Consider the following 288,358-nt stretch of genomic DNA (forward strand, 5'->3'; position numbering starts at 1 on the left):
CCCGTACACCAGCAGGATGGACCTACAACAGCAGCTCCTCCTCCGTGAGCTGTCCATCATTGAGGCCCTGGGCACTCACCTGGCCATGGTCCTTGTAGCTGCCCTAGACCTCCTCCTGGGGCCCCTCAACCCAGTACCATGCCAGGGTCCACCTGCAAGTGCTCCAGTGCCTGTGGAGCCTCCCCAGAAGCTCTGATTCGTGGGAGCACCTGGTGCTGGAGGACTTGGACAACACCAGATGGTACCAGAACTTACGAATTAGCAGAGTGAGGTTCCAGGAGCTCTGCCACTGGCTTGCTCCTACCCTGCAACCTTGGGACACCTGAATGAGGTCTGCTGTCCCCCTGGAAAAGAGGGTAGCAATCACTATCTGCAAGCTGTCCATTCTGGATAGCTACTGGTCCATGAGGCACCAATTCAGGGTGAGCAAGTTTCCCGTCAGGGCTGTCCTCATGAAGGTAAGGCATGCCTGAGTCAGGCACCCACCAGGGAGAGGGTGCTCCCGAGAATCAGGGCTGTTGGAGGGTCTGGGGGAGGGGGCTTGGAGAGAAGGGGCCTGAGGAGGGAGGGCCTGGGGAGAGGGGGCCCAGCACTGCCCAGTATGCCCTCTGAAGAGTGACCACCCTCTGTCCCATGCAGGTTGTGAAGGCCATCAGTTCAATGCTGCTCTGGAGGATCGTCTGTGTAGTGGACCTGGATGGAGCCATCACTGGCTTTGAGGGGCTCAGGCTTCCCAAACTATTTTGGCACCCTGGATGGGATGCATATACCCATCCTTGCCCCAGAACACAGCACCGGGATCTATGTCAACTGCAAGGGCTACCACTCCATAGTGCTCCAGGTGCTGGTGGACCCAAGGAGGCACTTCCAGGACATCTATGTGGGCTGGGATGGCTGGACCCATGACATCCGCATGTTCTGGAACTCTGGCCTGTCACCTTATGGGGGCCGGAACATATGTCTACCCTTGGGAGTTCCTGGGTGGGGGCCTGACCATGCCCCTCTGCATGGTGGAGGATGCTCCATACCCCCTGCAACCCTGGCTGATGCAGCCTTACCCTGGCCACCCCAATCTCAGCCAGCAAGTCTTTAATGCCAGGCTGAACCAGGCCCACAATGTGGTGGAGCAGGCCTTCGGGTGTCTGAAGGGTCAGTGGTACTGCCTGCTCACATGGCTGGAAGTGGGGCTCCAGAACGTCCCCCAGGTGGTGGGCACCTGCTGTGTCCTCCACAATATTGTGGAGGCAAAAGATGACGCATTCCCCCCTGGGTGGGCAGCCAAGTCTGGCCTCAGCTATGAGCAGCTGGCCCCTGCCCCAAGCTGCCAGACCCACCAGGATCCACATTCAGGAAGCCCTCTGGGAGAGATTCATGCATGGGACCCACTGACCACCACCCACAGGCACCCCACACATACATCCATCACCATCCCCCTGCCATGACCTCCTGCACACCCCTCACCAACTCCCCATGAAGAGCATGCATCACAGGGGTGGTGCAAAAATAAAACTTTATGTAATACTAAGAATCATGTCATGTGTTCAATCAGTGTGCAAACACTACATACAGCAGGGATTGGTGGGGGAAAACTATTTACATTGGGGATTGGACCTCAACCTGGAAGGGAGAGGGGAGGTGCTATTATATGGTGGGGTGACTGGCCACAAGTCTCATTGGTCCTGGCATTCCCTCTCACCCCTGGTATGGGGTCCACAGTGGAGCTGGGAAGGGGCTGGCATCACTAACAGGTAGGGCCATGGAGTGGGCAGGTGGGGTGGGCTTGGTGTGTGGGGGGGCTGGAGCAGGGGTGGGCTCAGCAGGTGGGGCCAGAGCAGGGACAGGCTCAGCAGGGGGTCAGAGTGGGTGTAGTGGGATGGAGCAGGTGGGCCAAAAGCTCTGTGTGCTCCCCCAAGACTGCTGTGATGTCACCCACATGGCCCATCAGGGTGTCCCAAGCAGCCCTCCGCCTTGCACAGTCACCCTTGTCCATGCAGAGGTGCTGCTTTGCAACCTCTGCCTGGTGATGGGCGGCGTCATCTTCCACAGGCCACCACCACACCCTCCTGCTCCAGGCCTCTCATGGTGCTGCTGGGGATGTTAACTGGTCCCCCTCCTCTTCCTGGCTTTCCAGAACAACAGAGGGGTCAGGAGTCTCCTGGGCCTCCTGCGGCATGGCTGTGAGAAAGGGAAGAAAGAGATCCTTGTTACCAGCACAGGGACAAGCACTCCACTCTCCTGCAGACACCAGTTCGCAGCCAGTGGCAGGCAACCATGGGTGGTTGTGCATGCTGACGTGGTCCCTGCCCATGTGGGGTGGTCTCTGGGCATGATCTGACCCCTCCCACCCCCTCCCTGCATGTGCAGCTCATGGCGCTGTCCATGGGTATGGGTGCTGAGTGGCACCAGTGGCCCTGGGGGCATGCTGAGAGCCATGGCCAGCTGGGCCATGTGTAGCCTCGGTCATCCGGGTGCGCAGGTGGCCCACTGGCATCTGTGGTGTCCCCACCCTGTGATCTGGGGTGTGCACCCTATCGGGTACTTACTGGAGGGTCCCTCACTGAGAGCGAGCAATGTCTGGCTGCCCAACACCCTGCTTGAGGACTGTGAAAGCAAGTGAATAACGAGGTCCCCTTCCTCACTGAAGGTCCCAGTGGCCTGCTCAGGCTCTGGCTCCAGGTGCATGGGGTGGTTCTCAGCTCCCAGCTCCATTTCCTCCCTGGGGTGCAGCTTGTTCACCATGGTCCAGGATGGCAGGCAGGGGGGAGCTGTCCTCGGGCTCTGGGAGTCTGCAGCATTCCCAGTAGTAGTGACAGGATGAGGGTCCTGCCCTGGCGCAGCCAGCAGTGTCCCAGGCCTGAGCATAGCCCTGCAGCAGTTCCGTCACCTTGCTCCGCACCTGCTCAGGGTTGCATGCAGCATTTCCCCGGGTGGTGAGGTCAGTGGTGAGCCAGGCGAAGGCAGCCACATTGCAGCACTTGGTGCCCATCTCCCTCAGGACCTCCTTCTCCTGCCACAGTCCGAGGAGGTCCTGTAATGCAGATACTGTCCAGGAGGGGTCCCATCATTTGGGGGCTGCCTGTGGGCCTAGTGAGGCCTCTGTAGGGGGAAACTCCCAAGGCGGGTGGGCTGGCTGGTTGCCATGTGGGGCATCTGGCCTGGGGTGAGGGCTGGGGGTGAGGGGTGCTGTGCATGGCTCATGGTCTACCTGCAGGCAGCACGCTTCAGCTTCCTACCACAGGGTTTCTGGGTCCCTGCAATTTTAAACATGGACAGACACAGGGAGCATAGAGCTCTGCTGCTGCCAGCCAGGGTGTCTCCATGCGCCAGCGGGCTGGCGCCGTGGCGGACTCCTCTTTTGCAAGAGCGGCCCTCGGTGCACCTACACGTTTGTTTTTCAAAGGATTCTTTTGGAAGGGGACACTCTTCCTGATCTGGGCTCAGAGGAGCACTCTCGGAAGGGGCTCTGCTTCCTTTCAATTTCCTTTCGACAGGGCACGCTTTGTGTGTAGATGCTCCACGCACTCTTTCGAAAATGCCGTTTTCAGTTTTCCTTTTGAACGGCCATGCTAATGTAGATGCAGCTTAAATGCCTTTAAGCAATCTTGAGTTAACACCCCACCACCAGCAACAGCCAAGCTAGAAGCCTTTTCCCCCCAGATTTCAAGCCTTTCAACATTCCTTTGGTTAATCCCCGGAGTCTGGTTTCATTTATGCATCACAGACCCATGTACATAAACAAGGTGCCAACACACAGTCCATCTTTAACAAAGACTATGGCTTGTTGCCAGTGTATAGTCTCAGGTCTTAAATTGCAAGAGGAATCCAAAGATATTAGTATTGCCAAATCACTGCCAAATCTAGTGCCTTTTAAAAAAAATAGGATCTGGTACTCAGCTGCCTCCCCAACCCCTCACCCCCCGCCAAACCCCTGGCTAGGGTTGTCGAGGTGCTGTTGCTCAGTACTGTCACATACTGACACAAAAAAAGCTTTGATCAAATCCTACCTGTGCTCTAAATACAGTCACAGGACTGAACAAATCAAACGTTTCATAAAATAATCTTCAATTATTAAGCTGACTTTTAGGTCTCCTGTGCCCCTGGGCCTGCCAGAGGTAGGCCTGTCCTTTTCAGATAACCACTTTTGCTTCCAGGAAAACTTGGAAGGACTGCAACCATACTCATCCAGCTGGCCACCAGGGTCCCTTTAGAAAGGGAGATTCAAGTGGCTTCTTCTCCTCAATTTTTTTCCCCTCAAAATTTTACTTTGCTTCTTACACCGGGGAATAAAGTTGAGTTATGTACAGGTGCTGACAAGTGAGCCTGAACTTTATTTTCTTGCCCCAGTCACCTACCATTGGCTAGGTTTATAAACTGGTTGTGCCACTAGCAAATGACAGTGAAGAGAATCCTTTGACTCAAGTAGCCACCCTTCTACCATGACCACGTATGGATGTGAAACATAAAGGCTTGGCCAAATCCAACTGACATTTCATCTTCTTGTATCTAATAATGAGATAGTTGATAGAATGAAGGACTGCTGATGTGATGACATGCAGTGTAACTGGCAAGGCTGGGTGGGGATCTCTCCCCATACTGTTTCCCATCCCGTGCCCCAAATGCCATCAAGAAATAATGCACGGCACCTGCAGTCTGATGTTTAATTCCCATCTACAGTATTTATTTTCCCTATCAAACTAGAACATATTTCTAGACAACTAAATTGTAACAGTGCTAAGGACACTTCCAAATAACTGTGGAAGCTACACGAGGGTACTGTGTGTAGAGTCTAGTAAGAATGTGTAATTGGCTTCAGGCAGATATCACAAGAGAATGTATTTACATCGCCTTGTAATAATGAGAGTAACAGTGAGGCCAAATATAAACTCAGATCCTAAAGGAATAATAGAAGGTAATAACTCTGCTAACTAGGCCAGTGCCTGCCTGCCAGTCAGTCTGCCAGCCAGCCGCAGGGGCTAGACTGGTAAAAAGTGGGGTGGGACTGGGGAGTGTGTGGGGGGGTAGGGTGTAATTTTTGGAGAGTGTTTGGGAGCTGAGTGGGAACAGTTAGATATTTACAGCTAGAACAGACAATTCCACTGAAATTCAGCTTCTTTTTCTTTCTGAGAAACCAACATAAATGGATTTTTGTGTGCTGTTCTGACTTTCCTGATCAGTGAAATAGGCTCAGCCAATCCAGATTGAGCAGTGGTGCTATGTAATTTTCACCATCTGACTTGAGTCAGGTACCTCCACCTTTATCCCACCAACTCAGGCTCCTATTCAAAATGCAAGTAACCTGAGTAAATGCAAGTAAACTGAATTTCAGATGATCCCAAATGTAGAGCCACCCTCCCTTCCCAAATCCAAAATTCACACAGAAACAGATTTAATTTATGTGTAACTCCAGTTATCGTATGTTTAAAATAATTAGAACTTAGCTGTGCACTACAGGCAGCTTAGAAATGGTCACAGCCATCCAGACAGAGCGTGGGAAGGAAATCTTAAATATGTCCATGGAGATATTGCAACCATAAACAAATTCTCAATGAACCCTGGCTGGTTCAAAGACATGGCCAGTTGGTACTCAGGGCAAAATTGTAGATGGGGACCTTTAATTTGCTTTAGGTCTGCAGATGCTCCTTACTTTAAGTGTAGCTGTTCAATGAAATCCAGCAGCTGCTGCAACTTTGGAGTTTCCAAGGGCCAGTGTATACCATGCAATCCAGGGCCTTGATTCTGCTGTGACTTACCTGAGCTTTTAACTTGTATAACTTCTTTGGCTTGACTGGAACTACACTGTTTATTCGGGTGTGAGAACACAATCAGGCTCTGAGTCTCCACAGCATCTGCCTCTTTCATTTCTATGAGCGGTTGCAGTGTGTTAACAGCTGTGAATGACTCATAGGATTTCAATGAAAGGACATTTCTCTAACTCTGCTTTGTTTTTCTTATTTTCTGAGGGAGGGAGTGCTCCAGTACTCAAAGGCAGAGCTTCCATGGAATGTAGTTGAAACTAGGATGGAGCTGACATCTTTGGTGGTTCATAAATAGACTTAGGCCGGAAAGTTGGATCCAAATCCTCTTTTTTAATCCTTCAAAATTTGAGACTGTTCAGAAGAGGATTTTCATCTGGGTTCTTCTTGACGGAGGAAGAAGATGCTGGAGATGCACAGCGCAAACCTTCTGGACAGAAACTCCAAAGCAGGGAGAGCTCTGTTTGGGAAAAGGGAAATGTGCTAACATGCGCAGCTTTCATTTGCTTAGACCTTGTCTACACTTACTGGCACTGTCAGTCTGCTTCAGTTATACAAATAACATAACTGAAATTGATATACCTATCACAATGTCTTGCATGTAGGGTGGCTGGCTGCTCTCCCATTGAAGCCAGCTACCCTTCTCATCTTGACAGAGTACCAGCATTTATGGGAGTGAGCTTGGAGGTTGATTTATTGTTTCTACAGTAAACGTGCTAAATTGACAGCCAGTGGATCAATCACTTCCACATCAATCTACTGTGCAGTGTAGACAAGGTGTTAGGCTTCCTATCTATAGTTCCTCGAGTGACACCTGGGAAGTAATCATATACATGAACTTGGATTTTAGGGAATAGTGGGCTCCCAGACATGCTTTACCATGAAAAAGCTGGCAAAGCACTCATTTCCAAACAGCCACGACTCTGCTCAATGATGCCAAGTGTTTTTGGTTCCCCTCTTGTGAATACTTTGCTCTAAGAGACAGTGTTGAATACTCTGTAGCAAGAGAGGACTCAGACTGAGGAGTCAGTTTCAAGAGCTACTGCAGAAAATGCCATGGCAGGAGATGACATAGAGGACAATAGCAGAGCTAAGCTGACTCCAGTGAGGCCCTGCTTACCCAGTATCTTGTGTGACAAAGTCAGTCTTATTCCTGGGCCTCTGGCCTCTATTCAGTTCACTGGACCCACTTAAGGGCCCACGTGCCCTTGCTGGGTGAGGGACGGCCTGGGGGGATCCCACCCCCCACACACTTGTCCCAGGTTCCAGCTCAGGGACTCTTTGTGATTGCTAGGGGGAAGGGCTGACTCCCTTAGCCCTTGGTGCAGCAGCTTTTCTCCCTGGGCCACTCCCCCAGACAATTCCCCCCGGTACCTTCTCCAGGCTGCAGCTGTAACAAGTCCCCCTCTCAGTCTGCTGCAGCTCCCCACTCTCCCTCTGTGATTCCTGGTGTTCCTGTTCCTTTTTCTGCTCCTTTCCAACCTGCTTTCTCTCACTACTTCCGGTCTCCTCGTCTCTCTCCACTCGTCTCTCACACTCTCTCCCCACCCTTCCCACTGTGAAGGGCTTCTAAAGGCCTCTTATTAGGCCTGTCTTGGAGTCAGCCGGCCCCAAGGAGCCTGAGCCATCTCCTGACCAGCTGCCTGTGATTGTCCTGCTGGTGCTCCACAGGCCCTTCTGCTTGTTTGCTCCCTCTGAGGGGGGCCTCTGCCCTGATGCTGCCACACTTGATAGAACTGAATCATTGAACTGGATTAAATGGTGGCACCTCCTGGCAGGACTAGGCAAGGATTAGGCAAGCAGCTTATATGGGACTTGGCTGAGGCCTGTAAAGAGAACCATGAACTGCTGTTTAATGAAGGAGTGGGGTATGGTAGATGTGTGAGATGGTGCCAGCAAACACCACCACCAGTTCAACGTTCTCACTGCTGGGTGGGAAGGCAAACTACTGCCAAAGCTGCTGAATGGAGGGTATTTTACCATTTCTTTGCATGTATATTCTGTTGCTGTGTTTCTCAGGGTTCCCCCCCACCAAAAAAAGAGATTTCTTTGTACCCAGTCTTCGAAAGTTTGAGAATGGGGCAGTTCTGCCTTTTAAAGGAACATTAAAAGAATACATTAGATTTTCTAGATTTCTGGGCAGTGGCTCAATATTGCTTAGTTATTTGTCAAAAAGTCATCCCCATATGTTGCAGGTGGGTTTTTATTTATTTATTTATTGCTACCCTGAATCCTGTGGCAGAAGGATTAGATCAGTTTTAGCATATCAAACTTAAGTAAGTTTGTATCTGGCACCCCAGTGAGTTTTGATAACTGAGCATTCAAAAATCATCAAAGGCGCTAATTGATGCCATTCTGCTGTCAAGTGGCACCACTCCTTCTCCTCCCCTATTAAACCAACCGTTGTAAAACTAAGACGTGTTGCAAAGTTGAAAACTAAAGAACTGACAATCTTATTTAACCTTGTAAGGAAAGACACAGTGCCTGGACATGCCAAAATGGCCCATTTAACCTCAGCCCCAGCAGCACCTGTGTTGATATCCTAAATATGAAGTGCAAATATTCAAAGTGATTTCATAAAGAGCATGGTTCACTTCCTTGACACAAATATGCCACATTTTACAGATGGGAAAAAAATGTGAAGCATGGACCTGTTCTCACTCTCTCTTCTATCTGGAACCTACCGTCATGGAATCTTTTCAGGCAAATGGTCACAGAAGCTAAAAAAAGCATAATTTGAAGCTAGCCCTTAGTCTAGGATAAATTTGACTTTTAGCTATAAATATCATCTAACACCTGACTAACCTAAATGTTCTTTTACTTTAAACTAGTTTAATTTAAGCAACAGGAGTGACAGTGATTTTTAATGGGCAGCAGCTGTTCATTAAAGTTAAAATGACATTTAGATACCCTGGTGATAGACACCTCAGAAATGCCATAGATGGATAGATATTCATTAATAGCTCGATTGGCCTGGAAGTAAAATTAGCTTGAAAATAGACAGGTTACCAGCTTCTGAGTGTAATGTGGAGGTATGAAGATAGCATTGTATGGCTAGAGATGTGCACATGCCTGTGACTTTGAATGCACTAGAAGACAGATTAGAGTAGACGTTTTGCAAAGGGGATGTGCTTGGTCTCTGGGGAAAAATTGTCCACTATATAAACCATTGGGCTGGATGACTAATTAATACTCTTAGGGGAGACTCTATGTTCTATGTTGATAGCTGGAGGGAAAGTGCTGCTTGAAAGCCTGGAGCAATTAAGAGGATTGAGGACATGTCTACACTGGAGCCGGGGGGCATAACGTCCAGCTTGGGTAGATATAATCTGCCTGGCTCTGATCAAGATAGCACTTTAAAAATAGAAGCGCAGCCATGCCTGTACATGTGGCATGACAGGATAGCCACCTGAGTACATACCTACAGCCCTTCCCGCCACCCATGCAGTTACAACTACACTGCTATTTTTAGCATGTCAGATCAATCACAGTTAGCATGCATATGCCTGCCCAAGCTGAAAATTACACCAAACAGCTCCAGTGTAGACATACCCTGGCAACCTGCCTGAGCAACAAGAAGAGCACTACGTAGTCCTGTGATGAATTTGGGAAAAGACTAGCATTGGTTTCAATATTGGCTAAGACAGATAGATAGATGGATAGATGTGACTGAATATAGATAGGCAGAAGATCTGAGAGGCCTGAAAGGATTATTTTTACACAGTAACTTTTCAAAACAGAGCTGTACTTTAATTAACAGTTCTGATTAATTAGAAGGTGCACACACACGTGCTGTTTTCCATGTTCATCTCTCTTATATTTGTGCAGGAAATTTGTTAGCAAACTCTTTGCTGTAAGTAATGCTTAACTTTAAAACAAATATACTGGCATGAGATTGCTTTGATTAATCTGCTCTTCATTAATTGAACACCCTGGCAACTGTATAGCAAATTATGTTTTGATGGAAACCAGCATAATTATATACAGTGGCATTTTTTAGAAACCAGTGTTCTGACAACATTTAATTATCCTCAAACAAACATGCATTATTTATTTACATCAGGTCTAGACCTAAACTTGATAATTGACATATATATGTGCAGTTGTGGGAGGACTGCAATCTGGATGTCCACAGGGCTCCTTTCCAAGGAAATAATCATTGGTTGGCCATAAAAAGCTCTGGAACATTGACCAAATAGGGTTGTACCCTGTGTGACTTAAGAATTAGAGGCAGAAAGCATACGGAAATTGTTCTATCCACCAGAGCTGTTGGGGAAGATCTATACGGACATTCAGCATAGAAAAAACTCTTTTACTGCAAACCCCAGATTCAGATCACTTTTTCTCAATTACACATAGATTTTGCTGAACTTTGGCTATATTTCTAGCTGAACTGAATATTAAACAGAGCCCAGGTTTTGTGCTAACCTAAGCCAATTTGTAGGGTTTAGCGTTGGGGAAAACACCAAATTAAACTCAGCAGTTTTGAATTATTTGCCTTGAAAAGACAAAAATTGGTGATTTATGTGTTCACTAATGCTCTACCTTGGTCTACAGGGCACTATGCTGGTGGAGAAAGACATCAGTGTCTAGATTAGTGCTACTTATATATCCTATGTCACTTGTTTTAGCCACAATACCTAAGATAAAATTGGGTAATTACTTTCTGCTGATCTAACCCCCCATGCAGTTTCTACTAGAGTGTGTGTTCCTCATTATATGCTACTCTGTATCTTTAACAGCTGACTTGTTTCACAAGGTGCAGCTAGTAGCTGCAATTAAGGCCATATCTATATTACAGAGTTAAGTGGACTTCAGTTACATAAACGCTCATAAACTATTGTAATGACATCACTTGTGCATGTTCACACAATGCCCCTTGTGTTGACAGAGCACCCCACAGCTGGTGCTCTAGCGCCGACAGAGAGAGCACTGCACTGTAGGGCTGTGTCTACACTTGCATTCCTCTCTTGAAAAAGGGATGCAAATGAGGGAATTTGAAAATGCAATTGAAGGGAAGATTTACATATCTGGCACCTCATTTGCAAATTCTTATTTTGAAATAGCTTCTTTCAAAAGAAGAAAACCAGTGTATCATAGAACACAAGGACTGGAAGGGACTTTGAGAGGCCATCGAGTCCAGCCCCCAGCCCCAATGACAGGACCAAGTACTGTCTAAACCATCCCTGATAGACATCTATCTAACCTGTTCTTAAATATCTCCAGCGATGGAGATTCCACAACCTCCCTTGGCAATTTATTCCACTGCTTGACAGCCCTGACAGTTGGGAGCTTTTTCCTAATGTCCAACCTAAACCTCCCTTGCTGCAGTTTAAGCCCATTGCCTCTTGTTCTATCCTCAGAGGCCAAGAAGAACAAGTTTTCTCTTTCCTCCTTATGACACCCTTTTAGATACCTGAAAACCACTATCATGTCTCCCCTCAATCTTCTCTTTTCCAAACTAAACAAGCACAATTCTTTCAACCTTTTTTCATAGGTCACATTCTCTAGACCTTTAATCATTCTTGTCGCTCTTTTCTGGACCCTCTCTAGTTTCTTCACATCTTTGTTGAACGGCGGTGCCCAGAACTGGACAGAATACACCAGCTGAGGCCTAACCAGCGCAGAGTAGAGCGGAAGAATAAATTCTCGTGTCTTGTTCACAACACACCTGTTAATGCACCACAGAATCATGTTTGCTTCTTTTGCAGCAGCATCACACTGTTGACTCATATTTAGCTTGTGGTCCACTATAATCCCTAGATCCCTTTCTGCTGTAGTCGTTCCTAGACAGTCTCTCCCCATTCTGTATGTGTGAAACTGATTGTTGCTTCCCAAGTGGAGCACTTTGCATGTGTCCTTATTAAACTTCATCCTGTTTACCTCAAACCATTTCTCCAATTTATCCAGATCATTTTGAATTATGACCCTTTCCTCCAAAGCAGTTGCAACTCCTCCCAACTTGGTATCATCTGCAAACATAATAAGCGTACTTTCTATGCCAACATCTAAAACCCCGTCTTCGAAAAACTCCTTCCCACAAAAAGAAGGAATAAGGATTCTTTTGAAGATGAGGTTTACTTTTGAAAGAGCAGTGTCTACACTGGTTTTCATCCTTCAAAAGAAACTGTTTCGAAATAAGAATATGCAAATGAGGTGCCCAGTATGTAAATCTCTACCTCATTTGCATTTTCAATTTCCCTCATTTCCATGCCTCTTTCAAAAGAGGAATGGCAAGGGTAGACACAGCTTAGGTAGCTCTCCCACTGTGTAAATTTCCCCCTTCTGCTGCTATGAATTCTGGGAATGGATCACAGTGCATTGTGAGGGGTGGAATCAACACCTCTTGATGCTGTTTTCTCCTTCCCATAATTCCAAGGCCTTCCATCTGCAAGATATGTAATTTTTTCAGTTGTGCCTGTAAACTTTGTGTGCTTGCTGGTCTTGTGACAAGCACACACAGAGTGGCTGATCCTACAGTATTTCATGAGCTGCAAAGCTGAACAGGAATCTGTGGTGCCTGCCCTACTGGGAGCCATGGAAAGAAAAAATTCATAACTGAAGTTGGTTCCAGTAAGGTGGGAGCTGACAGCAGCACAGACTGAACATCACCATCTTAAGTTGGCATTCATGGGACAGCTGCACACAGACCATCACTAGTGAGCTTAGGAAACAAGCACCAAGCAGTAGGACAGGATTGTGATGCAGGTATGCTGATAATGAGAGTAGCCGCAGAAATCTTGTATGCACAATGATGCCTTCCTTGAACAATGAGTGGAGCTTGCCCCTGCCCTGTGGCACAAGGCCATCAAAATGAGAGCTGCCCTAATTGTGGAAAAGCAAGTGGTGATTGTCATATGGAAGGTGGCAACTCAAGACTGCTACTGGTCAGTAACAAATCACTGAGGATTTGGGAAGTCCACCGTGGGGGTTGTGGCAATGCAAGTGTGAAGGGACATTAATCATCTCCTGGTATGAATGACTGACTCTGGGCAATGTGCAGAAAATAGAGGATTGCTTTGCAGTCATGGGATTCCCTAATTACAGCAGGGCATAAATGGCATGCATATCCCAATTTTGGCCGCGTACCTTCTTGTGATGGAGTACATCAAGAGAAAGTGATACTTCTCTTATTATTGCAGGTGCTGAGGAATCACTAGAGTCATTTCAATGACATTCTTGTGGGGAGGCCAGGTAGGATGCATGATACATGCATGTTCGGGATCACTGGCTTGTACAGAAAGCTGCATGCTGATATTTTCTTTCCAAGTCAGAAGATTCCACTAGGGAATGTGGAACTGTCCATAGTAACCTTGGGAAACCAAGCCTACTCCTTACTCCTCTGATTTCAGAAACCCTACATTAGAAACCTTGGCAGCAGCAAGGAGTGTTTCAACCATGGGATCAGCAAATGCAGAATGACTGTAAGATGTGCATTTAGCAAATTAAAGGGTCACTGATGCTTCCTTTTTGGTGGGTTAGATACACACACCTCATAGACCTGGAAGGAACCTCAGGAAGTCATTGAGGCCAGTCCCCTGCCCTTTTGGCAGAGCCAAGCACCATCCCAGATAGTTTTTTTTTAAATCTATTTGCCACAGACCCCTAAATGGCCTCCTCAAGGACTGAGCTCACAGCTCTGGATTTAGCTCAAACCACTGAGCTATCCCTCCCCTCTTAGGCTGTGTCTACACTAGCCAAAAACTTTGAAATGGCCATGCAAATGGCCATTTCGAAGTTTACTAATGAAGCACTGAAATACATATTCAGAGCCTCAATAGTATGTGGGCGGCCATGGCACTTCGAAATTGAAGCGGCTCGCCGCCGCGCGGCTCGTTGCCGCGCGGCTCATCCAGACAGGGCTCCTTTTTGAAAGTACCCTGCCTACTTCGAAGTCCCCTTATTCCCATCTGCTCATAGGAATAAGGGGACTTCAAAGTAGCCAGGGTCCTTTGGAAAAGGAGCCCCATCGGGACGAGCCACGCGGCTGTGAGCCACATCAATTTCGAAGTGCTGTGGCTGCCCGCATGCTAATGAGGCGCTGAATATGTATTTCAGCGCTTCATTAGTAAACTTCGAAATGGCCATTTGCATGGCCATTTCAAAGCTTTTGGCTCTTGTAGACACGGCCTTAGTCAAGAAAATATTCCAATGCACACAGCAGTCTGCTGTGCTCTGCACAACATATGTGATGCCAATAGAGAAAAGTTTCCCTCGGCGTGTAGCCTTGAGGTGAATCACCTGAATCACAGGTGCCCAATCAGAGGCTATTCAAATCAGGGTAACTTTGAAGCAGCACTTTGACAATGAGCTTTAGTACTAGTAATGTGTCTTTCTGTAATGAAGTGACCCAGGCATCATTTACTTGCCACTTTGAATAATCCTGCTACGATTCCTGCTTGAGCATTAACTGAAGTGTCCAAGTGTGCCAATTGCCCCTGAACACGTATTTCTGTTGCAATCGCCATGTGTAGGTCACAGATCAATAACCACTGTCTTTGTTAGCCGTTTTATTTTGTTTTGTTTTTGTTAAATAGAAATACATTGATTAACATTCCTTTGAAGTGAGGAGCCAACTAGGTGGAGTTCAAGAGGGACTGCATTCATCCAGGAACATGAAAACAATGTGTGTGGGGAGTTTGGGGATAGCAAGTAAGGCAACACCCTGCTCAAGTGAGAAAGAGGTCCTGGCTCATCATGTCACCAGATGAGACTGTTGCTTGTCCCACATTCACCTCCTCACCTAGTAGCTCACATCAGGGTTGAATCTTCTGGCTGCTGCCTTCATTCCCCTGAAGTATTTACAGGGATGTTGGCAGTAGAGGTGGGGCTGCCACCAACATGTCATGCCGCACCTCGAAGATGCAGCAGTGACCTTTGGCCCTCCTTGCCTTGTCCCCTTTGTGCCCCTTCTCATCCATTCTACAAGCAATCTGCTTGTAGGTATCAGACTTCCAACGGCTGGACTGGAGCTGTAACTGCCACAACCTTCTCTCCCCACAGAGTCAACAGATCCAGCAACTCCAGTGTACTCCACACAGGAGCCCATTTGCTGAAGAAAGGTGGGCTGGTCTGCTGAGAAGACACAATGTGAACTGTCTAAGCCAAGCAACCAGGAAGTGGAATTTCTCAAATTCTGGGCCTTTAAAAAAGAAAGGTCACAAGTCTCTGAATCTGACTGCAGGACACCAGAGTAGAAACGGATTACCAAAGCGGTTATAATGGGCTTTATGGGACACCTGCAGAAGGCCATTTAAGGTGACAGTAGGAAGTGTAGTGTCTACAAAAACTGAAGAGCCCTGCCCTTTGTATATTCACTGTTAAGAAGAAAGGATTTCTGAGACTGGTGACTCACGAAGAATGCTTTAGACAACTCTGAAGGATTTCACCTTTGCCCCCATAAATCACTAGATTTGTTGGCATACTATCATATTCAAAATCAAATATTGGCATGTAGAGATAGGCTTGAATTAAATGCCTGGATCCAAACACCCCAGTTTTTGGAACTAGATGCAGATCTAATCTTTGTTGCATGGGGCATCTCTATCCATGAGCTATATACTGAATGTGTGCAATTCTACAAAGTCATCTCTGTTAAATACCATCAGATGGTGTATGTATGTATGTATATATAGATCACACTGTTGATCAATCTTCAGGAGGGATTTATTAAAGAGAAACCCCCAGCAACTTTAAGGGGGAATAAAAAGAAAATATATTCACTGTGTCCTTTCATCTCCTTTTATTTTGAAGTTTCTATTCAAGGACAGTTGTGTTACCTGCTAAGGAAGAGAACCATTCAGCACAACCCTAGCCAGTTTGGGATGATTGGTTAAGGTTATAAATAACCGATCTAGTTGTTTACGGGTTGTTTAGGAGTCAAAGTAAGTAGCCAAAAATTGTTACATGCTTGGGACTCACAGCAAACATAAGTCGTTTTGCCCCTTTATGTCTGCATTAATAGACCAGCTTCTGCAAACTATTACTCACATAAGCAACCACACTGAAGTCGATGGGGGCTCTGTCATTGACTTCAGAAGGACTAAGACTGAAGTGCATGTTCACAAGGATTATTGACATAAGGGAGTTGTGGGATCAGACCCATATTCCCTTAGCATTTGATTCTGCAGCATTTTGTCACATGATTAACTCCACTGCCTTTATGAAATTACTTACATAAATAAGGTATAAAGGATAACGTCTTTCAGCTTTGATATTGCACAATTCAAACCAATGGGAGCTTTTCCCGTGGCTAAAACAAAAGTAGGGTCAAACCCTTAGGTAATGTCTACACTACGGTGATCTTTGACAGACATTACTGTTGGAAGAGATCTTCTGTCAAAATTTCTGTCAAAAAACCACATCCACACAAAAAAGTGGACTGAAAAAATGATCCACTCCATTGACAGAGAGCAGCCAGACAGCCCCACTGCTCTCTCAATAGGATGGCCAACCAAAAGCTCAGGACACAGGGCTTCCTGGTGAACCAGAAGCCCTGTCTGTCATCAAAGGGTCTCCCAGAATGTATACATGGCTTTTTTATTGATAGAAACTGTCCACAAAGGCACTATTCCTCACCATGGAGAGGCAGAACATTGTTGGTGGAAGTGCTGAGTTTTATCAACAGACTGTCAACAAAATGCATTTTGCATGTAGGTGATCCGTGAGCTTTGTCGACAAAGCTATCCAGTGTAGCCATAGACTTACTGATTAAGAATTTAAAATAATTTTAAAGCGAAGCAGTTCACCTTCAAATAAGCCTTATTTGCAACCTTGAACACTAAGTATGAAGCACTTTCAATTTCTTGGCACACAGTGCAGTGGAAACAAAGTAAGAGATTGACAGTAATATAAATAAAGCTCTGGGTTGTCCTTACAGTATACTGGTATTGAAGTTTCCCCACTATATTCCCTTTGTATGTATTTAAGAGTTTTCTTCAGTTTTTTTCTTTCCAGTAAATAAACTCTGGGGATAACATGTAAGTTATGACTCGTAGAGCAGATAAAAATGTGTTGATTGAATTCATATTGACTAAATATAAAAAGAATAACATAGTATATGTTTTATGAAATTTTGCACATTATATAGCTGTATGTGTAAATACAAGAATTAGGTAGTATTTCAATAATAATTATTCATATGTATATATAATAACAAGGACTATTCCTTTTACATCTCTAACTCATTAGCAAGGCAGATTGGTTTCAGATAAAGCCTGAGGGAAAAGTTATACCCAAGGTGAATTTTGAAACAGCTTTGCTACTCTGAAACTGACCCCTCAATGATCCTTATCTGCAAACTATGGGGTATTTGTTCCATTGAATGTCACAGGGATAAAATGGGTCTAAAGTCTCATGTTAGCTCTTGGCGACTGCATGAGAGCATTACACTGAGAACAGGCTTTACTTTATTGACCATAAAAGTAAATGATGTATCTTATCATTCTATTAATTAGGCAACAGAATACTTTTAGACAAAAGCTTTCAAAGACTTTCCAGAATAATAAGTATACAATTGTCTCAATATGGGCTCATACTTTACTTAATATAGTGCTAGCAAAAAACCTTGTAAAACCCCTACCATAAGGTCAACAGAAGTTCTGACTAAGTAACTACTCAGTAAAGCTACGTCTACACTACAGCACTCTGCTGAAAGAAGTTCTTCCACGAGATATCCTCCAGAAGATCGTCTTTCATAAAAGCACATCCACACACAAAATGCAGAGGAAAAAACAGATCCAGTCTTTCAAAAGATAAATCTGATATTTCGAAAGAGAGCATCCACAAAGCTCTGGGCACTCTTTCGAAAGAATCGAGAAGGAAACACCGCGGACAGGGTCAAATAGCTGCCAAGCCCTTCCAGGGACCTCAGCAAGCCACTCCTTTAAAATTCCCCTCCCAAACACTTCCTCCCTGCACACACTGCATAGGCCTGCAAAGCTGTTTGCAGCAGAGCTGAGTCAGTGCACGGACCAGACAGCCACTCCACAGCCACATGGATCCTCAGCAGCTCCCTGACATGGACATCATTGATGTCGAGGTTGGCCTGCTGGCCATGATGCAGCCATCACGGGATTCGCTGTGGTTGGATTCCCAAATTGCGTCAGCACCCTGGATGGGACCCATATACCCATCCATGCCCCACACCACAGTGTGGGCTTGTACAGAAACCTCAAGGGCTACCGCTTGGTAGTGCTTCAGGCCCTGGTGAGCACTAAGGGATAATTCATGGACATTTGCATGGGCTGGTCAGGCCAGGCACATGATGCACACGTGTTCCAGACCTCTGGCTTCTGCCAGCACAGGGATGTGGGGACCTACATCCCCCAGTGGGAGCTCATGATTGGTGATGTCACCACGCCTATGTGCATGGTGGCAGATGCCACCTACCCCTTGAAGCCCTAGATCATGTGGCCTTACACTGGCCACCTGGACCCCACCCGGCAGCTCTTTAACACCGGCTCAACCAGGCCCACAGTGCTGTGGAGCACAGGTCCAGGCACCTGGCGGGCTGGCTGAAGTGCCTGCTAATACGCCTAGAGGCTGGTCTGTGGAATGTCCCCCAGACGGTAGGGGCCTGCTGGGCCTCCTACAGCTTGGTGGAAAGCAGGGGTGAGACATTCAGCTGGGGCGGGCAGCTGAGTCTGGACCGAGCTATGAGCAGCCCACTGCTGTCCCAAGTTGCCAGGCTCACCAGGATGGTGTACACATCAGGGAGGCCCTCTGTGAGTGAGTGCTCTGCTCATGGGCCTCAGTACTCCTCCCCCAGGCGCCCTACACAGGCCCTTCCACACACCGAACTCTCACTGCCCTCCCACCATGTACACAGGACAGGGGCATGGTGAAACAATACATTTTTTAACACGGTGAAAGAGTGTGTTGAAAACTACAGTATGTGCAACCAATTATATACATTGGGGGGGGGGAGCGGGCAAAGAGGGGCACCTCAACCTGGAAGGGGGTCTTGGAAGGAGGGGGCATTAGTCCTTGTTGCTGGTAGAGGGCCACAAGCCCTGTCAGCCCAGGGATCCCCTTCCACTCTGGGTTCGAAGTCTCTGGTGAGGCCAGGATGGGCAGGAAGCACAGGGAGGTAGAGCCATTGAGGGGCTTTGGAGAACTTGGTCTTGGCAGGGGGAGAAGGAGTGGCAGGGGGCTGTGAGGGGGACAGGGGGACAGGGAGACCGCAGGGGTGGGAAGCCAGGGCAGGTGCTCCTGCAGGATGGCCATGATGTCAAAGAGGTTCCCCATCAGTCCACTCCAGGCCTCCTGCCACAAGGCCAGGTCTGCATTCTCCACTCTGAGCCTCCACTCTGCCACCTCTGTCTGGTGGTGGATGGCAGCCGTGTAGGCAGCGCTGTTAACCAAGTAACTCTGGGTCCTTTGGCTGCAGACTCACCACGGCACCAGTGGGGCGTCCAGCCCCAGCGATGGGACAGGGCTCACTGGGCCCTCAGACAGTGCAGCTGTATGTATGGAAGAGACAGACAGACCATCAGTCCTACAGCCCGTCCCCAAAGGCTGTTCCCCCCCACTCTCCTGTGGGCAGCAGCTCCCAACTCCACTGTCCAGTGGCATGGTGGCCACGGGGGAATTCCAGGCACTGAGGGGGTCCCTGCATGAGTGGGGCATGCACTGGGCATGGGCCAACCCTGCCCAGCCCCTCCCCATGTGTGCAGCCCATAGTGCTGTCCACGGGAGTGGGTTCTGAGTCTCCCCAGAGCCATTTCAGCATGCTGGGAGGCACAGCCATCCAGGATGTGTCCAGACTGGGGCCAACATCCATGTGTCTGGCCTGCTGCCAGCTGTGGCAGAGCTGGGCACCACTTCCCCATGCCCTATGGTGCGCGCCCTATCGGGTACTTACTGAGGGTCCCTGCTGGCTGTTGGATGCCTGTATGTCCACGACGGCACATCAGTAATGAACTCCCATCACTGGAGTCCTCAGAGAGTGGTTCAGGCTTGGTGCCCAGCAGAGTGGTTCAGATGTGGGGTCCTAGCTCTGTCTGCACCTCCACCCCAGGGTGTGGCTCATCCACCACAGTGTTGAGGATCGTGGGTGGTGGGAAGGTGTCCTGGGGCCTGAGGAGGCTCCTTAGCTCCCGGTAAAAGGAACAGGTGGTGGGTCGTGCCCCTGACCGGCCGGCTGCATCCTGGGCCTGGGCATACCCCTGCCTGAGCAACTTTACCTTGTGATTCACTTGATCCTGGCTCCAGGCAGGGTGTCCCTGGGCAGTCAAGCTGGTGGCCAGTCAAGCAAAGGTGGTCATGTTCCTCCACTTGCCTGTGGGCTCCTGTAGAACCTCTTTAGTCTGTCAGAGCCCAAAGAGGCCTCGCAGCTCAGGCTCCGTGCACAAGAGGCCCTCTTCTTAGCGGTAGGGGTGGTCTCCTGTCAGCCCTTGGCTGGTTTACTGGAGGGCCACGGGGGTCACGGGGCTGCTGGCTACTGGAAATTGTGGAGTATAAATGGCAATGTCTACTCCAGGTTTTCCCCAAGGGCGTGCCTGTGAGCAGCTCATGTCCCTGCTCCTGACACGCTCTCAGCTTCCTGCCATGGGGTTTCTGAGTCCTTGTGACTTTAAACCTGGCCAGATGCAGGGAGCATAGCGCTCCACTGGTGCTGGCCAGGGTGTCTCCATGCACCAGCTGGCTGCCACCAAGGAGGACACCTCTATGGAAAGCATGGCCCATGGAGCATCTACACATCTTTTCTTTTGAAAGAGTCTTTCAAAACAAGGCACTCTTCCTGATCCAGGACCAGAAGAGTGCTCTCAAAGAAGTACCGTGTTCTTTCAATTTAGTTTTGAAAGAATGCGTTGCATGTGTAGACGCTGCATGGGACCTTTCAAAAAAGCCCGATTTTTTGAAAATACTAGCTAGTGTCAAGTTGGCCTAAGAGTGGAAGAACATGGATAATATTTTCAAAAATGCCTAAGTACCCATTTTCAAAAATTACTTTGGAACCTAAATATAGTTGAGGATCTGGGACAAAATCCCTTCTGAAAATGGTGTCTATGGGGTGCCATCAAAGAGCTTTGAGGTGATATGACTTGCAAATTATTTTGAGGCATTGCACTCTAACTGCCTCATGCATACCCTACTGGCACGCACCAAATATAACTAGTTCAGTTAACGTAGTCCTCTTGAACAGACGATTATGTTAACATGAATTGCACACCTTTCAGAGAATGCCAATAAGGTCTATATGGAGTCGTTGGATAATGGTTAGGTGTGTCTACACAGTAAAGTTATTTCAAAATAATGGCTGCTATTTTGAAATAACTTTGTAAGTGTCTACACGATGCAACTGCTATTCTGAAATGATTTCAAAATAGGGGTTGACTTATTTTGAAATTGGTAAACCTCAGCTGTGAAATTGGTAAACCTCAGGTGTGTCTACACTAGAATGCTACGTCAAAGTAGCAAGAACAACTTTGAAATAGCACGCGCCACATCTACAAACATCGCATGCTATTTCAAAGTTGAAATCAATGTTAGGCGGTGAGACGTTGAAATCGCCATTCCTATCAGAAGATGGGAATAGCGCCCTACGTTGACATCTAACATCAGGGTAGGACGTGTGTAGACGTTCTGCATCCCGCTACTTTGAAATAGCAGGGTCTGCCATGGCAGCAATCAGCTGTTAAGAGGAGACGTGCCATCCAGCCCCTGTGGGGCTCTATGATCTCTGCTCCCAGCAGCTCTTAAAACCGCAGAGACCCGGAAGCCCCACAGCAGGAAGCTGAGACTGTGCAGGCAGCAGCCATGCCACAAGGCGCCCCTGCTTGGCCCAGAGAGAGACCACGGCAGCTAGCTGGCCCCCCGAGTGTCCCCAGGGCTTCCCCCAGGCCATCCCAGGCTCACAGGCCTCCAGCCAGGGAGGCAGGAAGCGCGGCCCTTCCTGGACCAACTCTGAGCTCTGCGACCTGCTGGGGCTGTGGGGTGAGGAGGAGGTGCTCCACATAATGGGGAGCAAGTGGCAGAATGGAAAAGCATTCACCTGGCTGGCTGAGGGCCTGACCACACGGGGTCACCCTGCCCACACTCCTGACCATGTCAGGAGTAAAGTCAAGGAGTTGCAGCAGGGTTATGCCCTGTGTGGGACTCGGCCAGCTGGTCTGGGGCCACCCCCACTGCTTGCCTCTATTAAAGGGAGCTCAGGGCCACCCTGGGCCCCGGGACACCTCCCCCCAGCCATCCTTGACACTGCAGCCAAGGAACCCCAGAAGGACATGGAGCCGGAGCCAGGACCACCCGCCCCTTTGTCTGAGCGGTCCAGTGAAGAGGTGGAGCTGGTGCTGGACATTGCCACCTGCAGCTCCAGCCAGGCGTCCACCTGATGGGCCACCCCTGACCATGTCAGGTACATACCCCACAGGGCACAAGCCCCCAGGGCATGGGGTGGGGGCACCATACATGACCAGGGGCCCCTCAAACCCCCAGCAGACCCTGGCCCACCAGGGTCTGGGCAGACCATGGCCCAGGGACAGCGCCATGGCCACCAGTGCCCATCAGCACCTGCACCCCCAGACAGCACCCCACCTAGCCCCTGGAAGGAGGGGTGAGGGGGCAGACCATGCAAAGGGGTCACCCATAGGGCCACCGCATGCACCGATGAGGGATGGGGGACAGGGATCAGATGCCCACAGGGGGATGGGGGGCATGGGCCATGGGGCAGGGCTCGGTACTCATGGCCTCCCTCTCTCTTTCCCCCAGTTTCTGCAGCCACACCATCTGAGGACCAGGACAGCATGGCATTATCAGTGATCCCGGAAACGCACCCCAGATCCCCAGACAGTGACCTCCCGGGGGCACCACTGAAACCAGGACAGGCCCGTCCCCATCAGGGACAGAGGCGCACCACCCTGGACTCCAAAGTGGCTACTGCCCTTCAGCCTCAGGCAGACATCATGGAGCGGAGGCTCCACTTTGAGGAGTGGGAGACTGCCTGACACCAGGAGGCCTGGTGGGACTTTATGGCCACCTTCAACTGGGTGGCCGCCACCTTTGAGGAGCTGGTGGCCTGCTGCCCCTCCCGCTGAGCTCCTTGCTGCCCTTCCTGCCACCCCGCCTGATGTCCCACCTGCTGCCTCACTCAATGTCCCAACAGCTGCCCCACATGCCAGCCCCTCAGGGCAGAAGCCCCATGGGGCTGACGACTGGGCTGAGGACCCACCCTGGCCATATTTCCCCATCCTCCTAGCCCTGAGCCAGCCTCATTAGGGACTCCAGATGAGGGGAGGACCAGTGACCCGGACACGCCAGGGGTCGCTCCCGTCCACCCCTGTCCCAGAGTGATGGGCTGATGACTGGCCCATCCATGTCCGCCCCAAATGTATATAGTTATCGCCCCGTGTATATAGTTATCCCCTCACAGGCACATAGTTATGGTCTTTGTTAATTGTTCCATAATCATCAGAGGCAAGCATTTTGTTTAGCTAATAAGAATTCAGTTTTATTTTTCAAAAAAACCCATGGTACGTGTGCTTTGGGTGGTGAGGGAGGTGTGGTGAGAGAGGTGGTGGGGAAGGTTTGTAGGTGGTGGGGGTGGTGTGCAGGAGGCCCACCAGGGATGGCCTGGGTAGTGCTCACTGGGCTCCCCGATTCAAGTACTCCCACAGGGCCTCCCAGACCCAGACCCCCTCCTGGAGGGCCTCACAGCTAGATGCAACAGCCAGCTGGGGGTAGCCCATTCCAGTCTCAACCACCCACCCATGCACAAAGGCCTCCCCCTTGCTTTTCACCAGGTTGTGGAACATGCAGCAGGCACCTACAACCTGGGGGATGTTTAGGAGACCTACATCCAGGTGGGCCAGGAGGCAGCACCACTGGCCCTTCAGGCGCCCGAAGGCCCACTCAACCACCTGCTGGGCATGGTTCAGCCAGGCATTGTAGCACTCCTGGCTGGCAATGAGATGACCTGTGTATGGCCGCATAAGCCAGGGCTAGAGGGGGTAGGCCACATCTGCCATGAGACAGAGGGGCACGGAGGTGTCCCCCAGAGGGATCTCTGTCTGGGGCATGTAGGTCCCCACCTCCACCAGCAATATAGGCCCATGTTTCTGAAAATGTGGGCATCATGGGCGCAGCCAGCCCAGCCCACATATGCATCCTGGAAGTGGCCGCAGCTGTCCACCATGGCCTGCAGGACCACAGAGTGGTAGCCCTTCCTGTTGATATGGCATCCACCACTGTGGTCTGGGGCGCAGATGGGGATGTGGGTCCCAGCAAGGGCCCTGAAGCAGTTTGGGAACCCCATGGCGGCCGCATCCAGGTCCCTGCCTTAGATGACTCTCTGGAGCATCATGGCATTGAGCACATGCACCACCTGCGGGGAGGTAACATGGGAACCCAAGAAGGTGTGCAGATTGCACCATGCCCCCCACCCAGGCCTCCATCCCTGGGCCCCCCTCCCTTCCCAGACCCCCTCCCCAGACCCCCACCTAGGCCCCCCTCCCTGACCCCCGCCTCCACCAGTGGGTGCATGCCCAGGCCTCCTTACCTCCATCATGATGGCCCCAACTGTGGCCTTGCCTACACCAAACTGATGGCCCAGGAAGCAGTAGCTGTCTGGAGTGGCCAGCTTCCAGACAGCTATTGCGACCCACTTCTCAACAGTGAGGGTGTGTCGCATCCATGTGTCCTGGTGCCTCAGGGCGGGGATGAGCCACTGGCAGAGCTCCATGAAGGTCTGCCAGAGCACGTGGAAGTTCCACAGCCACTGGTCATCATCCCACTTCCCCACGACCAGGTGCTCCCACCACTTGGAGCTGGTGGGGTGGCTCCAGAGCTGGTGGAGCACCTGGCAGTGGGGGGGAGCAGAAGGGCCCGATCGTCTGGGGTGTCCCTTTCTGCCCCCAGGGAGGGCTCCCCTGCCAGAAGCTGCTGGGCGACCACCTGTGCAGCATCTAGCAGGGTGCTTGCCCCATGGGAGGTGTCTTGGAAGGCTTCCAGCTGCTGTAGAATGTCCATATATGGCTACGTCTACATGTGCCCCAAACTTCGAAATGGCCATGCAAATGGCCATTTCAAAGTTTACTAATGAAGCGCTGAAATGCATATTCAGCGCTTCATTAGCATGCGGGCAGCAGCCACGCTTCGAAATTGACGCTCCTTGCCGCCGCGCAGCGCGTCCAGACGGGGCTCCTTTTCGAAAGGATGCTGCCTACTTCGAAGTCCCCTTATTCCCATGGGAATTTGCATGGCCATTTCGAAGTTTGGGGCACGTGTAGACACAGCCTATGTGGGCTCGAGGTCTGCAAGGCTTGTGTCACCAATGCAGGGCTTGTGCTGTGCAGGCGAGTGTGTCTGGGAGGGGCCCTTTAAAGGAGTGGCTTGCTGTTGCCCCGGAAGGGCTAGTCTGCCCTGTGGCCCCATCTGTGGGTTTTCCTGGCCCCTTATTTCGAAAGGGCACGCTTGTATGTGTGGACACTCCCTTTCCACATCCAGGGCAGCCCCTTTCGATGTAGCGCATCGCTACTTCGATGTTCAACGTCGATGGCAATGGGCCCAGAGGGTGCGTAGATGCTATGCATCAAAGTAGCGTATTTCGATATCATTACTTCGAAATACGCTACTTCAACGTAGGGTTCTAGTGTAGACGTAGCCACAAGGAATAGCATCCTTTTCAAAATAGGTATTTTGAAATAGCGGCTCTGTACCCAGGGAATAGAGCCTATTTTGAAATAAACCATAGTGCATCCAATGGCTCTATTTCTAAATAGCCTCTATTGTGTGTAGATGCTCTATTTTGAAATAGGTGAGTGCTATTTCAAAATGCATTTTGTGTATAGCTGTGTTATTTTGAAATAATCTCTTCTGGAAAACCTCTTCCAGAATAATTTATTTTGAAATAACACTGCCATGTAGATACACCCTTGGTATGCTTTACCGATCACACCCCTCTGATACATTTTGCTATACCATGTAAATAAGCCCTTAAACACTTGAAAATTTTAACCACAATCTTAACTTTATTTTCATACTGGAAATATAGGACCGAATTATCTTTCTTGATCCAAAACGTTTCATTTCTTTGTGCTGCAAAGGGGTGAAAAAATGATGGCTCTCTCCATCTGAGCATTCTCTCAGGGTTGGAAGTTTCCCAGATGGCACAGAGATGGCATCCCCAGCTCCTGCATCATACACCTGCAGCTTCAGCAATGGGAGCATGAGCATGGAGAAAGAGCTCTGTTGCCTCACATCTATTCTTCAGTGGATAACGGGAGCAGCCAAGAATATGGCTGATGGAGTCAGAGAGTTAAAGGCAGCAGTGGAGTAAGCTGGTGCAACTTTACAGGAGTGAACTTGATTTAAGCAAATTAGACCTGTTAAGTAATTCAGTTCCATTCACCCTATCACTGCAGGATTATTCTCAACTTGTGTTTCCTACTGCTTTGTGCAACCTGCTTTTAACTGCATTCAAAAGAGTTCATTTGGAATCATCTGTCAATAATGAACTTTATATAACCAATTGTAAAAGATGATTCATTCTTTCCTCTATTTTAAAGTATCCAAGGTTATTAAGTAAAAACATGGACCTGGACAGCTATAAAAGCTACATTTAGAAACTCTCAGGCCAATTTGCATCCACTAAATTTGTGTATGAGCTTGAGGCCCAACCCAAAGTTCATTGAAGTCAAAGGGATTCTTTCCATTGGCCTAAACTGGCTTTAATTCAGACTTTACCTGATTGTGCAACATATATATTTATGCATTTGAAATGTACTTATAAGCTTGTTTGCATGTAAATAAGGAAATGAGAAATTTGTGGAAAATTGGGTGACTGCACCAATGTTGAAGAATGCTTTTGAGGTAACAAAGTCTCAAACTTGGATCCTATGGATCCTGAATCAGCAAATGCCAGGAAACTGAAAGTTAGTCTCATACATCCTTGATTCTTTTTATTTTATTTATTTTGCACAACATGGGTGAAAGATACAGATTCAGCCCTAATTATAAATGTCAATACTTTCATTAGGTTAAAATCAGGCCTTTCTGTAGAAGCAGGGATTTTATGTATTTATTTGTTGCTACTTGATTAATAGGGAATGAAAAAAGTGTGTAGCCATTGCAAATATAAATTATACGTTCATAAATTCATATTTAAATCTTAACTCAAACACAATAAATAAAGAATTGAACTGTTTAAGATTTCATATCATTAGCTGACTTTACCAACACAATAGTTAAAAAGCTCCAGAGAGGACAAGTGAAAGCTGAGGATGCGGAAGTCAGTAAGAAAGTCTACAAATTGGCTAACTCTATGCTCCTGGAAATCTGATTGAAAACAGTGGGCATTGCAAGAAGTGCAAACCAGGCCAGGAGTTAACACACAATATATATTATAAGAGCCAGACTTTCAGGTCTCTCAGAAACACTTCAGCAGTCACAATGAAAGGTTCTGAAATATTTGTGCCTGCTTTCATTTCACATTTCGAAGTGCCTTCCTCGACAACATGTAACACTTGCGAGTGAGAGTACAAGTGATCACTTAACTATTTTGTCTTACAGTTTAGGATGAAAACAATAAACTTTTCACACAAGTCTCTAAAAGACAAGTACAATGTATCAATAGGGTATGGGAAATTTTACATTCTCAGACAAACACCTGCTAACTAAAACAGAAATCTATATTTAGGCTCCGTTATGTCATGCTTGGTTAATCTGGAGAGCATGTCTGGGAGAACACCTGGTGTTAACCAGTCTGATAGGGTGCTGCCTGCAGCACTGCTAACTTGTTAACCTAGCATTTAAAAGAGATCTTGTACACTGTCTTGGAGTACCCATGCTGCGTCCACACTACGTGATAAATTCAAATTTAAGGCAGTTAACTCCATATTACCACGATTGTCTTCACTGTAAATACCATTAGCTTGATTTAGGGAGCACCAATATTGATATCACAATATCATCGGTACCTGATGGGTCTAGCATCAAGCTCGAATTGAAAAGTTCAAATAAAGGCCAGCGTGGAAGCACCACATCTTAAAATCAAATTTATTAGCCTCCAGAGGTGTCCTGTATGAAACCCACAATGCCCCTCTCACTGCTCTGCTCTGACCGCTGCTCTCCAGGTGTGCAGGAATTAGGTAACAGGAAGACTGTGAACTTCTAGTCAGGACCAGGAAGACTGAGGCTGTGGAATCATGTTTGTGTGAGAGCCTGAGAAAGGTCTTTCTTTCTTTGCTATCAGTGTTGTGAGCGCATCTACCCAATAGAAATAGCCCCATCAGGGAGCTGGTGGTTCTGTCTCTACGCCTGGTATTTTTTAATGCACTGCCTGGCACCAGCCACTGCCTCACTGCATCATGTGGAAACAAGGCTGTTGTGGGGGTCGTGCTTGCATAAGAGGCCAGGAAACTTTATCTCAGCAGTTTACATTTGTGTGCACCCCCCTCGCCCACAGGTGCCACACACTCAGGGTCTTTTCCATGCTCAGCCACATCACGTGGCTAGACCCCAACCCAATAAAAGGACATGCCTGCAATTCTGTGCTGACCATGCTGCCAGATAGCACCATGTCCTGGCTTGCATGTGGTTAGAGCTCCAATTATGGGAAAGATATTCGGAGGCTTGCAGCCTCCAGTGGGAAGTCTCCCCCACTGGCTGAGATATTCACGAGGACTACTTCAACTGCACCCCCCCACCAAAAATATTTTTGGGCCTTTTCTGCTGCTAGGTGGATGTCTTACCCAGTAGCTAAGATACTTGGGGGCTTGTGGCTGCCAGGGGGAAGTCTCCCCTGGCACCTAAGATATTTGGAGAGACTACTTCAACTGGCCCCCCACTGAAACCCCCCACATGCCTAGCAATAGACCTGTGGGGCTTGCTGCTACTGGGGGGAAGTCTCCACTAGTAGTTAAGATTTTCAGGGGCAGTGGAACATTTCAACAAGCTGTGCAGCCACAGGCACAGCCTTCCCCCTGCCAAAAATATTTTCAGGGGCTTGCTGCCCATGGCAGACACCTGCTGCTTTGATATTTCTGTTATAAAATCTTTTTCCTAACATTTCCTATCTGTCTCCGTGCTTTGATCCCCCCAAAAACACAGGGTGGAGGGCCAGTTGATGAGATTCCTGTTTCCTTTATAAGGTCAGCGTATGAGATTTCACTGCCATCCCCCATGTTGGCAATGTCTGTGTAGTGAAGAGGGAAGACAAAAATAATATTTTCCAAGACTTTTCTATCCTCTTTCTACTAACTTTGCACCCTTTCATGCAGGGAAGAGTGGGTGGAGGGCTAATTGAGAATACAGCCTGTCCCTGTGTTATTTTCAGGGATCAGATGCAATCACGGGCAGGGGGACAGTCAGTGTATGGCCACTTGAGAAAACAGCCTGTGCACAGAAGCCTTATAGTGAACAGGGAAGCCAAATACCCTCCCCTCAGCAACTCTCTTTTTTGAAAAACTTTACTATCATCTCTTTCTTCCAGCTTTTCAGGGTCCCTGTGTAATTTTCAGAGATCAGATGCAATCACAGGAGAGGGGACAGTCAGTGGATGGCCAGTTGAAAAGACACACACTTGTTGACTTTTATGAAATCCTTGATCATTCAGTTACAAAAGAAAGAGATTTCTGTTAACTTTGCCCTACTTTTCCTTCCTTCCAACAGGAAAAATGGATGTTTGCTCAACACTGGAGGGAAATGAGCAAAATGCAATGTAGGAAGATGATGTCGAAGACCAGCGAACATACCCAGAATGCTAAGGCGATGAGGGAACTGTTGAATAGGTTCCCACAATGCACTACTGCAACAGTCGATGGTTACCAATTGAGCATGGCAGCAATAAGTCAACTTTGTGAGGAGCACGTGGGGAGGCAAGAATAGTCAAAATCAAATTTATAAATTCCAGAGTCACAAAATCAATATTAATAAATTCAATTTTACCTTGTAACGTAGAAGCAGCCCATGACTAGATTTATCCTGTCTTGTCCATTCTCCTTCCCTTCCACTGTTACTGATGTTGGGAAAAATGAGAGATTACAAATGGCTCCATTTTTATAAAGTCCCTCACTAATAATTGCATCTAAGCAATTGAAAGAGCAACGTTTGACTCACTTCAGCAAAGATGGGTCATTTTTCAAACTGGCAAGAATGAGGCCTGGGGCTCAATAAAGTTAAGTGGACCATAGTCCAAGTTTGCTTAGGCACCAAGTATTGGTACTTTCTTTAGTTTAGTTACAGATATTCACTGGAGCCCACAATAGGTAGGTCTTCCAATTTATTGTAATTCAGATCATACTTTAGGTATGGCACAGATTGAGCCTGGCTTGGGCTGATTTCCATGTACAAGGCAATGAATGCATTCAGCCAGCCTGCAACGGTAGCTCATGCTGTAAATGGCCACTAAACATTCTGCATGCTCAGCTAGATGACTGCCTGTTCTGCCAGCAGGACAAAACCAGACCTTCATGAATTGGTACCAAGTATCAGTAACCTCCTTTGACTGTAATGAGGTTTGTGGATACCTGAGTGCTTCTGAAAAAGTCAAGCTGCTCCTATGTAGGTTCCTAAGTATACATTTAGGAGTCTGACTTTATGCACCTTGGGCTGAAAAGTTCAAGCAATGAGCAAACCAATAAATGGCTATTTTATTCCAATTTGCATTAAATCCTACTAAGGTTGCCAAATCTTGAGCACAAGTAGAAACAAATTTGTAGAATTTCTATACAAAATATTGCATTAATTTACTTTTCCAGTTTAATAATCACAGCTGTGGTTCAAAGCACTGAAATTGATACAGGGCATTCATTTAATTTTAGTTCTTGAATAACTTAATCAACATAATAAATCCAGAAAAACATTAGTATCACTGTGTCAGTGACCAAGAGTTGATAACAGACATTTCCAAAGATTGAAATAAATTAGTATTTTAGCTGTCTTGGAATTCAGGCTGTAGCTAATTTGATTACACAAAAGAATTAAATCATCAGTGAAAAGACAGAAGATATTTTCTAGGCTTATAGGAACATATTGGGACCCATCTCTCTCCTTTGAGCAATCTTTTTAGTGTATTCATTTTAATCATACATCAGACCAGGTGTTTTGTGTAGTTCAAGTGAACATACAGCCCTGATTTCATATATTGCATAACCCACTTGTTCCTATCCTCAGGCCACAATTGCCTTGTAATGGAAAATAATTTCTCTACTTACCTTGCTTACTAATATGGGTGGAACTAAGATAAGAATGGCCTCTGGCACTACTGCTTCTCTTCCAGCCAGGAGGTGGAGAGTAAGGAGCTGCGGGCCTGCCTACTGTCCTCAGCCCAGGGAGCAAGACAGCTATGCTCATAAGCTCCATGGATATGCTGATTTGAGCTCAAGAACAGTACCTGATCCATGTAAAAGAGGCAGGCAGAACGGGCCAAGTGTGCTTCACTCAGTCAAGATTTTTCCATCACTGCCATTCTAGAGAAGCATATTTTCCAGCACCTGCAAAGATAGCGCATACAAGATCAGTGTCATTACTATTTAATGGGGGAAAGAAAAACAACTCTGCACGATTTAGGTACATTTCAATAGCTGAGAAAACATTTGTTAAGGAAAAAGACCATTGTCTAAACACAATCACAAAACATTCAGGACAGTTGCAGTCTTCAATCTCATCCACTATAAAAAAAGGCCTTGTCTACACCCTGTGCTAAGTGTGAATGGAATCTCTCTGATTACACTAAGGTCACCCTGAGGCATTGGGCTCAGATGGTATCCTATCCTATGGCACATCTTCAAGATGCAGACCTCAGGTCCATTTTATATTTACAGATATGAGTGTGGTATTACTGGTTATTTGTACATCCCATATTCCCTTGTAGCAATGCTGAGAAAGAATCTTCAGTGCTTGGGATTTTCCCTCTAAGTAGTAACTACCATTAAGTGAGCCACTGTTAAGTTTGCCATATAAAGAATCCCGTTGTCCCCTCCTACTACTGCATACCTCTGAAGGCTCCCCTCCTTTACTGGATTTTACCAGCTTTTTTTTATCAGTTTTAGGGAAGATTGGCCTTCAAACTGCATGGGTGGTCACAGATCCCAGCTGTGGATCATGACTGGGATCAGAGTTTTTGTGCTGGGGTCAGGAGGGACACAAGGAGTGAACAAGTGGCGTCATACATAATGACATCATGTAACAATGTCCATTTCTAGTATTCACTAGCTAATCTTACTTTCCAAATTAGATGTATAAAAATAAAAAAACTGGCCAAATGGAGCATTAATATCATTTTTTAAAGTTTGTGCTTTGTTCTCCTTACTTTAAACCTAGATAGACTTTAAAAAAATTAGCAGTTGGGTACTTTCCTGTACTGCTTCCTATTAGTTAAAATTTGGTACTTCCATTTTTTGGGCCTCATTCTTCCCACTATCTACTGTTTGAGTGAGGAAAAAGTGAAAGAGGAAAAGAGAATAAAGTCACTTTTAACTGAAACATTAAATATTTCCAATTAGGGAACTGAGTTAGTCTGCCAATGTCATACAGGCTGGTGGGTTTTTTCTAGCATTTATTATAATGATATCATAAGCGGTAACGTAAGAATTATTCTTCTACCCAGATATATCTTAATGAATATTGGATTCTTCAGATGCATTGATTAATGAGCGTTCAGCTAGTGTTGACTTCAGTTCTGGATGTATTTGCTTTTTATGGTTTCTTGTATTGGAATTGAGTCACAACTTGGATTTGCAAATGCTGTTCCATGTCTTGCAAGTGTAGTGATTAGTCGGGGAATGGCTTGAGGCATTGGCCTTAAGATGTACTCTCCTCTCCTGTAGACAGCTCACATGCTACTCTTCAAAAGTGAGTGTGGCATTATGCCCCAAACCTTTCCATCTGGTCTGTCCAGTGCAACAATTCCCATACTCAAATATCTATCTTGAATGCTTTGATTTTGGCCTTCAAGGTATCTTCATATCTAAGGACAAGTTGACTGCTAGAGCAGGTTCCCTGGCTCAGTTGGATACAGAATCCCATTTTCAGTATATGGGAATGTTTCATGATGACCACATATCCATATCAGTGAAGTTGAGTCCTGACAAATAAAATCTCAATGCCAGAGATTTGCAACAGTCAGCAACTTCAGCACTGAAGTCATATCATGCCATTTGATATTGGACATGGATAGTAGGTGCTGAAGATGGAAGCTTTTCAGCTGCTTGGTGTAGTATCACTAGGATCATTAATGTTTGCCAGCCTTAAAGGACTGAGGTGAATACACCATCATGGTAGGTATTTACCTTAGTTCATCGAGACAGAACGGATGCCTCCAGGGCCACCCTTTGCCAGACACTGAATGATTTCATCATCCAACATGGAGACGATGGAAAAGGTGCTACCAGAGGAGCACAATTTCCTAACCAAGCTGACAGCTGTTTTCCCAGTTGTGATGATGTGATCACAGTACTAGTGATGCCAGTGATCTGGTGTTGAGTAGTACGTGACCTCTGTCTTTTTCTAGCTGATTATGAAAATAAAGAATTTTGAAGCACAGGCAAATATGATGAATCTCCTTGAAAGTGTGTGCAATGAGGGCACAATCAGCAACAAAAAGGAACTCTTGTAATAGCTGTCCAATAAACTTACTCTGGGCATAAATTGCTGTAGATTAAATAAACCTCAATCCAATTTACACTGGACCTGTACACCTCTGTCAAAGTCCTGTAATGTGAATAAAAGCATGGCTGAATGGACAATGGCATAAAAGACGCAGCCATTATGCATCCTTGTTTAGTGTTGCTGGTGACAGGAAAGGCTTCTTATAAATTCTCTCTCTCCATGATGCAGGACATCATGTCATCATAAAATGAGCAGATGACAGCAATCATCTTCTCTGAGCAACCACATTTACGAAAGAATTTCCATAGGGCCTCATATATCGAAGGTCTTGGACAGAATAACACATGCCATGTGCAGGTCCTTGTTCTGTTCATGAGCTTCTCTTGAATTTGTCCAGCTATAAAGATCCATGCCCATGATGATACAGCTGGCATGAAAGCTACTCTGTGATTCTGGCTACACCATGTCCACTACATGAATGATAAGCTTATTGAGGATAGCCCATGCAAGGATCTTCCCCACTAGAGACAGCAGTGAGAATCTGCAATGGTTGTCAGAGCTAGATGTTCCCCTCTCTTTTGTGTAGATGAACTATGAAAGCATCTTTATATTTCTGGGACATGGTACCCTGTTCCCATATAGTCTTGAAAAGACTGGCATATTTACGAGCCAGTTGGGCGCATCCAAATGTGTACATGTCAGGTAGAATGCCATGGGAATCTGGACACTTCCTGTGGATAGCTATATGATGGCCTTAGTACCCTTGTCTGAAGACAGATCCATGGACATCTCTTCTAGGAGAGGATGTTAGGTGCAAGTTGATGATTTAGTCAGACATAGTGGATTGATACTACCGAAGTGCTTTTCCTTCAAGAACATCATTTTTGTTTGTGAGTAGCCATTTATCATCTATTATGAGGAAAGATGTCACTAGATTTTGGTCAAGACATAGTACAAAGACCTTCATAGAAAACCTTCTCGTGCTTTTCAGCTACTTTCTGCAGCCTTTCACTCTCACCAGTCATTCTTCCTTACCCTTAATTGGGTTTGTAGTGTATGGTTGATCTGAAGATACATGGACATTCTGTGTTGCTCAGTTCTTGTCCAAGAAGTAGGATTTGTGCATGCTGAGCATGGCTCCCAGTAGTTGGTCAGACATTCTCATCAAACCAGTATTGGTATTTCTGCCTGTCATTGGCTCCTGGTGTTGCTTATTGAGGTGACTTTTCTGGTCCTGGTTGGCCCTCCTTACCCTGCATTTGGTCAAGGCAGTTCTTGAATCTTCACTTCTAATTAAGTCCTGCAGTTTTCTTCAGTGTCTTTGCTGTGTTCATGGAGGCAACCCGGTGCAGCAGTAGTTAGCCCTTTGCTGTCCCAGGCCCTTCTGCCCCTCTTTCCATCTCTCTATGCTCCCCTTTATAGCTGGTCTTATTTCTTCTACTGGCTCCAGCTGTGGGCGCCTACCTTCATGTCTGACAGCTCTGGACACTGCTCAAGGGTGTAATCGAGCATATAACACTGTTTTGTTCTGGGATGCACCCAGTTTGACTTATTTTGTGATGTGTTGATGATCATGAGACTGAGAGGAACACACTTGGAGAGAAGTAGCTGGCCAGTGGATTTTGACCTTCCAAAGCCATGAAGCCCTAGCACCCTGCCCTGTATGTCAGAGTCAGCTTCCACATTAAAATATTAAAGTCTCCAAGGACAATGAGCTTGTCCTGTTGTGACACACCTCTGAGGACCCTGCTCAGATTCTCATAAAACTCTTTCTTGATCTCATTTATACAGGTCATTTTTGGTGTGTAGCCCACTGATAATGGTGGCATACTGGTCTCTGACCAAGTTTATGCAGAGCAACACGTCAGTCATTGACTGACTCCCATAGGGAGTGAGTCAAGCGTGTTGGCAATCTCATACCATACAGCAAACCCTACCCCTGACTGTCTGACACATCCTTGACCTTGCCAATATAGTAACAGGTGTAACTTGCTCTCACATCTTCAAGGTAGGACTCATCACTGAATCTGGTTTTACTGCAGGCAGCAATGTCTGTTATACTCCTGTGTTTTGGCTTTAAGGGTTATTCTACATTCTGATTTTTGGTCATTGTCAAGAGGAGTTCTGACATTCTATGAGGACCTAAATGTCAGTCTTTGAATCTGTGTTTTATTTTAACTGCTGAGTCGGATGACCAGCCAGGAGCAGTATCCTGACAATTACAGAAAAGGCAGGCTGTGTTGAGAGTCCTCTTTTGCTGGACTGGGGACAGCAGCACAATACCTAAAAAGGCCCTGCTCTGTCATCTCAGGAAGATAAAACTTCCTTGTCTGCTCAGGTCCATGGAGAATGGCCATCACTCCTAAGGCTGCCTGTGCTGTGAATAGTGACTAAGGACTGCCAGAAGCATTCTCTGCCTGCCTCGGTCACCACTTCCCCATTGCCATAGGATTGTGGTAAATTTTTTGAGTTGGATGAGCTGCGTGAGTTGAATAAGTTGCTGAGCAGCCTGCACTCTGAATGGATTTAAGTGAGAGAGGTTTGTGCAGAGCCTCTCTTGCTCTCTTTCCCAAACAGCTGTTGCTGTGCTGATGAAGTAGCTGGCACAGTCATGGCAGCTGTCATGGCTGTGAGATTTGTATTCGAAGTTGTCCTCCTGAATGATCTGCCAGTTTGAGCTAAAGAGCCTCATTTGTGCCTGGTTATAAGGATTGGTCAGTGACTGTGTATAAAATGCAGTTTGCCTGTATAGGCCATCAAAAGCAAATGCTTCATCTTGATCTTCTCTTTTTTCATCCTGTTTGTTATAACTAACGTGTTCTTTCACATCATCTGCCACTGAAAACTTCCGTGACCCTGGCAAGGAGGACGAGTGTTAGGGTTTACTCACATTTAATAACTAAGGTATGACTCTGAAATTACTGGAGGGTAGGAGCATCTCACTCTTCCTATACAGACCTCTGGAGTTCTGTCCACTGCCCACTTAGTGAATAGTTAATAAAGATAAGAATCTTTATGAGTCTGAAAATCAGGTTTTCGAGGCTAAAGTTGTAAGCTGATAACAACGTGGCCAGCTTGCACTGTAGCATTGTGAAAGCCTAATGCTTAGCTTCTGTTTGTTTTAACTACCTGCATTTTTCCATTCTCTAAGCGTTGTAAATGTCACTTCTTTCCATAAGCACACAAACCATGTCCCGATCTTTGAATGCAAAGTGTCTAGTTCTGCCAACAGCACTGCACTGTGTCACTCCACATTTTTATCAGAAACCTTGTAAAGTTTTACAGCGTTATGGTTATCAGCTGTTGCAGGGAAGACATATGATCATAAACTTCAGATTAGTCAGGTAAATTGGATCAGATTTTCAAAAAGTTGGTTTTATAAATGCTTATACCTGTTAAATTCACAACTGACAGGAAGCCACTGCTGGTGGCTAATGATGAAACCCTCCTCATTAGCTACTTAGGAGTAGCTGTCAGTTCTCCACAAAAGCTATTCAGGCCTGGAGGATCAGACAAAAGGATCCCTTGTGTATAGAACCAGGGTTCTCCGTTCTGAACTAGAACTGAAGTAGCATGGATTCAATCATTTACATTTAACAAAAATTAAACCCTCTCTATGGAGATGTCGGGTATTCACCCAGTCTAGCCTCCAAGTTTAGCTTTTCATTTGATTGATTGAAAAAATACATTTTTAATTGTTCAGAGCATGGCAGTGGGGAAGAACATAGTGGAGAAAATGCACAGAAAGCTACAGGAGGATGCTATAGGCAGTACAAATAAATTGCTGAAATCTTATACAGCTCATATAATCTGATGGAGAAATATTAGAGGAACTATTCTCCTCTTTACTCTCATCTTAAATGAGAATCACAGATATGGAGAAGAGACCTTGAAAAAAATGATCCAGTCTCACCCTGCATCTAGTGAATAATAAATTGGAGCCAGGCAGGCCCACCACATTACATTACATGTCATAATACTGCACTTGCAATTTTCATAAAAGAAAAAGGACATTGATCTCGCAATCATCTCCACATAGACAGAAATTTATGGCACCTTTGCCCCCACTACTGTTCATCACGCCAGGAAAAATGGCTCTAACAGCTCCAGACTTGCTTGTGGAAAAATTCCCCTTAGCTGCTGTCTTCATGCAAGCGTACACCCCACTTGCATTGTTGAGAATTATCAGGGCCAGGAGTCTGTCTTAATGTACCCTAGAACTTTGATTTCATCATTTACTTCTTTGGGAATGACTGGCCTTACTGGAGCTCCCACATTCTGAGCACCTGCTCCAAAGTCTATTCGAGTCAGTGGTAGTCTTTTAACTGAGTACTGTGGTTTTGGATCAGGCCTTGCATGATTTTAAGAAAGACTTGTGATATTGATGTGTGACATGGTATCATTCCTTATCTGGAAAATATGTACCTAACAATAACACCAAGCAAATGCAACCCTCAAACAAGTAGTAAAAATTGAACATTTGTGTTAGTAATAGTTTTGCAAGGGCAAATCAATGAAAGCAGTAACTGATCCTTAATAACAGATACTTCAAATTAATTTTAAACCACAGTTAATCCTATTTAAGAACACACATCCAGAGTCACACAAACCTGTCACTTGTAGAATGACTTTGCACAATAAAATAAATGTTATTTTCTAGTTAAGAAATTCAGAATTTTCTTTAGACCCTGATATAAAAAATTAAAAATTTTAGATATTCTTGCTTGCACTCTCACAATACAGTGTCATCCTACATAATACTTGTCCTATAAGGCTCCTGGGGAATATAATTATTATTCAAGAAACTATTCATTATAGCAAAGTTACAGAGTATGAAAGTCTTCTAATAGGTAGTCTCAAATCTTAGTGAACAATGGAAAATGTTGGCTTATCTAATGCCAAATTCCTTTATTACAGTTATAGGTCAAACTCATGTGACTTCAAAGCAATGAAATTACATGACAGGACGCTCAATAAAGTGTAATATGGAAAAAACAATAACTAAAAGCAAACAACATTTAAAGGTCCACAGGTTCATCTTTCAACTCTGTTGAACCTAAAACTAACTCAGCACAATGACATAAATCCAGCTACAATAAAATTCTGAGTCACAATGTACTACTACTCAGCAAACTGGATTGCCTGTATTGATAGAAATCTGTGCGATTAGCTGACTTGCCAAATCCACCAGTCTTTACAGCAAAAACTCCCATTGAGTTCAGTGGAGTCCAACAGTGGTTTTGACCGGTCTGTAAGATTGGAGTCTTAAATCTATTTACTTTTTTGGGATAAAATTTCAACACTTATCATTTGATTCAAAGGTCTGTTCAGAATATATGTGGCTCTCATTTAAGATTAATAACTGGGAAGCACGCATTTCAAGGGGAGTAACAGAGACGTATCCATGTTAGTCTGTATCCTAACAAAACAAACCAGCAGTCATGTAGCACTTTAAAGACTGACAGAATAATTTATTAGGTGATGAGCTTTCATGGGGCAGCCCCAGATCTGAGGAAGTGGGTCTGCCCCACCAAAGTTCATCAACTAATAAATTATTTGGTTAGTCTTTCAAGTGCTATTTGACTGCTGGTTTATGTCAAGAGGAAAGTAGCTCCTCACAGAATAATTTCTCCCCCCAAATTATATGAGCTGTTTAAGAGTTAAGCGATTTATTTAGCATTCTCCAATAGCTTTTTTGTACATTCCTCCCTCTCCTTCTCCCCCCAAGCTCTTCCTCCAAAAATTTAAGAGCGTATTTTATTCAGCATAAAAGGCTGTTTTGGGTGCAAATCTCTCAAATTCGTATTTGGGGATGGATGGTTATTTTACAAACTTAGACCCCAAACATATAATCAGATCTGCATAGGTGGGCATTTACTTTAACAGGCTCATTAACACTATTGGGGCTCTTTGTGGGCATGAGTTACTGTCCAGGTGGAGCCAATTGCAGGATCAACACCCTTTTCCTTAATATGAAAAGAATGAATGTTGTATTGGCTTTATAGTATTTAATGTTATGTGGTGGGCATACCTGACTCCAATTTATTATTCTCTGGATGCAGGGTGAGTTTACATCTATTTTCTCTATTGGTTCAAGGGATATTGAAGCCTTATAACTTAGTTAATGTTTTATCCACCCGCTCATTAAATTAGTTAAAAGGCTTACCCATGATCCAGTCATTAATACTTCTTTCAAGATTTGGCATTGTCTTCTAAAAATAGTCTAGCAGTTTTTCCATTATAATCCCTTATGATAGTTCATATTTCCCAGACAATTTAAAGTGTGATTGTGTGTAAGTGCTGTCAGATCTTGAGATATTTTCTGGAGGAGTTCTAATGCTTTTTTTTTTTTTCTTTTTCATACTGACAGGTAAGTCAAAAATGCCAGGGAATTGTTTGTTATTTATTTAATGGTTGCCTTCAGGAAGACAGATGCCAGCAACCCTAAAACAAGCAGTAGTTAGACTTTAGCTCAAGTAACTGTCCTTTGATATTGACACTCTGACTGATCATCATTAAGTTTGAAGTCTTCTTTTTTAAGGAAAGTAGTAAAAAAGATAATGATGAGGAAATTTCAGTCACACACAGAGACCACAAATTTCTTCTCTCTTCAGAAATGCATATAACACAAAGGCATTGGCTGACCCCCTCTTCACAATCAAAATGAGTAATTGCTTTATAGAGATTTGTTTCTGCTGTCATGTCATAGAGTTTGCCTTTCTGGGGTTTTTGCTAGGACATTCCCCTTTGACAGCTCTCCACTTCAGGACTGTTTTCTGTTCACAGTCCATGACTACCCAAGTTTGTCAGACTTCTGATCATGCCACAATGTTTTTTTCTTTTTCTTTTCTTTTGGTCAGTCAGACTTTCAGGCTGAACATTATTGTGTTGTTTATTGCTTGTTCCTGTCAGTGGATATTATAGGTCAGATTGTTATTATATCAAGGTCAGGACATTTTTGAGCCATTTTGGTTTTCTCACGTCCTAATAACGTCTCTACAGAACCCTGGGAAATTAGTCAGATGCTGAAAAGACAGGTAAGACAGAAGTTAAGGTGGACAGCTCTCAGAAACTCATCCTCTGAAAATTATTCCTCTAAACTATTTTATGAACATTTATGATTAACAAAATTATATTCACAGACAATCAAGGTCATGTTACAAGCAAGGTCACTTTACAAGCATGAACAGTGGCTGAGATTACACATTTTGAACTATATTCTCAGCTGACATCACTGCAACTATTCTGACTTACATCAGTGCTAAATGTAGCTCATTATCGATAAAGAGAAGTTCAACTACCTCTAGTGAAAGAAGAGGAGGGCAAAATATGGCCTGTGGGCCAGATCCACTGGGACCCTCAGGCAGGTTTCCTGCTTGCCACATCTCCAGACCACTCAAAATAGCTGTCTGCTTGTGCCCTGTGCAGCTCTGCACTGTGCTTCCCTTGAGAAGGGGCATATTTTGCTTGCTGCCCCCATCTCCAGCACAATCCTTGCAGCTCCTATCATCTGGTTTCCAGCCAATGGTAGGTGTTTGGACCATTCTTGTGGGTGCAATGTGATGCCCCCATCCCTCAGAGATGTGCACTGCAGAGAGTCACATGGCCCCAGCAGCCAACTGCTTTGAGTAGCCTGGGGCTGTGGCAGGCAGGGAGTATGCCTGATGGTGCTGCTGGGTTGCTGGCTGGGAGCTGCAGATGTAGCAGTGCTGAGAGGCACCACAGGCCTGGGGGTAAGGTGAGAGGGGGACCATATCTCTGCCTCAAAAGGCGGGGAGCCAAGGGCAGAAGGGTGGGGCTTGGGGCAGTGAGCCCTGGTCCTCCCCCACTCTCCTTCTGAGCCACCTGCAGAGCGGCACACAGTGCTTTGCAGAGTTTCAAAGGGACCTAGAGCTTCAGCCTTGATGGCAGCCAGAGCTACGGGCCCCTTGGAAATGCTGGGCCCAGGGTCAATTGCTCCTTTTGCCCACCCACCCCACTGGTAAGCCTTTGTCTTCGTAAACGTCTTCCAGCTAGAGCCTGCACCTGGCACCCCACTCTCCCACACCCCAATTCCCTATTACAGTTCAGCACCAAACTCTCTGCACCTCCCCTGCACTTCTGCTCCAAGTCACAACTCTCTGCCAGACTTTGTACCCCCTCCTCCACCTCTCCCAAAAGCCAGAATCCTCTCCTGCACCCCGACCCCCTCCCAGATCTTGCACCCCTCCTTCATCCCAATCATCCCACCCCTCCTTCACCCAAACTCCCTCTCAGCCCCTACACCCCCTCCTGAACCTAATCCCCTACCTCAAGCGCCCTTCTGTAACCAACCTCTATCCCAGACCCCACACTGCCTCCACAGAAAAGTGCAGCCCTTGTCCACTTTCCAAAATCTTGGAGTAGCCTCCCACGAAAAATTGGGGCCCACCCTTTAGCTACAGTGAAATGCAAAGGTTACACTTTTGACTTTGTTAATCAATATTCATACGGCACTTAGTATAAATGCTATGGCTGTGATCTAGAAGCCACTGAATCCCTATTAATTGGATCAGACCCTGTATATACTTGTCTTAGAAGATCTTTCTTCAGTTCTTTCTCTTTGCAAATGGAAGTTAATACCTTTTGAGAACTGAGAAGACCACCTTCTGATTTGGGCTTTACATAGGTAGAGTCCAGTTGCACTAATTTGAGTGGTGGCTTGGTAACTCATTAAGCATGAAAATGTGGAGCACAGTTAATTACACAAGTCATTATTTTGCATGTAAATGTTTTACTTTTACATTAATGTACAGAGTTGCCTTAAGTGCAACAATGACGATCCTGATACACCCGTTCACCTCCTTATATTATTTTGCAGGGACACTTAAATGCTTTGTATACAGTACTGATTTTGGAAATGTTAACATTATGAAAAGACAACATGAGTCTTAACACCCAGAGTATGGTGCTTGCACATATTTGTGTACATTACTTGGAGGAAGTACATATTTTATTAAGTTCCACGGAAATTTTTTTCAAAGCTCCTAACCAACCATGACCTATCTGTTTAACATTTTGTTCTAGGCACTTTCAAACTGTAAATAATATTGAAACACCATCATATTTAAAATCCTTCCCACCCTTATTATTAAAAATGTTAAGGCAATGAGCTGGTCACAGAGTTCTTGATTTTACCTGACCTCTGTGACTTCAGCCTTGGGCAGTGGTGCTCCAGTTTTCATACCAAAGCAGCAAGACCTGGGCTTCCATGATTTTTTCCCCGTATCCTTTCCTGAAAATACCTATGTCAAATCTTTGCTGTAAGGATGAGATAGCCCCAGACTATTCTGAGCTGGCCTGCCTCTTGCAGAGTCAGACTTTCAGGTCAGAGATTAATAAGAGGCACAACAGTTGATGTGCTAATTCAAAACAGAGCATAGCAAGTAGCAGACTAACGTAAGATACAAGTAAGATGATGGCATAAACTGGCTCAGTATTCAATTTCTATGAGTGCATGAAGTTGGAAGATGAAATTCTGAATTATACTGGGAAAGTTATGTATTTGAAAAGAATAAGAAGTTGCTTCATTGGTGGAGACCTGTTCATGTAAAAGTTATGAAAATGTCAATAACATTTTCTTAGCTTTCTACTGCCCTGTCTTCACTGTAGCACAGCGGTTCACTTTTGAACACAGCAACCCATTTTCACAATTCAGTAAGACTTTGTGACCCAAGGCAATTCAAAACTGGAGAGACTGAGGGGGAGCTTCTTCTCCTGGGAAATTTTTTTTTATAAATCTTGATTCACTATCCCCGACCTCCTGGTTCCTCAAGCTTAAACCCCCCACAGCCCCAAACCACTCCCCCACCTATCTCACACAAGTGCCACTGCTGCCCCCCACTGCTACTTCGCCAGGCTGCTGACTCTTTCATGTGGCTCTCCTCAGCCCTCTTACTTCCCTCCCACACCTTCAGCTTGGGCAGTTCCCTGCCTTGCTGTGCTGAAATGTGACTTAATTTAATTGATTTAACAAATGGATCCCTCCTGCTAGCTGTTAAAGCAATTATATTTAGTTAAATTTCAGTGAGGCAGTGCAGGGGCTGAGAGCCAGAGGAGTGAGCGGTGGCAGAGGTGGGAGCTGCAAATGGCTCCTTAAAGAGCCACATGCAACTCACAGACACCCAGCTGCTGATCTTTAGAAAATCTAATGGCAATCCATGTTTGGGTCCCAGCCTATACCTTGGGAGTCCTTGCTCTAGCACTTCACTTTTTCCCAAGTAGCTTGTTTGGTCACAAAAATCCTGACAAACTTAACCCACTGCTCTTATCCCTGGCACTACCATTACTGCTCAATGTGCCTAGCTCTGATAATGACATGCTCCTCAAACCTACCTTCTCCTCTTGTTTCTGTGTAGAAACCTATGAAGTTTAGATCTGTATTTGAAGACAAGAAAAGAGCACACTACAAAAGGTTCAGAATGATTCCATAGCACAGGGTATTTTTTAATTAATCTGAGCCATTCATATCAATTTTTTTCACTGGTTGGAGCTTGTTATAATTTTTATGTATCAAAATATAACAGCATGACTGAAATGAAATATTGCCATTGATTTTGTTTGATTAGTAAGTATATTACAATATATAAGTATATTGCTATAATGATCACTATGAACTTAAGTTTATTTCAGACATGTTGTACAAATAAGATGTTGAACTAAATAAAATGATTACCATATTCCCAGATCCTGGTAACAATGAGTATTATTTGCTGCCCACAACATATTGGGCACCTTAAAGACTATAAATATGTTCCCTGCTCTGAAAGGCTTGCAAGGAAAACCTAAAAAAAGAAAGCTGCACATAGCAATCTAGGAGGAAACATATGGGGGCACAAATAGAAGATCACATGATAATTTATGTATTATGCACACATCTTGTTTCATAATAAGTATAAAATCCCAGCCACCCAATCCATTAAAATCCTGCCTAGGGCAAATTGCTCTTTTAACTCTCATCCTCTGAGACTATCAATGTCCCCTGACCATTTTCCCACTGCTTTTATTCTCCACCAACCAACCTCTTTTGTCCTCACACCACACAACAGGCCCTATTATATAATCCTGAAGTCACCATCCACACACACACACTACTGCTGCTATCTGTAGGCAGTTTGGATCCTACACCAACATCAAGCTGCCTGCTGACCAGAGTTGGCAATGTCCTTTCTCCTGGTCAGACAGATGGCAATGTATCTATGATGAAGTCAGTTCCCAGGAGATAGTTAAGGAGAGGCTTCTGCCCCACTTCCTTTAAAGCTAGGGATGAAGGGAGCAGGCTGTCAGGCCCTGTGCTACTTGCAATGGGCATCTCAGGTGAGTGGGACCACAGAGTGAAATAATTTGTCCCAATGGGGATAGAACTACTCAATTGTCAGGGTACCAGTTCCCAACTGAGGGAAAAGGAGAACATCAGCTGGGCTTCTCTGCTCCCCTGCCTTCCAACCCACCCATGCTGCAGCTCTAGGAGAACATTCTTGCTCTTCAACTCATAGTAGCTGCTGGGGTCCTTTCTCTCACAGGTGGCTGGACTTCATATGGGAGAGGGCTCAGGTGGGTGAACTCCTCCCATCCTGATGGCATATAGCGTCAGTGGAGGCTGGAGCATTTTCATACTGGGTATACCCCAAGCACACACCATGGCATCTGAGGGCAGCCTGGGGTCTATAGGAGTTTTGCCTGAGGGTAAGGACGAAGCCTGGTGTGTAGCTCGCTGTCTGTGCCTTACAGTTACCCGGGGACCTGCCACCTTTGCAACTTTCCCATAGGGCATTCTTGCCTCTCTGCCTTTGCAGAGATGTACAGTCACACCCACCCCACAGCTCGGGCTGGGTGACCCCCACCTGCCTCAGATCTAGCAGCCACCTGCGCCTAATGAACCTCCTGGGCAAAGCTGTCACCTGAAACCCATCCTCACCCCTCCCCAGGCATAGGCGAGTGGGAGGCAGGGCTCCCTGCTGTGGGCACTCACCCTTGGGTGCAGGGCTCCACAGGGTGGGGGCACCAGAGCTATCTCGGTGCCCTGGGGCTGCCTTGGCCAGGCGAGCTGCAGCCCCCTGGCTGGCCCGGGTTGCGCCGACTCGGGCCCAGGAGCCGGTGAGGGAGCGCGCTGGGGCACGCGCCCCTGGCAGCGCGGACGGGCCAGCCGCGCCCTGCAGAGGGAGGCGGGCAGGAGGCGGGCGGCCAGCAGGGGGCGTGGCCCAGCCGGGCCAGCCGCGATAAATAGAGCGCGCGGGGCCGGGAGCGGGGTCAGCACCGCGGACAGCAGCGCATTGCCCTGCCCAGCCCAGCCCAGCCCAGCCAGCCCCAGCCGCCCGCTCTCAGCCCCACGCGCCATGGCCGCGGAGACCCACCTGCAGGGAGCGGAGATCTCAGCCGCGCAGTTCTTCGAGATCTGGAATCACTACGACTCAGACGGTGACTATGTGCCCTGCCTTGCGCCCCCCGTCCGCAGCCCCTAGCCGGGCATCCCGGCCGCCCCCTCCTTCCCCCACCTGGCTCCGTCCGCTGCAGAGCGCCCCGGGCCGGCCACAACTTTGCCCAGCCAGCCCGCCGCGGCAGCCCCTCGCGCAGCAGGCGGCCGGGGGTGGGCTGCGGGGTCCTTTAGCGGGGCGAGCGGATTGCAGCGGCGATGCCTCCAGCCGCAGCTAGGACGCCGCGGTGGTCTGGCGGAGAACTTTGAATGTCGCTCGATGCCTTTGGAGGGGCGAGGGGTGGCAGGAGGCTGAGCCTCGCTTAGCAGGTCACCCACCGATTTTGCAAGCCCAAGGCTGTAAATGCCACTTCCAGCAGCGGAAGGGTCGGCAGCTAGAACATCCGCGGGCTCTGGGACGCTAACCTTAACTGTTTTTGCTGTAGGCAGCGGTTACCTGGATGGGAAAGAGCTGCAGAACTTCATCCAGGAGCTCCAGCAGGCGCGAAAGAAGGCGGGATTGGTAGGTCAATGTTTCCTCCTGCTTTGCTTCATCTTAATGAAGAATTTTCTCGGACAGATTTCAGCGACTGGGTTTCTGCTGTCTTTAGGGGCATCAAGTGTTCAGTAGCTTAGCTCGGCAGGTAAAGGCAATGTTTAGAAATTGACAGAAGCCCAGTGGAAAGCTCAGTTCCTTGGGGACCTGGGATAGTTTCCACCTTTGCCCTAAGCCAAATGATTCCTCTGGCACTGCTAGAATTTAGGAGTCAGGGAAAATACGGAACTGGCATTTCATAGATTTAAAGCCAGACTTCTTTGCTTGCCTAACTCAATCACCTATCAATATTTTTAAAGAACTCATTGTTCATGAGTTGGACACACTTTTTAATGGGAAGAGTAGGCTGATCTGCATTTCTGCCCCTTGCTGGTCAATGAACAGATCTGCACATTATTGGTAACTATTTACACTTCACTGGTGTGATGAAAGAGGGAAAACAACACTAAATCTTGATAATCAAAACTATACAAGAGGACAGGGAATTTACCTTGAGAATACTAAAATGTGGACAAATAGAGATGCATAGTGGAGTTTAATTTGTAACAATTATAAATTCAGCATTTCCATAAAAAGACTAGGATTTTTCTCTCTTGCTTAATAGTCTTTAAATGTGTATTCTTAAATATTGTGGAAAACCAAATGCCTCTAGATAAAGATATTTGTTTAAATACATAGTAACACTTCTTTACTGAATAAATAACCCCTAAAGGAATCAGAAAATGAATTACACCACTTAACATCACAATAAAATATATAGCCCTGTATGACGCCTACTTAAATCCACTCTAAAAGGTACTTCTAAAAGCATAGCAGCTAGAAGTGCACTAATTATCTGACCTGTATGGGAGGTGAGGGATATAATTTCATATAGGGCTACATCCAAATTAGAAATAAATCTTCTTAACTTTTGGATAATGAATTCTGTTCTGGGGCTTCTTGTTTAAAGGCTGGAGAACACATGTATACAAGTGTTTGTTTTGTGGAAAGTAACATCTTCCTACTAGCTTCATGAGTTAATGCACCACTGAAAATAGGTACTCTATCACACTACATATAAAATTACACATGCACTCCAGAGTCCTCATCTTTTTATAATTGTCACTGTAGAATTAATATCCAAAAACATAGGTAAGTTTGATTTAAAAGGGTACTCAAATTATGTGAGATTGCAGTTTCTAGAGGAAAAGGATAAATATAACCTTAGTTTCTTTCCACAAGGAGAGTAAGGCAAATAAATTACATCTATGGGGGGGGCAGGGAGAAAGTCCATTTTAATTCTTTCATTAGAACAAAATATTTTTAACATATTGAGATGGCAGTAATCATAAATTAAAAGATGATCTTCAAGACTGTATTCAGAGCATATTAATGTGAATAGTATTTTTAAAAATAGTCCTAATGTAATGCTCAAGACTGAAAGATTCAGCAGTTTTACATCAGGAAAATGTCATTTTAAACTTATCTTCAGATTTCTCAAGAAGCAATTTGTGTCATAGGAAGTCATCTTCTACTTAAAAAAATAGCGTTCACAAAGTAAATAATGTAGAAGAAGCTTGTAGGATTATTCTTGTCTCCCACCCACTTTACCATTTATGCCTTTTTAATAGGCTCTGCCTGCACAGTTATATTTTGAAAGTGCTAAGGTGTTTAATTAATTTTTCCTTGTCATTGCTCTGGTACAAGCTTATTTCTGGAATATTCTGCTGAAAAGACCTATCATCAGAAACCACACTAAACTTCAGTACTCTCATTGGATCATATAGAGGTTCTGCCTGTCTTGATCTCTGAAGTCTTCACTGGATTATGGATATATGCCATCAGAGGTTTCAAATCTAAGCTGATTCTTGGATTTGGAGGCTCATTTACCAAACAATCATCTCACTAGTTCACCTGTCTTGCCTCACGGGATGTCTAATTCAGTGGCTTTGAATTTCTTGCCCTTTGCCATAAACACAGCGAGAAAGAAGATAATGGATGTAACATGTGATTTCTGTCACTGTGTGCTGTTCCAACTTGCCCCCACCCCATAAGGTTCTGTCATTATTTGTTTCTTCGTTTCAGATAGTTTCTCTTGCTCTGTATTTTTGGAATATTCAATTATGCATTTTTCATCGCTGGATTTTACATAAGGCATAGGACATGCCTTACAGAATCTTCTCACTGATATCAGTCTTAGCACAAGATGGCTTAGCATTTCTTGATGCTCTTATCGGTTCCTGATTTGTTCTAATTGTTTTGTCATAGCATAACAACCATGCAATTCTTTTATTAATCAAATGATTATTGTGAAGTCCATTCTCTTGCTTCCTGTTACTTCAAAAGAACAGTAACATCCAAGTTGATTCATTTTAAATCTGTATTGCGTAATATTGTCAGGAGGAGGTTACATTTGCACTTTTGTGTTTGAGCTGTTTTGGTGCCATTTCATATTTCCAGTAACACTCCATCACATTGCAGTATGTGAAATACAAAGTTGACATTTCAGAAATGCTAAAATAAAAAATTCTGTTGTGGAAAAAAAATCATATTTGGGGGATAAAAATTGCATGCTCAACCTCTTTTGGCTTGCATTATACTTGATGTGTGCTGTTGTTTCACTTTTCACAATTGGTGTGAGAGAAAATGTGTGAAGAAGGGGTTACCAAAGGCATTCCCAGCTCTTCTATTGTTTCACTGAATGACTATAGGGAAGTTTTTCAACATCTGTTCCTTGATTTGTCCATATGTAAAAAATTTACCTAACTGACAGAGATAATGAGACTCAATGTGCAATGGTACTGATGTTGTTATTGCACCATTCAGCATATGATTTCAAATCACTTTACAAAAAGTGATGTGTACATGCTACTTTGGAATCAGGTAAATATCTCCATTTTAAAAATGGAAAATTGAGGTACAGAGAGTTTGTTACTTTTATGTGGTAACAGAACAGCAAATCCGTGGTGGAACCAAGATTAGAACTGGTTGAATCCTGGATAAAATTATTTGTCACATAATATATCCAACAAATATGTTATTCAAATGATATTATTTGATATTTAATTGGGCTAATTAGAATCCAGTTATCTAGACTTTCAGGCCTGGACGTCAACCAGAAAGCAAATTAATACTTCTTTATGCTGAGATATTTATGTGATAGGTGGACATTCAAAGGCAAAGTATGAATAACCATGTCTTAATTACAACAATTGCAAATTACTGCCCACAACATATGGCTAAAACAACAACATAAAAAGTGCATTGGGCCATTGTTTTCTTTATAAAGTCTATAAACACTTTACATATAATCCATTTTAGTAATTTCTAGTAATACAAGTTTTAGGCACAATCTTGAACTTGACTCAGGGAAAATTACCAACTATTCTAGTGGGAGCTTTACCTAAGAAAGGACTGCAAGATTAGGCTCTTCATAATGTCATAGTCTTTGTCATATTGTTAACTATCAGATATGATTTACTACAGTTGTAAGTCATAATCCTGCATGAGGATCCTTTGGCATAGATCCTTGGATTTAAGAAGAGTGAAAAAGAAGTCAAATGGGCTCCTCACAGCTGAAGGAGTCTATACCAGTGGATCTGCATTATGATGATCCTTGGTATGATTCCCTTGCCATATCTTAAGAAGCTGTCATTTTAGATAACTGTGTAGTGGGAGCAAATATTTATAACAAAAGCATTTTGACATCAGCTTTGTGGACTTACCTTGTTATTTAGGACTGCTTTATATGCTTCAATAAGGGATTCCTCCCTTGCAATCTGGCCTTTCCTTAGGTTTGTTGTGTGACTTTATTGTGAGCTCTGTTTGGAGACTGATCAAAAAGGATAAAACCTTCATTTAAATGAAAGTAACTGAAAAATGTGTGAAAAGTAAATATTTTGATATTCCAATGTGTTATATAAAATTTGCTCCACTGTGAAAGACTTAATCTTGTCTCAAATTTGTTCATTTAAAATGAAAACTTGTGGAAAAAGTAATCAACTGTGAAATTTCACTGACATCTGATTAAACAAATGAACAGTAAAACCCATCTTCCAGCAGATTTGTCTTTATATGTCAATGTTCTCATTTTTAAAGGTAAAATAGAAAGATTGATCTGCGGCCTTGTCTACACTTACCTTCTCTGTTGATCTACGTCAACTGCACAAATAGCATAGCTGAAGTAGACATACTCATTGAGGCATCCTGCATGCAGAAAGGTTGATAGGGCCTGCTCTTCCACCAATGCCTGCTACTCTTCTCATCTTGATTGAATAGTGGAGTCAACAAGAGTGACCTCGGAGATCAATTTATCATGCCTACAGTAGACATGAAAATCAAAGGCTGGTGGATTGATCAGCGCTTCATCAACCCACAACATAGTGGAGATGACGCCTGAGTATTTAAAGGCCAGATTTTGCCACTCATTACTGTCAAGTAATATCTTACTGCTTAAGCAGTCACTATCATTGCAACAAGTTTATTCAAAGTAAAACACTACTTAGCATAAGACTAGCAGAATCTAACCTCTAACTAGCTTTCTATATATTACCTGGCAATTACTTGTTGGTGTTGAAATACTTAGCATATATTTCTACATATCTTACAAATAATAATTCCATTATTTTGAATTTTTAGGACTTAACACCTGAAATGAAAGCTTTTGTGGCCCAGTATGGGAAAAGTACTGATGGAAAAATAGGCATCGTAGAGGTAAGCGAGTTTCTTTATTTCAGGCTGAGTTTTTTGTGTTCAGAATGCTCTTAGTACAGTAATACAAAGCTAACTTGAATATTCTTTATAAATCTATGTGTGGTCTTGGATTTGCTGTATCACAGACTTCTTTCCCCAGCTCAGGATCCTTAGTATTTTTTTGCACTGAGACATTAGTGAAAAAGAAAATCTTTCTTTCTCCTCCTCTGACATTCCACTAGATTTCATAGAACATTACAGGCTGACATAAACACAAAACAGACCATCACTATTGTTTTCCAGTAGTTCAGTGAAAGTCTGCACCTTTTCTGGACATTCAGGAGATTAAAAACACTGATCTGGTAGAATATTGTGGACTGTTTTATAATGAGTTACTCTGGAATTCGATTTTGAGCTAATGCTCAATCCCACTACTCCTCTAGTGGCTGTAAACCACAATTTAACATACATTGGCTCAGAATTTGATTTCCCTCCCACTCCCACTTTGTAATCATGTACATAATGGTTATTTCTGATGGATGTACACGATAAGGACAGGGAGGAAGCCAAAATATTGTAGATGTTTTCAGCAATATTTTGACAGTCTAGTTAGCGAGGGACTTTTATTACTTATGAATTCATTTTTAGAACATAGACATTGATAGAAACTGTAAGCAGAAAAGTTTTGTTTGCAAAAGTTGGAAGCTCCTGCCACCTGTACTGCCTAGGCTGCATGTTACTCATGCTTTTCTATTGTGTCAGTAATTTTCTAAGAGAGACACTTATGGAACCACTCCCTTTCCCAATCCCTGCTACTAGGTTCTTGAAGTTTAAGGCTACAGGCCAACAGGAAGGTGTCCTTGGGCTGGTGTACAGTTTGAGAACTACTGTTTTAGGATCAGATTTATAACTCATCGAAGTCAGTGAGAGTTTTGCCATTAAATTCAAAGAGATCTGGAATTAACCCTTTAAAATACTCAAGTTCCCAGTTCGATTATCGGGGGAAAAAATACATGCATGCAATTTATAAAAAGCTCCTTGGAAACATGCAGTCACTGCAATGTTTCTGTGGCAAATGACTCTTAGCTACAGCTATTTTGAACTGGTGCATTGAATGGAATATACAATGACCAATGAGATTTACAATATAAAATATCTTGTTACCAGTACACTGGTATAAATTATTACACTGGTGTATATTCTCTTCTTTAGGTGTAAATCCCATCTGTAACTTCCACATACTTGCTAAAATATTCATGTCACTTAGTTTAAACTGACATAGATAAGTGAACTGTGACTCAATTTGTTATTTTTATGACATTTAAGATTAAATTGATTACATTTTGACCAAACTTTTGATTCATAATCAGACTGAAAATTCTGCAAATAGGGAAATTTAACATAGGCATGCTTTTCTATTTCAGATAAATAGATTGTTAGTAAATGAAATGAAACAGGCCAATTTAAACACTTTTAGAAAGAAGCATATTTTTCTTTCTTCAAGGACATATGACAGCAGACTGTCACATGAAGTGTGTACAGGCACTTCATGGAAGATACTATGTAGTCTATTGATTAGACAAGGCAACTGGGGAGTTGTATCTCCTGAGTGCTATTTTTGGGTCTGTGACTGACTCATTATGTCACACTGGCCAAGAGACAGGGGGCCTGATCTTGTAAGGTACAGCTAGATTGCTGAGCACCATCAACACTGGCTGATGCCACTGAATGCTAAGTGCATTTAGCAATTAGCCAGAAGGCCTCAGCACCCTGGAAGATTTAATTTTTAACCTTAATACTGCTTAACATATATCCACTGTAGCACTGTGAAGATAAATTGTTTAGAAAGTGCTGTGTGATTTCAGAGGAAAGGTGCTGTATGTTCAAAGTGTTACAACAATCTTACAGACAATCAGTTGGACTTTGTTTCTTTGACTCTTCAAATTTTCTAAACTGAAATGCCCAGTGTTTCCAGAATTAATTTAGCTCATTTACATGCTGTATTTTGAAGTTTCCCCATTCCAAAGTGCAAGTAGAATCTATGAACTATGCTTTTTTTAAACAAATACAAATAAATGAGGCATTCAGTCACTCAATCAACATAACACATGGCACAAGAAGATTTTTTTTAAATATTCTGATTAACCGTTTTCCTTCAGGGAAGACCTATTAAAGAGAACTACTGAATGGCTTAAAGTAATGCATTTTTTCAGCTCTGCTGACCAGGTTAAGTGAAGCAGACACTGTCTCTGGCAGTCCATTACTGCAGTGAGTTCTTTAGCTTTTAACCAGTCTCCTCCAGCTAAATGTGGAATCTGACATATCTCTTACTCTCCTTTATATCTCCCTTCTGCCCCAATATTTGGTCAGGTCAGTGCTTTCACTGACATGTAGATCTTCAAGCTTTATACGTCTCAGAGCTGCAGTTATTTCATATCCAGATGATGTAAACCCCTATTCCTGTGAGATGGAGTAACTCCATACTGCACAGAAAATTATTTTCTCTCCCTTCCAGATTAGAATTTTATGACAAATATATTGATGCATGTAAATTGAGTACATTAAGGAAAGGGTTAATATCAGCAAACACGATCCATTAAGAGAATGATTTCTAGAAAACTGTCCAGGCTGGTCTGTTTTAAATATTGTAGTCCCTTTTCCAGTTAGCTAACAGTTCCCTTCTCTCTTTAACAAGTTCATAATAAGAGCAAGAGGGTTCAAGCTAGTCTCATAAAACAGAGATAGTTGCCGGATTCATCATAAAAATAGCAAGAGCTCAGGGGAACATTCACAAGCTGTTTGTATGTCCTTTGAGTCTGCCATCGTATATGAAGGCTTGTGGAATTTCATATGCTCATTTAAGCATCCTCATGAACTACTGCTACATTTTAACTCTAAAAAATGATACCAAGTTTCCATATGTAGTCTGTTAATGACTCACTCAAATTTGCTCCATTTACAAGTAAAAAGATGGTATGCCTAACTGCTAACCCTGCCAACTCAACCAAAAAGACATCAAGCTGAGTTTTTCTTGGTTCATACACCTTCTAATAATAAAATCTAGCTCCCTCTCTCCCAACGTATTGGTCCTACAGTGCTAACAGGAGCAAAATAAATAAAATCAGGAATCATTATTTTGTCAGAAATCTAGGCAAATCTGATTTAATACTGAGTTATTAAATGAGACAGTTCATATATCTATAAAACCTTACTGCAGAAAAAGTGGCCCCATGTATATTTCTCTAAGGCCAATGTTCACACCTGCATAAAGGAGAGTAAAACTTCAAGTAATATGTTATTGGCGGTACTAACAGATTTTGTATCTTAAATGTAGCTTAGTACTTCGTAGTTAGTGGTTCTTTGGAAAGTGAGATAATCTTTACAGAATTCCATATAAATCAAGTATAGCTGCCAGTAAATCACAATGGGAATGTTGCAGCAAGAACATGTTTCTCCTTTAATCTGTACACATTAAATATTTTCTGATTGTGAAACTGGGAACTTGTCTATGTGACAGAAGGGATAGATCTCAGTTTCATTGTAGTCAGTGGACGGAATTCCTTTGCTCTTTGGCTACGTCTACACGTGCAGCCAACATCGAAATAGCTTATTTCGATGTTGCGACATCGAAATAGTCTATTTCGATGAATAACGTCTACACGTCCTCCAGGGCCGGCAACGTCGATGTTCAACTTCGACGTTGCTCAGCCCAACATCGAAATAGGCGCAGCGACGGAACGTCTACACGTCAAAGTAGCACACATCGAAATAGGGATGCCAGGCACAGCTGCAGACAGGGTCACAGGGCGGACTCAACAGCAAGCCGCTCCCTTAAAGGGCCCCTCCCAGACACAGTTGCACTAAACAACACAAGATCCACAGAGCTGACAACTGGTTGCAGACCCTGTGCCTGCAGCATAGATCCCCAGCTGCCGCAGAAGCAGCCAGAAGCCCTGGGCTAAGGGCTGCTGCCCACGGTGACCATAGAGCCCCGCAGGGGCTGGAGAGAGAGCATCTCTCAACCCCCCAGCTGATGGCCGCCATGGAGGACCCGGCAATTTCGACGTTGCGGGACGCGGATCGTCTACACGGTCCCTACTTCGACGTTGAACGTCGAAGTAGGGCGCTATTCCCATCTCCTCATGAGGTTAGCGACTTCGACGTCTCGCCGCCTAACGTCGAAGTTGGTGCCGCTACTTCGAAGTAGCGTGCACGTGTAGACGCAGCTTTTATGAGTTTAAGATCTAAATCTAGAAATAAAGTCTCAAATTGGCTTGAATGGACAAATTAACAAAGGGAAATATATTTTAGAAATATTGCAGTTGTGACAGAAACAAAACAAAGAATAATAGAAGTTAGCTGCACTACAGAGAACTACCTGGAACCTGGAAGCCCTGTCTGCTGACAGAGGACTCCCCAGAGCATCCACATAACTTTTTTTGTTAACAGATGCTGTCGAGAAAGGCACTCTGCCTCACAGGGGAGAGGCAGAGGTTTGTCAACAAAGGTGCTGCCTTCTGTTGAGTCACTGTCAACAACACATCTCTAGTATGGACACTCCGTGAGTTTTGTCTACAAAACTGGGGTTTTGTCAACAAAACTCTCCTGTGTAGATGTAGCCATCACTTGTAGGGACAAGTTTACAGAGCCTAACTTGTATTTTGTTTCACTAGTCATAACCTACAGTATACGAAAAATCTCTGATTCATGACATGGTGCCTACACACTCAAATGTATGCACGCATCTGCACCACAGCTGCTGAGTAAATAAGGATGACTTTGTCACTAGCAAATGTAATAGTTCCACATAGCTTTTAGCTTTACCTATATTGAATACAAATAGTACTACTGAAAATTTGGAATTTGTCACATAATCAGAGGAACATTTTTAGAAACTAAACATAAAGGAAGTTGCCTACTTTAGGCACCTATGTGGCCTGATTTTTCAGAATTGCCGATCACCTACCAGCTTCCATTGACTTACACTAAATGGGAGCTGCTGGGTGTGCAGCACTTCCGAGGCTATTTATTTGAATGCGTGATTGTGGATTCAGTTCTGATGTGGCCTAACTATGCCTTCCATTTACAATTAGTCAATGATTTAACATGCAGTAGGAGTGCAAGGGCTGTGCTATGTTAATTCTTGACAGTAACAGGAAGTCCTTTGGCGGCTATTTTGTGGTCTTATACCTAAAGATCTTAAGTTACTATGCCTGTTATGCTCTCTCAAATACATATGTAATATCTGCATGTCTGTGTCAGTAGGCACCACTACCCATTGTTAATGTCCAATAATCCCATAGCCCACTGACTCCAAGTGAATGGAAGAAGGGCTTTACCTCAGATGTCACAATCTCTCAGCTGAGAGAGGTAAAGGAGGAGACCCACAAAAGGGGAAGGAAATTTCCAGGTCTCTAAAATTTTCTCATATGCTAATACTAAAGAAACAGATCATACACTTATATTGATTATACACCCACGCCAAAATATAGGCACACTCTTATTTCTACCTGTCGAGGAATTGAATATTGAACATTTGAATCAGAAAACTCATTTTCCGTTCACTATATTTACTAATTTAACAAGCTCTCTCAGGAGTCACTTTGCTCTGCTTCCATACTCTGTATCAGTTGCCCCATTTCTGCAAGTCAAAGAAGAGATGCACATTTTAACTTGTACCAACATTTAACAAACATATCTGATTTTTTGCAGTGGTAATTTTTGAAATATAGATGCTCTATTTCCATCTCATTGAAAGATATTAAAAGACTGCTATGTGGGGAGGGTCAGGAATTGCAGGCAGTCATGGTCACACTGGAATCCAGCAATTTAGCCGCAGTCTTGCAATCCCAGTTCATTGAAATAAATTGGGATTGAGATAGGGGGTAGAGTTGAAACCTAAAACGAACAGAATTTTTAATCCAGTCTTGGATGGGGCTACTAGGAGGTGGTGTTTTTTACTGCTGTTTTTGCAAAAGGGTGCATTTAAGAAAAATGTAATGCTCAAGGGAAGGTACTTGCCTTTCCTGTCTTTATTTATCTTTTCAAAATTCTTCTCTTTTTCATTCCTTCTACCTTGCTTTTCCATTTTAATTAGAGATGGTCTATTTTTTTTCCAAACAAAAACATGTTTTTTTGTTCAAAAATTGATTTTTTTATTAACTTTATTTTGCAAAAATATTTCTTTGGAAAAAAGTTGTTTTTGTGTTTTAAATGACATAAAACATTATCCATCAATTTTCCATTTTCCAAATCATTCGCAATGGTTGGTAATGGTATCATTTTCAGTAATGAAAATATCACAATTATTTTAATAAAATTAAAATATTTGAAAAATAAAAATGGTCATTTTCAGCTACTTCAGAATGAAAACTAAGTCACTATTTGCAAAAATAGCTTTTCATCAATTTTTGAGTTTTAAGGGCACGTTTCTTGAAGTCAGTGAGATGCACTGAAGGATTGAGTCCCTCTCACCTAGCTCTTCTGGTTCTGGAATTGTCTTTATCTCAGCCAAGTCTCATGCTTGGGGTTGACAAATTGCTCTAGCTCCAGGATGGATTTCCAGCCATCTTACATATTTTCTTTCCCTGTTCTCTCTTCTCTCCTCCTTCCCTCATTTGTTCCTCTGTTTGCCCTACTGAACCTTTGCCTTCTCCCTTTCACTACTCTTCTCAGATGTTTCCCTTACTCAATGCCCACATCTTCTTATGCTTTTCTTTCACCCGTGGTCTCAGAACCTTCCATGTTTGCATCTTGCCCTCTTCACTCTCAATATTCTCCCTGCTTTGGCCTCCCATTCACTCTCTTGCACACCCAAGCTTTTATGGCACATCTGTATTTGTGAATGTGAGGCTCCTTTCACACCCTTTGTCTGGGCATGCTGGTTCACTCTTTTCCCTCTGATCTTCACTTGCACCTGCTCTTGAGGAACGTACCTAAAGCACAGAGAGGTAGCCAAGTTAGTCTGTATCTTCACAAAACAAAAAAAGCTGTCATGTAGCACTTTAAAGACTAACAAAAAAATTTATTAGGTGATGAGCTTTCATGGGACAGACCCACTGACGTCACAGAGGCACGCTCCCCATTCTAATATATGGGAGATACTCTACCAAATGGCACACGGGTCCCCTGGTCATCGAGAGTGCTGATTACCAAGAGAAGAAAGGAGGGCTGATAGAGTTGTATAGCATTCACATCAAGGGCAAGACAGGGAAGGTATCTCTGATTTCTATTAATGACAGTGACAAATGGGCCTCTTTGTGAGTGGGGCAGAGAGCCCGAGAAAGCAATGTCACTGTACACATTGGAACAATATGGAACAACCTTCAGGAACCTGATTCTAAGAGAATCCTGCACAGATGAAAAAATGGGCCCTGAGAACCTGATTCAAAGACCACTGAGGTCAATGGGAGTTTCCTAATGGTATCAGTGGTATTAGAGCAGACCCCAAATTAAATTTAACAGCCTGCTTGAAAGCCAGGAGCAAGAGAATGCAATTTAAATCTTACCTGGAGAGTAAGAAAGTGTAATGACTGTATTTGTAAAGCTCCCTGACACTCAACTTAAGTTCTTGGCCTGTGCTGCAAGACACAATATAATAATTAGAACTGGAAATAATTTTAACTTGTCTTTAGAGCTCCAGTAAGGCGATTTTGTTCTTAAACAAACAATTTTGGTTTTAAAATAAAATTTCAAATTGCTTTCAATCTCTTACAGCTTGCTCAGATATTACCAACTGAAGAGAACTTCCTGTTGTTCTTTCGGTGCCAGCAGCTAAAGTCAAGTGAAGATTTCATGCAGGTACTGCACCCCATTTTTCCTTTTCTAAGCCTCATTCAGGTCTAGATTTAAAATAAATATATACATAAATAAATGTCTTTCATTGATTAATGCAGACTTGGCGAAAATATGACACTGACCACAGTGGCTTCATTGAGACTGAAGAACTTAAGGTAAGTTGAGTGTGTGTCAATCACGATGATTATATAGATGTGTGTATCAGTAGTAGTAGTAGTAGTAGGCATCCTTCAGTCTGCATAGACTATCGATCACGCCCTTTATAGTTTCAATTGAGGACTTCATTTACAGCATCTACTCTGACTATGAAGACCCACACGAGAGTGACAGTCCTTGCTGCATCTCTTGCAGATGTGGTGGGTGTCTGGCAAGTCCTTAGTGTGCTTTCTGTGCTCTCGCTTCTCCTCTGCTAGCTGTCTGATCCTCATCTCACCTTTCTGAAGGCCCTTAGCATATAGTGATATAGGTGGCTGTTGAAATAGAAAACACAACTAACAAGTGATAAAAACTTTTGTTTCTATCACAGACAAATTGAAGGGTAATTTCTGGTCTGATAAATTACTCTAAAAATGGCATTAGTGCAGCTCCTCAGTGATTGCCAGATTACTAGTGCTCAGTTTAGAAATAAAAAATGTTTTTAAACTAACAAACTTAGCTAGGACTGAGAGCTAAACTGCATTCTTTTCCCCAGCTGCATCGCCACACACTCTGTGGTCCAGCTGAAGCCCTCAATAGCACCTGTGCAACACTCTTGTTGCCATACTAGTGTTGCCTTGTGCAACACTACTGCAATCACATTGCCAGCACTATGTTTGCATAGGTCTAACTGACGGGAACTCCTTACATTTGCACAAGAAACAGTGTCCAGTTTGTTCTACTAGCTTGAGTGAAAAGCAGCACATACTTATTTTGTCAAGCTACCAGCTACTCTATGACTGTGAATATATCTGGGGAATAAATCCAAATAGGAAAGAGCCATTTACATAACCATTCTTCTCCGTTGAACTGCACTTTAAAGACTGCTGTCATGCAAAACCTTGGCTGGTGTAAACCGTCATACCTCCACAGGACCTCAGCTGAGTACCTGGCCCTGTATACACACTGGTTGAGGCCAATCATCTTGTCCATATGCATGATTCTAAGCAAGAACTACACACACATTAACCAAAGCATTCAAAAGTCAAATTGTCTCACAATTTGTCTCACAAACCTTCATAGCGCTTGACAAAAGCAAAGCTCACCTGGTAAATTCATGTAGCTGCTCTGGTAGTGAAAAAAGGATGAAGACTGTATCTCCTCTGCTGAGGATTCACTCCTCACATCAGCTGGCATAGCCAGCTTCTATGACCTGGGTATTCAGGCACACCCCCTCTCATCCAAGCTCCCACATACAGGTGTGCGAAAATGGAGTGGGGTCAGGAAAGAGGCACAACTGATACACATTGTACATAAGCAATGCCCAGATGTTGAAACAATTCCTTGAGGACTGTTTCTGGTGAGTATAGTTTAGACCAGCCATTAAAGGCTGGATTAACAAACTAGAAAATCTTAAATGGCTCCCAGAAGGCTCCCCAATCTCTGCTGTGCTGAGCAAATGTCATCAGTATCAGAAAAGCTGGATCATTTTCATCCCCTCAGAACAGTAGTGATCAGCAAAAGGCTTCTATTAGCATGAAAATATTATGCATTTGCTGTTGCCAGTTTTACTCCCCACATCCCTATTTGAATGCACAAAATATCTAAAGTGTTTACATGAAATCTATTCACCACATTTCTGCAATCTGTTTAGTATATAGCATGGGTATAGAGAGACCCGATGAGAAACAATCAGGCCCAATAACTACCATACTCGCCTTTCAAGAACGGGAGCATTATGCATATATGACTGGATGGGGAGATGCCGCAGTGAGGAAAATCCTATCTTGAAATGTGTTCCAAGCCATGAAAAAAGTGATGGCACTCCAATAGATGAGATAAAGGGGTTAAACCAGCTTAGCGTGTTCTTCATGGAAAATTGATAGGCAGGCACAGTTCTCAAGGCTTGCCGAAAACCTGCTTAATAAATTAAGATTTTTTTAATGTCACTTATCTAGGGCAATTGTTTGAACTAATCCATGGGGAAAACAAAACTTCATTCTTTAGAGTAAAAGTAGCTGTTGTTGAAGGTCAGGAAGAAACCTTGCCAGTTTCTCTCAAACTAGCAAGAGAGGCAAAGTGCGTTTACAGTATGCGTGTATGTGAAGGAGACATAAGGTTTCACCTTCACCCGAAGTGTCAGGTACTTGTCACTGATGAAGGTTGAAAAGTAGACTGGATTAATCATTAATCCTTTCTGTAAAACTATTCCTATATTTCAAGCAGTGACTAGGAATTCAATTTTTTCCTATGGGTCTCAAGGTTAATTAATGCAGTTTACTGTTAAAATTAATTAGTACAGAGTACAGCTGGATGCCAAAGTACTTTTCCAGATTCTGTATAGTACAACAAAAGGCATATTATGCACAAGCTTCTGTGGGAATATTTTAAAAAATGAGGTAATACAGTACACTTGTTCTGTTTAAACATGAAATTATTATTTTATACCTATTTTATATTTAAGTACTAAATTTATAAAACTAGAATTTCCCAAGCTGCCTTTCGATGGAAGTTGGAGTACAACAAGGGAAGTAACTAATCTATAATCATTTTGGTTTTGGCCGAATATTCACCTGTTCTTACCTTACTGTTTTTCACAGAGTTTTTTGAAGGATTTACTAGAGAAAGCAAATAAGCAGATTGATGATTCCAAGCTAACAGAATACACAGAAATAATGGTAAGATTATTCAGACGTTTCATCCACAAAAGCACAGTGCCTGTACTGTGTACATCTATGGCAACTAACTAGTCATTAAAAGCCTCTCATTCACTTAAATGAAAATCCGTTTGGATCCCTATTGTACAAAAGTAAGCTACCACACCTTAGGCTATGGGTACGGGCTCCCCATAGAAGTCTGCTGCTTTGGGAGCCTTCTGCCACCATCTTGGTCATCCTCATCGCACAAGGAAGAAAGCATGTGTCAGAAGAGGGGGTTTTCCCAACATACGGCTCCACGTGGATGGGCCAAATGTCAGGAAAGTCTCTTCCGAGAGAGCTATTGGCAGGAGATATGCAAATACATTGCGCAATTTGCATATCTTTTGCCAACAATTCTCGGCCATCTAGCCATAGCCTTAGAAATCAGAGTTCAAGTCAAAGAACCATATTAGGTAATTCTGTAACTGTCACCTTTGGCTATAATCTGTAAATTTAGCTGTCTTGAGCCTAACATAAGTATACGGAATCTTTGAGGAAATTTAAATGTTCCTGACAACCAACACCACAACACTGTACTAAGAGGAACTTTGCCACTGAAGGTGTTTTTCTTTCAGGGAAGATTCAAAACTCTGCATGCTTGTTATCAAAGATCCCATGACACTTGTCATAACAATAAGCAGATTAACCTGTGCCTGAGCCAAAATCCAATCTCACTAATCATAATCTTCCTAACTGCAGTTCCTTTGTAGTTTGTTACTTGAATTCTTGTCCTGCACGGTTGTGTTGTATTGCTTGCACAGTTAAATAGCTGCTACATTTCATCCTAGATTTGGTTGCACCTTGGTGGTAACAAGTGAAGCGATTCTTTATATAATCTGCAAAGGCTCAGGGCACTGGGACAGTTCTAGACAAAAGCTCTACATCTCATCTTTTAAATTACTGCATGATTTAGCATAGGCACAATAAAGAAAGACGCTGAGTAAGACTGCCCAAAATATAAATTCTGCTATGCATTCATTAAATACTTTAAGACACTAGAGTGATCTTTGTTGTTAATACCATGCTATAGAACTTGATGATCTACTAAAATGATTTAGGGTCCATGATATAGGCACATTTGTTTAGCGTATGCCTATTCTTAGACTTCTCAGGCAGGGAATGGAAACAATAAATTCTTCCCCCCTCTGTGCCTCCCTCCACTCCTTTTTCTTCCCCGTCCTCACAGCTACTAAAGGAATCTTACCCTACATTTGTGACATTTCCTTCATCACGTACCAAAATAGGCCTCAGTTCTCCTTCTCTATGAATGGACAAGGAATGTACCTGCTGATCTTTAAGTACAGAATGTTTATTTATTTATTTTGGCAGTGTTTTTTTTCTACGCTCTTACTGCCTTTTTTGTGCCCTACACTAGTGTGAGAAAAGGAAACTGACAGCAAGACAATCCTCACAGACAGGTGGGACAAAATAGGCTCTTCCTAAGTACTACCCAGGGATATCCTAGAACACAGCTAGCATCTCCCTCCTCTCTAACTCTGGAACATGGCCTCTATGCAACTCTCAGTAAGATTTGTTTGTTCTAGAGGAAGGGAAGAAGAAAATTCCCCGTTCTAAGAATGACCAAAGTCATGGTGTATTTTTGCTTTGCCAGCAACTTAATTTCACCCCAAAATATTTTAGGGGTTTAACATTTCAGGCTGAAATGCCTGAAATTGGCCCTGCCAATGAGAGAGGTTAATTTAGACAAAGCTCTAGTAATTCAGTTTTCTTAAGGAAAGCTGTTTGTCAAGAAATCTCATGACAGATTAGTTGCAGAATGTGTTATGAATGCTGGAGCAGGAAATCTTCCATCCTTAACCTTCATGTGCTGCCATTTTTGATAACCCATTAGCCCAGATTTTGCCCTATATTTGGGCCTCAGCAGGTTGGAATAGTTATAAAGAATTAACTCTATAAACAAAAGATAAAGGTGGTATTATGCCATCTCCAAAAACTACAAGGGAAAAATGAACAAACAGAAGACACAACAGGACTTATGAACACTCACCAGTAGGAAAGAAGAGTCATCTAACAGCCAGACATAAAATAGTCACATGTAGACTGCTACTGCTTGCTTCTATCAAATGTAAAGCCCTCTCTTCCTTAAAGGCATGCTATACGAACTTCCTGTAAAGAATGGGGAGGCTAAGAAGGAACCACCTGTTCACACTGTAACATATGGCTGCAAGAAACAGCCACTTCTCTATACTATCACTAATTTGTCTTATTAGGCAAAACCAGGCTTTTCCCTGCAGCATGAATTTTGCATGCAAAGGGATACAAAGAATCTGATATGGGGTGTGAATCTACCCTCAACCACTGTACACCCAAAGGTACTATAACTAAAACACTAAAGAAGGCACAGAAGGGAAAGCCTTCTGCTTTCAGGTACTCCAACAATTCTTCATACAATAAGTTTTCCCTGATACTTTTTCTCCATCTTTCACGCAGCAAGAGGAATAATATTTGAAAATCAGAACATGTGATTGTACAGTGACTGGGAGAGGAAGTCACAGGCAGTCTAATACCTCAAAGTCCTGCTAACTAAATTTTAAAAGGTCTTAATTTCAAGTTATCCATGTCTCTTAAGAGATTAGAGACAATGCAATTTGCTGACTTTTCATTGTACCTATGATATTTAATAAATATTACATTTTAGGCAGGAAAACCATTACTAACACATAACAAGATCATGGGAAAATAGTTTAAAAGAGTATATAACATTTTGTAAAATCACATTAACATACATATTTCTATAAGTTGAACATTCTATTTGATGGGAGTTAATTTTATATGAGAACTTTATCTAAATGTGTGTCAATAGTGGAGACCTTTGGTTATTAATAATTCTTTATAAGACCTTGAAACTGGGAATAAGTTAAACATAAGACATTACATCAGTCAGTCCTGTTTTCATTCTATAAGTAAGATTATCTCACGTAGCTATCTAATCCACTTGTAATACATCCCAAACTCAAAATTTTCATGCAGTGCATAGCATGAGGCAGATTCTGATCTCATTTACATATGTGTGTTTAGATTTGTTAACCATATGAACAAGGATTATAAATTATCTTTTACAAGACACTAGTACATCTAGATGGAATTAAAATAGATTTAAATAGCTACTATACTAGATTTTAAATTGATTTTGTCCTTTTTAGATGCAGAGTAATGTATGTTAAGTATTGAATTACAACCCAAGACCAACTATACTATTCCATAATTTTTTTTAAATAGTCTGTAATTATTGGCTTTGGTCTACATCTTTATTCAATATACAACCACCCTATGGCACTGAATATTGAAATTGAGCTTAAAATAATGTTGGAACAGGTTCAGTAGAGGATGTTTGATACTAAGGCTATCGCTTATGTGCCATTTGCGAGGGGCCAAATTCTGAACTCAGTTATATAGGGGTAAATCTTGATAACACTAATCAAATTGATTGAGTTACAAACAAGATCCTTTGTGGGTTCTTAAAATCCTTTTGACACTGTTGTCCACTCATGAAACAATCAGAATTCCGCAGAATAAAAGGTAACCACAGTCAAATTCTGGTGTAATGATTCTAGTGATTACTGTGTGTACTGGCCATTAGGCACAGAGACTAGATGACTACGCATACTGCCATTGGTAGAAATGTTTGAGTCTCTTCTTGATATTGACCAAGTGAGGTATTTGGTTGTGGGGACTGACATGGAAGCAATTCCTTTCCTTTTCATGTTTTCAGAGATAGAAAGGTGAGAAATCCTTTCCTAAATGCTCTCTAGCTGTGAACAATGGGTGTTGCAGGTTGTGGGGGTTACAGTTATCACCTGGGTGGCCTGTCAAGATTTAAAAATACTTAGTGTGTTTTTCAGGTTTTGCATGATGAAAATTTGCTTCCATGTACAGCTCTGATTTGGATGTTCTCCGTTGAATGGAGTTATATTCAGTGGACATTTCAACACAACTATCAGAGTTAAAAAGAGTTCCTTGCCAGGATTTTGTAGTAGATTAATTACCCTTTTATGTTTTCAATTCTTTGGAAACTTGCTTGATTAGCTTATTTCCATTTGTTTTAAATTTCCCAAATAATTTATCTCCTTGCTGTGTTAACCAATACTTTACTAAATATCTACACTTATTTTAGCTGAGGATGTTTGATTCAAACAATGATGGAAAGCTGGAACTCACTGAAATGGCCAGGTATGTTTTTATCATCTGATTATTGCATGACATTTACCATTGTGGAGAAAAAAAATAATTGTTGGAATTCTCATTTTTCTCTCCAAAGTTTACTCCCAGTACAAGAAAACTTTCTTCTTCAATTTAAGGTATGTAGCTTTACATTCAGAAGTGTGAGTATGTAATGCCATAAGTTATTATTCTAACTCTTGTCTATCTTTTTGATTTTTAGAGTGTCAAAATGTGTAGAAAAGAGTTCAATAAAGCTTTTGAGCTGTATGATCAAGTAAGTGATCTGAAAAATGTTATAAAACTCCACTTTTATGCGCTGACTACTTTTTGATATCACTTAAATTTTCTGAATTAGGGGAAAATAAAGTAGATATAATACTACAGCAGCCAAAATGAAAAATGCTCAAAATAAACATTGGTATTAATATTTTTCAGGATGGCAGTGGATACATAGATGAAAATGAACTAGATGCATTACTAAAAGATCTGTGTGAAAAGAACAAAAAGGTAATTCTAGAACTTTTCCTAATGGTTAGTTTAAACTGTGATTTTAAGATCTTAAATCAACTCAATTATGATAGAGCTGCTAAATAATAATTCCTGAAGTGCAGAACAATAGAAATCTTGGCAGAAGTAAAAACAATATAAATCCTTTAATAAGTGAGCTATGATGATAAAACAATATTATAAAGTGGTTTCAGAAATAATGAGACAACGCATATCAAAAATCTGGTATGCACGGATGTGAACTGCATGCAAGCACTTAAACAAGCAGGCACCAGACAGATTTTCCCTACCCATTCTCTATCATTGGCAAACTGGATTATAAAGCATTATCTGTTCTGTCCATAGGAATTAGACATTAACAACCTTGCAACATACAAGAAAAACATCATGGCCTTGTCTGATGGAGGAAAGCTTTACCGAACAGATCTTGCTCTTATTCTCTGTGACGAGCACAATTAGAGACCTCCTGTCACTTCAGTTTAACTAGCGATATACTGTATCAACACAATAACTGTGCACTATAAGGGAGTAGGCTGTACTTTCTTTTATATCTGTAAATTTAAAGCGCATATAGATAATTAGCCATGATGTGTGGCACATTCTTTTCAGTCTGTTTCTATACTGTTTGTAATGTACAGTTTTTGTAATTATAAGATTGATAAAGAGAATGTCTGTTTAGGCCAGTCTGTATATTCAATAAGAAATGAAAGGACTTTTTCTTTTGCTTTCATGAACGCGGCTGGAGAAAAATTTAAAATTCTGCTGGGACTATTTTGTTCATCATATCCTTTGACACTTGCAACACTTCTGTTCAATGACACATGTTCAGTAAAAGCCCCAAAAGCTCTTTCAGTGTATGACTAAATATGATTTTTTTAAATGTAAAAAATGTTGTTTTCAAAATAGGAAAGGTGACCAGGGAGGTTTGGGCTGAAATGTATTTACCAAGCTGCTGAGAAATATTTTCATCAGTCAGACTACCTACATTGCAGTTGCAGTTAATTAGGAGAGCTTATGAACTAATGGCATACAGACATAACAGCTATGAACAGCAGATATCTGGAACAGCTACCAGCACTGCTGTTCACAAACATACAAGTATTTTCCATTTAGTTGCCTAATTTCACTAAATTTAAACAAGGTCACATGCAGCTAAAAATTACAAGAGACAAAACTTCTTGACAAACCTTTAATCTATTTTGGAAACCTGGCTAAACCATAGATAGGTAGGTTTAGTAATACATATTCGCATAAGATAATAAGTGTAACTCAAACTGCTGTGTCAGAGAATATGACAATCCATTTTCTAAAATATTTGCACATATTGCAGGTTGAAATTATTCTAGTTAACTGCTGTTTTTACATCATGTCTGTGTAATCTATGATTAAATTTAATATACTAAGACTACTTGTGTCTAGTTTGTCTATTTCCTGAATTTTGTTAGCAAGCTGAAAACAAGGAAATAAATAATTTGTTTTGAAAGTGGGCTTTCCTGCATCTTACATTATATTTCTAATGGAGAACATCATCAGAATTTAATTTAAAAATCAATTTCTCAAAGTATTAATTCAACACAAGTCTAATAGTTTTTATATTAGACTCTAATTTAGTTTTCTTTGCTGGGGAATTGTTTTAATGCAGAAAGCATAATATGCAATTGCTACTGTATCTTTTCTAATTGTGCTCAGTAGGTCTGGGTGTCCTTTTACTTACACCAGTTTTATGCCAGCATAATTTCACAGATGCTAGTGGAGTTGCTCCTAGTTTATTGGGGTGGGAGAAGAGAATTAGGTCTATATGTCTTAATGCCAATCAGCCTAAAATGCCTCAGTTTAAAGTGTGCTGTTTCAGAAGTAATCCCAGCTCAACAGATTATTTTATTAGCTGGACACAATGCCTAAAATGCATCCACATTAACTTATCTAACAAACAAGGGGGAAATCGGTTTAATTAGATATAAGTGGTCTCAAGCAAGGGTACTCTCTGATCTTGATATGGATGTAATTAGAAGACAGGAAGAAAAGGAGGTAACAGTTATTCTTGGTAGAAAAAGTAACTAAGAAATGTTAGGTCAGCCCAAGACAGGTCAATGACAGCCTCACTCCAGGCACAGTGGTCTAATTCCTCAGCTACTGATTCACTTCACCTCTTTTCTCTACACAATATAAAATATAACTGTGTATTTTAAATGAAGGAACTACAAATAAATGAAGTGCCTACAGGCATAATATATATGATTAAAGTGAATTGCAGAAAGACTGTGTTCACATTGTGCATACAGAGCAATGGATTTTACCCTATTGTAACATTTAAAAGGTGAAAAAAATCTTGTAATTATATGTGTAATTTGAAGTGACTGTTTGGCACAACAGACTGGAAAGGTGAGGTGGTTAAATTGTTCTGACAAACTCAATGTTCCTTTTCCCTCTCTGGGAGGAGCCATTCTGCCATGAACTCCAGACATTCTCTCAATGCTGTTTGATGATGCCTGGAACTACACACTTTTGTGATTTGTAACCCTTTGTCAGCATGTCCCTTACCAGCTGTTGGGGGTACTTTTGTGTGTTTCAGTGCACTGGTTTCTGATAAATAAAGACACACTTTTATAATGGTTCCACACTTTTATCTATTGTTTTACAATTTCACTGGCCAGTTACTGTGATTCCAGATGCAGGCTTTAAAGGAATGTTCCTGGTTATGTGCTGCATTGGATTGGGGCAGGGGGAAGCCTGGAAGTAGCTGAAACAGAGGTTTATTTTAGTGGCCCTGATTTTCAAAGAGCCCTTTCAAAGCCTCCATAATGTTAACAGCAGCCCTTTGAACAACTCTGACAGCTCTAGCATCTGGCTATTCAAACTCTGCAAGCAGGCACTGTGCAAATAATTCCCCCTTATTTGCACACAGATTATGCAAAGTGCAACAAACTATGATAACCCTGGGAATACTGTCCTCAGTGAGGACAATCTAACTTGCCAGAGAGACACCATCATCTGACCTTCAGTTCCCAAAAGTGCATTCAAACACCATGTGACATTTGCTCAGCCCCTTTTGTTAAGACACTCTATTGCTGTCGATGTGCACTGTGTATGGTCTCATGTGCCTGTGTTGCAAGGGGTAAAACAGGTCTCCCAGGATTAACAGAGGGCATTCACATCCCCCACTGTAAACTGGAAAGAAAGTCCCTGCCTGCAGCTTTTTGTGCTGACCAGCGTTCCTGACATTGCATGCATCACGTACCTATCCAGATCACCCTACACTGATGTCTGTGAAACACCCATGGGTAATCCATGCGCGTCTGCAGCACCATAGAGAAGTACTCCTGCCCGTTTATGTACTCTGCAGCAAAGAAGCCTGCTGCTAAAATCAGAATGCATGTCTCTGTTGCCTCCCCAGTTGGGAAGTCCTGCGTCCACCAAGGCGGCAACTATGTCATGCACTTTTCCCAGAGTCACATGATTGATTGCTGTGCACACTGCAGCAGCACAGCTCCAAGGGCAGACTTCCCCACCCCAATCTGATTTGCCACTGATGGGTAGCTACAGGGAGTCACCCGCTTCCACAAAGCAGTTGTCACATGCTTCTTATCTGAGGGGCAACTCTCATTCGGGTGTCCCTGTGCTGCAGGTTGGGGGCTAGCTCATTAGACACCTTCAGGAAGGTTGCTGTACACAAACCTGAAGTGCTGTAGCCACTGTTTGTCATCCCACACCTGCATGACAATGCAATCCCCGGAAACAATGCTACTTTCCCTACTTGAAAAGCACCAGTCTACCCCGTACTGCCGCTTGGTCACTACCAAAAGCAGTGACAGGCTGCCAGCATCCACCACATGCACACACTCATCCTCCTCCAGATCTTATTTCTTTTGCCAGTAACTGCAAGATGATCTCTGCTGCCAAGTGTGAGGTCCTCGCAACAGTTAACCGAGCATGTGAGAGAAACGTGTGATCTATTCTCTTACTGCAGGTGCCAGAGTGCACAGCAGACAATGGGAACTGGAAAAAAAGGACGCCAGAAGCCCTGCACAAAGCAGTGCCTGATGGAACATTTTGCATGAATCAAAGATGCCCCCTTCTGTTCCATGGTCCCCCAACACCTAGTGATACATACCCACAGTGCAGTGCTTCCGCCATTGACAGGGGAACTAAAGATCTGGACATAATGTCAACAGAGGATGCAAGTGTAAACACACCTCAGGGATTTCTGCATGTGAACATTAGTTTCCTCTACAGAACTTGGTAGTCTAGACATATCCGAGGAGAATGAAGTCATATCTTTTACTGGATGAATGACAGTTGTTGAGAAAGACAACTTTCAAGCTTACACAGAGATCTTCCTCAGGTGGAACAGTGTTTAGGAGTAGTTAAGACATATTTTGAGGGAGCCTTCAAGGTGAAGGGATCCATTACCACAGCTCCAGTCACAGGGTAGAAAACAAGGCAGTTGAGCAGGCTGGGCTTGTTAGTGAGTTAGAGATTGTGTAATAAACCATAAATCCAGTGTTTGCATGGGAAGTGGGTGAATAGCCAGCTTAGGGAGGCAAGCCTCCACTCTACCCTTTCTGCACTCATTGGAGTCCAGCCCTGATTGTGGCCACTCTCTCTTATCCACACTCCCGCCCCAATTTCCAATTAGGGCTGATGGATTCTGCGCCATGGTAGTGCCGCTCACACATGATGTGGACGTTGGTTGGGCAGCCATGGAGCCCTCGCTCCCCACTGCCTCGGATAGCAGGGCAACCCCAGCTCCCTGCTGGCCTGTGGAGTGCTGGGCAGCCCCATCTCATCTCCAGAACAGCCAGGCTGACCCAGCTCCACTGTGGTTCCTGGAGCAACTGTGCCACAGCTGAAGCCTTCACGGTTGGTCAGGAAACAACATGGGCCAAGCCTTCTTGGCCTTCTGGAGCCCTGCGTGGGGCCTGTTAGCCGGTGGCTGGGTAATGTGCGGTGGCAGCTGGAGCTAGGAGGACGATGATGAGTTGGAGGAGCGCATCGTTTGTCAGTTGGGGCTTTCCTAGATAGCTCATTTTAAAACTAAATACAATAATTAAAGAAGCTATAACAGCAAGCAGTAAATATATACAGAGTTCATAGTGCAGCTGGGCCAATCTCGGGAGGCGTCCATTCCACTGAGGAGTTGTTTGGAGCCATGGGGCTGTTTCTGGAACAAATCACAAGGTCAGCCGGTCAGCTAGGAGTTTTAGCTTTTCAGTCGGCAGCCCATGAATTACATCTTTGGGATAGCCTAAGGCCAGGCACTGTTTCCATAGCTTTGTTTGGAGCTTTTTCTCCTCTGGAGTTGTTTCACGTTTGGGCTTGAAGCCCCCCCGTTTCTTGGATTGGGAGCTTTCTTGTCTACCCTTTTGCTCCTCTTTTAACTGTCGCACTTTAGCTTTGTTTAGTTGGGTTTTACTTTCCCCAAACTCTCTGAAATATTGTATTAGGCGACAAAGCAAATCTTGAAAGGTGAGGTCAGTATTACTTTGTACCTCCATTCGGAGGGACAATGCCATTGCCTTATGGGCACTGGCAGCTCCCTTTAACAAAGGTCTCAGATCATTTACTCGGGCCAACTGTTCCCACGGGCTTCTTTCGTCCCTATTTTCACTCTGGTGCAGGTGGCTGAGCAAACTAATGGTGGCTATAGTTTGCAGGGCTTCTTTAGCTTCCTCTGCATTAGCCCATGGTATGACTATGGGTTCATCTCGGTCTGCTGGATGTATTTCTGCAGCCCACCTAGTGACTAGGGTCCATAGTGTTCTGGGGCTTTCCTGTTCAGGGCAGCTGAGGGATATCTCTGCCCCCAAATTAAGCTGGTCACATTCACGGGCGACAAGGTGTATATGCTCCGCCCCGGAGTTCCATAGGCGTACTAGCCATTCTATTATCCCCTCTCCTGGCTTTTTAGAAAAATCTTGTTGGATTTCTTTTAATTCAGAGGGCTTGTACATTCGGGAGGTGGTTTTTCGTGACACTGGGGTTTTCTTTCTACCTTTTCCTAATTTCTTGTCCCTTTTCCTGACTGAGGACCTACCATTTACATCACCTGCATCACTAGATTCTTCTTCCTCCTCCTCTTCTGACTTTTGGTAGGTGATAAGTGGCCGCACCCGGACTGGGGGTACCTCCTCGTCGGAGGAGTGGGAGGACTCATCAGGAGAGGAGTCCCAAATATCCCCGTCCCATTCCTCAGGGTCTAACCACAGAGTGGTCTCTACCTTAGCTCGATTAACGCTCCGTGGCTTGGCTTCCAGCTTCTTCCTTCGCTCCACACCTTCCTTTTCAATCATGGGCATCAGCCTTCATTGAAAGTGCTCTATATCTGTATTTAGTGTGCGCACTCGAGTGTCTAAATTCTGGCATTCTTTGTACAACGTGTCCCTTTCTGCTTGTACTTTAAGGAGCTCAGCTTCTAAGTTCCGGTAGCTCTTACTGGCTGCCTGCCATATGTTAGTTAAAAGCCAGATGTAAGCACCTTTGCCTTTCTCTCTTTTCATTTTACAGGCAGTTCTCCAGTTACAATAGTGTTGCCAAATGTCCTTCGGTTTTCCCCAATCCTTCTCTATCACATCTTTACTCCACTGTGGGTTACCCCATCCTTCCTGAGCTAGATTCTTTTCTATGTCAAGGAAATCTGAGTTGTTTATCATGACTGGTTTCATTTTGTCACTGCGGTACAGCCTGTGTCACAACCCTGCTCGCTGCGCCAATTCTGTTAACCGGTGGCCGGGTAATGTGCGGTGAGGTACCAACTATGCCCTTGTTATCATCCAAGTTTAAAACTACAAGAGCAGAGAGCTCGTCGCTGCAAGCAGCCAAGACAGGCTGACGGATTCCCCTGGGTCCTAAGCAACCCAGTTTTTTACTGTTAGAGCAGGGACCTACTAGTTCTCTTACCCACGGCCAGGCTGTAGTAACCAAACGGTTAAAGTTCTTTTGTTGTGCCGGCTGTGTTGCAGTGACAAAAGGGTTAACAAAATAGTTAGGCTTGGATCTTAACTAGTTACAAGTTTATTAAGCTACAGTTATAAGCGTGTGGTTACAAAAGGCTATTGTTTACTTTTTATATGCTAGCAAAGTACAGGTGTTAACAAGTTACGTTACAATTCAATACAAAGATATCTGTTACCATTCAACACAATGATATCTTGATACTAGTTACAGAGCTCTAATTCTTTAGCTGTGCACAAAAAAAAGTCAGAGACCTAGCATGGGCGTATCTTACCCTCTCTGCGTCTCTCGATACCAGCGTAGCCAAGCCGGATCGGTCACTCAATTCCGCGGAAAGACGAATACGAGGCTGGGCGTCCCCAGCTGTGGACCTCGGGAGGCAATTACCTGACCCGACCAGCAGGTAGTTGGTGGAGATGCACTCAAAGTTAGAGTTCTGCTGGACCCATCTTTTATACCCCTTTTGGGTTACGTATTCTCTTTCTCTTTTCTTTTTGCTTCAGTAAGTGATTTGCTGTATTGATGAACCTTTTATAATTCTGTGCATTAGGAGTGCGCTGTAAAAGCGAATTGTATTGCATTATCAAAGTACTCTGTGGCAAGTTGAAGAGACCAGCTGTAATTCTGGTTTGAAGGTCAGTGTGGAGTAGTCACTTGCATGGTCTCACTGGGTTGAGTTCACATGGCTGATCATACACGTCACTGACTTCATGGCTACTCTCCCCTAGAAATTGGATTGTACTTCAGAAAGTACCTATAATGCCTCTTCCAAGGCAGCCTGTCTGTCTCTGCAGCTCCTGCTGACACATTTCATCTTCTCCAGAACTTGTCTTTGGGTGCATCTACACTAGCCCCTTGTTTCGAAAGGGGGCCCAATTTTGAAAGAGGCTGCAGAGCATCTACACACACAACAGCCTCTTTTGAAATTGTTTTGGGCGAAAAGGGGCACACATTTCAAAACCGCTCTTCCCATCCGGGACTGGGAAAAGCGGCTCCTTTCGAAACCAAACTTTGAAATAGAACATAGGGCTCTGGGCCCACAACTTGGAAATTGCGGGTCTGCCACGGCAACGGCTCCAGGGAGCACGGAGACACACTAGCAAACCCTGGCAGGGCTCTATGGTTTCCGGGCCAGCCCCGGAAACCCTGTGCAGGAAGCTAGGAGCATGCCCAGGGCCTGAGGAGCATGAGCTGTGCCTGGCACACAGTCCAGCAGCCCAGACATGTGCCACACAGCCGATCAACTGGATGGCGAGCCCCCCACACTCCAGGGACCCCCAGAAGTCTCCCACCTCCCAGCCCAAGGGGTCACCTGAGGAGAGCCAGGGACAGAAAAAGGAGGGGCCCCTCCTGGACAGAGGCCTCTGGGTGGAGGAGGAAGTGCTACTCCACAGCACCAGGGGGGGCCCACAACGCAGCTTCCTTCAGGCAGCTGTCACTGGGGCTGTGGAAGTGGGGACACCCCCAGCGCGTGGCCGCTCATGTCCAATCGAAGGTCAAGGAGCTGAGGCTGGCCTATAGCCAGGCCAGGGATGCCCGCAGGTGATCGGGGGCTGAGGCTGGCCTGAGGTGCCCACATTACCGGGCACTGGAACAGCTCCTCAGCCTGAAGGACGTCCCCAAGCCATTGGAGGTGGTTGACACAGGTGGGCCCAATACCGACTAGGAAACGGACCCGCACGAAGAGCTGGGACCCTCAAGCCAGACCACACATACGGAGCCAGGGAGCCATTCGTGATCGCAGTCAGCTCTGGTGCACCCTCGAGACTGGTGTCCCCAGACCTGTTCTCCTGAGCCCCAGGTAGCTAACAGGTAGATTGGGCAGCCCGGGGGTGGGGGGGCACTATCCCATGGTCCCCTGCCCCATCCCAGACCCAGGCATGGCACCAGCCAGCAACCACATGCATGGACAGCACCCCAGCCCTCCCGACACCCCAGCCCCCCTGCCTCCTCCCACTGCAGGCCCCCCACTCAGAGAACTCCTGCCCCCTCCCCCTTCCCGGGGTGGGTGTTGGGCCCTTGTCTGACTTACCTCCAGGAGGACGGCTCCCACGTTGTCCTTGCCCACCCCGAACTGGTGCCCCACTGAACGGTGGCTGTCCGGGGTGGCGAGCTTCCAGAGGGCGATCCCCACATACTTCTCGACTTGGAGCAGGGGTTGCATGCAGGTGGCCATGTGCTGCAGGGCAGGTGTGAGCTATTGACACAGCTCCAGGAATATCTGCTTTGTCATCCTAAAGTTCTCGAGCCACCTTTCATTGTCCCACTGGCCCAGTACCAGCCTCTCCCACAAGTCCCCACTGCTGGGGTGGCTCCAGAGGCACCGTGGGGGAACCGGGGGATAGGGAGTGGCGGTTGCCCCGTTGCCAGGGCCTGCAGGACCCCTGTGGGGGGAAGTGGGTCCCAGGGCATCCACCACACCCAGGATGGCGATGACCACCGGGGTTCCAGTGTGGGTGGGGGCATCGGCCTCGGGCAGTTCTGTTGCTCCATTCTCCTCCTGTTCTTGGAGCACAGTCTACGCAGTGCTGTGTACTGCTCTGTGGTGCTGTGTGTGTGCAGGGTGGGTGTGTTTGGGAGAGGCCCTTTAAAGTGGCTGCTGGATGTGCGACCCAGAAGGGCTTGTCGGAAATGTGACCCCGTGCGTGGTGTTTCCTAGCTGCTTATTTCGAAAGAGCCCGCGTAATTGCTCCCTTTCGAAGCATGGGGGGGGGCGGTTCTTTCGAAATAGCTGATCAGTACAGCGATCCGTTTTGCATGTGTAGCCGCGCTATTTCAAAATCCCTTATTTCGATTTTGTTTTTTGATGTTCCCCCTTTTGAAGTTTCTTTGTAGTGTAGGCACAGCCTTTATCTTCTTTTCTTGCTCCCTTCCATCCCGTTTGCTGCTTTAGCTGTTGCTCCAGCTTCATCCCCATACTATTTTTTCCTGATAGCCATCTGATTCATCTAGCTACCTCCTTTGTCTGCAGGGCAAAGTCATTTAACTCTCCAGCTAAAAGGCCTAATATCCAGCATGGTACCTGATCAAAATTCTTAAGCCATACTAGACATGGTTCTTCAGTTCCAGAGGAAGCATGGAATAGATACTAGAAATGATTGGTACATGTGTAGAGAAGTTCAAAACAGTGAGCAGAGTTTTCCTGTTAAATAGGAAGGAAGTAAGGGAGCTGTAATGTTCCTGAGCCCTAACATAGGAGAGAGCATCCTGCTTGTCTAGTCATAAGCACAGGTTATAATTCCCCCAGAACATTCATCAGTAAGCGGTTTGCATTCCATACCCAGCAGCACTGTAACACTGGCAGTAGCCATCATGAAAGTAGTGGTGCTTTCTCATTATATCGTCACCTTGCAGGCTCCCTATGCTCGATTTTACAGCACTGACTGAATTAGTCCTGCTCACCTCTTTCCCTCCCATATATCATAGTTCCCAAACTTGACAAGTGACCTGAAAGCTGAGCACCAGACAAACCAATAAGAAAATCAACAAGAAAAGGAAACCATCAAAGTTTTAAGCTTGCTTGCTGGAATGTGCGGACCATGCTGACAGGTTTGACTGAAGATCTTCAGGACATCAGCGACACCCGAAAGACCGCTGTCATCAATGAGGAACTGAAGAGGCTCCAAGTTGACATTGCTGCTCTGCAAGAGACACGTCTGGCAGATTTGGGATCTCTAAAGGAAAAGGACTACACCTTTTTCTGGCAGGGTAAAGCCCAAGAACCACCCAGGGAGCATGGTGTTGGCTTCGCCATCAGAAACACCCTTCTACAAATGGTGGAATTAGTCATGGATGGATCAGAAAGACTCTTTCAGGTCACACTTCAAACTCACGCCGGTCCTGTCCACCTGATCAGCGCTTACGCCCCAACCCTGTACGCTGCACTGGAAGTAAAAGACAAGTTTTATGACGTGCTTAGTGCTGCCATAGCGCAAATACCTGCTCACAAATAACTGTACATTCTGGGTGACTTCAGTGCGAGAGTTGGAGCTGATTGTGACTCACTGCCTTCCTGCTTAGGCCACTTTGGTGTGGGAAAAATGAATGAAAATGGTCAGCGTCTTCTCGAACTTTGCACGTACCACAATCTGTGCATCACAAACACATTTTTCCAAACCAAGCTACAGCACAGAGTGTCATGGAGACACCCCCGCTCAAAACACTGGCATCAACTAGACGTGGTCATCGCTAGACGTGATAACCTCAAAAACGTCCTTCTGACACGCAGCTATCATAGTGCTGACTGCGACAGAGATGACTCGTTAGTTTGCTCCAAACTCAAGGTGATTCCCAAGAAGCTGCACCGCTCTAAACCAACTGGAAGGCCCTGCATCGATGCCAGAAAGATGGCTAACTCAGAGAGAGCTGAAAAGTTCAGAGCGACCCTAGAGGAGAATCTGTGCAGCAACCCTGGGGGTGCCGATGTGACATCCAGATGGCAGCATCTGAGGGATACAATGTAAAACACAGCCTTGTCGGTGTTTGGAAGAAGAGCTAGAAACACAAATGACTGGTTCGAAGCTAACTCCGATGAGATGATTCCAGCCATCAAAAAAAAGCGCGCTGCGCTCCTGGAGTACAAACCATTGCGAAGCCAGAATACCCTGCAAGCGCTCAGAGCAGCCAGAAAAACAGTACATCAGACAGCCAGGCGCTGTGCCAACAACTACTGGCTCAAGCTATGCAGCAGCATCCAGACCTGTGCTGACTCTGGTAACCTCAGGGGAATGTACGAGAGCATCAAGGAGGCATTAGGACCCACCCAGAACAAGATGGCACCTCTGAAATCCAAATCTGGTGAAGTCATCACTGACAAAGCCAAACAGATGGAGCGCTGGGTCGGGCACTACTCCGAGCTGTACTCACGCGAGAACATTGTGGCCGACTCAGCCCTCAAACTCTTACCAGTAATGGATGAACTGGACAAGGAACCAACTGTGGATGAACTGAAGAAAGCCATCGACAACATTGCAGTAGGAAAGGCCCCGGGCCAGGATGGTATACCACCAGAGGTAATCAAGTGTGCCATGGACACCCTCCTGGAACCCCTACATGAGCTACTGTGCCTGTGCTGGAGAGAGGGAGAGGTTCCACAGGACATGCGCAATGCTAACATCATAACATTGTATAAGAACAAAGGAGACAGAAGCGACTGCAACAATTACCGTGGAATCTCCCTCCTAAGCATCACTGGTAAACTGTTCGCCCGCGTCATCCTCGGCAGACTCCAGAAGATTGCTGAGAGGGTGTATCCTGAATCGCAGTGTGGATTCCGTGCAGAGAGATCTACCGTCAACATGTTCTTCTCTCTGAGGCAGCTGCAGGAGAAATGCAGGGAGCAGAGGAAGTCACTCTATATTGCCTTCATTGACCGAACCAAGGCCTTCGACTTGGTCAGCAGGGATGGACTGTTCAAACTGCTTCACAAAATAGGATGTCCGCCACGGTTACTCAAGATGATCCAGTCTTTCCACGAAGACATGAGAGGAAGCGTCCAATACGATGGCACATTATCGGATGCTTTCAGCATCAGGAGCGGCGTCAAACAAGGATGCATCCTTGCTCCGACACTGTTCGGGATCTTCTTCGCACTCCTCCTTAAACACGCCTTTGGATCTTCAACAGAGGGCATCTTTTTGCACACAAGATCTGATGGGAAACTGTTTAATCTTGCAAGGCTGAAAGCTAAATCTAAGGTGCGGGAAGTCCTCATCAGAGATTTGCTGTTCGCAGATGATGCTGCTGTCGTGTCACACACAGAAGACCAGCTTCAGAAGCTGCTGGATCGGTTCTCCAAAGCATGCAAGGACTTTGGGCTCTCCATCAGCCTAAAGAAGACAAACGTACTTGCTCAGGACGTTGCTGTTTCTCCATCAATCAGCATTGACAACTATACATTAGAGGTCGTCCACTAGTTCGTTTACCTCGGGTCCACCATCACTGACACCCTGTCCTTGGAGACTGAGCTAAATAGGAAGATCGGTAAAGCAGCCACAACTCTGTCCAGACTCAACGAGAGTGTGGAATAACAACAAGCTGTACACTCACACCAAAATGCAAGTCTACAGAGCCTGCATCCTCAGCACCCTCCTTTATGGCAGCGAGACTCGGACCCTGTACGCCCGCCTGGAAAAGAGGCTGAACGTCTTCCACTTACGCTGCCTCAGGTGCATCCTTGGAATATCGTGGAAGGACAGTGTCCAACACTACTGTCCTTGAGCACGCTGGAATCCCAACTATGCACACCCTCCTCAGGCAGCGGCGGCTCCACTGGCTTGGTCACGTTCACAGGATGAATGATGGAAGGATCCCAAAAGACATCCTGTATGGCGAGCTAGCCTCTGGCAAAAGACCTCCTGGATGCCCCCAGTTGCGCTACAAACATGTTTGCAAGAGAGACCTCAGGGAAGTAGACATCAAGCCAGACAGCTGGGAGGAGCTGGCAGACGATCGCAGCAAATGGAGGCAGGAACTATACAAGGGCCTTCAGAAGGGTGAGTTGAGGATCCCACAGCTAGCAAAGAAGAAGCGAGCCCACAGAAAGCACAGCAAGGACCTGCCAGACACCCATTACATATGCAACAGATGCAGCAAGGACTGTCACTCTCGTGTGGGTCTTCACAGTCACAGCCGACGCTGCTAATGAGGATGCCAAATGGAACTACGAAGGGCGCGATCCATAGTCTACGTAGACTAAAGGATGCTGCTACTACTACTACTACTACTACTACTACTACTACTATCACTGATCTCTCCTATCTCAGAACCTTTGGGAAAAGATCAACCTGTAAAATGATGAACTTTGATTCTAGGAGACCAGACTTCCAGACATAACCCTTTGCATTAGGAGACAACTCTATGACAAAAGAGTGCCTGGAGATCCAGGCCCCAGTGAAGTGCCATGATGCTGCTTCTCTGACTATGCTTGACTGTGAGGGAGCAGGGGAAGGCCCAACGCTGTGGTCCAGGTGGTGCTGAGGGCTGAATGCCCTGGGCTCTGCCTCTTCTGCTTTTGGCCCTGTCCCCTCACTCTTTAATATCAATTATAACTGATGTAACATAGACTGGAAAGCATCAGTAAAATCAAGATTAATATTCAGTCTTCAACTTCTGTATGAGATGTGCCTGAGTACCCCCTCCTTGTTTATACTCTGTCTCAACAACAGTATTAGGCCCTGTTCTTCAAAGTCTTATGTATGTTCCATTGACTACTCATGGCAGTAAAGCAAAGCACGTGTGTGTTTGCAGCACCACGAATTTAATACTGCAGTGCAAAGCTCACATCTTAATTTCGTAACTTCCATCAGCATTTATCATCTATCTTTCTGATAAAATATTCCAGAAGCATGGCTGGCATTGAAATGAAGATGAATAATATGCAAATATCTGAACAACTGAGCAAAAAAATTGGAAATACAGGTTTGTCTACACGATGTTTTAATGCGCACCAGCTGGGGTGTAAAGTCTAGCACACATTAGGATGTCACACACTGACCCATATGGATAATGCTAGCACACACTGAGGCCATGGCTACACTAGCCCCTACCATTTGAAAGGGAGATGCTAATGAGCCACTTCGGCAGATGCTAATGAGGCACTGCCATGCCTATGCAGTGCCTCATTAGTGTAATGGCGGCTGCTTGCGTTACGAAAGTGCCGCTTTCGAAATGCACGCTGCTCATTTAGACAAGTGCCTTCCGAAAGGACCTGCTGGATTTCGAAAGCCCTTTCTTCCAAAAACTAAATGGTAAGAAGGGGCTTTCAAAGTCCAGGGGTCCTTTCGAAAGGCCCCGGTCTACATGAGCAGTGTGCGTTCTGAAAGCTGCACTTTCGAAACGTGCGTGGCCACCATTATGCTAATAAGGAGCTGCATATTCATGGCAGCAACTCATTAGCATCTGCTGAAGTGGCTCATTAGCATCCCCCTTTCGAAAGATGCAAGGTAGTGTAGCCACGGCCTAAAGGTCCCTTACTCCCTGTAAATGTAGTATTGTTTGAAATAAGAATACCTTAATGGAGACTAGGGAATGTTGTTATACACTAGCAAAGATACCACAAGCTCCAGTTGGTGCGTGACATGCTGGTGTATGCGATCACATGAAGCAGACCAGCCCAAATGAATACAATCAGAGAAGGGGAACTAATTCGACAGCACAGCATAAATACATTAGATAATTAAGATACATAAAATATATTATAACTTTGCTTCAAGTATCTACTCAACTTCATTTAGTTTTGGGAACAAATCAATCTAATTAAGGGGCAACTATTAACAATACATTCAAAACGTATCACAGTTTCAAAATGTTTTATTAGAATTGTCAGATAAAATGTTTAACGATTATTTAATATGTGCATGATTTACAGCTAATGGTGCTTTTGCAATAATATTTCTGTAAGAAAGATGATAAGACAAGAGTATTTTAAGAATCTTTTGTTTTCCTGATTAGCGCTTCCATTACATCCCACTGCTCATGGGTAACCTACATAATATAAAAAGAAATAGTATTTCACTTGGGTCTGCACACAATTTTATACACATTTTTATGTATGTTTGAAAGCATATAACTTATTACCTTGTTCAGATTATTGAACTCTCCTGCCATTGAAACATATTCTCCACCATCCATTCTAATGACCTAGGAAAAAAGGAAGCAATGCATTTAAGATTGGTGGGTTTAGTAATATCTGTGCATCACAAACACATTTAGTAATATCAATGTCAACTTGTACAAATTCAGACTAAAAAGTACACTATAAATAAACAAATGCAACACTTAATTGAAAAGGCTCTGAGCTTTAAAGCCATTAGCTAGAATAAAGTATGATCAGCTGATAAGGTTAAAAATAAAGCTAAAGGTTTTTAAATTAGCAAATACTTTTGCTTAAATTCTTAAATACTCTACAGCACTTGAGGCTTCTCTAAAAACTCTTGTCATCAATAAGAACATCATCTACAAGCATAATACCATTGACTGCATGAACTAAAATAATGAAAACTTACTGCTCCTGTAATCCAGCTTGCATATTCACTACACAGGTATGCGGCAAGATTTGCAATTTCTTCTACAGTTCCCAGGCGACCACAGGGAATCCTTCCAACCATTTCTTTCTCAAATTTACCTGTTGGGTCAAGACGGCTAAAAGCGCCCTAAATAATTTAAAAAAAAATCATCAAAATGTTACGAGTAATGAGATAATAAATTAAATTAAGGTTTGAATCAGACTTAATACACAAGCTAACTGTTAGTCGAAGTGTTGTGACAATCACACATGCCTATCTGCAGGGTGTGATGAGAGAGAACAGGAGACAAAGGTCTCTGATACTCTGGTGTAAATTCAGTAAACCAGTTACACCAGAATTTAACAAAGCAGCTCACGGTGCTCAGCAGTGGCCCTTCTACTATGCAATTATAGAGCAGTACACAGAAGCTCTAGTAAGCATCTCGTACACTTTTTCTGAAAACACACAGGACAAAGGTCTGAGAAAAATGAGAATGCCCCAGAGCTGCTATAGAAATGGAGAAGAAACTTAAAAAGAAACCAAAACCATACAGAGCACAGAATAACCAAACTGAAAAGAAAACATCCTTTAACATGGTTGAACAGGAACAATGAACAGAATCTAGATAGCTTTGGGCTTTAAAGTGCATTCGAATATCTGGGCAGTTTGGGGAGGAAAGCCTCAATCAAACGGACTCCCCCAGTAACAAAAATAAACTTTACTGATCATAATCAGAACCCTAAGAAAACATAGGCGAAATTCATTCAAATGTAGCACTACTTAGTTAAACCTATCGGTAAAATATAACTGCTTAATGATCTTATTTTTTAAAATATCAGTTTGTGTATCTAAGAATTTTGCAATGATAAAGGGCTTTTCTTTCCTTCCTACTGTTACTTAAAAGAGCTTCCCAAAGTGTGCGGCCTTTTCCTGGGGCAGATGGGAAAAGAATAAAGATAGGCCACTTCATTGTTCTCCAGAATATTAACTTTCATTTAAAAAGTCAGTCTCCAGCTATTACAGTTGCAGTGAACCTTGAAAACACAATGCTTTAGCAACTGAAGCAGCAGTGCCTGCCTTACTCATAGAAATCCTGAACAACGGCTCTGAAGTGTGAACTGCCCCACTATCAGATACAGTGGTAGTAAAAGTATTTATTTATTCAAGGTGTGTTATGAAGAAAAACACAATCTACTTTGAGTGGCAACAATGGTGGGTTTATTCCCTCGCAACCACCCAGCAGCAGACAGGCCGCAAAAATATTTTGATGGGGGGCCTGTTGAACCAGCCACCCAAAAATCTTAGCCACTGGAGAGAGTCTTCCCACCGGTGGCAGAAAAGCCCCAAACATATTTTTGGTTGGGGGGGCAGCTGAAGCCATTCACTCGGATGGCTGCAAGCCCCTGAAAATCTTACCTGCTGGAGAAACTTACCCCTGGTAGCAGCAATGCCCCCAAAATCTTAGCTGCCAGGGGAGACTTCCGCCTGGTGGCTGCAAGCCCCCAAAATTCTTTCCCACCATTGGAGCCCTAACCTGGCAACATGGTCAGCACTGAACAGCAGGTGTGTCCTTTTATTGAGTCACGGGCTAGACACGTGGTGTAGCTGAGTGCAGGAAAGACCCCTGCTGCATGGTGCCTGTGGGGGAGCGGGGGGCATACACAAATGTAAACCGCTGAGAAGAAGTTTCTCAGCCTCTTACGCAAGCATGACCCCCAAAACAACCTTGCTGCCACGTGGTATGGCAGGGCAGCGGCTGGCACCAGGAAGCACAGAAAAAAATACTAAGTGCTTAGTTAGCAGAGGTAGGGAGAGAATCACACACTCCCTGCAGAGGCATTTGTAATGGGTAGATGCACTCACAGTACTAATAGCAAAGACAGAAAGATGTTTCTCAGCCTCTCCTACAAACATGACCTCACAGCCATGGGCTTCCTGGTCCAAACTGAAATTCAGGGTCTTCCTGTTACCTAATTCCTGTGCACCTGGATAGCAGCAGCCAGAGCAGAGCACTGTGGGGCATTGTGGGTCACATACGGGATACCTCTGGAGGCTAATAAATTTGATTTTAAGACGTAGCACTTCCACACTGGCCTTTATTCAAATTATTACATTCAAACTTGATGTTACACCCAGCCAGTTATGACGATATTATGATACTGATATTCATCTCATCTCTCTCCCATAACCCCTTTTGAGGGTCGTTGGGGCACCGCAGATGACTTCCTGATCAATTCACTACACCTCATTCTGTCCTGTGCAGCTCTCTGTGACTCGCTCACATTCAGGTTTGTCCACTCTTTGATGTTATCTTCCCATCTCTTCTTTTGCCTGCCTTTCCTTCTACCACCAGGTACTGTGCCTTGCAAGATGGTCTTTGAAAGGCCTGATGATCTGATGACGTGGCCGTACCATCTGAGCTTGCGCTTCTGCACCACAGTGAGCAGGTCGTCATGTGGGCCTATGACATGCCTGATCCTATGTCTTATTTCTTTGTTCGTGACATGCTCAATATAAAAGATGCCCAAAAGCCTCCTATAGCATCTCACCTCCATGCTTTGGATCTTTTTCTGCAGTTCTGCTGTAAGGGTCCACGTTTTGCAAGTGTACAAGAACACTGAGATGACCAGTGAACACATCAATCTTACTTTCGATCTCAGACTGATGTTCTTGTCCCTCCAGATGGGTCTAAGTTTTGTAAGCACTGCTGCTGTTTGTGCTATTCTGGAGAGGACTTCTGGTCTGGACCCCTCATCTGACACGACTGCACCTAAGTACTTGAAGCTGGGGACACACTGAGGAGCTTGTCCATTCACCATTATATCCCTACTGATGCCACTGGTGTTATTGGTCATCAGTTTTGTCTTTTCTGCATTTATCTCCATTCCATAGGCTTTCGAGGTGGTATCCAGCCGTTCTACCAAGCTGGCAAGTTCCTCTTCTCCTCCAGCTAATCCGTCTATATCGTCAGCGAAGCGAAGGCTGATGATTATTCTGACCCCTATGATGACAGTTCCTTCATGGTCTTCCAAGGCATCAATCATGATGCGCTCCAGAAAGATGTTGAAAAGTGTGGGGGAGAGCGGACAACCCTGACGGACATCCACTGTAGTTCTGAACCAGCTTCCAATGGTACAGTTGTGGAAAACTGCACTAGTGGCATTGTCATACAGGTGTTCAACAACTCGGACAAGGTTGGGGCTGATGTTGTACTTTCTCATGGTGGCCCATAATGCTGCCTGCCAAACTCTGTCAAAGGCCTTTTTGAAGTCCACAAAAACATGGTACAGGTGCTGTTGGCGCTGCAGATATTTCTCGCAGAGAATTCTCAGGTTGAATATTTGTTCGGTGGTACTCCGCCCTGCCCTAAAGCCGGCTTGTTCCTCAGCAATAATCATCTCAGCTTGGGGCTTCAACCTGTTCAATATTACTTTCAGTAAGACTTTACTTGGGTGGCTAATGAGGCTTATCGTACGATAGTTTCGGCACTGTTGGAGGTTGCCCTTTTTGGGAAGTTCGATCACTAGCGACTGGGTCCATGACGTAGGCCATTTTCCTGTCTGCCAGATCTTATTGCATATGTTGGTAAGGGCACTGATCGTGGCTTCTCCCCCTGCTTGTATCAATTCTGCTGGGATATTGTCCACTCCAGCTGACTTTCCTTTCTTCAATGATCACACTGCTGCCTCTACTTCTTCCCGAAGGATTGGGAGGCTGTCCTCTTCGGTAGCATATGGACATTTCAGTATTTCTGGGTCTCCATCGACCTTATCATTGTACAGCTCAGAACTGCATTCTGTCCACCTGCCAAGGATCTCTTTCTCTTCAGTGAGGCAGTTTCCTGCCCTGTTCTGAACTATGGAAACTCTAGGTTGTCTAATGTTTGTCATCTCTCTTACTGTCTGGTATGCCTTCTTGCTGTTATTTTTGTTAAGGCTGTCTTCTATTTCCTTGCACTGATCTTCCACCCAATTCTGTTTTGCCACCTTCATGCCTTTCCTGATGGTCTTGTTGATTTCTCTGTATTTCTCAATCCCACCAACTTCACCTTTCTTCTTTTTCAGTTCTCGCCGTTTGTCACAGAGGTCAAACAGATCAGCAGTAACCCAAGGTTTCTTCTTTGGACGGTGTTTGCCAAGAATCTCAGTAGCTGTTTCTACTACTGCTGTATTAAAGATGTAGGCCATTATGTCCTTATCTGCTGCTTCAGCACCAAGGATGAGCAGTGGTGCGAGTCTCCCTCCTATTTTTACTTGCAAGGCTTCTGCCACCTCAGGATCTTTGAGCTTTTCAAGGTCAAACTTAATTCTTGTGTGCCTTGATTTTAAAATCTTCTGCAAGCATAGGCGGAATGACATCATCACTAGATCATGATCACTTCCAACATCTGCTCCCGGAAAACTGCATGTCTTTGCAATGCTAACGCTTGTTCGGAAGCGCTTCTTGACCAAAATGTAATCTATCTGACTGTGATGGTCTCCACTGGGGCTGTGCTAAGTCCATCGTCTGGACGTCTTGTGAGGGCCGAATGTGTTAGCCTGCGTGAATTCGTTATATCTGGCAAACTCCAGAAGTCTAAGGCCTCTGTCATTGGTTTCAGTATGGCCCACATGTTCCTTTCCAGTTACTATATGCATCCGCTCCAACTTTTGCATTCCAGTCTCCTTGTACAATAAGTATGTCCTTTTTTGGTGTTTGCTCCAGGACATCCTGTAGCTGATCGTAAAACTCTTCTACTTTGCCACCATCGTAATCAGATGTTGGGCCATAAGCCTGAATGATGGTGATGTTGAAAGGGGATACTGATATTAATGCTCCCTAAATCAAGCTAATGGTATTTACAATGAAGACAGTCACACTGTAATATTGAGCTAACTGCCTTAAATTCAAATTTATCTCATAGTGTAGATGTAGCCACTGCTACTTGAAAACATAGGGGAGTTTCAGTTACAACTTTATTTTGCAAATTTTATATGACATGTTTATAATTTGTGTTTTAAGAATTATAAAGCTTCAACTTTTTGAATCTCCACATCTAATGTCATTAAATAATTATTGCATGACTGCCATAAGTTCCACAACAGTGAAAATTTAAGAAAAAACAAGAAAAGTTGAAAAAACCCAAGATTTTTGCAACTGTGAAAATGTAAACCAACAAAAATAAAATGTTTTGAAATAAACATTAACATTTCCATAAACATTATAATAAAAATAATAATCAATTTCTGCCAAGCCTAAGCACATGTAAGGTCACATCTGACTTTTTAATGACTGAAAGGTACCTTTGTTTTTATTGGACCTGGTTGGATCACATTGAATCTCATTCCATATCGACCCCATTCAGCTGCAAGAGACCTAAAAATTTAATTAAAAGAATGCATAAATATTTCAAAGAGCATGTTGTCTAATTGTATTCAGGAAGTAACTTAGAATCAGACCTGGGAAGTATAAATGTCAAATATGTAAACACTTTAACACTCGAATACTGACCTAGGTATTCACAGATTTCTCAAAATGTTTACTTTTTTATTACTGTTATTGTATTTGAATCTTCTCGCACAACTGTCATGAAAAATTAGCCAGATGACAAATACAGTAACACTAATTTGACATATTTATTGCAGATAAAGCATACATTAATGACTATTATTGGGAGTTAAGTGTTCCTTCTAACTGTTTTCATCCATGTGTGGAATAATTTGCACCAAGACATGCAGATGACACTAAACTGCTCAAGATAGTTAAGACAAAGGCAGACTGTGAAGAACTTCAAGAAGATCTCACAAAACTGAGTGAGTGGGCAACAAAATGACCAATGAAATTTAATGTTGATAAATGTAAAGTAATGCATACTGGATAAAATAACCCCAAGTGTAGTACATACAGTATGATGGGGCACAATTTAGCTATAACTCATCAAGAAAGAGATCTTGGAGTCATCGTGGATAGTTATCTGAAAACATTCATTCAGTGTGGAACAGCAGTCGAAAAAGCAAACATATGTTAGGAATCATTACAAAACGGATGTAGAATAAGACAGATATCTTACTGCCCTTATATAAAACCACGGCACACCCACATCTTGAATATTGCGTACAGATGTGGTCTCTTCACCTCAAAAAAGATATATTGGCATTAGAAAAGGTTCAAAAAAGGGCAACTAAAATGATTATGGGTTTGGAAAAGGTCCCATATGAGGTGAGATTAAAGAAACTAGGACTTTTCATCTTAGAAAAGAGAAGACTTGGGGCGGGGGGAGGGATATGGTAGAGGTATATAAAATTATGAGTGGTGTGGAGAAAGTGAACAAGGAAAAATTATTTACTTGTTCCCTTAATATATGAACTAGAGGACACCAAATGAAATTAACGGACAGCAGGCTTAAAACAAATAAAAGGAAGTTCTCCTTCACACAGAGCACAGTCTGCCTGTGGGACTCCTTGCCAGAGGAGACTGTGAAGGCTAGGACTATAACAGGGTTTAAAAAAGAGCTAGATAAATTCATGGAGGTTAGGTCCATTAATGGGTATTAGCCAGGATGGGTAAGCAATGGTGTCCCTAGCCTCTGTTTTTCAGTAGCTGGAGATGGATGGCAGCAGAGAGATCGTTTGATCGTTACCTGATTGGTCAACTCCCTCTTGGGCACCTGGTATTGGCCACTGTTGGCAGACAGGATACTTGGCTGGCTGGACCCTTGGTCTGACCCAGTACAGCCGTTCTTATGTTCTTATCAGTAGAAACACATGTTGTTTGCTGTGGATACCATGGGCGCTTTGCTAATCAACTGTGTGGCATATGAATCTATCCTGGCAGCCGCACAAGTGCTCAGCTTACAGAGAACACCAGTTCGGCACCTATCATCAATAGGCCTTTTAGAAAATCCCACTGGTATATTTGCAGATCTCCAATATAATTCTCAAATCAAGTGTTTCAAGAAAAATAAGATAACTAAATCCTAACTTCTAAAATATTTTACAAAGGAGAGTAACCAGTCCAGTTTTCATTTTATGAACAACACATCTTTGCATATGCTGGTTCTTTAAATGTGCTAAAATGTCTGGTAAGTAACTGAATAAAGTAGCTAGTCTTTGAACTACACACATTTAGTTTACAAAAGAAAAAAGCAGTCCTGTAGTACTTTAAAGACTAACAAAATAATTTATCCTTAAATGGTGAATAATCACAGAGTGGTAGCCATGTTAGTCTGTATCTTCACAAAACAAAAAAGTAAAAAGGCAGTGTTACAGGACTGCTTTTTTGTTTTGTGAAGATACAGACTAAAACGGTTACCTCTCTGTAATTATAATTTTAGGTCACACTCAACTTGCGTGAAAAAACTGTACACAAAGCAAAGCAGAAATATGCCGTATGTGCTTTCTGTTTTTTCTGGAGAAATAATCATATCTGAGCTCTTTATATTTTCAAACATTTGCATTTGAATTTTCTTTACTCAAGTGTCATGGCTGAACTGTCTAATATCATCACCTATTTCCATGCAGTTGTTAATCACAGATGTTTTTGTCTGTTGAATGAAAATGGGTGTCTGTGCAAAGCTGTTAAAGGAATTCTTGCAGATAGTTCTAAGATGCTAAACAGCAGAAATCCATGGAATTCAGTAAACTTCTATTTGCTGATCTCTTTTTACCCTGGTCAGATTGCAAAATAAGAAAACGTAAATACTTCCATGAGAAGCCGTGATAGTAGCATCTGCTCTCTCGTTACATAAAATGCAAGCTAAGGCACTCACATATGATCCAGTCAACTAGTTTCATTTTTGCGAGACAGATTGGTCCTCCAGACACATCCTATCATCCAGGTCTGGGAGATGTGAAGATAGAACACAAGTATGTCCAACTACTCACTTGCACAGTGCATCGACCCCAGCTTTGGCAGAGGCACTGGGTGATACAAATCCAGACCCACTCTCTGCATAGATCGTTGTAATTGCCAAGAATGCAGCTCCTGAAAGGTGCAAGAAGATAACAATTTTAAACACACAGGATGAACTCCACATCTTAAAATTAAGAAGTGTTACAACAGTACTGGTGTGTGCATCACCTCTTCTTTCCACTGACAGAATCATAAACTCACAGAATGCTAGAACTGGAAAGGATCTTGAGAGGTCATCAAGTCCAGTTCCCTGCAGCTGATTTAACTTTCACCTATAAAAATTAATTCAGGCCAGTTTAGGTCCAGCTGTTCTCTTCACTTTCAGTTCTAACTATGAAATGAAAAAGTTACTCAATATATCTCTTGATGGCACCACAAGCCCCAATACTGGATTTTTAATTTTTCATGTAGGACCTTGATACTGAACCTGTATCAGTAAAGCTATTTCTAGTGTACACATGGCATGAGTGATACTTCTTGCTGCCCACATGTTCAGAGTATTTCTTTACGGCAGCTTGAGAGAGGGAGAGTGCATGTGCACGTACACACCCCCAAGCAAGGAACTACACTTTCATCTGCAACGTAGGCATATCCTCAATACTGGGGCTGCTATTTTTGCTTTAGTGTCTATCAGTCCCCAGCACTTCCTGGCTGAAAGGGAAGAACATAATGTGAAGAATTAATAGCGTCAGCATAATTTAAAATTTTTACAGATTGCAGTACCAGGCTTGAGGCTGAAAATGAAATTTATTTTAGTGACAAGAGATCTTTTTTACAGCACAGAATGAGCCAAAGGGAATCTGAACAACTGTTGTACTACACCTTGCTATTAATGCCATAAAAAGATCTCAGAACAGATTATTATTTTTATAAAATACAGTGAGACAGAATAGCAATTGTCAACATAAATTGATATGTAATATTTTTGTTTGCTCACTCACACTTTCTTGTGTAATATTCAGGAACTCAAAATAGCTTGCCCAATCATTAGCATGTACCTACCGTAGCTGCAAAAGGGAGGACACTACATTAACTAAAAGTCCCTGGTGAAGAGACTACTGGTTCCTTAGGTCTGGTATACACTAAGGGTTCATCTACACTAGCCAGCTACTCTGAAGCAACTGGCACACCGTGGAAACAGTACGCGTCGCGTCTACATGTGCTGTGAGCTATTTTGATGTTTAAATCAATATTAGGTGGCAAGACGTCAAAATCGCTATTCCTATCCGAAGATGGGAATAGCGCCCTACTTCAACATTCAAAGTCGAAGTAGGGAGTGTGCAGATGATCCGCATCCCGCTATGTCGAAATAGCGGGATCCTCCATGGCGCCCATCAGCTGAGGGGTTGAGAGACGCTTTGTCCAGCCCCTGTGGGGCTCTATGGTCGCCGCGTGCAGCAGCCCTTGGCCCAGAGCTTCTGGCTGCTGCTGCTACAGTCCATGCTGCATGCACAGCTGGTCCATGCTGCGTGCATGGGGTCTGCAACTGGTTGTCGGCTCTGTGGATTTTGTGCTGTGCAGGCCGAGTGTGTCTGGGAGAGGCCCTTTAAGGGAGCGGTCTGGACCTTTGCTGGCCCCTTATTTCGACGGGGAGAGCTTGTGTGTGTGTATGCTCTGCATTTCCTTCTGGGGCGGCTCCTTTTGACTTTCTCCATCGCCACTTCAACATTGAACATCGATGGCACCAGCCCTGGAGGATATGTAGATGATACACATCTAAGTAGCCTATTTCGATGTAAGAACATCTTACATCGAAATAGGCTACTTTGATGTAGTGTGCTAGTGTAGACATAGCCTAAGAGATTAAGTTGAATATAAGGATCTAAGGTCAATTTTGTAAACCATCAGTCTACACCACAGGGCTCTATAGGTCAATTTTAAGAGCCTTTAGCATTGACTTTTGTAACGCTGAATTCCCCAGGAGTAATTCCTAAGAGTCGATTTTACAATGTCAAAATATGCAAGTGAAGATGGCAGCATTATTAAAATTCATTTTATTAGCCTCTGAAACTTGTCCCACGTGCCCCTCAACATGTCATTTCTGGTCACCACTTCACCTCTGTTGCTCTCCAGGTGAGCAGGAAGTAGGTGACAGGAAGTAGTGGTCATCAGTTCAGGAATTTTGATTAGATTTCTCTTCCTTTCTGGCCAGCGTGGCAAGCAGATGTATGGGTCACATCTCTGCAGCACACCTTGTAGCACACCTTCCAGCCATGAGTTCTCAGGTTCACAAAAGAGTCCCAGCATGAAGCCATCAGATCTTGGACCTCATCTCAGTGTAAGGAGAAGAAGCTATTTTCATCCAGCTGAAAGCCAGCAAAAGAAATGATGATAACCATGCTAAATTATCACAAGGCATGATTCTCGAAGGCTACACCAGGGGTGCTCAGCAATGCCTCATAAAGACCTAGCCGTTGAGGCAGAGCTACCAGAAATGCAAACAAGCAAATGGTCAGACTGGGGCATCTCCCCAGAAATGCCAATACTACCATGAGCTTCATGCTATTCTGTGGACAGATGCAGCCTCTTCCCCCCAGAAAATACATTGACTCCTCAGTAAAGACTGTTCCTCAGGAGGAGGATGAAGCACATCCTGATGTGGAAGAAGTGGACAACAGCAGGGTCTAACTGAGCACAGAAGCTGGTCCTGAAAGCGAGAAGCTGGTTCTTGAGTTGGAGCCCATCCCCATAACTCAGGAGGCAGCTTCGCAGGCAAACCTGGATCCTGGAGAGGGTACTTCTGGTTAGTATGCTTTTTTCCGAATGGTAATAGTAGCTGCGTCTACACGTGCACGCTACTTCAAAGTAGCGGCACCAACTTCGAAATAGCGCCCGTCGCGTCTACACGCGTCGGGCGCTATTTCGAAGTTAACTTCGATGTTAGGCGGCGAGACGTCGAAGTCGCTAACCTCATGAGGAGATAGGAATAGCGCCCTACTTCGACGTTCAACGTCGAAGTAGGGACCGTGTAGATGATCCGCGTCCCACAACGTCGAAATTGCTGGGTCCTCCATAGCGGCCATCAGCTGGGGGGTTGAGAGATGCTCTCTCTCCAGCCCCTGCGGGGCTCTATGGTCACCGGGGGCAGCAGCCCTTAGCCCAGGGCTTCTGGCTGCTTCTGCGGCAGCTGGGGATCTATGCTGCAGGCACAGGGTCTGCAACCAGTTGTCAGCTCTGTGGATCTTGTGTTGTTTAGTGCAACTGTGTCTGGGAGGGGCCCTTTAAGGGAGCGGCTGGCTGTTGAGTCTGCCCTGTGACCCTGTCTGCAGCTGTGCCTGGCATCCCTATTTCGATGTGTGCTACTTTGACGTGTAGACGTTCCCTCGCTGCGCCTATTTCGATGTTGGGCTGAGCAACATCGAAGTTGAACATCGACGTTGCCGGCCCTGGAGGACGTGTAGACGTTATTCATCGAAATAGACTATTTCGATGTCGCAACATCGAAATAAGCTATTTTGATGTTGGCTGCACGTGTAGACGTAGCCAGTATGTTGTAATTGTGACAGGAAGGGTCTACACCTGTTTCCCTTAGAATAGGTTGTTAATATTTCTGCTGATGGAGCGCTGATCCTATTTGGACAAAGAGCTGAAGATCTTAGACAGGCACTCTTTGATTCTCCTCATGAGATTTTTGGTGAGTTGACTTATGCCTGTTTGCCTGGTATGACACCTTAGCACACCAAGCCTTCATTAAGTAATATGGAATCTTGGCCCCACAGAGTACTCTTGCAAATTTTCCAACATTGTACCCAGACAAAATGAGCAATCTTTCCTGATCTCTGAGCTGAGTGATTGGAGGAAAGGCATGATGGACAGTCAAACACAAATGAATGCTTCAGTCCTGTCCATAATGAACAGGCAGACTGTGCTGAATGAATCACTGATTGAGAAATCCCAGTCAGTGACCTCTTAACTGCCTCTTTACAGTGACTGCCTTAACTGAAGCAGTGCTCAACAATTCCAAGTCAGTGAATTCTGCACCCCCCGATCCAACACATTCCCTATTATATGCCACCCTACCCTTACATATTACCCTCCCCTTTCAAGGGCTCTGTATCTCCTCGCCGCTCCAGGCACCACCATTACATGCCACCCTTTCCCCATTTCTTCTCCTCCCTTGGATGGGGCACTGTATCCCCCGACCACTCTGAGCACCAGCATTTTAGACCTCCCTCAACTCAATCAGTCCACTCCCCAGCTCCTAGCTCTGGATGCCCCATCCAGCCTATGCCCTGCTCCTTCCATATCTCCTCCCTCCACACATTCCACCCCCTCCTCTCAATAGGGACCCAGAATGAAGTGGGGAAGGTCACGGAGAGTCTTGCAATCTACCCCACAAAATCATGCTCCCCTGCAGAAGGCTAACCTATGTTGAACCATGGTCTTATTATCCTTATGATTGCTCTACACCCAGCACTCTGCCATTAGGGCCTCCTAAATAAAAACATGACAGTTTGGAAAAAGAGTTTTGTTTATTGGTTAACGTGCTTTGGGCTTGGGTGGGTGGAGATGGTCGTAATGCAGCTGCAGGGAAGTTTCATAAAGGGCGAGGAAACAGCACATGGCAGGGATGCTAGTTAATAACCTTCACACTCATTCAATAACATGGTTTTCGAGGCATTCCTGATTTTCACTGCATCCTTCTGGGCTTCCCTGTTTCTCTTGGGGTCAGTTGCAGATCATTTCTGGCCAGGATCTCTGTCTCTGCTCCCCGTGCTTGCATAAAAATCTCTCCCCTCATCTCACAAATGCTATGAAGAATACAGCAGGACCCAATGATATGGATAATGTCTTCTTCTTTGAGGCCTAACCAGGTCAGAAGGCACCTGAACCTGGCTTTTAAATGGCCAAAAGCACATTCTACTATTGTACCTGCTCAGCCTGCAGTTGGAGAGCTCTTTATGGTAGTCCAGGGCACCTGTGTATGGCTTCATGAGCCAAAAGGGTGCAAGAGGTAAGTAGGGTCACCAAGAATCACTATGGGCACCTCCATGCCCTCAGTGTTAGTTTTCTGGTCTTGGAAGAAAGTTGCATGGTGTAGCCTTGTAAACAGACCACAATTCCTAAAGATTCACACATGATGCACCCTTCCCAATGCACAATGATGTCAATGAAATGACCTTTGTGATCCACCAACACCTGCAACACCATAGAAGAAGAACCTATTGTGGTTAATGTACTCTGAAGCCTGGGGGTCTGGTGCCAAGATGGGAATGTGTGTTTCACCTATGGTTCCACTGCAGTTAGGGAAGCCCATGGCACCAAATCTGTCCACTATCTCTTGCACACTCCCCAGAGTCACTTTCTTTCATAGAACAATCTTATTGATCACCTTGGCTACCTGAATGACAACAGCCTCCACTGTAGATTTGTCCACTCCAAATTGATTTGCCACTGTCTGGAGTTGCAAACTTCCACAGAGCAATTGCCACACGCTTCTCAACTGTCAAAACATGTCTCATTCTAGTATCGCTGCACTTCAGGGTGGGAGACAGTAGTTCACAACGTTCCGTGAAAGCATCCTTATGCATGTGGAAGTTTTGCAGCCAATGCTGATCATCACATTATTGGAAAACAATGTGATCCCACCAGTCTGACCTTGTTTTGCTGCTCCAGAACCTGTGCTCCACGCTGTGCAGTGCTTCCAGTGCTGCCAGCAGCTCCGCAGTGCTTTTTGCTAGATCTTCATGTCTATCAGTGCCCCTGGCAGCAATGAACTGATACTGCATGGGCAATACATTTAGAATATACTGCACTGCACTGCAGTGTGGCAACTCAATGCAAAACAATGTAACAAACTTTGAAGTGCATTAGGATTCATGTTAGTGTTTATACTGGAGGATGGTGCAAAAATTCCGATAGTTTTCAGTGGGAAGAGAGGGAAATGCATTCTGGAAGGAGGATATCAGAAATCCAGAACAGCTTGTGGTGACTTTTTCCCCCCCCAACACACCAGCACAAAATCCTAAAATGCAACAGGTCTGCAGGAACTGTGGGATAGGTGCCCACAACAGACTGCTTCTACAATCAGACTCAGGCAAACTTGTGGTGACATATAATCAACTTTGTGAGCAGTTTAGGACACTCAAATTTGATTTTATAAAATCTAGTGCTAAAAAGTTGACTTGAAGACATTCGAATGTATTCCCTGTTGTAGATATTCACCCTTATGCTAATGAATGTACAACTAGAATATTAACAAAATACTATAAATAGAATAATGATTTTCATTAGGACTGTTGCCTTAAGGACCTCGCTAATATTTTACGTCTTGAGGCAAGCTCATATGAAAAGACAAAGTGAAGTAACTTAGTTAAACATTCACGGTCAGAGAAATCCACAGGAAGATTAAAATAAACAACTACACAAGCTAAATGGTCATTAACAGATATGCCTGAGGATACCCTGCAACAATTAGTTCTCTTTAAATAAATTTCTCCATACAGAGGTAAAGAAGAAAAAAGCATTCCCTCAATTACCTTTAAAATAAATCTACTTCAGTATGTATATAAATTATGCACACTTAGTAGACTTACATGAGTTTATTAAAATGTGTGCTGAGTAAAACCAGGTGTCCCCAGCTTAGAAGCAGCTATACTGATATTTAGCAAGTACTGTTAAAAGTCTTCATTAGTTTATTTATATGCATTTATATTCATTATTAAAATGTGTATGTATAAACATATCAGTTCATTAAAAGGCCAGTATCCAATTGTATTTGTTACTTCATGTGTTAAAGTTTAATATAATGTTCAAATAAAGAAGCAGTGGAATGGCAGAGTATTATTAGTAATTCATATTACTGTTACACCTACATGTTCCAACAAAGACGGGGGCTTCAATGTGCTAAGTAGTACACAAATGCACAGTATGGCATTTCCTACAACAAAGAGCTTAAAATCTAAACAAAAAATTCCCTATTTCCAAAAATAGTTTTAATGCAGATCACAGTTTTGGACCAAAAATGTGTGTCAGTGTCCCCGCTACAACTACTGAGATATATGCTAGAACACACTTATTAAATATTTGTTCACAGGAGCACTCACAACGTACTACATGCATCCCAAAATAAACCAAGCAGTCCTGTAGCACCTTAAAGACTAACAATGTTATTTATTAGGTAGTGAGCTTTCATGGGTAAGACCCACTTTGTCAGATTTTGGAGCAAAAATAAGAATATAGCAAAGAATAGCCCCTGCTCCAAGGAGCATACAATGTAAGGACAGGCAAGTAGATGGAGGTTAGGGGAAGGGAAACAACAAATAGGGAATTTTTAAAAATATAAATATGAAAGTCACTGAAGGTAGAATGACAGAAGAGAGTCTCTTAAGAGGGCCTTAAAGATGAATAGGCCTTGCATGACAGGCCCACGAAGAAGAAAGTTAGACTGGGAAAGAAGATGACTAGTGGCCAAGGCTGTGGACACTGTTAGAGAGAACAGGGAAGGTAGAGTGGATGCTATGAAACTCAATATGGCTATACAGGGATAGAAAGAACTACATGGAGCTTTGAAGAAGGGGAAAAAAAGCTTAAATTTAATGCGGTATGAGATGGAGAGTCAAGGAAGGTAACTGAAAAGGACACTGACAAGTTTCTATTGTGAGGAAGGAAGCTGACTTTAATGGTTACAATGCATATTGACTAAAGGGATGTAAAGTACATATCTGAAAGGCCAGAGAAGAAGCTATTGCTGTAAAATAAGCAGGACATTAAAAAGTCTCAAAAGAGATTTGTCTGTGGCAATCTAAATAAAAGGATCTTGAAGATGCTGAAGAGGAAGAAGACATACATTTCTTGAATGAATTACATTTAGCACATGAAAATGCCATTTGATCATAACATACTCTAAACAGTGTATACACAGCTTTGTAACTTTAAAGTGCAGTAATCAACATACAGCAAATTCAAAGCACCATGGAACTTTTTGGAATAAAGCTGTATTAAGCTACTGTATCATAAAGACTGCAATCTCAAGGAATCTGACCAGACTTACCATTTTCTGTAATTAGGATTGCAGTAACAGATGTTTTCTCATATAAAATATAGGAACAGGCCTATGTGCATGCTACGCATTTTCATGCTCTAGATGTGTTTTTTTCTTCCAGAATGCTTTTCCTATATCCTTCTGGAATAAATGTATGTTTTAGGTAATGGTGAAAGAGATTATATTATATAGTCACAAGATGAAGTGGCACACGTAAAGCAAACTACTCCATATTCATACAGCGTGAGACTATCAATTTTCATTATAATTATCATAAAAACAAATAGCTAATGATGTAAGTCATTCCTGAATTAAATCTATACTCTAACAGCAATCTAATATTTTAAATGTTCCTGTGGAAAAATCACACAAATTAAAATACCTTATTCCCAAGGATTCCCTGAAGCACAAAAAAGGCAGTTACATACAGATACATTAAAAGGATCATAATCATATATAGCAGAACACAGAGGTAATTTTGGCAATTTAAAGAATAATTTTAAAATGACAATCTAATGAGAAGTAAATATTGTTTCAGGTATGAAAGAGCCTGTCAAAATTATCGTAAATAATTAATAATGTATTTGGGAAAGAGAAGTTACTCACCTGTAGTAACGATGGTTCTTCGAGATGTGTCCCCGTGGGTGCTCCATAATAGGTGTCGGGCTCGCCCGGCGCCGCAGATCGGAATTCTTCTAGCAGTTTCTATTGGATCAGGCATTCGCCGACGCGCGCCGCTCCCTTGCGCACCCCCGGCCATGTGCGCGATCCAGCCCTCGCCAGTTCCTTGACCAACCGCCTCGGATGCTCCTGAAAAACATCAGACAGAGATTCCAAAGCAGGGAGGATGGGCGGGTGGTGGAGCACCCACGGGGACACATCTCGAAGAATCATCGTTACTACAGGTGAGTAACTTCTCTTTCTTCTTCGAGTGGTCCCCGTGGGTGCTCCACAATAGGTGACTACCCAGCAGTAACCCAAGTAAGGAGGTGGGTAATCGATTCATGTGCAGCTTTCCCCCGAGAGGACTGCTGTCGACAGACGGGTATCCTCCTCGAATACCCGATGTAGGGCATAATGCTTGGTGAAGGTGTCGCAGGATGACCAGGTTGCCGCTCTACATATGTCTTTTAACGTGATGCCCTTGAAGAACGCTGTTGATGCCGCCACCGCCCTGGTAGAGTGAGCCCTAGGCGGGGCCAGCAAAGGGGTCTTTCGAAGCTCGTAGCACATTTTTACACAGGACACAATGTGCTTTGAAATTCTCTGTGAAGAGAGGCCTTCTCCTTTTGACCTGGGAGTGAGACACACTAGAAGCCTGTCCGTTTTCTGGAAGGACTTAGCTCTGTCTATGTAGAAGGCCAACGCCCTTCTCACGTCTAGGAGATGTAGGAGCGCCTCCTTGCTGGAGCTGTGAGGCTTCGGGTAAAACGAGGGTAAAACTATTGGTTCATTAAGATGGAACTCCGAAGAAACTTTTGGAACGAAGGTTGGGTGTAACTGTAAGGTTACCGCCCCCTTTGAGAATACTGTGCATGGTGGCGTTGCCATCATTGCTGCGAGCTCGCTCACCCTGCGGGCTGACGTAATCGCAAGGAGGAAGGTTGTTTTCATCGTAAGGAGTCGGAGGGGTACCACGGCTAATGGTTCGAAGGGTGGTCCCGATAGCATGCTGAGCACCAAGTCCAAACTCCACGATGGTGGAAGCGGTTTTCGAGGAGGGTACAGGTTTACCAGCCCCTTCAAGAACCTTGTGACGATAGGGTGGGCGAATACAGTGGGCCCTTCCTCTGTATGCCGAAAAGCTGATATAGCAGCGAGGTGGACCTTTAGCAAGGATAGAGAAAGCCCGTCTCGTTTGAGGATCAATAGGTATTCTAGTATTACGGTTATAGGAACGTCAAGGAGAGCTAACTGCTTGGCAGAACACCAGGCTGTAAATCGAGTCCATTTCTGTTCATAAGTCCTCCTGGTGGAGGTCCTTCGGCTACACTCCAGGACTTGTTGTACTCCCTCCGTACACATGCTCTCTAAGGCGCTGAGCCACAAATTAACCATGCTTGTAGACGCAGAACCTGAGGGTGCGGGTGCACTATGGACCCCTGAGCCTGCGTGAGTAAGTCTGGCGCCACCAGTAGGGGAAGTGGTGGGCGATCCGACATGCGCAGAAGCAAGGGAAACCATTGTTGCTGGTCCCAGGTTGGGACTATGAGTATCATGAGAGCTCTCTCCCTTCTGGCTTTCTGCAGAACCTTGTGGATAAGCGTTGTGTGGGGAAACGTGTAAAGTAGAGGGCCCTTCCATGAAATCATGAATGTGTCCCCCAGGGACCCCCGCCCCATTCCTGCTCTGGAGCAGTACTGGGGACACTTCTTGTTGTACTGGGTGGCAAACAAATCGACTTGGGGAAATCCCCATGTACGAAATATGCACCGTAGCAGGTCGGAGCGGATCTGCCATTCGTGCGTGAGTGCGAAGCGCCTGCTCAGCTGATCTGCCTTCACGTTGTGAGCACCCAGCAAGTACAAGGCTTTCAATGTTATGTTGTTGGTGATGCACCCACCAGTTCCACGATCGGACTGCTTCTGCACATAGCGCACAGGATCGTGCCCCTCCTTGTCGATTGATGTAGAACATAGTGGAGGTATTGTCGGTATTGATCCCAACTACTTTGCCATGCAGGTAATCTCAAAAATGTCTGCATGCGTTGAACACTGCTCTGAGCTCCAGTATGTTTATGTGCAGTGTCTGTTCTGCAGGGGACCATAGCCCTTGCGTCACCTTGCTACCAATGTGCGCTCCCCATCCTATGTGGGAGGTGTCGGTAGTAAGAAAAATAGAAATTTGTGGTTGGTGAAAAGGCACCTCCACCAGCAGATTCTTGGGATTTTCCCACCATGCTAGGGATCTGCGCACCTCTGTCGTGGGCGACACTACCTTGTGGACAGTATGGGATGCCGGTTTGTAAACACTCACCAGCCAATGCTGCAGGCTTCGCATGTGTAACCTGGCATTCTGTACAACAAACGTCACTGCCGCCATGTGGCCCAACAGCTGTAGGCACGTTACAACTGGCACCGTGGGGCTGTACGTCATGACTTGAACCAGTGAGCTGATGGTGCGGAAGCGGGCGTCAGGCAGGTAACTCTTGCTGTGACAGAGTTTATGCATGCCCCTATGAACTCTGTATCTTGTGTGGGTTCGGTCTTTGACTTTGCGAGGTTGATAACTATGCCCAGTGAAGTAAACGTGTCCGCGGTGACGCGTATCATGCGTAAGACCTCTGCCTTTGAGGCCCCTTTCAGCAGGCAGTCATCCAGATATGGGAAAATAAACACCCCCTGTCTGTGCAGGTAGGCTGATACCACTGCCAGGGTTTTCGTAAAAACTCTGGGAGCTGAGGAGAGGCCGAATTGAAGAACCCTGTACTGGAAATGTTCCCTGCCGACCGTGAAGCGGAGGAAGTGTCTGTGTGCTGGGTGGACTGTTATATGAAAGTAAGCATCTTGTAAGTCGAGGGCTGCAAACCAGTCTCCATCGTCCAGTGCTGTAAGTATGGAGGCAACCGTGATCATTCAAAAGCGTTGCTTGTGCAAGTAACAGTTGAGGCCCTGTAGATCCAAGATCAGCCTCCAGCCTCCTGTTTTCTTCTCTGTTAGGAAGTAGCATGAATAAAAACCTTTCCCCTGGAATTGCTCTGGCACTCTTTCCACCGCCCCTATGAATGTAAGGTGATGCACCTCCTGCTTGAGCCTCGCCTCATGGGCAGCGTTTCTGAGATGAGGCCTGGTGGGAGGCTTCGTCGGTGGAAGTGACTGGAAGCAGATCGTGTAACCCATGGCTATAATCTCTAGCACCCATCTGTCCGTGGTGATCTTTTGCCATTGGGAGTGGAACAGTTTGAGGCGATGATGGAACATTAGATGAGAGTGGCATTGAGTGATGGTGTTGATAGTGCAGCCCCCGCAATACTCGTCAAACTTGTTGTCTTTGGGCCTGCCCCGAGGGTGTACGGCTTTGTTGAGAACGTCGCCTGGGAGTTCTGTCCTGCTGCTGCTGTTGATGGCGTCCTTGGTCGTAGCCTCGCTGATATTGAGCACGCTGTGGTTGATAAGCATAGCATCTTTGCTGAGGATAAAATTTCTTCTTCTTGTATGGGGGAGTATAAATGCCCAAGGTTCTAAGCGTGGCGCTCGAGACTTTGCTGGAGTGGAGGACCGAGTCGGTTGAGTCCGCAAACAGCTTTTGTTTATCAAAGGGAAGATCCACAATCTTCGCCTGCAGGTCCCTGGGGATACCAGGCGTCTGGAGACAGGATTCCCTACGCATGACCACTGCTGTAGGTGTTGAACGTGCCGCTGTGTCCGCCACGTCCAGGGCAATCTGGACTCCTGTCCGCGACGCTGCATAGCCCTCTTGAACAATCACCTTTAACACCGGCTTCCTGTCTTCCGGGAGTGAATCCATGAGGGGAGTAAGTCTGGAGTAATTGTCAAAGTTGTGGTTTGATAGGTGTGCCGCGTAATTTGCCATTCTCAATAATAGGGTAGAGGAGGAATATACCTTCCTGCCAAACAGCTCTAGCTTCTTAGCATCTTTATCCGATCCCCCCGATTTGTACTGAGACGCCTTCGACCTCTGCTGGGACGATTCGACCACCAAAGAATTTGGTTGTGGGTGACTAAAGAGGAACTCCATGCCCTTGGCTGGGACGAAGTACTTCTTATCCGCTCTCTTGTTCATAGACAGAATAGAGGCCGGGGTCTGCCATATGTTAGTGGCTGACTCCATAATGGCTTCGTCCAGCGGGATAGCGATTTTGGATGAAGCTGGGGGTCTCAAATTTTTCAGGAGTTTATGATGCTTCTCCTGCACCTCTGCTATTTGAATGTCCTGCGTGAAAGCTACTCTTTTGAACAGTTCCTGGAATTGTTTAAGGTCATCCGGGGGGGAGACATCCCCGGGGGCCATGGCCTCATCTGGGGACGATGAGGAGGAACCACTGGGGTAAACCTCCCTCAAATCCTCTGGTTCCCGCAGTCGATGATATACTTGCTCCCTGGAGGATTGTGAAGGAAGGTCCCGGGATTCTGGACCTAACTCTCCCTGAGACAACTGTGTTCCCGTCCCAGAGCGAGAGTGTACACGGAGGTATTGAGAAGCAGGGGAGGACCTGCTCCTGGATCTAGACCTGCGGTGTCTGTGTTCAGCATGATGAGGACGACCACAGCAGCATGGGCAAGGGCCCGGTGATGGAGACCTGGACCACGATTGGAGAGTGTACCCACGATGTCTGGGAGAGCGGGACCTCCGTGACGACATAGATAGTGGTGAAGCTGGTTTGTGATAGTACTCAAGGGGATCCGTGCCCAGAAATGGTAAAGGTGGCCCAAGCCACGGCGAAATTGGTTGGAGGAACGGAGAGGGAGGTCCTAGATGAGCCAGTGGAGTCACAGCCCACCGGTGTGGCGTGTGTATCTCAGGGGGAGGGCTAGGTGATAAGGGCAGCACAGCCCTGTCTGGAGATGGACTGCGGTGCCGAGCTTTTGCTTTTGCCTTGCACCTCCCCTGCGGGGTGGGCGCCACCCCTTCCCATGCCGGGGATCTCGGCCCCGTTGTTGGCGCCACACTCGGCACAGTCAGCTGCGGTGCCGCGCGGGTAGCTTCCTCTGGCACCGGTAGGCTCTGTGCCGGGTGCCCCTGCGCCGTTGGTGCCGTGGGGGCCGGTGCCGCCTGCGTCGGCGCCGCTGATTCCGGCGCTTGCTTCGCTGGCGCTCGTGGCGCCTTGCGTGCCGTCTGTTGTGTAATCGGAGGCTCAGCCTCTGCCACGTGCGCTGCTGCGCTGCCGCTTTAACGAGCTCGCGGCTGGGGGCTCTGCGTTCCGCTCATCCTGCCCACTGGGCCCGCCGTCAACGATCGAGCCGGGGAGAGTTTCCTCCTCTTCTGCACCGAGGGGGTCAAAGAGGCTGCCTTCCTCTTACGCAACCCAGAGGGCCCTTCTGCGTGAGGCTTCTCCGGCGGTTCTGGCTGGAGAGCCTTATCAAACAAGATCATTTTGAGCCTCATCTCTCTGTCTTTTCCGGCCCTGGCTGTAAGCTTAGCACAGTGAGAACACTTCTTGGTAACGTGTGATTCCCCCAGGCAGCGAATGCATTCACTATGCCCATCGGAGGCCAGCATAGCTTTGCGGCATGACTCACACTTCTTAAACCCCGAGGAGGCCATCGCGGTGAGTCTTTACTGTTAATAGGGTACTTAGACCGTAATCAGTGCATTTTTACCCCAAATAACAATCACCAGCCTGCGGGGCAGAGGACGGCTTAACTAGCCTTCTTGTCCGTCCCTCTCTCCTTCGTTCTTCTTCTTTCTGCTAGCTGATATTCTCTTTCTCTCTCTCTTTTTTTTTTTTAATAGTGACAAAACAAACTACATGTAAAAACAACTATCTTATCTGACTCTGGCTTTAGCCTGAGCGGATTCCGTCTGCAGCCGATGGCGGCTGAGAAGGAACTGGCGGGGACCGGATCGCGCACATGGCTGGGGCGTGCAAGGGAGCGGCGCGTGTTGGCGCATGCATGATCCAATAGAAACCGCTAGAAGAATTCCGATCTGCAGCGCCGGGCGAGCCCGACACCTATTGTGGGGCACCCACGGGAACCACTCAAAGAAGAAAGTTTATTATTAGAAAGGAGACAATTTTTGCTGCTTTTTACATAACTGCAGACAATGTTATCGCAATAAACATCTGAAAACTTAGAAAGAAAAAGTCCATCTGATCAGGCAAATAGAGAAATACAATATACGAAGTATTCAATTTGCAGTTTTTATACGTGACAGATAATATCGATGTTGATTTCTAAGCAATCTTTATTTTATTAACTTAATTGTTCGCAATTGTGTAAAGTTATGGGTAACAAGCATTCTTCAATGTTTGTTGGTTCCCAGAGTGGCAAATTATGGAGTGCTGTCATACAATGTTTAATGACAGTAGAAAGACTCAACAAGTTAAAAGTTTTATGTAATTCTTAAAACACAAACTGTCATCAAACATCAAAATATACAAAGTAAATACAATTCATCAAATTCTTGTAAGTTCTTAAGCAACACTTTCCTTACTTTGCCTACACATAAATTTCTATAATCATTGATGGAAATATTTTAATTGGTTTGTGCATACAGCAATATCAACATTTACCTATCAAAGGCTAATCTTTATAAACCTAAAAACAAGTCAGGTCATTTCGACAATCTTCTCTATGTTGAGACACTGACTCAATGTGCGACCTTGTGCTGGAAAAATGGCAATAAAAATGTGACTATATGGAAAACCACACCCAGGAACTTGCACATCTAGTAATCGAAGAGCAGGAAAGAAATATTTTTTTCCATTATGTAAGTCAAAAAGCGGAGTGACAGAATAAAAACGGAGCTTTCTATAAACATCTGCCAGTTATTATATATTGGCATAGAACATTTTTCCCTAAAAAATGAAAATGTTTGGTTATGTTGTCATTTTCTGAGGCACTATGCATTTGAATGTAACAGAATCAGCAATTAGTCCAATTTTCAGAGTTTCCGTCAGATACTCTGTCGAATAGGTTGGATCACAATTTAAATTTAGGAAAAATGAGAATCAAAACTTAATATTAAACATTTTCATATCTTAAAATATTACTTAAAGTTCAGCATTAACCTTTAGCATATGCAATCAAAACCTCACAGCCTGGAACTTGAAAAAATAACTGGAAACTGACTAGAAAGAAGACTGAAAGCCATAAGTCTATTTGTATTGGCCATTTAGAGGGAAATGCAGAAAGTCTCAAAGGTAGTGAAAAGCAAGTTGTATGTTTGCAGTTCTCTTACTCTGAAAAATATCTAAGATGTTGCTACTAAAGCTAACGGTATTTTTGGGAGGAGGGACAGCACCTATCATGATTTTTAGCATAAGTGAATCCACTGAAATGAATGTCACACAATTGATTGCTTAATTAAAGGGAAATGGAGAACAGATCAAGGAAATGAGTAACAGCACCATTTGTAATTTTCCTATCCCCCCTCCTTTTTTTTTTTTAATAATGTATAGATAAGATCCAAATCCTACAATCAGATTCATGCAGGCAGCATTATTCAGATCCAGCCTCATTCACATTGGATCTAATTGCAGGATCTGGCACTAAAATGTAAGTAGGGATTCTGCAATGTAATGCTAGGTACTGTATACGTCTGCAATATACAAAAGTTTCTTCCTTAAAACCTAATCAGCACTAAATCTCATTTATCAAAATGTTTGCTTAAAGCACGAAAACTTGCTATTATCTTGTACATATGTTAACTCAAAGACTGCCACAATTCTTAGGCATTGTTTCGCTTTAAGTGTAACTTACCTTTTTGTACTTTAATTAGTTCCTTTCCAATTTCCAGAGTTACAAAGGCAGTACCATTCAGAACAATATCAACTATTGTTTTCCATGCATTAGCAGAAAGACGTTCTGTAGGAGAGACAAAGTTTCCAGCTGCATTGTTTATCACAACCTAAAACAAGAGAAGACATATCTAAAAAGTTATATGGAAATTAGTTCACTATAGCCCTTAAAATTATAAAAATCCTCTTGGCATTGCTAGGGAGAGAAGTAAAACATTCCTATCCAAAAAATACAGTTTAGGCAACACAGGAAATAATCCACCTCTAGAGGCCCTGTTATTACAGCACTGCTTGCAGGAACAAGGTGATCTGAAAAAAGTTATAGACAGAAAACTCTTATAATAGACATCCAAAGTGTATGGGCCAGGCCCTGAGATGGCCGGGGAGGAGCTGGGGCTGATGCAGGGAGTCTGGCTTGGTCCCATGCTGGTGGGGGAAGGGGCAAGAGCTGGCACAGTCGGGGTGGGAGACTGTTGAGGTGCTGGGTTGGGCCCTGCACTGGCCAGGATGTTTTATTAGAAGGGCTGACCCAGGCCCCGTGCTGGCCAGGGGAAAGGCTCCACTGAGAGCTGGGCCAGGCCCTTTGCTGGACGGACAAGGGGCTGGGGCTGGCACGGTGTGGTGGAGATGTTTGATTGGGGGGCTGGGCCGGCACAGTGGGTCAGGGAGGTGCTGGGGCCAGCACAGGGCAGGGAGTCTCAAAAGAGACAGATGGGGGGTTAAGACTGCCCTTAGCTTGAGAACTAGCTCCTTCAGCTTTGATCCAAAATAGCCGTATTTGTTCACCTTCTGGACTGAGTGAAAGATTTATCTTTTTACCCAGGCTTTATGGAAGCTGACCTTTGGGAAAGAGTAGAAAGTTATGATTATTTAGCTGACAGTGAGCTATTGAGGGCTGTGTGCAGGTTATTAGAGGAGCTTTAGCTGCTATGTTCAGTTGTTAATTTTAACATGTTAGTTTTCAAGCATGCACTTTTGTATATAGACCAAAATAAAAGGCTAGAAAGGGTGAAACAGAGACAGTGTTACTGTTAGAAAACTATCTGAAAGTCATAAGAGGTAAAAATAAAATCATCCCTTTAGTGCTACGATCTGCTTGCTATACTGGCTCTTATATCAGTGGAACTGTATGAATGGGTAAGGTGATCGGATTTGGTCCACTTGGTTACTGAACCATTCAATAACTACACAAAACCAAGTAGACACTGTGGTGACATGCACTGAAGAAGCTAAGAAACAGATAAAACATTACTTTTATTCTGCAGTACGAATTTATTAGTTGTTTTATTCCTGCCGGGTCTCTGTATGCAGAGCTGCCTTTCCTCCATGTAGCACAATATTCAGGGTATTTTCAACAATGAGGACTAAAGTCGTTGCCTCATCAGTAGCATACTTACATCAGGGTGTCCTGCCACCTTAATTAATTCAGCAACAGCATTCTTAACAGAAGCTGGGTCTCTTACATCACACTGGATTGCATGCACCTACATAATCATGAAGAAAAAGACAATTGCAAAAAAATTGTCATTGATGAGATAAAGCCAAGAAAGGCTTTAAAATTCATTAAAAATAATAAAAATACAAAACTTATCCATAAACTTACTTTGTTTCCTGTTTTAGAAGAAATTTCTTCTGCGGTTTGTTTCAAAACATCAATCTTCCTAGAAATAATTATAAATTTCAGTATGACTGTTGAGTTTCCACTAAAATCACCTAGGTTACAGATCTGAAACATGAGGGGCTTGTCTAAACTAGCTCCCTTCTTCGAAGTGGGCATGGTAATCAGCCCAACTGGAGGAGGCTAATGAGGTGCTGTGATGCATATGTAACACCTCGCTAAAATAATGACTGCTGCGGGAACTCTGAAGCGCTGATAAGCAGAGTAGCTGCAGGTGCTTCAAAGTACAGTCATACCCCGAGATACACCCACTCAAGTTACGAGAATTTGACCTTATGAGGAGTTTAATTTAATACCCCTACTTCAGCTTACGAGGCATTTCTTTGCATTTACGAGGACCGATTTGGAGGCTGGCGGCTCTGGTAAGCAAGCACTAAGGGGATGGAGTTGGCTGCTTTGGTCTTGACGAAGAGGCCATGTAGGGGGGCGGTGGTGCCCTGCGACAGGGCAGCAGTCTGGTGCAGGGAGGTCGACTCATCCAAGTCCCGGCAGTAGATCACGCCGCTCTGCGAGACATGGATGCTGGGAGCGCAGCCCATCCCAGCCCTGATGCTGCTGCTCACCCCCCAGGCAGCTAGGGGGCTGCTGCCGCCCGCCCTGCGCAGCTGTGCCTGGAGTGCTACTCGCTGTCTGTGGTGCTCCCTCCCATTTAGTGCCTGGCTCGCCTGCCGCTGCCAGCGGGGCCTCCCTGCCACGCAGCCCTGCACGAGAGAGGCATCACCCCTCGCCAGCCAGGGGCCCCCTGTGCCTGCCTAGCTCCCCATGAGGCCAGCCCCTGGCAGCGCCCTCTCCCCACTTAACCTATGCTGCGCTCAGGCCGGGCTGCCTCCCCGTGCCCTGCTCTGCCCTGCCCACCCCCTTGCACTGGATTTAATGGGATTTGGTGGTGTTCTAGCATAAATGGGTGTAAATTTTGGGGCTCAGGAACACATACAATTTTTCCCATTGAAATTAATGGCAATTACATTTTTGACTTCTGAGAATTCGTCCTAAGAAGGGTTTTTCAGGAACGAATTACCCTCATAAGGTGGGGGAAGACTGTACCTGCTGAGCGTCAAAGTTCTCTTACTCCCAAAAAGTTTTTGGAGTAAGGGAACTTCAAAGTTTGGCTCATACTAAGAAGCACCCGCGGCTCCACTGCCTGTCAGTGCTTCAAAGTTAGCAGTGTCAAAGTTCCCGTAGTGGCCATAATGGTAAGGAGGTGTTGCATATGCATCACTGTGCCTCATTAGCCTCCTCCAATTGGGCTGATTACCAGGCCCACTACAAAGAAGGGGTCTAGTGTAGACTCGGCCTAGGTTACACTTTGTTACATTGCAATCTTTCTATGAATGCCCTGTATGTTCATGATTTTAGTGCAAAATTCACCTCTGAAATAAAAATAATATAGTAGGGACTTGGCATTTGATTTTAACTTCTGAAATAAACTCTCAAATAATATGGAGCTTTAAAGAAAATCCAGATTATAACAGTACTCTTACTATCTTAAATTATCAGCTAAAAGCAACTCAGGCTGCTTCTACACATGCCACCTACCTTCAGAGGCGGCATGGTAATGAGGCAATTCGAAGTAGGCTAATGAGTTGCTAACCTGCATATTCAGCGCCTCATTAGCATAATGGCAGCCACACAAATTTTGAAGTGCAGACTTCGAACTGCAAACTGACAGTGTAGATGAGGTCAGCTTCGAAATAAGCGCCCCACTTCAGCATTCCCTTACTCCAGTCTAGCTTTGTTGGACTAAGGGAATGTTGAACTTGGGTGCTTATTTTGAAGCTGCCCCCATCTACACTGTCAATCTGCAATTTGAAGTCTGCACTTTGAGATTCATGCAGCCATCATTATGCCAATGAGGTGCTGAAAGTGCACATCAGGGCCTGATTAGCCTGCTTCAAATTGCCTCATTACCATACCACCTCTGACAGGAAGTGGCATGTACAAAAGCAGTCTTAGATAGGACTAAGAGGCATTTTTTGACAGAAAAACACAGCAAATGGCATTTAACAAAAATGCCTTCACCCTGCATACAATGGAACTTAACAAAGACAAATGTAACGAGCTACACTGTGGGAAGCAAAACCAAATGCAAAGACACAGGATAACTGGATTGACAGAAGCACTGCTGAGAAGGATCTGGGAGTTGTGGTGGATCACAACATCAACAGGAGTTAACAACGCATTGCACACTGCAGCTGCAAAAACAAGTGTGATTTTAGGGTGCATGAACAGAGGCATAGCATGCAAATCAGAAGAGGTGACAGCAATAGGTGACTTAAACCCTGGGGTTGTGAGTTCAATCCTTGAGGGGGCCATTTAGGGATCTGGGGCAAAAAGAAGGAAAAAAAAAAGGGTGGGGGTGGTACGTGGTCCTGCCAAGAGTGCAGGGACTGGACTCGATGACCTCCCAAGGTCCCTTCCAGATCTATGAGATGTGTATCTCTGTATATTAAAGCTCCAAAATTTCCTAACTGTAAAACAGTACAATGGAACAGACAGCCTAGGAAGGTTGTGGAAGCTGCTTCACTAGAATTTTTAAAAAGAGAATGGATAGTTAGTTACCTGCCTTGCAGGATTTAGATGCCACAAATCTTGTATAATGAATTCAGCACCTCAACAGTTTATTGGTAAAGGGCTTGATTAGATGACAACTGTGGTTTTGTCTAACTTTTGATGACATCCTTCAGCTACCCGAAGGGGCGTTTCAAAGAGGACGGCTCTAGGCTATTCTCAGTGGTGGCATATGACAGAAAAAGCAGCAATTGTCTCAAGTTGCAGTGAGGAGGCCTAGACTAGATATCAGAAAAACTATTTCACTAGGCAGCTACTGGAACGCTGGAATGGTTTACCTTGGAAGGTGGTGGAATCTCTATGTTTAGAGGTTTTTAAAGCCAGACTTGACAAAGCCCTGCCTGAAATGATTTAGTTGGGGTTGGTCCTGCTTCCAGACCTAATCTATGATTCTATGAACCCCACAGTAATACGATTCTAAGTATTTTATTTAGAATCACAGGACTGGAAGGGATCTCAAAAGTCATCAAGTCCAGTCCCCTACTCTCCTGACAGGAAAAAGTATAATCTAGACTGTCCCTGACAGATGTTTGTCTAAGCTGCTCTTAAAAATCTCCAATGATGGAGATTCCACAATCTACCTTGGCAATTTATTCTGGTGCTTAAGCACCATGCTAGTTACAAAGCTTTATCTCATGTCTAACCTAAATCTCCCTTGTTGGCTTCTTGTCCTATCCTCAGAGGTTAAGAAAAACAACTTTTCTCTCTCTGCCTTGAAACAGTCTTTCATGTACCTGACAACTGTTATGTCCTGTCTCAGTCTTCTTTTTTCCAGAGTAAACAAACCCATTTGTTTTTCGGTCTTTCCTCATACATCGAGTTTTCTAAACCTTTAATCATATTTGTTTCTCTTCTCTGGACTTTTTTCAGTTTGTCCACTACTGAGGCACCCAGAACTGGAAACAATAGTCCAGTTGAGGCCTAATCAGCGTGGAGTAGACCAGAAGAACTACTTCTTGTGTCTTGCTTACAACACTCCCAGAATGACATTTGCCAAACTACCTAATTTTGACAGGACTTTTGGCCTAGTGGGTAAGGGGCAAGTTGCAATATGATATACCTTTATTTTTAATAAGGCCTTTGACAGTCCCACATAATGCTCTAATAAGCAAATTACGGAAATGTGGTTTAAATGAAATACACCTTAGGAGGACGCAGTTAAAAGACTATTTTCAGAGAGTAGTTATCAATAGTTCACCATCACATGTATGGTGACATACTGAGTGGACATCCCAAAGAAGTTTATTGTGGGTTTTGTGCTATTCAATATTTTCATTAATGGCTTAGATAATGGAATAAAGAGTATGTTTCTAAAATTTGTAGATGATATCAGGTTGGGAGCACTGCTAGGATTAGAATTCAAAATGGCCTTGGGGAATTAGTCAGAAATCAACAAGAAAAAAATTCAGTAAAGACAAGTGCAAACTACTATGCTTAGGAAAGAATACTCAGGTGTGTAACTACAAAATGGGGAATAAACGGCCAAGTAGTAACACAAATTTATAATGCATTTACAGTGGACTACAAATGTAATGAGATAAATGTGATGCAGTTGCAAATAAAGCCAATATCATACAAAAGAGAATGACAAAACTGACAAAAGGTTTAGAACACCTGACTTATGAGGAAAGGTTAAAAAAACTAGGCATGTTTAGTCCTGAGATAAGAAGACTGAGTAGAGACTTGATAATAATTTTTAAATATGTTAAAGGGCTGTAATAAGGAGAATGATGATCAATTATTTTCCATGTCCACTGAAGGTATGAGAACAATCCTCAGCAAAGTAGATTTATATTCGATATTAAGAAAAACTTTCTAACTATAGGGATACTTAAGCACTGGAATAGGTTTCCAAAGGAGAATGTGGAATCCCCACCACTGGAAATGTTAAAGAACAGGTTGGACAAATATCTGTTTGGGATAGTATAGGTATAGTTGGTTCTGCCTTCGTGCAGGAGGCTGAACTAGATGACTTTCTGATGTCGCTTCCTGTCTACATGTCTATCATTTTATTTTTTTGCCTCTTTGCTCCCCAGCCACTGGATTTGCAATAGAGGTGAACCAGATCAGGCTTTTTTTTTTTTAACTATACTTTCTTGTTTTGGATTATCATTATAAATTTAATTTGTACTTCTTCTCACTGAAAGCCATGCGGCAGTCAAGCACAAAACATTGCATGTCTTTCATAAATACTAAGAATTTTAAATATAATGTTTATACTCTATGATGTGTCTGTGTATATTTCAGAGCATATTTTTAAAATTTAGCACACCAGATTATTATTTAAAAGATACTGCAGGTTACGAGCCAGACTTAAATTACATGACTGTAGCTATGAATAAGAAATGTAGCTTTACATATTGTTTACCAAGGAACAGAGAGACAGATCAATGCAGCTTTTACTATTAAATTGAAAAAAAAATATTGTTTATTAGTATTCACCTGCTTGATATCACACATTCAGCACCTAAACTGGACAGAGCTGCTGTCATTCCTTTGCCAATCCCAGTACCACCACCAGTAATAAAAGCCACTTTTCCTTGAAAGGCATTCGGTGGTAACATCACTTTTTGAAGAGGCGAAAAGAAGCTAGCTTGTGGTGCATTGCTACTTTGACTTAATACATTTGATCCATAGCTGAAAAACTGGAAAAGAAATAAAATTACCAACACTTTCACTGCTTACTGTGCTCTTAGAAGACAATTGGAGCTAAATAACAGCACAGAACACTGACAGCCAGGACTGGTGCCCCAAGTAAACTTTAGGGGACCACAGGAAATTCGACCACACCCATGACAAGTGACCATCTGGCTAATTAAAATCATGCTGAGCCACAGATGTTGCTGAACAAGAGAGTGCCAGACTAGAGAGATTCAACCTGCTGTACTCTCTGTTGAGCTGCTTATGATTTTGCCAGATTTAAGTGAGATCCGAAAACCTAAATCAAACTGAAGGTTTTTGTAAAATTTCAGCCAAAAATGTTCATCATTTCCAAGTATGTGACTAGGAGAAAATACGATTTTAAACATGAAAGCAGGGACTTGTTGCACGGGAGAGGCCGTTGTGTAAGAAATGTGTTTTTTGCCATCCTTGTGAAATCCACCCAAATTTGGCCAAATTGTAAGCTCATGAAAAACCGCAGTTCACACATGCTAAGTAGAGAGTGGAAATGTAAAAGCTTGTTTAATTAGTTAAGCAGTTAAACATTAAATTTAACTGGCTAACGGATTAAATCAAGGAGGGGGGAGTGAGAAGGAGAGGCTGCTCCAGCACTGGTCCCACTGCTGCAGATTGGGGCTGCTCTGGCCAGACTGGAGAGCCTTCACCTGCAGCGCGCTGAGAACTGGAGATGCTACAGCCCGGCTGAAGTGTCCCTGCCTGTGGCACCACTGTGGGTGAGAGGTGCTCTAGTGTGGCCAGAGCAGCTCCCATCTGCAACAGCCAGGCCTGGGAGCATCATGGGCAGGGACACTCCAGCCAGACCACAGCAGCCCTCGTCCCTGCGCACCACAGGCAGGGGTACACCAGCCTACCCAGAGCAGTCCTCACGATAATTAAAACTATGATTTTGTCACATATATTTTTAGTAAAACCCACCAACACGACATACAGATAGGATATGAGCAATAAACAATACATCGCAGAAGCCCAAATCCCAAAAACCAACAGCCTGAGCCTGGCAGCTGGTAGCGCGAACCCTGCCATCCAGGGCCAACATTGAAGAGGTCATGTAAAATCATGGAATTTGTGCGCTCCAAACACATAGCCTTGATCATGATGCATATCCACAAGACTGCATAGACAACCTTAATTCTGGCATTTTCAACAACTGAGTGTTTGACTTTGCAACCTTAATAAAGCCCTTTTAAAATAATTTGATGTAATCTGTACAAGGGATTTATTGCAAATACTTGTAGATTTTTAAAAAATTAATCATCACAAAGGCAATGTATAGAAGATGGTCAGTCATCAGTTATGCAGATTTGCACATTTTTCTTGATAAAATAATTATATTCTTGTTCTTGTATATTTTCATTATTAAAACACATTAAAACTGGTCAGCTTTAATAAACATACTTTTTAAAACTCTCTAAATATTTAGATTTTTAAAAAATGAAAATCAAAACAAATTAAACTAGAAAATGAATTCTAGCACTCAATCTCACATTATCTATGGTAACACAGTGGTTCAGTAATCAACAAACAGCAATAAGAATAGACTTGGCTATAAGTAACAGATTTATCTGGGCATAAACTGTTTTGGGCAAAAACCCACTTTGTCAGATGCATTTCCAACAACTGAGTGTTTGACTTAGCAATCTTAATAATGTCCTTTTAAAATGCACCTGACAAAGTGGGTTTTTGCCCAAGAATTCATATGCCCAAATAAACCTGTTCATCTTTAAGGACACCTTGTTGCTTTTTGCAGTTACAAACTAACATGCCCAACTCTCTGATACTTATGGTTATAACTGTATTTCAGAAATATGAATTCACTTTACCATGGCACTCAGCTATCCTTAACCATGACTGGGAGCTCATTATGATAGACTGTATACTATTCCCCATAATCTCCTAAACATATAGCTTCTGCATTGGTGTAAATAAGAGAAACATGCCCAGGGTTATACTAGTTCTATAACCCAAGATGGCAAGAAGACTATCAAGCAAATTACACCATTTCAACTCACATTTTCTTCCTATCACAGGGGCGCATGATGAATGCCAACAGAGACTGAGCGAGCCTCCATTTTGTGTGGTACTGGGCAGAACAATATTAATTCTTCTGAACCTACCAATGGAAACTAAAATCACTCTCCAGAACAGTCTGTGTCATCCAGATCTCACATGACAATTATAACCTGTCTCAGCAGCATGCTTTAAGATCTTCTGTTAAGACTGGTTCAGACCAGAAGAAAAGTATCTGCATTAAGTTATAAAGACAAAGAGATCATAAGCTGTGTCTACACGTGCACGCTACTTCGAAGTAGCGGCACTAACTTCGAAATATTGCCCGTCGCGGCTACACGCATCGGGCACTATTTCGAAGTTAACTTCAACGTTAGGCGGCGAGACATCGAAGTCGCTAACCTCATGAGGGGATCGGAATAGTGCCCTACTTCGACGTTCAACGTCGAAGTAGGGACCGTGTAGACGATCCGCGTCCCGCAACGTCGAAATTGTGGGGTCCTCCATGGCAGCCATCAGCTGGGGGGTTGAGAGACGCTGTCTCTCCAGCCCGTGCGGGGCTCTATGGTCACCGTGTGCAGCAGCCCTTAGCCCAGGGCTTCTGGCTGCTGCTGCTGCAGCGGGGGATTCATGCTGCATGCACAGGGTCTGCAACTCGTTGTCGGCTCTGTGGATCTTGTGCTGTTTAGTGCAACTGTGTCTGGGAGGGGCCCTTTAAGGGAGCGGCTGGCTGTTGAGTCCGCCCTGTGACCCTGTCTGCAGCTGTGCCTGGCACCCTTATTTCGATGTGTGCTACTGTGGCGTGTAGACGTTCCCTCGCTGCGCCTATTTCGATGTGGTGCTGCGCAACGTCGATGTTGAACATCGACATTGCCAGCCCTGGAGGACGTGTAGACGTTATTCATCGAAATAGCCTATTTCGATGTCGCCACATCGAAATAGGCTACTTCGATGTAGGCTTCACGTGTAGACGTAGCCATATACTCCTGAAGTGAACCTGGTGATTCAATGAACAAAAAGAACTCAGTGAGGCAAAGTAAACAATTCATTATTATAAAGAAAGTCTGTGGTAGACAATGTCAGAACACTTATCACCAAGCAAATCTAGGTTACACAGCAAAGAAAATATCCTAGTGATGACTGAGGTCTGCCTGGTAAATAATATCAAAATTTAGAACTTCTTCACAGCACTCCTTGAACGATTACAAAAATATTTCCAAAACTTAATGTTTTGCTTTTCAGTTAGCTATTTACTAGTTTCATTTTGGCACGGTATTTTTCTCTTTTCTCCTATACACAATGAACTGATAAAAGTACAACAATTTTCTTCCACATCAAAGACAATTTTACCATCTGGCTGCTGGCCACCTTCAGAACTTCTATATGATGATAATAAATGTGAAATGCTTTTGTGTAGAATGACATTTCCATCACTCACTACTCCTCAATTCTGAGTGCCTGTAACCTGCAACACATCAGAGCACTAAATTACTGCAAAAAAATTATCACCTAACCGGAAGGATCAAACACTTCCAGGAAGTCTTTGCGAACAGCAAGGTTTCATTCCATCAGCTCACCTGCATTCCCAGAGTTCAATACATTCACTCATCCAGAGGTTCTGGACATTGTATGAGTGTGTCAACCTGCAACTTGTGAATCCAGCCCATGCTCTACTTGGCCTATGAAAAAGTTAAGCACAACTGGCACCACTCCTGACTACAATAAGCCAATGCCTCCTTCAGGAAAGCAATATCTCCTTCCTACTTCAAACATGCAATAATCCAACCACCACTGAAGAAAAGTACCCTGACCATATCAGTTCTAGCCAACTACTTCCCAATGTTTCAGATCTGATTCCCCAAGAAAACTCACAGAGAAGTTGCCTAATGGTCAACTACAACTTCATCTACTGTTCAGGCCACAGCACAATCTGAATTCAGGCCAGGCAGTGGAACTTAAATTGCTTTATTGGCACCGATCTCCTGTCAACGGATAGGACAGACAGTTATTCTCAACCTACAGGAGCTCTCTACAGTATACGACCTTGTGATGATAAGATACTCCTGTCTTACCTGAGAGATGTCCAGGTTAATGAACTAAAATAGTTTAAGTTCTTCTTGAAGGGCTACATTCAACAAGTAGAGACTGTAAATTGCACCTCCAACAGTCAACTCTCTCACTTGTCAAGTCTCCCAAGGATTAATTTTCTCTCTGGTCCTTTTCTGCATTTACTTGCAGCCATTAAGTGAACTAGTCAGAAAACAGACTGAAGTACCAGCAATATGCAGATGATACTCAGATACACATATAATTACACCCTTACCACCAAGATGGCCATGGGTGCAAAATGAAGCTGAATCTGAGCAAGGCAGAGGTGATGCTAGTGGACAGAAGAAAATATTTTCAATACCCACAATTGCTCAGTTCAGTGTAAACATTAGTACAGTAGAAGCCTGAGATATGCCCAACTCGAGTTGCATGTATCTCAGGTTAACGTGACTCTTACCGGCAGGGAGCTGGTGCCAGGCTCCAGTGCTGGTCAGTTTCTGGCTCCCGCGCATGGCAGGCAGCCTGGAGTCAGGCACCAGCTCCCTAGCACTCACCACAACAGCGCTGGTCAGTTTCCCGCCACTGACAGGAGAGGTTTCCCCACTGACTCTGACTCTGGGCTGCTGCCACTGACAGAAGCAGCTGCTGCCATTGACAGGAGCAGAGAAACTAACTAGCACTATTGTGCTGGTCAGTTTCCTGGCTCCCCGAGTTACACAAAATTTAACTTATGTGGGGCTGTGCAAGAACGCAACCTCCACGTAAGTCAGGAGTCTACTGTAGTACTCTTACATTGCTCACGGACTACAGTTTTACACAGGAGCATCCACAAACAACACTTTCTTGCTATCTCCAGGTGGCGAGGAGACAATGTGTCTCATTCAGGTGTACAATGACCTGACCTCTGTTACTCAGGCATTCATGATATCTTTGCTGGAGTACAGCAATGCACAATACATGCACATGAAACCTGTATCGCTTAGGAAACTCCAGCTGCTATAGAATGCTGTAATACATCTCAATAACTGAGGCTACTATGAATACATTAAAGCCTGTGCCATCTTTACAATATCAAATCAAGTTTATGGTTTCAGTCCTTATTTTCAAAATACTCTATGATTTGGGCCCACAATGTCTCCAAGATGAAGACCGTGGTCAACAACTTTGCCCCTCTGGCACAATGGAACTCTACAAAGAAAATAAAGCTAATTTAAATGCTGTAACTCACCCAGACAACTATCCAATACCACACACAAAGGAGCTGTTGGAGAAACTGGGACTTGCCCATGTCATCTCCATCTTAAACTTAATCAGGGTTACTGTTCGGCATAATGGATGGTTGGAACAGGAGAGGCAGGCCCCACAGAGAATGGGTAGATGATATAGTAGATTGGTGTGGAGAGATTCTACAGAAACTAAGCCCCTCTGCAATGGACAGGGAAAGATGGAAGGAGATAGCAAGGGAGGCATCAGAGAGCAACAGACGTTGAGCCCATGGTTGATGATGATGATGGCCTCAGAATGAGTCAAATTAAGTTAAATGAAGTCTAGACTAGACAAGGTATTAAAAATACTGTCCAAAGTAACGAAAGTCATCATTATGAGCTTGAAGTGATTTCCACTTTAAAGTGTTTCAGTGTTTTCATTAAATTCATCTACAAATCCTCCTAATGCTTACACACACAGTTTTTGCCTATAAAATATAGAGATGATTTCCCTAGAAGCACAAAGGAAGTTATGATTACATGGAAACAAACCTAAAGGACTCCATCTAGAGGTTACATTCAGATTAATTTGGATGTGATCCAACAGGTTCTATAAGATTTGGCAGAACTGTGAAGACAAATGAAATAATAAAGTTTGAAATTATGTGGTCTAAACCAAGCAAGTATGAATTATTAGAGTTTAAATGACCATACAGATACTCATTCAGAGTGTTAGTATTAAAAAGTGTTATGCAGAAAAAAGTAAGAGAAGTGATTAAGGGAGAGAGTCATACAGGCTACATGTACACAAGTGCTTCTTAAACTTGTTGAGAACATGCAACATAAAACAATAATTTTTTTTTAATGCAGAACACCTATGAAAAATTTCTTCTAAAAATTGTTGTCAGACCAAACAAAACTAAAAACAAACAGCAACATATACAGCAAAACCAAAATAAAATAATTTAATCAGGTAGCATAGCAATGAAGTAGTAACATTATATCTGGTTTTAAAAACAGAAAAAAAAAATAAAGTATGCCGCACACTGTTGCTAGTTGCTATTCCACATACAGATAGGAGAAGGAGACTACAGAAGAGGGGAGGCTAACAGGTTACTCAACCTTGCTGTTTTGCCAGACTACTACCAATCTCTCAAGATATAGGAATATAATTCTGTTTCAGTATTTTCCATTACTGTTATTACTATTAAATGGTTTTTTATTGCAAAATTTTGAATGATTTTTTCCAAATGCTCTCAACATACCAGAGAGTTGTTCATGGAACACCAATGTTCAGCAGAACGCAGTTTCAGAAACCCACGTCCAAACAATGCAGAAGATTGACCTGGTCAGGGCTGACCTTCCGAAGTTTGATTTCCCGCACCTGGTAGAGAGAAGCTTGTGGCACAGTCCCGAGAAACCATGCCCCAAAACTCTGCACACTAGGCACACAACTGAGAGAAGCTGGGGGCTGTGTGGCTGCTCCCAATGCCCCATTTCCCCACTCCCACAACCCTACCCCAATTTACATGAAATTTGATTTACATGGAGGTTGCCCAGAATGCAATCGCTGTGTAAAGTGAAGGGTTACTGTCTCCACTTCTGTCTCCAAAAAACACACTGAATGGCCAGTCACTAGTAAAGAACTGTATAAATCATAATTTGTATGCATATATTCCAGTTTCTAATGAAGAAAAACTGCATGGATACAAGCTACTTTTTACATGGCTGCATGCAAGTGTTGTCCATATTAAAAGATTTCCAGCAATGTGCAGCTAAAATAGTCAGCTACATCAGTGCTAAACACCCCATGTCCGAATATGGGCTAGGGAAAACTCACATAGGAACAAGCTAAAAATAAGCTAGAGAGCCAAAGGGACAGACAGAAGAGGGCAGAAAAACCACGACATACTTGTAGGAATAACACAGTAAGACTTTTCTGAACAAATATTCCTTGAAACATGGTCTGAAAAGGTTTTAATGCTTTTTAATCTTTATTTTAATGCTCTGAGTGTAATATGTAAGCTATTTTAGTTAAAGTGGATTGAACAGCACTACTCTAAAGGGCAAAGGTTGGTAAAAGGCTTATTGTGTGCCAGTGCCTGCAATATTTATTCAGCCTGAGAAAGAAAGGTTCCACTGAAGCAGCGCTGGGGGAATTAACACTGGGGTTGTATGCTGAGGCTGAGTCTCAAGCAAGTGACACTGAGTGGGCAGCTGGACAGAAAGGGGGAGATGGTGGACCTTCACTGTGTTTCTGAAGGAGAGAGGGAAGAAATAGGGTGCGTTGTTGTCAGGGTCGTATCTGCTGGCGCTCATGAATGCTGAAATCAAGACATTACACGAGACTCTTAAAAGTGGCTAAAAGTCAACATTAAGCCCTAAAGGTGGAAGAGGAAAAATCTCAGAAAGTTAACCACGCTGAGAAAAAGACAAGTAAAAAGAAATCACAGACTATTAAACAGGGATTATTATAAACCCAACTTTTCTGACCCTTGGGACCGGCACTGCTGGGCTGCACTAGGTTCTGCAGGGGGTCGCACTTCCTCCAGGGAGAGGAGATTGGACCGGATCCTGGGAGACAGTTACGGGGCAGCCGCCGAGCGGGAGCGGAGACATGCTGGGCCCGGCCACCAGAGCGGCCAGCGGGCGGCGAGGGAAGGCACGCTAGGCCCAGGGACCGCCTGAGGGAGCCGGCGGTGGAAGCGTGACACGCACACGCTGCCCTCGAGTTGGGGCCCCGGGGAAGGGGTAAGCAGCGCCGCTCCCTGGGGCGCGGGGCAGCGCCTTACCAGGGGGCTGGGAGGAAAACGCGCAGCCGCACCAGCCCCGAGGCCGCGCGCCCAGCACAGCGCCCGCACCGCCATCACCGCAGCACTACACCGGCAACAGGGGTGGGTGGGGCTTGAGCGGCGCTCGGCCCCGCCCCTCTGGTCTCCTACCGGGGGAGAGGCGCGAGCTCGCTTGGGGGGTGGAGTTTACACTGGAGTCCCGCTCATAGGCTGCAGCTCGCGTGGCAGCCGCGGCGTCACGTCCTACGCACTCGGCGCTCCCAGCTAATCCTCTGGTTATCCGCTTTGGCGCCCAAGTAGCCGGCAGGAGCCCGAGCCAGGCTGGCTTAGCTTCCCTCCCAGCGCTCCCTGCCTGGCGGTGCAGGCACAGCCTGAGGGGCATGTCTGTGCTACCCAGCTGTGTCGACAGCACTTACCTTGCCGCCCAGAAGCTGGCAAAACGGAATTTGCCAGAGGATGTCCACACTTGTTCCATCTGTCCACAGCTCGTGGCCACGCTGGAGGTGCCATCCCGGACAGTGTAAGCCACTGTTTCTCAACCAGTGCCCTTGGGAGTACATTGAGGTCTTCCAGGGGTACATCAACTCATGTAGATATTTGCCTAGTTTTACCACAGGCTACATAAAAACATTAGTATCGTCAATACCATCTAAAAGTTCATTCAGACAATGACTTGTTTGTACTGCTTTATATGTCGTACGTTGAAACATAAATACTACTTAACCGTTGTACTGCGTAGGGAGCGTAGGTCATCAAATCTTCTCAACTTCACTCTGTCTTGAGGCAAAACTTCTAGCTGGCTCCAAGAGTACCCGAGTTGTTGCCCTTCTATCTCAGTAGACCTTCTCCGCGTTGTCCAAGGTCTGTCTCTTTTGCATTTTCCTTGCAGGTTCCACGTGAGAACTTGACGGACTATGCTGGATGATGGTTTTCTGAAAGTGTAGCCTAACCATCCCCACTTTCTCTTGATTTCAACGTCAGTTGCTTCTTGTCTTGCTGTGTTCCAAAGCTTGTCATTTGTGACCGAAGTCTTGCCATTTGATGTGAAGGATGTACCTCAGGCATCTGTTTATGAGCATCTGTAGCTTGTGATTTGAAGACTTTTTAGTATGGCAGGTCTTGCATCTGTACAAGAGAACACTTTTTGCTTTTGCGTTGAAGATTCGTGTTTTTGTCTAACAGGTATTATTTGTGAACTCCACATGGGATGGAGATGCTTGAATGCAGCTGTTGCTTTCCCTACCCTGCCACTGATATCCTTATCTGTTCCTTCACCTGTGCCCATAATACTCCCCAAGTAGGTGAACTGCTCCACATTTTCCAGGTCCTCCCCTCCCAGAGTGATGGTGGTGTTGTTGGACTGGTTGATCCTCATTGTCTTGGTCTTTCCCTTGTTAATGCTCAGTCCAGTCCTTGACCAGCATCTGAAGAAGTGAGTCTGTGCTCACAAAATCTCATGCTCAAAACTTCTCTGTTAGTCTATAAGGTGCCACAGGACCCTTCGTTGCTGTTACAGATCCAGACTAACACGGCTACCCCTCCAATTCCAGTCCTTGAGGCAGTTTTGTCTAGTGTTGTGAACTTTTCTTTCATGTTGGTGTAAAAGGAGGGCAACATCCTCAGCAAAATCAATGTCCTTTAGCTGTTTGAAAAGTATACCTCGTTGATGGCCATGATGCAGTGTAAGTACAATATTTCTATTCCAGTTCATTTATTTGATAATAAGGTAGTAGCCTTGTGTGATATTTTTGCATGTTTTTGTAAGTAAGTAGTTTTTAAGTGAGGTGTAACTTGGTGGTATGCAAAGCAAATCTGACTCCTGCAGAGGTTACAGTAATTTGGGAAGTTTGAATGGCACTTGTTTCAAGACCTCAAATTACCTTAGGACCATGTTTCTCAATTGGTGGTATGTGTACTCTTAGGACTACATGAGAGAAGGCTGGGTGTACTTATATATAAAATATGTATTTTTTTTGATAAAGGGGTATTTGGAAAAAAAAAAAAGGTTGAGAAACACCGGTTGAACAGTGAGTGGGTATGGATTCCCTTGTGCAGTGTTAAAGGAAGGCAGAGCTGATCCCTGCACATCTTGGGATCCTTTCTGAGTTCTCCCACAACCTTCTCAGCTGCTACAATCAGTAGCTCTGTGAGCTCTCCTTGAACAGGATTGTCAACATAGCAAGCAATCTGTCCCCTTCCTCTACAGCTATGGCCCAGGGCAACCAGTCTTTTCTGTGACGTGTGTGCTTGGGTGGCCACCCAAGAGAGATTCAGTTGATGCCCAGCTGATTAGTGGAGCTCCCACCAGCAGCAGCATGTGTTTCTCTTGGTGGTGCACATACACGTCTCAAGGCACATAATAAAATTTATTCTGCCTATAGAGGGAGAAAATTAGAGGGAACACAGAGGATGACCCCCACACCACAGGCTCCACCCCCCACTCCATCCATGGAGAAGCAAAGTGCAGTGGCCAGGAGGGTGGGGCAGAATAGGGCTTCCAGGCAACTCTGACTCTCACCACCTGCATGGTGAGTGGTGATGTGGGCAAACCCTGATGCTGCTTCACGTCAGTCCCCATCCCTCACTTCCTACGATGGTTGGGTGAGCCACTGCAGGGTTCCTAAAAGTACAGGGTCCAGAGCAACCACCCTGATTTCCCCTATGCATGGGACAGTTCTGTAGGTTGCCTGCTGCTGTGTTCCTAGTGCAGAGCAGAACAGGAGAAGTCCAATGTTTTGCTCTTTGTTTCTTCCCTAAACAAAGCAGCTCACTCAGCTGTAAGATATTTCCAGGAAGTTTCAAAAGGCAAGGGCATATGCTTGTAGGGCAGCAGAGATCAAATCACTGAGCAGACCCACAAAGACCGGCACTGTGGGATATTGGGGGAAGCTGCTTCTGTCAATAAAACAAACTGCAGAGTCTACACTGGCTGTATGTCAACAACAAGAGGGCAAAAGAAAAAGATCTCTTGGTGTGGACTTTTTTTATTGCCAAATCTGGGCATTTTCCCTGACAAAAGTCTCATTGCAGTCTATAAGCTCTCACTGTTTTGGTAGTTTTTGGTGACAAAACTTCGTATTATAGAGAGAGCCTAAAGCTCAGCCTTCTGTCCCCGGCTCCTTCTACAACAGCATCTGTGGTGGGGCAGGCAACAGTGCCCAGACATGCTCTCTTCCAGCTGAGTAGCTGATCTACAGCCCAGGGCCACATAGGTGGTGAGTGTCATAGGCTGGTGGAGGCTACATTTTAATTGATCTAGTAGACAAAAAAAGCATAGAATAGATTGTTAATTTTCATCATGGCAAGAAGATTAACAGTGGAGTACCTCAAGGTTCTGTACTCTATCGTTTTACTGTATTATTAAGTCCTGGCAAGGGAAATGGGTAATGGGGTAGCAAAAGTACTTCACTTTCACACAATAGCTAATGGGCACAGTTGCTGATGTTTCTGGTAAGAGCTATAGTTCCACATTTCTCTGCGGTATTTAATCGAAGGCTGTGTCTAGACTATATTCCTCTTTCAAAACAGGAACACAAAGAGGGAAATCAAAAATGCAAATGAAGTGCTGATTTACAAATCTCATGCTTCATTTGCATAATCTTGTCCAATTGCTTTTTTGGAAGCGATTCTTTCAGAAAAAAAACAAAAAACAAAAAAAACCAGTGTAGACGGGAGTGCATTATAGCTGGTTGATATTCCCTTGTAAAGGCTGTCTATCTCACCCCCAATTTCTTTCATAACTATGTCAGGCCTAGTAATGACAATTCTGAGGATGGTCTTCAGTAGAGTTGCAGAATGCGTAAACCACTTTCTCTCAGATATCTCAATAGCTGTGCTTGTTAGCTTTCAGAATATGCTGCCAGGCTTAACTCCCTTCTGCCCTCCCCCAATGTTGCCTGTAAGGTGTTGGGTAGATCTGGCACCTTGAGGCAGGAGAGTTCACAGCAGTTGATTAATTTTTATTATATTTGTGTAGCTGTTGGGTTGATTTGGGACCGATGGCCTGCTTGATCACATCGTACATTCCTCACATGTTACCAGTGTCCGCGGCCTGCTGAATCTTGGAGCAGAGTTGGAGCCAGTAATCGTTGGCACACCACTGAGCAACCTGCTGCACTTGACTCTGAGCAGACCGGAGCACCTGCAGGTTCACCTCGCTGGGAGAGGACCTGTATGCAGCCAGTGCCTGTCTCTTCTTCTCGATCAGGGGCGTCAGCACTTCAGTGTGGGCTTCAAACCGATCAGCAGACTTGACTGTCTTCTTCCCAAAGGTAGATATCGCAGTATTATAGATAACGTCCCATAGTTGTTCCCATCTCTTGCTGATATCAATGTCATCCGAGCGGGGCAAGGCCTCTTCAAGTGCTTGGACAAACTCACATACTTCTGAAGGGTCACGAGTCTTGCCAGTGTCAGTGTGCGGCCTCCCTTCGTTTTTGGAGCGAAAGAATCTTCGCGGCTGGATGTGCACCTTACTACACACGAGCAAATGGTCAGTGTCACAGTCTGCACTGTGGTAGCTGTGTGTCACCCTAACATTACCTAAATAGCTGCGTTTGGTGAGGACAAGGTCAAGCTGGTGCCAATGTTTCGATCTTGGGTGTCGCCACGAAACTTTGTGCTGGGGTTTGACGTTGAAGAAGGTATTGGTTATGCAGAGGTCATGTTGGGAGCAGAGTTCAAGGAGGCGCTGTCTGTTCTCATTCATCTTCCCTGTCCCAAACTGTCCCAGACAGGATGGCCAGCTGTGGTGGTCGCTGCCAAATCTGGCGTTGAAGTCGCCAAGGATGAATAGCAGCTCATGGGACGGTACCTCACTGATGGCAATGCAAAGTTCATCATAGAACTTGTCCTTAACTTTCTGGGCAGAAGTTAAAGTAGGCGCATAGATGCTGAAGATGTTGACCATGCCCACTGGTCTTGAAGGACAGAACCAAGCAGATGGAATGCTAGGTGGAACACTACTCACAGTTGTACGCCAGAGAGACCATAGTTACAGAGAGAGCCCTGAATGCCATCGAGCCTCTGCCTACCATGACTGAACTTGATGCTGAGCCCACCTTGGAGGAACTCAGCGACACACTAAAAGCACTCTCTTCTGGAAAAGCCCCAGGGAAAGATGGTATTCCTTCAGAAATCCTCAAATGCGCCAATGGTACCCTAGTTTCAGAGCTGCATGGAATACTTTGCCAATGCTGGAGAGAAGGCAGCGTACCGCAAGATATGAGGGATGCTAACATCATTACTGTCTACAAGAACAAAGGTGACAAAAGTGATTGTAACAACTATCGCAGCATCTCCCTTCTCAGACTGTGGGGAAGCTATTGGCACGTGTTGTTCTGAAGAGGCTCAGTGTTCTTGCGGAGAGAGTCTACCCTGAGTCTCAGTGTGGGTTCAGAGCTGAACGGTCCACCATAGACGTGGTTTTCTCTGTTAGGCAACTACAAGAAAAGTGCAGGGAGCAGAACAAACCTCTGTATATTGCCTTCATCGACCTGACCAAGGCATTTGATCTCATCAGCAGAAAAGGTCTGTTTGTGATTCTGGCTCAGATTGGCTGTCCCCCAACTCTGCTCAGCATTATTAGGGCCTTCCACGAAGGGGACCATCGTATACGATGGATCCACATCCGAACCCTTTGAGATTCTCAGCAGAGCGAAGCAGGGCTGTGTGCTTCCTCCAACACTGTTGGGCATCTTCTTTGCAGTTTTGCTCAAATATGCCTTCGGAACTGCTACAGAGGGCATTTCTCTCCGCACGAGAACGGACGGCAACCTCTTCAAACTGTCGAGGCTTAGAGTGAAGACCAGGGTGCTTACGAAGCGTCTAAGGGAGTTCCTTTTTGCTGACGATGCAGCTATTGCTGCTCACACTCAGCAGGAACTGCAGTCACTCATAACTCACTTTGCGGATGCATGTATGGAATTTGGCCTCACAATCAGCTTAAAGAAGACCCAGGTGATGGGCCAAAACGTGGATAACAAGCCATCTACGAGCGTGCTAGACTACGAACTGGAAGTCGTCCATGAGTTTGTGTACCTAGGCTCAACGATCTCTGACAACTTGTCACTTGATAGCGAGACCAACAAGTGCATTGGAAAAGCCGCCACAACATTCTCCAGGCTGACGAAGAGAGTATGGGCTAACAATAAGCTCACTGTACACACCAAGGTGCAGGTCTACACAGCCTGTGTTTTGAGCACACTGCTGTACGCCAGTGAAGCATGGACTTTGCGCTCAAAACAAGAGCAGCGGCTCAACACATTCCACATACGCTACCTTAGGCGCATGCTCGGTATCTCATGGCGGGACAAGGCCCCCAATAGCACAGTGCTTGAGAGGGCAGGCACCGCCTCCACGTTCACTCTTCTCAAACAGAGGCGTATGTGCTGGCTGGGCCATGTCTCACGCATGACGGATGGCTGAATACTGAAGGACCTCCTCTTTGGCAAACTGGCATCTGGAAAGAGGCTGAAAGGGCGACCTAAATTGCACTACAAGGACACGTGCAAGCATGACCTCAGCGCGCTCTCTATCAGTGTGAACACCTGGCATTTGCTCGCCTCAGACAGGCATGCCTGGAAACAGGGAGTGAAGGAAGCTCTTGTTATGTATGAAACTACCTTGGTGAAGGAAGCGGAAGACAGGAGAGCCCTCAGGAAGATCCGTGCCTGTGATACCATGGCGACATCTGCCTACTGCTGCTCAGAGTGCGGAAAGGACTGCCACCACCGGATTGGATTGCACAGCCACAGAAGACGCTGATCGAATCAGTCCAACTGGGGCACAAACCCATGATCCCTCGGGATCAAAGGATGCCTACTACTACTACTGGGTTGATTTGGGGAAATTGGTGTGTCTTGTTCCATATGGATTACCAAGGCTGTTCAGTGCACTGGAGGGGAGTTCTGGTATGGTTTGTAAACATTTACATGAAAAAATTAGGCTAGCATTAGGATAAGGGTGCCTGGCTGCTGGGAACTAGACAGGAACTCCAGCCTCATTTCATATGTGCAGAGACCCAGTGGCACAATAGTTAATGGGCAGAGTTGAAGCTTGTATCATAGAAGAGAAAGGGTCCATTGCCAGAGCTTGGAGCGCCTCTCATAAATCTCTGTCATAATTCCAACACTTAATTCAAAGAATCATTTATGGCAAGTCTCATTCTAAGGCTGCATTTGGTGGCTCTGCTAGCACTGGTGCAGCCTCCCCACCTTCCCCTCATAGCGTGACGTTGGACGGACAGCAGCGCAGTGTACCTTCAACCACGCTCTGACGCTCCATCGACAGCTGTGGAAATGTCCCCTGTCCCCACCCGTATCCTGGCTGGCAGAAGCCCATCTTCTCCTGCCCCCTTCCCTCCCGCGTCCGCGCCTGCGCGTCACCAGCAGGCGGAAGTAGTTGTTATTACCCTCCCGGGCGCTAGGTGGCGCTGCAGGCCCAGTGTTTCAGCGAGTCTGGGTCCTGGCGGCGCTGGAGTGCGCACAGGGGCCCTCTCGCTGAGGACGGAGCTCGGACGTCTTGACGTCTCCTGCCCCCAGCTGAGATGTGGAAACTAGTACCCGCGGCAGGGCCCGCTCCCGCCCGGGGTAAGGGCTGGCGGTGTCCCCCGTCTGATGCAGCCTGGCAGCGGTGCGGCGTTCCGGGCCCCTGAGCCTTTAGGCTTCGGGCCCCGCCCCGCTGGCATCCGCCTGGGGACCGAGGCCGGAGTGAGGCGCGAGGCCATGGGAGCGGGGCAGTGCGGCGGCTCCGACTCGCGCGGGGGGGAAGGTGTCACCCAGTGATGGGCGCGGGCACTGCTGCTGCGGGAGCTGTCTGAGGTGGTTTCTGTCACACAGGCGCTTCAGAATGGCGTCCAGCACCCCCCCGCCGTGCATATTGTTGTTACCTCTAGTGTGTGAGCTCAGATACAAGGAGCAACCTGCGCGGGGCTGCCCAGCCTCTGCCTGCTGTGCGGGGGGAGGGAGGGGGCTGAGGCTCTGAAGCACCAGCCTCTGCCTCTTCTCTCGATACGGGTTTTCAGTTGGATCTAATTGGTATGGTCTCCTAACGATATCAGTGCCGATATACCCAGTGGCTGGGAGTTCCACAGGGTAAACATGCGTCCTTTAAAAATGCTTCACTCATTTTAATGTAATTGTCTTTTCACTCTTGTTCAGTGGCCAATTTCTGATGTGAGGGTGTGTATAGGAGTGAATGTAAAAATACCTTTGATTTTCATTTGCTTTGTCTTTGCCATTTATTTTAAGTTTCTGTGTCATCATTCCTTTTATGTCTTGTCTGTATTTATGCGGTGTAATTGTTATTGTCTCATCCACCTTGTTTTGTTCATCTCTAGTTACTTTTGAATTTTTGTAATATGAAATTCTCTTTGTGCGTTTGGTCAATTTCATCACCTCTTTCTCTGAATCCTTTTTTGAGATAATGTGACCAGAATTGGTCACAATATTCTAAATGAGGTTGTGCTGTTGATTTATTTAGTATTTCTAGTTTTTATCTTCTGTCATTTCTTAAGCAGGTTAGCATTTTGTTTGCATTTTAGTTACATGTTTCGAAGAGGTTTTCCTTGAGTTGTTCACGATGGTATTTTTGTTTGAATGTGCACAGTTAATTCACTTGTACTTCATGTGAGCTGTTCAGATTTGTTCATTCCAATATGTATTACTTTGTATGTGTCAATAGTGCACTTCCTCTGCCATCCAGCTTTGTCGTGGTCCTCTGGATTTCCTTAATCATTTATATACTTGACTATTCAAAATAATATTGTATTTACTTTGAACATCCTAATTGTTGTCTCTCATTTCACCAAGCTTTCCAGTTCATTCATAAATATAGTGAATAACATCATCAACATATAGCTAGCGTATGCTAAACACTCTGTTAGTTTAGCATACTTTTAGCAGGAGCTACAAGGACAGTCAAGAATTTAATTAAAATGTTTGTAGAGCACAGTCTTGTGACTTCACTTAAAGCATCAGCTGATAAAATAGTATAACTGAGGGCAGCAATTGTTTCTAGAAGAAGTAAATTTTACTTTTTGTAATATAGTGAGATTGGCTGATTAAATTTCTTCAGTTGAATTAAAATGTGAAACGATTTTAGGGAGAAAAAATACTTTCAATTTCTGAATAAAATCTTAAGGAAAATAGTCCATTAGCTTTCCTCACCATGATCTGAATTGTACTTCTTGTAAAATATATCAAATAAATGAAGGAGTATAGACTTCAGAAACATCAGACACATACAATGTGGAAAGCTTTTGTGTCTTTTTGTAGTGGAACTGTCTTTTTCTTGCATGTTTCATCCATGAACTTGCTGGTGTCTTTTTTCTGAGGGATCATTTATTCTTCTTGTCTGTTCATTCTTTGGTTTCTTGACTAAGGCCTGGTTTACACTAGATGGTATTGCTGGCATAGTCATGTCAGAAGTGTAGAAAAAGAATAGTACCCTTACCTGACCTAGCTGTGCTAGCAAAAAGTACTATTGTAGATTTGATTCAGGGAACTGATATAAGTCATATTGGTAAAAGAACTCTAAGATTATTTACTATATTTACGAGTGTAGACAAGACCTTAAATTGCCAATGAGGCAGAAAATTAGAACCTGCTTTAGTGATGGCATGTATGATATGAAAACACAAGACTATGAATAGGAATGAGACTGAAACCAAATCAGTTTCATATAGGTTACCCAGAAACTGTTAAACTTCAAGTCCCTTAGTAATTCACTGATATAATTAAAACTGGACTTTGATTGTGGAGTGACGTAATGATATTAGAATACTTAAAATTGCAAATAAAGCTTGCCTATAATTTGGACAAATTCTGACTGAAATCCTATAGGATTAATCCTTGAAACTATATGGTCTTAAAGTTAGATATGTTGTTTACTTCTGTCCATTAAATCCTGAGCAGCTGAAATCTCATACTTGATAACACAGAACAGTTTTGGATGTGAGATCCTCTGCAGTTTTCCAGATGCCAATACAATAAATTCATAAGGTACTGAGTGCCCAAATGGTCAGTGTTAAAATCATCTAGGGAAATAAATATAGCAGTGGAAGTCAAACTGCTCTGTCTTTCATTTTCTCAGTTGCATCTGTGCAACTTCAGTATGAATTGCATACATGCAAATATTAGGCTGATCAGGTGAAGTTTTGGTACTGGCAAGTTCCTTAATTTCTTTTCCTTAGTTTAATTATCTGTAAAATTTGGGCTTCATCTTTCTATCAGCCTCTACCGGATAGGTGACTATTATGATGGAGGTCCTAATTCTTAAAGGAAGAAGCTCTGTTTTCTTGACTGCTGTTATATATAAAAGGGAGGGTTTCTGCTCTGTCTCTGTTTTTAGATCTTTCTTCCCTATAAATAATGTTTAATTTTAATTCATTTGTACTTCATACAAGAGTAATTGTTTGTGTTTATTTTAATACTGGCAACAGGGTTTTAAGTAGTGCAGTGAAACTGAGTAGAATTTTTTTTGTAACTCTACTACTACTTAGGGAAGTGATGAACGGAAGTAGCGGTACTGTTATTCTCTGCATATTCAGGAAGACAGCACTGCATGGCTGTTTATATGAAAAAGTTACATGCACAGGGCTAAGGGCTATGAGTGATTGTTTTCTGTAGAAGCTGGTACTTTATTCTTTTATGTACCCACCTAGATGAGGGAACGCTTCTTTCTGTCAAATAGGTGAACATGTTTTTCAGGTTCACTCAAAATGTATGTGGTTTTGCCATCATGTTGCCTAGATGACAAATGCCCTAGAGTCGAATCGAACAGTCAGTCAAGGGATATTTACCAAATAGGGCTTTATTTCTTGTGCAAACTATCCAGCAGTTAAAAAAAATTACAAAATTTTCATCAGAATTTCTCTGAATAGTATTCTGGATTGCAGTACGACGTGCTTATCTCGTCCACATAAAATGTAACGGATCCCCAACACTATTACACGTTTCCTGTAAGTACTGGTGCAAGGTGTGGTCTGTTTGTTTCAAGCATTGTGACACTCTTCATTCTTTTTTCCATCACAACACTGAGTCCAACTCAAATGTGCAGGAGCCAGTGAGAAGGGAAAAATGTAGCTGTAAAATGAGTTGCACTTCCAATTCTGTCTGATACATCTGGAATTACAGGACCGAGTCTGCTATATCTTGTTAAAGCTTTTAAATGGCTCACAGGTACTTATATTTCGCTGCTGTTCAGCATTTATTTTTGTTGTTCTCAGGAGAGCCATATCGACTTTTGGTTGGTACTGAGTATGTTGTTGGACGCAAGAACTGTGCAGTTTTAATTCAGGATGATCAGTCAATCAGTCGGTCTCATGCAGTTCTGACTGTCCAACATCCCGAAACTAACCTTGTAAGTATCCCACTTTATTATATTATGGATATCTGGACTAAAACTGGGTTTCTGAGACTAGCTTAGGGTATTTCCATCTTCAACAGGTGTGTTTCAATCTGAAATCAATTCCAGTCTTATTCCAATAAATCTACATCTTAGACTCATATTTTTTTCTTATCTTGAATATCTAAGGCCATGGTGTTCAACCAGTTCTGAGCAATAGCCACTGCAATGGCTATTGTTATAGTGGATGAGTCACATTATTCTGTGAATATTACGATTTGTGAGTTTTTATTGTTCAGTCCAACTAGCCACACTCAACCAGCCATATAGCTACATGTGCCAAGTGGCTAACATGTTGGACACCACAGTTCTAAGGACTTGCCTGCACAGGAAAATTGACTGACAAAATTCTCTTGCTGTAATTATATCCTGCAAGGTGGAAAGGTCACAGAGTTTAGGCTCCAGCTCAAGCTCAAAGAAAAAAACCCGCAGCCTGAATCTCACAAGCCTGAGTTGGTTGGGCTAGACCAGACACAGATTTTTTCTTTGCTGTGTATATGTACCTGTTAAGACCACATAGTTTTAATTCCTATTGACTTATTGAGGTACATGAGTTTCACTTATGTAGAGGAGGGCTCGTCAACACTTCCAGGAAGATCGACCCACTCAGGGTCAATCTTCTGGAGTTCACTTTCAAATGTCACATCAATTTTGTACCTCTCTACCTATCTGGGGTCAGCAGTTGACCCCTGTATTCCTTGCTGTCATGAGGAGTGAGGGAGGTTGATAGGAGAAAAGCTTCCATTGACCTTCCTCAGTGGAGACAGTCAGATAAGGTGATTTCAGATATGTCGATTTTAGCTATGCAGTTGCCATAGCTAAAATTATATATCTGAAATCGACTGTACTGCCTAGTGTAAGCCTGAGAAAAATGTGGTAGTTTATCCTACACAGAAACATGTATCTTATTCCTGTGATTGATATAACCCTTATGTAAGTTACATACCAAAATTACAATTTGCTGGGGGAAGGATGAGAAGGAGAGCAAACTATCCATAAGACTTGTGAAGAGTAAAAATTATCATTTAAGGTATTTGAATACGAACATTCAGTTACTTTTATGATGTGTGTGTGTGTGTGTGTGAGATAACTATCACATGTAAAATGTCCCCTGAAATATTACACAACAACCCTAGAATTCACTTTTACAATATGAGGAACAACAGTGGGCTCTAGTTGTAGCACATAGTCTCACTAAAGTCAGCGGTGCTCTGTATATATGCAAAGTCTACCTTCATGCATTGAATTGCAGAACTAGGGTTTTAATTCTGTCCCATAACAAATATTTATGAATAGGTGTAGGGTAGTAGGATATCTGTGTAAATTTCTCCATAGCTTTTAGACCGGTCACAGTGAAGACAGGAAAAAATTAGCTTTCGTCTACCAGTGTTACACAAAGATTTACAGAAATCCATTGAAATACCTCCCAACATCACGACGATAGCACATCCTGATATAAATACATGGGTGCAAATGCAGTGGTGTCATCGGTATCATATAACAAAAGGTAGAGGTAGTGAATTATAGCAAAACAACGTTGAATGTGAAAAAATACTACTATTCTTAAGTAATTCTGGAGAATTTCTTCCTCTGTTGTTAATAATGAGAAGCAAGTTGTCAACTTTGAACTACATGGCTAACATTTTTGTCCAGGTATACAGTATATTTTTAGGACAGTAGTATGAATATCTCATAATACGTACTTTCATTTTATACATATAGTGTGTCTTGTTCTGTAACAATGTAAGTTTCTTCAGTACCTAAAAAGGCAAATTGATATTCATTTTCAGAGTCAAGTGCTCACAGTCCCTGAACTGGTAATAAAGGACACCTCTAAGTATGGTACATTTGTTAATGGAGAAAAACTTTTGAATGGTACTTCCAGAAGTTTGAAGTCTGGTGGTAGAGTCAATTTTGGAGTCTTTGAAAGCAAATTCAGGTGAGAACTAATTTGATGCATTCTGAAATGTTGAAATCAAATTGCAGCTGTTATCTGTAATTTTTTAAAATAGTATCACAGGGTGTACTTGAGGTGACAGAATAAAGAAAATAAAGTGATATGTGTCTATTCAAGCCACGTTCGTGAAGCTTCTGACTAACATTTTCTCCTGTGTATTGACTTTAAAACCTTTGGTGATAAAAATTAGCCCATAGGAGACATTGTGAGCACTAAATATCCTATCGTTAACCTAACAAATAATAAAAACTATAATTAATAAAACTTCCTAAAATATTCATGAACATTTACAAAAAGAATAAAATTAGGGAGTCGTGAGAGAATTTGGCAGAGCCTCCTTTTTCTATCAGGGTATGTGGGTATGTCTACCCAGCAGACTTATTTTGAAATAAGCTGTTCCAGAAGAGTTATTTTGAAATAACCCTGCTTTTTTGTCTTAAAACGGAGACAATGTATGGCTGCATCTACATATGCCACTTCTTCTAGCATGTTAATGAGCAGTTCAGAAAATACTAATGAGGCATGGATGTAAATTTCCCATGCCTCATAAGCGTATGGCCGTGTGATTCGGAGTCTGGAAGAAGCTCTTTTGGACTCCAAAATACACATGCAGACACATGTCCCACGTGGATCTTCTGGAAGGAGGAGAGGGCTTCCAGAATGAGGGTTTTCTTCTGGAAGATCCATGTGGGCCTCTGCACGTGTATTTTGGAGCCTGGGAGAGCTTCTCCCAGACTCCGAATCACATGGTCATATGCTAATGAGGCATGGGAAATTTACACCTGTGCCTTATTAGCATCTTGTGGACTGCTCATTACCATGCTGCTTCCAGAAGAAGTCGCATGTGTAGGCAGAGCCATACAGTACCTTGGTTTTAAGAGAAAAAAGCTGGAGGTAGATCTGAAGAAGTGGGTCAGCTCCACGAAAGCTTGTCACCTGATAAATAATTTTGTTAGTCTTTAAAGTGCTACATGACTGCTTTTTTGTTTTGTTAGAATACAGACTAACACTGCTACCTCTCTGTTACTATTCAGTTTTAAGGGGTAAGGTAGGGCTTTTTCGTATAACTACGCAGCGATACTCACTGGACAAATATAATAAATGATAACCTTTTTAAATGACGACTGCTAAAAAGGGAAGTTGGAAGCTGGCTTTGTCTGTTAAGCTGGATTCCTACTCCATCAGTGCTACCACTGTCATTAGTTTGTAGCAAAACACCACACTTCAATAATAAGCTCTTTTAGAGTATCACTGTGATGAGCAGGGCCACAGAAATCCCCTTGAAACAGTCACTTGGTGGGCTGATCGCACCACTTAGCCTGACTGCCTGCCTTCTGAGGTGCATTTTCCCCCTCCCCCTTCCACTGCTGAGCCAGACCTTCTGGTTTCCTCCAGCATTGGCACAGAGTTGGGGTCACAGCCACCATCAGAGCAACACAGAAATTGAGATCAGCTCAGCTCTGAGGAAGCTCAGTTGAAAGGCGCTTTAAACAGCACCCAGGTCCACAGCCCCAATAGAACCAGAACCCCAGATAAATCTATCTTTATTTGTATAAAGTTTTAATCAGAGCAAGCTCATAACTTGTTTGTGTCCTTTATCAATGACAGAGAGAGATGCACAACTGTTGTCCCACCATGTAACAATTATTTATACTGGGTTTATTAATAAAATCACTTTTGTTTATTAAGTACAGAAAGTAGGGTTTAAGTTAGGGATAGGCAAAATCACACCCTGGGGCTGGATCCAACCGACCAAGCATTTCTCTCTGGTCTGCCTAGCTGACGAGCAGGCGTGCCTACTCACAGCCAGAAGTGTGTTCAGCTGTCTCTCTCCCCAGCCTTGTGCAGCCTGCGGCCAAGCTGCTCCTAGGATCTCCTGCTAACGGTGAAGAGAGTGGGGGAAGGAGGGAGACGGATAATGTGGAACTCAGGGTGTTCCCCTTTACTTGTACCCCATCTCTGCAGAACATGGATCGGGGAGAGGGAGATGCATAGTGGAGCTGCTCCAGTGTGAAGCATGTAGTATGTGCCTCAGGAATGCAGATCGGGGAGAGTGGGAGACAAAAGTGCAGATTTCCCTTAAAAAGACAAAGGGTGGCTTCTCTCAGAAACTTACCCAGCAGCAGCCAGCGCACACACTCTGGCTGTGCCTAAACCACAAGATAAATTTGAATTTATTTAAAAATTGATTTTATAATGCTTCTTTTGAGTTGATTTTGAGCATCCTCACTTGCCACAGACTCCCACCAAAGTATACATATTGCTTCCAGACTGAAATCGCCAAACATTGACTGTTGCGACAGTGCATTCTGGGAACCTATCCTGCATTTCTGTCAGCCCTGCATTCCAAGCCAGGAGCCAGCTGTAGCAGCCCTGGTTAGTTTCCTGGCTCCCTCTAGTAGCTGGGAGCCACGTGTAGCGCTTAGCTTTGTGGGATACATACAGGACGCTTGTGGAGGCTAATAAATTCAAATGAAAGACATGGTGCTTCTGTACTACCCTTTATTTGACATTTTAAACTCAAGATTGATGCTATACCCATCCGTTAATATTGATGTTCATTATTGATATTAGGGCAGACGAAATCGAGCTAAAGACACGTACAGTGAAGACAATGACATTTTAATGTCGAGCTAACTCCCTTTCAATTTATCTTGTAGTGTAGACGCAGCCTCTGTGTCGAAACACATACCTAGTCTGTGCCACACACAGTCATTGTCACATATACACTGGAGCACACAATCTGCGTCACAGTCTGTCACAAAATGTTTCTCTTTCACACTCACTCTTTTTGTCTCTCTCTGTACCCTCAGCCCCACCCCTTCCCAGGGCTGGGGAGGATCAAAATTTGTGGAGTGGCCTCTGTGAAAATTATTGCCCATCCCTGTTTTAAGAGGTTGCAAGTGATAACAGACTGATCAGAGTGAGCTATTAAGAAAAATGAAACAGAACATGCCAGTGAAGGCTAATAGGCTAAGAAATTTGTTGCATGCAGTTTCGTACCTTAACGGTAGTTCTAATAATAATATTTTCTCATAAGCTGGGAAGCCTCCAAACTTGGGCCTCATCTTTACCCCTCTTCAGTCCAGGTATGTTAATGGTTAACCCTAAACAGATGAGGTTTACTGGTTACTGTTAACCAGTGGGGGCTGGAGCAGCTCCTGGCAGGGGGCTGCTCCAGCTCTGTGGGGCCTGCCATGTGTGTGGGTGGGGAGCACTCCTGCTCTAGTGTGCAGCCCCAGGAGCCCAACAGGACAAGTCCTGTTCTGCAGTCTACCTGAGAGCACTGCAAGTGGGGGGGTCTCCAGCCTAGCCACACCCCTTCTCCGATTAAGTTAAATGGGATATTACATCCCTATTTCAGTCTTAGATGTTTCCAGAAGTAATCTTGGGTGCTAATCAGGGGTGTCCTGGCAACTGCTCAGTTGTTTCATTTCTCACCTTTATATCCCTTTCCCCAAAGGCAGGAATCCTTTACGTTCAGTTAAAATGTTTTACACTTCCAGTGAAAAAGTACATCTAAAATAGGTTCCATTATCAGGTGACCTGGTCTGATGTCTAGGCAGGACCAATCATAGTTTAAGCTTACATTAAAAATAAAGCTATTCACAATACCTTGACCCAAACACTGGGCTATTAAATTCTTTGAGTATTACTTATGCCCTCACTTAGCATGTCTAGGTTAATAAACAAGTTTATACTTCCTTCATATTTCTAACTTCAATTTCAATTATACATACGTACAAATATAATATACGCATTCAGCAGATCATAACTTTCCTAATGATGTGTTACAGGATGTATTTTGCATAAAGCATCTTCTAGTTATCCATATTCATAAGCATATTACTGTAAAGAAGATGGGGTGTAACATGTCAATCACATTTAGCAAATATTTCAGAAACTGTCATAGAATCATAGTCAATCATGACTTCAGTACTAATAAACTAAACAATTTAAAGCCAAAGAACAATGTGGAATACATTCTTGGAAGATAGAATCATTGCATTGGAGGGGACCTCGAGAGGTCATCTAGTGCAGTCTTCTGTGCTCAAGATATGGCTAATTATTATCTGGACCGTCACTGACAGGTATTTGTCTAACCCTCTCTTAAAAAAATCTCCACTGGTGGAGATTCAACAACCTCCTCCCTGACTCCTAAAGAACTGTACTGCTTTCTCCCTCTGCACCTGGGAAAGTTAACGCTGACAGTATCCACAGTAATTAGGATGCAAAAATCCCAGCATTTTGAAAATGGAGATGTAACTCTTGTGGAATTGGGACTTCCTTTCTACACTCAATCCTTCTCCCTGTCTTAGGGTTTTATTCTGCGGTGGAGGCAGTGTCATTGGAACAATTTATATAGTGCACGTGCTCAGAGCCATTGAGCCAGACTGTAAACACTGTGTATGATGGAAACTAGCTCAAGTAGGAGTGCTGCTGCACACCTAGTTCAAGCCTAAGTGTGGAGGGGATGAAGCCCATAGACAATCATATAATAAACTAATAGAGTAGATGAGGGGAATTTAGAGTCAAAGAAGAAAATGTGTTTCTCATGCAAGTCTTAGGGTATGGAAGGCATTGAGGAAGAGCAATGCAGATTCAGATGAGGGGAGTTGTACAGAAGAAGGATTTTATCCGAAACAAGAGAGGAGACAGTGTTGGAAAGAAATGGACAGGAAATTGAACTTGTAACAATTTTATTCAATTATATTTCCCACATAAAGAGAGAGAAGCATTCTTAACCAGTGTATAGCTTACATTTAGGCTGAACAAAATGGTGCATTCTTCAAAACAGTGATTGTCAATCTTTCTAGGTTACTGTACCCCTTTCAGGAATCTGATTTGTCTTGTGTACCCACGTTTCACCTCATTTAAAAAGTACTTGCTTATAAAGTCAGACATGAAAATATAAAAGTGAGACAACACTACTACTACTAAAAAACAATTGCTTACTTTCTAATTTTACCATGTAATTTGAAAATAAATTATTTGGGGTATAAATATTTACATTTCAGTGTATATTGTATATACAGCAGTCGTATGAAATTTTAGTTTGCACTGACTTTGCTAGTGCATCCTATGTAGCCTGTTGTTAAAACTAAGTAAATATCTAGATGAGTTGATGCACTCCCGGAAGACTTCTCTATATCCCATACCTTAAATACCCCTGAGTGAGAACCGGTGCTTTAAAAGAAGCAACATCTATTTTAACTTAAGTACACTTTGAAATGTGTTAGTTATGTCTGTATTTTCTTTATTGAACAGCACAATTGATTATGACTGGCATATTTTGTTGATGCTATTAGATCTTAAAAGGTTGACACATAAATTTCCTTCCTAATCTTAAAATATCCTTGTCTGTAGGACAGCCAATTAGGAGGACTGCCTTGGAGTAAGGGTTCACAAGGCTTTCAGACTCCCAGCTCTTTGGCAATGGGAATCTTTGGGGGTTCCTATTCCCTGAGCTGCCCAGCTTGGTGCCAGCTGGTATTCCAGGCAGCTCAGAAAGCCCTAGAAATATTTCAGACAGGAATGCCAGATTTTCAGCTAGTGCTGTCTGCCTGTAATTAATTTTAGAGTAGGGCTGTCAGTTAATCATAGTTAACTCATAACTTTAAAATTAATTTGTTACAAATTAATTGTGACTAATCAGCTTTATTCAGACTGGTAAATAGAAGTATTAATTGAAATTCATTAGGAAAATATTTTTCTGTTTTTCTACATTTTCAAATATACTGATTTTAATTACAACACAAAACAAGGTATAGAGTACGTATATTTTATTACAAATACACTGTAAATGATAAGACATTTTTCAGTTCACCTTTATACAAAAACTGGTGTATCTTCCTCATGAAAATGCAACTTAAATATTGGGGGGTTTTGTTATGTAACTTCACTCAAAAACAAAATGGTGTAAAACTTCAGTACCTACAAGTCCATCTGGTCCTACTTTTTGTTCAGCCAAATGCTTGAACAAACACCTGGGCAGCATTCTCTGTTGCCAATATAAACCAACTTGTTTGTCCAAGCAATAAGCTGAAAAAAAGTAGGACTGAATGCATCTCTAGGTGCTAAAATTTTACGCTGTGTTGTTTTTGAGTGGTGTTATTTTTTGTACATAATTCTACATTTGTAAGTTCAGCTTTCAGGATAAAGAGATTGCAGTGCAGTACTCATAATTTGGGAACTGAACAATAGTATTTCTTTGTGGGTGTGTCTACACTTGCATTCCTCTTTCGAAAGAGGTATTCAAATAAGGTAAATTGAAAATGCAAATGATGTACAAATTTGCATATTTAGCACTTCATTTGCATACTCTAATTTTGAAAGAGCTTTTATTTAATGGGAAGAAGGATTCTTTCAAAAATCAGTTTATTTTCAAAAGAGCAGCGTCTGCACTGGCTTTCTTCTTTTGAAAGAAGCTCTTTCGAAATTAGAATATGCAAATGAGGTGCCGAACACGCAAATTTATACCTCGTTTGCATTTTTGATTTACCTCATTTACATACCTCTTTCGAAAGAGGAATGGAAGTGTAGACAACACCCTGTTAGAGGGCATACACGTCTGTAATCAAAACTAAAAGTGAGCACTGTACATTTTCTGTTGTGTTATAATTGAAATCCAGATGTTTGAAAATGCAGAAAACAGTCAAAAATCTAAATAAATCATATTCTATTATTTAACCGTGCATTTAAGTGCAATTTTTAAAATGCGTGATTAATCCCAGTTGATTTTACTTGACAGCACTGATTTAGACGATACTTTTCTGTAACTTGTTCCTTGCAGAGTAGAATATGAACGTCTGATTGTCTGCTCCTCGTGTTTAGAGACGTCTGGGAAAACTGCTTTAAATCAAGTTATTCTGCAGCTTGGAGGCCTTGTTGTGAATGATTGGTCAGAAGAATGTACTCATCTTGTCATGAAATCAGTGAAAGTTACTGTTAAGGTAGGTTAAGTTTTTGTATGCTAGTAAGTCTTGTGACTTTATTGTAAAACATACAAGGTGAAATCTTAGTGTCCTGTTGAAATCAGTGGCAGAACTCTTATTGATTTCAGCAGTCATGTTTTCACCCAGGAAATCTATTTTCAAGTAGAGTCATTAAAACAAATTCAGTATGAATATTTAACTAAAATCAGAAGAGTTTGAACTGTTTTTAGGAGTTACAGTATTTTCAAGTATCAGAGAGGTAGCCGTGTTAGTCTGTATTTTCAAGAATAAGAAGTCCTGTGGCACCTTATAGACTAACAGATATGTTGGAGCATAAGCTCTTGTGGACAAAGACCCGCTTCATCAGATGCATGAAGCGGGTCTTTGCCCACGAAAGCTTATGCTCCAACATATCTGTTAGTCTATAAGGTTCCACAGGACTTCTTGTTGTTCTCAAATATTTTTCTCTTGTCATCCACTTTTGTGCATGATGTATTTTTCTGGCCTTTATTTTTTCTCTTCACTGTGGCCTCTGAAAATGCAAAAGATGCAGATGAGTTAAGAAGTAGTCAGAGGAACATAGGAGTTACCATACTCTTGAGGTCGTACTCAATAACATTCATTATCCTTATGTCTCATAGGCTACGTCTACACGTGCACCCAACTTCGAAATAGCTTATTTCGATGTTGCGACATCGAAATAGTCTATTTCGATGAATAACGTCTACACGTCCTCCAGGGCTGGCAACGTCGATGTTCAACTTCGACGTTGCTCAGCCCAACATCGAAATAGGCACAGCGAGGGAACGTCTACACGGCAAAGTAGCACACATCGAAATAAGGGAGCCAGGCACAGCTGCAGACAGGGTCACGGGGCGGACTCAACAGCAAGTCGCTCCCTTAAAGGGCCCCTCCCAGACACACTTTCATTAAACAGTGCAAGATACACAGAGCCAACAACTAGTTGCAGACCCTGTATATGCAGCACGGACCCCCAGCTGCAGCAGCAGCAGCCAGAAGCCCTGGGCTAAGGGCTGCTGCCCACGGTGACCACAGAGCCCCGCAAGGGCTGGAGAGAGAGTATCTCTCAACCCCCCAGCTGATGGCTGCCATGGAGGACCCCGCTATTTCGATGTTGCGGGACGCGGATCGTCTACACGTCCCTACTTCGATGTTGAACGTCGAAGTAGGGCGCTATTCCCATCCGCTCATGGGGTTAGCGACTTCGACGTCTTGCCGCCTAACGTCGATTTCAACTTCGAAATAGCGCCCAACACGTGTAGACGTGACGGGCGCTATTTCGAAGTTACTGCCGCTACTTCGAAGTAGCGTGCACGTGTAGACGCAGCCATAGAGGCCAGAACCACATACTTTAGGAAGTGCAAGAAATTCTGTGGTGAATGGTTATGGAATAATCTGATCACGTGGGGAAGTTTACTCCTGTCTTTAAGTTAGAGGTTGTTTTTTCACCCTCATGCGTGAGAATTTAGTTCCTTTCTACTTTATAAATCCTATGTAATGTACCACTGGATGCTTTCATTGTCCATTCATGTGGATAAAGCCATGTCTACACTGCAAACTGTGGCTGATTCAAGTTACATCAGCATAAAACTATCTGGGGATGCTTTACTGACAGGGGAAGGAAATGATGCTCATCTCCTTAAGAGCACAGGACTGTTCAGAAACTGCAAATAAGGGGTCTTTCACAGCTGCAGATTATCATTGTGATGTTGATGAATAGTGATCTTGGAGGACTCGGCCAACTCTTTGCTTCCCAGGCTCATGGGGCAGCGTACCAGCAACTTCAACAGAACCAAGGCAAAGATTCAACTCCATCTGTAATTTATAACGCAGTCTGTAAAACTGTGAACTGTATTACACTGAACAATAACAAGTAAGTGAGTTTGTAACATTTGAGGATTTTCTGGGCATAGTTGAGAGGGCCAAACCAGTGCAAATTGCTTAAACCAGCCCTACTTACAGCCCAAGACTGGGGTCCTCCACTATAAGGCACCAAACCGGTCACAAATATCACTTCTGCTGGCACACTGGGCAGCAAGAAGTCACACAAGCAATTCTCTTCCATGCTTCAGCTTCCCTTGCGCCACAGTCAGTATCCCTCCTTACACAGATGAGAGGTAACAAGTAAACCAATCTCATCAAATCAGAACAGGTTTTTCAGGTCCCAAAGGACCAGCTACAATCCCACGTCAGATCTTACTCAGAAGACAAACTGTGACAATCCTTTAGAATCTAAAATTTGAATGTTGATTAATAAAAAGAATGAATAGGTTTAGAGTAAAATTGTTAAAGCATCAGTCACAAAGATCTTGATACAGGCTTGCCGCAGAGGTGGAGTAGGCTGCTGTCTTAAGTCTCTGGAATACATCGTCTGTTAGGATGGATCATCAGTCCTTTCAGGCTCAGTTCACAGCAGAGATGCTCCTGAAATGATGACCTGGATTGAAGACAAAGATGGAAGAACTCTCAGGGTCCCCTTATACTCTTGCCCATGTGAAGGGGGAATTCCATTATTCCTCCTGGTCTGGAAGCATGTTTGAGGTGAAGCCTGTCACATAAGCAAGTCACCTGTCCATGTCCTTTTTATTGCAATCTGCCATTGCCTCTCTGCTGGGTTACATATTACAGCCAGATTCCTCAGAGGTGGATTGGAATCTGATAAGGCCCTTTGTCGGTCAAGTATGGCTTCAGTTGATTAGGAGCCCTTTCATAGTCGGTTGCCAGGCCTCCTACTGTGTTCTCCCAGAAACTAAAATTTCAAATATAAGCACAGAGCCAATACTTAACTCTTCATATAAAAATGATACAAACATAAGTCACTTTAATGGTCACTAGCTTGCAATAGATACTTCACTCAGCCCAGTTGGCATCTGGCGCAAAGCTAGAACAGCGGTTGCTACAACAATGCTCTCATGAGACAATGCGTATGACAACTTCGAAGAGCAGCAACACATACACCTGATTGATGCTCGTGAGAGGAAGAAAGCAACAGCAGCAGCTTCACTGACAGAGCCAGGACAATTCTCTTGCCCCTACTGTGGACGCCCATACCTTTCAAGGCTTGGACTCTTTAAGCACATGCGAATCCACAACTGATGAGCCTGTGCAAGCTCAAGATGTCATTGTTAGACACAACAGACTGCCAACCACCTACTTACCATCAGAAAAGGTATTAGAATGAGAGTTGTACAGTGAACTCTGGACTCTTTCCACATGCTGGGCAGATGTATCACTGACAGGAAGCAGAGTTGAGTAAAGTGTTTTGTGTTTTTTAATGACGAGCATACAGTTCATTTGATCTGTGTTAAAAAATCAGTTTTAGCTGTACATCAAAATGAGAATAAACTGTTAGGGTTTTTTTGTAAAACTAGCACATACATTTTAGACCAAATGTATGTGACAGAGTTAAGTACTCTTAACTTAATTAAGTGTACCTCTTTCTCACTTTCTCTTGTCAAGCACACAGCAAAGCTATTCCTTAAACATGGGAAATTCAGACCAGAGGTGGTGATGCAAAATGAGGCAAGGTAGCTGGGTGGTTTTAGAAGCCCTAACCCACCCCAGGCTTAGCCCTCCAACCCACCTCCCAAGGCCCCAACCCACTGCTAGGCTTAACCCTCCTCAACTGCCCCCCGCCCCACTTCAAGATTTACCCCTTTGCTGTTTCCCTGGCTGCAGAACATGTGTTCCACTGCGGAGAAAGCTGGACTGTACTTATGCAAAATCCTGGTTATGGGAAGGTGCGTGGAACAGAACCCTTGCGTAACTCGAGGGTCTACTATACCTAATGTTATTAGTTTTGATCCATTCTCCCATGTGCATCATATAACAAAATAAAGGACATGACTACCTTGTGACCTGGAGTCACAAAGAGATACTGGCTCACTACCTCAGCTGTTGCCTGTCCCACCACCTCATTCAATATTTAGTCCTTGGCATTGATTTTGCTAGCTACTCCCTCCATGTCCCCAGATTATCAATGTGGCTCTTAGCTGTGACACCATCACTACCACCTAAGGAGCATGTGCAGCATGAGGGAGGGGTAGCTCAGTGGCTTGAGCAGTGTCCTGCTAAACCCAGGATTGTGAGCTCTGTCCTGGAGGGGGGCTATTACAATTAAGAAATCTGGGGCAAATGATTTAAAAAAAAAACTGTGAGGGATGGGGATAGGTCCTGCTCTGAGTGCAGGGGACTGGACTCAATGACCTCTGAAGGTCACTTCCCATTCTATAAGATGTGTATTTTGTACAAGTAGCATGTTTTGGGTGCCCTACCAGAGCAATAGAGGGCTTCCTTGCCTTAGGTATGGCTACCTCATCTCCTTCATCTTAGCGTTGTGCTGCTTCATATTCCTTTTATGACCCATCTCATCCATGCCGCAAGTAATTTGCATGGAGGTGTCAAAGTTCCAACAGCTGGATTGGAGCTGCAACTGTACAACATTCTCTCCCCACAGACCCACCAGATCCAGCAACTCTGGTATAGTCCGGGTGGGAGAATGTTTGCTGAGGAAGGCTGGCACTGTCTGTTGGGACGATGTGATATGAGCTGTTCATTCTGAGCAAACTGGATGGGCAACAGGAAGTTGAGCAAACAAGAAGTGAAATTCTGAGCAAACAGGAAGTGAAATTTCAAATATTCTTGGTGCTTTTAAGTTGGAGGGCCACATGCCTGTGTGCCTGACTACTGGGCAGCAGAGTAGAAACTGCTTACAAGAGTAGTTGGTTATAGGACACTTCCTCAAGGCCATTTAATATTATACTGCATCAGTGTTTCTCAAGCAGGGGTACAAGTATCCTTGGGGGTACACTGAGGTGTTCCAGGGGTATATCAACTAATCTGGATATTTGCCTAGTTTTACAACAGGCAACATAAAAACACTAGTAAAGTCAGTACAATCTAAAAGTTCATTCAGACAATGACTTGTTTCTACTGCTTCATGTGCCTTATGCTGGAATGTAAGACCCTAAAGAGAATGGTGAGAAACTGTTCTCAGTGGTGCAGATAGCAGAACAAGGAGCCATGGTCTGAAGTTAAAGAGGGATAGGTGTAGGTTGGATGTTAGGAGAAACTACTTCACCAGGAGGGTGGTGAAGCACTGGAATGTGTTGCCTAGAAAGGTGGTGGATTCTCCATCCCTTGAGGTTTTAAGTCCCAGCTTGACAAGATCCTGGCTGGGATGACTTAGATGGGGTTGATCCTGCTTGAAGCAGGGGGCTGGACTAGACCCTTCCAGCCCTATGATTCTATGAGTACAGTACGGCTATTCCAATTAATTTATTTGATAAGGTGGTAGAAAGTCACAGAGTTTTCAGTAGTAGTCTGTGATATTTTTGCATGTTTTTGTAAGTAAGTAGTTTTTAAGTGAGTTGTAAATTAGTGTTATGCAAAACAAATCTGACCTTGTGCAAAGGGTACAGTAATCTGGAAGTCTTAAATGGCACTTGTTTCAAGATGTCAGATTACCGAAGGATCATGTTTCTCAACTGGTGGTACATGTCCTTAGGGATACATAAGAGAAGTCTGGGGGCACTTACAATTTTTTAAAGGGGTACTTTATAAAAAAAAAGTTGAGAAATCCTGTACTACATGGCTTTGTCTCAGAAAGCTGTGTGCTGCTTGTTGAGATGGTTTTGTCAGCCTTGCAGGAGAGACTTGTGCAGGCAAACTTTAAACAACTATATAGAAAAGAGGTGCTAGCACTCATTTTACCTTCCATTTGATGTCCGACTGTTCTGTTTTGTTGCAAAATAAGACAGTTTGCCTAGCATCACTAATTTTTCTTTTTCTAATTTTTTTTTTTGAAAGACTGCTACCTAGTCGCTTTAGGAATGAAAAGGTTATTCAGTGCACTGGCTTTTGTAAACATAATTCTCATTATAAAGAATAAGTGAATAAGTTATGAGAACAAAACTGGTTGTTTTGTTTTTGTTTTTGTTTTTGTGTACTTTAGCCCAAGTAGAAGGATATACCTTTATGTATTGCATTTCCAACTTTTGAAAACTTACATAAATATTGGATTTCAAAACTATGTTCTGGGTGACAGTATATTCATCTTGAAAAGTTAAGTATGGTAATAAATGTCCTTGCTTCTTTTCAGACTATATGTGCTTTGATTTGCAATCGACCGATTATAAAGCCAGAGTATTTTGAGGAATGTATTGGAGCCATTCGATCTAAGCAACAGTTACCAAAACTGGAAAGGTAAGTGTCAATGATTTCAGTACCACAAAGTTGCATTTAACATGGCTTATGTTTAGTTTAATATTTGCATGAATTGGGTGCCAGAGTAGTGATATTTTGCATTTTGTTTTTCAGCACATATTTTCTGACGTATTATATTATTTACCCCTAAAATGAGAAACCCAATCAGTTTGTACTGTTTAGATGTAACTGTTATGTCTTATTGCATATGTAATGGTCTATATATATGCTAACATTTACTGTTCACAATATAGGTATTTATATGGAATATAACTAACTGATAAAAGAGCTAACCTAATTTATAGTAGTATTGTTCTATTTGTCAGAGCATAGAGGGGTTTTTACCTTTTTTTTCTTAAAAATCCTGATTGCAGCTAGTACAAAGATGCTGTGATCAATTCAGTATTTGTAATTTACCTTCTTACCCTCTACAAAGTCTAAAGAAGTAAAATGCAGCACTGAAAGAATTTTGGTTGCAGTAGCCTGTTCGTAAAATGTTTCAGATGAGTCTGGTAACTTGCCTCTCTCCCTGAGGAGTTAAACTTAATATATAAATGCATGCTGTTTAGCTTGTAAAATGAGGTATTTCACAGGTGTATCATCTGATTACATAATATAAACGGTGACTCTTCCGTGTGGGATCGTGACCTAGCCTTCATTGTGTAGTGGCATATTGATCTTATTTTAACTTCAGACAGAAAAGCACAAAAAATGATGTATCTTATGTATTTTAATGTTCTTGGAGTTCATTAGATGCTTAGAGACACCACTAGCTCTATTTAGGCCTCATTCTCTGAGGTTGCCATAGAAATCTCTATGGTAATATATTCAGAGCAGCATGTATGCTCTTTTGGGAATAACTATATTAAAATCTAATTTTCTTATTTTAAAATAATTTTATAAAGCTTAACTCAATAGGAAAACTTATTCTGCTACTTTTTTCAAAATGTGAATCTGGGTTCATTTTAAGCTTTGGTCAACAGCAGGAATAGCTCAGTTGCCTGAATATCTGGGTTTTTTGTGCTTTTCTTTCTAAAGTTGAAATAAGATTAATATACCACTGGATAACATGGGATAGTTCATGATCTCACGTAGAAATCACTGTTTATATTGTGTAATCAGATATACCTATGGAATATCTCATTTTACAAGCCAAAGGATTCATGCTGTGGCTGTATCACATGAATACATAATGCAGTTTAAACTTGGCTCATGCCTGTGCATCTGAGAGTGTCATTTGGGCTTGTATTTTTCACATTGTTAGAGATTTAAGAGCGTAGATAGTGTCAGACTGGAAAAGGCTAATGTTCCTTTTAGTCTGCTCTCTTGTGTCTGCCTTCATCTAATATCAAATGCTTCAGATATTTAATAAGGAATAAAAAGCATCATGCTCTTCAAGACTTGTTTGCAGACAAGTTATTGCAGAATAAGATACAGTATGAATTTATAGTGCCCTAGTTACTCTATAATGGTTTCACATGTGGATGCTTTTATTCCAGAATAAGATTACCTTTTCTTGGTTACACTTAAACGAAATGGGCAATAACATGGAAGCAAGAAGATGGATAGGTCTTGTAATTTTATGCTAGCTAGTGTAACAATAGATGTTGTTCTTCTGTTACTAATTCATTGAGATGTTTACCCTTTTAATACCCTGAGACGGTAAATTTTGCAAGTAAGATGGAAAGGTTGTTAATTTCCTTTAATATGCTCTGAAATGGAAGACAATATAACATCAAATAAATGTCTAAAGTAGTTAGGACGCATGGTAAAAGAAAAACAAGGCATGCTGAGTTTTAATGTACTTAGTGGAAGAAGATACTTGAGAAGCCATCTTTCATTTTGTATACTTAAGTAATCTTGGTTTTCCCTCACACATTCCTTTGAATTTGTGATTGATGCCACAATAAGGTATGGGGTGCTTTTGTTTTGGTTGGGATTTTCTTTGGGTGTCTATGATGAATGGAGACTTTTTGTTTTATATCATAGAATCATAGGTTTGGAAGAGACCTCAGGAGGTCAAGTCCAACCACTTGCTCAGAGCAGGGCCAGTCCCAACTAAATCATCCCAATCAGGGCTTTGTTAAGTTGGGATTTAAAAACCTGCAGGGTTGGAGATTCCACCTCTTCTCTAGGTAGTCTATTCCAGTGCTTTACCACACTTCTGTTGAAATAGTTTTTCCTAATAAACAACCTAGATCTCTACCACTGCAAACTTGAGATCATTGTTCCTCGTTCTGTCATTTGTCACCACTGAAAACATCCTCTCTCCATCCTCTTTGTAATCCCTCTTCAGGTAGTTTTAGGCTATTATCAAATCTCCCCTCACTCTCTTCTTCTGTAGATTAAGTAAGATTAACTCCCTCAGCCTCTCCTCAAATCATGTGCTCCAGCCCCTTAATGATTTTTGTCACCCCTTGCTGACTGTCTCCAACGCGTCCACATCCTTTTTGTAATGGGGGGGGGCCAGAATTGGACACAATTTCCAGATGTGGCCTCAGTGTCGAATAAAGGGGAATAATCACTTCCCTAGATTTGCTGGTAATCCTCCTACTAATGCAGCCCAATATGCCTATAACCTTCTTGACTACGAGGGCACATTGTTGGCTCATGTCCAGTTTCTCATCTACTGTAATGCACAGGTCCTTTTCTGCAGATCTGCTGTTTAGCCAGTCGGTCCCTAACCTGTAGCAGTGCTTCGGATTCTTATGTCCTAGGTGCAGGACTCTGCACTTGTCCTTTTTAAACCTCATCAGATTTCTCTTGGCCCAGTCCTCCAATGTAGAGAATCATAGAACATTAGAACTGGAAGGGACCTCAAGAGGCCATCGAGTCCAGTTCCCTGCCCTTCTGGCAGGACTGTCTACCTCTCCCTCTACTTTAGTGTCATCCATGAACTTTCTGAGGGTGCAATCCATCCCCCTCTTTCAGGTTGTTAATGAAGATGTTGAACAAAACCAGCCCGAGGACCAATCTTTGGGTGACTCCACTTGATACTGATTGCCAACCAGACACTGAGCCACCGATACCGGTTGAGACCAATGACCTAACCAGCTTTCCATCTTCCTTACCATCCTTTTATCTGATCCATACTTCTTTAAACATACTGGTAAGAATATTGTGAGAGAGTGTATCAAAAACTTTGCTAAAGTCCAGTGCCTTCCCCAGATCCACAGAGCCAGTTACTTCATCATAGAAGGCAAGCAGATTAGTCAGGCATGATTTGCCTTTGGTGAATCCATGTTGTTTACTCCTGATCAAAAGGTGTTGAAGGGCTGCTGGAAAGCCAGGAAGAGAGATTTAATTTCTCTCTTAATATGGCCAAAGCTAATCATAAATGTTTTAAAGAAAAATTACTGTTAAATCAGACAAGCCTCAGTGGTGCATGGCATCATTGAAGAAGCATTACAATAAGTTTATATGAATTACAGCTGGTATGTAAGACCTGCGTGTTTTGAAAATTACTAAGAATACTTTGTCAGAATAATACGTCTGTTTCAGGACCAGCAAACTTTTCAAAGTATTAGTTCTGGAATGGTTAGAGAATTTATTGTAGTATTTACTCACCTTCCCTATTTTTCAAATTTGTAAGTGCTATACTTTTTAACATTTAATGGCACATTAAGTGCAATAATCCATTCAGAATAATCAGTTCATTTAAGTTACAGAAAACTGAAAAATAAAGATACGTGATACCTGTGAATTTTTCTCTTCTTACTTCTACTTGAAAGCTTAAAAGGGAACTAAATAGTGACCAAGATACTGTAGTGCAGGATGAATCTCTCTAGTCTGGCACCCTCTAGACTTGACTGGTGCTGAACCAGAGAATTTGCCGAATTGCAGGAGGTCAATACAGAGTTTGATTCGGTGGTCTTTTATTTTTAATCTCACCATGGCAAATAAACAGAACATTGCTTGCAACATCATCTAGCCAAGGCTTACCAGCTCTCTCTAGCTATGCGTAGACAGTACCCAAACCTCAAAATAAGCTATGCAATTTGCACTATGTGAATTGCTCATCTTATTTTGAGTAGATTTCGAAATAGGCTATTTCAGCATGTGGCACTGTCTAAATGGCGCCACATGCTGAAAAAAAATCCTTTTTGGAAGCATCTTTGTGCTCCTCATGCAGTGAGGTTTGCCAGGATGCCAGAATTGTGCAACTGTTCTCTCAAAAACTGTTTTGAGACAATGGGCACATTGCCCATGTCTGTGCAGCTATTTTGGGATACCTTTACATCCTGAAACAGTGCCCAACTTGTAGACCTAGCCCTTGTAACAAAGTGTTGATGTTGTTACACAATTTTATTGTAATGGCACAAGGAAATAAGTAGATAAAGCATAAATAACAAAAAAAAATAAAATGAAAAATAAATAAATACAGATAACTTATAAATTACTCACCTAAAATGATACTGGAATTCTTTTTCCAAAGTGATGTGGCAGTAACTAACTCAGATTACATTTATGTTACATCTGGGGTCTTTGCTGTAGATATATGTGGGCTTGATGAAGTGGAGGGAACAGGATTTCTCACTATAGAGTGCTGCTCCCTGCTCCTCTTTGCTACCTTTAACCAATCTTTCAGGCTGTCTTGTCTGAAGTAGTTTGATTTTTCTTTACTGGTTTTTTCATATCCTGTAGAGAGACATGATTTCTTACTCATAAATGAATGTCTTTGCTTCAGACTTTTTATTAAATATGTTGCTAACTGAATGCATTTATCAATAGACATTTTTTCTGCAACATCACTGGCTTCTTTATCTTTGTTTTTTTCCCCTGCTGTACCATATGCACAATTTCCTCACCATCCTTTGAGTAGCTGTTGGTGCATCTTTGTTGAGTTGCATCCAGTGAAACAAATTTTCCTTTCCCAAATCCTTGGCCTCCTCAAGCTCTACAGAGAGAGACACAATCACTGGCATATTCCATTAACTTATTAATATTTTTTTTTGATATTCATAGCCTTCTAATCCAGTGAACTCACTCACTGATTTCAGGACTCTCTTCAAACATTAGGCCTGGCCACAATTTGTGTTGCCCATTCTTGCGAGATGTATGTGTGTGTTCTTCAGAGGAGATGGAGTTACTCTTTCCTAGGCTGTGGCTAGTGTCCAAATCATATCCTTGAGGTTGATTTTTTTTTTTTTTTTTTTTTTTTTATAAATGTCAAAATGTTCCTATCTTTAAGCGATGATAACAACTGGCATAAACGCAGAGCTGAACATACGCTTCTGTGATCATAAGATACCATGATCACAAGTCTGAATCAGTGAGATACAGTTTGGGAGGAAAGAATGTTCCATTACGTTATCTTTGACAAGCAGCTCTGCTCAGGGTGGGCAGAGCAATTGTAGAGTATCAGCACAATTTTGCATTTTAGTTGCAGACCTCATGAGGTGCAATGGACTCTTGAATACAGTAAGGTCTCAGAGTACACCAGGGTTCCGTTCTGCGTGCCCTCACCTAACCCCAGATTTCACATAAGTGGAGGTCCAGCTTTTTCCCTGGTGGAACATGTATTCTGAAGCCAGGGAAGCACCAGGAAGGTAAGTACTAGGGTGGGGTGGGCGTGGGCAGTTGGGAAGGGTTAAGCCTGGCCGTGGGAGGCGGGCAGGAGGGCTAAGCCTGGGGTGGTTGGGCGTGAGGGGTGGAGTTGAGCCAGACCCATGCATGGGTGGGGGGTGAGCTGGGCTGTGGGAGACAGGGTTGAGCTGGAACCAGAGCCAGGCATGGGTGGTGGGCCGGCAGGGGGGTTGAACCGGGGCAGGGGGTGAGCAGGAGTCATGTGGGAGAGGTGGTGAGCCAGAGCCAGGTGTGGGCGTGCAGGATGAGCCAGAACTGTGTGCGGATGGTGAGGTGGCAGGGGGTTTGAAGCGGGGCCATGGAGGTTGAGCCAGAGCCGTGCCTGGTGGTGAGCTAGAGCCACAGGCAGGGTGAGGGGTGAGTAGATGCTATGCGCAGATGGTGAGTGAAGGTCGGGGGGCTAAGCCGGGGCTGTGCATAGCCGAGTGGTGTTGAGCCAAGGTTGAGGGGAGCGAGTTAAGAGCAACTGGAAATCACGGTACAGGGTTTACTATAAGAATTGGGGTCAGCCGTGTAAGAGTGGGGTCGCGTACTCTGAGACTTTACTATATCTCTCAAACTACATGCGATGGAGATTAGTTGATATCCATCCTTTATTTTTGTCATAACATATCACCCCTTTGACTGCCCTTGGGTACACATTTTTCCCAATCGCCATGAGCTTGCATTTATGCATACTTGCTGTGTTTTTACAACCAAGGCACTGTTGTCCTCCTCTTTAATTCCTTGGTACCAGATGGTGGCTCCTCTGCATGAGTAGACAACTTTTTTAGGCAAACAGCGCCAATAAAGAGCAGTTTCACTGGTACTGTATACCTGCTCTGGGGACAGGATTTCATTTGCATCTAACTGCAAATTTGTCAATGTACTTAGTGACAGCTCCATATTTTCCCTTTTTGTTAACCACACACATGATGGATGCTAATGCCAGGCCCATTTTTAAACTTCTGAAGATATCCTTGCGAATAGTCACACTCATCCAGGAAGTGATGTTCTTTGTGGGTTATTTTTGCTTGTGCCATCACCATCTCACCTGAAATGCTAACACCTTCATTCCTGCAAAGCTTAAATCAATGTATAAGTGCATTGTCTCTGCTCTACTCTGCTTCTCCCCTCCTTCATACTTTTTTACCATCACTGTTGGCAAAAAAAACCACAGGATGTGATTGATCAATTTGCTTCTTCAAATCATACACTGCACATAACTTTACAGTGTAAAACTCTCACAAGGCAGGCACTGATGTACTCTTTTCCAGTTTCTGCAACAGTTCTTCCTTTTGCTAGATTGACTCACACTTAGCAGCATTACCAACACTTTCACTGCTTTCTGGTCTCTGAGAGACCTATTTAGGTCTAAATTAGAGCTAAATAACAGCACAGAATATTGAGAGCCAGGACTGACAGGACTTCGCTGGATTACGGGGAATTTGGCCACACCCACAGTAAGTGGATGTCCACCTAACTAAAATCGTGCAGGACTATGGATGTTGCTGGACTAGAGAGGTTCAGCCTGTATCCTGACTTAAACAGAATTTTTTTCTTTTTAAAAAAACTGGTGACAGACCTGTATACTGCAGAACTTCGAGGAGATCTGGTGGTGATGTCCAGCATCACTAATGCTACAAGCTATGAGAAGAAGTCTGTTGATAATGTAAATTGTGATTAGTATACATTAATGGTACTGCATATATTGCCACTGCATGTGCATGTGGTAATCAGGGTGTATAATGACCATTCTAGCTACAGTTGTGCTAAAAGGTGACTATAATTGAATGTTAAGTGCTCCCTAAAATAGAATTTGACTGATATTTTCCTAACATTTTTGTTAACCATTAAAGGCCCCCAGTGGAACTGAACTTCACTAAAAATGATTGACACTGCTGTGTATCTATCATTTAGCTTTCAAAGATATACCTATTCATCAAGCAGGATGAGATGGCTCGTGTAATAAACAGGTCTATATTTAAAATAATCACGGTCTCTCAGGATGGATGATCCTTAAGATGTAATTTGCAAGGAGCTATTAGACTTACTTAGTAGGATTGTGTTAAGTCTCTGAAAATTCCTTCTAATTTTCAAATACACCATATTTGCTTCCTTTCTACACCTGAAAAGTGGGGAGTTAAGGGACTTGGTTTTATATATTAGTTGAATGTTCTTAGGGAGTGCCAAAGGCACTGTGGGAGAAATGCTTTTCCACTGGTCACTAGGCTAGGCAAAACCATTATTTTCAGAAGCCTGAATCTGCCAGAAAGCCAGGATGAGTGCATTTATGTCAGATACTCCTGAGAGAATTCTGCACCAGAAAATTAAAATTATGTGCACAAGATTTTAAAATTCTGCAAATCTTACTTGTCAGTAAATAAATAGAGGCTCCAGCATGGCAGTGGGGAGTACTAGCCACTGGATGCATGAAAGTGGATGATCACCATGCAGTCATTTCTCCAATACATGGAATGAGCAGTGAGGTTATAGCTTACCCTGAGACAGTTCAAGGGCTGGGTCTGCCCCCTAAACAACTTAGGGCCCTGCCTATCCATGATAGTTGCTTGGCCTGGCAGCATCCAGGTATGGAGTGACTTACTATGGGGGAATCCAGGTGTGGCTGTGAAGGTTCTGTGTGGGGCAGTCTGTCTGTGGGAGGCTCATTGGGGGATCTGGGTAATAGGGGTGGGGATAATTTACATGCAAAAGTCTTTTTGGGGCTCCTGTGTACAAGGGCAATGAAACTCAGGAGGAAGGTCCAGGTGAAGCTAGTTGGGGGCTCAGCAAGAAGGGTCTGTAGGAGGGTTTAGTGGGGAGTGGTTTGGTTGTGTGGGAGTGCTGCATGTTGGTGGATCCAGGTGCAGCTGGTGGGAGTGCCAGGGAGTGTTGGGTGAAGGAGGCATATTGGGGTATCCAGAAGCTCATTGGGGTGTGACTCTCCCTGAGGTGTGGGTTTGAGTGTCGGGAGCGCAGCAAGGTTTGGTCTGGGTGCACGGATGAGGATTCAGGTGCATGGAGGATGGAGGTTTCTGGGAATGGATCTTTCCCAAACTTGGTCATTCTTTTCACGAGAAGAATAAGTCCCTTCTTCCCTAGCTCAGCTGCAGTTAGCTGCTGAGCCCAGTTTAAGAAAGGAAGCATCTTGCTAGGGCATCCTCCCCCATCTTTATTTATCTCTTTGCCAGCTGCTTTAGCTGCCCAAAACCATGCTCAGTGATGCTGGGGAGAGGTAAGTGCTCTTGTAGTTTGCCTTTGCTTCCCTTTCAGATAGTTAGTTGCTTTGCTGTGGGGAAGCAAAGAAACCTGTATATAACGTGGATTCTTCATGTGTGCAGAGCGCATTATTCCCCTGGAGTAAATTCAGGTTTATAAGAAAGTAGGGGAAAAACAAAATGGACTTGTAATTAATGAACTTGGATTTTTATCAAATGATGCTTCACCTGAAGATGTAAATGAGAACTTGCCTTCTGTGTCATTTTCTTTGTAAATTCCACCCAATGGTGAAAAAACTGGGTAGTCCACACACACCCCCCCCCCGAACTCCATTACTCTAATAAATTTTGTCTTGTGTTCAGTTGGTTGTGTTCTGTGCTGCTTTTGACTAATATGTTCTGCAAGCCTCGTATTTTCTCCTGATAGGTATCAGTTCTAAACTCTCTGCTGATCTGAGACTCTCCAGAAGTGACATTTAAATAGAATGTAAACTCAAGTCTGCTTCACCATGCTATGCACATTTATGTGTGGAATAACTGTTAATGGTTACTCAATGCTCATTCTCAGATTTGAGGCCCTGATACTGCAAATCCCTGTTTTTTGTGCTGAATCTATAAGCCCATGAGTACTTGCACTTAGGACAATGGGATCACTTGTGTTTTAAAGTTGAGCAAAAGCGGCAATTGTTTTCAGGCTTAGTGCCTACATTATAGAGGGGCAGAGATGTGCTCGTGTGTCCACGTGTACTAGTATCCACTGAAATCTGTAAAATAAATATGTCAAATCTGGTTTATCCATTGAGTCTCTGTTCTGTGTGTTGATGTGAGAAACATCTTTTATTACCAGCCAGAACAAAGGAAACGTGCACTTCTGCAAGAAGGGTCCCCATGGGTCGTCCACTTTAGGTAACTCTGCCCCCCCCACCCCGCGCCCCCTGTTCTTGTTATCTGAGATATTCAGTAGCAGTGCCTGATTGCATCATACATACGCAGTCTCTGATACCAACTCTGGAAGTTACATGTGTTTTGTAACCAGTCCGTTTTCAGTTCCTTCTCTACTACTGTTGGCTTGAGACGAGTATTTGGCAACAATGCTGAGATTTATCTTTAGTCTAGATTGACTTTAGAATCATCATGATCAATAATCATGGGCTCAGCGCCCATTGGTGTCTGATGCCTCTCACTATTTCCTTCCATCTTTCCCTGTCCAGGGCAGAGTGGCTTAGTTTCTGTAGACGAGCTCTGTACCAATCTACTATATAATCTATCTGTTCTTTGTGGGGTCTGCCTCTCTATTCAAACCGTCCATTGTGCCAAATATGAGGGTCTTGATTTTTCGTTCGTAGTTCAGTCTGCAAATATGCCCAAATAGTTGTAGCTTCCGTTTTATAACCTTCTGCAGCAGGTTCTCTTTCGGCTGTATCTTTCTGTATAATTCCTCATTGGTGACCTTCTGCATCCATCCTATTCTCAGAATCTTTCTATAACAACTCCTTTCAAATGCCAATATTCTTCTTTTTGAATCTTTCATTATCACTCGTATCTCACATCTGTACGACATGCTGCTGAATACACACGTTTTCAAGATGCTCAGCTTCATTCCTAAGCTAATCGCTTTGCTTTTCCAGATCTTACCCATTGCTTTCAAACTTGCTCCTGCTTTTGCTATTCTAGTCGCTATTTTCTTCTTACAGTCTAGGTCATATGTTATGTTGCTCCCCAGATATGTGAACTTCTCTACATTTTCTAGTTCAATACCATCAACACTTATCTTCCTTCCTATTTCCTTATCTCCAGATACCATTGTTTTTGTTCTATCAATGTTCATAATCAGTCCATACTGCTTCCTTCTTCGTTTAGCACCTGCACCGTTTTAGCTAGCTTCTCCTCATCTTTCTCAATGATAACTACATGATCTGTGAACCTCAGGGTGTTAATTCTTTTCCTGTGGATACATATCCCTTCTGTCTCTTCCTTGATCTTGTCCAACACTCTCTCTAGATGTGTGATGAAGATACTTGGCAATATTGGATCTCCTTGTCTCATACCTCTACTTGTTTTAAACCAACTCCTCGCATGTTCTCGCAGCTGCCTCCGCATTGTCATTGACATCCTTCAACAACCGTATTAGTCTGCTCTTCACTCCGTATGACTCCAACACTGCCCAAGTCACTTTCTGATCTATACTGTCAATTGCCTTTTGAAAATCGATGAAGCAAGTGTATATGTTCTTGTTCTTCCGTTGAGCTTTCTCTGCTATCAGTCTCAGTGCCAATATCTGCTGTTTGGTACTTCTATCTTTTCTAAATCCTGCTTGCTTGTCTGCTATATCTTTGTCTATCTGTGATCTTAGTCTCTCAGTCAGTGTTATCATCAGCACCTTGCCTAGATGACTTGTTAGGGCAATCGTTCTGTAGTTCTTGATCTCCAATGTACTTCCTTTCTTGTGTATTGTCACTAGCACGGATCTTGTCCTTTCTAGGCGCCTTCCCTTCTTTCCATGCTATATTACATAGTCGGTGTATTTCCTGAGTCATGCTTTCTCCGCCGTATTTGAGCATCTCTCCCGTGATCTTATTTCCAGGGCTCTTGTTGTTCTTTAGTTGTTCCCCTGCTTTTTCTCCTTCCTCCTTTTGACATATCAGTCTTTCTCTTGATGCTCTTTCAGTTCTTCAGTCAGTCTCTCTGAGACACTGAGGTCCAACTGTGCTTTGTATAGATTGGTACAATATCTTGTCCATCACTGCACAATCTTCTCCCTGTTCATGAGCACTTCTTTGTTCTCATCTTTGATCACCATCTGCTTCGGTTGCCATTTCCTATTAATATTCCTAATTGTCTTATCATAGAATCATAGGGCTGGAGGGGACCTCAGGAGGTCACCTAGTCCAGCCCCCTGCTTTAAGCAGGATCAACCCCCACTAAATCATCACAGCCAGGACTTGTCAAGCCATGACTTAAAAACCTCAAGGGATGGAGAATCCACCACCTTTTTTGGCAATGCATTCCAATGCTTTACCACCCTCCTGGTGAAGTAGTTTTTCTTACTATCTAATCTATACCTCTCCCTCTTCAATTTCAGACAATTACTCCTTGTTCTGCCATCTGACACCGATGAGGACAGTTTCTCACCCTCCTCTTTAGAGCTCCCCTTCAGGAAGTTGAAGGCTGCTATTAAATCACCCCTCAGTCTTCTCTTCTGTAAACCAAACAAGCCCAAATCCTTCAGCGTGTCCTCAGAGGTCTTGTACTCTAGCCCCTTAATCATTTTTGTTGCTCTCTGCTGAACCTGATCCAGCACATCCACATCCTTTTCATCGTGGGGGGCCCAAAACTGGACACAGTATTCCAGATGTGTCCTCCTCAGTGCGGAATAGAGGGGAACAACTACTTCTCTAGGTCTGCTTGAAATGCTCCTCCTAATGCACCCTAGTATGCCGTTACCCTTCTTGACTACAAGGGCACACTGTTTACTTATATCCAGCCTTTCATCCACGATAACTTCTAGGTCCCTTTCCATCGTACTGCTGCTGAGCCAGTCAGTCCCCAGCCTATAACAATGTTTGGGATTCTTCCATCCTAGGTGAAGGACTCTACACTTCTCTTTGTTGAACCACATCAGATTTCTTTTGGTGCCATCGTCCAATGTATCCAGGTCACTCCCAATTTCTCTCTCTACCCTCCAATATATCTACCTCGCCCCCTAGTTTTGTGTCATCTGCAAACTTGCTGAGGGTGCAGTCCAGTCCCTCATCCAGGTCATTAATAAAGATGTTGAACAACAATGGCCCCAGAACCAAGCCTTGTGACACTCCACTTGAAACTGACTGCCATCCAGATATAGTGCCATTGACCAGTACCCATTAGGCCTGACCATCAAGCCAGCTTTCTATCCATCTCATAGTCCAAGGATTCAATCCATATTTCCTTAACTTATGGACAAGAATGTTGTGGGAGACTGTATCAAAAGCTTTGCTGAAGTCAAGGTATATCACATCCACTGACTTCCCCATGTATATAGAGCCTGTTATCTCATCATAGAAGCTAATCAGATTGGTCAGGGAGGACTTGCCCATGATGAATCCATGTTGGCTACTTTTGATCACTTTCCCCTCTTCCAGGTGCTCCAAAATGGATTTTTTGAGGATCCCCTTCATTATTTTCCCAGGGGTTGAGGTAAGGCTGACCAGTCTATAGTTCCCTGGGATGTCCATCTTTCCTTGTTCCCTGGATTGTCCTTCTTTCCCTATACACCTCCATGGTCTTTCATTCGCCGTAATGCCTTTCTGTATCTTCACATTGGTCCTCTAACAATTTCTCCTTATCCTTTCTGGTTGCTTTCCTTACCTCATTGCATTTCACCCTATATCAGTGTTCTGCCAACACAGAAAAATCTTGTCTGATCTTCAGCGCTCTCTTGTCTTGAACGAACTTCAGTTTCTTCTGAGTAATCCACTTCTTACTGATCGTCTCTTCTTCTGGAACAGTCTGCTCAGTTGCCTCTTCTATAGCGATGGATATCCCTGTAATTTTCTTATCTAGGTGTTTTCTCTGGGGCGTTACTCTTAATTTTCTTTTCAAGCCCTGCTCTGTATGCATTCCCTGTTCCTTCTTCCATCTAGCCTCACCTCGTCTCTTCTTTTCTTAAACTGTCTTACACCTTCTTTTGAGTTTTATCTCGATGTTTGTGATCTCTAGACTATGGTTTGAGTCTGTATCTGCTCTTTGAAAAGTTTGGCACTGCTGTACTGATGTTATCCATCTTCTTTTTATCAAAATCATATCTATCATGTTCTTGGACTTCCCGTCTTTCAATTGCCATGTCCACTTCCTACAGTCCTTTTGTTGTAATTTCGTGTTGTAGATCACCATCTCATGCTCTGGAGCAAACTCTAGTAGTTTCTCACCTTGCTTGTTTCTCTCTTCATATCCAAACCTTTCCATGACACTCTCCCAACCTTCATTATCTGTTCTAACCTTCTCATTCCAATCTGCTCCGATGATCAACACATTCTTCTCCGGTATCTCCTCCACCATCTTAATAAGATAGTCCAATCTCTTCCTCCGTACTCTCCGACATGGGTGCATGCACCTGAATGACTGAGATGTTGAATGGTTTTGCTTTGAATCTCACTACCATCATTCTTGCACTCACCAGTTTGTATCCTAATAATGCTCTTCAAGCTGTTTTGCTAAGAAGGAATCCAACTCCTGCTTCATGCTTTGTTTCATTTCCTGGCCAAATGACTTTGCAACCGGACATCTCTCCTGATGCCGTCCAGCGCATCTTTGCCAGTCCAAGTGTATCAAATCGGTATCTCTCCATCTCCTTGTGAAGCAGCTCTAATTTTTCAGTTGCCCACGGTGTTCGGATGTTCCATGTTCCAATGGATACCATATGTGTTAGTTGTAATTTTCTTTCGCTAGCCAACTTATCGACTCAACTCCAATCGCTCAACTGGTATCACGGACCTTGTTTATCCAGACAACATCTGGCACCAGATTTCATTTATATTGTTGTTTGATGGTCAGCGCATTGACACTCATGTGACCAACCCTCCTCCTTCATCCGGGCTTGGGACTAGCATGGTGCTTATAGAGGCTTCATGGCGGAGTTTGACTTTAGAATACTATTTAATTAGTTTACTATTCTACTTTTTTATGTTTATTCTTAAAATGTCTTGCAATTTAGGAATTTGTTTATTAGGAAATCCTTCCATATCGCATGGTTACCCTCCCTTACCGGAGAAACTCTTCTCTGAGGAGCAATCCCTTCTCCTCTGGTTTTAAACATTGCCTCAGTTGCTGATCCTCAATCCCAATATCTTCCAGACATTCACAGGATGTACACTGTCTTGATGTGACTCTCATACCACAAAAGCGCCGCTCTTGCCACAATCTCAAAGGTTATGTCAGGGGAGCAGGGAGCCTACAACTAAAACTATTCATGATGGAGAAGTCTCTGTGCCAAACGTCTGATCTGGGCTCTTGGAAATGCCCCAACAACAGTTCACAATGGTGCCTGTCATGAATATGCTGATGAATATGCATAACTCATTGATGCTTTATGTGAAGTACATCATATGGCATATAATTTTAAAATTTGTAGTCTACTGAATCTGTATATCCTATTTCTGTTCATGTATCTTTCTTGTATGTGAAGTTAGAAATTTTAAGTGGGAAACTTTTACTAGTCCAGGTATTAGTGATGTTTAGGGACATAATGGCTGGGTAGTCAAGTCAACTATCTGTGAATGATTTTGTTTTTCCTGTAATCCCAAATTGTGGCTGGTCCTACAAAGACATGTGGCCAGATCATGTGATGCTGGAACCCATTTTGGATCTGGTAATTTTCCACTCAAGGTGAGAAAAATTTGAATACAAAAAATTACTGGCAGGATATAAAGTGGGTGGGTGGGGAATGGGGACTAAACAATAGTGGAAATGGCCAGATGCTAGTAGACCCTGTCTTACCAAGGTGCTTGCTGGAAACATCTAAGTTTGTACAGCGGGGAAGATTGGGCTCAAGCTAGGAGGCTGCCTAGCTTGTGAAAGAGATAATTAGAACAACTGTTAAGGTAAGAATTTGCATGTAACAAATTTCATAGGCTATGTTTACATTTGAAGCATCTGTCAACGGAAGTTACTGTCGACAGAGAAGCCTCGACAGAACCTGTTGACAGATTGCTGCTCCACACAATTTGCTCCATTGACAGAGAACTGCCAGGCTGCACTGCCCTTTGGTAACAGAAAGTGGAATGGCAGCTCTGTAAAGAGGACTGCCGAGCAACCAGAAGCCCTTTCTGTTGGCAGAAATGTCTACACCGCACTGCTGGGTGGCTTGGAAAAAGGCACTAAATCAAAACTTGCCATCCCTGCCCTACCACTGGAGCTACAATCACATGGGGTACTGAAGAGCTCCACAGTACTTTAGTGCATGGTGCCACCTTCTGCCTTCACTGTGCCTAAAGGACAAGTCTCAGTATCAACAACCGCAGTAAAGACATTGATACCACTGACAATGCCCTCCACCATACTGCAGCAATTTTTGCACCATAAAAATCTTTTGGTATCTGTGGCACTGGACTCTTCTCTCTTTGTGCTGCTATAAGACTGATATCAATCAGTATAGTGCCAATTTACTGTGCACACTCCAATCAATTCCTCTATCCAGCGATGAGCATGATGAAGGGGAAATCTGTTCCTGTCATCATTCCTTTACCTATCCACACAACTACCACATCAGGTCCACCAGAAAACCATGAATACCACTCCAGACTGAAACGAAGCATTGGTGCAGAAAGCCGTGGATGTCACTACTAATGTCATTTCCACACCACAGTGACCTTATTGGGACACATGGGCAGCATATAGCCAAGTCTGTGTGAAGCCTCTCTTTTCATACAGAGAAGTGTGGTGTTCCCCATCAATCTCTGTATCTGGAAGCTCTTAACCTCCACCTGAGGAACAATTGAAGACCTGGAAGAGACTCTGGGTTAAGAAGTCACCCTTCGTACTAATTTTTCATCCTTTTCTGTGGATGATGCCATGATATACCTATCGTCCATGATGTGGGATTTCTTCATACAGCTCCAGGGACTGTCTAAGAGGATTGCTGATTCATTAGGTATTCCATTGGAAGAAGTTGTAGCAGCCAAACATAAGCTGTTAGACATGCTTCGGGCTTCTCCTTCTAAGATTTTTCTGCCGGTAAATGAAGCTCTCATGAATTCCCATCCAAGACCACGGCAACAATTCTACCCACTTGTAAAAGGGTGGTTAACAAATATTATGTTTCTTCCAAGGGAATGGAATTTTTGTTCTTGTTTCTCACACCAACCTCTGTGGTGGAAGAGGGTGGGAATACAAGGGGCAGATGACATCACTCAACAGCCTTTCGATACAATAGGGGCTAGAATTGGTTAAAACTTTTTTGGGTGTAAGGCCTACTCATCAGTGATTCTATAAGTTAGGATCACCAACTACAAAGCTTTGATGGCCAAATGAAAGAGCAGAAAGTATTAAGGTCTGAATTTATCCATTTTTCTGTTTGAGGACAACAAAGAGCAATTTGGAGCAACCATCTCATAGGGCCATCATGCTCAAGCAGCTGTACAAGCCTCCCTGGATTTGGCAGACACTACACTATACTGTACAATGTTCCATCGCCATGGCCATAGTTATGCAACGAGCTTCCTGTCTACATCTCTGTGGATTCCCCAGAGAGAGAGTCTGCCATGGAGGATCTTTCATTCAAAGGCCCTGAGTCAAGACATATAACTCACTTTGCATATTAAAGGACTCCAGAGCAACCCTCAGATCCTTAGGTATTTACACATCTGTTCCAAAATAAAAACTGTGGAAGTCTTACTCAGTGCAGTCTGTGCCCTACACCTAACTTGAGGCAATATAGAGACAGAGACTTACTATGCTCCCTTCTCAGCCATCATCTCAAGAGCCTCCCTCCTAAACAACAGTATTGAATGTTTGATCCAGGACAAGAGATACCTTTTTACATCTTCTGTCACTGGAACCATCTGACATTATTGACTCATTTGGAGACTGATTCCATTCCACCCATCATGAAAAAACATCATAACAGACAAATGACTGCTAGTGATTATAAAGACTAATTATTACTTTCACTTTCACTTCATCACTTACTCAGCCTCCTTCCCCATCTCTCCCGAAGGACCTTTCTCTCAAACATGTACTATGACAGGAGCTGAACCATGTCATATACCTGGGCTCAGTAGAGCCACTACAAGAACAACACAGAGAGAAGAATTTCCATGCCCATTACTTCAATACACAGAAAATAACTAGAGGATGGAGCCCCATTCTCAGCTTAATAAGATTCAACAAATTCACGGAGACCCAACAATTCAAGATGCTCATGCAAGTTCCAGCACTTGAAACGGTGCTCATTCTCAGCTCTCATACACCAGGATACCTATATCCCCATAAAGATGCATCCTTCACACAGGAGGTTGTCAGATTTGTTCTTGTTCTAATGCCTTTCAGCTTGTTTGTGGTTCCATGAGTATTCTCAAAAATCCTTGTGGTGGTGGTGGTTTACCTCTGCAGGTCATCACACATATATTGACTAAGACCTGCTTCCAAATATAAGGCCATAAGTCGTCAATGACATTTGTCGTCAAGCATGCCAGACTACGCATGTGATGCCCTCAAGGCTGGCTCAGAACAGTATATATTTCATATATAGTGTAAACAAGTGTCCTACAATGCCAAGCAAATGTAAAAAAAAAAAAACAAAAAACAAAAAGCCTGTCTATGTTGGTGGACTCAACATTGTAATGGGAATTTCCTTTGCACATCTCTTTCCACTTACAGAAGATGCTCTCTGCTAGGCTGGGGGAGGGGGCATACCTGTGCAATCATATGGTCCAAGACCATTGATCCCTGTCGGAAGCAATCTTACACACAAATCTACTGCAGCTGTGGGCAGCCTGCAACATATGCTCACACTTCCTACCCATGATCAGGACCAAGGCCTTAAAGGTGCTGACAGACAGCATTGCTGGTACGTTTTATACAAATCTGTAAGGAGCAGCATGGTGGTCCCACTTCCTGTGCAGAGATGGGATGCGACTATGGGATTGGTGCATCTGCCACAACATTAACATTTCAACCTTCTACTTAGCAGGATGCTAAATACCATATCAAATGCACTGAGCATAACATTTCCCCAAGACTACTAGTGGTAAATGAACATTAAGGCACTACAGAACACATTCAGACAATGGGGATTCCAAGCTAGAGCTCTTTTCACAGCAAACCAGTAGAATAGGATAGAATCATACACCTGGAAGGGACCTCAAGAGGTCATCAAGTCCAGTCCCTTGCACACACAACAGGACCTAGCACCAGCTACATCATTCCTAACAGATATTTATTTAACCTGTCCATATGTACTTGAAAACTGTTATGAAATACATTTGAAGCCCCAACAAGTATTGGGTTCACAACTCCTTGTTTAGAAAGGCCGGCGCTCTAACCATTGAGCTATTCCTCCTCTCATGCCTATACTTCTCCTGAGCAACAAACCCCACTGTGGACCCACACGCTGTACCAGAGCTTTTATCCAGAATGGGCACACAGTTAAGAGAGGTTATTTTCAAGGCAGCAGCTTGGGCCTCTGCCCATACAATCATTCAGCACTATTTCATATAGCAGGATTTGGGATGAGAAGCTGTACTGAGACTTGCAGTTTTATTTTCCACCCATTGTGCAATTCCAAAGCTCCTCCTTCCAGAGTTGGGCAGTGGTCTATAGTCACCGAAAATGAAGCACCCACATGGATAATCTTCAGAGAAGAGAAGGTCACTCACTTTGTGCAGTAGCTGAGGCTCTCTGAGATGGTGGTTGTTGTGGGAGCTCCACTAGCCACCCTCCTCCTTTCTACTTTGTGGAGTTTTTATGTTTGAAACTGTGGTAGATAAGGGTCTAGGAGTGGGGCAGTTGGTCACACCAGGATCTGTAACTGCCAGAGGTGGCACAAAACAGGGACAGCTCATGTGCAACCCAGCCAGGCACTGCCACTAAAAATCTCTGATTACAAGTACAGAGACGCAGCTTCTCCTAAAGTAGAGCACCCGGAGGGACATCCATCTCAGAGAACCTCAGTTACTCCACGGGCTAGTAACTTTCTCTTTGCTTAATGAAAAAAGTGGATGTACCCCCATGATGTTGTTGTTGTTGTTGTTGTTGTTTATCTAAAGTAGCACAGTCTGGGTTAAGACATGGTTTTCCTCTCTTCCACATATACCTGGTATAGAAGTCAGTTTAGAGTAGGTTGTGTAGGGATCGTAAAAACATGGGCTTCTGCTGAGATTGCGAGTAAGATATTTGTCATGATAACAGTTTTAATGATGCAGTTATCGCTTTAGTAGAACTGGCACGTAGATTACCAAGCCATTACTAAGGGTCATTACTCTAGGTAGTGCTTTTTGTAAAAAAGAGGAGCCAGTACTCAGCTGACTCCCCATTCTCCTTGCCAAACAATCCCATGGCAGCAGCTGCCAAGGTGCCACTATTCAGTACCGGCAGGTACCGGCTCAAAATAAGCACTGACTCTAGGTTACATTTGATCTGTGCCAGATTCAGGTGAGGATTATCAAAGGATTCCCAGAGAGAGATGCCCAACTCCATTGAAATTGAAAATCTCTACCTCAGATCCAGATATATGGGGCTCCATATACTGTTATAAATTCCTGGAAAGATCCAGTTCTTCCTTTCTCCATTTCATAAGTAGTTGTAACAGCAGTAAAGAATTAAAATATCTTCTGATGTCCTGCCTTCAAAGATTTCTTTTGAAACAAAGTAAAATAAATTGCAGTGAACAGCTGCATAAAAATGTAAATTGGAATTTTATAACTTTGTTTCCTCCATCTTCGTAGTTTTTATCCTCCAGTTGATGAGCCTTCTATTGGCACAGAAAAACTGGATCTGTCTGAGCGTCATGAAAGAAAAATGATCTTTGAAGGCAAAACCTTTCTGTTCCTAAGTGCTAAACAGGTAACTGATCTTTGGGTTTCAGAGATGTACAAGATGACAATATTGATTAAAGTATTTAAAAGATACTTTAAAACAGAAAATGTATGGAATTTATTTGTTTGTAAAGATGCACCAATTACAATACAAATAGAGCACATTGTATGTTGATAGTTTATTTAAACACAACTCATTCAGAAGGTACAGAATATGCAGTGAGACTTTTGTGAGGGCCTGGGGCAGTTATTGAAGCTTCTGTGGAATCCAGTCTTGATTTCAGAGACATTGTCATCTTAACCCATCAACAGATATTGAACCTCAGCCTTTAAGTCAGTATGTTTTACTCCTTTCATTTAAAACATTGAGTCATATAGCTAACCTATGGAAACTATGCACAAATGTCTGATTCCAGTTGGCATGCTCTGAAAGTCTGCAGACCTCTGAGAACAGACAAACAACTGTGCTCATGAGGTTTTCAAACATAATGTTCATCAACTGTAGAATATCTGAAAACTTTTAGCAACTTTGTTACTAGACAGTCTCTGTTTCAGGAGAGAGAGCTCTGCTTGCAAAAGGCTGGTTAAAAAGTGGCATTCTCAGCAGTTTTAGTTGAATACACAGATGAAATCTATATATGAAAACAGGAGCATTAACCTATATTCTTTATCATGAACATATTTGTTTTAGACTGATCACTAAAAATGCCTCCCTTTTGGTCTGAAAATTTAATTTTTTAGTCTTAGATTGAAAAACTAAGTCAGAGTATTTAAAGGAATTAACATCTTAATTGCTCACAGATGTTGCCTATGGCTACGTCTACACGTGCACACTACATCAAAATAAGCTATTTCGATGAATAACATCTACACGTCCTCCAGGGCTGGCAACGTCGACGTTCAGCTTCGACGTTGGGCAGCACCACATCGAAATAGGCGCTGCGAGGGAACGTCTACATGCCAAAGTAGCACACATCGACATAAGGGTGCCATGAACAGCTGCAGACGGGGTCACAGGGCAGACTCAACAGCAAGCCACTCCCTTAAAGGGCCCCTCCCAGACACAGTTGCACTAAACAACACAAGATCCACAGAGCTGACAACTGGTTGCAGACCCTGTGCATGCAGCATGGAGCCCCAGCTGCCGCAGCAGCAGCCAGAAGCCTTGGGCTAAGGGCTGCTGCACACGATGACCATAGAGCCCCGCAGGGGCTGGAGAGAGAGCGTCTCTCAACCCCTCAGCTGATGGCCGCCATGGCAGACCCCGCTATTTCGATGTTGCGGGACGCAGATCGTCTACACGTGCCCTACTTCGATGTTCAACTTCGAAGTAGGGCGCTATTCCCATCCCCTCATGGGGTTAGCGACTTCGACGTCTCGCCACCTAACATCAATTTCAACTTCGAAATAGCGCCCAACACGTGTAGCCATGACGGGCGCTATTTCGAAGTTGGCGCCGCTACTTCGAAGTAGCATGCACGTGTAGACGCGGCCTATCTGTGCTATAGTATATGTGTGCCTTTTAATTTTTTAAATAAATGAGAAATAAAAATGTGCATGGTACTATACAGCCAAAAGACCTTACATGTGTCCTAAGGATGTTAGTATCCAAGGTCCTAGTCCTGCAAAGGGATACGAAAGTGAAGCTCCTTATATTATGTGGATTCCTATTGAAATAACTAAATTCTGCACCGGAAAGAGAACTTTTTCATTTAGTCTCTTTACAGGGTCACAGCCCAGTTTGAAATAGACTTTTAGTGAGAGAAATACTGATAAACACATGCTGACATCTGGAGGGAAGCTAGGCAGGAATCAGAAAACCTGCAGTTCTTTCTTGATATTGTCTTTGTGATGCCAAACATACTGAACAGAGACTTGAATAATCACTTGCACTGGTAGTATTTGCTTGTGCGTGGAAGCACTTGTACATTTTATCAAGAGCTTGCTGAAGCTCATAGTGTCCATTTTGTGAGCAAGTGCAAATTTGGAACTTTGGTTTTGTTCTCTCACTAACAGAAGATCCAAAAGAAAATCCATTTTGGGAACAATGTCACACAGTGTTTTGAAACGTGTTGTGTTCCCTGGGACATGGCAGCTGCTGACTGAAATGAATGTTCTTGACAGTTTCACCACTGCTTTTGGGTACTATTCACTAATATTGATGAAAGTAACGGGAGTGTCCATTTCAGTCAGTCAGTTGCCAGGTCTTCTAGAGCATTCTACATGGGGTAAAAATTTGCTGCTGACTTGGGTCAGCTGACTTGGGCTTGGGCTTTGGTATGACAGATTGCTTCGTGGATGTTGGCAGCCCAAGCCCAAATGTGCAAAAATCAATTTTGAACCCCATGAGCCTGAGTCAGATAACCTGAGGAACTGCAGCTGTGCCATGGGTCTCTTATCACTGTGTAGTCATACCTTCCAGGTCTGCAGCTTCAAGGCAGCCTAGCCATGCTCGCTGCCTCAGAACTAACAACCCCAGTGCTTCAGATGTCCAAGCCAGCTGGCTCCCAGAGCTGCTTGTTTTGTTAAACTGGACCTTTTTTTTTTTTTTTTTTTTAAAGACAGTTTGTGTTTGATGAACCCAACAAAACCTTTCATCAGAAAATTTCCTGGGTCTAGATGTACTTCAGTTAAATATAGCTCTGATTCTAGAATGCGTTCTGATATGTTCAATGTTAACATTGCTCCAGTAAAAAGAATGCTAGTGGATCTAACCAAATTTAATCTGTTCATTAAATTGCATTTTCTTTCTTGATTCTTAGCATAAGAAGCTGAGTTCAGCCATTATACTGGGCGGAGGAGAAGCAAAACTGTTGACAGAGAGAGAAAAAGAAACTTCCTTACTGGTGGCTCCTGGAGTTTGTGTCGTTGATGTAGGATTAACTAATTCACAGGTCCCAGTGTCTGACTCAGTGAGAAATTGGATTGATTCCATTACGACTGTACTACAAAGGTAAAACACATTTTTTCTAATTTAATGGGTATTTTGAGAATTTTAGCACTAATGTCGATGAGTTCTTTATGTACAGGATTATTTGTAGTACTTTAATGAAATATTGATTAAAACTTTTGGAAGAGGGAAGGATTGTAGTCTTAGAGAATTTTGTGTAAGAACATCCAAATGACCCACGATTAATTGGACTGTGTTAAGTTAGTGTCAGTTTACTTTTCCCTTGACCCACTATTTGTTGTCAACAATATAAAAAGAGAAATTAAGTCTGTTCTTGATTCTACCATTTAAAAAAAAAACAGAGTAAAGAATTGTAAGAAATAAGAGAGGGAATCTATTGATTAAGTAGTCACAAGTGCACTTCTCCATGAGGATGTTAAACAGTTAACTGGTAAGCATACCAGTAAACATGAGGCTTACCCGTATGCTTACCAGTTAACTGGCATTTGCCAGTAAATTTGGCAGGGGCCAGCCCTGTTGAAGCACAGCCACTCTGGCCAGGAGCAGCTGTGGGATACCACAGGCATAGTGGGACCTCACAGCTGTAGCTGGGCTCCACAGCAGCAGACCCTAAGTTAAATAGTTGATTAGTTAAGTGCTAGCATTTAACCTGGTTAACAGTTTTAACATCCCTCAACAAATTAATAGGAACTATCTTCCAAATAAAAGAAACCCATAGCAGGGAATGTGTCACATGTTTTTACAGAGGATAAAATTTGGTAATAAAAATAAAACTTTACCTGAACTGAATAGGTTAACAGTATTTAGACCCACATGTCACCCATGTGGGAAAGAAAACTAGATAGTCTGTCCTGTTTTACAGGACGCTCTATTTATGGAAAAGAGGTGCCCTCCATAGAAGTGTCAGATCTTGTCAGAAACACTTCTTTTGTATTATTTTTCTACTCTCCTCCTCCTCATTGAATTGGAGCACGATTTATGGGAAGCACATCAGTTTGGCTAAGTGTCCAGATCTCAGTTGATTAAAGTTGGGAGGGGAACGTCACAATGTTCAGGTTACTCAGATTGCAAATGGACCTGCAGCAGCAGTGGAACATTATAAAGTTCTCAGCCACAGAGCTCATACATTTTCCCCTTAAGCCTGCTATTGGTCCATGAATCATTTTGTACTTTATAATGGGATTGCTCCCATTTGCTGCTCCATCTTTGACCATATTATTGGGACGTATAAAAGATAAAGGAACAGACTGTTTGGATATAAAAGCTGCTGATCTTTAGTAGTTATTAAAACTGTATTTTATTTTTAATAGCAAGAATCTCAGAGCCATTCCAGAAGCAGAAATTGGATTAGCAGTTATCTTCATGTCTATGGAAAGATATTGCAACCCGCAAAACCAGCCTGGCACAGGTAATTTTTACAAACTTTACGTGGGAGAATCTGTGTGTGGGGTGGGGTGGGATGGGGCAGGGCAGTGAAGAGATGTTAGTAGTAGTATTTATTGTTCATATTACCACAGCATCTAGGAGTCCTGGTCATGACTGATTATTGTAGCTTAAGCAAAGGATACATTAAATCAAAAATGTGACGCGAAAAAAAACAAAAATATATATATATATTTAAGAAACATACATAAGCCTGGAAAGAGAATGGCCACTAGCCATTACTTGACCCTTGTATACAAAAACATTCATTGCTTCCTTTGCTTAACCTAGAGTAATCAAAATGCTTCATGCACCAACAGTAGGCGTAAGGGGAAAATGTTAACGTATGAGCCTTGTAGTTGTGAACTTTAATATTCTGTTGCCATTTAAATGGGTAATATAAACATCTACATTTATATTTGGATTCAAAATGCAAGAGGGATCTAAACCTTTCTTCATGGCATAAGTCAATCATTGACCAACAGGACTTAAGAAGAAACATCTCCTTTAGCCAGCATATTCCATCATAGACTCTCTTCTTGGACTACTTTAGATGAAAGTTAAATAGTAGTAATTGTGAGGTGCCATGAATTCCCTGAAAAAGGAACTACCACACAATTGGTTTGCATTTCTTGTTCTTCGAATGTTTGTCTTCTCTGAGTGCTGACAATCATCAGAAGACTTTTCCATAGCTGCATCTGTCAAATCAGCTGGAGCACCCCCTGTAGCGACATCTCCTTGACATTGCATATATACTTTTGCCAACCTGCGCTCCACTGATTTCCTTCTTTCTCCAGTGACGGTCGTTGGAGCTTGGGTTTTGCTTCAGAAGTGCCAGTTTTTCCCTAATTCCATTTTTTTGTAGTGCAGATTAGTTTTATTCTCCAATTAGTAGTTTCAGAAGGTACTGCCAGTTACTAGTTTGTTAGTCAGCAGCAGGGAGAGACTCCCCTCTGCTTTTGTTTTATGACCTTGGGACATGCAGTGGCCCCAAGGTGTCAAGCCATATTCAAAATGTGGCAAGCATGTGCCTAGAGGTGACTGACCCACATGCTGCATGCCTGAAGTGTTTGGAAGAAAGCCATTTCCCAAACAGGCATTCAGTGTGATGGGGGTTTAAGCCTAGAACTCAGAGAGATAGAGAGAGAGCCCAGAAGGTTAAACTCCTCAAGGAGTCAGCACTCCAGCCGTAGCCACAAGATACAGCTTCAAGTCCCTTGGTGCACAGCATGCCAGCCTTCGTGTGGGAGGCCTCAGTGTCACACCAGAATGATCACTGAGGACATCAGCACCATTCCCCAATGCACGGTGCCTTAGCCACATCTCGGCACCACTCATGCTCTGTGGTGCCGAAGAAAAAAGTGCACAGAGAAGGGATGTTTGCTAAGGGATGCTTGCCGTTGATAAGAGGGCCCTGGTGGTGCCCTGTGAAACAGCAGTACAGCGTTTGAGCCCTGGCTTCATTGACTCTGGCGCCCAGGATGATACTGTTGAGTCTGATATCTGTGGACTTGCTGGGAGTCCTGGTAGCAGACAAAGGTATTGACTTGCCATCCACGACTAATACTTTCATTCAGCAGAGCGGTGTTGCAGTCTGGCCCTAGATGAGGTCCAACCGCTCTCCTCCTCTTGAACTGTATTGGTGAGTCACATATTGGAATGCACAGGAACAAGCACTCAAAAAAGAATTAAAATACAGTTATTGATCTGTAACTCTTGTGCTTCAAGATGTGTTGTGCCTGTCCATTCCAGAACCTCTTGCCTCTCCTCTGTTGGGCGTTCTGGCAAAAAGGAACCAAGTAGGGCATGGGTTGGCAGGAATTATATGTGACATTGGGAAGACATTGCCTCTAGGGGCACTATAGCCAACCTGATGGCTGCCTCTAGGGAAAATGGACTGGAGCAACACACTCGAAGAACAACAATTACAGGTAGTAACCCTTTATTTTTATTTCTTTTGTGACCTGCAACTAGAACTGGACCTTTATACTGATTAGAATTCTGTGGGCCAGGATCTCACAGTCCAGCATCACTTAAAATTTTCATCAACTTTGATTTCAGTCAGATTTTTGACCAAGAAAGAGTCCTAGGATTTGGTTTTTGAAGTTGCATTTTAAATGTTGAATCAGTGTGGCTTTATAATTAAAAAAAAGTTATTACACAAGCACGGTCATGGAAAAATTTCACATGATCAGTTAGCAGAAATATTACTGTCATAATGGCTTATACATATATTGAGCTACAGGAAGAATGTAACTTTTTAATTGTTCCATATGTTCAACTTGCAGCTAAAGATCTGGTTACTCTAGGCTCAGCTATACCACATCCAACCCTTTCTCAGAGTTTGAGTATTGATGAGACCATAATGCCTGTTGCTAAAAGTGATAGCTCAGTATATGTCGCTGACACAGAACCAGAAGAACTGATGGACACATGGTAAAGTACACATGGGAATAGTTTTCTAAGTTGATGCATATAGATATAGTTATTACCATGTCACAGGAAATTTGAGTTACAGGTTTGCCATAGTCAGTTGAACTCAGCATTCGATGTGGCACACCCTACCTTGCAAAAGTAAAACGTCTTTATCCACAGTGGTCAGAATTCCACTTTGAAGTGAAAGGGTACTGCAAGAACGTCGGCTGCGGCATCATTTCTGACACTACAGCTGCATATACATGTGCACGCTACTTCGAAGTAGCGGCACCAACTTCGAAATAGCGCCCGTCGCAGCTACACGTGTTGAGCACTATTTCAAAGTTAACATCGATGTTAGGCGGCGAGACGTCGAAGTCGCTAACCCCATGAGGGGATGGGAATAGCGCCCTACTTCGACGTTCAACGTCGAAGTAGGGAACGTGTAGTCGTTGCGTGTCCCGCAACATCGAAATTTCGGTGTCCTCCATGGCAGCCATCAGCTGAGGGGTTGAGAGATGCTTTCTCCAGCCCGTGAGTTCAATGGTGGCCGCGTGGAGCGGCCCCTTAAAGCTCCCCGCCCCCTCCCTTCCTGTGCAGGAAGCTGAGAGAGCATGTAGGTAGCAGCAGTAACACGCGGCTAGCCTGCACGCTCCTCCGCAGCCACACACACCCCCACCCACCGTGATGGCCGCCCACCAGCCCCCCCAGCACCCCTAGGGGACCCCCCCCAAGGGGAGCCAGGGTTCACAGCCCAGCAGCCAGGCAGGGAAGCGGCAGCGGGGCCCCTCCTGGACGGAGGCCAAGCTTCGGGACCTGCTGGGGCTCTGGAGCGAGGAGGAGGTGCTCCGGGTAATGGGGAGCAAGAGGCTGAACGTGGATGCGTTCGCTCGGCTGGCCGACGGCCTGGCCACCCGGGGTCACCCTGCCCACACTCCAGATCATGTCTGGAGTAAAGTGAAGGAGCTGTGGCAGGGTTGCGCCCGGGCCCGGGATGCGGCCGGCCGATCTGGGGCCGCCCCCATCACTTGCCCCTTCTACAGGGAGCTCAGGGACATCCTGGGCCCCTGGCACACCTCCTCCCCTCTGGCCACTCTTGATACCTCGGCCGAGGAGCCCCAGCAGGCCCCGGAGGCGGAGTCCGCCCCGGAGGCAAGCCCCGCACCCCGGGGGGCCCCCACAGGAGCCCACCCCCGGGGCACCGGAGGAGGAGAAGAGGGACTCCTCCTCCAGTGACGCCGGCCTCCACATCATCCTCCCATCCAGGAGCTCCAGCCGGGCGTCCGCCCCCCGGGTGTCCCCCAACCGTGAGAGTGGACCGTCAGGTATGTACCCCCCTGGTGCACACCCCCGGGGTTGAGGGGCGGGGGTAATAGATATGGCCAGGGCACTCCACATGCCCAGATGACCATGGCCCCAAGGACAGCAGTGGCATGTCCCTCAGAGGAGTGCATCAGCCCCTGGCCCCTCCCCCGCCTGCAGCATGACAGTACCATGCCCCATCCCCGGGGCTGAGGGGAGTGGAACCTCTAGGGTCCCCCGGGGGGAGGGGGTGGGACACCCAGCAGCAGCAGCAGCATGTGATGGAGTGGGGGGAGTGCAAATGCGAGACTCAGGCTAGATATGAGAAACAAGCAGAATAGCTCCCAGTGGCTAAGGATGATCCTGGGGCTACAACTGGCAGGTTACACCTCTGCCCTGAACAAAGAGGAGGGAGGAGCCGAGCTGGGTTTGAATCAGGGGTGGCAGTTAGAGGCTAGGGGAAGGGAGAGCTAGAAGGCAGCCAACCTGAGGAGGGGGAAAGCTACACCCCAGAGGGGCACCCCTCGGGGTCTTCTCCCCAGGACGGGTTGGAAGGACCGTCTCTGACTGCTGTACTGTCGCTTCTGTGAGAAACTGGGCATCTGTTGCCTAATAAACCTCCTGTTGTACCTGCTGAGTGAGAGTCACTCCTGCCAGCGGACGGGGTGCAGTGCAGGGGGACCCCAGAACCCCATCACAGCAGCATCTCCCGGGGACGGGGATGGGGAACCTGCAGCACAGGGGTGGGAGGACAAGGGCCACGGCTCGGGGCCCATACTAACGGCTGTCTCCACTCTTCTTCCCCCCCCATGTTCCGCCATCGGAAGGACCGGAGAGCGCCGGCAAGGCGTCAGTGGTCCTAGAAAGCCCTCCGGGGCCATCACTCCAGGCCAGCCCCTCGGCGGAGCACCGACCGGCCCCACGGCGGGGAAGACGGTGGACGCAGCACCACCAACCGACAGTGACGGACCCCCAGCTGCTGGCCCTCCACCATCGGCAGCTGGAGGTCACCGAGCAGCGGCTGCGGGTGGAGGAACACCACCTCCACCTGCAGGAGCGGGCGCTGGCCTGGCGCCAGGAGGCATGGGGGGCCTACGTGCAGACCCTGAACCGCATCGCGGACTCCCTGGCCCCCCCAGGCCGCTCCGGCCGCCGCAGCGCCCGCCCTGCCTGCTCCAGCCGCTGAACCAGCCGCCGTCGCACCACCACCCGCCACCGAGGGCCCTTCTGCCGAAGGTGACCTGGGGCCAGCTGACACTTGCCGGCCGTATCTCCCGGTCCGCCCGGCCCCCAGCCAGCCCCGGCCCCGGCTGAGGCCGAGGCGGGGATACCGGCGGTCCACCCCCAGCACTGGACTGTAGGGGCGTGGGGCCCAGGACGTGGCCCCCCCCTCCCCCTTTGTATATATTCCCCCCAGTTTTATTGTCCTTTTGTTGTAAATAGTTTGTATTTGTGACCCATTACTATGCTGATCCTTACCCCCCCATGTAAATAGTTCTCCCCTTCCTTGTCTTCCCCTTTCATGTTGTCCCAATTTTTATAATGTGTGTCTATATTTATCACTTAGATTTCCCCTGTACATATTTTGTCTTGTTCATAATAATAATAATAATAATAATAATAATAATAATGAGTTCCAGTAAAGATGTTTGATTTGACGAACAACTGTCTGCTTTTATTTTTACAAGAAAAGTAGGGGGGGGCGGTGTTCTTGGGTGCTCTGTGGTGTGGGCGTAGGGGCAGGGAGTGTTGTGGAAGATGGGGGGGGTGCAGTGGGGGGCCTGCCAGCATTCACCCCGCGGCCTCATCGAACTGGGCCTGCAGGGCCTCCCGGACCCGGGTCCCTTCGGGGTCCACCTGGTGACTGGGGGCAGTGGGTGGCTGCACATCGGCCCTGCCGGCCTCCATAGCCCAGCCCTGAAAGAAGGCCTCCCCCTTGCTCTCCACCAGGTTGTGTAGGGCGCTGCACGCACCCACAATCTGGGGGATGTTGGTGGGGACCGCATCAAGGCGGGTGAGAAGACACCTCCAGCGTCCTTTGAGGCGGCCAAATGTGCGCTCCACCACCTGGCGCGCGTGGTTCAGGCACTGGTTGAAGCGCTCCTGGCTGTCAGAGAGATGGCCCGTGTACAGGTGCATGAGCCAGGGCCGGAGGGGGTATGCCGCATCTGCAATGACGCAGAGGGGCATGGTGGTGTCCCCCACAGGGATCTCCCGCTGGGGGATGTAGGTCCCCGCCTCCAGCTGGCGGCACAGGCCCAAGTTCCGGAATACCCGGGCGTCGTGGGTGCTGCCAGGCCAGCCCAAATAAATGTCCAGGAAACGGCCCCCGCTGTCCACCAAGGCCTGGAAGACCACTGAGTGGTAGCCATTCCGGTTGATGTACCATCCTCCACTGTGTTCCGGGGCGCGGATGGGGATGTGAGTCCCATCCAGAGCCCTGAAGCAATTGGGGAAGCCCAGGGTGGCAAAGCCTGCGATGGCGGCATCTGGGTCCCCAAGCCTCATGAGCCTGTGGAGGAGCAGGGCATTGATGGCGCGGACAACCTGCAGGAGAAGCACATGGGAGAGCACCAATGAGGGGTGTGCAGGGTGTGTGTGGCCCTCCCCTGCCAGGGCTGCCTCCCCGTCCCCCCGTGGGTCCTCTTACCTCTATGAGGACAGCCCTGACGGTGGCCTTGCCGACGCCAAACTGCTGTCCCACGGATTGGTAGCTGTCTGGAGTGGCCAGCTTCCAGACAGCGACACTGACTCGTTTCTCGACGCTGAGGGCACGCCGCATGGCAGCGTCCTGGTGCCTCCGTGCGGGGGTGAGCCACTGGCATAGCTCCAGAAATGTTTGCTGGCTCATCCGAAAGTTCTGGAGCCAGCGGTCGTCGTCCCACTCTCCGAGCACCAGCCGCTCCCACCAATCGGTGCTGGTGGGGTAGCTCTACAGCCGGCGGCGGGGGGGGCGGCAGGGTGCTGCCGGGTTGGGGGTTGAGTCCTCTTCCCCTGCTTGCAGCTCCTCCTCTGAGGCAAGGAGGTGCTCAGCTGCCTCCTGCATGGCATCGAGCAGGGCGAGCACTGCTCCTGCAGGGGTGGCTATGTGGACCTCTGGCTGCTGCTGCTGCTGGGGGTCCATGCCTGTGTCGCTCGAGGTGTGCGTGCCTATGGCTCTGCAGACCGCGTGCTGTGCAGGCTGCGTGTGTCTGGGAGGGGCCCTTTAAGGGAGCGGCTAGCTGTTGGCCCGGAAGCACTAGTCCGCCCTGTGACCCTGTCCGCAGCTGTTCCTGGCACCCTTATTTCGATGTGTGCTACTTTGGCGTGTAGACATTCCCTCGTAGCGCCTATTTCGATGTGGTGCTGTGCAATGTTGACGTTAAACGTCGACGGCACCAGCCCTGGAGGACGTGTAGATGTTATTCATCGAAATAGCATATTTCGATGTCGCTACATCGAAATAAGCTACTTCGATTGTAGCGTGCACGTGTAGATGTAGCTCATAAGATGCAGTTGGTGATGCAGCAGATCTGACTGGCTCTTTTAAGCATGTTCAGAATTCTAAAGTGTTTTCATAATCTAGAGATCATTTAGTTATAGCAGGTATTAGTATTCATTTATATAGCTTCCATAAGTGTTCATTGTATGACACGGGTACAGCTCCATTACTGTGGTGCTCTGTAATGCGTGTGCTGTTTCTGCAATGACTGCTTGTATGTTTACTTAGGGTTTTATTGTTGTTGTATTTTTTTTATTTAGTATGGATATAGGTGAAGAGGGAAGAACAAGAACTCCCAAGATGGATCAAAGAGACAAAATGTATTCACAGAATATAACTACCGTAAAGGAGACTCCCAACACAAGTGGCGCTGTAAATACACGCACAGTATTATCCAAAATGCATAGAACCCCTGGGGTTGACCAAAAAAGTCAACCTCTCTCACCCTCTACTATTTTAGGAGTTAATAGAGAAAGAGCTTCACAGCAACAGTCTAACTCCATGAAAAATTATTTCCAGGCAGCTCCAAAGAAGAGGTATGTTCACAGAATTATTTTCTAGGTATTTTCATATTGTCAGATGGTGCTATTTTTGTTTTTAGAAAGTAATATGTTTTAGCACAAGGGGCACACATTTTATTCCCCAAATAGATTTTACTGCCTCACTAAGAAACTTCTATTGCAAAACAGTGAACTCCTCTATTCATTTTTTATTTTAAACTAGGCATTTCTAGGTAGCCATTTCCTCAAACAGAAAACATCACACTAAAATTGCTCAGATTCTAACCCACCAACACAATCCAGAAAAATGCAGGAGATCATCAGTTGAGCATGTAAAGTAAAATAGCCTTAAATCCACTTGTCATGCAATGCCCATGCCAGTGATTCACCTCTGTCACAGAGTCCCATGGACACCCAACTTGTAGCCAGTCAAGTGTACTCCAAATGCACAGTCCTTGGCAACATTACAAAACCAAAATGAAGCAAATCATTACTTGTGGATGTTTGGGTTTATGTTCAGTCATTGTTCCCTTACTGAGTTTATCGTGTTGAAAAATTGTTTCTTTCTTTCTGGCTCAGGGAGAGGATTGAAGAGGGAGAAACATCCATACCAAAGCTGGCAAAGATGGAGGAAGAGTCATTTAATCTTTCCAATCAAATCCAGCCCACAGCTTCCTTGATGTGGAAAAGTAAAGCGGAACAGACTCAGAAGGAACAATGTACTTTGGACCTGAAAACCAAGCCTGTAGACACAAGCCTAAAGCTTGCGGTGGACAGTAGCAAATCAGAGAAAGATGAAACTGTTACTAAGAATGTTTCTAGTGAAAAGCCCCTATTAAAGAAGAGAAAAGTGTTAGATGATTTAGTTGAGGATGCTGCTACACTAGAATGTGTGTTTGGGAGCAAGGAGCTGGATTGGGAAGCTGACACAGGGGATCATGTTGAGGAACATGGAGCTAATATGCCAAAAAGAAGATGTTTGGAAACCAAAGAGAAAAGGATTGAAGAAGTTGTGAACAGAGTATCGGTAAGTAATGTTATGCAACTTGCAACATCCTTGCAGGAGCGTGTGCAGGATCTTGCAAGATTAGACTATTTAGCTCCAAGACACATACAGCTTAGGAACAAATGCCAGCTTTGAGCAGTTTGAATGCATTATATTAGCTCTCATGCTGTTATAAATGAGCAGTGGGTATAGTTCAGGGATTTTATATAGATGTTGTGATGAATGTGTTTAAAACATAGCAGTTTTAGAATGCATTTCTCCAAATGTAGGCACTTTGTAACTTTAAACCAGCATCAGTTATTTACCCCCATGCCTTCTCTCTGAAGCTGTCAGTGTGCTCTTGTTAAAGAAATACAGCCTGTGTGAGAACAGCCAAACCTTTTCCAGTCCTGAGGAGAACATTCTTTAGTAGATTGTGCAGTTAACTGTTACATTCCTGAATTCCCAGGAGAACTGAGTCAAGTTCCATTCCGGACAGAATTTCCTTGTGCTGTGTGTCAGAAGAATGATATACTGGATCATTGGACATTCATGGAGTTCTCACTTCTTAGCTCTCAAATAGCTAAGGCTGATTCGTGAAACAGAGATTTCCCAACAAAACGTCTGTTGACGAGTGCAGCCACACACAAAAGCAAATCAGGAGAGTGCTCCACTCTGTCAACAGAGCAGCTACACTGCCCAGCTGCTCTCTTGACAAAACGGGCACCCAGAAGCACAGCAGACAGGACTGCCCATTGTTGTGGATGCCCTGTCTGTTGAGAGAGGCCCCTTGGGGCATTTACACGGCTGTTTTGTCGACACATTTCAATGTTACGCCTCCAAGTTTTGAGGCAGAACACTGCTGGCAAAAGTGCAGGGTTTTGTTGACAGTGTGTTGCCAAACTAATTCTGTGTATAAATGCTCCATGAGTTTTATCAATAAAACACCATAGTGTAACTATCACCTAAATGTTTTAGCAAATCTTATAGTTACAGTTACACTACAGTGATTACTGTCGAAGAGATGTTCTGACGAAACTTCTGTAGACAGATCATATCTACACGTAAAAGCCGATCAGTCTTTTGATCTGCTCAGTCAACAAAGGGGCCCCTAGAATATCTGTACAGCTGAGTATACAGCTTTTTTGTTGACAGTTTCTGTTGACAGAACTCATTTTGTGTATATGTGCTCCACTAGTTTTGTCTACAAAACTCACTAGTGTAACTATAGCCTATAAGTTTAAAGAAAAATGAGTATCTGAAACAGTTTGAATGTAAACAGCTCTTGTGGCTTTTTTTTTGCATTTGGAAATATGCCTCTGTTTGCCGTAAAGATTCTTTCTTAAGTAAAACACTAGCCTGTTTTTCCAAAACATGCTGTTCTGTATACTGACCCCATATCAGTCTTTACTGGGATGCCACAGTATATTGGCCACACTTGTAAGCATATTAGTAGCTTAACAACCATTGCTTGTCGATTAAAAAAAATCTGTATCTGGAGTTATGTACTGAGGTTTTGAAAGTGTGCTGCTTCAAAAAGCCAAGACAGTGGCAACAAAACTGGTTCCCAATTAGCATAGACGGAGGCTCCACAATGTTTTTATCTTCAGATTGCAGAAAGAAAAGATATAAATGTTCTTATTTCATGTTTTATAGCCCCATCAATTTATATGAATTTTTTCAAAATACAGAACTGTTCTTATAGGGTGAGCGGATAGCAAGGGGGAAAAATTGGGACACTTTTTTTTTTTTGTTTCTACCGGGAAGGAAGAAATATAGTTGGGCATATAAGACAGCCCCTAATATCAGGTATTTGGTAACCCTGGTTCTCATCCCAAAGAGTGTATAAGCAAAGAAACCCAATGTGAGCGATGACAACAGGCAAAGGGAAGAATAAGGGTTCTAACAAATAAAGGTGCACGTGATTGGTGTGGTTGTGAGCCTGAGACTACTGACACTTTCAAATTTGAGAATGAGGTTAAGTCCTAGAGGAAGATTAGAAGGCAGTTTGATCTAATTAAAATGGGTTACTAGGAGGAAGACAGGAGGAGGAGTTTTTTTTAGGACACGTGTGTGTATGTGGAGGTGTTAAGGGAACAAGGATTAGGTTTAAATGATGTAGTTATAAAAAAAAAAACAAAAGTTTTTGAAGCTTAGTCTATGCTAGTGGCAAAATTACCTAACACAGACATGTCTTTAAGTGTAGTAGTAGTAGTAAATAATAATAATAATAATAATAATAATAATCATGTGATTCTTTTCTTTGTGCCAAATAACTCTCCATATTATACATTAAAGAATTTCCCCACATCACCTATATTGTAGCAGGTCAGCGCCAAAATTTACTTGTTTGTTGAAATAAAAGAAGCTGACAACATTCACATGAAAGAGCGCTTGTAAAGATTCTTTAGACACAATTTCTTTCTTCTCCTCTTGGTGGTCACTCATTGGCTTCATGTCACCCTCCTGTTTGTGAATCCGTTGATGGCTAGTCAGCCTGATTCTAGAACTGCAGATCTTACCACAGAAGGGGCAGGTGTTGGTAGCTGTTGGAGGGGAGCAGGGCAGTTTTTGATGCTCTTTAGACATAAGCAGTTAAAGAAACTGACACATTTATTGTAAGTTTTATTCTTCGTGGGGTGGACAAATTCTTGCCTGATAACTGTCGCTTGGAATCCCTTTTGTTTGTGCCCCTTTTTTCAGAGAGTGTGTTTTGGACACTTTCTGGAATCTCAGGGCACAAAGTCTAGCTTTGTATTGAGATTCTGGTCACATGCTTAAGGTAAACGTTTAGACAAGGCTTTAGTTTCTGGTGTGCCATGTTTGCCAAAAATGACAGGGTGGTTTAGATAAAAGGCAAAAATGTTATCTAATCTGACCACTTCAATCACTGCAAGTAAACAATTTAGGAAACACTGAGTTGATACTATCCCCTCCAATGATTTTCTTTATAACAAGCACCATTTGTGGCATCAGCCCACTTCATAGCAGACATAGCTGTTATTAGCTTTTGAGCAAAATTGAGAGTTTTAGTAGTCTGCTTTCCCTTCTTTAACTACAGACTGTGAGCAGACTGGCCTTGAGCCTAAGGTTGCTCCTAAATTGATACTTACATTTAGTTGTTTCCTAACTGAACTCTGGGATATAATTTAAAATAAGAAAATAATAAGTTTCATTCATACCTGAAAACTTTGTGATTTTTATTGTCTTTACAGATAGGAATTTAGGAATTATGAACTCTTTGGGACAACACTTTATTTTCTTACTCTAAAACAAGTAATCAGAACAGGGACACTGGTTTTATTAAACAATGCATTGATAAAGTGTATGCCCAGAGTATTTTTTCTGAAAATATACAATCATCATTTACAACAATTGCTCTTTAAAATTGTTTGACCAACAGCAAGAAAATGAAATTGGAGCTGTTCGAGCCTCAGAGAAGAAAACTGAGGTCAAGCAAGAATCATCAGTTTTGGTAAGAAATTCACATGTAAGGAGTACTTCACGTTAATTGATATGTACTACAGATTTTTGTTTTTATAACATAGTTCATATGTGTTCAGTGGACGTTGGAGGCTTTGATGCATGAGGGTTTATCTAAGCATAAAAGTTAGCTATATCAGTAGAGTCAAAAATAGTCTTGTGTGGATATAGTTAAATTGTTACAAAAGTCCTTTCCCTGTATAGATTATCATCATCATAGGGGAAGGGAAATAACTATACCAAGTGAAGTCATCATTACATTAGTGTAACTGTGTTAATAATATAAATTTTATTGGCAGGAATTTATTACGGTAGAATAAATTAAACCCTTAAAATGTTATCATTAGCCATGCTTATTGTGGTACTGTAGTCATATACCAAGATTAGATCTGCTTTATGCTAGATACTGTGCAAATAGCAGTAGAGTTCCTGTCCCTAAGAATATAATCTGAATAAACCAGACAGCCACAAGGTGGGGAAATGCACAAAGTAAAAATGTGGTGGCAGCAAATGTCATATTAGTTGCATAATTTTGAGGGGTTGGAAGATCAGCTAACTGGGAGAGTAAATGAAGGAAGAGGTGGACACTGAAAGATGAGAGGTACAAAGCAAAGGAGAACTTAAAACTAGGTGTGGAATGCAGCAAAGGAGAGGAAAGGTTGGAGCATAAAACTAATCCAGATAGGACAGAGAAAGTCCAGGCAGAACTATAGAAAATTCTTGGAGTGTCCACAGAGCCCTGATTTGGCAGCTGCTGCAGTTGCTCCTGTGGGCTGGAGTCTCTGGGAAGAGCTATGTTGCAGTTGGAGCTGGAACTTCCAACACTCTCTCTCACACACACACACACACGCGCGCGTGATATCTGTGATCAACGCAGTTGTCTAAAAATAGCAATGTTGCTCTGGTTGTGCAGGCAGCATCATGAGCTAAGTGCCAGAATAAAGTCCCATGTGACCTCCAAGTACATACTCCAATTGACTTGTCCAGACTTTTTCAGTAGTGGTCATCTCCTTACTGTTAACGACATCTGTTTATCCTCCCTGCCCCCCACTCCATTTCTGCACAGCCAAGGCAACCTCACCACTGAGCTTATTCTGTATTCTAGGGAGTCTGCCCTGCTAAGGCAGGGCTCCTCTATCCCTCTGCGTCTCTGGTTTTCAGGCGTCAGGAGTGGAAATTAGCACACCACACTAATCCATAGGCTGAGTGACTTGCTGAGGTGAGTCAGGGAGTAGGAGGTGTTCTCTCCCCAGTTTCCTATGGGGGCTGGCTGAGGCTCTACTGCAAGGAGCTAGTACAAACACATAATGATAGTATGAGCTAGTATAATCTGAGCACTGCTGGACTAATCTGTAATGTCCAAAGTGCAGTGGTTACCTTGCTATTTTTACCATGCTAGCTTGATCAAAGCTAGTGCTTGTACATCTACCTGACCTGGGAATTGGATCTTCAGCGGCAGTGAAGACCCATACCCAAATCTTGTTTCTCCCTGCAGTTTGTCCCCAAAGTCACATGACAGTTGGTGGAACCAGCTGGTTCCAAATTTCACCCGACTGGGGTTAACTCTTAAGTTTAGACCAGGCCCGAGTATATCAGAAATCTAGTTTTGAATTTTACATTTTACATTTTTTATTGGTAATTTTTAAATTTTATCTAGACAGTTATGATCTGACAATATCTGCTCTCCGTGGCTAAACTGTCAAGTGTTCATTCTCTGAGCTCTTAAAGATAGGCTTTTCAGTTCATTGAACAACTCTCCCCTTCCCCTTTTTCCTCTCACAAGAGCACTGACAGACTTCAAGATGACGCCAACAATCTACCCAGCAGACTCTTGTTGACTGAATTTCGATCACTGGTTGTTAGCCATCCAAGGCCAAATAGTCTTGTTGCTGCACAAACCAATTATGGGCAACTGAACAACTTCAAGAAATTCAAAAAGGTGAGTGCATATTTTAACTGCCACAAGATGGCACTGTTTGAAATGGCTCTGTACATGCTGTCATAACATTTCTATTAGATTTAGAGGAGAAGCATTTTTAGAGATTCTGCTTCCACTTATATTTTAGTAACATGCTGTCACCATTGTGGTAAAGAATAAAACACGCTGGCTATTTTTGTAATAATTTATCAGGCAGGTACTAGAGAATATACCTAACCCAGAGGCAATGTATGAGGGAAGAGTGGGGTCATGTACCTCTCCCAAATTTTCTCCTTTGCTTAGTGCTGAAGCACGGTGCCATCATGCTGCCCACCCCCAGAAGGCATGGGTCATCTCTGCTCCCACCAGATAATGACCAAGAGTAGAGACCTGTGTTCCTTTTGGAGGCTTGTGCAGTTCTTACTAGGGCTGACTCATTAAATGATACTGTGATCTGGAACAGTATTACATCTTCAGGTTGCATTTCCTCTTCGGCTACAGTGTCCCTTTCAAATAACCTTTTCAGGACTAGTGTCAGCTTGAAGTTTTACATTCTGACAAAGAAAATTTGGATTTCTAAACATACTACTAAAATGCATGTCTCTGTTTTACAAGATCAAAGATTATTTGGGCTCTGAGAGTGACTTGCAAACTTTGCATTCATTGTAGAAATACAGCTTCAGCTCAGAATGTAAAGAAAGTGCTCTAAAAGATGCAATTTACTACATTCAAGTGAAAATGTGAAATGCCTTCAAATGGACATGGTCATCTGAAAATCACATTTGTATGAAAAGATTGTATTTACCATAGTTACAAATAACAGTTTAAAATTGCTTAATATCTTTCCATTTTGTTGGGTTCTACAGTACAAGGTCTTTTCTACATCATACTGGATTAGAAACTGATAATGTCATTTTCTTTTGTTTTCAAAATTCGTTTAAAATTAGCTTATTAATTTAGCAGATTTAAAATAGAACTAGTCACAACTATTTTTGTGGGCAGATGGGGCAGAGCTGTCCATTTGCAGCTGGTACACTATTTAAGCAGAACTATTGCTAGCATAGGTGCTGTTAGACAAATTGTATGGAAGGTTAGCTTCCACTGTGAGTTTGCCAGGGGTGGTTACTCTTGTCTTGCAAGGTTGTCAGCCTGTGCGATAACAGCAAACGTTTCTTGGCCTACAGGTACCTTATCCTGGAGCAGGACAACTTCCTCACATTATTGGAGGATCAGACCTGATAGCTCACCATGCCAAAAAGAATTCACAGTTGGAAGAATGGTTAAGGCAGGAAATGGAGGTAAGGAATTCTCTTCAGGCAGCAAAAGAGTGGTCCTTCCCAAGAACAGGGCAGCTATGAAGGAAAAGTACACAAATCCGCCACGTCATACACCCAAAAAAGATGTATGAAGGTTGGGTTTTCTAACTGCGGCTTACTTTCACAATTGAAAACCATAATCTGACACTCATGTAGAAAAATGTGAGGTATTGACGGCAAAATATTTTCATACAGGACTATCGTGTTAATAAGAACAGTATTAAAAAGATTTATTTTATTTTGTCAGGAGCAGAATCGGCATGCAAGAGAGGAATTGCTCGCTGATGACCTCTTCAGGTAAGGATTTTTGTTAGTGTTTTTAGAAGATCTGGTACATTATATACCACTTCCAAATTGACTTCCTCTTCTGCACCTTCCTAACTTTTTTTAATACCTTAAACTGCATCAGTTCCCAGGCTGTACATGACTTCTTTCAATGTAAAATTCAAAACTACTAGTGTTTATTAGTAACAAGAATCTTTTCAGATTGAATTGTTGCCTCTTCACCTCCTTCCTGTAAACACTATTTTGTCCTCTAATTCCAAGAACTTGGGCATTTAACTTTGATTTAGGAATATCTTTCATACCTGTGAGGATGCAGCTTTACCTTCCTGCCATCAGAATTTTCAAGTACCTGGCCCCCTGTTGGTTCGATGGTTTTGCTTTGGTTGAACCAGAGACTTCTGTTTCCAGCATAAACAAAACTAGTCCAAAATAAAAAGAGATTTGTTATGGCATGGTAATCAGGAGCTGACGGGACCCTCACACTTTTTAAAGGGTGTAGCTCATTGTCCCACTCATTTCCAGGCTGCTTCACAATAGTGGCTCTTCTTAGTGAAGTCCTTATTTGCAACCTCACCAACACTATGATTATTTAGAAATAATTAATTTTTCATCGTTCGTTAAACCTGCTACTTTTCACTAGGGGTGGGAGAATCCAGAAAAATTCCAGCTCTTTTTGTTTGATTTTACAGTTGACAAAGTTATGCAGAAGTCACAATATGCAAATCAAAATTCCTCTGGGAAAAGGATAGATATGCCCGGGCATTAGAATATGAGTGGGGGCCCTGCCAAACTCACATCCATGAAAAATGCTATGAAACTGGGGCTCTGCCTCTCCCCCTTTGGCTTTTGTGTGTTTTTATGCTATATTTATACAGTTTTCACACAGAGCCTAATTTGTGTCAAACTATGGGCCCTGAGTCAAAAGGGAGTTCCGGGGCGATCACAATGTTATTTTAAGGGGCTTACAGTATGGCCACCTATACTTCTGCGCTGCCTTCAGATCTGGATGACCAGAGAGCAGCAACTGTTGGATGGAAATCCAGCTCTCAAGGCAGTGCCCTTCCAAGAGCAGCGCAGAATCAAGGGTGGCAATATCATATCATGCCAGCCTTCTGTGCTGCTGCTGGCAGTGGCTTTGATTTCAGAGCTGGGTTCTCATTCAGCCTCTGCTGTTCTCCAGCTGCCCAGCTCTGAAGGCAGCTCTTTCGCTGCCAGCATCAGTTCAGAAGTAAGGACGGAGTGCCGCAAGCCTCCGACAGTAATCTTGCATCCCTCCGCAACAACTCATTTTTGGGTCAGGGCCTCTACAATTACACCACCACTAAATTTCAGATGTAAAAAAGCTGAAATCAGGATTGTAAAAATCATAAATTTCATATTACCATGAAATTGACCAAAATGGACCATGAATTTTGTTGGGACAAGATGTGAGACTTAATCATGTGCTCAGTCTTACAAGTATTGCACAACTGAACTATGCTGCTCACCACAGAATGTTTGTTGTGAAGTGGCAGAAATAAGCAAACAAACCATCCAAGAATGCCACCTTTTGTATCCTCAAATATGCTGAAATACTTTTCTCTGTTGTCTTTACAAAACACCCTTTGCAATAGTATTCTGCCAAACTTCCACTGTATTGTTATGCTGCTTTTGATAGTTATATATAAAAATATATAAAATTTGTGTAAGTTATACATATACATCTACATCTAAATTGTGTAAGTCTTTTGTGTGGTGGAAAATTGCACCATAGACATTTTATTCTTTGGCAGTCTGCAGCCTAGTACTACTGGACATGTCCTGAGTACAACCTTAAATCCTGCATGACTGCTGGGAATAGGGCCTGTGTCATGAAGTTATTAGCAGCTACTGATTCCTGTGATCAGCAGAATCAATCAAGCAGCATTCAGAGATCAAGACTAACTAGAAAGAAAAGCTACACTCCTCACAGTGTGACAGGTTTCTCATCTCACTTGGTAGTTTCTGTAGTCTGAATTCATTGCACACTCCAGGGCTCCTGGCATCCCTCCTTTCCATCGCAGAAGCTTGCTGTGTGCCATCTTTATCTTTTAGGGCCTCTGTGAACATTCTCCCTCATGCTGTGGCCTTTGCATGCTCCTCCCATCCCATAACTATAGCCCACTGGTTCTATGAACTGTATTTACCACATCCAGTCCCCCACATATTCCTTCTTTCCACCCACCTTTTTTAATTTGACTGGGAGTTCATTTGAATTATTGTTGAGCCCATTTTAGAAAATGCTGTCAACATTTTAAACTCGGCTCTTGCCCTTCTCACTTCCATCCCCCTACAGCCATCCTCGTTTCTGCATGTTAGAGTTCTTCACCTTCCCCAGGCCTGGGAGGCTTCACTGGGGTCCCTTCTCTCCTGCAGGGGAGCAGCCACCTGTAGTTGACAACAGTCCTGGCCAGAAGTGGGGCAGCTGACAGCTAAGTAAAATTAAGCCCCCCTTTTAGAACTCTCAAACGCAGGAGGTTTTTGGTGGTTTTGGACATATTTTTTTCCAGTTGATTCAAATGCTTATTTGCAGATTGGCCCTTGCCCTTCTTTCTATCCCACGGTATGGCTACACTAGAGCAGCAGGTCTCAAATGACAGAAATCACTGCCCAAGCTTAAGAAGGGGGACCAAAGCCTGAGCACAAGCGCTGCCACCTGTGGGGTAGGGATGGGAATGTCAAAGCCCAAATGTGAGCACTGTAATCTGGGTCCTGCCACCCAGGGCAGAAGCTGAAACCTGAGCCCCACTGCCCAAGTATCAAGACTGGTGGTGGGGTGCAGTTTGGACTTCAGCCCTTGGCCTGAGCAGGGCTAACGTCCACTCTGGAGACCTCATTAAAATGGGTCATGATACATTTTGGGATCTTGACTGCACAGTTTGAGGACAGATGCCCTAGAGAATTTGCACTCTGTACTCTAGCTTCTCCAAGCTGACCAGTGAGCTCTCCTATCAGTATAACTACTGCAGCCCCTCTGAAATCCAGTAGCCATGTCATTGGGAGAAGCTCTTCCACCACCACTTATGTCAGTATAACTTGCATTGCTTGGGAGGAGAGGCAGTTTATTCACCCCGAGAGCAACATGAATTATGCCATAATTAGCGGTGGTGTAGACATAGCCCCAGTGAAATTTCTCTTCCCTTCCAGGAAAGTCTCTCTCTCTCACACTTGTTAGTTTCAGAGTTTGTTGATCTAACACACAAATGAGTTCATTGTCTTTCACCATACTTTGGAGTTAACTGCCTAGTGGAGAAACTACATTCTTCGAGTGTCCCCGTGGGTGCTCCACAATAGGTGTCGGGCTCGCCCAGCGCCGCAGATCGGAAACTTTCCAGCAGTTTCTCCTGGATCACGCATGCGCTGGCGTGCGCCGCTCCCTTGCACATCCCCAGCCACATGCGCGATCCGATCCCCGCCAGTTCCTTCTCAACCGCCATCGGCTGCAGACGGAATCCGCTCAGGCTACGGCCAGAGTCAGATTAGGTAGAGTTTTTACGTGTAAATTGTTGTTTTTCTTTTCAAAAAAAGAAAAGAAAAAAAGAAGAGAGAAAGCAAGAGAGTAAAAAAAAAAAAAAAGTATATATATAATAAAAAGAGAGAGAGGAGTGCCTTACAGAGAAGAAAACAGGAGGCTGGAGGCCCATCTTAGATCTTCGGGGCCTCAACCGGTACTTGCGCAAACAACGTTTTCGGATGATCAAAGTCGCCTCCATACTCACGGCACTGGACGATGGAGATTGGTTTGCAGCCCTCAACTTACAAGATGCTTACTTTCATATAATGATCCACCCGGCACACAAGCGCTTCCTCCATTTTACGGTCGGCAAGGAGCATTTCCAGTACAAGGTTCTTCCGTTCGGCCTCTCCTCAGCCCCCAGAGTCTTTACCAAAACCCTGACAGTGGTGTCAGCCTACCTGCACAGACGGGGTATTTATATTCCCATACCTGGATGACTGCCTATTGAAAGGGGCCTCGAAGGCAGAGGTCCTACGCATGATACTTGTAACAGCAGACACGTTTTCTTCGCTGGACCTAGTCATCAACCTCACGAAGTCAAAAAGACCGACCCCACACAAGACATAGAGTTTATAGGGGCACGTATAAACTCTATTACAGCAAGGGTGTATCTACCCGACGCCCACTTTGGCGCCATCAGTTCGCTGGTGCAAGTCATTACATACAGCCCCACGGTGCCAGTCTTAACGTGCTTGCAGCTGCTAGGCCACATGGCGGCGGCGACGTTTGTGGTGCAAATGCCAGATTGCATATGCGCAGCCTACAACATTGGCTGGCGAGCGTCTACAAGCCGGCATCCCACACTGTCCACAGGGTGGTGTCGCCCACGACAGAGGTGCGCAGATCCCTGCAGTGGTGGGTAAACCCCAAGAACCTGCTAACAGGGGTACCCTTTCACCAACCACAAATCTCTATTTTTCTTACTACCAATGCTTCCCACATAGGGTGGGGAGCAGACATCGGCGACAAGGTGACTCAAGGACTATGGTCCCCTGCAGAACAGTCACTGCACATAAATATACTGGAGCTCAGAGCAGTGTTATACACCTGCAAACACTTTCGAAACCACATACAGGGCAAAGTAGTCGGGATCAATACAGACAATACCTCCACCATGTTTTATATAAATCGACAAGGAGGAGCCCGATGCCGTGCCCTATGTGCAGAAGCAGTCCGACTGTGGAACTGGTGCATCGCCAACAATATAATGTTGAAAGCCTCGTATTTGCCGGGCGCGCACAATGTGAAAGCAGACCAGCTGAGCAGGCGCTTCGCACTCACGCACAAATGGCAGATCCGCTCCGATCTGCTACGACCGATCTTTCACACATGGGGGTTTCCCCAGATCGACCTGTTTGCCGCTCAGCACAACAAGAAGTGCCCCCAGTACTGCTCCAGGGCAGGAGTGGGGCGGGGGTCCCTGGGGGACGCATTCGCGATTTCATGGAAGGGCCCCCTACTTTACGCGTTTCCCCCCACAGTGCTCATCCACAAGGTCTTGCAGAAAGCCAGAAGGGAGAGAGCCCTCATGATTCCAGTAGTCCCAACGTGGGATCGACAGCAGTGGTTCCCCTTGCTTCTGCGCATGTCGGACCGCCCACCGCTCCCCCTTCCGGTGGCGCCGGACCTACTCATGCAGGCCCAGGGGTCCATAGTGCACCCACACGCCCAAGGTCTGCGCCTACAAGCATGGCTAATCCATGGCTCAGCTCCCTAGAAAGCACATGTACGGAGGGAGTACAACAAGTCCTGTAAAGTAGCCGAAGGACCTCCACCAGGAAGACCTACAAGCAGAAATGGACTCGATTCACTGCATGGTGTTCCGCCAAGCAGTTAGGTCCCCTTGACGTTCCTATACCTGTAATACTAGAATACTTACTGGACCTCAAGAGGGGTGGGCTTTCCCTATCCTCGCTAAAAGTCCACCTCACCGCTATATCTGCTTTTCGGCATGCAGAGGAGGGGCCCACGGTATTTGCCCATCCTATGGTTACCAGGTTCTTGAAGGGGCTGGTGAACCTGTACCCCCCTCGGAAACCACTTCCACCATTGTGGAGCTTGGACTTGGTGCTCAGCATGCTAATGGGTCCACCTTTTGAACCATTAGCCACAGTTCCCCTACGTCTCCTTACGATAAAAACAACCTTCCTCCTTGCAATTACGTCAGCTCGCAGGGTGAGTGAGCTCGCAGCAGTTATGGCAACGCCACCCTGCACAGTATTCTCAAAGGAGACGGTAACTTTACGGCTGCACCCAGCCTTTATTCCGAAAGTTTCTTCAGAGTTCCACCTTAACGAACCCATAGTTTTACCCTCGTTTTACCCAAAGCCTCACAGCTCCAGCAAGGAGGCACGCCTACGTCTCCTGGACGTGAGGAGGGCGTTGGCCTTCTACATAGACAGAACTAAGTCCTTCCGGAAAATGGACAGACTTCTAGTCTCTCTCGCTCCCAGGTCAAAAGGAGAGGGTCTCTCTTCACAGAGAATCTCGAAGCACATTGTGTCCTGTATAAAAATGTGCTACGAACTTCGAAAGACTCCTTTGCTGGCCCTGCCTAGGGCTCACTCCACCAGGGCGGTGGCGGTGTCAACAGCCTTTTTGAAGGGCATCGCGTTAAAAGACATCTGTGGAGCGGTGACCTGGTCATCCTATGACACCTTCACCAAACATTATGCACTACATCGGGTATACCAAGAGGACACCCGTCTGTCGACAGCAGTCCTTTCGGGGGCAAGCTGCACATAAACCGATTACCCACCTCCTTACTTGGGTTACTGCTGGGTAACCTATTGTGGAGCACCCACAGGGACACTCGATGAAGAAAGAGAAGTTACTCACCGTAGTAACGATGTTCTTCGAGATGTGTCCCCGTGGTTGCTCCACCACCCGCCCATCCTCCCCGCTTCAGATCTCTGTTTAGTGTTTTTCAGGAGCATCCGAGGCAGTTGGTCAAGGAACTGGCAGGGACCGGATCGCGCACGTGGCCGGGGACACGCAAGGGAGCGGCCCACGCCGGCGCATGCGCGATCCAGGAGAAACTGCTGGAAAGTTTCCAATCTGCGGCGCCGGGCGAGCCCGACACCTATTGTGGAGCACCCACGGGGACACATCTCGAAGAACCACCGTTACTATGGTGAGAAACTTCTTTCTTTTGGTTAGGGTGAGGTAACGCCTGTTTCACTAGAAACATGAAGACAAATCCCAACATTTGAGCTCTATTGAGAGCTCATGAGTGAAGCTTCATTTTACTCGGAAATCGTGACTCACAAACTGTTCACGAGAGTTATCCTGTCTCAGATAGAGGCGAAGCCAGGAAATACTTGTGCTCTTGATTGAATTCTGACGGCAAAATGCTAAAGGACAAAAACACCTTATCAGCCACTTTTCTAAGTGCCTAGGATGTGTGATCCCTCCCCCAGCTCTGCTCCAGGCCCCGCCCCACCTCATCTCTTCCTGTCCAGTTCTGCCCCTCCCCAAAGCATGACACCATTTTATCTCCATAGGTGCTCTAGCTCTGGAGCACCCATGCTATTACTTGCAGGTGAACACTCTTCACTGAGTGATCGTTCTGTGTCTGACCTATCAGTCCTCATCCTTGAATGAAATCTACACAAGGCTTTCAAAAGATAAGTCTAAGGAGCTGAAATTCTAACTTTGCTAGACACTAAAAATCATGGACTGAATAGAAAGTGTAGGGGGAGGGTATGTGTGTGAATTTTGTCTTATTACAAGCTGTAGCCCACACATTTGCCTGCCTGTCTGCCCCACCCCACCACCATAACTGGAAGGATGTTAGCAGGGAATTCACCTTAAATCAGAGACCTTCATCAAGCTGACTGTAGGAGTTTGATTCATGTAGCCCCCCAAAAATAAAGTGCTGTATGTGTTTAGCTCCCCTTATGTGAGGAAACTTGCATAATTGTGGACTTGAGTTGCTATCGGTTGTGGCTCATTTCAAGAAAGCTTTTTTAAAAGGACTGCTGTTGCTAGACATCTGTTAATTCACCAGCTGAACTTGTGTATTGCAGTCTAAAGCATTATAAAATGGCATATCAAACTTATAAGGAGCCTGCTCAAATTCTTAGTATATTAGAATATGCAGCCTTTGATGGTTAATTACTGTTCATTTTTTTTTCCCCCAGAAAAGGAGAAATGAGTTGCCTAGGAACAGCAATGACCTGTAATACATTTCTAGTTAAGGACTGTTATAAATTGGCTCACAAGTTGACACACTTTCCCAGCTTAGGAGTGGGGAAATAAAAAAAGCTTGGTAAATAGAATCAGATTCAGGGGAAGTAAAATTGCTTGATCATTGTGTAGTAGATGTAACCTATACATCTGTGAAAATAAAGCAGGTTAGAAGCAAAGAAGGGTTTTTTATTTGTGTCTTGGGCTGGGAGGCAGAAATTGGAGGGAAGAAAAAAGAACAGGGTTTGAATTCAAAAGTATAAACACTTCTGGTCACCAGTTAATCCTTTTGTATCCCATCCAAAAAGTTTGTTAAAAAATCAAGCGGTAGGAAGGAGTGGAGAACTGGAAGGAATTGGTGAGGTTCAGCAAGAAGTGCAGAGTTCTGCAGTTGGGACGGAAGAATCCCAAGCTCTGTTACAGGCTGGGGACTGACTAGCTGAGTAGCACTGCAGCAGAAAAGGACCTGGGGGTTACCATGGGTGAGAGGTTGGATATGAGTCAGTGTGCCCTTGTAACCAAGAAGACTAACTGCATAATGGGGTGCATTAGGAGAAGCATTTCAAGCAGATCTAGAGAAGTTGTTGTTCCCCTCTATTTGGCACTGGTGAGGCCACATCAGGAGTACTGCATCCAGTTCTGGGCCCCCCAGTATAGAAAGGATGTGGACACATTGGAGAGTGTTCAGTAGAGGGCAATGAAAATGATTAGGGGGCTGGAGCACATGACATATGACAAGAGGCTGAGAGACTTGGGCTTATTTAGTTTGCAGAAGAGAAGACTGAGGGGTGATTTGATAGCAGCCTTCACCTTCCTGAAAGGGGGCTCTAAAGAGGATGGAGGGAGACTGTTCTGAGTGGTGACAGACAGCAGAACAAGGAGCAATGGTCTGAAGTTACAACGGGAGAGGCGTAGGTTGGATATTAGGAAAGAACCGTTTCACCAGGTGGGAATGCATTACCGAGACAGGTGGTGGAATCTCCCTCCAGTATCCAGCCGGTTTTTAAGTCCTGGCTTGACATAGTCTTGGCTGGGATGATTTAGTTGGGGTTGATCCTCCTTTAGGCAGGGGGCTGGACTGGATGAGCTGCTGAGGTCCCTTCCAGCCCTATGATTCTATGAATTGGTAAATGCTTCTGTGAACGGAGCTGTAGCATGAGACATGGTCAGTATCATAGCTTCTTTAGGAGATGGAGGAAGTTCTTGCAAGAATTTTCATAGGTTAATATTGAATCAAGAAGTAGCAGCTTTCAGGGTGAAACGTGTACAGATTTTCATTTAATTGCAATATTAAAGCATTTAAAAATCTGACAGCAGTAAGTTATCATTAACAGAAACCACTCTCACATTCTAAGAACGGTACAGCCCAGGCGTACATATCTATATTTCCCTGACAATAAAATAAAAAATAAATAAAAAAAAAATCCTGCAAGACACTGAACACCCCCTACAGCTTAAGTGGGAGTATAAGGTGACCCTGCCCCCAACTCAAAAAAGAAAATGCCAACTTTTAACTGCTTTAAGTCAAACCTATAGATTTGAATATCTGAAGTAATGTTATCTGTTTACATCACTTCTTTTCCTCTTACTGCAGATATGATCCTCATGTGAAAAGGAGAAGATAAGCTGTCTCATGAATTCACAGTGAACCTACCACAAAATCATCTTGGCAGCATGGTTTGGTTGCTGTTTCCACTGTATGATATGTAGGAGGATTAAATTATCTCTTGTTGAAAGAATTGTTTTAAGTCCTGCTTTTATTAAAGAATATAGAAAATGAGTTTTTTGTTTTGGCATTTATGGAACCCACATTTCTGGTTTTAAGACTTTAAACTCCTTTGCTTTAAAGCAGTGCTGTAATACAACTTTCCAGATATTTAAGGCTTTATTTCAAGCTGCTTTCTTAGTCTGAGACACTTCGGCAATTACTTTGTTATTTGAAAAAGTATTCATTTGCTTAGCTCTTTGTACATCAGTAATAATTTACCCTACAATCGGGCTCACAGCGCAAATGCTTAAGCTACATAAAGCACATATGGTGGGGGCAGTAATCTCTCTTATTGAACTAACTTCTGTTCATAACTTTGCTACACTCTGAAATCACTAACTGAACAAAGCAGCAACGAAGGGTCCTGTGGCACCTTATAGACTAACAGAAAAGTTTAGAGCATGAGCTTTCGTGAGTTAACTCACTTCTTCAGACCAGCATCTGAAGTGAGTTAACTCACGAAAGCTCATGCTCTAAACTTTTCTGTTAGTCTATAAGGTGCCACAGGACCCTTCGTTGCTGCTACAGATCCAGACTAACACGGCTACCCCTCTGATACTTAACCGAACAAAGTGGATTTTTTGGCTTATTACTTCTGTTGCAAGAAGTGTCAGCTTTTGTGCTACAGAGAGGTTGATGAAAGAAACAGCACTCTCTATAGCTCAAAAGTTTGTCTTTCATTGAACCAACTTGTTGGTAAAAGAGTACCTCACCTCTACTCCCACCTCCTGTGGGTACAACAACATTGCATGAAAAAAAGTTTGTCACTGGAAACAGTGGGAGTCGAGTCACCTTAGCTCTAGTTCTGACCTACTAGAGGACCTTGGTCAAGTCCCTTGGTGGCTCTGTGCTTCATTTTCCCTACCTGTGAAACAGGGCTAATGGGTCAGATTCACAAAGGCACTTAGATATCAAAGTGCAACATTTTAGGCACCATTGGTATTTTCCAAAGGCATCAGTCAGCTATCATGTAATCAGGTAGAAGCCAAAGGGACTTAAGGGCCTAAATCCTGACACTAGTTGTCCAGTCTACAGGTTGATCCCCAAAGCAGGATTTTCAAGCCTATCTTGCTCCCAGGGCCTCTTGCCACAGGCTGAGAACACCTAAAACTTGGTACCTGTCCCAAAAAGACAACTGGAAGCATGCATCATTCAGAGCAAAATCTTGAAGCCAGATGAATGCCCTAACCACCAAGCTATAAGGTATCCTGAAATCAGTCACTCTCTCAGGTCAGAGCTGCTGTTCCTGTGTGCAAGTATAAATGAATACTGAGTTACAGAGATTGACTAAAGCCCATTGGTTAGGGCACTTATCAGAGAGTGGGAGACTTTGTCTCTGCGCCAATGAATATTTAATTACTTACACAGTATAACTCCAATAGGTGAGAGTTAGTCCTAGCCCAATGGTTACTCACCTGGGAAATGGGATGTGCTCTGGAGAAGGTACTTGAACCCAGTTCTCCCACATCCCAGGTGAGTAAAGCTGCTTATGTTCTCCCACCCCCAGTCAGTCTGCAGTGTAGGTACTGTGGTTTTCCAAAGGGGTGTGAAAGGTACCAGGCTGTAGACATGATTGCCTCCAGGGCCTGATCCCCCACTCACTAACACAGGTTTCTTGGCTGTTCTGTAGCCCTTCCCTCTGCTCCCAGGACCCCACCCTGCTGCTCATCCCCTTTGGCTCCATTCTCACTTTCTTCCCCCTCAGTACAAGCACCCTTTAGTTTCCTTCATTTTGAACACCCAGACCTTGCTCTCTCATGCTTCTTTCCACTCACTGCCCAAACTAACAACTTCATTTATAATCATTGTCTCAAGTACCCAACTTCTGTCCTCTTTCTGGACAACGCTGAGGGCTTCTGCTCAGTCTTCATTCTCCTTATAACATTTCACCTAATATGTGAAATACTGTCCATTGTTGGCTTTCTTGGCTTCATTCTCCTATGCCTCTCCTTCACAATGTTTATTCCCTTCATCATGTCATTTGCTGAGTCTTTCTTCCTATTGTCCTTTCAGTAGCTGTTTTCTATATATCTGTTCCTTGTGCTTTACAGATTCTATGAAATGTCCAGGCAATCTGACACACTGTCATAGGCTCTGACCACCATCTTTGACAAACACATGCTTTATAATGCAGGATCTGTTCCACATTGGCCATATCTACACGTGCACACTACTTCGAAGTAGCGGCACCAACTTTGAAATAGCGCCCGTCATGGCTACACGTTGGGCACTATTTCGAAGTTGAAATCGACGTTAGGTGGCGAGATGTCGAAGTCGCTAACCCCATGAGGAGATGGGAATAGCGCCCTACTTCGAAGTTGAACGTCGAAGTAGGGCACATGTAGATGATCCGCGTCCCGCAACATCGAAATAGTGGGATCCGCCATGGCGGCCATCAGCTGAGGGGTTGAGAGACGCTCTCTCTCCAGCCCCTGCGGGGCTCTATGGTCACCGTGTGCAGCAGCCCTTAGCCCAGGGCTTCTGGATGCTGCTGCGGCAGCTGGGGCTGCATGCACAGGGTCTGCAACCAGTTGTCAGCTCTGTGGATCTTGTGTTGTTTAGTGCAACTGTGTCTGGGAGGGGCCCTTTAAGGGAGCAGCTTGCTGTTGAGTCCGCCCTGTGACCCTGTCTGCAGCTGTTCCTGGCACCCTTATTTCGATGTGTGCTACTTTGGCGTGTAGACGTTCCCTCACAGCGCCTATTTCGATGTGCTGCCCAACGTCGAAGTTGAACGTCGACGTTGCCAGCCCTGGAGGACGTGTAGATGTTATTCATCGAAAAACTATTTTGATGTCGCTACATCGAAATAAGCTAATTGGATGTAGCGTGCACGTGTAGACTTAGCCAGAGTGGGCTCAGTGGTTCTCAGCCAGCAGTATGTGTAAAAAAACTTGGCCCTTTCCTTCAAAGCCCTTCACAATTTACAGTATGTACGAGGTGTCTCAGGGTGCATCCAGCTACTTGCCTTGTTTTACAACAGGCTACATAAAAAGCACTAATGAAGTCAGTACAAGCTACAATGTCATGGATTGACTTGTTTATACTGCTCTGTATACTATACACTGAACTGTTTAGTACTAAAATTTTATGGTAAAAATGAGAAAGTAAAAACTTACTGAAAATTTGCTTAAGTGAGGTGAGACTTGGGTGTACACAAGACAAATCAAACTCTTGAAATGGGTACAGAAGTCTGGAGAGATTGAAAGCTAGTCTTGCTGATCTTGCTATTCAAATGGAACATGGCAAACACTGAACTCCATTTTTCCTGCCAAAACCTCTTTGTTCTACCACTGTTGATAGCCATCGACAATCATGACTCCACATGGATTTTCAGCACTTGCTTCTCTGAACCTTGTATTCTTGCATTTTCTCTATTTCAAGATCTGCACAAACCAACATTTTCTTTGTTCATTTGGTCAAACCTCATTTCATTTCATCTCATGGCTTCACTACAGGTTGAACCTCTCTAATCCAGCATCGTTGGCAATTGACTGGTGCCAGATGAGAGAATTTGCCAGACCACAGGAGATCATACTGTCACATTACCAACACTTCACTGCTTATAGGGCTCTTAGAAGATGCTTAGGGGTAAATTAGAGCTAAATAACAGCACAGAACATAGTCAGCACTGGAGGCTGGAAACAAACTTTATGGCAGGGGTGAGCAAAGTGGGGGACAAGACATTTCGTAAGGCGGGCACAGTATAATTGGCTGCTGGTTGCTTCGGCTCATCCATCTCATTAAAAATGTTGCAATATGTTACTCTTTATGTACGTATATGCACATTTATAAGCCAAAGTTTTTACATTCTACATATTATGCATGCCTATTGGTTTTTTTTCATATGAACATTACTGAGATTTCAGGTTGGTTTGGATTATATTAGCCCTGCTAATTGCAGGGACGAAAAGTAGGGCCCCATGTGAAAAGTAGGGCCCCATGGGAAACGTGGACATCTGGCTAAGTAAAATTATTCTGGATTAAGGAGTTTTCCAGACAAGAGAGTTCTGAATTAGAGGAGGTCAACCTGTAGTGGAATTCTGTCCTAAGTACAACCACCATGGGTCCATTCAAAACACAGCTGCCAAGCTCACTGTCCTAGTTGATCCTAGCACCGATCTCTGGCTTACCATTTTCCATTATATTGAAGACAAACTTTTGGTCCTCTTCTTCAAAGCCCTTCACAGTTTAGCACTTACCTCTGCTTTCATCTCAGCCCTAAACAGCTCCCAAACATCAGCACAAACTGACTGTATGGGTAATCAATAAGAATAGGTCCACTTTCAGAGTGTTTATTTTCTATTCTAGACAGAACTAGAGCAGCCTCAGGCAGATCTAGTGGCAAACTGACAAAAATATTTTTCCAATGTGAACTCGAGATTTGTCTAGGACACTTTCACATCAGTGGCCACAATCTGTCATGCATTTTACTCACCTCTGCAAGACAATACAGTACCAAAATAAAAGGGAGAGGGAGGAGCGGTGATTGTAGTAGCAGATGCCAGCTATGGTAGTTCTCCTTTTTCGGTCTCATTCTTCCTCTCGGACCTGGGCTTCATGTGCAGAGAGCTTTCAGAAATGCAATATCCAGAGACATCTAGGCTCATTTGTCATGAAGCATGGCAGCATGCTGCTCAGAAGTTTAAACCTTAGCAGGGAGCAAGAGATAAAGCTGCATTGTCTCTTCTCCACTTTTGCCAAGTCCACAAGTGTCTGCTGAGACCTCCTAGAAGAGGTTTGGTTACTCCAGTCTCTGGTCCCAATTTAAGCCAACGTCAAAGGGTAATCCTGGTTTCTCTCTCCTATTTTGGTCTCCCTATTGTGCCTTTCACTGCTCATTGCTTATCAGTGAGGATTTTCCAGAAGAATGCTATTTTTTTTCTTTAAGTTATAATATTGAATCATCCCATCCAACTTCAGTTTGTCTTTCGGCTGTTCCCAGTAAATAGATTCCATTTCCCCACTGGCAGTGACAGGGCTAAGAAAACTAATCTCAAAGCTGGATTGCATTATTACATTTAGGATTTTAGTTTTTTACAACTCCAGAAGAATAGGTGCAGCATTCCCTTCAAAGCACATGAACTGCTGTGAGAAAGAGGGTGCAATTCAATTAGGATTAGAGAACAAAAAAGTCTTGGGGCACCTTGTAAACTAACAGATATTGTGGAGCGTAAGCTTTTGTGAGCAAAGACCTGCTTCATCAGATGCATGAGTTGGGGGGTGGTTTCGGAGGGGTATAAACCACCCCTCCTACTAATGCATCTGATGAAGCGGGTCTTTGCCCATGAAAGCTTATGCTCCAAAATATCTGTTAGTCTATTAGGTGCCACAAGACTTTTTGTTGTTCTCAAAGCTACAGACTAACACGGCTACCTCTCTGATACTTGTCACCAATCAGGATTAGTAAACACAAAATTTATAATGTAGCATCAACCTATGGAATTCAGTACCCTAAATGAACACACTGGTAAGATTCAAGAGATGATTAGATGTTGCTTCAGAATAAAGAATTCTGCAGTTACTCACTAATATAATATAAAAGTTTTAGCAGCCTGTCATACCTCAGATTTCAAGTTACACACTAAGCTACTGGACTCCAAAAGAAACTAACTCCCCCTGGATGATTATTAGTCAGGTGTCTTTCTTTTGAAAAGTGACCATTGTAAAACAGTCCCATACTAAATGCACAGTCAGGCCTAGTAGGGTGTATGGCAATTCAGAAGTTTCAGTCCAAAACAAATTAAACTAAGGGCTATAATTATCTTGGAAACAAACATACTCTGAATTGCTTTGGATTATAACCTATTACTGAACCAAAGGCAAATATAAGCATTTTCTATTAATTAGTATAAAATACATATGACTTTTATAATAATGATACAATTATAAATTGATTTCTTGAATAATCATTTCTGACCTGTCTTCATTTCAGTAATATTGTTTTGCCCAACCTCCTAAGCCATTTTAAAAATCTAATATCCTTTCATTTTGCAGGGTCATCCAATGCCAAGTTAAATCACAGTTGTCATGAAAACTGCACTCTTACGCAATTCAAGTTAGTGCCTACACTAGTTAAGTGGAATTTACATATCCATTTGTAAAGACCACATCTTCTGAAAATACCCAAAATAAGTCTGTATAATTCATAGGTAAGTTTTTAAATCAGGTAAATAAAAGCCAGTTGCAAATACAAAATTAGCATCTCCTCGGTTAAAAAGATGATTTCTCTGTACCCGTTCAGTCAGTAAAAAGGCTTATTTTGCTTACTGGCTAACTAATATTTAGTCTTAACTCTAGACATGCATATTGAAAACTACTGCATTGTTGATCCACTGACCTACATGCAAACTTAGTAACAGACAAGAATGGAAGAAATCACTTAACTCTCTTCTGTAGTTTTGCAGCACCTCCATGGACATGCTATGAACCCCTGAATAAAAGCTCTGCAATGAACTCCTCAAAATATCGTGTGTTTATACTACTTAAGTAATTGCTGCCATTAAAGATGGGACTAGACTTAGTCTTCTACAGTTTTTGCTTTCATGATTGTCCCTTTGTCCAGTTTTTTTATTAAATTTGAAGTACGTGAAAAATCAAGTTTTTGCACGGAAGATGGAATCTTTCAGAATCTGTTATTTTGGGAGTTACCTAACATAAAATTTCTGAAACAGCTACAAATTTGGACATGCCTCACCACCATGCAAAAGAATTACAGTTTTTGTTACAAGTGCAATTAGGTTCTTAAATAAAATATTTAGCACCTACCTAATGTATAACTTATGTAATAAAATCAAAATCTCAGTTAGACAACTGTGATGAATTAGGTATAAATTTTGTGCTAATATATAAGTCCTCCTAAAATGAAGGGGAAACATTATACTTGTTTATGGCATGTTTACTAATGCGAAAAAAAGAAAAACAAACAATTTAAACCCATTATTCATATGGTCCTTTTTTAAATCAGGAAAAGGAAGTGGTTAATAATTTATATAAATATTATTGAAAAAAGAAAAGGCTAAATGCAAATTCTATGGGCATGACTGGGAACAAAAGCAATTTATTTATTTATTTTTGCCTTGTTTTATTCACATTGTTATTTATGCTACTGAAGTGATTTCATAAATTGCTCAAGTTTGTAAGCTACACAAGAAGGTTTTACAAAATACAGATTCCTTAGCCTTCAATTGAAAATGTTATTGTTTGACTTCCTGTGCCTCAAAACTCCCCCCTGCCATTTCCTTAATCAAAAGTCCAGATTCTCCATAACTGTGCTAACAGGCCTAAATGTTTGACAGATCATTCCCCAAGCTTATCAGAATTACAGACTGGGCACAATCCAATCTATTTGAGCCTATTACAGAATTAATGCAACTGAAGAGTCACATGGTTGGGATAGCAGCATATGATCACCAATTATAAATGGTTTCTAAGTATGTTATCAGAGTTTTCTGTGTGAGATAAATCTGAATTGTACATAAAAGCCTTTTAAATCCAAACTACTATTCTATACACCACAATACACTTAAGAGGATACACTAATAAACTGACAGACTATGTCTTTGACCACTTTAATCCATTACTAGGAACTTTCACTCAGATCTAAACTAAAACTAAACATGTAGCGAAAACCACATTAGTACTTAACTAGGTCTGAAAATTATTTAGAATCTGCTGTTTGCCCCAGCTACCATGAACATTAGATAGTGTCTACAGTAGTTTACCTAAATACTTTGGCTTGAGACTCTAGGTCTCACCTTTGAGATCAGAAGTATGATGTTTAGTCCATGCCAATTTACAATCTTAAATTTGCATCTCTGTCACTCTTAAGCAGAGAATGATAATTTTGCAAGAACATTTCCATATAGACTCTCATTTTGTATGCAGGGGGAGACAATTTTAGGCCATGACTTTTTAACAAAGAACAAGTGTTTAGAGACATCTTAGTTGTAATGTTAAACATTACCTTAGAAAGTAATGGAGATGTGTGCCTCCTATCTCCACCTGATAAAAGATCCCATCCAAACTTTTTAATGATCTTGCTCAATTGTGTACAAGTTTCAGTTACTTCTCAACATTTCCCTTTCAAAAAGCATGTTAGGAATTCACTATATTGACACTGCAGTAAGAGCACTTTCATCAGCACTTTATTGTTTTACTGTAATCTACAGTATTCTTGGAAAATTACACATCAGTGTGATAGAGAACAGATCTCTATAAAATCCCTACGTTATGGTCCTTTGCACTCATGGAAGTGTAGGCATATGCATGACAGAAACATTAGTGTATTGTCAAATTAGCAACTAAGCTTAAAGTAAGACTGCTCTTTTATCCCAATATCAAATCAAGATGGATCTGGTTCAACTGTTTCAGCCAATCTTTTCCTCTTTGTTTATTTTAAGGATAATTTTGTTAAGTGCTAAATAAAGGTTTATGTAATGCCAATATTACAATGGCAAAATAAATAGTCCTTATTCAAAATACATACACTTGCTTTGAGACCAAAGATGATCATGAGAGCTTTCTGTTTTTACAACTTAACTTAGATTTAGAGTTTCACGTATGTATATTTTGCATGGGGAAACAAAAACTAAAAGATTAAAATAAACAGCTGTTGGGCAAGCAGTCTCTCTTCAGAGAGTAAGTGTGCCCTATTTGAGCAAGAGACCACAGGCAAGTCAACGTAAATTAGTCTCATTTTTCTGTTTAGCTGCAAAAAAAATTCCAACTGGGGACAAAGCACGTAAAACCGCAGACCACACTTTTCGAAAAGTGCAAAGTAACATAGTGTCAGTATCCTCTACCAGGCAATACAAGCATGACTTGCATACACAGTACATAAGAGGCTACTGATGAACTTAGCTGTCAGTGAAGATGCTTCTAAGAGTATGCCTGTAATTCCATATGTGAAAGTTTATATGACCGCATGTTTTAGGGGACTCCATCCCCACTGCCACTTTCAACAATTAATTGATGTTTCTTCTTTTGTCTTGAAGCCAAACATCGCACAATGCCCAATGCACCACCTTTTAAAAACCGTACAAAATTGTCTCCAACCAGTGGGCCTAATGCAAAAAGATTGGCTTCCTTAGTGCACTCATAAGTGTATGGATCAATTTCAATAGGATTACCCTTGCATGTGATTGGCTGGTTTGAGTTATGACCTATCCCCTGACCTTGGTCTTTGAGAAAGAACAAATTAGGGTGAGAACCTATCAATACTAAGGCTACGGAGAACTTGATGACTTTCTTCAATCCAGAAGCACTCTGTAGGACACATTTCATGTCTGGCTTGAAGGCAAGTACATGGTGCTCAGGAAAACTGGTGTAAGCAGAATGTAGATTAGCATCTACAGCATGTGAGTGAGTACACATCATATGATAGACCTTATGGTATTCAGGATAAAGCTTCTTAGGTAGCTGTTTGAAAATTAGACTTGGATCAGTAACCCTTCTACGAAACACATGAATTACAGGAATGTTGTTATTGTAAGCACACAGTACTGCATCAGCAGCTGAGAGTCCAGCACCCACAATTAAGACAGGGTCTGTCTTCCCACGTAATTTTCCTTTGCTGATGGCAGCTCCAAAGTCAGACATGGAATGAAACACAAATGGAAATTCTTCTCCTTCAACTTGTAGTCGGCCAGGAGAATCAAAAGTTCCAGTCGCAAGAGCCACATTCTCAGCAAAGAGGCAGAAGGGCACTTGAGAACCATCCTTTGTTCTCTGATAACCTCTGACTTCCCAGTTTCTCTTGATCAGCGATGTCTGTATATCTTCCTTTTCTACTTCCAAATGCTGTGTCGAAATATCTTCACTCACTTGGCTTTCATCTTCGTCATCCTGTTCTCGGCAGAGTCTTGAAACAGAGGTTATGTAAGCATTGTCTCTGAAGTTCTTCTGGAGGCCCATGACTTTAACGTACTGCTTATAATAACAAGCTATTTCCTCTGGCATCACTCTGTCACTCTTTATACTTCTGAAACAGAAACAAAGATTTCCGGTTAACATTTCCATTCTAATGGATGGGTTGAATATCGCATCTGAAATACTGAATGTACAAATTCCAACGTAAGCAGGGTTGACTCAGCTCTGCGCTTGTAGCATAACTACACTAAGTGACAATCAGTGGACTTACGTGTATCTCACTTACCTTGTCTCTAATATCCTGGGACCAACATGGCTCCAACAAGACTGCACTCAACTTTTTTGATAAGTGAAGTTTGAAGAAAATTTAGTCAGTCAATAATTGCAGGGGGGAGGGAAGCCCCACCAAACACCTCCATTACTAGAACTGAAATTTGCAATCTCAAGCATACAAACATTAAAAGTGCCCAAAGTAAGGTTACTTGTGCAGCCAGATCTTGTCCCCTTTGTGCATCTGCATGACAGGGACTTTAATTGCATTATCTGATTTTTTCAACAAGTCCTGCCTGACTCAGCATATGGGATACATGGCACTCACTGATGGCAATGGTTCAGTTGGTCTTTTTAAATTTGCCTCATTTTATGTGTGAGCCGAAGCTCGCCACTTTTCCTGTTTTTGTTGTGTATTTAAAAAAAAAAAAAAAAACCAGTAAGTATTCAAACTATATAATCAATACAGAATAGTATCCTCTAGGAAACTGGGTCTCTATTTCCACTCCTGCCAACAGACCTTGCATTCACCTCTGATGCTCGAAATAGAAAATGAGGGGAACTGCACTTTCTATCTTCTGAGAGAGAGGTATGGAACCCCTATTTGCCTGTTCCTAGGTAATGGCATAGATTCCTCCAAATTTAGTAAAGCTGCATGCATGATGCAGTCTGCCCCAGACCAATGGGAAGGGAGTGTTCTTTTCACCTCAAAGCAGCAGGAGTCTGTGGGATCTCTAAATGCCTAGGAAATCTGCAAAAGTGGATGTGAACCTGAGACAGTCCGGCAGAGAGAGGCAATGTCTAGACTGCAGGCTTCTGACTAGAGTCTGGAGGTCTCCTGACAGAACTCAGCTACTTGGGAGCCTTCTGCCACATCCTGCTCATCCTCGTTCCATGAGGAAGGGAGGTGTCACCAGAGGGGGCTTGTCCATGTGAACGGGTCAAATGAAGGGAAAGCCTCTGGCAGCAGGAGATACACAAATGCGTTGGGCAATTTGCACATCTTTTACTGACAGATCTTTTCAATCGAGACATAGCCAGAGACGGAGAGACCACTAGCCTTGGCGGAGAATAGAAAGGGTAAAAGAAACTGAAGTAACTTCCCTATTCTGGCTCTGCTTCCCACTGCCCTACCTCCTGTTCCAGTCTATCCCCTTCTGCTCCTATTTCCCTCAGTCTACTGTATCATTCCTCTGCTCCCTGCTATTAACCCCTGCGCCTGCACTTCCTAGTCAGCTCATAATCCCAAGCACCCAACTGCTGCCACTTGATCACTACCTCCTTGCTATCAGCACCAGAAGGGGGTGCAAAGAAAGCAGATGCAGTCAGTCTCCTAACTATCAGGGCTGGAGGAGAGGTATCAGGAAGTGTCCTGTTTAGCTGCTGCAGCCCTGGGTTGTCATATATATTCAGTACAGACAGACTGATCAAAGATTTTAGGTGTCAGCCTACAACAACCTTTTACTGACAATTTGAAAATAGCAATTATAATAGACTTAAATTGGCCAAATCTGGGTGAGTTTTGTTAGGGACGGCAAAAAGCATTCCCTTCTGCCATTTATTAAAGACTCATTTATATTTTTAAAAAAATAGTGGGAAAACAACATATTTTAGCAGGAATTAGCAAGGGAGGGGTTCTCCCCTTGCAAGACCAATGCTTTGTGTAGTCAGGCAGAAGCAAACTTCGCTGGAGAGGAACCGATATTGTAATATGCTAAGTTGTGTGCTAATGTTCAGTCACTATGTGGCACCACATATAATGGATCTTAACTGAGCTGCTAATAGAACCAACAGTGCATTATGGGAACTTTGGGGAGATACATCTCTAACGTATCTCTCTATAAAGGAAACGCTGTAGCCAATCTATGTATGGTACAAGAGCCCTGCAACCTACTGTGTACAAAAGTAGTACATGACATGGTCTCAGATATAAAAAACAAGCTAAAGATGAGTCAACACTGTTTGATGCTGTTGCAAAAAAAGCAATTATTCTGTGATGCATAAACAGGAGTGTCATAAGCAAGACAAGAGAAGTAATTCTTCCATTCTACTGGGCTCTGAGCACCCCATTTCCAAGAAGATGTGGAGAAAATGGGCAAGATCAAGAGAAGAGCAACCAAAATGATTTAAAAAGTCTAGCAAAGTGACCTATGGGGAACTATTGGAAGAATTAGGTTTGCTTAGTTTAGAAAAGACAAGACAAAGGGGATATGATAACAGCTTTCAAGTACCTAAAAGGCTGTTACAAGGAGGAGAGACAAAAATTATTCTCCTTAACCTCTAAGGATAGGATAAGAAACAGTAGGCTTAAATTGCAGTATGGGTGGTTCAGGTTGAACATCATGAAAAACTTCCTATCAGAGTGGTTGAGCACTGGAGTGAATTGCCTGGGGAGATTATGGACTCTCCATCATTGGCGATATTAAAGAGCAAGTTAAACAAATATCTCTCGGATATGACCTAGATGGTGCTTAGTCCTGCTGTGAGTGCAGGGGACTGGATTTGATAACCTCTCCAGGTCCCTTCCAATTCTAGTATTCTGTGATTGTTGGGTAGTTGTGAGACAAGGATATACCTGTCAGGATTTTCAAACACTCTTCTCATTGGCTTAACTTTGAAATGAAAAACGTATGAGTAGAAATTAAAATTTAAGATACTGTCTTTAGAACTAGAATTTTCTTCTTTTTAGCAGATATATATACACTTTAATTGAGCAATGTCATGAAAAAATTGCATACGTGTTCCTAAGATTCTTCAAGACACTGTCAGTAGTCTTGCTTTATTCACTCAAATCCTGTAACCTGCTCATGTTGATTTGCATACTGAGAAATTAATCTGAACTTGGTTTGTTTATATTCTAATTTTCTATTATTATAAATTAAATGCTTACCTCTAAAATGCTCCACTTAATTTTTACAACCTAATATATTATGTGTACTCTTTTCTTCCCTATAATCTTATTTGTTAAGTATTTCATTCTGTAAACCAGGTACTGTATCATTCTAAATTCCTCATAACAAAGATCACAAAACCTCAGACATCTTGTGTAAATATCTTACGAGGGTTTTCTTGAGTAATAACATGCACTACTACCTTGGTAATCCACAAGGGTGAGTGGCAGACTCTTTGGTAAACATGTTCATAAAAGTCATTTTTGTATTATATAATGCTAATACTGGACACCACACTGGTCTCTTGATAACCATTCTTGATTTAGTGTAAGGAAGCAGCAAAGTCCCAGTTACCATTGTAAAGCTTGGTTTTCATTTGCAAAAGGCACCTGTTTTTGAGCAGTGCTCTTTTACCTTCTGAAACTGAAACTAAGGTTTTTAAAGTGGCTTGCAAAGGGCTTGAGCTAAATCCAAAATGCTCATCATATGCTGGTATGATAGAATTTATGGGTTCTACTATACAGACCATAAGACACTAAAAACGTACAGGGGTGAACGTAGAGGTTAATATCGCTCTGCTTTTATTTTTAAAAAAATGTGGATTTGGCTTATTTATAACTATTTGTTTTTCCTTTAAGATTTAAGTGGAATGTGTTTATTTGTGCCTACATAGACTCTACAGGGCTCAGCCTTGCCTTCTGTTCACACTGGCACAATCTCAGAAAAATATCCTTATCTGAACCGGCAACAGTTACAGCCAACAGTGCATTAAAAGGACCTTAAAGAAAGGCATAGCTTTAGTGTCTCTCTCTATAAAGGAGCTCTGTATCTGGTACAAGAGCCTAATCTGCCAGCTGCAGACATACAACTTACCATGTACAAACAAATTACATAACAAAGTGTAAAATACAAGATATTCCAATTACTATCACTAAGTAAAGAGTGAGTAAATACGTAAACACTATAAGTGTCTTGCAGATAAATGATCTCAGATAGGAAGTTGCCATCTTGATCAGGTCTTTGTCACTGATTTAAATAGGATATGTATGACCAAGAACATGTATGTAAAGTTGAAAGGAAAACTTTAAAAATAACCCCAGAAGTATAAATAAAGGATGAAGACCATCAAATTGTGAAATTCTTATTCTTATTTCTTATTTTTGTCATGTAGTCATAAGATGTGCATTCTCAGAGTGGACAAATTTCTTGGAAAGATCAGTATACTGGAAATTGAGCATGAAGAGACGTGAAGAGTTATTGAAACAGTTAACTAGTTATTTCTAGTTATTTCTATTTTGTATAATAAAATCAATTATTTTTAAATACCCATCACTGTCTTTGTATCTGAAGCCCTGATCCTGCAAAAAACTCAACCACATGAGCATGTTAGGCATATAATTCTCATGTGCACAGAGAAAGTTTAAGCATGTGTATAAGTGCAAAGGCATAAGGCAAAACTAATCACCTCCGTTTTCCTTTACAAGAAAACTCATGAAGTTGCAAAGTACTCAGAACTCCCTTCTTCCCCCTGCATAAATCCAAATTCCCAGAACAGGAAGGGAGACCTTCATCTCCTCACCAGAAAGCTTTTTAGCTGTGGCCTTTGATGCATGAGGTCTCCAAACCTTTCCACTCCTGTATTTGTAAAATAGATAAGTTTATCTTCCATAATTCAGATCACTCTGATGAACTCTACCAGTGGAACCCTATCAATTTCAGGATCCATTTTGGTCAACTTCAGAACTACAGGATTTAAAACTGAGGAGATGTCATGTTTTCAGCTATTTAAATCTGAAATTTCAGAGTTTTGTAATTGTAGGGTCCTGACCCAAAAACGATCTGTGGGAAGAGGGTTACAAGCTTAAAGCGTGTGGAAGTTGCAGTACTGCTACCCTGACTTCTGCAGGCATCAGTGCGATCTTCAGAGCTCGGCAAGTGGTGAGTGATGGCTGCTGTCTTGGAGCCAAGCTCTGAAAGCAGAACTGCAGAACTGCTGCCAGCAGCAGCACAGAAGGATAGCATAGCACTGCCAACCACACATCTGGGCTGCTGCCTTCAGAGCTAGGCCTGGAGCATAGCTACCAGTTCGCCTGAGTGGCCATGGCCCACACACTTAGCATCCAGGCCCATGCAAACTGGGGCCAGAGCCTCTTGAATCCACAGGCTGAGACTCCTAACACTGGCTGGGTGTCCGTCAGCCTGGCCGCATCACTGTCCTGCCAGCGCCACATGCTGCTGCCCTGGTTTCCAGCCCTAGCGCTAGCCCCCATGGTGAATGTGCCTCCTGGAAGCAGCACGTATGAGTGCCTAGCGCACCTCTCTGCCTCCATGGCACCTCCATGGCACTGGATCCATCCTGTCCCACTCCCATCTCCACAGCACAGCCTATCCCTTCTGCACACCTGATCCTTCCTGCCCCCCACCTTCCACATGGTCACCTATCTGCTCCACCAGCGCTCTCTGTAAGCCGAGTGCTTGGGCAGCTGCCCAGGAGAGAATCCAATGCCGACCAGATGATTAGCAGAGCACCCAAAGCACTCACAGCTTGCAGCACATTTCTGCTGGTAGCGCACATCTGCATATGCTTCAGCACAGCCCTGCCAGTCTGGTGGCCAGGAGATGGACACCCTGAACCAGGAGCCTCACCCCCAGCAGAAAACAATGGTGGCAAGATCCCAGAGCCACACTGCATCTGCAGCTGCCCATCCCCGACCAGCCGCAACCTTTTTCCAGGCCACTCCACTACCCCACTGCAGTCAGAGTAGCCTGGGCAGCTGGTGTAGCCTGGACCCCCACCTGCTGCCTGCAGGACAGCCTGGACTTCCACCTCCTGTGGCTGAGACATACCGGGCCTTCTACCATGGCGTAAGTGGCCAGAGGCCTCTTGGGAATCCCCTGGTCCTGCAGCCCTCCTACTGCAGCCCAGCTTGAAGCCTCCCCCTCAGACCTCTGCACACCACTCCTGCCCTGACCCCACCGCAGAGCCCACACCCCCAGCCAGAGCTCTTGCATCCTTGTTCTTCATTTCAGCCTTAAGCCCTTCATCCGCAGCCCCCAACCCAGAGCCTGCTTACCCAAGAAAGAGTCCTCAGACTCCTAAACTGCAAACCTCTGCCCCAAGCCTGAGCCCTCTCCCACACTCAGAACCCTATGTCACCCCCTGCCACACACACCATATTAATTTTGGTATGTGCACCAATATGAGGATGTGTCACACATCATCTTCATATGGGTGCACATAACAAAATTCATGCCTCTCTGGTGTGAGAAACATTAGTGGACACACTGCTCCCCACTCTTCATTAATGCCCACCTATCTGAAAGTTGGGCCCCACCTGCTTTTCCTTTCCTAGCTACCCTGCTGCTGGGCCCTGTTGCCAGCAGCTGCCACACACTGGCCATCCAGCTCTGGAGGCAGCAGCACAAAAGTAAGGGTGGCCTAGTATGGCATTGCCCCCCTTACTTCTGCACTGCTGCTGGCAAGGCGGTGACTTCAGAGCTAGGTACCCAGACAACAGCTGCCAGTCTCCAGCCTTCCATCTCTGAAGGCAGCACAGAAATAAAGTTGGCAATACCATGATCCCCCTCTAAAATAATTTTGTGACCACCTTGCAACTTCTTTTGGGGTCAGGACCCACAAATTTAAGAAACTCTGGTCTCCCCACACGAAGTCAGTATAAAGTAGGGCAACGGCATGCAAAAGACCCATAGCAGAGACCAGATTTCACGGTCTGTGATGCGTTTTTCACACAGCCATGAATTCGGTAGGTTCCTACCTATCTAACAATATATTACATTCAAGCTCCTTATTCTCACCAATTAGCCCCCACCCCAGTCTTCCTCCCACCTACATAACTGATCTAATTTCTCTTGGTATCCTCTTCCCCTGTCACTCCCTCTTCTGCTCTTTTCAACTCTTACTCCTACATTCAGTTCTTATTCCCACTCTTTTGTGCTCTTTCATGCTTCCTTCTGTACCCATGAGTCTCATTTTCCTCATTACTCTCTTCCTTCAAATCTTGTCTTAAAACCTCTTCAAACTAATTTATCCTCATAATTAGTAAGTCCTAAGCCTTCTATCTAGAAACTTTATCCTGCCAACACAACTGTCCAGCATTTATTCCCACTAGTAATTCCACTGATTTCATGGCTTTAGCACAGTGACACTTGTGCATAAGCATAGCTTAAATAAAGTGTGCTAGAAAGTGTTCTTTAATTAAAAAACAATGTTGTTTAAGCTAATATTAAGATTCATTTTTTAAGTTTTAATCAATACAATGTAACTACTCCAAATACTATATGACTCATTTAAGCCCTGAGGTGACTGATGCTCCAGAAATGTCTAAAAAATGCAATCCACTTTTTTTAAAGTGAAGCATTTGGCCTGTATTTTATAATGGGCACTAGTAACTAATGTCATATTTGTTTTGAACACACTACCGTCAGGTTCACTTTAAAATGGCCCTGAAATCGTACTCCATACATTTCTCAGTAAAAGAGGTTTAAAAGAAAAAGACAAGAATGACTAATTCCATTTTAGCAAAATATCATGAGAAAAAAAGTGATTGACCAGATGCACTTGTTAAAAACTTTTAGTCAGAGACCTTCAACAACAACATTGGTAAACTGTATTTTCATCTGCTTTATGTGCACATCAGTTTATAATCAATTTTTTAGGTGAAACTATCATGACCAGTTTCCATTTTGTAAAAAAAAAAAAAAAAAAATGCATACCATTGTTTAAGGCACTCAAGGAAAGTGACACACCACTGCAGTATAACCTCACAATCCTCAATTTTTTTTTTAAAAAGGTTGTATTTACAGCACATTTTCTGCATCTATCACTTTAAGAAGTATAGTGTCTTACCTGCGTTTACGAGCTGCCCAATCTTTAAACTTCAATCCAGGTAACTCCATCCAGTCTCCAAAACTTATTGTCAACATGGAATCTTCCATAGTCTATGGGAGAAAGGGGAAAAAATTGAACTAAAAAATCAGGTAAATTTTCACAAAAAAAAAATTATTTTTTTAAAAAGAGTGCAATTCTTATAAATATGGCTGGAGTGGTTCTCTTGCACTTATCTAGAAACAAAAAGGATGGCATTGTACCAGTATGTGGACTGCAAATAAAACAAGGGTTTCACGTTACAATTAGGAAACAAACTATGCAGTTTGATCATGTGGTGATAAATTGTGATGGTTTTAATGGGAAAAAAGTAAAAGAATTACAAATGCGGAAAGTACAATTGGAAAGGAGGAAAAAGGAACATATTGCAAAAGTGGAACTAGAAATAAGAAAACAACAAGTGCTGGGAGAGCAATTAAATATGACTATCTAAAGCTTTAGGACGTTGTTTAATAATGTCTGGTAATAAACAAGCAAAAGACAGGTGGAAAACAAAAGTGGATGGAAGAGAGCACCTTTACAGTAATATCACATGTTCAAAACTTTAATGAATAAGGCAATGCGTTCAAAGAAGTGGCCCAGATAAGAAGTCCTAAAGGTAAAAGTCTTAGACCCTAAAGATTTGGAAAACAGAATTCGAAACTGTAAACCTCATTCTGCTGCCATCAAAAATCAAGGGCAAAAATAACAATCATGTCAATAGGTGCTGATCAGACTCTGTACAAAATGTACATGTGCAGGCAGGGGGGCATGGTGTACTACAACAAAAATCAATAGAAAAATTCCCAAGTATAGAAGAGTGGAGAATAAGATGTGTTGAACATGGTAAGATTCAAAAGAAAATGTGGACTGAAATATAGAGGATTAGCAAAGGAGCAATTCCCATAAGCTGTGCACTTGTGAGGCCACTCAGATTCGTATTCTTCCCAGCTGATTAGCAGAGCACCCAGAGCTAGATTTTTGTGTTTCCACAAGTAGTTCACATTTACACATGCCTCAGTGTACATAAATTTATTCCACACACAAATGTGAAGAATTCACAGATGGGTGGAAAGCTTTAGCGTGAACATTGAACAGAGCAAGAGGAAACCTATCCAATTCTTTTTCAAACTCAAATCTGGAGATCACTTTGAGCATGTGAGCAGGAGACAAAAAACAGCCACCTAAGAAAGCCTCTCGAGGTCCCTTCCAGTCCTAGTATTTTATGATTCTATTTTATGATTGGCAGGACAGTTTGCAGCTAAGAGGTGTTAAGCCTGGGAACGTGGGGAGCAGGTTTTGGGTTTAGAGGATTTAAGCCTGGGGATGGAGGGCAGGTTTGTGAGATGGGCAAGATAAAGTTTAAGAATGCAGGGTGGATTTGGGAGCTGAAGCGAGTAAAAACTGGAAATGGGGGTGAGAACTTTCTAACTGTGCATGCTGTTCTTAAAATGGGGTGACAAAAAGTACTATTTGATATTATTTATTAAGGATTGACTTGTAATCACATGCATTGCAGTGCTGAACTATTGATTTTGTAACTGAATTTGAAAAAAAATGGCCCTTCTCACTATTTTGGTTGCAGACCCCTGCATTAAAGGTATATATTTTAGAAATATATCTAATCTCATTTTACAGACTTCAAACAATCCTGAGTCCACCATTTTCCTGGTAAACTGTCCTTGTATTTAATCCCTCTTACTGCCAGAAAAATGAATCTTATTTCGACAACAAATTTGTCTAACTGAAACTTGCAGCCACCAGATGCTTATTATGCCTTGGTCAGCAGATGTGAAAAGCCTCCCAGGGTATCAGACATCTTTTTCCAGAGGGAAGTACCTAGATTACGGTGACCATCCGTCCTGTATTAGGGACACCAAAAAGATGTCCTGACTTTTTTATTTTAAAAGGGACTGATTGTCCTGTATTTAGGTCTTCCCCCTACCCATGTTTTCTGCCAGCAGCTGTGCAGGAAAGCTGCCAGCGGGAGTCACTTCCCTGAGCCTCTGGTAAGCAGGGGGAGTACGGGCAGCTGCCGCTTCCCTGGAGTAGGGCCAGAAGCTGCCACTTTCCCGGGCCTCCCGAGGATCCTAATTCCCAGCTCCCGGGGCTTGGAGGAGCTACCCCTCCCACCCTATACCTCTCTAACCTGTATTTGGGATTGGGAGATATGGTCGCCCTAACCTAGACAGGGTGAGATAATATGAATAGGTTGAACATCTTTAACTTTATGTCTGAAGTCTTGCTTTCCAGTCCCTGAATTATCTTTGTGGACCTTCTTTGTACCTTTTGCAGTATTTCCACGTTCTTTTTGAAGTGCAGACATGAGAATTAGCCAATACCGTGCACAGAAGCAAACATACTTTCCTACTTGTACTTGATAGATTCTTTTTTATACGTCCAAATATCACATTAGACATTTTAAGCACAGCATTGTACTGAGAACTCATGTTGACATGATTATCTGCAATGACCCTCCTAAATCCTTCTCCAAGTCACAGCTTTCCAAGACATGATCTCTGTCCTGGAGGCACAGTGATCTGGAGGTACTGCTTGTGATTTACAAAGAACGGACTATTTGCCTGGGCTGATTCTCTTGCTTGTTTAAAAAAGGGTAAAGTACGTGTAAAAGCAATATTGGTAAAATAAGAAGTTGCTAGAACTGACACACCAATATTTTGCAATTGCTAGGGGAAGAAGAAGCGGGCCAAATGACAGACAGCACACAAAAAGGGAAGTGGTCAGCAACCACTTCCTTTAGCAGTAATCTAAGCTATTAAAAAGTCTGACAATTCCTCTAGAAGATCTGACAGACAAACATAGGCATATATTTCAGACAACTGTATCAAATTTATAATTATCATTTACACCTCTGTGAGCCAGAGAATGCATGCCGGCTGTCTGGAGAGGGTTACCTAGCTCTGTCTAGGAATTAGACCAGTGATTGGCAACCTGCAGCCCACTGGGGTTGCGTGTGTGACCCTCCAGATATTGTTTACTGTTGCCAATGACTCCACTGGATTGTCTGCATAGGGGTTTTCCCCTACCAGTGTTAAAAAGTGACACACACTTTAAGCAAGGACGTGTGAAATGAAGTACGTGCTGACTGCACTGACTCAGAGCCACGTGCTCCCTCTGTATACAGTCAAAGCACTCTTATGGTTCAGTGGGCACACCCTGCAAATTCTAGGTACGCAAGCACTACTAGCAAAACTACCCTATCTGAGACACCACCTTGGTTACAAAAATTTTGCAACCCAGTGAGGTAAGGAAAGGCCACTTATATGGCCCATTGATTAGCCTGGGTTGCCTATCGCTGAACTAGACTCAGGGTGGTGTAATGAATGCGGATCCTGGGACAAGTAAATAAATCCAGAGAAGTACGACCCTATGGGATGAATTGCATATACTGATACAGACCAGGTTCAAGAGACCCAGAAAACAAAGAAAGAGCTTATACTACAAAGAACCAACATGAACTGACTGGGCGGGGGGGTGGGAAGGGAGAGTCTGTTGTGATTCAGCAAACTGACATGATTTCTTAACTATGAGAGGAAGAAACTCTGCTGAAGAATCTGAAGGACTGGAACCTGCCATGTTCTCTATAGAACAGATGAGAGCTATCTAGTAAGCTTAAGCCTGCATTTAGACCTTTTGTTGCTTAGAATATGGCTTCTCTGTAATAGTTTAGCCCTAAACCCTGGAACCCACAAGAGGAGAGGTGATCCTTGATTTAATCCTAAGTGGAGCACAGGATCTGGTCCAAGAGGTGAATGTGTCTGGACCTCTGGGTAATAGCGACCATAATATAATTAAATTCAACATTCCTGTCGCTGCAAAAATACTACAGTGGCCCAAGACTGTAGTATTTAATTTCAGAAAGGGGAACTACACAAAAACGAGGAAGTTAGTTAAACGGAAATTAAAAGGAGTCACGTAGCACTTAAAAGACTAACAAAATAATTGATTAGGTGGCGAGCTTTCATGGACAAACCCAAGAAAGCTCACCACCTAATCAATTATTTTGTTAGTCTTTTAAATGCTACTTGACTGCTTTTTTTGTTTTGATAGTATATAGACTAGCATGGCTTTCTCTCTGTTAGAAATTAAAAGGTACGGTACCTAAAGTGAAATCCCTGCCAGCTGCATGGAAACTCTTTATAGACACCATAATAAAGGCTCAACTTAAATGTATACCCCCATTTAGGAAATGTAGTAAGAGAACGAAAAAAAAAGTGCCACCGTGGTTAAACAATAAAGTAAAAGAGGCAGTGAGAGACAAAAAGCCATCCTTTAAAAAATGGAAGTTAAATCCTAGTGAGGAAAATAGAAAGGAACATAAATTCTGTCAAGTGAAGTATAAGAATATAATTAGGAAGGCCAAAAACGAATCTGAAGAACAGCTAGCCAAAGAGTCAAAAAATAATAGTTTTTTTTTTTTGTTTTTTTAAGCAAATCAGAAGCAGGAAGACTGCCAAACAACCAGTGGGACCACTGGATGATCAAAATGCTAAAGGAGCACTCAAGGATGATAAGGCCATTGCAGAGAAACTAAATGATTAGTCTTCATGGCTAAGGATGTAAGGGAGAGTCCTCAGTCCTGAGCAATTCTTTTCAGGTAACAAATCTGATGAACTCTCTCAAATTGAGGTGTCACTCGAAGAGGTTTGGAACAAATTGATAAAATAAACAGTAATAAGTCACCAGGACCTGATGGTATTCAACCAAGAGTTCTGAAGAAATTCAAATGTGAAATTGCAGAACTACTAACTGCAGTTTGTAACCTGTCATTTAAATCATCTTCTGTTCCAGATGACTGGAGGATAGCTAATGTGACGCCAATCTTTAAAAAAGGCTCCAGAGGTGATCCTGGCAACTACAGGCCAGCCAGTCTGACTTCAGTACCAGGCAAACTGCTTGAAACTTTAGCAAAGAACAGAATTGTCAGACACATTGATGAACATAATTTGTTGGGGAAGAGTCAACATGGCTTTTGTAAAGGGAACTCGTGCCTCACCAATCCATCAGAATTTTTTGAAAGGGTCAACAAGCATGTGAACAAAGGGAACCCTGTGGATACAGTGTAATTAGATTTTCAGAAAGCCTTTGACAGATGACACAGAACTACTCCAAACAGTTAAGTCTCAAGCAGACTGTGAAGAGCTACAAAAGGATCTTAATAAATTGGGTGACTGGGCAATAAAACGGCAGACGAAATTCAATGTTGATAAATGCAAAAGTAATACACATTGGAAAATTTAATCCCAACTATACATATAAAATGATGGGGTCTGACTTAGCTGTTACCACTCAAGAAAGAGATCTTGGAGTCATTGTGGATAGTTTTCTGAAGATATCCACTCAATGTGCAAGCAGCAGTCAAAAAAGCTAACAAAATTTTGGGAATCATTAAAAAAGGAATAGATAATAAGACAGAAAATGTCATAATACCTTTATATAAATACATGGTACATCCACATCTGGAATACTGTGTACAGATGTGGTTTCCCCATCTCAAAAAAGATATATTGGAATTGGAAAAGGTTCAGAAAAGGGCAACAAAAATTATTAAGGGTATGGCACATCTGCCATATGAGGAGTGATAAATAAGACTAGGAGTTTTTAGCTTGGAAAAAAGAAAACTGGGGGGGGATATATGATATGATAAGATATATAAAATCATGACTAGTGCGGAGAAAATAAATAAGGAATTGTTATTTATTCCTTTTCACAACACAAGAGCTTGGGGTCACCAAATGAAATTAACAGGCAGCAGGTTTAAAACAAATAATAGGAAATATTTTTTCATACAAAGCACAGTTAACCTGTGAAACCCCTTCCCAGAGGATGTTGTGAAGGCCAAGACTACAGTAGAGTTTTAAAAAAGAACTAGATAAATTCATGGAGGATAGGTTCATCAATGGCTAACAGCCAGAATGGGCATGGAAGGTGTTCCTACCCTCTGTTCGCCAGAGGCTGGAAATGGGCGACAGGAAATTGATCACTTAATGATTACCTGTTCTGCTCATTCCCTCTGGGGCACCTGGCATTGGCCACTGTCAGAAGACAGGACACTGGGCTTGCTGGACCTATGGTCTGACCCAGTATGGCTGTTCTTATGTTCTAAAAATAATTGTACCGTGCTCACTGGTTAACCAGTGGTTTTGCCACTGAGAAAGAAAGTGTGAAAGTGCAGATGCTGAACTAGGTCAGACCTGCTAGGATAATCAATGAATCGCTCCTCTGGAAGGAGAGAGGTTAGGTACTTGCCCAGAGAGAGGTTACTGTTAAGAGGCCCACGACTTAAGGGGGCACTCCTTGAGCAGATCCCAGAGAGGGTCAGAAGTGGAGCTCTGCAAATCAGTGGATGTCTGCTCTACATGCATTCATTTTTGTGGATAAAGGAGAGCATGTGGATACTAAAAAGGTTGGGGGCTCTGCTCTGTCCCCTCCCTGGAATATATTGGGAGCAGGGAAGGTGCTTCTGGGCAGGAGCATGGCCCAGGGCACAGAGGGTTGTCCCACTTTGCTCCACCAGGTGCTTCTACCAGGAAGCAGGACAAGCACCCACACCCTAGCCACACTCCTCACCAAGAACGCCCCAGCCTTGCTCCCCCATAAGCGCTGGGAAGTAAGGCAGAGCAAGACAAGCACCCTTCCCTGGGCTTGCTCCTCCAGAGGAGAGCCCCACCCCACTCTCCAGTAGGAGCGGCTGGCAGGTAAAACATATACGCACACTGACCATGCTCCTCTGCAGGTGAGGGGTGTTGTGGGGCAAGTCCTCAGTTTCAGCACTCTCCCCACAACCTCCACCACTATGGAATTCAATTGGCAGCTTCCCTTTATAAAACAAAGAATGATGTTTACAACAACACAGCTGGTGTGCATGTTTATTTTATCAAGCCACAGGAGGGGACACACAGACACTCCTCAGACTGAGCACAGTGAGTGGCTGCTTCTGGCTTGCTGGGTATGTAAATATACATAAAGGCCACATCTACACTAGAAGCATCTGTCTACAGCAGTTACTATTGAAAGAGATGTTCCAGCAAAACTTCTGATCATGTCTACACATAAAAGTGGATCAATCTTTTGACCCACTCTGTCAGCAAAAGGGGCCCCCGGAGGATCTACAACAGCTTTTTTGTCAACAAAATACATTTTGGCTACGTCTACACGTGCCCCTCCTTTTTGGAAGGAATGTGTAAATGAAGTGGGTGGAAAATGCTAATGAGGCACTGATAAGAATATTCAGCACCTCATTTGTATAATGGTGTCTACCCAGAACCTCAAAAGTGCTGCTTTTGAAATGCAAACTAGCTGTGTAGACGGGATCTTTCGAAAGGAAGCCCCACTTTCAAAAGCGCCCATCTTCCTAATTTGTTATTCATATCAGTGCATCATTAGCATTTTTGACCCACTTCATTTACATGCCCCTTCCAAAAGGGAGAGGTAATGTAAACACAGCCTTTGTGTGCAGATGCTCTGCAAGTTTTGTTGACAAAACCCCAGGTTTTTCTACAAAATTCTAGTGTAGATGTAGCCAAAAGGCTGAGAACAAATTGTAGACTGGATACATGTTGTTTCCAGCAGATGCGGATCCACATATTTATATCTGCACAGCGTTCTAGTCAGAGGTGCAGTTATCTCAACATTATGGTGCAATTATACACCAGCCACAGCCTGGTCTTCAAGTAGCCTATACTGACTCTTCCATCTCCTGGAATCCTGCTTTTTGTGTAATTGATAGGTGGCATTTTCCATAAATACAGAATCCCAGGATATCCGAATTATAATTCTGAATAAGATGTGAAATTGTTAGGTCAGCAATGTGGCTGGGTTTTTTTTATCAATCAAAATTCTGCCAGGGAACACAAATATACAGAAATACTAATAACACTTTTGTTTTAATAAATGCACATACAGGAGTAATGGGGCCTGTGGATCTGCTGTGTACCTGCAACAAAACCTCTCGAATATTCTCTCATTTCAGGCCCACAGCTATCTATGTTCCACACAACTGTAATGTTGATTTTCCTGCTGAACATTATATACATCCAAAATAAAGAATCAAGACATTGAAGTAACAGTTATTTATGGTAGCATGTGAATCCCCAGCATTTTAAATTTCCTAAATATATTTTAGGCCCCCATTTTTGGTGTTGTCAAACATTTGGGCTTTGGTAGGTCAAAAGACTGAAGCTGTAATTCCCATTAACGTCTACAAATCAGGCCCATAGTAAGAAAAAACTCACAAATAAAAATCTATCAAGTTAGGGAGATATAAATGAAAAATTTACTCACATGCCAAGCTCCACCAGGTGGTCCTTTGCCAAGCACTATATGGGGGATATAATGATGCTGTTCTAGCTTCCACTGCAGAACAGGTGGGTAATCATAGCCAAAATCAGCATTTGGATGAAGCAGTGTATCAAAAAGTACTGCAACGGGATTGGAAGAACGTCCTTCAAGACCTTCAGACAAGTATTCTAAATCCTACATCAAGATGAAAATTTTCATTGTTGATGCAACTGTTACCATGCAGCGTAGTTTTAATAGGCAGATAGAATTTCAACTGTAGACCACTATTAGAAGATCAAACTTACAGGAAAACTGCAACGGTTACCATTTAGTTAAAATATTTAGTCTGAAGATACATTCAAAGCAATTTTAGATACAGCATTTGTCACTGTTTCAGTATCTCCATAACCACCATGACCCTGTCAAAGGTGATACTGTCTCTGTCAATAGATCATTTTTTTAACACATCAAGACCTGCCAACATTTAAAAACTATGCACAGGGACAGTCGAGAAAGTAAAACAAGAGTTACATCTTTTAACTTACCTGAAATACATTTTTAAAGGAATACTTTGTAGAAGATCAAAGCAGGTTGCTACTTTTTAGTAAGATAAAAGACAATTTCTCTTAATTAGTGATGATTTACATTCCCAGGAAAAGTCTGACTCTGATAACATAAATTAGGATTGTAGTCATTGTTTAAACACAACGGGTAACTTTAAAAGGTGTTGTAAATTAAGTTGTATTAGTAAAAGGACAAGGTCATTCAGCCATATTTTTAAAAAATAAGGTTGCCATAAAATGAACAGGTTCCCTAAATCACACTTTCTATCATAATGTGATCATATCTAGCACACAGTGGATGGTTTGAACTAGATCAGTGTTTCTCAACTTTTTTTTTTTTTTAAGTACCCCTTTTTCAAAAAGAAAAAAAATATGTAAGTCCCCCCGCCCCCCCTGGAGTACCTTCAATTTTCAGACAATTTTTTTCTACCACTGAAATACATTTGTTTAAACAACTTAAACATAACTGGCTGGTTGGAAGAAATTGCCTACAGGCAATAAACTTGCCATCGTATTTATGATTGTGCAAAAGGAAAAAAATTAGACTTATTTTGTGTCCACCTAATTTTTTTAATTTGTAAAAAAGGTTCAAAAACACTGAGTTAATGCACCCTCTAGAAGAGCTCTGAGTACCCCCTAGGGTACAGGTACCCCTGCTTGAGAACCACTGGACTAGATGACTTCTGTCTTATCAAGTCAGTCAGTCTCCTGTATGACCAGTTATTCCTGAATTTATTTCAGTACATTTATTCTTTTTCACTAGACTTTGTAAAACAGTTTCTAATTAATTCTAAATGCTGTTATGCTTTAAAAGCAAATATTTTATAAAGTTTTCTACAAATATTTATATTCCTTTTCCAGCATCCACCTAACAACCATGTCTTCAAAACTAGAAGCATCATCCTAGCAAAGGATTTTTCAACTGACTGGAAAGAAAATCTCAAACTTCAGGACACAAGTCTGTTGACAAGGCAAGGAGACATTTTATTCTCCAAATCGGGGTGAAGCCTTGTTGGTGCAAGTCACATGAGCATACACAGCAATTATAGCCAGCAGCAAAGACAAATTCCTCTTCTGTCAAAATCAAACCAGGAATAATTGATGTTTACAAAGTTGTCACCTGAACGATGTTAAAAATAAATTACTTCATAATTCAAATCTTACTATTTTCTTTCCTCTATCCAGAATATTTGTCCCACTCTGTATTAGAAGGATTAATACAATGAACCAGCAAAAAATACATAACTGTACATGACTCAGAGCACAGTCACTAACAGAAAGTGTTTATCATCATTAAATTAAATTCAGAATATAAATAAGCAGACATAAAGAGCACTTACTGAGAGAGTAATAATTTTACAGCATATCTGAAATTAGTCAAGTAAGGTCAATGTTATTTTTGTGCAAGTGAAGATGCCAAATGTTGAGTTATTTATTGAGGCATTTTAACTGTGACTGAATAAAGTTCACTGGATCCCCTAGAGTAGGTTTCTTGAATTTCTGGATTAATACTTCTTTAGCACTTTACACATTCAATGCCGTTCACAAATATGATCTTCATTTTACAGGTCAGAAAAATGGAGGAAGATAGAGCTGGTAATTTGCTCAAGGCTCACACTATTATGCTTCTATCATGCCTCCCTCAATGAGTAACAGTTTAGGTCTTGATGCATTCTTTGCAGGTTAAGAGCATACCAATGGCATAACATATCTTAAATTATGAAAAAATATCTGAAGAAACTCACAAGAAAACAAGATGATTACTACCCTAGTTTGTGAAAAGAAATCAATTGAATGAAATGTTAGTGAAAACTTACTTGGTCAACAATAGAGAGATGTCTAGCTTCTTCTAGTTTACTATGCAAGATGGGATTCGGATGTACAGCTTCAGGAGACAAATATGGCCTGTACCCAGACAACATGTAAGACAGACAAATTCCTGAAGGTCCATTTCCTATTTGAAAAAAAGTAAACATTTTAAGAAGTCTTACTACAACAGCTAAGGTGCAGTAGCCACATCTCAAAACACACTATGCATATAGCATACTCTCTCTATCCAGAAAAACTTACAGTCTAAAATCTTAATATTGCTACAAACCCTAAAACTTTTCAAAAACAACTCTGCAGAATGCTTTTTGGGTGGTGAGGGAGAATACCTAGTTAAAAAGAGATGAGTAGGAATATAAATATGATATAAGCCCATCTCAAGCTCGCTCTCTCTTTTTTTTTTTTTTTTTTTGGTATGGGAGAAATTCGTAATAAATCTTGTGAAAATCTAAAACCAAAGTGTATTAAGTGTAGGTCAATGTAGAATTCATTAAAAAAACCCTGACACTCAAAATATAACACCACATACAGCTAATGTGGCAATGAAATCTGGTCAACAGTGAGTTTCACCTTTCATGGTGATTTATAAGACATTGCTGCCCTGTCAATACTATAACAGATTCAGTAGAACTAGTTAGAGCACAGTTGTCTGAGAACTGGATATAATAAGGAAAATTACAAAGTGGCTGGGATTTAAGTGACTCTATAGCCAACTTAAACATCAGAGCCAGTCATCTACTATATGCACACACTACAGGACCTTGATTGGTGGTCATCTGAATATTAACATAACTCACGTGCACATAGAAGTACTATGTTAGAAAATGTCATTCTGTTAGCAAAGTCAACCTTCAGAAGTTGTAAGAAGCCAGAATTACATTACTTTTGCCTATGAAATCTTAACGTGGTCCCTTAGGCATTTGATATAGCCATGATTGCATATTACTGTTTCCACAGCATCCCAACCTCATCTAACAGGATGGATGGTGCTCATTTAATAAGCAACTATTCAATATTTTGTTTTACCCACCTTGTTCAATATATGACCACAGGCCTTACTTACTGCACACTATTCAAACTTTACTGTAAAGAAAGAATTCTTAGTTTTCTCATGGATGCTTATATGGCACACATTATAATATCTAAGGGCTTCATGTTTAGATCCACTGCACAGCCTCTGTCATTTGATCTAATGGAATAGTTGACAGAAATAGAAGATTAGTAGAGCCAGCCTGTAATTAAATGAACTTTGCTAATGGGACACTCAGAGATTTCATCTATACTACACAAATGTCTCCATGACTTGGTCAAAGATTTAACCCAGGGGAAAAAAAAAGTCCTGTCCCTAACATAACACAACTGGGTCCCCTGAGTTTAACAACATTATATTGTAAATGAGGCCTTGGGTTATTTTCTGATCCAATGCTTTTATATATTATATATATATATATATATAAGGGCAGTAATCACATCTTTGCATAGTGCATATCATAATGGAACCCTGATCCTTTTTGGAACTTCTGAGTATTATTTCAGAAAAAATAAATACATAGAATCCTAGAACACCAGAACTAGACAGGGCATCAAGAGATCATCAAGTCGACCCTGCCTTCATGGCAGGACCAAGCACCATCCAGAGTCTCTAGATTATCCCTGATAGGTGCCTATTTAATCTCCTCTTAAATATCTCCAAGAAAGGAGATACGACAAACTCTGCATGGAATGTATTCCAGTGCTTAACCACCCTGACAGTTAGGAATTTTTTCCTAATGTCCATACTAAATCTTCTTTGCTGCAGTTATTGCTTCTTGTCCTATCCTATCAGGAGGCCATGGAGAACAATTTTTCTCCCTCCTCACTGTTACACTCTTAAGTACTTGAAAACTGCTATTATGTTCCCTCTTAGTCTTCTATTTTCTAAACACGCTCAATTCCTTCAACCTTCCCTCCATGCCACTATCTAAATCATTGATGAAGATTTGAACACAACTGGTCTCAAAACAGACCTCTGTGGAACACCACTATTTCTGCCCTTTCAGCAGGATTGTGAGCTATTAATAACTACTCTCTAAGAATGATTATCCAGACAGTTTTGCACCCACCTTATAGTAGTCCCATCTAAGTTGTATTTGCCTAGTTTATTGAAAAAATGATCATGCAAGACCAAATCAAATGCCTTACTAAAGTCTAGGTGCACCACATTCACTGCTTCTCCTTCATCCACAAGACTTGTTATCCTATCAAAGAAAGCCATCAGACTGGTCTGACATATATATATTATATAATTTGTATTTATTTGAATTTTAAACTCCAGCCACCCACTGTCTAATTACACAAATATTGGCTCATTTCTTATTTGCATAATTGCAGAAGCTGTCTCAGCTAACAGAAATCTATGACAAAAATACACACTATAAAATAAGACACTGCAGTGAAATAGCCGACTCGGAACCAATGGATGTAAAACCTGTTTATTGTCAAAGTTGTTTTAAGGATAACTTTATCATACTTATGTTTTCATGAGAATGAATTGCATCCTGGGCAAAACAGACTGAGTTTAGCAGCTTAGGTGTTTGGTTAGCACAGGAAATGCCCAAGATTTGAGAGGAGGGGGACAACATTTGCAGAAACTTCTTATACTAAATTAGATTCAAAAGTGTTCTGTACCCTCACAATCTCTTGAAAATCTAGAACAGGACAGAGTATAGATATTGGCTTCTGAGTTACAATTATTACCCCAATTTGAAAGCAAACACACATAGACTCGCTTATATTTATATTTGCTTTTAGGGTATATATGTTAAATTCCGTGATTAAATAAAGTGAACATATCCCTATCTGTTCTGATTAATTCTATTTAGTCTTGGACTTTGTTCGTCACTCAGCAGTAGTAATCTTTGATGTTACTTTTAAAGAACGTAGGGCAAACTTTTCAGGCAGAAGTATTATTTTCAAATTGATGGTGCTGCTTTACTGATATTTAAGAAATCATTACTGAAAGGTTTTTCCCAGTAAACACTTTTTTACAAAAAGGAGAAATGAAGATTTATTGAATCTTCCAAGTTTAAATGTTCTGATTTTCCCTTTTTTCTTCTACTTCATAAATTCTAAATAAATGTTTTATTGGGCAATACACTAGAAAAAACAAGTCTGGGCTACAAAACTGTGAACACAAAACACTGCTAATGCTGTGCACAAAAGAACCAAAAATTAGTAACTGAAAAGGAACTTACTCTTAAAAATATCTCTTCAAGTCCCAACAGCACAATTTATATGAGCAAGGACTGTCTGCTTGAATAAGGATTTGCAGGGTCTAGACCTAAATTAAGCATCAGATAGGGAAGAATGACAGACAAAGCTCAGGGGATCTGAGAGGAGGACAATGTAAGGTCAGGAAAATGTATAATGAACAAATCATATTAGTTTTATTATTAAATTTTTGCTGTGGGAAGACACTAACATTGGGAAGCTAAAAGAGAGATGGGCAATGAATGAAGTAGGAATGTTAAAACTGTTAACCAGTTAAACAATAGCTCTTAACCAGTTAATCAACAATCGTGGGGGGTCCTACCATCAAGTCCGCTGGCCCCTGCCAGAGTTAACTGGGCCTTGCAAGGGCCAGTTAACCAGTAAGCCTCCTGGTAAGTCTCAAGCACAGACTCGCTTGAAGAAATACCAAGATGAAATTCAGTGAACAAACTTGCCATGCTTTCATTCTGTCTTACTAAAGTAAGATTTCAATTTTGAAGGGTTCTTACTTCCAACAGGTGCACAACAGAGATAACAGGATGCCCACTGAGGGAATTAAGTTGTAAGGTTTTCAGTTCTAAAATACGTGACTAAAAACTGGAAGAAGTCAAGGCTGCTGCATATGATATGGGCAAGTAGAGGAGGTCCAAAAGGAGCAGTAGTACTTAGTTCAGGTATTCATATAATGTACAATTACGGAAAACTAATGCAAGTTTTGAATCAGTTAACTATGTAGCAGTCCTGGATTACGACTGACAGAATGCCAGAAACTCTTTCTGTAACACGTGGAACTCAGCAGAGCAATGTATGGCCTTGTGATCTCCAGGTTATATCAGATGAAGTAGAGTTCATCAACTTGCTTTGACAACTCAGCAGGTGGGGAAGGACCCCAGAGCCCTATGTCCAGCCTGCACCCTGACAGCTACAACTCCACAGCCCAAACCAGCTGATACAGGTATTTTATTGCAGTGTAGACATATCCACAGGGTCAGCTACTGAAGAAAATATTTCTTCCCACAGTTTGTCATTTGGCAAGGTTCCAGAAAGGGCACATACAAATGAGGTGCAGATTTAAACATCTTGTGCCTCATTTGCATATTCCTGTGAAATCTCACTTTCTGAAGAGCCATTTCTGTAAGCAAAAGCAGCCGTGTAAGACTGTGTTCCTTCAGAAGGGAACCTCCCCCTTCTGGAAGGCCCCTTATTAAAGGTAGTTACTCTAACTGAAAAACTTTAAAATGGTGTTTTGTCATTTTTGATTATATTCAAATTCCCCTATTCCAACTGAGACACAAATCACAAGTAAAAAATCAGCTAGCAAATAAGAAATGCCTTATTAATCTTTTTCTAATATAATAAAAATGTAAAAATTAGGAATCTAAATAAATGTAAATTAAGCTATATAATTACTTGCCTATAGATATAATATATGTTCCTGGTTTGCAAAAAGAAATATCATATTTAGTAAAAGGCAATTTTTACTTACAAAACTGTACCATATACAAACTGTTTAACTGTAATATCTGTGTCTTTCCAGCTTACCTGCTCAGACAAAACTTTCCTCCCGTCAAGTCCTACTGACACTAAGTGGGACTTCATGCAGGCATAAAGGTTTATTCAACAGATCAGGTTGCAGAATTCAAGTCTAAATCTCTACTGCACACGAAGCTGATACCTACCAACAAACCCATCATACATGCTCCAACATTGCTGCCTGAATATCTGTCAATAAAATAAATCACCTCTTAAACCTCACCTTTGGGGTGCATTATCATTTGGCAAACAAATTTGCATTCCTGGTTATTAAAAAGTAATGGTAGTAACAAAGAACACAAAGTCATATTTGGAAATAACTCACCTATTATTACTATTGGCACAGTCAGGAGAGGATCCCCAGTCAGAGTGGTTTCTTCTAATAAGGGCATTCTTTTAACTTTCCTCCGAAGGCTGTCAGCAAAATGCTGCACTATGGAGCCCAACAGTTGTCCTTCGGTTTCAGGTCCACTGCAATTTCCATTTGAGAAAACACATCAGTTGAACATTACAAAACATTCTTCAAAAATTAAATCACTATTGGCTCATTGCCTTAAAATTGTCAAACTGAAAAAAAATCTGACGACATTAAACAAAAGTGAAATAAACACTAATCCATTCATATATAACATTTTATTCTTCAGCATAGCTTTTCTGAAGTGGGTCTGTCCCACGAAAGCTCATCACCTAATAAATCATTCTGTTAGTCTTTAAACTGCTACATGTCTGCTGTTTTGTTTTCTTTGCTACCATTATACGTAAACATACTTTATATATATTTCCTCTAAAAAGGCCCAGAAAAGGGTCTGCAGAATATAATTTAATGTGAATCTCATTCAAATCCAGTGTCAGATTATAAATCTATTATTTTAAACTGCTTTCCCCCCACTGTTCTTATATCCCCACTCTAATAAACATTTGGTTTTTGGTAATAATTGCCTTTCAATAATGCCAAAATTTAGAGTCAGCTATTTATCCATCTATAAACAAGATATTTAATTACGAAGGCTTTTTCCCAAAATTGGTCAAAAATTAAATGCAATACTTTACAAAGTTTTATTAGACATTTACGTAATTGATAAATAACATATGTCTAGAGATTGTTGGGAGATAACTATATTCAATTATAACTCAATGAATAAATACCTTATTAAAATAATCAATTGACTAATGAACTGACATATGTTCTGAGTTACACTGTCCAAGAACAATTTCAATAGATTGTTTCTGCTAAATTCACTCCTAATAGCGTAATCCTTTTACATTCAAAAACTCAGTATATGTTTTATAATGGCCAAGCATGGGACAGCTAACTCCAGGAAAATCCCTGTCCCAAGGAGTCATAATCTTACTTGGATTTCTATTAGATTAAAATAGTGAAGTACTATACAAACTCCTCTCTTCAAATCCTTTCAAAGTGTTAATGGATCTCATTCTTTACTTATATATCTAAAAGGATACTGGCAGGTTAAAAGTAAGATGAAAATTAAGTTCTTACCTACAGTAGGGCACTTCAGATTATTTAATTTTTGAAATTGTTTAAAAATATACTTCAGTTTTTAGGACTGTAACAGAGAAGTAGTTGTGTTAGTCTGTATTCTAACAAACAAAACAGCAGTCACATACCACTTTAAAGACTAACAAAATGATTTATTTGGTGATGGGTTTGTCCCAGGAAAGCTCATCACCAAATAAATCATTTTGCTAGTCTTTAAAGTCCTACATGATGGCTGTTTTATTTTTGACAACTGTGTTTAAGGAGAGGGACATCAAAACTCCAGTATTATCACTTCCCAATTACGTGGGTACTCCCAGATATTTCAAGTTGCTGATTAATTAAACCATAAACATCATCTCCCACCTTTCTTTTAAGCATGGCTGGACAATATTAATAAGTGCATCTCCACCTATTTTCCCCAGGAATGATAGTAAAGAGCTTCACTGTCTTCCTGAGTCTATTAAAATTGACAATTCCTGTTACAGTTGAACCTCTCTAATGCAGAATGCTCTCTTCTGGCAACATCCATAATCCAGAATGAGTTTAGTTATCTGGGATGACCACTTATCATAGGTGTGGCCAAGTTCCTGTAGTCCCATAAAGTTCATTTTCAGCCATCAGTCCTGGCTCTCAGTGTTCTGTGCTTAGTTCTGAATTATCCCTAAATACCTTCTAAGAGCCCAGTAAACAGTGGAAGTGTTGGTAATGTTCTAGAACAGGGGTGAGCAAACTTTTTCCACCCTTTCTGTAACTGCAATTAGCCAGGGCCCCCTAACTTGTCTAATGTAAACTGAACTGACGGAAATTTCACTTTTGTTCATATGAAGGGGAAAAAAAAAAACCTTTCAACACATAAGAAAAATAAGTATGTAGACTGTTAAAACTTTGTTAATCAGTATATAAACGTGAATATACACATTTCTATACATAAAAGACAACATATTTCACATTTTTAATGAAACAGAGAGTGCTCTCTGTATAAAAACTCTGTCTTGCTGTTTCAAGACTCTGCCCCACCCACTCTCCATCTTGGTGGGGAAAAAAACCACATAGGTCCCTGCTGTTTAAAGAGCCCACTCCCAGCACACCCCTCCAGCCATCCCAAGCAAAGTTAAACAAAAGAACAAAACAAAAGATCAACATAAATGTACTTACCAAAAAAAAAAAAAGCCTGAGCTGTCTCAAACTGAACAAAGGGCTCTCCAGGTAGATTGAAGCTCACAACTCTTACCCCCCCACTCAGCTACCTCTGCCACTCATGCAAATGATGCCAGCACTCCCAGGGGACGGTGGCCCCCTAGAGGGCAGGAGGGCTGGCAGCACAGGTCATCCTAGCCCAGCGAGGCTGCAGAGGCACTCATGGCAGGGGAGGGAAGGAAATGAAGCCAGCCCTCTGCCAGCGGCAGGAGGCGGCAGGTGGACAGTGCTGCTGAGGTGACAGAGGCTACAAGAGGCGGTGTAGGACCCCCAGGGAGGTAGCCAATTGTGCTGTGCCCCCATTTTAAAATTTCATCCCCCCCAAAGGCCCCCCGTTTGCACACCCCTGTGCTAGAGACTATTGACCTCCCATAGTGTAGCAAATTCTCTCATCCGGCACCAGTCACATCCCAAGGGTGCTGGACAAGAGAGGTTCAAGCTGTATATCACCAGCCTATCATGGTGATAGGTATTTGCTTCCTTTGGAAAAAAAATACTTTTTTTTGCATTTCACTCTGTTTGGAAAGTAAAAATAGATTTATTTCTTCCCACTCCTCCTTCAAGAGCATATTTGATCTCATATAAACTTGCATACTTCAGTAAACCCTGATTTCCAAACACTGTAGCAAACTCAGCTTAAACAAATAGCTTTACGCTGGAGTTTTTAAAACAAAAAGCCAAAATAACTTTTCAAACCCCATCCCAAAACCCCTATAAATACAAAACCATGAAATTTCAGATTTAAATAACTGAAATAATGAAATTTATTATTTTTAAAATCATATGATCCTGAAATTGATCAAAATAGACCAGGAATGTGGTAGGTCCTTAAGTATCTTTTGTATACAGATACTCTTCTCTTATAAAGGGAGTTCTAAAGTGGATGATGAGAAACTGTTCTCAATGGTGTCAGACAGCAGAACAAGGAGCAGTGGTCTGAAGTTACAGAAGGAGAGGAATAGGTTAGATATTAGGAAAAACTACTTCACCAGGAGGGTGGTGAAGCACTGGAATGCGTTGCCTAGAGAGGTGGTGGATTCTCCATCCCAAGGGGTTTTTAAGTCCTGGCTTGACAAGGTCCTGTCTGGGATGATTTACTTGGGGTTGAGCCTGCTTGAAGCTGGGGGCTGGAATAGATGACCTCCTGAGGGCCCTTCCAGCCCTATGATTCAATGAAAATTCAGATATACTGCACAGGACCACTTGGTTTGAAGTTCTAGGTTCCCAGCCAAAACTGAAGGACAGCACTGTCCTTGATCATATGGATTTGTCTGTAGTAGGATGCAACACCATATCATGTTAATCCCATGACAAAAACTATTTGAAATGTGCTCCATTTTGGTCCTTTATCTGCCAGGAAACACAGAACAGGACATTAAAATTAAACTAAAAGCACTTTTCTTAAGTTTAATTGACTCCAACTGTTATGTTATACCCTACAGAAAACATCTGTTAATTTTGAGTTGAGCCAGCACAAATCATAAAAAGGAAAAAAAAAAAACTAAACAGCACAACATTCTAGCATCTAGCTACACTTCACTCAACAGTTTCCCTGATCATTTAACTTGAGCCAGCCACAGTACATGCATCTCTATGCTTATCTTGAGCAACCAACATGTAGCCCTAATGCCAACCATACAGGCAATAAACCAACACATACATATACTGTAATATGCAGATTTCTACCTTCATTCCTACTTAACACATAAACTAAACTCGAAGCGTTCTTGCTAATCTGGTCTCTGCAAAATTTCGTTCAATCCCTTACCATCTCCAAAGCCTTTCTTGCCATGCCTCTCTCCTCACATCCTCACTTACACCCAGCTTCCTCTTTCCCCCTGAAAGATCTACATGGGATATCAGTAGTACCTGCTGGATCTGAGTAGTCTACAACAAAAGCAGTAATTCTGATTAAAAGAAAATAACTACGTGATTATAAAATTTCAAAAGTGATACATGGATACATGTCTGTGATATTATTTGAACATAAAAGACATATTTGGCATTTGTAAGGACTGTGAACATTTAGCTACCAATACCAAAAGAAATGTGAAAACACAATAAATTAAAACTGTATCATCTACTTAAATTAATTTATTTGACTAAAATATTACACAGAAAACTACTTTGTTCTCTGAAGAGCTATCGTATCAGGTCTGAAGACTAAATTTAATCATTACAATGTGAAACACCAATTTTAATCCTTCTCTAAGTGCAAACTGTAAGGAGGTCTTCCCACCTCTCTTCTAGTCTTGGACTATATATAAAATCAAAGCCCCAAACAATTTTTCTGTAACAAAGATTACACTGTAGACTTGGTAGACCATGTCAGAGGAAAAGATTTGCTTACATCACTTTGGCTCTTATCCTGCATAACTGTAAGTGGTTTATCAGTAGTTTATCAGTGACAGGCCATGTCTACACTAGCCCCAAACTTCGAAATGGCCACGCAAATGGCCATTTCGAAGTTTACTAATGAAGCGCTGAAATGCATATTCAGCGCTTCATTAGCATGCGGGCGGCCACAGCACTTCGAAATTGACACGCCTCACCGCCGCGCGGCTCGTCCCAACGGGGCTCCTTTTCAAAAGGACCCCGCCTACTTCGAAGTCCCCTTATTCCCATGAGCTCGCATTTCAGCGCTTCATCAGTAAACTTCGAAATGGCCATTTGCGTGTCCATTTCGAAGTTTGGGGCTAGTGTAGACGTAGCCACAGAGACAGGGCCAAATAATGTTATCATAGGTCATCACAAAGGCAACTCGGTATGTTTTCTTCTGATAACCAAACTTAAAATGAGCCTCCTCATTTATTGTAAGATAATACTTTTCTAAAAAAATTTTTTTTAGTTATCAATGCAGAAAAGTTGTGAGGCAAAACCTTACTATTTGTATTATTTATAAAAGCTAAGTCAAGATTATTTTTCAAGACCAAATAATAGCTATCAAATTCTTCTGTAGCATCTATCACTTAACCAGCTGTGGCATATTTCTGCAGAAAGGATGCTTTACACAATGGCATAAGTTTTAAAATATTGTGAAAACTCAGTTGAAGCTATTCTTTCTTCAACAGACAACTTCCAGTTTTAAATTATTCTTACTCCAGTATGATTTCTAGGGAAAAAAAAAAACAGTCTGATAAGCCCACCCCAAGATGGTAGATAAAATACAAGTTTTATTCCCCACTTAAATAGAACCTCAAATTTTACATGAGCAAAAACAAGTTTTTAAGAACTGTCACACCAACAAAAACATTTTAAAACATATGTAAAATGAAAACAGTTTATTAAAAAAAACCTCAATCAGTATTCAAAACTCAAACTTTGCATTAAAATGAACTGAGAAATAAAACTGATAATCAACAAATGTGAAAACTATTTAACTGATTTCTACTGTCCAATTTGAAGTAAAAGACAAGTATACAAACAGCTTAAATAGTGACTGGTATAGGATTCCCCCATCCCTTTTCCAATTCTTTTACTTTTAAAGTAATAAGTAAACAAATGTTTGCTTATAATAGCATTTCTAAATTGACAGTGCCTCAGTCCAAAGTTTAAGACTACAAGTGTACAGTACATTAATTCTTTTAACCCCATAATAACTATCATTATCTCTGCTTTACAGTTGAGTAAATGCATCAAAGCCTTGTGCACACTTAGCCAATGGCACTGTAGTCTTGTCCAAATTAAGTTTTTTCTTACAAACTCTCACCATCTAGACATACTCGAACAGGGTTAAATGATATGGCTGTATAAACACCAGCAGTCAGCCTATACTAATGCACTCACCACTACTAGCACAGTGAAGTTACAATGGAGAGGGAAGCTTGAGAGAGAGAGAAAAACAAAAAAAACCAACTCATTGAAGACAAAGCTTGGGAGTTTAAGAGATTTGTCCAATCAAATATTCATTTCTGTGGCACATTCAGAAACAGCAATCAGATCTCCCAACTCCCAGCCCTATGATATTAGATATATTAGCTACTAGATATATTTTTTCCCTATATACAAGACAAAATAGGAGTAAGCATGGAAAGGGACAAGATATATACATGAGATCCCGTAAAAAAACCACACATACACACACTCCATTGTATGATTAAAAATTATGAAAGAAAAATATTCAGCAAAATATTCCTTAAAATAGCATGTGATAATTTTGTGCACACAGTCACAGGCACATCCATTTTTCTGTACAAATGAGCATGTGTGATTCCACTCCTAGAAAATCCAGAAGATGAAGTCAGTAATGACATGGGCTGACTATTGAAAATCTGGCCTTTAACCCACACATTGGTAGGTACCTTCCAAATTCAGGGCTCATTTTGGTCAATTTCACGGCCATATCATTTTAAAAACTGTAAATTTCATTATTTCAACTATTTAAATCTGAAATTTCAGTGTGTTGTAATTGTAGGAGTTCTGACCCAAAAAAAGGAGTTGTGAGTAGTTCCCAAGGTTATCGTAGGGATGACTGAGGTACTGTTACCCTTACTTTTGTGCTACTGCAGGTGACACACTGCTTTCAGAGCTGCGAAGCTGGATAACCATGGCTGCTGGCCAGGAACCCAGCTCTCAGGGTAGAGCCACCACCATCAGCATCACAAAAGTAGGGATGGCAGAGTATACTATTATCACCCTTACTTCAGCACAGCTGCTTGGAGAGCTAGGTCCTCAGTCTACGGCTGCCACTCTCTCCATAACCAGCTCTGAAGGCAGCAGGACAGAACAAAAGGTGCCATAATACGGTATTGCTACCCTTACTTCTGTGATGCTGCTGCTGCTCCCTACAGAGCAGTACAACTGGCCAACAGCTGCTGTACTGCAGTGCCCCCCGCCAGCTCTGAAAGCAGTTTCCCTACTGGCAGCAGCACAGAAGGAATACTTAAATAGTATTGCCAACTCCCTAAAATAACCTTGTGACCCCACTCTGCAATTCCCCTTTGGGAAAGGATGATCAATATGAGAAACACTGGTCTTCCATGTCATATCTACACAGTATAGAATAAAATCACACAAAGAAACAGATTTCATAGAAAAGAATACACTCCCCAGTCCACGATGCTTTTATTTGGTAGGGTCTTAGCCATTAGTATACATCTGTCTCGGTCCCATACCCCAACCATACCAAGTTACAACCATGTTTCCCAAATCCTATCTCCTTCAACCTGGTTCCCCTATATCCCTTCCATTCTCCTCTATTCCTGTCTCCTCCTACCCATTTGGTGCACACTCCATCCCTGTTCCCTCACTTCTCTGCTTCTGCTCATATCACAGACATTCCTGTCACAACCCCATCTCCCTATCCTACAGTGTCATTCCCCTCACAATCCCACCTACCCAATTCCCCAACATCCATCACAACCTTTCTTTCATGATCACACTGTTCCCTCCCATTAACATCATCATGGCCCCAAACCCCTCTACTCTCTTCAAAGCACTTTCTGACTCTTAACATCTTGCCCCGCCACTCCTATCCTGACTGCTCCCCTGTGGACCCCACCTCCATGTCTGCCCACATTCCTATCTCCCTCTCTGACCCCCCTCTTATTGCCACTCTCTTCACAACAAGCCCACACTGCTCCTCTCCACACTTCTACCCCATCACTATCACCCCCCTTGCAATCCACCTCCCCAGACACCTCATTTACATCACAACCATTGACCTTGTGACCCCATCTCCTCACATCTGTCTTCCATCACAGTCATTCTCCTGGGCACACCACTTCCCGACCCCCATACACCTGCCCTTATTATTGCTCTTCCTCTTGCATCCCCCTCCACCCAATTCACTTATCACAGCACTTCCTGACTCTATCACTGCACCCCCCAGTCAGTCCCCCGGGGATCCTATTTCCCCTCCACCCCTACCCCAACGCAGTCACTCCCTGGGGACCCCATTCCCCCTGGGAACCCTCTCCCCCACACGGCCATGACCCCGGAACGCCACTGCCGGCCCTGCCCCGCCCCTGGGACCTCCCTGCGCTTCCCACCCCACGCGCCCGCCATGCCCGCGAGCCGGGCGCGAGCAGAACGCATCACCCCGGCCGCCGCGGGGGTTCTCAGCGAGCGGCTTCCGCGCGGGACCGCCCAGCGCGCGCCCCACAGCCCGGCAGCGCCGCGGCCACGCACCTGAGCTGGGCGGCCAGGGAGCAGCGGCAGCACCACACCGGCATGGGAGGGCGGGGGAGCGGCGGGGCGGGGCGGGGCGGGGCTGGGCTGCTCCGCGTCCTCCTCTTCCTCCTGCCGCCGCCGCCGTCGCACTGGGGCCCGGCTGGCGCGGAGCAGCTCGCCGCCGGCCCGGGTCACACGGGGGCGGAGCCGGAACCGGCGAGCGGGGGGCGGGGCTGGGCTGCTGCCGTCCCCGCAGGGATGCGCGGCGGGCGGGGCTGCCGCCGGCTGCGGGCGGCGCGCTGGGGAAGGGGAAGAGGAAGAGGAAGAGGAAGAGGAAGAGGATGAGGACGGACGGACGGACTTCCCGGCAAACGGGTCTTGAGCGACCCTGCCTGTGCGCGCCGCGACCCTGACAGCAACGAGTCCCGCCAGCCTCCCTCCCTCGTGGGAGCGGCACGCACTGTCCCTCCGTCTGCTCCCCCCTCCGCTCAGTAACACCCCATAGCCCCTTTCTTTTCCTTGCACCACAACAGCAGCACCCCCAGCCCATCCTCCAACTTCCACCCCACCCCACCCCACCCAGCAGCACCTCACAGCCCATCCGCGTCCTTCCACCCTGCCCCACACAGCCTCACCCGTACTACCCCCTTCTTCATACACTCTTCTTCACACAGCAGCGTCCCATTACCTGCTCCACCTCCTTCCACCCTGCCCCACACAGCCTCACCCATACCCCCTCTCCCTCCTTCCACTCTTCCTCACAAAGCAATATCCCATAACCTCCTCCACCTCCTTCCACTCTGCCCCACACAGCAGAACCCCACAGCCCATCTGCCTCCTTCCACCCCACCCCACACAGCAGCACCCCACAGCCCCTACGGCCTTCTTCTACCCTAGCCACACAGCTGCACTCTCATAGCCCCTTCCTTCTTCCATCTTACCACATGCAGCAGCATAGAATCATAGGGCTGGAAAGGACCGCAAGAGGTCATTGAGTTCAGCCCCCTGCTTCAAGCAGGATCAGCCTCAACTAAGTCATCCCAACCATGGCTATGTCAAGCTGGGACTTTAAAACCTCTAAGGATGGAGATTCTACCACCTCTCTGGGCAACACATTCTGGTGCTTCACCACCCTCCTGGTGAAATAGTTTTTCCTGATATCCAACCTACTCCTGTCCTTCTGTAACTTCAGACCATTGCTCCTTGTTCTGCCATCTGACACCACTGAGAACAGTTTCTCTCCAACCTCTTTAGAGCTCCCCTTCAGGAAGCTGAAGTCTGCTATCAAATCTCCCCTCAGTCTTCTCTTCTGCAAGCTAAATAAGCCCAAATCCCTCAGCTTCTCCTCATAGGTCATGTGCTCCAGCCCCCTAATCATTTTCATTGCCCTCTGCTGAACCTGCTCCAGGACATCCATATCCTTTCTGTACGGGTGGGGGGGGGGGGAGGCCGGGGGGGGGAGGTAAAACTGGATGCAACACTCCAGATGTGGCCTCACCAGTGCGGAATAAAGGAGAACAACAACTTCTCTAGATATGGTTGAAATTCTCTTCCTAATGCAGCCAAATATGCCATTGGCCTTTTTGGCTACAAGGGCATGCTGTTTACTCAATGCAGCGTTTCATCCCCCATAATCCCTATGTCCCTTTCCACTGTACTACTGCTTAGCCAGTCAGTCCCTAGCCTATAACAATGCTTGGTATTCTTCCATCTCAAGAGCAGGACTCTACACTTCTCCTTGTTGAACTACATCAGATTTCTTTTGGCCCAATCCTCCAATTTATCCAGGTCACTCTGGATCCTATCTCTACCCTCCAACTTATCTACCTCTTCCTTCTAGCTTAGTGTCATCGTCAAACTTGCTGAGGGTGCAGTCCAGTGCCTCATCCAGGTCACTAATAAAGATGTTGAACAACAGTGGTCCAAGAACCAAGACTTGGCACGCTCCACTTGAAACTGACTGCCATCCAGATATTGAGCCATTGACCATTACCTGTTGGGCACTACCATCAAGCCAGATTTCTATCCATATGATAGTCCATGTATCCAATCCAAACTCTCTTAATTTATGGGCAAGAATGTTGTGGGAGACTATCAGAAGCTTTGCTGAAGTCAAGGTATATCACATCCACTGACTTCTCCATGTCCACAGAACCTATTACCTCATCGTAGAAGCTAGTTATATTGGTCAGGCACAACTTGCTCTTGGTGAATCCATGCTGACTACTTTTGATCACTTTCCCTCTTCCAAGTGCTCCAAAATGGATTCCTTGAGGGTCCCTTCCATTATTTTCCCAAGTACTGAGGTAAGGCTGACTGGTCAATAGTTCCCTGGATTGTCCTTCTTTCCTTTTTTAAAGAGGGGCACTACATTTGCCTTTGTCCACTCACCCAGAATCTCTCCCAAACTCCAAAAGTCTTCAAAGATAATGGTCAAAGGCTCAGCAATGAAGTCTGCCAATGCCCTCAGTACCCGTGAGTGCATTAAGTCCAGACCCATGGATTTGTGTACATCTACTTTTTCTAAATAGCTCTTAACTCATTCCTTCCTTGCTGATTGCTACCCTCCACCTTCCCATATTGCATTGTCTAGCACTGTAGTGTGGGAGCTGTCCTTGTCCATGAAGACTGAGGCAAAAAAAGCAATGAGTACTTCAGATTTTCTTACATCATCTGTTACTAAGTTACTTCTCTCATCCAGTAACGGGCCCACACCTTCCCTGATAACCCTCTTATTGTTATCATGCCAATAGAAACGCTTGTTGTTACGCTTCACATCCCTTGCCAGCTGCAGTTCAGATTGTGCCTTTGCTGTCCTGATTACTGCCCGGCATTTTCCAGCCATATAGTTATGCTCCTCTTAGTCATCTGTCCAAGTTTCCACTTCTTATAGGCATCCTTTTTGCGTTTAAGCTGACCAAGTATTTCCCTGTTAAGCCAAGCTGCTTGCCTACCATATTTGCATTTCTTACTACGCAGCAGGATTGTTTGTTCCTGTGCCTTCTTTAAAATACTGCCAGTTCTCTTGAACTCTTTTTTCCTTCATCTTCATTTTCCAGGGGATCCTGCCCATCAGTTCTCTCAGGGAGTCAAATTCTGCTCTTATGAAATCAAGGGTCTGTGTTTTACTGCTCACCTTTCTTCCTTTTGTAAGGATCCCAAATCTACCATCTCTTGATGACTGCAGCCCAGGTTGCCACCCCCTTCTATTTCTCCTACCAGTTCTTTCCTGTTCTTGAGTAGCGGATCAGATTGTGCACAGCCCCAGGTCAGTTCTATCAGCACGTGTACCAGGAAATTATCCCCAACATTCTCCAAAAACTTACTGGATTGTCTGTGTGCTGCTGTATTGGTCTCCCGACAAATGTCTGGATAATTGAAGTCTCCCATGAGAACCAGGGTGTGTGATTTGGAAGCTTCTCTTAGCTGTCTTCATTTACCTCATCTCCCTGGTCTGGTGGTCTATAGCAGACACCAATTACATCACCTCTGTTGCTTCCAACTCTGAGCTTAACCATCACTCAACTGGCTTTTCTCCCTCCTTATACTGGAGCTCCGAGCAATCATACTGCTACCTCATATAGAGCAGAACTCCTCCTCACAGCCCCCTCTGCCTCCTTCCACCCTGCCCCTCACAGCAGCACCTCACAGCTCTTTCTACTCTTCCTCATACAGCAGTGCCTGATAACCTGCTCCACCTCCTTCCACCCTTCCCCACACAGCTGCACCACACAGCCCCCTCCTCCTATTTCCACTCTGCCCCATGCAGCAGCACCTCATAGCCCCTTGTACTTCCAACCTACCCCACACAACAGCACTCCCAAAGCCCCTTCCTCCTCCTTCCACCCTTCCTCACACAGAAACACCCCATATCTGCTTCCTCTTCCTTACACCCTAGCCCACACAGCCACTCTCATAGCCCCTTCTTCCACCCTATCACACAGAGTAGCACACTCCAAGCCCCTTCCACCTGCTTCCACTATACCCCACTGAGCAGCTCCCCACAGCCCTTCCTTCTTCCACTCTACCCCACACAGCAGTACCATCATATCCTCCTCCTCCTCCTCCCACCCTTCCCCACACAGCAGCATCTCATAGCTCCCTCCTTGTCCTTCTACCCTACCCCACACAGCAGTACCTCCAGAGCCCCTTCTTCTTTCTACTCTACTCCACACAGCAGCACCCATAGCCCCTTCCTCCTCCTTCTACCCTACCCAACACAGCAGAACCTCATAGCCCCTTCCTTCTTTCATCCTACCCCACACAGCAGTACCTATAGCTCCTTCCTTCTCCTTCTACCATACCCCACACACCAGCATCCCTATAACCCCCCTGCCTCGTTCCACCCTGCCCCACACACCAGCACCTGCTGAACATACTGATCATTATTGATTTATTAGAGCTGATGGGGAAATATGATCATGTCTTATGTGGGTGCCTGTGTGGAATAGCACCTAAAAAAGCCATGGACCTTTTTTGCAGCACAACAATCAAAATTAATTGATTGACCTTATAGCAAGGTAGGTGCTTCATAACATATTGAGGCAGCTTGGCAAAAGCAAAGTACTACATGACAGTAATGGGCTGCAATTTCAACAGGCAGTGAAAAATGTCATGTACTATAAAATGTGTAGATTACTAGTATGGCTGTATCCAAGTAATGGAACATTTTATCTGTGTCTGGTCTGTGGCGAAGTCTACTAGAAAAGGCCTAGCAGAACTATTTATGCCTGTGTGCACAAGGCTTTGGCTCAATTACTGTGAGGGATTGAGGTGCAGGGGAAGGAGACCTCAGCTTGTCAGTGGGGGCTATGGCTGTCAGCCATGGCAGTGGGGCTTTGGTGGCCAGTGCTTCCCACGGTGTTACACACTGTCCATTAAATCAGTGGAAGCACTCCAGACTGGATAGTGAAGGGCAAATTAATTACCGTGGTGGCTGTAGGTTGATTTAAGTTGCCCTCATTTAGTACTCTAGACGTGGTAATAGAGTCATTCCAGAAACTAGCATGAGGGGCTGGAAGGTTTGGCTAAGTTTTGTTACCAGGTAGGGTGAAACTGGGAAAGAACACAGAGAAAAATGAAAGTGACACGGTATATTTGCACTGCAAAGGCAGGAGTCTGTGTGGCGGTGTAGACACTTGGGCTCAGGCCGGAGCATGGGCTCTAAAATCCGTTGATAGAGAATTAGAACCTCTCTGCACTGCTGTTTTAAGCACTGTCAGCCAGTCTGTTGACCCAGTATCTGAGGCTTGCTGCCTTGGAGTTTGTTTTTTTTGGGGAGCACACAATGTAGATGTACCCATGGAAACTGCCTGAGGTTGCAGCTGAAAGCAAAGCATGGTGACTGATTGTAGAAGAAACCAGGGAAGAGGTTGTGAGTCAGAAAAGCAGGCTGAGGAGTGCTCTTGGTGCTGTGAACAAATGATGCTACTTCACTCACCTTGTCTCTCTAATATCCTGAGCTCAGTAAGTCAACAACACAGCTAACAATAATGAAAATAGAGAATTATTCACAGTGGAAAATTTCTTATTAATATTTGTGTAAGGTTGTAGATTTCTTCTTTTCCATTACATCCGAGGTTTTCCTGAATTTCACTATACTGCTAAGCCATTTATCTTGGTTTGGCAGATTAACAAGTGTATTTGAACTCAAATTTATATCAGACTTTTATTATAAAGGTAAAAAGTGCATTTCACCATTAGATTTCCAAGCCTCTAGTCCTTTAATTGTATCATTCTGAACTATCTTACATTAGCCTGACGCAACAGAACCCAACTTTTTTATTTTTGTGTATACGTGGGTAAAAGTACTTGCTTGCTCATCATGATTGTTGCTCCGATACACAGTTTTATTTTTAACCATACTTGAAAATGACTGATGAAGTAAGCTGGGGGAGGGGGAGGAGTTAATCAACCTACAAGCATACTCTAACCTTCTTCTGTATCCTGCCATTATTCTTTTGCATGCAACAAAGATATCTTTAAATAGTATTATTAAACATTTGTATTACCATACACATGGAATGTTGGTCACAGATGTGGACCTCACTGGGCTGTACAAACACACACACACACACACACACACACACACACACGCACGCACGACAACCACTGCCCCCACAGGCCTTACCATCTAAATACAAAGCAAATAATAACAGATGGTTGTACAATAATGACTAAATACAGGGAAACAGTAAAACAATATTGCTCAGCATGATAGGCAGTAGCTGCTGCACACCAACAACCTAACCATTGTTAAGTTTTTTGTAGTCATAGTGGCAAAGGAGACTTGAGCAGGGATTTGAAGGTAGACAATTAGGTAGTCTTAAAATGTTCCCAAGGTGTGCCTTGAAACATATAGGTTAATATGGGGGAAGCAGGTATGTGTTTTGTTCAAAAATTATCACGTGAACATCATGGGCCAATCAAAGGCAAGTATCAACAGCTTGACAGTCAATGAGAGATGATAAAGTGGAGATTGTGTTAACTTTGAAGGACCTTCACAGTCAAAACAGCTTATGACTTAAGAAAGAAGCATGAGCCAGTAGAGGGATGCAAAGAGAATGATCATATGGTCAAAGTAGCAGACAAGGAAAATGAATTTTGCTGCAGCATTCTGAATGGAGGTGAGTCAGGCAAGACTGTGTTAATCAAGGTCAGAAAAAGAGATGTTGTTGTCCCCTTTGGCCTTCATTGTCTTCTATTCTGCTACAGTCTTCCTATTTATACCAATCAGCCAGCTCCTGCTCAGCTGGTCTTCACCATCAGCTAAACCTGACTCTTCCTCCAACTGCAGTTTGATATGTTAATTGGCCTCAAGCCCACACTGACCCATATAGGGTCTATGGGGGACATGTCCTCACATGAAGAAACGCATATACATAGAGGGCGACGTATGGGGCACACAACCTAGGATGTTCCATAGAATAGGGACACAAGGGCATTAATTGCTTGGGCGAATACACAGCAAGAAAATGTAGTCCATAATAGAATTATGCAACTGATAGCAAATGTTAAAGTTATTTAAAATTGGAAAATCAGAGTGGTTTTCTTTTCTAATGGAACCAAGAGAGAAATGGTCTGAGTAAATGTGTTTTAATAGTTTTGTTGTATTAAATGCAGAGAATAAAGAAATCAATCCAATTGCTTGTGTGTTATAAAAATGAAATCCTACCTAGGACCATAATGCCCCAATCCTAACTGCCAGGAAGGGTAAGGTGAGATGTATCTGCCAAAATAGTTGGGAGTAGGAATTTGAAGTGCTTTCTAAGACAATAGTAAGACCTTGAATAAAGTTTTTGATTTTAAGTAGCTAATGAGCAGTCATCCGATCAGTTGAAGTTCACTTGGGAGTCTGCTATTTCAGATGACTGTGCCAGGTAAGCATCTGAAATAAATGAATGAGATTTCCACATACAGCAGAATCTTCAGTAACTAATCCATCACCATGATTAAATGGACTTCCATGATGAGGAAGAAGGCAAAGATGACAATCACAGCCCCAAAGCAGCAATTGTGTTGCTCAAATAATGTGTGTGGAAAACACCAACAAGCTCCTGAAAACACTTCTCCATGTCTGGCAACCTTCTTTAGGTGGTCTTTAGTAATGCTTTTTGTCTCCAACTAGAAATGTCTGCTACTCAGTTGACTCCAGGCAGCCCATAATCCTTTCAGCTACACTACATTCCACTTTTGGAGAAGGAATGCAAATGAGGCAATGATTTACGTGTCTCGTGATTCATTTGCATAATCTCATGTGATGACATTTCCAGAGGAAACTTTTCCAAAACCAAAAACAGCTGTGTAGACAGGGATCTTTCAGGGAAAATAAAAAACCATTTTCAAAAGAACCCTTCTTCCTATTTTGTTTCAGAATGAAGTGTTCTTTTAGAAACGGTGTTTTTTTCTGAAGGAACCCCATCTTCCCCGCTGTTTTTGTTTTCGGAAAAGTCTCTTTGAAAATGTGATTGCAATGCTTCATTTGCATTTTCAATCTCCTTCATTTGCATTCCTCCTCCAAAAGGGGAATGTAGTGTGGACGGAGCCAATAAGTAGCTCCAGAGGGAGCTACAGAAGTCATACAATTGAAATCTGCCTATTGAAATTTCTTCTAACATTTTCAGTTGGATATGGTACTCTCACATTATACTAAATTAGTAACAGAGAATTAGTGTTAGTCTATATTCTATCAAAACAAAAGTGCTACTGGACTGCCTTTTTGTTATGGTATTCTACTAAATTGTTATCATCATCTGCTAAACATTTTCCTCATACAGCCCCTAATTAACCACATTTCAGTGGTGAAAGAAATACAGTGAACTCTTTCATGTCCAGCAGCCCCAGGACTGGGAGGTTGCAGGATATTCAAATATGCTGGATGATGGAGGGGTATACCTAGCAACGCATAACACTAAAAAAAAAAGATTTAGAAATAAACAAAAATGTATTCAAAGTACTTTATTAATGAACAACAGAAGTATTGTACACTGTAAACTTATATTGTATTTGCTATATTTACTTGTATTTACTTTCACTATACTGTACTAATGGAAAATGTAACTAAAATTTACTTATGGTTAAAATGCCAGTTATATGAGAGTTCTGGATAATAGAATGACAGATATGAAAGAGTTTACTGTGTTCCCTGTCCATAATTTGACTTTCAGTTTAGACTTGTGCAGTGCTATGGATCTTTCACCAGGTAAAAGTTATCCTCATTATGGATGCGAGTAATGATGATTTTGAGAAATAGGGACTATGTCCTGTTGTATCTGTAATGAATACTGTTTTCTAAACTACAATCTGCTTTTTGAATAAGTTTTGGATATACTTATATATCTTCAAACTGTTATGTTCTCACCATTTATTATAAGTGTAATACAGATACAATATGCAAATGATGCCCTCAGACATATATTTTGTATGGGAGATTTTATTCATGCTGTAATTATGGACTTTTCGAAGATGACCTTTAAAAGTACCTTCAGTACTTAACTGCATCAAAGCAACAATATAAGCACTCAATTTAGGTATGAAATGTATGCTTTGATAGTTATTGTTATATTATATTTCTCTGCAAAGAGACTGTCACTTTATAAACATTACCTTCGGATCATTTTTGATCAGTACTAGGAGCATAGTTTAAATCCAAAGTCACCTAATAGTTAGAACTTGTATATTTTGTAATTGATTATTAGATCACTCAAAATCTATGTCTGCCCCATACATACAAAATAATTTTATATATGCATGCTGCATGATTTCCCTTTTGTGTTTATCTTATGAAACTTTGTGTTATTTACAATGTCACTCTGCCTTTTCATGTCTTTAATTAATGTGTTTCCTGCATTGCTCTGCCATCAAACTATGCCAGTTGACATCATGCTTGGGGTTTTAATTTTTTTTAAATAAATAGAGCATAAATAATTTGTAGAGAATGTTCAGTATATGTCTCTAAGTATTTGGATTACACTAATATAACTGCCAGATATCCATCTAGTTAGCCTCACACTGTAGGACCCACACAGAATATAGTTATAATTAACATCACTTTTTATAAGGGGTATAGTCTTGTTTAATGGTTTCTCATAATAGGAGAAATATAACAGTAGAGTCAACTCAGTGCTCATATATACAGAGCAATATATGTGCTTATTCTAGATGTATTTTAGATTAAGGGAGAAATGTATATATAACATGCATGAGAAAGACAGGGATTCACTTTAACACTCTTCATCTCAGCTGAAACACAAGATGGCAGATGCATTATAGCTTCTCTAGATAGGCAACTAGGTGTCTATTTTAAAATGTAGTATACAGAAAATAAAATATCTGCATCTTTTCATTATATATGCATGTGCTCAACCTCAAAAAGAAGAATAATGTAGAGGCTGTAATGGGGGGCAGGAGGAAGGGAAGGAAGCACTTACTAAGGTAATTTATTTTATCAGCCATTGAAGTGTTGATTTCTTCATGAAAGTAACACTTTAAAGGTCAGATCTTTCACACTAGTATCAATTGCTGTCCAAAATGAAACAAAAATAGTTTTATTCAGTGGGATGTGTGTCAATCTGAGGCCTGGTTTGACAAAGTGCTTGGGTTGTTCTGCTTTAAGCAACATATTGGACTAGACAACCTCCTGAGGTTTCTTCATACCTTAATCTTCATCATTCAGTCAACCAACTTACCTGAGTGTCAAATAGATCTTGATCCAATAAGAAAATTAATAAATTATATAATTTTAGAAAGTATTCTTTTATCTGTATGCTGAGTTTTGGTTGGCAGAAATGCAAGTTTTAATAGGATTAGGATCAGGCCTGAATTTTATTAAACTGTGGCAAGCAACCTTGTCATATCCAGCAACAGTATAATGAATATGGTAAATAACTGTAAAAGAATAGCAGTGTAACAAGTTATCTCTTATTTTTAAAACTGGGACAGTTTATAACTCTCCTAGGGTATGATCCTATTAAATGCATGTTTTATCTTGATAAACCTAGATTCTCTAGGCTGGTCATTTAGTATCATCCCTGCCCTTTGAACAAAGTGGAACACACTGTGCACGTACTATAGACGAGAGATACCAAGAATAGCTGTTGAATGAAAGGCGGATGTATTATTTACTATATATAAGTACTTGAAGACATTTTGGTGAGACCTTGAGATATGCTGTCCAGACTACTTCAGTTTCATAGAGAGGGATCATCTGAGGCAAAGGCCTACAAATATAAACTTCACAGTCTTGCCACTTTTGTAAATACGGCATTTTACAATGTATCTGATGGTGAACTGATTACACATAAGCCAGTGTTAAGAGTTTTAAAACAACAGGAATCCATAAATCATCTTTGCTCTGCACTGATGTCACCATTTGTCCTCAGGGAAACCCCTAGAGTCAGTGGAAGTTTGTTCAAAGGCAGAAGTCCTCCCATGTAGAGCTTAGTGCCAGACCTGGGCCTGAGGGCCAAATCTCAATCTATCTAAAGTTAGTGGCTGAATTCCGATTGACTTTATCAGAATAAGGGTGAAGCCCATGTTGTACAGGCCTGATACATCACTTTGATTGCTTATGCAGAAAAAGGTCTTAATCTCTAACCAACCATTTAATTTTAACAATATATAACAATAAAAAAGTACTTTAATAAATAGCAATAGCTAAAAGTGTGTTAACTTATGTTATCCATTAATATACAAATATACATTTGTAAGGAATGCACCAGCAGGAGCTCAGTACTGCTGAAGGATTTGGGGAATGTGTCCTTCAGAGATCATTTGCATGAAAATGCAAAGGTGTGCATATGTAATACCTTGTAAACAAAGCCTGATGGGAGCAGGCAAAGCAATGAGTTTTGTCTATTGTAAACAACGTGTTGTTGTAAAGTCACAGTTTATGCTATCTCCCAGTGTAAGAATTATGGAGTATCACCAATGCTTGAAGTTGTGTGGGGTATGGGGCAGTCATCATTACTGTGTAAGATATGGATTGCACAGGGCTCCCTTCCTCAAAGCATTGTGAGAGGAGATATGGGGGAGGGATAGTGGTTGAACCAGCTGGTTGGAAGCCTTTTGTCTATACAGCTGCAAAACTGGTTTGACTAGTTCTTTCCCTGCGATGCTCCCCCCCCACACTGTTCAAATGTAGATCTAAGGCTAGGTCTCTGCTTTTTTCTTTAAGAATCTACTTTGTTGGATACTGAGATGCCGTGGCTAAGCCCAGAGCTGAATGCTACTATGAGCTGAGATCACAGTTAGCTGAAGTTATGGAGAGCTAGAATCACAGGGTTTTGCCTACAGCAAAACCCACAAGAGAGCAGCGGCTGGCTGGAAGGAGACGCAGTGGGATGTCAGCAGGCACAACCAGCTGCCGGGTGGCAGGAGGAGCAGCAGTCGGCTGGCAGGTGCGACTGGCAGATGGCTATTAAGAGAAGCAGTGGGCGGCTGGCAGGTACAACCAGCAGATGGCCATTAAGAGAAGCAATAGGCGGGTGGCAGGTGCGACCAGCAGATGGCCATTAAGAGAAGCAGTGGGCAGCTGGAAGGTGCGACCAGGGGGCGGCCAGTAGGAGAAGCAGCAGGCGGCCAGCAGGAGTGACTGGCAGACAGCTGCTGAGGCAGCTGGCAGAGGGAAACAGAACGCAGACAGCTGCTGAGGCAGCTGGCAGAGGGAAACAGAGCACAGACAGCTGCTGAGGCAGCTGGCAGGGGGAAGCAGAAAGCCACATCAGTGCAAAGGTGGCATTGCCTTAGGTTCAGTGAGGGAATGCATCAGGGTAATGTGTCAGAACCTGCACAGACTGGACAGAGTTGTAAGTAGGGCATTTGAAGAGGGGTACAGAGAAAGTTTGAGTGTTTGCACTGGCTATTTGCAGTTTTGGACTGGTGAGCCTGAGAAGCAAATGACAGTTCTCAATCCATTTGAGCTGGGACAGTTACTTGAGGATTGGTTATGAACTCTGCATGTGGTATTTTCCCAAGCTAATGCCATATGACTTTTCTGCCTCTTTCATTAAAAGTTTCTTTTCTACACTCAGACTCTGTGCTTGCGAGTGGGGAAGCATTGCCTTTCCAAGGCGCCCAGGGTGTGTGATTTCCCAGGCTACTGGGTGGGGACTCTAGCTGGTTCTATGTGAGATGGATGAAGAGGACCCCCTAGATGTTGAACTTGGCCCTGCTTGCTGCTGACTCCTTCCAGCAGAAGGGTTACATATTATTTTATGGGTCAATTCCTGAAATCTTTGCTACAGCTAAACTCCTGTGGACTCAGTTTTGTCTGAATCAGGACTTCACAATTTGAACTTTTATTTTTAAGTTATTTTTATCTGAAAATAAATGAGTCCTATCAACTGAGTATCTTTTAAAGAGCAGAGCACTTTCCTTTTTCCAGTTGTCAGTACTTTGATATTTTATCATGAATCTTGATGTTTTACTGAAAGCTTGTGCTGCTTGAGACAAAATGATAACATGAGCAACTCAGTTTTCATTTTAAAGTAACAGTTTTTGTTAAGGTTAATGAGAAAAGCTTGAAAGTTACTGAACTGCACGTCAAATGCTCAAAAATCATGAGCAAATAAAAGCCTCTAATTTGTTTTTTAAAAATGACATTTTAAAGTCAATTTCATTTGTGTTTGGGTGCCCCCAAATTCATTATTTTTTAATGCTTGAGGATGCCATTAAAGATTTTCCTTAACTGTCTTTAAAATATTATATGATGATGCAAATGAGGTTATTATAGTGTCATGTATTTCTTGTTTCTCTTAGTGTCCACAATATGCAAGGTGATTCACAGGCAAAAAAGGCAACATGGTCCCTGCTCTTAAGGTTAATCCAATGCATAAACGTTTCCAGGGTGGAAACTTAAGGGAAAAAAAAACAGAGAAGAAGAGGGGGTGTCGTGGGAGATCACTGCTGGGGTGCCTCTTTGTCACCCACTTGGGGATTAGCGCACAGGCAGATACACCCTCCTTCAGTTTCCTGCCTGCACGTTTTCACTCTCTTTATCTTGAGTCAGATTATGAACTGACTTAGATGTTCCAAGGTATAACAGAATATACCTTTACATTCACATCCTGATAACATTAGGATAACGTTTGTACAAGGTGCGCCTTGTAAAGTATCATTTAAAAACTCAGTTTGCTGATCAGTATTATCAGGGGACAGTACACATTCTTTCGCAGGAAATGGAGAGATACAGGGAGGTGCAAAAATCCATATTTAGCAAAGAAACAGCGTGGAGTTCCCTTCCACAATGCTGTTCGTGAGCAGTCTAGTTTGCAGGATACAGTGGGACGTTGTAAAAGGCACTCGCAGTTACAAAGTAGGTTGGCACAGCTACTCATTGATCCGCACTATATCCCAGTATGTCACGGGGGCAAAGTGGAAGAAGGGACAGAGAGCAAAGTGAGAAACATATAAACATGTCAATGCTGGCATAGGTGATGGAGCATAGGGAGCACCACAGAAGACACTGAGGATGGACACATGAAGGCAAGGGACAGAAGCTGGAACTGGATACAGTAGAGATTGTCACATATTATTATAGTACATTGCATCATGACATACAGCAACCTCGCTCATCCCTAGACACCCCATATTCTCTCTTCATCCCTTCCAACCCATTCAGAATGCTTTGTCCTGGCCCCTAGTCCTTGCCATACACATTTCTTTGATACACGTCTCTGCTGTACTGAGTCTAAAAGACAAAAAATACCCAAACAATATGAGTAAATGATATGGCAGTTAAAGCAAGTTTTATATATTTATTTTTAAAAAGTTCAGATTTCAACTAAGATGCACAGTAGTTCACCAATGTATCTGTGGGCTCTTCTTATTGCATCATTCCTCTTTCCCCTTTTCTTCCTATACTTGCCACACCTATTTTTAGTACTTCATTTCAAATTAAATTGTAAATTCTTTAGAGCACAGTCTCTGAAGCTCCTAGCTAATGGGAATCCTAATTCTGACTTGGATTGTGAGGCACCGCTACTGCAATGAAAATACAGTGAAAAATAATGAAAGATTGATTGGATGATCAAGTGGACAGGCAATAACTGTTGTTGGCTTTTTCAGTAATCTTTACACCCATCCAAAGAGGAAATTAAGTAGGATATTCCCATATTTTAAAATCATTGATAAAGTCATGCAGACTTTAGGTGCTTTTTAGTTCTCAAAGCTAAACTGATCCTAAATCTAAGCTAGGTACGATTTTTGCAAGCTAGCTGTCAGGGTTGAGAGTGCTGAGCAACAACAATGTAAAATGGCATAGGAAAGTTTCTAATTCTCAGTTGACATCCACGTACAGCTGTCTCACAAAACTGGAGATTTGATCAATGAAAGTAAGTGAAGTGGCAGCATCTTATTTACACTTTAAAAAGTGTAAATATTTATTTATAGTCTTACCTTATTTTTTCCCAAAAACTGAACATCAACAGAAGACAGACAGACACCCACAAAAGATGATTTTTAAAAATATTTTATTCCTTTGATTTAAGGAATAATAAAATTCTAAGAAAGTATTAAAACATACCTGGGAGTTTGCTTACACTAAATACCTGCACTTCTTGAGTGGTAATTACACACGTTTGGCCAGATTTGGCAGCTGCTACGTTATTTATTACATTAATCACTACTACTTTATTATTTGAGTGTCCAAGTATTTTAAGAGGTTCACAAAACAAATAACACAGGTACACCCATTGCTGCAAAGAGCTTCATGTTTAATTGTAACACAGTGAGACAAATAATGGAGGAGGTGGTAAAAAAAATATAGAGAACATACTTTACCATAGTAAGTCCCAATGGTAACTGAAGTTGCTTAGTTGCATATTTGAAGTGTCATACAAAACATTTTAAAAACAATCCTGATGCTGCATGCATCTTTGAATAAAATCAATAAGAGCTGCTCTTATATAGGGGTGACTAACTGGCCCCTTATTGCATATATTCTAACTCATGTATTTTTGAGGCTTATGATTTTGATTTACCTCTTCCTCTAGTTTTTCTTAACACAGCTGTGTTGATCTTTTAGGTGTACTACAAATTACTCCCCTATTTTTCAGGTGTTTGGGATCAGGGAACAGGCTTTGATGTAGAGCTTGATATATTTGGCCGCATTCCTTTTGAACATTTTTGTCCTGTGATGACAGCAACAATGTTACATTTTGACAAAGCACTTAGATTTGGACATATGTTTTTAAAAGTTAATTTTGAGGAAATAGAAATAACTGAATACTGGGTATATGTTTTCCTGGCAGAAAATAAAAGGATTACTTCACAGTTCACCAAAGTACAGTTTATCCTTTTAAAAATCTGTATGTCTGTTTGATTTCCTGGCACATGTGTTAGAGGATTATTAGTCTGAATCTCCAATTGTTCTTTTCTCACTGCTGTAAATAGAATAGCAGGGTCTATCGGTTCGCAATGCAGTTCTGATCAGATGTGCTGTGTTCAGTGCATTCCTATGTAGTTGCTCATCTTTACATCCACGTTAGAGACAAAACACAGTATACGATGGCTTCAGAGTATTAGATTTTGGAAACAGGTGCAGACATTTCATGAGAAGCCCAGGACAACAATTTCTTTCTAGTTATACCCCATGCAACTTTATTCACTGGGGATTTTGGGTATGAATTTCATAGTAAACTTTGGATCCAGTACTCCACTGCTTCATTCTCTTTCTTTGATCCATATAACAGTATATTCCCATTGGCACCAACACGCTGTCTGTCCTTCAAAAGAAAAGTCCTATGAACTGTTTTGTTGCTTTGGAGGGATGTTTGATGCATTCTAGCTGAGGTGCTTTTCCTCCTTTATTACCTCTGCTTTAGAACCAATTTATTGTAAGGAAGGTGTGATGAGTTGCATTAAACAAACAAACAAACAAAAACAAAAAAAAACCAAAAACCAAAAAACCCCCCCAAACCCTTGATTTTTTTCTGCCCAAGTGTTATTGTAATACTGTGTATTTGCTCACCACGACCATTTAATTTCAGAATTCAGAATGTGATTCTTCCACTGGTGGAGAAACCTGCACCTGGGCATAGTTGAGCTAGATAATCTATTGGACATAAACCCCCCAGGAAGAAACCATTTACAATAGAAGCCCAGTTATATGGCACTCAGATTACCTCCACGGTTAACGTGCATGTCTGGCTGGGGCTGCTGGCTGTGGGACCAGCTGCCACGGAGCTGTTGCTGTAGCTGGTTGCTGTGGCTGCCACATGGCCAGCTGACCATCAGGGGTTGGCTGCCTGTTCAGGGCCAGCTGCTGCAGGGCTGGCAGCCCACTGCCCAGCAGGGGTTGGGGTGCAGAGCAGGGTTGGCTTCTCACCGGCTGGCTAAGGGGAGAAGGGGAGCAAAGTGGGCAAGGTTGATGGCTCAGATAACTGGCATATTTTATTGTGTATCCCTGGTTCCCTCTACTAACATCACAAGATTTTTTTTTTTGAAATAACATGAAACCAAAACACTGCAATAGTACTCATAATTCTGAAGATGGAAACCTGAAGACCTCAGTCATTGGAGATGCATTAGCTCCTGCCCACTGTTATGTAAGATCTTTGCACAATTACCTGTGAATTACAAGTAATCACACATTATTTCCGACCTGAGCGTCTGCAAACAAATCATCTGGATAGTTTAGAAAACTGCAGGGCAAAATAAATAGTTGGACCACTTCTTGCTCATTTCACATGAACGTAACTTTTTCATTCAATTATGTGTACAAGTTTTGTTCTATTACATGTCTGGCTTTTCTATGTTCTGAGAGTCTGACTTTGTGAAACAAGAAGCAGATTTGGAAGAACTTTAAGAGAAATAACAAAAGAGATCTGATAGCATGATATGACTCTTGGAACTACTTCTGGGGGAAGTCTGCACCACTGCACAATGCAGAATTTTGCAGAAATTAATGTTACACATGCAGAACTTCCTTTCCACTACAGAAAAGGGTTGCAATACTGCTGCCTGCCATTAGAGGCTGCTGAACCAAGAAGAACCCAGCTCACACATAGAAGGCATTGCTGCATGTGGGGAGAGGGAGGAGGAGGTTACTCACCTTGCAGTGTAACAATGGCTCTTTGAGATGTGTGTCCCTATGGATGCTCCCCTACAGGTGTGTGTGCACCCCTGCACCTTTAATCAGAGATTTTTGGTAGCAGTATTCATTGAGTTCTTGCATGTGCTCTCCCTCCCAGGTGGTCTGCCTCGAGGCTATTTTGCACTGTGTGGGCGAAAGCCCCTCACTTCCTTGTCCACTGCAGGGAGCTGTAGAGAACTCCGAGGTAGAGGGGAGGAAGGTGGCTTGGGATGCACCCATAGGGACACACATCTTTAAGAACCATCATTATTACACAAGGTGAGCAACTTTCCATTCTTTGAATAATGTCCACATGGGTGCTCCATTGTAGGTGACTCCCAAGCAGTACTCAACACTGGAGGCTGGGACTTTGGAGTGTAATATATTACTACACAGAGTACTATGGACTTGAAGATGGCATTAGGAGCCAAGCTTTCATTGATCCTGTGGGTGTGTGGTCAGAGATCTAAGTTGCTACCCGACAGATTGTTGAGATAGTAATATCTGTAAGCCGTGCTTTTTGTGTTTTGTTGTGTTTTGTTTTGTTTTGTTTTGTTTTAAATGAGCCAGTACTTAGCAGGCTCCCCAACCCTTTCCACCATCCCTTAGGATTCCCATGGCTGGGGCTGCTGGTGTGGCTCCACACCCCAGTCAGCTCCAGTTCTGCTGGAGACCCCCACCCTCTGGCCAGGTTTCTTGCAGCTAGGGCTGCTGGAGGGGCTCTGCTCACCAGCCAGCTCCCAGGCATGGGGCTAGCGGGGTCCCCCCACCACCCAGCTGGGTATACCATGCCTGGAATTTCTGAGTACCAGTACTCAGTACTGCCAAATACCTGCACCAAAAAAAAAGCACTCTCTGTAAGGAATGAGACAAGATAGAAATTGACCTCATGGAATGTATATGGACCCAGGATGGGAACACATTGTGCCCTTGCTAACTGTGATTAATGCCATCAGCGACCCATCTAGATAGTCTTTGAGCCAATATCAAAGCTTAGAAATCTTTCTGTAGACAAAGGAAAAAGTTCAGGGGATTTCCTACAGTCCTTAGTCCTATGCAAGTAGAATGCTAGTGTTCTTCTGATATGCAGCATATGCAGAATCATGTCCCGTTGTCACAAAGTGCTTTTGGGAAAAACTGGGAGGTGGGTTTGTTGATTTACCTGGAAATGCACGTAGCAGTGGAAAATCTGAGATATAGCATTAGACTTTCTTTTTTTCTTTTTTCTTTTTTTAATTAAAAGGGCCATGAATGGCGGGTGTGCCATCAAGGCTGCTATTTCTCAACTTACAACCTTCACTAAGGAGATGGCAGTTAGAGACTGATAATCTCTTGTATGTGTGTCTTCACAGACACGTGTGAGAGAACAGGTTGACATGGACTCAAAGAGAGGTCTAGTCAAAGCCCTGAGAACTAGATTAACATCCCAGGCTGCAGAAGATAGTGTCACATGTGGAATGAGAGTCTCAGTGCCCTTAAGGAGTCTAGTTCTCTAGTAGGTGAGCAAACAGAGTATTTGTCTACCTGGTATTGGAAGGACATAAAATGTGCCTTTGCAGAGCCATGTGAAAGTTTTGACCTTTTGAGGTCTCAAATGGAGTGTAAAATCAGAGGGAGGGAAGTTGAGATTAGGTCTATGTGAGTAGAACAGCTATGACTTGTAATAGTTTCCATTTTGTAGGTAAGTCATGCTGTCAACTTCTACCTCCTCCGAGCTTTCCACCGGTAGGCCTTGAACTAAGAAGGAGCCACACCTGCAGGCCTAGGACTCACAGGTTGAGGTAAAGGAGCAGCCCATTGTTCTGCGAGATCATGTGTGGAATCAGCTGAGGAGGAACAGACAGACATATTACCATCTGTGTCAGGTATATGAGTTAGACTTATCTTGGTCAAAAGGGGGCAATCAGAGTAACGCATGCTTGATGACTTTTCAACAGGATCTTGGATAGACGTGAAAACTGAGACTAGGCATACTAGATGAGAGGAGGAGGGTATCTCCAAGTGAATGTATCCATAAGCCAGGGCTGGGGCAGTAACAAGGATATTTATTTTTCCAGCAAAGAGCAAAGCAATCTGTATTAATTTCTCCCTGATGTGGAAAAATAAATGTGAAAACATTGCCAAGTTCAGTTCCCGCTCATGGTTGTGCCAGAAATTCTGACTGAGGCAGTGGGCTGCCATGTTCTATATCCCCAGTATACAGAGAGCTGGGATGAACACCTGGTGAAGGGTGTACCATTTCTGAAGTCTGAGTGATTCTCTGAACAAGGGAGATCATCAAGGACACCCGGGCTGTGGCCACACTTGGCCAAAATTTCTAAAGGGCCATGCCATGCTAATGGCCAAATCGGAGAATACTAATGAGACACTGAAATGAATATTCAGCACCTCATTAGCATGCTGCCGGCTGTGGCGATGTGAAAGTGCTGTGTTTCGATCGTGTGCGGCTCAGCTACATGGGGCCCTTTTCGAAAGGACCCCACAGACTTTGAAATCCCCCATCAGCTGATAGGAATAAGGGGATTTTGAAGTCTGCAGAGTCCTTTCGAAAAGGGCCCCATACAGCCAAGCCGCACACAATCGAAAAGTGGGTCTTTCAAAGTGCTGCGGCTGATAGCATGCTAATAAGGTGCTGAATATTCATTTAAGCACCTTATTAGTATTCTCTGATTTGGCCATTAGCATGGCCCTTTTGAAATTTGGCCAAGTGTGGCCACAGCCCCTAAGTGTTTTATGTAAAATCATAGAGGTCCATCATGACCTTTATTAGTAACAGACCTTTGTGCGTGTATCCTTGATGAAAGCAAGGAGTGTGCACAAGCATTCCTGCCTGCACTTAGCTCCAGAGTGAAATGGAATATAATTTCTGGGGAAGTTTTGCCCTGAACCTTGTGGTTGTTCAGGTGAATTCCCCAGGCTATTAGGAAGGCATCTACAAACTTTGAGTGTGCCACTGATAAACTCTGGTCACTGTGCCAGGGTTAGTACTTCAGTTCAATGAGGAGAACCTTTTAGAATAATCTGGGTGGAGCAGTCTGTACTGTTAATGGCCCTGCTCAATGGTAGACTGTAGGGAATCTCATCATTCTAGAACTGGAGTAATGGCTGCTACCAGGACCATCTTGAATATCCATGTCTTCCCATATTGTTAAATGCCCTGAGCTCTAGAACGGAATTCCATACTTGCTTCACTTTGAAGATGGGAAATGGTGGGAGAGAACCCCCTTGTACTCCTGAGTTGCAAAAGGAGTGCTATAGCAATGATATATTTCCTGATGAAGTAAGTTCTCAGGAGAAGAATTCCTGATGGGGGACAAGAAAGGGGAGTTGGAAGGCAGAAAGCATGCAAATTAAATGTTGTAACTCTTTGAAGTGATCCCTGGGCCCATCTGTCAAAGGTAGGTATATATCATCTGACTTTGCAACATGTAATTATTAAGGCCCTTGAACACCACATGAAATTGCTTAGAAAAGGTGGGTTGGCAGGTAGTGCACTGAGTTGCAAGTTGCTTTTGCTTTTGAGCACCGGGCCTCTTACATGATGGCTCGTAAGTGTGCTCAGATGGTGGATACTAAGTGGCTGAGAAACGTATCTTCTTTTCTGCCCTGCAGTTTAGATTACCAGGGAGCATAATGTGGTCCAGGAATCCAGGACTGGAGAGAAGGATCTGTCTTCTCTGTGAAAAGTTTGGACCCTTCACAATGGAAGTCGTCTTCTCCTCTGTGGGCAAACCAGAAAGTTGTAGCCAAGAAGCCTGCCTCAGCACCGCTGTCATGAAAACTGGGCAGGCTTTTGTATCTGCTACAAACAGTGCTGTGTTTGGCCCAATGTGATTATTATCCAGTCCTCTTTAAGAACAGCCTGTAGAGGGGTCTTTTCTGGTAGAGATAAAGAGAAGTTTGCTGGAGGGATAGCTTCCCCTTCGAGCCCTTCTTCCAGTTCTGAAAAGCTTCCTCCATTTCCTGGCTCAGGGGCTCTGGCTAGTCAAGCTGTAGTGACCGTCTGGTGGACTCTCTGAGAGAGGCGTTGGATGGCTGTGACATATATACCTATTGCCCAAGGACTGCAGTATGGCAGTGGGGCTTGGGGATGGATGATGGGATTACCTCCTTGGTCCCATACTACAGTTATGGGTTGGCTCGATGGAACAGTGAAGGATTCTGGTATTGTGACAGTGGATCCTGAATTCCTTATGACAGCTGTCGGCCTTGTCTTTGGGTAGAGGTAGTGCTAATTGGGATATTGGTGGCATACAGCTCGATGGCAGGAGCGATTCTTGGTACCTGGATGTGCTCGGTACCGGGGCCTTGGTATTGCATAATGGGGATTGCTGTTCTTCCCCAACCATCTTGTCTTCAAGGTACCAGAGTTCATGTGGTACCCTGTGTTCACTCTGTACACAGAGCAGTTTCTGTGATACTTTATCAGTACCAGTGTTTGTGATGGTGCAGAGCATTGCTAGGAAATAATGGGCGCTTTATGTTGGCATTCTTGTTGCAGGAGGAGCCAAGGGGTGCTTCAAAATAGTGCATTATCCCAACATTTGGTGCTCTTTAGAAAGCAGCATATGCCAAAATAGCTTATTTTGAAATAAACTCAAAATAAGATATGTAATTTACAAATTGCATATCTTATTTTAAGTTTAGAGTGTCATGTAGAAGTAGCCTCAGCTTACAACATGCCATTGAAGAAGTCTGTCTTACCTCGTAAGCTTTTTCTGTGGATGCCACAGAAAAATTGTAGGTGATGGCTGCCCCTGTGAGTCAGCAAAGCGTGTAAGGGCATAGGATATCCTCACATGATCCTGGACTCCATCTTGTACCAATGAGTTTCCAAAAACTGAGGCTAAGTCTGTACCAGGGAAATAAACCAATTTAAGATACTCAATTCTAGCTACAGCAGTTGCATAGCTAAAGTCGACATATCAGAACTGACTTTTTTCCCTAGTATCGACCTAGCCTCCATACTCTTCTGTTGGCCTTCCTTACTCCAGGCATGTACAGTGGTTGACTGCTGACCCCAGAAAGATCGATTTTGCTGTGTCTTTACCAGATGCACACAATCAAACTACACAAGCATAGACATACCCTGAGTCTGTGGGCTTTGTCTGGGACAGTACATATTCAGGCATGCAGCAAAAGGTATAAAAGGCATCTGAGATGTCTCCATTTTTGCCTCTGTCCTGCCCTAAGTTTCTAGACTGTGAATTTACAACTAAAAGGAGCAATTTGCAGTATAGATTGAGGACTTTCTAATCTTTTTGAAGTAATCAGAGATTTTTTGCAAGCCAGCAGTATATCCCAACCCTCATACAAATCTGATATAAGGACTTTGCAATCATTTTCACATATGTGATCTATTTACCATTTATAATTCTTCTTTTCTTGCATTAATACATTTTTAGTTAGTTTACTAAAAATAGCCTGACAGTGTATGGCATTTTGCAAGCTCTGAGATACACATTGCTTTGGGGATAATGGTCTGATCCTTTGGAATTACTGAACTTCACATCTGGTGAAAGGAGTTAACAATATCCCCTCACTATATTAGGTATGGTTATCTGGATGGTAGTCCAGGGTTGGAATGCCTAATGGGGACTGTGTTTGGCTTTTAGTTAATGAGTGTGGCTCTGCAGAATTCTAGTTACAGGGTTGGTGAATATAAGTATAGAATAAATGATCAGCTTTGGTGATTGTCTGCCGTATTTTTTGTAGTCTGTCCTGAGTGTGGGGGTCTCAGTGTGGTCCATCCCAGGCACCAGGTCATAAATAAATTGTGCGGTGAGGCGGGGTTAAATGAGATTTATTTTATAATGCTTTCAAAATGTTATTGACTATCACAAGTTGTATGTATTTCTACTCTGTGTCCCCTGGGATTTTATTGTCATGCATTTCATCCTCCCTCCTGACCATAATGTTTACTTCTTGCATCACATTTCATGTTGAATTGTAAGACCTTTGGAGGTGGTCTCATGTGTACGTCTTGTCATTGTCCTAGGTGCTGTACAAGTAACCTTGATCTCAAGTGGGGCCTTTGGGCACTAGTGTAATGCACATAAATAATAAGACCATAAATCATTGATCAAAGTACTGAAAATAGTATATCACAAGACAAATCATGTCATGTCATGTTATTACACAAAAGATTTCCACTGCTTGTATATTAGATCTCTGTAGTCAAATACAATATGCTTGTCATCTTCTTTATGCAGAAGCATATTCAAAGGGTTCTTTTTGACAAGAACAATCCTGCCAATGAATTCATCCCATCTTTTAACAGAACTGTATCAAGGTAGAGATTCTGCACCAAATTATGCTTTTGAAATAACCTGTGCAGACCCATTGAGTTCAGCAGCATTGCATGAGTTGAGAAAGAGCAAAATTTGGCCCATGAGTAGATAGATGTGGTCTTAATTTTGCACATTATTAAGCAGGGTCTTTTTCGTTGTTTTTGAGCAGTGTTTAGTAGTACGTTTTATAGTGGTCTATACCCAGTAAAAACCTATCATATTACTGAAAGAATGGGAGAGGAACTCATTGATAATTGCTTCAACCACTTATTCACTGACTGAGTATACTTATTGCCGTTGATGGGTAATATTCAGCTCAGAGAAAATGGTCTAAGATTTTGCCAGAATCCCTATTCTCCCTCCACAATCCCTATTCTCCACAATCCCTATGCTTCCCATTCTCAAAACATACAATACAAACTGCTACAGGCAGCCATCCCCTGTGCCCCACATCCACCAGCCTGAACCACCAGAACCTCTGCCCATTGCAAACAATCCTGAGTATTCCCAACAAGAGCCCCACAACCACAGGCCGGCAAATGGCTGTAGATTCATAGATTCCACTACCCCCCACCTCAAATAAATGTAGTCTCTTAATGAGAAGAATTTTTAGTGGACAGTATTTCTGATTCAAACAAGAACCAGGTTTGTTTTTTATTCACAGTAATACTTTCCTAGATATTTTATCTTAGTTACATAGCAATATCATCAAGTCCAGTGTGCATTAAGCTAAGAAACAAAGACACAAGTTTTCAGCTGGTGTAAAAATCAACATAACTTCACTGAAACTCAACTTAGCTATGTACACTTTTACCAGCTGAAGATCTGGTGCATTCTTTGTCATATACTAGAGTAACAGGACCTACTCCACATACCTATCAAGTCAGAAATCATCCCCATCTAAGTTGATTGGATATGTTCTTAAAGTTACTTTACTTCAGAGAGCTCTCATTTCACTTGACATAAAAGCAAACCATAAACAAAAAAATCCATCATGTGGTAGCATTTTCATTTCTGCATGGTTCATCCACAGGCTCAGAACCACATACTTCTGCCACTTTGAGCTAATGGAGTAACTGTTAGCAGTAGTAGGTTGTCATCCTTTACCTTCAACAGAGCTTTACCAGTGGGTTTCACAGATACTTGTTGACATCAGAGGAATGGTGAGACTCAAGAATCCTGGGTTCTATCCCAGACTATGGAAAAGAGTATCTTCTAGTAGGCATAGACTTCTGCCTCCCAAATATGATCCCTTCTCCTCATGCCCTTCAAAATATCATCATCTCAGTTCTGTCCCTTCCCTGTCCACTCTCGTTCCCTTCACGTACTCAGCTCCCGTCTCCTTGCCAGCAGCTGTTAGTCCCACCATTTCAGATCACCCGTTTTAGCCTCTCCCAACTCCATGTCCCAGTCCCTTTCCCCAGTCAGTGCAAGTTTCCTCCTTTGTGGCTTCTCATCAAATGTGTTTGTCTTCCCCACTCTGACCATCAGTAGCTACCCACCTTCCCATCTGCAGTGACTCCAAGGCCCACTTTCCTCACCTGGACCCCATTTGGGCCACCCCACTCCTTTGTCCCAGTCTGCCCAGCCAGTCATAGTCCTTCTCTCCACCTGCCTCCCCTCTGCTCTCACCCCACAGACACCCAGACACAGTGTCCCTCTACTTTTTATCCAGTCTCAAATAGTCTCTTAAAGAGCGGTTTCTAGTTCTGTCTCCCTTTTACCTTCCTGTCTGTCAGTCCAAGTCTCCAGAGCTCATCTCTCCTCCAACTATCTCCATGTTCCATTTGACCTCCCTCACCCCATCAATCCAACTTTGGTCCCCTCTGTGTCTAATTTGGACAGCTTCCCTCTCATGCTGTCTGGTCTCGGCAGGTGGATCACTGGGAGAACAGCAAAGATACTCTCTTTTCACAGTGCAGACATAGCTAACTCCACAGAATCCCAGAGCTGCAATTGCACAGAATGCCCTCTTCAGTCGCAGGCCAGAGCATGCCCAGTACAGGCAGAGCTGCTACAATTTAAAGCTTTCCACGGAGCACGTGTAAAGATTTTTGAAGGCTTATAACTTAGCCAAAATTGGGTAGATGATCATGGGGACTGCAAAAGGCACCTCTCTATAGCAAAGGCCATTTCTCTGCCAAATGTCAACTATATGCTTCGAAGTAAAGCTAAGTATTAGGGCTTGCAAATAAAAGGTCACCAGACTACAACATAAGCAAAAATGTATTTTCCCCTGGTCTTGTTCTCAGAAACAACTTTTGATGAAATTTTCCCAAACAATTACACCTGAAACTGAAACTCAGCTTGTTGACATCAACAAGCTTGAAACTCAGCTTGAAACTCAGCTTGAAATATTTTAGCCCAAATGGCAAAGTGAAAACAGGGTCTTAGAATTGGAAGTGTGAAGTTGCCAGAATACCTGTAATAATATTATCCTTTTCCAGCTTGAGCATTAATCTCATTTTCAGGGCCCTGGGGATGTTCCAGTTCTGAGTACAAATTTATAATGAAGGCTGATATTTTACTGGATGCAATCTTGATTATTTACAAGGAACGTACAAAGTGCTGTTACTGCAAGTGCAGGAGGAACTGAAACCAGGGGACAGCTTCTTAGCATACAGCCTAAACTTCTTCAGCCAGCTTCCCCGACCAGAGTCTTCATCTTGGCTTCTTTCAGCGTCACAGTGTGCTGAAGACAGCTGTTTTGCTTCCTTGGTATTGCTCCCCCTCCAAACCCAAATTAATACTCAGCAAAAACCCTTTTGTCTGTATAGTTAAAAATTCCTGGTTGAGTTCACATAATGTTTGGTTTTAGATAGTCACTTGTCATTAACTTATCCCTACAGTTACATTAACTGAAGGCAGAAGTCTGCTGAGGTCTAACCTGACATGAGCCGGAGCTGAGAGAATCTTTTCAAACCTGGCCCAATGGACTTGGCACTTCCTCCAAACCTGTATCAGCCCTGCCACCACTCCCATCACCTGGCTTGCTCCCAGTGCCATGTACCCAAGTTCTGGCTCTGGTGGCTTGCAGCCTGTTTGGCCAGGCTGACAGGAGGTTCTTGAGAAGGAATGGACAGCAGCAAACAATGGATGGTGGGGGCCATTGGAGAAGGGAAGAAAGTGGAGCACCTATATGGAAAAATAAAACTCAGTGATTGTGCCCCCCTCAGTCATAATGAGAATTTGACTCAAGCCATAACAAGTTTTCACCCACTACATGACAATAATGGACCTAATCATGGGGTAATTATCAGCACACTTTTATATGGGAGCAAGAGGTGGACCTTATGCTCTAATCAGGCAAAGAGGCTCAACAGCTTTCACATGCATTTCCTTAGCCAAATCTGCATCTCTTGAAGGGACAGAGTCATCAACACTGAGGAGCTGAAGCAGGCCAACATACCCAATGTGCCAGCATTCTCCTCAAACAGAGATACTGCCACAGGATTGGGCATGTGTGCTGAGTGCATGATGGGGGCAAAATTGCATCTTGAAAAAAAACCCCAAAAGGCTCCAAAATTGCATTTCAAGGATGTGTGCAAGAAAGACCACAAAGAAACAAACATGGCCGCGGACAAATGGAAAGATCTTATTCAGGACTGCAGTCTGTGGAAACAAGAGCTTAACAAAGGTCTCTGGAGTTATGGGAGGAAGCAGCCCAGCTCAGCAGAGGAGAAAAGAGCTTGCAGAAGGAAGAGTCCAGAGGATTTATACATTGCCTTTAAATGTGACAGATGGGGCAGAGATTGTGTCACACAAATGGTTTTCTTGAATGAAGCTGCCATAAAACCAACTGAGTAAATTTTTACCTCTCCAGAGGTGCATGCCCATAGTCTCTTGTGACTGAAGATGCCAACTATGGCATGGGGTAAACTCAGTCTTGGCAAAACTCTCATCAAAGACAATAGTACTTCTTCCTGAGTAAGGATGTTGTGTTGGATATTTAGATGCACTGTGCTCTCACAAAAATCCACTGACTTCAATATTTGTGAGGATCAAGCCCAGAATAAAGATTTCAGGATCTGGCTGATTATTATTATTGCATAGAAGTAGCCTTTCCTTTATTGTGAAAAAGCTTTACTGGAGATGAAAGTAGTACACAATTACACTTTTTGCACTCCTCTAACCACCTGTGGAAGTCCATTCCCCATTTGGATCTCCTAGACAGAAACTGATTTGTTTGTGGCTGGTATCATACACTCAGCATTGCCAGTGCCAAAGTCCAAATCAAACCAAAATGTTTCCTACCAGCCACAGGAGTTATCACTAGGCACCAGACAATGAAATATAAGGCAAACTTCCAGAGCCACTGGGTCACAAAGCCCTAACTGATCGATACAGCAGCAGACAAATTTTCAGAGTAGTTCTAGCCAATATTATTTTGCTTTTACAAAAACCAGGAGCTATGGAAGAGATTCTCTTGAAACACATGGGAGCAGTTAATACTCCTATAGCACCTATGTACATAGTTCTCTGCAACCTGGGTGCATTTCCATGCAGACCCTCCCCCTACTTACTCCATCAGAGTGAGGGACCTTTCAGGAGCACACTCCACATTCTTCTCTCAATAAAATAAGTGGCAAAGACAATCAGGCTGCTGAAGAAAGAGTCAGCCACTGTCTCTCATTCCAAAAATGATCATCTAACACCATTTTACAGCTTCAACAATGAGTGCTTTTCTGTACCACTATCAAAAGGGTACCATTATCAATAATTCTCCAGATCTAAAGAAATGGGTTTGTATCACAAAAGATCATCACCAAATAAATAATATTATTAGTCTTTAATGTGCTACAGGGCTGTTCTTTTGTTTTATCAATAAAGGACTGAAACAAAACAATTGTTCTCTGTGTGCTGACCCTTTTTAGTTTGTAAGCAGTTTAATCCTTTCAAAATTACTTAATTAGCTGCAATTATGATTAATAAAACTCAAACAACTGAATAATCCCATAGTCTCGTGATAACAGGGCTATTCAGCTGACTGGGCCACAAGGCAAACATTTTCTTAAGCAGTGAAGAAAATGGTTTTAGACATCATGAGAAAGGAGGTAGAAGATTTATGGATCATTGCTTAATCACAGAGCAAATTCTTGAAACTTGGGTCTCACTTACCTCAGGAGAGGCTCTAACCTCTCAGTTATTTGTGGGTAGAAGGAGCACAAGATGTGCCTGTCTGCCCATCCCATCCTGGACCCAAGAATGATTGGTCGAAACCAGTATGTTTCCATGAAAAATGATGTTTTAAACAGATCAGCATTTTTAAATGAAAAAAATTTGAACACAACATTCCCACAAGTTCTACTCATAATATACATATGTAGTTTTCCATTGAAAAGATTTTCCTGTGCTAAGTCAGCCTGAACAACCCAACCAAAAGTACAAGTTTTGAAAACTGCCCCTGATTTATTAAATTGATCAGCCAGGAAGGCAATTTGTTGTTTCACAAAAGTCAGCAGAGCACCATTTCCATCAGCAAAGCTGTGAATGGCAGAACATGTCTAGCAGATGGCTCGGTTTTGTGGCCAGTGTTGTTCAACATCTTTATTAATGACATGCATGAGGGGCTGGATTGCACCCTCAGCAAGTTTGTGGATGACACAAAGCTAGAGGGAGAGGTAGATATGTTGGAGGGTAGAGATAGGATCCAGAGTGACCTGGATAAATTGGAGGATTTGTCCAAAATAAATCTGATGCTGTTCAACAAGGAGAAGTATAGAGTCCTGCACTTGGGATGGAAGAATTCCAAGCATTTTTACAGGCTGGGGACCGACTGCCTAAGTTATGGTGGATGAAAAGCTGGATATGAGTAAACAGTGTGCCTTGTAGCCAAGAAGGCTAATGGCATATTAGGGTGCATTGTAAGGAACTTTTTAAGCAGATCTAGAGAAGTGGTTGTTCCCCTTTATTCAGCACTGGTGAGGCCACATTTGGAATATTGTGGCCAGTTTTGGGCCCTCCGGTATAAAAAGGATGTGGACGTGCTGGAGCAGGTTCAGTGAGGGCAACAAAAACGATTAAGGGCTGGAGCACATGACCAGTGAGGAGGGGCTGAGGGATTTCGGCTTATTTAGTTTACAGAAGAGAAGACTGAGGGGAGATTTAATAGCAGCCTTCAACTTCTTGAAGGGGAGTTCTAAAGAGGATGGTGAGGAACTGTTCTCAGTGCTGTCAGACAGAAGAACAAGGAACAATGGTTTGAAGTTACAAAAGGAGAGGTGTAGGTTGGATATTAGGGAAAACTACTTCACCAGGAGGGTGGTGAAGAACTGGAATGTGTTGCCTAGAGAGGTGGTGGAATGTCCATCCCAAGAGAATTTTAAGTCCTGGCTTGACAAGGTCCTGTCTGGGATGATTTAGTTAGGGTTGATCCTGCTTGAAGCAGGAGGCTGGACTAGATGACTTCCTGAGGTCCCTTCCAGCCCTATGATTCTATGAAATGGGATGATCTCATTCCAACTCTTCCTATGGTGGAAATAGCTGGAATTTGCTTTTCCTCATAATTGCTGTTATGAGTAAGGTGAATCCAGCCACTAAGGCACAACAGAGAAATACAACATGCAAACAGCACAGGGGTGGGTAATTAGCTGTTCATGGGCCAGATGCAGTTTGCCGGGGTTAGCTACTGGTGGGCACCCAGATGCATTATTTACCTGCATGTCCACAGGTGTAGCTGCTCACAGCTCCCATTGGCTGTTGTTTGTTGTTCTCAGCCAATGGGAGCTGCAGGAAGCAGTAGCCCAGCCTGCACTGTTTCCTGCAGCTCCCAGGGGCTGGAAGCAGCAACCTGAGGTGAAGAGGAGCTGTGAGCAATTGCGCCTCTGGATGCACAGGTGAATAAAGTGTGTGACAACCCACCTGGGACTATTCCTGTTAAACTGTATCTTTCCTGTGGGAAGCTTATTGCCTACCCTAGGCTTAGGAGGTGATTTATGACAAACACAATAATCAAAACTGGTCAGTGGTTACACTCAGAAGACAGGCTCACAAATAATATAGCATATCTTCTGCCAGAATATTCCTATTCCAAGATTGAGTCTGTCTTTGATATATATATACCAAGATCTAGATCCAGATGCGAGTTCAAACAACTTGCATTCGTTCACCTAAGGCCCTGTCACCACTACTACTCATGGGGGCAAAACCTATGTCTCACACCCTGGAGTGCCATACATTTTGCCAGCATAAGTGCTAGGGCACACAGTGCTGTGTTTGTGGGAGAGCTTCTGCTGATGTAGCTACCACCACTTATTGGAGGTGGTTTAATTTTCTTGATGGGAACACTCTTCCAATGGCACAGAGCAGTTACATGAGAGATTTTACAGTGGTGCAGCTGCATTGGTACAGCCGTGCTGCTGTAAGGTTTGTAGTGTAGTCCTAACCTGAAATAAAACCAAAGGGCTACTACAAGGCTTGTAACTGCAATGAAGGCTTCGGAAGAACTGGGGAAAGGGATCTGGTGGTTACAACTAAATGAGTCAACAGAATAACATTGTTGCACAACCTCCTACTTAAAGTACTATCTTTTAGATACTTAAAAGTTATCATGTCCCCTCCTTAGTCTTCTCTTCTGCAAAATAAACAAACCTAATTCTTTCAAGCATTCCTCATAAGCAGTGTTCCCTGTAAGCTGAGCACTTGGGTGGCTTCCCAGGAGAGAATGGGGTGCCACTCATCTGGTTAGCTGAGCACCCCCAACCACCCACAGCTGGTGGCATGCATTTCTATTGGTGGTGCATATCCACACGTGCTTTAGTGCACAGAACAAAATTTATTCCACCTATGGATGGAAAAAATTAGAGGGATCACTGCTCATAGGTCATGTTTTCTAGACCTTTAATCACAGCTTTTCCCACATCATCTGTGACTAGGTTACCTTTCCCATTCAGTAACAGCCCCATGCTTTCCCTGGCCACCTTCTTATTGCTGACATGCCTGTAGAAACCTTTCTTGTTGCCTTTCACATCCCTTGCTAGCTGCAACTTTAATTGTGTTTTTGCCTTCCTGATTGCACCCCTGCATGTTCAAGCAATATATGTGTACTCTTCCCAAGTCATCTGTACAAGTTTCCACTTCTTGTAAGCTTGTGTGTGTGTTTAAGCTCACCAAAGGTCCCTCTATTAAGCCAAGCTGGTTGCTTACCATATTTGCTTGTCTTACTGCACTTTGGGATGGTATGTTCCTGAGACTTCTGTAGGGCTTCTTTAAAATACAACTAGCTGGGACTGGGACTCCTTTCCCTTCATGGTAGCTTCTCAGAGGATTCTGCCCATCAGTTCCCTGATGGAATCAAAATCTGCTTTTCTGAAGTTCGAGGTCCATATTCTGAAACTCTCCTTTCTCCTTTTGGTTAGGACCGTGAACTTGACTGTCCAGCCAGGTTGCCACCCACATCTACTTCCACTACCAATTCCTCCCTGTTTGTGAACAGCAGGTTGAGCTGAATATGGCCCCTGGTTGGTTCCTTCAGCACTTGCACCAGGAAATTGTCCCCAACAGTCTACAGAAGCTTCCTGGATTTTCTGTAGTGTTGTGTTGGTCTCCCAGCAGATGTCTGGGTGATTGAAGATCCCTATGAGAAACTGGGGCCTGTGATCCGGCAGCTTCCATTAATTGTCAAAAAAAAACCCTTGTTTAATCTCATCCACCTGATCCAACGGTTAACAGTAAACACCCACCACTACATCACCCTAGTTACCTCCACTAAACTTAACCCACAGACTCCCAAGACACTTTTCTCTTATTTTATATGGAACTCTGAGCAGTCATACTGCCCTCTTACATTCAGTGCATCTCCTCCCCCTCTTTTCCCCTGCCTGTCCTTCCTAACAGTTTATAACCCTCCATGACAGTGCTCCACTCATGAGTTGTCCCACCAAGTCTCCGTTATAATAATCACATCATAGTTCCTTGACTACCAGAACTTCCAGTCCTTCCTGATTGTTTCCCAGGTTTCTTGCATTCATATACAGACACCTACGATAACTACGCAATTGCCTTGCTTTCTCAGTATGATTCAAGGGTCCTCCTCCATTGTACTTCCCTACTTCTGTTTCTTCCTGCTATCCCACTGCCTCAGGGCTTAGGTCACTGTTCCCAGTGAACCTGGTTTAAAGGTCTCTTCACTAGGTTTGCAAGCCTGTCCATGAAAATTCTCCTCTCTCTCTTTGTTAGATGGTTTCCATCTCTTCTTAGCAGTTCTTCTCTGAACAGCAACCCAAGGTCAAAGAATCCAAAGCCCTCTCTTCTACACCACCTGCACAATCACACATTAGCTTCCAAAATTCATTGATCTCTACCTGAGCCTTTTCCTTCAACAGGGAGGATGAACGAGAACACAACTTCCACCCTAAACTCCTTGATCTTTCTTCCCGGCACCACACAATGTCCAGTGATACGCTTAAGATCATTGGTGGTGGTATCATTGGTTTCCACATGGAGAAGTAGGAATGGGTAGTGATCTGAGGGCTTGATCAGTCTAAGAAGGCTATTGGTCACATCCTGACCAATTTTATTGCTTGTTCTGCACTGCCTTCTCCAGTTCTTCCACACTCACCAAGGCAAACTTTCCTCTCACTGCCCCTTAACAGTGCCAAGCTGGGGAACCCAAGTCACCTCTCTACTCAGGGTCCCAGTTCAGGTAATCTACATCAAGCAATCAAAGTCAGCACAGCACAGCACAGCAGCACCTTGCTGCTGAATCCCTGGCCTCCTTCCACCTTATCTTCTCATGCTGTGAGAGTGACCACAGTTTCTTCCTTTGCAGCCCATGTCCACTTTCAGCTACTGGTCTTTACACAGCCCCTTCCTGTTCCTGTCCAGCTGAGCGTATCTAGTCCTTGATGCCTGGCTCCTCTTCCAGGTGCAGTCCACTCAGTTAATTGGCCCATCTGCCACCTTAACTTCCACCTGCCTTATGTGGGGTGAACACTGCAGCACACTAACTTAAAACTCTCTTCTAGGATCAATCTGGGGGGGGACATTCAGCCTTGGCCTCAAGCTCAAAGGGGCCCTCAGTTTTAGACACTTGTTCGTTTTTTGGCCTTTGATAAGTTTCACAACTCAGTCACTAGCGCATTTGCAACGAAAAGGGCTAGAAAAGCATTTGTTAAATACAATGTTCAAATTGTGTCACTCTTATTTTGGTGCCTTATTGTGTTTTCATGTATCATGATTTGTTATTTGTGTTATGGCTAGAGGCCTCCAGGCCCCCTGTGGACCTCTGAGAGAGCCTGCTGTCTTGTGCAGTTTAAGCCCATTATTTTTTGTCCTGTCCAGTGATGGCTCTAATTTTTTCCATCCCTGGCAGAATACATTTGGTTCTGTGCACCAAGGCGTGTGTGGAAGTGCAATGGGAACACATGCTGCCCACTCTGGGTGCTGTGGGTGCTCGGCTGATCAGCTGGGCAACGTCTAAATCTCTCCCGGATGGCCACTCAAGCACTCCGCTTCCAGAGAGCGCTGGTCCTGTCCCTAGTGAGTAAGAACACATTTCACCTCTCTATAGCAACCTTTTACATGCTTGCAAACTCTTGTCACAACTCCATTGAGTTCTCTACAGGCTGAGCAATCTGTTTCCCCCCATGTTTCCTCACACATCATGTTTTCCAGAACTCTAATAATTTTAGTTGCTCTCCTTTGGATTTGTTTCCGTTTTGTCCACATCTTTCCTGAAGTGTGATGCCTGGAAATGGACCCAGTATCCTAGCTGAGGATTTACCAGTTCTGAGCAGCATGGAAGAATTACTTCTCATATCTTGCTTGCAGCAAACCTGCTAATACCTCCCAGAATAATATTCACTTTTTTGCAACACTGATATGCTATTGACTTATATTGAGTTTGTGATCCTCTATACCCTCCAGACCCTTTTCCACAGAACTTCTTCCCAGGCAGTTAATTCCTTTTTACTTTTGTGCAATAGATTCCTTCCCCAGTCGAGTACTTTGCATTTGGTCTTGTCAAATTTCGCCCTATTTATTTCAGACCATTTCTCCAGTTTGTCAAGACCATTCTGAATTCTATTCCTGTCTTCCTTGAAAGTGCTTGCAACTCCTCCCAGCTTGGCATCCTTTGCAAACCAATTGCCATCTTGTCTATGCCATTATCCATCTCATTCATGAAGATTTTGAATAGAATCAGACCCAGGACAGACCCCTGGGGACTCCATTCAGTATGCTCTCCCACTTTGACTATGAACTACTGCAAGATGCTTTCTCAGAAATTTGCCCAACAAATGATGCACTCATCTTTTAGTAGGTAGGAGTCCTGCTGTCCCCTATCCTTGTCCTCACTTACAAATCTACACAACACCTATAGGTCTGCTTTTCTTAAATGCCTCCCACTCCTACTGCCCCTTCTCATCTCAAGCCTCACAAAGTAGCAGCCTCTCTTTTCTTTCCCTCACTCCTGTCAATGTGTGTTCTCACCCTGTGTTTGGCACATCCAGTTTACATGAATTCAGTAATACTTGCAGATAGAATCATCGAGTTTACTGGGACACTGCAAGTTACAACTCCAGCACACACAGGAAGCACTGAACTTCCTGTGACCAGCCCACACCCAGATCAGATACAACAACATAGGAGCGTACGAGGCACCAATTTAACATTAAGATATAGCAGTATCCATTTGCAGAGGTGCTATCTGCTCTGAACATTGTGCTCCTGATAGCAAGCTCAACATTTTTGTACCTTAATTCCCTATCTTCTGTTTCTCAAATGACTGGTCACTTGTCTCACCTCAATCCACCTCAAAACACACTTATATCACACCTCAGCCTGTAAAAACAAAGGTAGGAAGGGAAGCTTGGAAGCTGAAGTAAAACTACCTGCTAGAAGATCTGAGCCTTAACCAGTATATCCTGGATATTAAAGTGACTTTTAGTCCACTTTTATTCATTGCTAGCAGCACCTGCCCTTTTTGTGGAGGTTAGCAAGCCGGGAGCTTGCTGGCAGCCCCAGCCATGAGAATCTGGCTGGGGCGGGGTAAACTCCAGCATCTCTGGGTCTGGGAGGCATCAGGGGCACAGAGCCCCACCGGCAGCTCCAGAGAGATCTAGGGGAATCCAGCAGCCCCGGGACCAGGAGCTAGTGGGGTGTGGAGCACTGATGGCAGCTCTGACAGCAGCCTCAGGATCTGGCCAGAGCCAGGGAAACCGCAGAAGCCCTGAGGCTGGGAGCTGGCTGGGGCACAGAGCCCCACTGGCAGCTCCAGCCACAGGGACCAGGTTGGGGGAAGCCTGGTAGCTCCAGCCCCAGAAATCTGGCTGGGTTCCAGAGCTCTGTTGGCAGTCCCTGCCCTGCAGACCCAGCTGGGGCCAGGGGAACCCCAGCAGCCCTTGCACTGGGAAATGGCCAAGGTGCGGAACTCCGCTGGTAGGTCCAGCCCTGGGCACCCATCTGGGGTGGGACAAATGGACAGACGGACAGTCAGACACCTCTCCTTATATAATAGCTTAGATTATACGGAGCCTCTTTCCTCTTGTAATCTACATTCTTCCCTTTCCCAGTTTAATCAAGGATTTACTTGCCCTTAAAGAGGCATCACCTAAGCACACAACTTTGATCTTAACTTTCTCTGGGCTCTGAATTTTTATCACATTGCTCTCATCCCTGCTGAAACTAAGATTCTGTCCCTCACCACAGTTCCTGGCTGAAATTGTTCTGGATGCTAATTAATCTTCAACTGATTAGGCTTAAGATATCCCTTTAAGCATTTTCTTATTCTCTCTGGGGCCTCAATCTAAATACTTCAATTCTACCTTGTGAATAATTTCTAATGTTAAAAATAATTCAAGTGGTATACAAAGCAATTTCTGGCCAGATGGTATCCAAGGTATCTTCTCCTAGAAGCAAGGAAGTGGTGAGAGGGAGTTACTGGGGAAAACAAAAGGAGATAACAAAGTGAAAAGGAAAGTCAGTAATTCTCTTCTGGAGGTGTGCATAGATGGGAAAATAGAATTCCATCAGAGCACCAGAATGCTAGCTAGGGGAGATGAAACAGAGAGCATAGTGATAATAATTTAAGAGCCCTCTCTGTTTGCTTGATAAACACTAAAGAGAGAGAAAAAAAAACTATCAACAATAACAAAGGCGACAGGAGTTATTTATTCTCTGCTGTTTTTGGAAATGTGCCATGGAATCATTCATTTCTACCCATCAGCCAACATGTCTGCTTTTTTTACATTTCCAGAAAACAGACAAAATGTAACAGAAGGAAGGACAGCACTTTCCATTAGTAATAGCTTTGGATATCAGTGGCTCCTCACAAGTTAGAAAGGATGCTAAGAGTATGACACTAAACAAAAAATCCTGTCCAAATAAAAGTTCCTGAGGGAAATGTTGCCCTGGTATAATGTTTTAAATTCAAAGGATCTCAAAAGGGCGTAAGCATGGATACTCAGATTTGGTACATAGTAATCATGATAACATGAAGAGAGCAGAAGAGTGGCATGAGCAACAAAGCAAATCAAAGAGTAGAAATTAAAATACCAGTGAGTTGACTATGTCACAAAAAGAACAAGCCTTAGCATGTAACAGAATAGAGCCTTATGGAAAGCAAGAGATACCCACAGTTGGTGTTGTGTGATTTATACTGTCACATTTTGGCTGTGTTGATTACGCTATAGTCGAACAGTCTTTGTGTAGTCAACTGAATAAGGTTGAAGGGGAGGATTTGTCATCCCAGTGTTTAGGCTTTTTTACCTTCCACCCATTATCTTTCTGTCTAGTTCTAATCCTAAATCTGGGGATGGTGTTTATCAGATTCTCCCCTATGTTTAAGTCTTTAATGCTGTCCTTTTGTTACGGACAGTCAAGCTTTTTGTCTGTTGTGCATGCTGGATTAGAATCAATCCCATCTCATTTATACCAAGAGCCAACATCCTCATCTCTATTTGAGGTAGTCCCTCATGCATCCAAATAAGTAGTTAACTATAGTTAAAATTTTGGCCTTCATAGACTATGTGCCTTCTGCATCTGTCCAGTGATTTATAATCCTATTGTCTTTCCCATTTTAGAAAAATCTGTAACAGTGTTATCTTTCCTCATAGTAATTTCCCACCAATGCAGGTTCTGCTAAATGCCTTCTTTAAAGTTGTTCAGCAGTCTATTGCAAATAATGCCACTCTCATATGAACCAACTCTCTACTGTGAAATAGTTTGACACAGTGGGGTTTCTTTCCATATCGAATACTATGTAATATGCCTTTATTGTGATTGAAAGGCAACAAGTGTAGCAGTTTTAACAGAATATACCTTCATGGTTTAAGTGCAGCTAGTAGCTTTAAATTGCTCTCTTGTTTCATTCAGTGTGGAATCTTCTTCCTGTACTCTCTTCACTATCAAAGTTGCTACTTGAACTCTGGAGTACATTGTTTTGTTCACTTCACTGGTCTCAAGTCAATGATCAGCAGAAAGACGTTTCACACATTTGCTAGAGTTGTTGTGGATAATCTATTTTTAACCAAATGTTACCTGTACCCAAATGTACATAAGTAAATGTTTCCAGTTCCCATATTTTCCTTGCATTGCCTACTATATCTGTATATATGGTCAAGGAACTTTTGTAATCTTTGAATATGAGATATTTCCCACTCAGTCAGTGAATGTAGCTAATTTCTATAGCATTCCATGTCCAGTTCACTTCTCCCAAAATACTCTATGAATTTGACTAGGCTAATGGGAACTAGGAGCTCCTGAACTCTAATTCTACCTTGGATCAGTGGTGCAGGAGCTAAGGCTGGGAGTGCTGCAGTATGAATCCACATCAGAGGCAGGGGTGCTGGAACACATTTTATAGTGGCCATGCTGGTGGTGGAAACCATGGAAACCATTTGTTTAGTGTTTTTATCTTCAGCACTGACACTGTACAAATGTTCTGGTACTGCCCAACTCTGATGTTCATTTCGGGTAAGCCTGCACAGCAAATTTATTTTGAAATAATTTCAAAATTGCAGCTGGCTTATTTTGAAGTTGGTAAATATCAATGCATCAGGAATAGTGCCCATTTCAAAATAGGGACTGTGTGGGCAGGGAATAGAGCCTGTTTCGAAATAAGCTATAGTGCATCCAATGGCTCTATTTTGAAATAGGCCCTATGGCTGTGTCTACACTAGCATTCCTCTTTCAAAAGAGGCATGAAAATGAGAAAATCAAAAATGCAAATGAGGAGCCAGGAGCAAATTTTTTTTATAATTATAATAAAAAATGGGAAGAAGGGTTCTTTCAAAGATGGGTTTACTTTTGAAAGAGCCACATTTATACAGCTTTTTTTCTTTTGAAAGAATATGCAAATAAGGTGCCAGATATGTAAATCTGCACCTCTCTTGCATTTTCAATTTCCTCATTTGCATACATCTTTCAAAAGCATAATGCTAGTGTAGACACAGCCTCTGTATGTAGACACTGTATTTCAAAATAGCTGAGGGCTATTTTGAAATTCATTTTGTGTGCAGCACTGTTATTTCAAAGTAAGCTATTCTGGAATAGCTCTTCCAGAACTGCTTATTTCAAAATAAGGCTATTGTGTAGACATGTCCTCCTAATGCATCTTGGGGTAGTCACTAACTCCTCTCTTTCTCCATTTGTAAAATGGGGATAACAGTATTTACTCATTAACAGTGTTTTTCTTTTGTGCCGGTATTTGCCAGAACTGAGTATCAGCACCTCAGCAGCTCCAGCTATGGGACTGGCTGGGAGTGGGAGGGCAGGGAACCAGCTGAGTATGGACTCTTTTTAACAAATAAAAGCACTGCTCATGAATATGACAACACTGTGGGGTATTCTAGGCAGCATTGCCAACTGGTGTAATTTTTTTCCTAAGTCTCACCACATATAGCAGTTTTTCTTTTTTAAATGTCCAGCTACTAGAGTCATAACATTGCATGATAATCACAGCTTCTTTCCTAGATAATTTTCTAGCTTCCATTGTTTCAGAGAATTACTTGAAAATATGGCTGCAGCTGGCTCAAAACCCAGAAAGCACATAAAAAGAACCTCAAATTGCCTAATTTCTAAGACAATCTCAAGCATTTTGAAGGACCTGACTTGTGAGTTATGGACCTCCGTTGGCCCCACTGGGTGGACTGTGTGTTTGGAAAGGTGGGAAAGTCATCACCTAACAAGAAAGTTAGGTCACATGAGGTAGTGATACCCCATTTTGAGGCCCTCCAAACTGTACGTCATTCACTGCTATCAACAGGGCTCAACCACTGCTGCACATTGTGGAGCTGTATTACCTCAGACTGATGCCTTACATTCTCCACTATTTGTTTCCTTTTGAACCCTCCAAGGATTATAAGTGATTAGAAGCATGGGGAAAAACTTACTAGTGTAATCTATGTATGTATGAGTGCTGTTAGTACTTGATGAAAGATTATCATTTAGGGGTTTGTAGCACTCTAAAGCCTATCTATCTATCACACATTCTGATCTGGTAATGCCATCTAGTTTTAGGATTAATGCTTTGTTCTCAAAATAGCATTTTGTTTGACCTGCTAAAACTCCTAATAGATTTTTTCACAAGTTGACCCCCTAGTCAGTGCAGCCTTATCTCATTCTTTTCAACTGGGAAAAAGGACAAATGCTTCAACTTCCTGAAGGGGAGCTCCAAAGAGGAGGGTGAGAAACTGTGCTCAGTGGTGTCAGATGGCAGAACAAGGAGTAATGGACTGAAGTTAAAGAGGGAGAGGTGTAGAGGGAGAGGTGTAGGCTGGATATTAGGAAAAACTACTTCCCCAGGAGTGTGGTGAAGGACTGGAATGTGTTGCCTAGAGAGGTGGTGGATTCTCCATCCCTTGAGATTCTTAAGTCCCACCTTGACAAGGTCCTGGCTGGGATGACTTAATGGGGGTTGAGCCTGCTTGAAGTAGGGGACTGGACTAGATGACCTCCTGACATTCCTTTCAGCCCTATGATTCCATATGAAATGACAGTTTTATAGAGGGATTTATGCCTATTTAATAACACCTGTTATGAAGTTAGAAGAATCCACAGAAATATTAAGAATAAAATCAAAAGATTGGAAAATTAGCACTGTAGGTAGTCCGTCGTGTGCGACGATGACGTCTGGAGCTTGCACAGGCTCATCGGTTGTGGGCTCGCATGTGGCTGAGGAGGACAAGCTTTGAACGGCATGGGTGTTCACAGTGGGGGGCAAGGGAATTGTTCTGGCTCTGTTGGTGTGGCTGCTGCTGTTGCTTTCTTCCTCTCACGAGCATCAATGTGGTGTACGCATCGTTGCTCTTCAAAGTTGTCATACACAAGTTGTACGAGAGCACGCCAGCCTGTTCAGTCTTTTGCATGCTGCTCTAGCTGATTATCTGTTATGGGGTTAGAAGAATCCATAGAAATATTAAGAATAAAATCAGAAGATTGGAAAATTAGCACTAGAGGAGAGTTAAAAGCCAGGAAAGCCTGTCAGTAATAGCAGCACAGGACACATTGGTGTGGCTGCAGCTATACCCTCTTGTGTTTGGGCTTGAGAACTTGGCTGGCAATGGAAGCTGTGTTACAGGGTTTAGCAGTTCTTACTAGCTGCATTCCCACAATACACCTGGAATCTCTCCTTCATAGCATTCTGCTGAACACTGCTCCTCCATATGTATCTTTTTCCAGAGTCAGGGCTTTACAAGTCTGAAAGAACCTTATTTCAACAATCAGTCCTGGATTCTGCCATGTTGCTTATAGCATAATATAAGGAGAAACACATCTCATAGAGCTGGAACGGACTTTATTGAATCCAGTCCTCCACCCTCTTGGTGGGACCAAGCACCATCCACCACTGCTTTTCTTAAATCTATTTGCCCCAGATCCCTAAATGGCCCCCTGAAGGATTAAATGCACAACCCTGGGTTTAGTAGGCTAATGCTCAAACCACTCAGCTTTGCCTCTCCCTACTCAGCATGGCTAGGTGCCTCACCCCTTCTGACATGCCTGCACTGTGCTCTCAGGTTAGGTTAGACCAGGGGTTGACAAACAAAATAGCAAGAAGAGCTATTTTTTTTGAATTTCGTAAAAAAAAAAATCAATAATTCAATAGCCACAGTGCATGTGAATGTGAGATGGTCCTTAATAACATCAAACCATGCTTTTTGTGACCCCAGTTTTAAGAACAGCACACAAACAAGGATTTGTAATGTGATAAGTGTTTACTGCAGGATGTTCACTAACTTTTTACATATTTTATTTGCTCCCACTTTGCATATCTGTGTTTGTACCACTATCTTCCTGGCTTTCACTCCCAAACCCACTTTAACTATGCCAATTTTACTTCACATTTAATTTCAGTTTTCTTCCTTAAAATGTGTGTTGCGCTTCACAGCAGGAATTTTGCAAGCTTCCTTTTCCTTTTCAAAATCAAGATTTTATTAGCAACACAGTCAAAACCCAGTTACAATATCATATCCCACAACGCACTGCGCATATTAAAGGGGGAATTATCCAAAGTTCTGAGATCACATATAATTTGCTATTTAGATACAATTTGGGCTCATTGTTGGGCTTTTAGATGTTCAGCATTTATTGATAATAATCAGAATGTTTTTTTTTCCATTACAATTATGGTGTTCGGAGCCACAAAGAAGTCCTTAAAGAGCTGCATGTGGCTCCAGCACCACAGGCTACAGACCACTGGATTAGGCACATGGCGGGAAGTATGATGTGCTCCTGGAAGAACTGTAACACATTCTCTATGGGCTGGTGAAATCTTGAACAACTTTTGCCTCCCTGGTGGAGCTTCCCTTCAGCAGGGTTATGCCTCAGTGGCAGAATGGAGCCATGCCCCACTAAAACAAATTCAGAAAAGAGTTTTGGTGCTAAATAGCTTTTAAGATTATTTATGTCTAATTTTTTTTTCAAAAGAACAAGTTGAAGAGACTGTTCTAGCTCTTTCTGCTATATTATTTATGTTTTTTTTTCAGTTGGTCTCATGTTATAAATGACAGAATTAGCCTGGAGCATTGCATGATAAAATTAGCAGAATGTGTATATTCTGCTATATTCTCTTTACAGGTTGTCTTTCATAAACTGATTATTTCAACAGCAAGCACGGTCCAAGTGAAAGCTTTCCTGACCACTGGAGGGGAAGAAACTATGGAGGTATTTATGCAAATACAGTTTGCTCCTGCTCCACTTCTATGTTAAGCAGATACAACAGTGTCAAGGTGATCAACTTTGGCTGGTGTTAGGTACTGATCACCTTAATACTGAATGTAGGGGTAGTGAAATACAGTAAATCCTCAAAATGCACGATTTCGAGTTGCGCTGAACTTGCATCAATGTGAGTTAAGCGCAACTCAAAATCTCACTCCCCGCTCCCTGGTTCAACCCCCCTGGCCCCAGTTCAAACCCCTGGCAGCCTGGTTCACCACCTGCACACCGAACTGGCTCTGGCTCTGGCTCCAGCTCCCCACCCCGACATGCAGCTCCGGCTCACCACCTCCCCACTCAAACCCTGTGGCCTAGCTCACCATCCCTGTGCGTGGCTGTGGCTCAACCCCCACTCACCCTGGTTCAACACCCCCCCTCTGCCAATTCAAACCCGCTATATACAGCTTCAGTTCAACCCCTCTGGCCCTGTTTCAAATTCCTCCCACCCCAGGCTTAACCCCTCTCCCCCAGCCCCAACCCACCACACTTAACCCTCCCTGACTATCTCCCCTAACCCACGGACTTACCTTTCCAATGGAGCTCCTGCTGTTTCCCCGGCTGCAGATCACGCATTCCACCCAGGAAAAAAGCTGCCCCCACTGACTTACTCAAAATTTGAGTTATGTGAGGGTGCGTGGGAGCACAACCCTTCCATAACTCAAGGCGACTATTGTACGGTCAACCCTGTTGTCTCTTAGAGGTCACTTGGTAACAAGTAGGACATCATCATGTCACCCTTCTATTTATGAGTCCAGTGATGGCTGGTAAGACCTGTGAATCCAGAATCGGGCTGATCACAGAAGGGGCAGGTGTTGGCAGCTGTTGGAGGGGCATGGGGCAGTTTTTGCCACACTTTTCTCCTTCTCCACCTCTCCTCATCTGCGCTGTGGCAGGACCTCTCAAACTGTGTCACCCCCTCATGGATTGCAGGACTGTGCTTAACCTGTCCCAAATGAGGGGGCCACCCTTAGCTGAAAGAACTTGATTAAGCCAAGGACTCAATGGTCAGAGCCCTGTGAAAGTAAGAGGGATGGAAGATGGGCAGGCCATCCAGGAGGCTGTGAACTCTTCCCAAGGGCCCTTCCTAGCCTGATTTAACCTATTTCGTCCTCTGTCCCACACTATTGAAAGAAGGAGTTAAACAGGCCTCCTTCTTATGTTAAATGTTCAGTCAGTGCTGAAATCAGTTGTTGAAACACTGAGTTTCTGTCCTGCCAGCTATGAGTTAGAAACCAGTGAGAGGTGAAATCACTTGAGATAGGACAGTGTTTCTGCCTGGGCAAAGAGCTGAAAATTACAAAGATACTGATGTGCTAGTGAATGAGTGGCTGGAGAGACAGAGTGGTGCGATGAGCGGCCAGCGGGGCGGCTGGTAGAGAAGTGCAGTGAGGAGGCAGCCAGCAGGAATGGCAATGAACAGCCAGCAGAGAGTCTGGCACAACCAGGTAGTAAGTGACTGTCCAAGCAGTGAAATGAGTAAGAAACTTATTTACCCTACAGGGAATAGGTAGGGTGGAGGTGAATTCTGTAGCTGCACCTCTGAATTCTGAGTCTGTATTGATAGGGTGGCAACTGTGAGGAGGGTGCAGAGAAGGGTCATGCACATAAAAGGGACTTTTGGGTTGCTGTAATTAAGAACCTGAGGGGCAGCACACTGCCCAACTTACTTAGTGGTGAGATTTATACTCATGGTTTATGTTTATGAATATGTTTGTGGTATTTGCCCATATTTAAGCCAAGTTTCTTCGCTCCTTTTATTAAACATTTTGTTTTTCTACACTCAGATTCTGTGCTTGTGAGTGGGGAAGCATTGCCTCTGAGAGGCACACAGAGGTAGCATGTAAATCTCCTAGGTTACTGGGTGGGGGCTCAAGATGGTTCTCTGCTATTTCCTACAGTTCTCATTGGCCAAGAATGGTGAACCACAGTCCATGGAGCTGTGAGTGGCCTTATCTGCAGGTGCTCAGCTAAATCAAGTGTCTGGCAGCCCACCAAGGGTTAACCGTTGCAAACTGCATCCAATCCATGGGAGACTTATTGCTGATGTTGAACCCGTATCTGGTAGGGTTACACCAGTTTGTTTCTGAAGGTAACAATGAAAATACTGTTTTGCTATCTAATTTGTTTTTGAAGAAAACAAGTTTGGCTCCCAATGCCAAATCAGTAGACTTATAAATCTTTGTGTTTACATTCTGTCAAAGAATCCCTACCCTTGTGCCTTTTTGTTAACCTACTTTTTACCCAAAGAACATGCAGTTGTGATGTTTGCCAGGCATAGTGCAATTCTGCCTGGTAAGACCAGCAAATCACAGGTTATTTCCTGTAAAAATATAATTTATACTAGCACCACCTTTTTCAAATTGTTTAGGCTTTCCAATGGGGTGCTTGAACAATTTGTACAGTGGGGGTGCTGGGTTGTGAACCAAACTGTTAACCCTTTATAAGTATTACTTTTCTGGCCAGCAATGTGAGACAGAGCTTATCTGGAGGCAGGTTAAAGAGGCAGGCAGGCAGCAATAATGTCCCGTTAGCCTAATGATTACATAGGTCAAAGATGGGGAGGGCCATGTTTTTGTTTCAAGGAAGAAAGCCTCAGCTAGGTTTAGCTCTCATGCTTAAACTTGATTTAAAATTAATAGGAAGGCGTGTGTGTGTGGTGGGTGGAGGGTTGGAAGATCCTTTGTTGGTGGAAACAGGCATAATGGTATTGATTTCAATGGACTTTCTGTAGTACAATATATTGTGCTGTTGTACCTTTAAAATAAGACATGTTATCTCCAAAGGGCTTCCAGTTCTGAGGTGTCTCACGTGATGCTGGCGCACTGGGTCTGCATGTTGAAGAGCTGGAGCAATCATCTTGTTAAACGTTAGGTATCTGATGAAGAGAATTATGGTTTAAACTGTATATCTCTGGCATAACTCTGGTTCCTGGAATGCCGATGCCACACACACAAGATAAAGACAGTGATCTTATCTTAGCTGTCCAACAGTGTTAGGAAACAGCACAGTTTCAACTATTTATAAAACAAAGAATATGACCTTTTATATGGGGCAGCTAGCTCTGCTAGTTAGAATGTGGTGCTAATAATGCCAAGGTGGGGGTTTGAACCCCCATGCTGGCCACTGGACAGTTTTGGGCAGGAGACCTGTCCTCTTCATAATGGGGGCTGGACTCGAAGACCTTGTGAGGTCTCTTCCAGCCCTATGATTTTATATTGTTTTTTTTTACTTTACAGTCGTTTTAACAGCAGTATTTTAAAAGAGTTTTAACATTTTCACAAGCTCATACAATCCACTTAATCAGGGACTGACTTAACTAGGGTGACCACATCGCAAATATGACAAATCAAAACAGGGCATGGGAGTTAATAGGTGCCTATACAAGAAAAAGCTCTAATTATCAGTATTGTCCCTATAAATTCAGAACATCTAGTCACCTTATAACAGCTCCCAACAGGTGGTTGGTGCTTCATAAATAATAATAGTTTTGAAAATTGCACTTAGGCACATGACAGAAGACAGAACTAAGTGCAGGTTAAACCTCTCTAGTCTGGCACCCAACAAGAGAATTTGCTGGACCGCAGGAGGTCAATATTGTCTAGCACAGCGTTTCCCAAACCGTGTTCCAATGGACATGCCATGAAAAAAATTTCGATTCTAATGATATTTTGCCTTCTAAAATATAAGAAATTATGTGTGTATCAAAAATACTATGGTATTTAAATAGTGTTTAGATTGTAGGTATAGTCATATTTATAACACATTCACAATAGTATAGTTATTATATGATTCATGCCAAAAGAGAGATGAAAAACACTCTTCCCATTTAAAAAAACTGTCAAATGTTACTTATTTTTATTTTCCATAAAATAATAAATTTATAAAAACACAAAATTTAAAAATTATTTTCCATAGCTAATTTGCTTTGTTTTTTCTTCATAAAAATGGTTTTTAAGCTTTAAGGAAGGACAGTTCTTTTTTGAACAATATTGTCCTTTCCATTTTTGTACCAAAAAAAAAAAAGATGACACTAACCATCCTTCTTTCAGCTGTTATATTTCTATTTTGTTTTGGGTTTGTATTTAATTTTTAATTCTTATATATGTGTTCTCTAAGGAGTGGTTCTACTCCATTTGAAACAAAAAGCTCATTCTGTTCTTTGACCACCTCTCCCCTGCGTGACACAAAGAAGGTCCTTGTTCCAAGCCTACCTCATCAGTACTGGTGGAATGAACAGCTTTACAAAATCTTAAGAGTCACATGTGGCTGCTGTAACTGGGTCAGGCCAGAGGCCTAGCTTAGAACAGGAGAGAGGCGGCTCCAAAGAGCCCTGGTTAATGAGGAGTTCTCACTGGCAGAGTGGGAGCAGCAGGGACAGGGTTGCTATAAGTCAGTCAGTACCAGATGATCTCACCTGAGGCTGCCATGGGGCCTTAAAGCCTTCCCCAGTAGGGAAGGTGAGGCGAGTGAAAGAGGAGACTGGAGAGAGGCAGAGGGAATTATAGCAGAAAAGGAGATTGTTATCAGTCAGAAGACTGATGAGGAGAATGTCATCATTGCCAGAGAAAAACAAGCAATTCTGTATTACCTTAAAGGCTAACAATCTTATTTATTAGGGAATGAGCTTTCATGGGTAAAACCCACTGCCTCAGATTATGGGGTAGAAATGAGCAATCAGGTAGATATAAAGCTTGGAGTAGGGGAAGAAAGAAGAAGTAGACTGCGGGAGAAGAGAGAAAAGAAAAAGAAGGGTGGGGGAGAGTCACCTATCATTAAGAGGACCCATGGGAAGAGTACATTGAGTGGGATGGCTGCCATACCTGCAAATATCAAAGGTGGGGAAATTGTCCTTGTAATTCAGAAGATAATTGACATCCCTGTTGAGCACACAGTTAAATGTGTCAAATTTGCAAATGAACTCCAATTCAGATGTCTCCTTTTGTAATCTGGTGTTAAAATCTCTTTGTAATAACATTGTTACCTTAAGGTCCATTATAGTGTGTTTTGCGAGATTAAGGTGTTCCCTTTCCTGGTTTATTGTATTCTGATTCCTGATCTCTGATTTATGTCCATTCATCCTTTGGCTAAAGGACTGTCCAGTTTGTCCAATGTACATGGCAGAGGGGCATTGGTGGCACATGGTGGCATATATCATGGTAGTGGATGTGCTGGTGTACAAGTCCCTGATGGTGTGGCTGATGTGGTAAGGTCCTGTGATAGTGTCTCTAGTGTAGATATGTAGACAGAGTTGGCAACGGGGAGAGCCAGCAGGGGAGGTGAGGAGCTTGGATAAGGAATATTTGAACCCTCCTCTG

The 288,358-nt window shown here is 43.2% G+C and overlaps 4 protein-coding genes across 10 annotated transcripts; 2 read left to right on the forward strand and 2 right to left on the reverse strand.

The window, feature by feature from the left end:
• Positions 1-45,588: 45,588 nt before the first annotated feature.
• On the forward strand, positions 45,589-68,893 carry CALB1 (calbindin 1). The gene is made up of 11 exons (XM_074986967.1): positions 45,589-45,737; positions 46,179-46,255; positions 50,906-50,980; positions 58,676-58,759; positions 58,855-58,911; positions 61,492-61,569; positions 65,726-65,781; positions 65,870-65,909; positions 65,993-66,046; positions 66,208-66,279; positions 66,625-68,893. The coding sequence occupies exons 1-11, from the start codon at positions 45,656-45,658 to the stop codon at positions 66,736-66,738; spliced, it is 789 nt and encodes a 262-aa protein (XP_074843068.1). The 5' UTR covers positions 45,589-45,655; the 3' UTR covers positions 66,739-68,893.
• Positions 68,894-81,522: 12,629 nt separating this feature from the next.
• DECR1 (2,4-dienoyl-CoA reductase 1) lies at positions 81,523-121,629 on the reverse strand. Of its 5 annotated transcripts, none has more exons than XM_074986972.1 (11): positions 121,513-121,528; positions 119,986-120,104; positions 113,220-113,422; positions 108,135-108,192; positions 107,929-108,015; positions 106,494-106,641; positions 90,098-90,197; positions 87,518-87,590; positions 82,236-82,382; positions 81,808-81,870; positions 81,523-81,714 (listed from the first exon to the last, which is right to left on the reverse strand). In XM_074986972.1, the coding sequence occupies exons 2-11, from the start codon at positions 119,998-120,000 to the stop codon at positions 81,655-81,657; spliced, it is 954 nt and encodes a 317-aa protein (XP_074843073.1). In that variant the 5' UTR covers positions 120,001-120,104; positions 121,513-121,528; the 3' UTR covers positions 81,523-81,654. The 5 variants fall into 5 exon arrangements, with proteins under 5 accessions (XP_074843073.1, XP_074843074.1, XP_074843072.1 ...); XM_074986973.1 differs by lacking the exon at positions 121,513-121,528 and adding an exon at positions 121,214-121,456; XM_074986971.1 differs by lacking the exon at positions 119,986-120,104 and having other exon boundaries at positions 121,513-121,629.
• A 7,340-nt stretch (positions 121,630-128,969) lies between these two features.
• On the forward strand, positions 128,970-197,849 carry NBN (nibrin). 3 transcript variants are annotated; one of them, XM_074986969.1, is made up of 16 exons: positions 128,970-129,101; positions 132,740-132,873; positions 134,709-134,857; positions 141,669-141,828; positions 147,932-148,035; positions 168,239-168,356; positions 171,091-171,281; positions 172,550-172,647; positions 174,950-175,097; positions 180,120-180,395; positions 180,939-181,386; positions 184,748-184,819; positions 186,611-186,766; positions 187,930-188,043; positions 188,309-188,358; positions 197,664-197,849. In XM_074986969.1, the coding sequence occupies exons 1-16, from the start codon at positions 129,059-129,061 to the stop codon at positions 197,692-197,694; spliced, it is 2,292 nt and encodes a 763-aa protein (XP_074843070.1). In that variant the 5' UTR covers positions 128,970-129,058; the 3' UTR covers positions 197,695-197,849. The 3 variants fall into 3 exon arrangements, with proteins under 3 accessions (XP_074843070.1, XP_074843069.1, XP_074843071.1); XM_074986968.1 differs by lacking the exon at positions 197,664-197,849 and adding an exon at positions 190,661-190,808; XM_074986970.1 differs by lacking the exons at positions 128,970-129,101; positions 132,740-132,873; positions 197,664-197,849 and adding an exon at positions 190,661-190,808 and having other exon boundaries at positions 134,718-134,857; positions 141,710-141,828.
• A 5,268-nt stretch (positions 197,850-203,117) lies between these two features.
• OSGIN2 (oxidative stress induced growth inhibitor family member 2) lies at positions 203,118-240,115 on the reverse strand. The gene is made up of 6 exons (XM_074986977.1): positions 240,048-240,115; positions 231,549-231,694; positions 226,432-226,568; positions 224,055-224,246; positions 215,733-215,824; positions 203,118-207,816 (listed from the first exon to the last, which is right to left on the reverse strand). The coding sequence occupies exons 1-6, from the start codon at positions 240,089-240,091 to the stop codon at positions 206,766-206,768; spliced, it is 1,662 nt and encodes a 553-aa protein (XP_074843078.1). The 5' UTR covers positions 240,092-240,115; the 3' UTR covers positions 203,118-206,765.
• Between the last annotated feature and the right edge of the window lie 48,243 nt (positions 240,116-288,358).

This window comes from Carettochelys insculpta, chromosome 2 (genome assembly GCF_033958435.1).
Source record: "Carettochelys insculpta isolate YL-2023 chromosome 2, ASM3395843v1, whole genome shotgun sequence".
In the NCBI taxonomy this organism is placed as follows: domain Eukaryota; kingdom Metazoa; phylum Chordata; order Testudines; family Carettochelyidae; genus Carettochelys; species Carettochelys insculpta.

Coding starts and splice junctions, on each gene's coding strand:
- OSGIN2 (XM_074986977.1), bottom strand. CDS start 240,091: ATGCCGGTGTGGTGCTGCCGCTGCTCCCTGGCCGCCCAGCTCAG. Junction 215,825..224,054: donor CACCTGGTGGAGCTTGGCAT/GTGAGTAAATTT, acceptor TTTCTCCCATAG/ACTATGGAAGATTCCATGTT. Junction 207,817..215,732: donor TGGGCAGCTCGTAAACGCAG/GTAAGACACTAT, acceptor TTTCTGTTTCAG/AAGTATAAAGAGTGACAGAG.
- CALB1 (XM_074986967.1), top strand. CDS start 45,656: ATGGCCGCGGAGACCCACCTGCAGGGAGCGGAGATCTCAGCCGCGCAG. Junction 46,256..50,905: donor CGCGAAAGAAGGCGGGATTG/GTAGGTCAATGT, acceptor TTGAATTTTTAG/GACTTAACACCTGAAATGAA. Junction 50,981..58,675: donor GAAAAATAGGCATCGTAGAG/GTAAGCGAGTTT, acceptor AATCTCTTACAG/CTTGCTCAGATATTACCAAC.
- DECR1 (XM_074986971.1), bottom strand. CDS start 121,587: ATGGCGGTGCGGGCGCTGTGCTGGGCGCGCGGCCTCGGGGCTGGTGCG. Junction 82,383..87,517: donor CAGGTCCAATAAAAACAAAG/GTACCTTTCAGT, acceptor TAAATTATTTAG/GGCGCTTTTAGCCGTCTTGA. Junction 81,871..82,235: donor CAAGCTGGATTACAGGAGCA/GTAAGTTTTCAT, acceptor CTTTTTTCCTAG/GTCATTAGAATGGATGGTGG.
- NBN (XM_074986968.1), top strand. CDS start 129,059: ATGTGGAAACTAGTACCCGCGGCAGGGCCCGCTCCCGCCCGGG. Junction 134,858..141,668: donor GTCTTTGAAAGCAAATTCAG/GTGAGAACTAAT, acceptor TGTTCCTTGCAG/AGTAGAATATGAACGTCTGA. Junction 175,098..180,119: donor GAAGAACTGATGGACACATG/GTAAAGTACACA, acceptor TTTTTTATTTAG/TATGGATATAGGTGAAGAGG.